Raw genomic sequence first — 276,125 nt, forward strand, 5'->3', positions numbered from 1 at the left:
CCTAGCACCGGTTCCCCATGCCCAGGGTCCTCTCTACTCCTCACCCAGCCCTGCAAGGCAGGACCTTCACCTGCACCTCACTGAAGAGGATGCAGGAAACCTGCAGTGATTTGATCTCTGCTCTGTCTGTAAACAGAGACTGTGGGCTCCCCAGACCTGACTCCAGCACACAGCAGCAGAGTGGGCCCAGCCTGGGGACGTGGGGCAGGATAATTCCTTCAAGGCGGCCCCAGAGAGCTGGAAAGTCATGTGGGTGTTGCACTAAAATGAGAGAATTACTTTCATTTTTTTTTTTTTTTTTTTTGAGACGGAGTTTCGCTCTTGTTACCCAGGCTGGAGTGCAATGGCGCGATCTCGGCTCACTGCAACCTCTGCCTCCTGTGTTCAGGCAATTCTCCTGCCTCAGCCTCCTGAGTAGCTGGGACTACAGGCGTGCGCCACCATGCCCAGCTAATTTTTGTATTTTTAGTAGAGACGGGGTTTCACCATGTTGACCAGGATGGTCTCGATCTCCTGACCTTGTGATCCGCCCGCCTCAGCCTCCCAAAGTGCTGGGATTGCAGGTGTGAGCCACCGCGCCCGGCCTCAGCTACTTTTAATTCACTATTTCTGCCAGCTGTAGATCTTCAGGTTCTATCACGGCTCACCTAACCCTGTTCTACTCTACAACCCTGGGGTTGGTTCAAGGTCTCACTCTCAGCAGTGATCTCAGCGGTCTGAGAGCTCCTGAGCATCCCCTACACGGCTCCCCAGAAAGTGCCTCCAGGAGGAAGGCCCTGCTGCACCTTCTGTGTGACGTTTCCTCCTCAGCCTCAGGGATGGCCATGTGCTCCAGCCACTGGAGTGGCCTCGGCAGGGCCCGTCTAGGGGTTCGGCAGCTTTGTCCCTCTGCCACAGCATGAGCTGGGCAGGGGCCTGGACGCCCAGGGCTGCTTCCTCAGCCCGGCTCCTGGCGAGAAGAGCAGGGTGCTGTGGGCTGGAGCCACCAATGGCCACGTGCTGGCCCTGGAGAAGGCCCTCACCCACTCCCTGACTTCGGCAGGGCCTGCTGTATGTCTGTGTCATCTTAGCCCAGGCTGAGGAGATGAATGTCTTTCCAAGAAGCCTGTGGTCCTGGCGCCTGACTGGAAACCCCTGAGCCTTCACCCCAGGTGGAAGGTCCTAGTGAAGCCTGGTGGATGGAGGAAAGGTCTCGGCCCATCCTGTCCCATGGCCGGGGGTTGGGGCTCCCTCTTTTTAATACCACCGGAGTCCTATCCAAGCGTTTGGAACCTCGAGGCTTTAACTTATTACATAATAATAACCCCCACAACCTCCGTGGGCCCCTGGGCAGCATGTGGTAGGACCTCGGCAGTGGCTTTCAGGTGTCCTCCTGCGACCCCAGGGTGCTGAAGGACCCTCTTCTGGGACTCCCTTCCCAACTGTGCCCAGCCACCCCAGTCACCCAGAGAGGTTTCTATCAAACCAAGCTCCTCCTTTAAATAAAAAGTTACCAGAAAAAGCACCTGTGCTCCAAACATGGGGAGCATGCCAGGGCCATGGGGTCATGGGGAGGGGCGCTTCCCAGCCTTCAGGGATCTCCTCCTGTGACCCACAGCCCACAGAGAAGCACCAGCACAGCATTGTCTTCCAATAGAGGAGGGCAGTGCAAGTAACGGGTTCTGGCTAAAAGAGACTCTGATCACCCAAGGGACATCTGTCCACTTGGAAAATACAGAAGACCACAGTCTCATCACCGCCATCCCACCTTAAGAACAACACATGTAAACGGAGTTGCGCGCGTGATGCACGGTGTGTTTCGTGCCCCCGCCTTCCTGCCTGGCAGAAGCAATTATGCAGACCCACTGTGTGGGTACTTGGGGCCACTCTAGTACAGAATGTGTGGGTCACATCCTACCCCTGGCAGCTGCAAAACCTCACAGGCCACCCTCTCCTCTTCCCTCACTTGGGATGGCACAGAGCTGTCATGTCCGTTAAGGGCTCACAACGGTGCCTGGCACAGAGGAGGGGCGAAGCTCAATGGTGGCAGCTGGTGCCAGGCTCCACTCTGCATGGCTTTGTCAACCACGTCTCCTCACTTGACCCCCTGTCATACTCCCCGCCTGAGTTAGATGCCGGCGCACACAGGCACGATGTGTCAGGCAGCCCATCCGTCTGACTACAACTACACAGTCGCCAGCTCCAGCAGCTCTGTACACCCAGTTCTGGGGTCAATGGGTACCTGTCTCCTGTCCTCCTGGGGTACAGCTGCCCCCTCTGTGGACACGGTCACGTCTACCCCTACCCTGTCTCAAAGGTGTGAGATCCACAGGCCCTCAGCCCGTAGAGCAGCCATGTAAGACAATACCACAGTCAGCTGGCCAAGGTCAGACAGACCCTCATGGCTCTCAGCATACCACCCCAGGAGGCGGGAGCATGCGGGAAACACAGATTCCCTTGTTCTCTCCGAAGTGGGACCCTGGCTTTAAGCAGTCGCAGCTGTTTGTAGCTCTAGATACAGGAGTTACAGCTGGAGGCTGAGCTCACTCAAGGGAGGAAGCATTGGCATGAGGGCCGTTGCAGAAGGTGCTGACAGGGCACTGGGGTGGCAAGTCCTGTGGGCCAGGAAGAGACCAGCTCCAAGTCAGTTTGCTCGGGCGTGATCTGTTTCAGTAAAACCAGATGCAGACAAGACAAGAGGCGGACAGAAAGCAACTGTGTAAACTAACTGTGAAGCAAGGAAACAGAGAGGTGCCAGAAGAGCGTTTCCTGAATCCTGGCGCAGCATCTGCTGCCTCTGACCAGAGCCACTGACAAACAGAAGGGGGAGGCACCTCCCCGAGCACCAGAGCCTGGACGTCGGGCCCGGCGGCTCTAGCTACGGCCTCCTCTTTGCTTGGGTCACCGCATTCACTGCGAACTCCAGGGCCAGGAGCCGGCCTTGGCCCCAAAGTCTTGTTCTCCGTTTGTCAGCGACGCTGACCAAGGAGGTTCGGACGCGAAGAGGGCGGCGGGGGCATCTGGGCCCTGGAGGCTGAGCTCGGGAGCCCGGCGTCCCCGCGGCCGCCCGCCAGGCCCGGCCACCTCCCTGCCACCCTCCGGCATCCCCGGAACCGGCGCGGGGGAGTGGCTCGGGGACGGGCGGGACAGCACAGCGGCGCCCACCCAGCGGGGGTCGGCAGGGGACGGGGGCGCCGGGGGCAGCGGGGCGGGGAGACTCGGGGCGTGGCGGGGTGCAGGCGGGAAAGCGTCGAGGCCTGGGACTCCGCACGTGGGGAGGCGGGCATCGCCAGAGAGACGACGAGCGCTCCTCAGGGGCCGGCGCCCGAAGCTGGCCGGGACCCGGCGGACTCGAGCGTCTCTCCTGGCCCCGGCCCGCGGCTCCCGGGGGGCGGGGCGGGGCGCGCCGGGCGGGGCCTGTGCGCAGGCGCGCGAGTGCGCGCTCCCGCGCGCCGGCGGGCGGTGACGCCCCGCCAAGCGCCGCAGGAAGAAGCGCGCGCACCTCACTTCCGGCGAGCGCTGCGCCGGCGGCGATTGGGCCCGAGGCGGCGAGCTCGCGCCTCACCCAGCCAATCGGCGGCCTCGGCGCGGGTCGGAGGGCGCCGGGCGCGCGCGCGGGGCGGCCGGGGGCGCGCGGGGCGCGGGCGGGGCGCCGGGCGGGGCGGGGCGGAGCGGCCGCAGCTCGTCGCCGCCCGCGGGCCTGTCCGACGCCCGGGCCCGGCCCGTCCCCTCCGCCGCCCGGCAGCCATGTGACCGCGCCACCGCCCTCCGCGCGCCCCGCCCGCCCGCCGCGCGTCCGCGGCCCGGCCGCAGCCCCAGGCCGCCGAGGGAGCGGCGGGGCCGGCGCCATGGCCGAGCGAGGCCGCCTCGGCCTCCCCGGCGCGCCCGGCGCGCTCAACACGCCCGTGCCCATGAACCTGTTCGCCACCTGGGAGGTGGACGGCTCCAGCCCCAGCTGCGTGCCCAGGTACGCGCCGCCTGCCGCGCTTTGTTCCCGCCCGGCACCTGCCGGGGGTGTCCGGGCCGCGGCCTCCGCGCGCCCCCGAGGCCCGGGCCGCCCAGCGGAGCCCCCGCCGCCCCCCGCGGCCCCGCCCGCGCCCCCGCCAGCCCGCTGGCGGGACGCGCACAGCCGCCGCCCCCCGCAGCGCCAGCGAGCGCGGCCCGGGCCCCCCAGGTCCCAAGCGCCCGAGCCGGGGGCCGCGCTCGGCTTCCGAGGACCCTGTGGCGCTCAGGCCCGGCGGGACCTCGGGGCTCCCGGGCGGCGCTCACCTGGCTCGCCGCAGCCGCACCTACACACCTGCTTCAGTGCAGCGCCGGCCGGGGCCACGAGGGCGCTTCCTCTCCCGGGTACCACACGCTTCCTTTCGCGTCCGGCGACACTGTCAGACCCCAGCCTGGGAGCCAGCCCCGGCGCACGGGGCGCGCAGGTCTCGGTTGTACGGTCCGTGCAGCGCGCGGTGGAGATGCCCCGTCCTGCGGGGCAGGGTCGTCCTCGCCGGTACCTGGTTGGCGCTGTCTCTCATATGGAGACGTCGCCAAGTCAGTACTGCCCTTTGCGCCCCCCTGTTGATCTTGCCCTTGCGTGAAGGCTGGCTGCTCTGCACTTGGTAGGGGGGCGCCCGGTCGCCCAGAGGTAACCACTGGACAGGGTTTACCCTCCGGCCGTAGCCCAGCCTCCTTTGGACTTGTAGGCTCCCTGTTTCTCCCGCTCAGTTGGAAACTTGTGTGATTTCTTCGTGACTTGGTAGTTCCTGCTCAGGAAGCTTCCAGTCTAAGGAGGAGAGAGTCACACTCTCCAGAAAAGTTCTGGTTCTAGAGTAGACAGCAGGCTGGAAGAGGAGGCAGGTGGGGATGGTGAGACCTCTCCCTGGGGAGATGGGAGGGTGAGCGGACCTCCCAGGCACTGGAAGTGGCCAGTGCGTCTTGGGGGAGCCCACGTGGCATTGAATTGTTCCACCGCTAGCTAGTCTGCTGCAGGTGCCTGTGGTGCTCTGCCGTGGCTCCCACAAACTGCATTTCCGAGCGTGGTGTTAGAGTTGCCCTCCTGGACTGCAGGGCTGGGACCTCAGGGCATTGGTTTTGCTGAGTGGACAGGAAGGATGCCCACCCCACACGACTCTTGCACCTGGCAGGGCCTCCCGAGGGACCCAGTGTCCATGTGAGACCTAAGGGTCAGCATTTGCTCAAAGTCTAGGGCTGAGCACTGCAGATGTGCCTACTTGCCCCTCTTCTGGGAAGTATCTGGGGCCACAAAGCCAAAGCCAGGAGCATCTTCCCAGGCCCGGCTGCCTTTCTCTTCCAGGCCTTGGCGGTTGCCCTAGTGTCAGGTCTCACAGCCCCACAGCCCGTCTCCTCTCTGTCCCTCTGAGTCACTGCCTCACCCACAGCCCCAGGACCTTCTACTGGCTGTGGGCCCTCCCCTGTCCCAGCACTGCAGCACATAGCCTGCCCTTGCTGAGTCTCCACAGCGGCTTCCTGGGGCTCTCCAAATGAGCAGCGAAGTCTTTAACCCAAGGGAGGTGGGGGCCTTATCAGCCCCACTGTAGAGCTGTCCTCTATTCTCAGTGGGTCTAGAAAGCCCTCTCTGGTGTCTGTGAGGAGGGCATGGGTAGGGCAGGTGGGGGTAGGATCGGGGCACCTGGGCTGGGCAGCACTAAGTGCTAGGGGTCTGGGGCTCTGGCCTGGACAGGGCTGAGGCAAAGGGTAGGAAGGAGGACAGGGCTTGTTCTGTGGGTGTGGAGTTAGTTGATGGGCGGAGGGGCGGCTGGCATAGCTGTCAGGGTGGGAAGACGCAGTTTGTTCGTAGAACAGGCTCAGCGTCATGATGAGCTTCTGCCCTTCCCTGTCCTGGAACACAGCCCCACGTGGTGGGCCTGCCCCCAGCTTTTCTTTGTGCTTGTTCCGCCTGTCCGTGCACCCTCAGACAGTCTGCTACTTAGTTTTGCTTATTTGGGGACTCTACATAAAGGATTTCATTCCTCCTGTGCTCTTTTGTACTCCTCACTTTGCCCAGCCATTAAGTTTCTGGGCTGCATCTGTGCTGATGGCTTCCGGTGTGTTCCCTGCTGCATACTATTCCCTGGCATGATAGCAGCTCGGCTCTGATTCTGTCAAGGGACCGTGGCTTGTTTCCTGTTTTTTGGCTAACTACAAGCCACGTGCTGCTGTGGACATCCTTGTGCCTGTCTTCTGCCTGTGACTCTCTGGATGGCCAGGGCCTGTCTTAAGCATGTGCTGCCAGCTAGCAGGATTAGTGTGGAAGTGTGCACACGCCCATCGTTACTGCTGGCAGTGTTCCAGAGTGGTGGTGCCTATTCCGGCCCCCACCGACAGGGACCAGAGTCCCCACTGCTCCGTATTTGTGCCAACATCTGACTTTTTAATTTTTGCCAGTCTGGTGGGTGTGAAATGGTATCGTAGTTGTAACTTGAATTTCTCTGATTACTAATTTAGGCCATTTGTACTTCCTTGTCAGTGAAATTCCTGTTCTTTTGCCAATTTTCTGTCTCTTTTATTCGGCTTGATGAGTTTCAGCAGTTTCTTGAGCGATAGTCATCCTTTCTTGGCTGTTGAAAACGTCCCTGTCCAATTCTGAGGGTCTCTGCTCTCTGAGCAGCCTTTCGGTCCTTTCGGTGCCCTCCGTATGGGCCTGGTGGAGTGTGCACACTGACCATTTGCCTGGCTGCAGTGCTGGTCTCGTTTTAGTCCTGGGAGGCAGCTGGAGAAGTCTGTCCCTGGGAGCTTGTGCTGGGGCACGCTGGGCTGCTGTTGGGGAGGCCGGTGCACTGTGTTTCCTTGCGGCACTTTTGGCTCAGCACCGTTAGAAATGGTGCTCTTCGGTGGGCCATGGGGTGGGCAACAGTGCCCATCTGTGGCCTCCACCAGCCAGGTTCCCAGAGCGTCTTCCTGGTGCCCATGTCCCTGAGAGCCCCCACCCACTCTTCAGCAGGGGCTGGGCAGCTTTGTGCCTTGCTCTTCCCACTCCATTGTCTTTTCTGTTGATGTTTATTAATTTGTTTTTATTTAATTTAATTAATTAATTTATTTTTGTAGAGACAAGGTCTTCCTATGTTGCCCAGACTGGTCTTGAACTCCTAGGCTCAAATGATCCTCCCACCTCGGCCTCCCAAAGTATTGAGATTACAGATGTCAGCCACTGCGCCTGACCATCATTTTGTTTTTTAGAGACAGAGCCTCACTTTGTGTCCCAGACTGGGGTGCAGTAGCTCAGTCATAGCTCATTGTAACCTCTAAATCCTGGGCTCAAGCAATCCTCCGGCATCAGCTTCCTGAGCAGCTGGGACTAAAGGTGTGCCCCACCACACCTGTCTAATTTTAAAATTTTGTTGTAGAGGCAGGGTCTCACTATGTTGCCCAGGCTGATCTCCAACTCCTGGCTTCAAAAGATCCTCCCATCTCAGTCTCCCAAAGTGCTAGGAATATAGGCACAAACCACCATGCATGGTCTAGAATTATATTTAAGTTTCACACAAAGCCACATTCGGTTTATAATTGGAAGTTCTCTGACTCTGTATAGCAGGTTGGGGAGAATTGACGTTTGTATGGTACTGAGTCTTCTAATTCATGAACAAGCTGTCTCTCTACTTGAGTAATGTATTTTGAGAGTTTTACAAGATTCTGCTGTCATGCATATATATTTATTTATTTATTTATTTATTTTTTTGAGACGGAGTTTTGCTCTTGTTACCCAGGCTGGAGTGCAATGGCACGATCTCGGCTCACCACAACCTCCGCCTCCTGGGTTCAGGTGATTCTCCTGCCTCAGCCTCCTGAGTAGCTGGGATTACAGGTACGCGCCACCATACTCAGCTAATTTTTTAGTAGAGACAGGGTTTCACCATGTTGACCAGAATGGTCTCGATCTCTTGACCTTGTGATCCACCCACCTCAGCTTCCCAAAGTGCTGGGATTACAGGCGTGAGCCACCGCGCCCGGCCAATGCATATCTTTTGTGAGATTTATTCCTAGATGCTTGTATTTTAGAAGTTGTCGGTAAAAGTCAGCTTTTTATTATGTTTGTTGCTAATATATAGAAATTCAGTTGATTTTTGAAATCTGTGATTTTAGTATTTTTATTTTTATTTATTTATTTTTTTTGAGACAGAGTTTCGCTCTTGTTACCCAGGCTAGAGTGCAATGGCATAATCTCGGCTCACCGCAACCTCCACCTCCTGGGTTCAGGCAATTCTCCTGCCTCAGCCTCCTGAGTAGCTAGGATTACAGGCACGCGCCACCACGCCCAGCTAATTTTTTGTATTTTTAGTAGAGATGGGGTTTCACCATGTTGACCCAGGATGGTCTCGATCTCTTGACCTCGTGATCCACCCGCCTCGGCCTCCCAAAGTGCTGGGATTACAGGCTTGAGCCACCGCGCCCGGCCGATTTTAGTATTTTTAACCTAGTAACTTAACTATAGATTATTTAGCATTTTCTAAGTGTATGTTTTATCTTTTGCAAAAGACAAAGTTGTTTCTTTCCAGTCCTCATACTTTTATTTCTTTTTTTTTTTTTAGATGGAGTTTTTCACTCTTGTTACCCAGGCTGGAGTGCAATGGCGCAATCTCGGCTCACCGCAACCTCCGCCTCCTGGGTTCAGGCAATTCTCCCTGCCTCAGCCTCCTGAGTAGCTGGGATTACAGGCACGTGCCACCATGCCCAGCTAATTTTTTTGTATTTTTAGTAGAGACGGGGTTTCACCATGTTGACCAGGGTGGTCTCAATCTCTTGACCTTGTGATCCGCCCGCCTTGGCCTCCCAAAGTGCTGGGATTACAGGCTTGAGCCACTGTGTCCGGCTTTGCAAAGGCTTTTTAAGGAAACTGTTATGAATGGATGTTGAATATAATCAAATACTTTTATTAAGAGCATTATATAATTTTTCTCATTTTATTGTTAGTGTGGTAAATTCCATAAATTGATACATATATTTTTTTGAGATGGAGTCTTGCTCTGTGTCCAGGCTGGAGAGCAGTGGCGCAGTCTTGGCTCACGCAACCTCTGCCTCCCAGGTTAAAATGATTCTCCTGTCTCAGCCTCCTGAGTAGCTGGGACTACAGGCGCGCGCCACCGTGCTCGGCTAATTTTTGTATTTTCAGTAGAGACGGGTTTTCACCACATTGTTCAGGCTGATCTTGAACTCCTGACCTCTTCATGCCCTCGCCTCAGCCTCCCAAAGTGCTGGGATTACAGGCAAGAGCCACCTCGCCCGGCCCATCAATTGATTTTCTAACATTAACCTATTCTTGAAAAAATACCACTTTAGTCATATTACTCTTTTTTAAAATTGGTGGATATTTACTTATTTATTTATTGTTTTGAAACAGGGTCTTGCTCTGTCGCCTGGGCTGGAGTGCAGTGGCCTAATCATGGCTCAAGCAGTCCTCCTGCCTCAGCCTCCTGAGTAGCTGAGACCACAGATGCATGCCACTGGCCCACTAATTTTAAATTTTTTGTAGAGACAGGATCTCTCACTATGTTGTTCAGGCTGATCTCCAACTCCTGGCCTCGAGTGATCCTCCCACTTCAGCCTCTCAAACAGCTGGAACTCCAGCTCTGTCCACATTGGTAGGTTAGACGATTAATATCTTGTTTAGGACTTTTGCATCTGTGTCTGGGGTCTGTACACTTTCTTTCTTCTGTAGTCCTTATCAAATTTTGGTGCTAAGATTTCCTTGCAAAATGAGATGAGTATTTCTTCTTTTGCTATATCATGGTGTAGCTTATGTAAAACTGGAATCATTTGTTACTTGAATGTTTGGGATAATTCACTTATAAAATAACCTGATGGGCCAGGCCTGCATGGTTCACCCCTATGATCTCAGCACTCTGGGATGGTGAGGTGGGTGGATTACCTGAGGTTAGGAGTTCGAGACCAGCCTGGCTAACATGGTGAAACCCCGTCTCTACTAAAAATGCAAAAATTAGCTGGATGTGGTAGCAGGTGCCTGTAATCTAAGCCACTTGGGAGGCTGAGGCAGGAGAATTGCATGAACCCAGGAGGTGGAGGTTTCAATGAGCTAAGATATCACCATTGCACTCCAGTCTGGGCACCAAGAGTGGAACTCCATTTCAAATAAATAAATAAATAACCAACCTTGAATTGAAGTTTCTTTGTGGGAAATTAAGCTACTGATTCCATTTCTTTACTGTTTGTAGGACACTTCTTACTCCTTCAGTTAGTTTGAAAAGTTGAGCTGGGCACAGTAGCTTATGCCTGTAATCCCAGCACTTTGGGAGGCTGAAGCGGTTAGATCACCTACGGAGTTAGAGACCAGCCTGACCGATATGGTGAAAGCCCATCTCTACTCAAAATACAAAAATTAGCTGGGCATGGTGGTGCACACCTGTAGTCCCAGCTAGCTACTTGGGAGGCTGAGACAGGAGAATCCCTTGAACCCAGGAGGTGGAGGTTGCAGTCAGCCGAGGTTGTGCCACTGCACTCCAGCCTCGGCAACAGAGTAGGGCTCTGTCTCAGAAGATAAATAAATAAATAAAATAAAAGTTGTATTTTTCTGGATATTTGTTTCATCCGTGTTTTTAACTTTATTGGCATAAAGTTGTTCATAATACTTGTTGTTTTTTTTTTTGTTTTTTTTTTTTGAGACGGAGTTTCGCTCTTGTTACCCAGGCTGGAGTGCAATGGCACGATCTCGGCTCACCGCAACCTCCGCCTCCTGGGTTCAGGCAATTCTCCTGCCTCAGCCTCCTGAGTAGCTGGGATTACAGGCACGAGCCACCATGCCCAGCTAATTTTTTGTATTTTTAGTAGAGACGGGGTTTCACCATGTTGACCAGGATGGTCTCGATCTCTCGACCTCGTGATCCACCCGCCTCGGCCTCCCAAAGTGCTGGGATTACAGGCTTGAGCCACCGCGCCCAGCCCTATTTTTTATTTTATTTTATTTTTTCCAAATAAAGATGGGGTTTCACCATATTGGTCAGGGTGGTCTTGAACTCCCAACCTCAGGTGGTCTGCCTGCCTTGGCCTCCAAAGTGCTTGGATTACAGGCGTGAGCCACCATGCCTGGCCTGTTTTTTATATTCTTTTAAAAAATTTTAATTAAAAAAATTAATTGATATTTTTGAGATGGCATTTTGTTGCCCAGGCTGGAGTGCAGTGATGCAGTCTTGGCTCACTGCAGCCTGTGCCTCTCGGCTTCAAGTGATTCTCCTGCCTTGGCTTCCAGAGTAGCTCGGATTATAGGCATGTGCCACCAAGTCTGGCTAATTGTTTGTTTGTTTTGAGATGGAGTCTTGTGCAGTGGCTCAATCTCAGCTCATTGCAGCCTCCACCTTCTAGGTTCAAGCTGTTCTCCTGCCTCAGCCTTTCTAGTAGCTGGGGCTACAGGCATGTGCCACCACACCCAGCTAATTTTTGTATTTTGAGTAGAGACAGTGCTTCACCATGATGGTGAACTCTTGACCTCAAGTGATCCACCCACTTTGGCCTCCCAAAGTGCTGAGAGTAGGCCGGGCGCGGTGGCTCAAGCCTGTAGTCCCAGCACTTTGGGAGGCCGAGGCGGGTGGATCACAAGGTTAAGAGATCGAGACCATCTTGGTTAACAAGGTGAAACCCCGTCTCTACTAAAAATACAAAAAAAAAAATTAGCTGGGCATGGTGGCGCGTGCCTGTAATCCCAGCTACTCAGGAGGCTGAGGCAGGAGAATTGCCTGAACCCAGGAGGCAGAGGTTGCGGTGAGCCGTGATCGTGCCATTGCACTCCAGCCTGGGTAACAAGAGTGAAACTCCATCTCAAAAAAAAAAAAAAAAAAGTGCTGAGATTGTAGGCGTGAGCAACTGCGCCTGGCCAGTTTTTGTGTTTTCTAATAGGGACAGGGTTTCACCACGTTGACCAGGCTGGTCTCAAGCTCCTGACCTCAGGTAATCCACCTGCTTGGCCTCCCGAAGTGCTGCAATTGCAGGGGCGAGCCACTGCTCCCAGCCTATTTATAGTCTTCTAGAGACCAGGTCTTTGTTGCCCAGGCTCATCTCAAACTCCTGGTCTCAAGCAGTCCCCCTGCCTTGGCTTCTAAGGAATTATAGGCGTGCACTACCCTGCTTGGCCATTTAAAATTTTTTAAGAAATAGGGCCTTGCTCTGTTGCCCAGGCTGGAGTTCAGGGGTAAGATCATAGCTCACTGTAACCTTGAACTCCTGGACTCAAGTGATCTTCCTGCTTCAGCCCTCTGAGTAGGTGGGGCTGCAGGCATGTGCCACCATGCCCAACTATTTTTTTTAATATCATTTGTAGGCCGGGCGTGGTGGCTCAAGCCTGTAATCCCAGCACTTTGGGAGGCCGAGGCAGGTGGATCACGAGGTCAAGAGATCAAGACCATCCTGGTCAACATGGTGAAACCCCGTCTCTACTAAAAATACAAAACATTAGCTGGGCATGGTGGTGCGTGCCTGTAATCCCAGCTACTCAGGAGGCTGAGGCAGGAGAATTGCCTGAACCAAGGAGGCGGAGGTTGCGGTGAGCTGAGATCGCGCCATTGCACTCCAGCCTCGGTAACAAGAGTGAAACTCTGTCTCAAAAAAAAAAAATCGTTTGTAGAGATGGGTCTCACCATGTTGCCTGGGCTGGTCTCAAACTCTTGGCTTCAAGTGATCCTCCCACCTCAGCCTCCCATAGTGCTGGCAAGTTCTGTAGTGCTGTCCTCTTTTAATTCCTCATCATTACTATTTGTGTGGGCTGAGATGCACCCTCCTGATCTAGCTCGTTGCCTGGGCTGGTCTCAAACTCTTGGCTTCAAGTGATCCTCCCACCTCAGCCTCCCATAGTGCTGGCAAGTTCTGTAGTGCTGTCCTCTTTTAATTCCTCATCATTACTATTTGTGTGGGCTGAGATGCACCCTCCTGATCTAGCTCCCCCAAGGGCTTACTCGTTTTGAAAAACAAATATTGCTGTTCTATTATAATTTCTTAAATACAATCAGCTCATTATTCTTCCTCTTAAGTAATGCTTTAGCTACATTTAATAAGCTTTTACATGTAGTATAATTCAAATACAGTATTTCTAAATTTTCATTATTCCTTCTTTAACCTTATGCAATATTCTAAAGGTTCTTACTGTCCAAATGTGTTTTCTGAATTATTTTATACTGCCAATTCTCTTCTGTTTTTTTTTCCCTACTTATTTCTAATTTAGTTATGTTGTAGTCAGAGAAGGTGGTCAATATGACACCAAGTTTCTAACATTTTTTTGGAACCTGCTAGGTATGCTGGCTCACACCTGTATCCCAGCACTTCGAGAGGCCGAGGCGGGCAGATCACCTGAGGTCAGGAGTTCAAGACCAGTCTGGAAAACGTGGTGAAACCCCATCTCGACTAAAAATACAAAAATCTGCCAGACATGGTGGCGCGCACCTGTAATCCCAGCTACTTGGGCGGCTGAGGCATGAGAATCACTTGAACCCGGTAGTTGGAGGTTGCAGTGAGCCAAGACTGCGCCACTGCACTGCAGCCTGGGTGGTAGAGTGAGAGTCCATCTCAAAAAAAAATTTGTTTTGGAACTTGCTTTATGGTTTAGTATGAGGTTAATTTTCATACATGTTCTGTTTATACTTAAAAGGAATGTGTGTTTGGCAGTGGATGGTACAGTATTTGATATCTGTCCATTAAATCAAGCTTGGTTTTTTTGTGATCTTTAAGTCTGTTCCTTTTTTTTTGAGAGTCTTGCTCTCTTGCCAGGCTGGAGTGCAGTGGCATGATCTCGGCTCACTGCAAGGTCCGTCTCCTGGGTTCAAGTGATTCCCCTGCCTCAGCCTCCTGAGTAGCTAGGACTACAGGCGTGTACCAGGCTAATTTTTCGTATTTTTTTGTAGCACACCTGGCTAATTTTTTGTTTTTTTTTTTTTTTTTGAGACGGAGTTTTGCTCTTGTTACCCAGGCTGGAGTGCAATGGCGCGATCTCAGCTCACCGCAACCTCCGCCTCCTGGGTTCAGGCAATTCTCCTGCCTCAGCCTCCTGAGTAGCTGGGATTACAGGCACGTGCCACCATGCCCAGCTAATTTTTTGTTTTTTTTTTTAGTAGAGACGGGGTTTCACCATGTTGACCAGGATGGTCTCGATCTCTCGACCTCATGATCCACCCACCTCGGCCTCCCAAAATGCTGGGATTACAGGCTTGAGCCACTGCGCCCGGCCAATTTTTTGTATTTTTAATAGAGACGGGGTTTCACCATGGCCAGGAAGGTCTTGATCTCCTGACCTCATGATCCGCCTGCCTCGGCCTTCCAAAGTGCTGGGGTTACAGGCGTGAGCCACCATGCCCAGCCGACTCTGTACATTTTAATGTGCGTAGTTAATTGTATTTTTGCTTTCCTGCTGATCTACATTGGATCTTAGAGCACCTTATTCTAATCCAACCCTTTCCTATTTATGTGCTTTTGTTACGGTGTATTTTAATTGTTTTCTTAAGAAGCCCACAAGATGTTGTTACAGCTTTACACTGTGAATATTTGATGAGCTTCAAAACTCACCACTTCCTTTGTTCCTCATTCTTCCTGCATCTCAGGAATCATTTTCCTCCTCCTGTTGGAAACGTGTTCTTAGGATTTCCTTTAGTGAGGATCTGCTGATAACTAGCTTCTCTTTCTGTTTGTCTGAGGATGTTTTTATTTACCTCACCCTGAGTGGGGCGTATGCTGGCTCTAGGGTGCTGGGGTGGCGTGTGCCCCTCCCACGGGTCCAGGCAGGGCATCCCTGGCTTTGACTCCAGCTTTGCCGTGAGAGGTTGGCGGCCATGGCATGCTGGAGGGAGGCGTCTGGGTGGCTTTGTGGTCATGTCACTGTTGCCAGGGGTCGTCTCATGGTAGGTGCTGGTGTGGGTTCTCTTGTGATTGCCTGAGTTAGGGTTACTGGGCTTGCCGACCTTGTGGACTGATGATCTTCATTAGTCCTGGGATGTCCCCAGCCACTGTCCCTTCCGCTGGTACCTCTGCGCTGTTCTTTCTCACCTCGAGCAACAATTGCGCGTGTTGCTCTTCCTGCTGGGTTCTCCGCGTCTGTGAATGCACAGGGTGGTGTTGGGGGTGGCGGCCAGTTGGGGCAGTAGCTTGTCCCCTCCCCTAGCTTCTGTCCATGTGCCAGGGGACGCCCATTGTCTGTTGGCCCCACCGGCCTGCACGAGACTCTCACGGCGCTGCCCCATCTGCCTTGCTCGGTGCCCAGAGCCCACACAGTATAGCTCCTTGGCAGACGTTCCTGTAATGGAACCAAGATGCCACGCCAAGGACTGTGGTTTCATTTTGAGTGGTGGGGAAGTCGCTGGACTATTTTGAGCGTGTGTGCTGGGGAGAGCAGTGCTGCTGGAGAGGCAGACCACAATAGAGGTGGAGACTGCCTTGGGGTTTGCGGGTGGACATGGGCGGGAGGCTTTGTTCGGGGCTTGGGACTGGACTTTCTGAGGTGGTCTGCAGTGCTCTGGGGAAGACGGGCTGCTCTGAGGGAGGGGCTGAGGGGGCTGACCTGGGCAGCTTGTGGCCTGTGGGCTGGGCAGCACTGGGGCTGGTGCCCTTAGCCTGGAAGGGGCAGCAAGGCGGTGCCCTTAGCCTGGAAGATGCCCATAGCCTTGGGGATTGGGAGGACCTGGCCTGTCGCCGTGGCCCACACAGTGCATCCACGCCGGCCTGTCTGCGCAGGCATGCTCTGCTTTCAGGACGCAGGCCTAGAGACCTCTGGCTTCTCTGTCCTGCTGTCAGCACTGCAGTCGCCTGGCAGCGGGTCTCATGCTGGGGCCTGGCTTTTGTGCAGGAGATGGGGGCGCAGGGGGCTGCAGTGCCCTGGGGCTAAAGGGTGCTTTCCTTGGATCTGGCCACTAGAACCAGCCCTCTCCCTCTCTCTACCCAGCGTTGTCAGCATGCATCCCAGGAGGGTTTGACGGACTGGGCAGCCGTGATGCTGTGGCAGGGGTGGGGCTGCTGCAGAGACCAGGTCTGAGGTCAGTCACAGCCACTGCGGTCTCATTGGACCCTGTGATGGGTGTGTGGTGGTGGCAGGCAGTGGCGTCGCCAAGGCAGGGTGCTCAGGTGCAGGTGGGAAGGGGTGGCAGGATGGGGGTTGTACGGGGCTTTCCCCAGGACTGGGGGCAGGTGTGGTGTGCTTATTCCCACCTCGACATGGAGGGTCTCTGTAGGACAGGTGCCGACTGAGGGCAGCCCCGATGCTTGTGAGCTGCTGGCTCTGCAGTCCGGTGGGGCCTGGTTGGCTCAGCAGCTGCTCTGAGAGGCAGCCCTAAAAATAGCCGGGTGGGGAGAGGCCGTCCCCTTCTGCTCTACAGGGCGTACTGAGGTGTGCTCAGCTCAGCCCGCTCTGCATTGAGACTGTGGCTGCTGGTCATGGTGCTGGGGTCGTCAGCAGCTTCCCGAGGGCTGCAGCCTGTGGAGGCCGGCGGTGCCCCATCTCACCCGGCAGGCGCTCCAGGAGCTCTGGGTAGCACTGGCTGCTGCTGGGCTGCTCTTAGGCCTGGGGCGTTCGTGGCTGTGGCACCAGGTCCTCTGCAGGGTCAGGGGCTATGCTGGGTGCCCTGGGTTGCAGGGTCAGGGGCCATGCTGGGTGCCCTGGGGTACAGGTGCCACTCCACAGAGAATTCTGGACCCAAAAGGGGCAGGAGTGGGCAGGGGACGACACTGAGGAAGGGTTGGGTCTGCCCTTCCTGTCGGGGGTGCACACGGGCCTGAGCTAAGCAACCCCCTCTGGGCCTGGCTTTCTCTCGCCACCGCCCCAACCAGCCTTTCCTCAGCACCCCCTGGCCAAGCTGTGGGGACCCCCTGCCCCAGACACAGGCGGCACCTGGCCTGGGTGCAGAGACACGCTGTGGCTCAGCCCGAGGACACTGTCGTTGAGTGGGGGGAGGGGTCAGTGTTGTGGCTAGGGGGTGGGATGGGGTTGGGGGATGGTTTGCCTCAAGGCAATGGCTCTCTTCCGGGTACAGCAAGGAGACAGATGGGTTCTAATGACCCCTGAGTCCTGAGACAAGGTAGGACTGGCTGGAGCACAGGAGGGGCCTTAGAGGAGCCCTCAGTCCCCACGCCGCCCTCCCACAACCTCTCGGGCATGCATCCTGGGCCTTGCTCGACAGAGGAGTTTGGGCTTCACTGGTCTCCACGGGCTTGAGGCCCAGGCAGTCAGCTGGCTTGGTCCAGTGTTGCGTCTCCAGTTTCTGTGTCTCAACTGCCCCATCCAGCCCGTATCCCAAAAGTAGCTGTCAGCAGCAGCCGTGCACAGGCAGCCCAGCTCGGCCAGCTCCAGGTGCTGAGTGTTCCTGGAGCTGAGCAGTGAAGGGGCCACTCAGTACAGCCTCCCTTCAGCCTTCCTGAGGACGCCTTTCATCTTGCAGAGATGGTCTGTGTGGCGGTGAGCAGCGCTCTCCCCTCCCTGGCAGGGAAGGGCGTGTGTCCACAGCGCGGCAGGCCTGCAGGTGCACAACCCTTTTCTCAAATGTCATTCTTGTTCTGACGAGCACCAGGGACAGACCGAGCTGATGCTGACGGGAGGGAAGGGGCCTGGCCTTCGGCCGCCGTCCTGCAAGCCTGGGCCCTCTGCTGGGCCCCTCCTCCATGGCTTTGTTCTCTCCAGCCCTCTGTGAGTCCCATGTCTGCATCGGGACAGAGGTGACCAGGGGCCCATTGACAGCCGGGATGCCACAGCGTCTTTTGTTTAATTTGAGCCTCGTTTCCCAGTGTAATTCTGTAGTTGACCTTGCAAGAGGCATTGATGATATTTCTTTATTGTCTGACCCCCAGCCAGGACTTCTCTATTTTTAGATGCATAAGAACTGGGAAAGGGTTTTCATCACTGTTGCGCCCTGGACTCATGTGCAGGTGTCTCCAGGCTGTCTGGAGACCAGTGCCTGCCTCCCTGGTCCTGGACACGGGTGGGGCAGGACTCCCCTGCAGCGGTCGAGTTGAGCTTGCTCCTGCTCCATTTGAGGGTGGATATCCCGCATCTTCCCAGTCGCCCAGGGAGCACCTCAGGAGGGTGGGAGGCAGGAGGCTGATGCCCTGCTGGTGGGAGTCCCTCTTGGCTAGGCTTTCCTAGAGCCTCTGAGTGCTGAGGAGGGGGATGGCCGTTCAGGCTTTGAGCAGCGCCTGCTGGTGCCTCTCAGAGGTGCTCCGTGGTGGGGCCTGGGAGGGTGGGCCTTCCACATTCTCAGGCTGCCTGTGTGCCAGGGTGGGTGTCAGGTCATGAGGCCCCTCTGTCTGGCCTAGGTCTCTCCTTCCTCACCCACCTCAAGCCTGGGACGCGGCCTGGGCTGGGGGAGCAGATGGAGAGCTTTGGTGGTGAAGACTCAGCCTGAGGTCTGGGCTCTCCTGGCCACCTCGAGCCCACGTTCCCCTGCAGCCGGGACTCTGCTGTTCCTCATGCTGGGGCTGTTGGGGCGGCCCTGGGCAGCCGCTGCTCCCTGCCAGCCTGCTCCTTACAGTCAGTCCTGCCGTTCCTTCGGCTCCCGCAGTTTCCAGCTTGGCCCTGGACTTCCTGTTTTCCCACCTAGCTGGACGTGAAGGTTGTTGGGCCTTGGAAAGTTAAGCCACCACACCTGAATCGGCACACTCGGCTCACCTGGCTACGGCTTCAGCCGGAAATGGAGCTGAGCATGGCCCGTGTTTATAAATACAGCACCCATCAGGTCCAGTGTGGCTGTCTCCTGCGGGAGGCATGGGCTTTGGGCGTGAAGAACAGCTGCAAGGCCACAAGGCCAAGGGTCAACTCACCAGCTGGGAGGCCAGCGTGCCTCACCTGGCCGCACAGAGCCAGCCTCAGATGCGAGGGGAAGGGAGGGCGGGTCTTAGCGGGGGTCCAGGAAGGCTGAGGCCGCGGTGGTGGCAGCCTGAGAGACATGTGCCCGGCCAGCTCAGCACCTGCCACTATTGCCCCTGCACTCACTCCCTGAGTATTGGGAAACGTCAGCCTGAGGGGCGGGGACCTCAGCTCCCGTGAGCAGCTCCTCCACCAGCCTCTTGCTTCTCAGACCCTTGGCAGGTGGTGATGGCCGGGGCGGAGTTGTTCTGCTGTGGTCCTGTTGAATTGGGCTCAGGGCAGGGCTGGGAATCACAGCAGGTATCTGCCACTAACGCATGGCCTGTGCTGGGGCCAGGGTGGGTGTGTCTCATGCTCTGCCCCTTACTTGCCGTACTCACCCAGGGAGAATGTGGCGGGGCGGAGGGTGACAGCCAGGCTCTTGGGCTGCACTTGGCTCTGGCGGACTGTCGAAGGTTTCGGAGGTTTCTTTAATTAGCAACATGATATCCAGAGATTGCGACTGTGGCTCGTGCAGCTCCCAGCCAGGGAGCGGGAACAGGGACAGCCAGCCCAGCTCACCGCCCCGTGCCACCCGAGGTTTGACTTTGGCTTTTATCAGAACGGCACCTCCCCCAGGATTCGCCAGCCTTTGATGCATCAGGCCCTGCAGGGGTTCCGCTTATTCCCTGGGAAAATTTCCAGCACTGATTACGGGTGACTCTTGGTAGGTGGTTGGGTTTCCCTGGTGTGGAGGCACACAGAGAAGAGGGGGTACAGTTCCTGAAGGGTACAGCTTATGTCCCACCCCACCCCGCCCCCAGGACAGCCCACTTTCCTTTGACTGGGGAAGAGGCAGGCGTCCAGGGTTGTCCTCAGCTGGATTCCTGGAGAATGCCGTCCCTAGAAAGGAGACCCAATAGTGGGACCTGGTGCACACCACCCACTGCCTCCCCTGGGCCTTCTCGGGGCTCCGCAGCTCTCGGGAGAGGAGACAGCTCCGGCTGTGGCTGCTCTGTGGGTTGGACGTGGACGCTCAGTGCTGGATCCAGCAGCATGAGTGGCCACAGAACAGAGACCCAGAGAACGGGGGCCCAGAGGCTGCTCTCGGGGACACTGGCAGCAGTTGTGCCCTGGGCTCGCTGTCCCCAAAGCTGGAATATTCTATGAGTGCCACGCACCTGCAGGAGGTACTGCCTGGGGGCGGGCGCTGTGGCCGGGCACCCCCAGCAGTCCTACTCTTGGGGCATGGGCTGGGCTCCCACACTTAGCACCTCTGTGCTGACTTGAACACCCAGAGCACAGCAGCAGCAGCAGTGCCATTAGGATTTCCAACCAGCTGTTTGTGTTAAGAGTGAAAAGAAAACCTTGTTTGATTCGACTCGTTGAAAAAAAGCTTCCAGTGACTCTCCTGCTGGGTGTCTTTGCCGTCGCCTTTAAGGGCCATGCGCAGGGCATCCGTCTGTCCTCTCTCAGGCCGGTGGGCCCGGCAGCACCTCTTCTGCATGTTACTGACTAGAGAGCGGTCAGCTGGAATCCGGAGCTGCACAGTCGGGAAATGCGTAGCAACAGACACTCTGATGACACAACAGACACATTGATGAGTCTTCCCCACCTTGCTGAGGGGTTAATTCAGGGGAGCAGTAGGGAGTGTGCTGGGAGCCAGATCAGAGGGAGGACGCCCTGAGGCCGGGCCTGTTCCCGGGGAGGGGTGGGGTGGCCAGCATGGCCCTGAGTCCTCAGGGGCTCCTCCTTCTCTGTCTGCAGAGGAGGTGGCTTGGGGCGGGCGTGTGCCTTGGAACAGCAGAAGCCTTTGCCGGGGGCACCTGTGGTTTGCAGGAGCCCTGGCTGCAGCTACCCTGTGTGGTTTCTGTCCCCATCTTCTCCCGGCTTCCCTCGGCCCCCGTGTGACAGACTTGGCACTTCAAGATTTGCTGCCTGGCGACTGTTGCCTTTGCTAGAAGAGAAGACCCTGGAACCAGGGCCAGCCTGCTGTCACCCGCCTGCTGCTCCTGCCCACCGGAACCATCTTGAGTCCAAACTGGCTGAACGTCTAGCGGGAGCTCTGGGCCTCTGGGCCTCTGGGAGGGTCTAGGGTGTTCTAGACCCTTGGGCTCGTGGGGCAGTAGAGTTGGGGGCTAGGTTCCTGGGTGCCCTCTGGAGAGACTGCTCTGGTGTCAGCCAAGTGGTGGGCACCTTCTGGGCTTTGTGGCTGGCTTCTCACGATGGCTCAGGGAGTCCAGACAGCCTCCTTGTCTAGGTGCACGCCTAGAGTCTTTTCCTGGGTGGCTTGGAAGAGGCTTGCAGGGCTGCGGTGCCTCGGCTCATGGAGTGCAGGCAGCAGTGAGCTCTGCCGCATAGGGCTGCGTCTCATGGAATAGAGACCACTAGGCTCCTTTCGGCAGGGTGAGTCTGTGCAGCGGGAGGGTCCGGGCCTGGGACTCGAGCCGTAGTGTGGTGCCAGCCAGAAGCCAAGCACAGGCAGGAGATGGAGCTCGACCCTGGGGTCTCCATGTCTACGCCAGGGCCGAGTTCCCAGCCAGGATGCTCTGGGAGGGCGCAGGGTGGGCTCTGGACACCTGCCAGGGGTTTCAGCGAGAACCAGGAACGGCTGAGCTGCAGTCTCCAAGAAACACAGGGTCCACGCATGGGAGGGAACGAAGGACGTGAAGGTTCTGGGAGGCTCACTGTGTGATGTCTTCCCTTAGACGAGGTCACACAGAGGAAGGTTACTGTGCTGGGAGTTTTCCTTCCGAACACTAAATGCTTACCTCCTGGGAGGGAGTGGGTCACACCAGCATGACCCCTGCCCCTGACTCCACGGAGTACCGGAGTACCAGAGTACCGTGGGACTCGCGTCAGAGTCCTGGGGCCCCACCCGACACCCACGCATTTCCTGTCTTTTCTCAGGCAGTCACCATGGTGCCCAGGGCTGGCCTTGTTTCAGCTTCCTGGCGAGTGCCCCTTGGTCATTTCTGTCCTCGCCTTTGCCTCGAATCCCGCTTTTTGCCTTAAGTGCATTCCCAACTCCATCTCTGTGCCAGCTGTGCCCCTTACAGCCTCTGCCATGGCATCTCCTGGTCACGTATTGTCAACCTTCCTGGGTCCTCGGGGCTTAGACTTGCTCTGGTGAACAGCTTTGTTGAAAGCCTGGGTTGGCTTTTTTTTTGTTTTGTTTTTGGGACAAAGTCTTGCTCTGTGGCCCAGGCTGGAGTGCAATGGCAGAATTTCGGCTCAGTGCAACCTCTGCCTCCTGGGTTCAAGCGATTTGCCTATCTCAGCCTCCTAAGGAGCTGGGATTACAGGTATGCACCACCACACCCAGCTAATTTTTGTGTTTTTACAAAAAAGTAGAGGCAGCGTTTCAGCATGTTGGCCAGGGTGGTCTCAAACTCCTGACCTCAGGCGATCCTCCCACCTTGGCCTCCCACACCTCCGATTACAGGCATGAGCCACTGTGCCCGGCCTGGGTTGGCTTTTAACTGGCAAGTTTAGTCTGTGTTTCTGTGTGATGATGTATTTGCATATATTCCTGTCGTGCTGACCATTTTGATTCTGTTTTTTACCACATTTCCTTTGCTGCATTATTTACTCTTTGGAAATCAAGGATGGATCAAGATTGAGTTTATTTTTATTTTTGGGACAGGTTCTCACTCTGTTGCTCAGGCTCGAGGGCAGTGTCCTGATCAGAGCCCACTGCAGCCTCAAACTCTGCAGCTCAAGCCATCCTCCATTTTCTGCCTCCCAAAGCACTGGGATCACAGCATGAGCCACTGTGCTGGGCCTGAGTTTTCTGTATTACCCACCCCAAGAAATCTGCTTTGTAGTCCTCTGTGAACTGTTACTAATTTGCTTAAAATGTGAGAGGGCTGTTGACATTTAAGGATAGTCAGCTGGGCATGGTGGCTCACTCCTGTAATCCCAGCGCTTTGGGAGGCTGAGGTGGGTGGATCACCAGGTCAGGAGATTGAGACCATCCTGGCTAACATGGTGAAACCTCCTCTCTACTAAAAATACAAAAAATTAGCTGGGCGTGGTGGCATGTGCCTATAATCCCAAGCACTTGAGAGGCTGAGGCAGGAGAATCACATGAACCCAGGAGGTGGAGGTTGTGGTGAGCCAAGATAGTGCCATTGCACTCCAGCCTGGGCAACAAGAGTGAAACGCCATCTCAAAAAAAAAAAAAAGATATTCAACAGCCCTACAACCCTCTCACCCCCCAAAGGATGGAGAGCTGGAATGCAGGAGAAACAGCAGTGCCCTTCATGGCTGGCTGTGTTGCTGCTTTGCTCGCTGTGGCCCCGACCCTCCTGGGATGGCTTTTGTTTTCCTGGAGCACATCCTTCAGAAGCTCTTTCAGTGCCTGAGGGTGGCGTTTTGTCCCCCTCACACTTGGGGATCACAGAGTCCTAGGTTGACAGTTTTGTCTCATCAGTACTTTGACGATTGTTTTATTGTCTTCTGGTGTCTGTTGTGGTTTTGAGGAGTCTGTGATCAGCCTGCTCCTTGTTCCCTATGGGTAATGTGTGTGCTCTGCAGTGCCTTTAGTGTTTTTCTTTGGATTTGGTGTGGATTTGTTACCAACATTGCTTTGATCCTCCTTGGGACTCGCTGAATACGAGCATCTCTCTTCTTGTTTTGGAAGAATCCTCAGCTAGACGTTGCACCTCCATCCTCGGGTGGAAGCCAGCTGGTCACTGTCCTGTGCATGGGGCTGCGTGTGCCTCTGCGCCTGCTTCTCCTTCCATGGGAGTCCCTCTCAGCTCCTTACCAGTTCCCATAAGCACAGCGGACCTCCCCTTGTGGCTGTGTTAAGAAATGTGGCCAGCTGGTCCCAGACCCTCAACACAGAGCACGGGGTTTTGCCTGGTGCCCATGACATCAGCAGCGGGGAGTGAGAGGAGCAGGTGGCTCCCTTGGCCGTGTTCAGGGCGTGCCTGTGTGGCCTACTACCTCTGGGGCTGAGGCCACATAGGAAGGAGTTGGGGTTGTGGGAACCCCTATGGGAAGCTGTGCTGATCCTTTTGAGACCTATGACAGCTGAGGGCACAGGTAGTGAGGTGGGGCTCAGTGCCTGGGGCTGAGTTGGGAAGGTTTTGTTTCTGACCCGCTTTTTCCCAAATGGGAGCTCCCTCCACGGGTGCTGCATGGCTTCTCCTTGGGGTCCGCAGCCCAGGTCCCGCTTTACCCCTCTGCCTGCTCCTCTCCTGGGCAGTCCACAGACCAGGAGCTCAGGAGGTGGACTCCAAGGTCTGAGTCCCTTGGGACAGCAGTTTGGTCCTCTGGTCCCTCTCCTGCCCCCAGGGGCCAGTAGGTTTCAGACACCTTCTTGAAACTCCTAGGGGGGGTTGGGGGGGAACAGCCTTGATTCCTAAACAAGAAGTTGGTCTTAAGTGCATCCTCTTGATGTGGGGCAGAGGAGAAATCTGAGACAGTCTCGTGCCCCCACCATGCACGTGCACATCCACCATGCACGACACATACACCATGTACATGCACACACCATGCATGCATGTGCACACATTGCACACACACACCATGCATACACATGTGCCATGCATGCTCACATACCATGCACATGCACCATATATGTGCACACACCCCATGCACGTGCACACACACCCTATGCACGTGCGCACACACCATGCATGCACATGCACTGTGCACACGCATCATGCACATACACCACACATGCACACACCGTGCATGTGCACACACCCCACGCATGCACATACACCACACACACACACACACACACACACACACACACTATGCATATGCACACACCATACATGCGTGTACACACCATGCACATGCACATGCACGCACACACCCTGGCCCTGGGATGCCAGTCCCCACCGCCTCCTGCTGCAGGTGCTCCTGGTTCCCTCTCATCACCCAACAGCCGTACCCCATGGGGAGCAGGTGCGGTTCTGCTCTTCTCTGGCCTGTCCCAGGTGGGGACTCTATGCTGGGAAGCTGCCCCATTGCAGGCATTCCCACAGTGCTGCTGCCATGTTAGCTGTCTGCAGTACAGGTTGGCCAGTCCTGGGGCACTGGAAAGACCCTCCTGGAAGCCTGTACCTGGCCATCCTGCCGGTTGGGGGCATGGTGTCTCAAGAGAAGATTCTGGCTGCTCCCTGGGGTGCTAGCCTGTGTGACCTGGCCTTTCAGGGGCCCCATGACATGCAGTCGGGATGTGCCTGGGACTCATTGGGCTTGTGGTGGCCACTTGGGAGAGCTGAGCACCGCAAGTGCCAAAACCTGGGGCACCTTCCTGCAGGCCCACCCTTCCTCCTTTGCCCCGTGGGCCACTGGGGAGGGAGGAGGTGGGAGGGTTTGGCAAAGCAGCCAAAGGTCCAGGCTGACCTGGGACAGGCGACTGGCCTGGCCTCTCATGCTCCTCGCTGAGAGTCACAGCCTGTGGCCCATGACAGGGCCACCCAGGACAGGGGCTTAGTCATGGGGGCCTGCAGTGTGAGGCCTGGCCCACAGGCCTTCCCAGAGGGGGTTTTGGGAGCCTCCCCCAGCTGTCACAAGCTCCTGCCTGTGCTTCGTCTGTGCCAAAATAGTCCCCACACGGAAACGCCCTTGCTGGGCAGGGCACATTCCTGCTGGGAGACACCTGTCAGGTCCCTGCCTGCCTGGGGCCATATGGAATGTCCAGCCTGGGGATGGCCATGGGATGTTGGGGCTGGGGCCTGCATCAGCGATGCCCTGTCTCATCCAGAGCCTTGCCTGGCTTCCCCTCAGCATGGCTGCCCATAGGCAATGGTCCCTGCCTGTTCAGCCCGACTCCTGCTGCACTGGGCCCATCTGTCTGCCTTCCCGACACCTCCTCCTGCCAGACTTCAGGGGCAAGGGAGTGGGCTCTGGCTGCAGAGGCAGTGCCAGCCAGCTGAGTGGGTCAGCTCTCAGGCCCCACCTGACCCCAGGGGGGCCCGGCCAGGAGGGCATGGGAAGGGGAGAGCTGTTCCCACCTTCAGGCTGATGCAGACCAGACCTGGCTCCATCTTGAGCAGGGGAAGTATGTGCAGGGCCCACCCTCTTCCCTCTGTGAAGTATGTGCAGGGCCCCACCCTCTTTCCTCTGTCTGTGTGGTGCTCTACCGAGGGCTGAGTATGTGCTCCATACCCACGGCAGAGTCAGCCCAGGCTGGTGGTCATGCTCACAGATGCACGTGGTCACACAGGTTACTGAGCACAGACCCAGACGGGACACAGCTCAGAGCGTGCACCTCGGGGGAGCCAGGGCATCCCTTCCCAGAGCCCCTCTCGTCCAGCAGCCTCGGGCGTGTGTGCACGATATGGGAGGTGGGAACAGAGCTGGGAGGGGCTCCCCTCCAAGAGGGTGGGGTTCCCCTCCTGCTGTTGGTGAGGCACACCTGTACACCTGCGCACCTGTGCCTGGGACTGCTGGGCTGAAGGTGGAGAACAGGGAACTGCCTCTTGGCCTTTGGGTGACTGAGACAGAGGTGCAGGCCCAGCAGGTCTAAGGCCAGGGCCTCCTGATGGCTGGACCCAACTTGGGCAGTGGCCATAGGCTGGCCGAAGCGTGTGGCGTGGTGCGGCGGATCCCTGTGCTGAGGCTGGAGCACGTGGCGTGGTGGGGCGCACCCCTGTGTTGAGGCCGGAGCGCGTGGCGTGGTGGGGTGGATCCCTCTGCTGAGGCCAGAGCATGTGGCGTGGCGGGGGGGGCAGCCCCTTTCCTTTGCTGAGGCCGTAGCGCATTTGCAGCACTGTCCTCACAGCCACCTTGGGGACCTCCCTACTGTGGGGCAGATGCTGTTCCTGGAGCCCTGGTGCTCCCAGGAGGCACCCTGGGCACAGCTGGGCTCCTCTAGGCCAGCGCCTGGCGTGGCTGTGCTGTGCTCTGACTCCAGCTCCCCTGCATTCCTTCCCCGATTCTGAGGCAGGTGGGGACTACTTCTCTCCCCTCTGTCATGGGCAGGGCTGGCCTCTGCTGAGGCAACCCCTCACTGGGGCCAGGCTTGGAGACCCAGTGGTTCCAGACCTCAGTGCAGTCCGTCCACAGGGCACCTGGCTCAGCCTGGCCCTCTGACTCCACAGCAGCCACCCTGGACCCGAGCACTGAGAGGCTGGTGGGACCCTGAGAAGGCACCTTGACCTTCTGTCCTCATTAGCAGAGAGCACCCATGTCCAGATAAGGCTGGACATTCAAGAAAGTGGAGTGAGGCTGGCAAGAGCTGGCAGCTACCCCAAGCAGCCCGGGCGAGCCCAGGGCGGGCTGGGTGGTAAGTGCTGGCGATGCAGGGGCAGAGAACCCTGTGGAGGAACTCTCTCCGTGAGGATGGCAGTGCCCTGAGGCCCGGCTGCAAGGATGGCCGGCAGGCACCTGGAGCCTGGGCGGGGAGGGCAGGGCGTGGGCTGAGCATTCGGGGCACCAGCCTGTGACATTCCTCTGCCTGGGGCAGCAGGGCATGGGGCGCGTGTAACCAGCTGCCGCCACAGGGCCCCAGCTCCCACGCAGGCAGGCGCGTGCCCGCACCAAGGGGGCAGCTCCTGGAGACAAAGGCTCCTCAGTTTTCCCTTCCAACAAAACATAGTCAGCAGGTTTGGGACCAGCTGGCTGGGGTCTTAACCATCTGTGCTCTGCGCGTCTCCGCCGCCGTGCCTGCCTGGAGGAAAATGGGGGTTGACATGGGCCTCGAGGGCCAGCCGGCTGTGGGTGTTTCTCAGAAATCCATAAAGTGCTCCCTTGTCCTGCTTGCATTCTGCACTGTCCTTGGGAGTGGCGCCGCCAAGTGCCAGGGTCGCAGGGTTGGCCATGCAGCCTCTCCAGGAGGCCTTGGGCCAAACACAGGATGCGGCCCAGCCATGATGGCGCCCGAGGAGCGCGGAGTGGCTGGGCGGAGGGGATCCCAGTCCACACCGCTGTGTGGAGGGCAGGGCCCTCAGGTGACCAGACTCTATGCAGGAGCGAGTGCCCTGGAGTGCCTGGGTGGAGAAGATCCTGGTCCACACCACCGTGTGGAGGGCAGGGCCCTCAGGTGACAGGAGTCCATGCAGGAGTGAGTAAGGACAGGGCTGGGCAGGCGGCTGGATGGGTCCACCCAGAGGGACTCAGTGAATGAGTAAATGAATGAGTGAAAGCACATACACCCCACGCTCCTGCGGGGCCAAGTGTGCCGTTGGGTGAGCCTGGCTTCCTTCTTGGGGTTGTGATCCTACCTGTGGGAGGCCCCTATGGGGAGGGCTCCTTGCAGAGGTGTAATCAGAGTGAAAGCCGGTCCCTGTGCACAGGTGCTGGGAATGTAGCATGGTGCAGCTGCAGGGAACAGGATGGCAGCCCCTTGGAAAATGGGGCACAGAGTTACCGTGCAGTCCAGCAATTCCACTTCTTAGTGGAACCCGAGAGCGTTGGAAGCAGGGCCTCCTGGGGAGCTCTGCACCCCATGTTCACAGCAGCATTGCTCACGATGGTTGAGTGATGGACGTGGCCTGTGTCCATCCTTGGACAAACAAGTAAGCACAGTGTGGCCCCTCCACTCCATGGAGTATTACTCAGCCCTCAAAAGGAGGGAAACGGACACAGGCTGCCACATGGATGGACCTTGAGTACATTGTGCCGAGTGGAATCAGCCTGTCACAGGAGGACATGTACTGTATGATCCCTTTTGCTCCAGGCCCCTAGAGCTGTTGCATTCATAGAGACAGAGGTAGGATGGTGCAGCGTGGTGAGCTCCGGGGCTGGGGAGGGGGCAGAGTTTCGGTTTTGTGAGGTGAAGAGAGTCCTCTAGGCGGTGGTGGTGAGGGCTGCACACAGCATCCGTGCACTGAGTACTGAGTGCCTCTGACCTGTACCCTGAAAACGGCTATGCATGTTTACCCCAGTGAAAATGAGAACTAGACATCGTCAAGCTGTTCTCCAAAATAAGGCTGTCGCAGTATACTTTCCTATCAGAAAAGACAGTTAAATCCTAAAGCCGTGGGGTGCACTGGTGCTAACCTCCTGGGTAGGGGTGGCTGAGCCCTTGGCGGTGCCTACCTGGGTTGGGTGGCGACCCAGGGAGGAGCTCAGGCCTTGCACCTTTGGCTTCCTGTTCAAAGTGGGAAGTGGTCTCTAAACCCCAGAACTCACCTGAGCCCTCCGAGATGGGAACCTCCCCACCTCCTCACCTCCCCAGACCTGCCCCTGAGAGCCTGTCCCAACCCGGGGCTAGGGCCTCTGTGCCTCTGAACAACACTGGGGGCCTGGCGCAGAGTCCCAGCTCAGGTTTCAGAAGTCACTGGTTTGGAGGGGTGCCCACCCTTGCTCCATTGGGACATAGGAATGCAGGTGCCTGCCTCAGCCGCCCCAGGTGTACCCCACGGGGAGCAGGGCCCCCTCCAACCTCTGATTTTCATCACACAGGAGTGGATGGGTGGGTGAAGGGTTTTGGTCTCCCGGAGAGCATACTGCTGGGCTGTGCTCTCTCTGGCCTTCTCACCCGAGATCGGCCTGCCCCACCCCCATCTGAGGCTGGGTGGCTGGAGGATCTATTCTTGGACTGGGCCTTGGTGTGGTTTCCCGGAGGAGGACTTCCAGCCTCCACTTCCCCCTGCTGTGGGCCGCGTGGAATCGGGCCTCTGCTCAGCCCTGGAGAGTGCTGGCTGCTCTCCTTCCAGCTGAAATGGAAATGCCTCGCCGCACACTCACATGGGGTACTTTCTGCTGAGTCAGGTTTCTCTGACCTTCCTGAAATGTCACTTGTTCTGCAACTCACAAAAACTGGGGTGCAGCTGGGTGTGGTGACACACTTGTAATCCCAGCACTTTGGGAGGCCCAGGCGGATGGATCACCTGAGGTCAGGGGTTCCAGACCAGCATGGCCAACATGGTGAAACCCCATCTCTACTAAAAATAAAAAATTAGCCAGGCAGTGGTGGCGCATGCCTGTAATCCCAGCTACTTGGGAGGCTGAGGTGGGAGAATTGCTTAAACCTGGGAGGCAAGGTTGCAGTAAGCCAAGATCATGCTGTTGCATTCCAGCCTGAGCAACAAGAGCAAAACTCTGTCTCAAGAAAACAAACAAACAAAACTAGGGTGCTGGGATATGGTGCCTTCCTTCTCCCAGAAGTCCCTGCAGAGCTGGGCAGGGATGGGGCATTCTGAAGTGGTGTTTGTCCTTTACTGTCAAACACAAAGGGGGACCACTAGAGGTCAGGAGTTCAAGACCAACCTGGCCAACATGGCAAAATCCCATCTCTACTGAAAATACAAAAATTAACCGGTTGTGGTGGTGTGTACCTGGTTAGTAGTCCTAGCTACTTGGGAGTCTGCAGCAGGAGAATGGCTTGAACCCAGGAGGTGAAGGTTGCAGTGAGCCAGGATCATGCCAATGCACTCCAGCCTGGGCGACAAGAGCAAAACAAAACAAAACAAACAAAAAGGGAGAAAAGACCAGCAGGGCCAGGTTGGTGGCTCAGCCTATAATCCTAGCACTTTGGGAGGCTGAAGGGAAAGGATCGCCTGAGCACAGGGGTTCAAGGCTGCAGTGAGCGGTGATCAGACCACTGCACTGTAGCCTGGATGACAGAGCAAGATCTGTCTCTTTAAAAAAAAAAAAAAAAAGAATGGAGATAATGAACAAATCTTGAGTATTAACAAAAGCCAGAAGCTGATTGGAAAAGCTTAATAAAGTAGCAAACCTTTGGCAGAAGTGATGGAGAGGAAAGAGAAAGCCCACACGCACATAACCGCTGTGGTGAAATCCAGGGATGAAGTCGGGGTTTAAAACAGCAACACCCCACGTGGCATCGTCAGTACATAGGAAAACCAAGATGGATAATTTCGTAGGAAAACATATGAATTCCTTAGTGATAGACCTAGTAAAACAGAAAACCTGAAGAGACCGAAGATTGGCAATCCCCCTGCTCCTCTTCCCCAAAGAGCACCATGAGCCTTCGTTATTGGATTTTACCAAACCTGCAGTAAATAAGCATATTTCATGTGATGCGTTCCAGAGATTGAAAAGAGGTTAGGAACGAGGCTAAGCTGTCGGATTTACGTGGGCAGTAGAATCCTGAGCACTCACGAGGGAAGCATAGAAAGCGTGGGACCTCACGGACGTGGACGTGAAAACCCCATGTGGACAGACCCCCACAAGGCAGAAAGCAATAAAGGCATGTCATGAGGTAGGGGGTTCATCTCAGGGATATGTGGGTGCTTGCTTTTTTTTTTTTTTTTCTTCTTTCTGAGATGCAGTCTCACTCTGTCGCCCAGGCTGGAGTGCCATGGCACGACCTCGGCCCACCGCAACCTCGTCTCCCAGGTTCAAGTGATTTCTTCTGCCTCAACCTCCTGAGTAGCTGGGACTACAGGTGTCTGTCACCACACCTGGGCTAATTTTTATATCTTTAGTAGAGATGGGGTTTCACCGTATTGGCCAGGCTGGTCTCAACTCCTGACCTCATGCTCCATCCACCTTAGCCTACCAAAGTGCTGGGATTGCAGACGTGAGCTACCTCACCCAGCTGTGAGTGATTTAGTTGATATTAGAATGTCATTTTATTAGACTGAAAGAAAAATTTGGTTGGCTGGGTACAGTGGCTCATGCCTGTAATCCCAGCACTTTGGGAGGCCGAGGCAGGTGGATCACCTGAGGTCAGGAGTTTGAGACCAGCCCAGCCAACATGGTGAAGCCCAGTCTCTACTAAAAATACAAAAATTAGACCAGGCGTGGTGGCTCATGCTTATAATCCCAGCACTTTGGGAGGCTGAGGTGGGCGGATCATGGGGTCAGGAGTTTGAGACCAGCCTGACCAACATGGTGAAACCTCGTCTCTACTAAATATACAAAAGTTAGCCAGGCATGGTGGCAGGCACCTGTAATTCCAGCTACTCAGGAGGCTGAGGCAGGAGAATCGCTTCAACCTGGGAGGTGGAGGTTGCAGTGAGCCGAGATCGTGCCACTGTATTCCAGCCTGGGTAACAATGCGAGACTCTGTCTCAAAAAACAACAAAAAAAATTAGCTGGGCATGGTGGTGGTATGTACCTGTAGTCCCAGCTACTTGGAAGGCTGAGGCAGGAGAGTTGCTTGAACCTTGGAGGCAGAGGTTGCAGTGAGCCAAGATTGTGCTACTGCACTCCAGCCTGGGCAACAGAGTGAGACTCCATCTCAAAAAATAATAATAAATAAATAAATAGCCTGAGAAAAAGCATATTTGAAGAAACTTGACGTATTTTTAAGAATACAGAAATAGGAATGTCTTCACTGTGTTACAGGGTACCTGTTCTGAATCTGCAGACCTGTAGCACCCAGCATGGCAGCCTGCATGTGGCCATCGATTAATTCACGTTGGTGATTCCCCTGTGTGGCAGTGCTGGCAGCATTTCGAGTGCCAGCTACTGGCTGCACATTAGTGCAGCTGTGGGGCATTTTCATCTCTGCAGAAAGTCGTGCTGAACAGCATTGCTGAGACGTTGGTGTAGACGTGCTGAAGACACAGGATGCCTCTATTTTTCTCCCTTTCCCCAAGACATCATTCCTAATGGCAAAATAGTAGAAGTATGACCTTCAAAGTCAAGAGCAAAGGCAACTCCCTCGGATCATTCTTGATGTGCTGGACAGTGCAGCCAGGCTTGGAAAGTTTGAGTTGAAGGAAGCCCAGTTCCCATTTGCAGCTGGCATTGTCATTCGCACAGATAATAAAAAAGGGTTTCCAAGTTATTAGAACCAGTAAGAGTTCTAGAAAGCTCACTGATACAAGATCAACACATAGAATCAGTACTGTTAAAAGACCTGCAGTAATCAACTTGAAAATAAAATACTGTTCATAAGGCAGCTAGTAACACTATAGAAAGAAATCAAAGATTTTTTTTCCCCTCTTTTTTTTTTTTTTGAGACTGAGTCTTGCCCTGTTGTCCAGGCTGCAGGGCAGTGGTGTGGTCTCAGCTCCGCCTCCTGGGTTCAAGCAGTTCTCGTGCCTCAGCCTCCCAAGTAGCTGGGGTTACAGGTACTGCCACCATGCCTGGCTAATTTCTTTTTTTTCTTTTCTTTTTTTTTGAGACGGCGTTTTACTCGTTACCCAGGCTGGAGTGCAATGGCATGATCTCGGCTCACTGCAACCTCCGCCTCCTGGGTTCAGGCAATTCTCCTGCCTCAGCCTCCTGAGTAGCTGGGATTACAGGCATGCACAACCATGCCCAGCTAATTTTTTGTGTTTTTAGTAGAGACGGGATTTCACCATGTTAACCAGGATGGTCTTGATCTCTTGACCTTGTGATCTACCCGCCTCAGCCTCCCAAAGTGCTGGGATTACAGGCTTGAGCCACCGCGCCTGGCCTAATTTCTTATTTTTAGTAGCGATGGGGTTTCACCATGTTGGCCAGGCTGGTCTTGAACTCTCGACTTCAGGTGATCCACCTGCCTTAGCCTTCAAAAGTGCTGGGATTACAGCCATGAGCCACTGCTCCTAGCTCCTTTTTTTTTTCTTAAAAAATTTTTTTTTCTTCAAGAACTTTTCCTTTGCAATCAGAACACAGAGTATTAAAGACAGAAGAAGCATCTAACTATATTCAAGAACATTAAAAACACTTGAATTAAGACATGTAAAGACTCATTCTTGCCAGGTGCGGTGGCTCATGCCTGTAATCTCAGCATTTCCTGAGGCCAAGGCGAGCAAATCACGAGGTTGGGAGTTTAAGACCATCCTGGCTGGCATGGTGAAACCCCATCTTGGCTAAAAATACAAAAATTAGCCAGGCGTGGTGGCTTGCACCTGTAGTCCCAGTTACTTGGGAGGCTGAGGCAGGAGAATTGCTTGAACCCTGGAAGTGGAGGTTGTAGTGAGCCAAGATTACACCACTGCACTCCAGCCTGGGTGACAGTGAGACTATGTCTCAAAAAAAAAAAAAAAAAAAAAAAAAAAAAAGTCACCAAGAAGTTAGTTTTCCGTAAATGCAATTCAATTTCATGAAATTTACAGAAGAATTTTTAAATTGAACTTGGCAAGTTGATTCTAAGGTTTATACGAAATAGATAAGCAACTTTAAAGAAAAATGAAGTGCCTGTGTGTTGAAGGAACTGTAGTCTGTTCCTGCTGCTGTAACTCAGCAGCATGAGCTCCAGACAGGTGTTTCTCACGGTTCTGGAGGCTGCGGAGCCTGAGATCAAGGGTGTCTGATGAGGGGTGGCTTTCTGGTCCATGGACAGTCGCATCTTCTCGGCATCTGGAAGGAGCAAGAGAGCTCTCTGAGGCCTCTTTTACACGGGCACTCTTCCCACTCACAGGGACTCTGCCCTTGAGACCTCATCACTCCAAAGACCCCACCTTCTAAAACGAACGCATTGGGGTTGAAATTTTAACATGGCTTTTTGGGGGTTGTGTGGGACACAGTACTTAACAAGGAGTATTTTCTTTTTTTTCGTTTTTTGAGACAAGATCTCACTCTCTCACTGCAGCCTCAACCTCCAAGGCTCAAGGAATCCTCCTGCCCCAGCCTCCTGAGTAGCTGAGCCTACAGACAGGTGCCACCACACCCAACTAATTTTTGTATTTTTTTTTTTTTTAGATGGAGTCTCCCTCTGTCACCCAGGCTGGAGTGCAGTGGCATGATCTCAGTTCACTGCAACTTCTGCCTCCTGGGTGCAAGCAATTCTTGTGCCTCAGTCTCGCTGAGTAGTTGGGATTGCAGGCATGTGCCACCAGCCTGGCTAATTTTTGTATTTTTAGTAGAGATGTGGTTTCACCATGTTGCCCAGGCTGGTCTCAAAGCTCCTGGGCTCAGGTGATCTGCCTGCCTTGGCCTCCCAAAGTGCTGGGATTACAGGTGTGAACCACTGTGCCCAACTAAGAAGGTATTTTCTTTAGCGGGTACACATTTATTTAAATTAGCTATGCTAGTTAAAATAGTATGGAATTGGCAGATGTATAAACATTGACTGATGGAATGTAACAGCAGAGACACATGATCACGGCATGCTTCAGAAACAGCCCCATTCATCCGTGGGCACAGGATATGCCTGTAGGTAAATGCTTTGGTGACAATTGAACATTCATGTTGGAAATAAAAAAGAATCACTCACACTACACACAACTCCAAATGGATGAATGATCTCATTGTGAAAAAGAGGAAGGAGCAAATGGAGTGGGATGGGTTAAAGCAGTGGTCCCCAACCTTTTTGCCGCCAGGGACCGGTTTTGTGGAAGAGGGAATGGTTTCCAGATGAAACTGTCCCACGTCCATCATCTGGCGTGGGATTCTCTTAAGGAGCACGCAGCCTAGATCCCTCGCGTGCGCAGTTACTAAAGGTCCCTCCTATGAGACTTGAACGCCTTGCTGATCTGATGGGAGGTGGAACTCAGCTGGGAATGCTCTTTGCTCGCCGCTCACCTCACCTCTGCTCTGCATCCAGTTCCTAACAGGCCAGGAGTCCTTCCTGGGGCTTGGGGATCCATGGTCTACAGCACAGCTGACTTTTCTGTACCAGAGCGAGGGATAAAGGGCTTACTGAGCTGGTGCTTCCTGCCACCCGTGACGCGGGGCAGGTGTCTGTGGTCCTGGGCCAGCCAGGGGCATCTCCTGTTCTGGGCTTGGCTTCTGCGTCTGGGTCCATGGTGGCTGCCTGGGACCTGCCCTTGCAGCCAGCGTGAAGGGAGTGGGCAAAGCCTGCGGCCCAGGGTCAGCATGCCGCCTCTGCTCAGGGTCCCATCTCTGGCTGGGCAGCTGTCACCCAGCTAGCACCGGGAGGCTTGCTACCAATGAGGGGCTGGAGAAGGGAGCTGGGAGGCAGCTGGCGGTCTCAGCCCCGAAGAGACACGTGCCTGCAGGGAGAGCGCATGGCGCGCTTCCGTGGTCTGGTCCCTTGATTTCTTTAAACAAATCCTAAGTGTGGAGAACATTTCTTCATTCTTGTTGGCAGGCCCGCGGGTTTTTGTGTATCACTCTGAACTTCTCCTGTATGCGTCTCTCCTCTCTGTCAGAAAACAAAACAGAAGGCTGTTCTCTAGGACTTGGATTCCAGTTGGCTTCTTTATTCACCTCTTTTCAGCAGAAAGAGGAAAGAGGAAAGATAGAATACTGTGGGCATTTAGCAGGTGGGGTTGGATGTGAACCTTGAGTTTCGCCTGTCACTGTGATTTTATTTTATATTGAGTTATTTTAAAATAGGCTTTGCTTCTCTTTGGTTGCTGTCGAATCTGTTACAGCTGCAAGGTGCCCTTTGGAACACGGTGGCAGGTTGGTGATGAGTCATCTCCTGGAGGTTTTCTGGTGTCTTTGTCATGATTTTCTCAGGTGCGCCTGGCCTAGGCAACCTTTAGGCCTTGCTGTTACAACAACCTTGGATCATAAGCAAATAACTTATTTTTTATCTGCGCAGTTTCTGAATGCAACTGATTCTTTTTATTCCTTATTTTATTGATTTATGTTTTAAAGACAGAGTCTTGCCGTGCCGCCCAGCCTGGAGCATTTTATTCTTCCAGTATTTGCACCGTGGCTGTAGGGTGTGCAGTGACAGCAGAGACAGGCCTGGGAGGGGCAAGCGCGTCCCCCTTGGGCAGGCTCTGTCTACTGCAGGGATGAGCCCCTCCCCGGGAATGGGGAGCCAGAGCCTGCTGTTTCTGTGACAGGAATCTTGGGGGAGGGGGCACTGGGCTGTGCTGCATAGATGGTGAGCACTGGGCTCACCCCCAGCCTCAAGTCAGATGTAAGGAATGTGAGCTTCCAGAAACAAGAGTGAAAGCTTGAGGGATAAAGAATGGAAGTCTTGCACACCCTGCCCCTCCCCGAAATGCCTATCGTGGGTTTGTTTGTTTAAATTAGTTCATCCACAGCAGGATCCAAACTGCCATGCGTGTGTGTGTGTGTGTGTGTGTGTGTGTGTGTGTGTGTGAAGGTCCTCAATTGCCCATGCTGGAGTGCAGTGGTGTAATCACAGCTCATTGCAGCCTCCAACTCCTGGGCTTGGGTGATCCTCCCACTCAGCCTCCCAAGTAGCTGGGACTGCAGGTGTGCCCCACCACGCCCAGCTAATTTTTGTATTTTTTTGTGGAGATGGGGTTTCTCAATGTTGGCCAGGCTGGTCTCAAACTCCTGGCTTCAAGCAATCCACCCACCTTGGCCTCCCAAAGTACTGGGATTATAGGTGTGACTGTGCCCAGCCAGAGTAGAACTTCTTGTTTGCAATTGGTTGATAGGTGTCTTGTCCCATCTTTAATAAAATAAAAACTTTGCATATCATCTGGTAGGCCAGGTGCAGTGACCCACATCTGTAATCCTAGCCCTTTGGGAGGCTGAGCTGGGCGGGTCACTTGAAGTCAGATGTTCAAAACCAGCCTGGCTGATATGGTGAAACCCCAACCCTAGTAAAAATACAAAAAAGTAGCTGGGCGTGGTGGCACACGCCTGTAGTCCCAGCTACTCGGAGGCTGAGGCAGGTGAATTGCTTGAACCCAGGAGGCGGAGGTTGCAGTGAGCTGAGATCACACCATTGCACTCCAGCCTGGGTGACAGAGTGAGACTCTGTCAAAAAATATATATATATTGTGTGGTAAAAGTTCACCCCTCACACCTCTCTGCATATGCAGCTCAGAGCTTTAATGTCCACCATAGAACCACGTCCACCATAGAACCACGTCCACCACACGACCAGGCACAGAACACTGGGCAGTCTGCAAAAGAACAGTCCCCAGCAGCCACCCAGTCCCCAGCACCCACCTGCCCTTCTGACCTGGCCTTGTCCCTCTAGCTCTGCCTTTTCCAGAGTGCCACAGAAATGGACAAAAATGGTGTGTGCCCTCTCGACACGGCTCTCTCACTCAGCGTGATGCCTTTGCGATCCGTGCTGTTGCGTGTCGGGGACCATACCTCGCTGTTGCTGAGTACATCCCATTGCACCATGTACCCAAGTGTACTTATCTTTGAGGGGCCAAGGCGGGCAGATCACCTGAGGTCAGGAGTTCAGCACCAGGACAGCTGGGTTTCCAGTGGGTGACAATCATGAGTAGAGCTGCTGTGGCTGTGCATTACAGATCTTTGCATGGACACATGCTTTTATTTCCTTTGGACCAGTTCCAAGGGACAGGATTGCTGGGTGCTGTATGTTTAACTTTGTAAGAAGCTGCCGAACTGCTTTCCAGTGACTCTGCCGTGTGGCGCTTTGCACGTTCAGAGTGGGTGGAAGTCCCAGTTGCTCTGCTCCTCTCCAGCACTTGGTATTTGCTTTTTTCATCTTTCATATTTTTTAAGCCATTCTAATATGTGTAGTTGGTATCTCGTTTGGTTTTAATTTGCATTTCTCTAATACCTAATAATTTTGAGCATCTTTTCATGTGCTTATATGCTATCAGTGTATCTTCTTTGGTGAAACGTCTGTTCAAATATTTTGCTCCCTTTTTTTTTTTTTTTTTTTTTGAGATGGAGGCTCGCTCTGTCACCCAGGCTGGAGCACAATGGCGCGATCTCAGCGCACTGCAACCTCCACCTCCCTGGTTCAAGCAGCTCCCTGCCTCAGCCTCCCGAGTAGCTGGGATTACAGGTGCACACCACCATGCCCGGCTAATTTTCTCACTTTTTACTGGGTTGTTTTCATATTGTTGAGTTCTAAGAGTTCATATATTTAAATGTTCTAATAAAATCTTTGTCAAATACATGATCTGCGGCTCGGTGTGGTGGCTAACGCCTGTAACCACAGCACTTTGGGAGGCTGAGGTGAGTGGATCACTTGAGGCCAGGAGTTTGAGACCAGCTTGGCCAACATGTAGCTGGGACTACAGGTGCATGCCGCCGTACTTGGCTGCTTTTTATATTTTCTGTGGAGACAGGGTCTCCCTATGTACCCACGCTGCTCTCAGACTCCTGGGCTAAAGTGATCCACCCACCTCAGCTACCCAAAGTGCTGGATTACAGGCGTGAGTCACCCTGCCCTGCCTCTACTTTTAATATATGGTTGAATTTTCCTGGAAGTTTTTTTTTTTGAAGATTTTATTCATTTATTTATTGAAACAAAGTCTTACTCTGTTGCCAGGCTGGAGTGCAGTAGGAAATTTTGGCTCACTACAACCTCTGCCTCCCCAGTTCAAGTGATTCTCTTGCCTAAGCCTCTCAAGTAGCTGGAATTACAGGCAGGTACCACCATGCCCAGCTAATTTTGTATTTTTGGTAGAGACAGGGTTTTACCATGTTGGCCAGGCTGGTCTCAAAGTCCCAACTTCAAGTGATCCACCACCTCAGCCTCCCAATGTGCCCAACCCAGAAAATTTTTAACTATTAATTCAATGTATTTAATAAGTATAGGACTATACCAGCTATCTGTAATCATCATGGTGAGTTTTAGTAGTTTGTGGCTTTCGAGGAAAATGAAAATTGGTACCTTTTATTTAAGTAGTCAAATTTTTGTGCATGAAGTTGTTTATAGTATTTCTCAGTAGTCTGTGAGGTCTGTATTTCTTTCCTTCTTTTATTTCTGATAATGGCAACTTTTGTCTACTTTTTTCTTTGTTTGGGTAGAGGTTTTATGAATTTTATTGATCTTCCCAAAAGAACTCTCATTTGGTTTTATTTTATTTATTGTTTATCTCTTTTCAGTGTAGTTGTTCCTCTCTGTTGTTATAATTTCTTTCCTTTTGCTTACATGGGTTTAATATGCTCTTCTAGTTTCTTAAGATGAAACCTTAGGGCCAGGCGCAGTGGCCCAGAAATCCTAGCACTTTGAGAGGCCGAGGTGGGCAGATCACCTGAGGTCCGGAGTTCGAGACCAGCCTCGCCAACGTGGTGAAACCCCATCTCTACCAAAAACGTAAAGAAGTACAGTGGTGCGAACCTGTAATCCCAGCTGCTTGGGAGGCTGAGGCAGGACAGTCGCTTGATCCTGGGAGGTGGAGGTTGCGGTGAGCCGAGGTCTCGCTGCTGCACTACAGCCTGGGTGACAGAGCGAGACTCCGTCTCAAGAAAGATGGAATCTTAGATTGTGTATTTGAATCTCTTTTATTTTCTGACATAAGCACTCAATGCTGTACATAATCATTCCAGCCCTGCTTAGCTGCACCCAGCAGATTTGATGTGCTGTGTCTTCATTTCCATGACATTCAGCATGTTCTCTGATTTCCTTTGAGACATCCTTCGATCCATAGGTTATTGAGGAACATGTTTTTTAGTTCTCCAAGCAGTTGTGGATTTTCCAGCCGTCTTCCGTGATAGATTGCTCGTCTGACTCCATTTTGGTCAGAGAACATACTGTATGATGTCAGTTCTTTTGTGTTTGTGAAGGATTTATGGTGTGACCCAGCATATGGTCTGTCTTGGTTCGTGTCACCTCTCTCTCAGTCTCTCTCCTGCCTTGTTTCCTCTTGCATTTTGTTCCGTAAGAGAGGGGCTATGGAATCGGTGCAGCCCCGGGGGATTGGGCGGAGCCAGGGCCAGGGTCCCCGACGGAGGAGTGCCCCTCAGGGCATGGCCTTCGGTGCTCCTGCCAAGTCCTAGCAGGCTCTGACTTGATACCTGACTTGTTTTGTGATAAACTGAGGGTGAGAATGACTTGAAAGCTCCCTGGTAGCCTCAGAGTGCACCTTGTGCTGCAGACGCTGGCGGGTGACCGAGAACGGGCAGACTGCAGCTGGGAGAACGGCCTCGGGGCCTCTAATGGAGGCGTCTGTATTAGACAGGCTTTTCATGCTCACTGTTTAAGCTCCATGCCTATTTGCCTAAAAACCTGGACTTAAAAACATCTAACTTGGAACTCAGAAAAATAAAGCATCTGACCTGGGCAGGCCCATCTTCCAGGTCTGGAAGGCAGACTCATTTCTGGTTAGTCCGGTGCTGCTTCATGAGCTGCATCGATCCCGTCTTGTTGGGAACAGGCCACCCTGTGCATGACTTGGTCCCATGCACACTCACACAGCCCAGCTGGTGGCTTTGGCGGCTGTCAGGCGCTGCTCAAGTCTGCAGCTCTGTCTTCGGAGAGCACCCCAGGGCCCCGCCCACATGGTTTCTGTACCCCTGTCCACACAGCTCCCCACCCCACCCCATTACCTGTGTGGCTCCCCTACCCCGTCCATGTGACTCCCCCGTCCACACGGCTCCCCCTCTGCCCACCGTCTGCTGTCCTCCATGTACTTCCCACCCGCTACCCTGATGTCAAGTCAGGCACATTCCACCCAGGGAACTCTCGTGTCTGTCCTTGGCTTCTCTGAGCTCAGTGAAATGTAAACGATGTCACCATCACCACTGCAGCAGCCGGGATGGGCGTGGGGTCTCCATGGCCTCCATTTTACGCATGGGCTGACAGGTGCTGAGGAAGCCCTGTGACGTCCTGGGGCCACCCAGGCAGTCATCCCCGAGCCGTCTCCATCAGGTGCAGGGATGTGTGGGGAAGGATCTAGGAACCTGTGGTGGCTTAGTGCATGGCTGGCGGCCATTCTGCTGTTTTACATTCATACTTTGAGGGTCAAGCACCAGCCCAGGAGGTGGGTGCTGCAAGTCCAGACTTCCCCAAGGGAAAGTATCCCCAGCACAGACACAGCCACTCAGAGCTCGCTGGTCTTGGAGCCCGAAGCTGGGCGGGGCAGGCAGTGCCATCCCTCTCTGGATGGTGGTGCCTTCACCCTTCTGCTGTCCTGAGCAAGAAGAAAAATGAGCCAAGCTTCAAAGAGAGCTGTGCCAGAGTTTCTGGAACGCTTGCCAGCACAGCTGTTGCCCACACACTTTCAGACATGGGCAGGCGGTGTGGGTGTCTTCACGGGATGGAGTTGGGGCCCTGGCGTGTGTACGGCCAGTCCCCCCGGAGAGATGCTCGTTCACTCGGGGCAGCACTGGGCAGAGTGGAAGGGCCTGCACCTGAGCCACTCCCCAGGGACAGAGCCCTGGACACTGTGGGTGTGTCATTCAGACCGTCCCTGGTGTCTCCAGGACTCCTGTGGCCTCAGGACAAAATGACGGAGGTGAAACGAGCAGAAAGAAGGTTGGGGGAAAGCATGTGGCAGCCACGGGCAGGGGGCCTGGGGTGGGCAGGATTGGGAGGCTGGGCTGGATGGGGCCGTGAGGAGGGGAGGCCTGTGCTCTTGCAGCTGGGAGCTGGCTCAGGACTCTCAGATCTTCTGTGGCCTGTCACCCTGCCTGCCTGTTACATGCCCACTCAGTCAGTTCCAGGCCAGGAGGCTCGTCCTCAGGGCCTTCAGGAGATGGGGCCACTGGCCTGGCAGCCACAGGATGCTGAGGGGAGGGCGCTCACCACAGGCAGGGACCACCGGGCTCCTGGGGTGACGCTGTGCTGGAATGCACAGGCCACGTTGTGATGAGAGGCGGAGCCCTGAGGCTGAGCTGTGCCTTGCTTTGCAGGTTGTGCAGCCTGACTCTGAAGAAGCTGGTCGTCTTCAAGGAGCTGGAGAAGGAGCTGATCTCTGTGGTGATCGCTGTCAAGATACAGGTGAGGGCCCTGGTGCCCTGGCCGTGACTGGGCACCCTCGACTTTCCACATGCCAGTGCGCCAGTGTAAGGCCTTGCGCCACAACAGTGGGTAGCCTGTGCCATCTCCGGGAGCTGAGGGGGTGGCGGGAATGATGGGCCTGTGGCGCTCCTGGGAGCGGTCCTGTCCTGGCCTTCTGGGATGCGGAGGTCAAGTGCACGGGACCTTCCTGGGGCAGAGGTGCCCTCGGGCCACCTCACTAATGGGGCCCTGAGTGCCTGGAGCCGGGGCTCCCCTGCTGCACTCAGCGCCCACTTCCTGTCCACTTTCCATGGACGGAGGGCATTGGTGGGAGAGAGGAGCCGACGCTCCGGGAGGTGAGGACCCAGCCAGGACTCCCAGCCCCTGGTACCAGGGCCTCTCTTCTGACCCTAATGGGGCCTGTGACCTCTCGAAGGCTTTGAACACGTGACTGTTCCAGAGGGGCTGTGCCGGTGCCTTCCACACACCTGGCCCAGGCCCCGCCCCCTCCATGGGGTAGAGCTGCCACAACCCTTGTGACACTGGCTTCTCCCAGTGGCCCAACCAGGAGATGTCCCCGCCAGCTGTCAGGGCGGTGAGGGTCCAGGTGTGTGGTCTGTGTGGGGCCACCTGCAGCGGCCTCTCCTTGGCCGGCACCAGTCATGGGTAGTTCTCACCTGTGTCCTCAGGTTACAGGAGTGCCCTTCTGTGTGGCTGTCCAGCATGACAGGGTGGGTCTCAGTGGCTGTCGTACTCCTGACCCCACCCCATCAGCCCCTTGAGGACCGGGCCCTGCTCATGGAGCCCACGTCCGAGGCCCTGCATAGGTCCCTGGAGCTGGCTGGATTCCTGACACCACTGTGGCTCTGACACGGGGTCTCCGGGGCCCCCGGACCTGTGGAGCAGCACCTGAGCCCCGGCCAGTGTGGCTGAGGTCACCGGCTAGCAGTGGGTCTGGAGTGCGAGAAGCCTGGAGGCATGTCGTCCTTCCCAGGCAGCTCCCACTGTGTGAAACCTATTGCGTCTTAAATAAACGTATGGAGAAACCCTTTTCCTCGCTGAAGATGCTCGTGGGTTAGCAGCAGTCTGTATGTGTGGCACATGCTGGTGGCTAGGTTCCCGGGTGGTGGGGCCTTCCAGGAGCGTGTGGCTGGTGGCATGATGAAAGCGTCTTCCCACCCGCCTGCCTGTGCCCAGGGTGCCGAGGAGCTGCTGCAGTCTGGCTGGGGGTCATCCTTGTGGCACGAGGAACTGTCTGTGGGCTGTTGCCACCAGGCTGTGAGGTTGTGTCTGGGCCTCTTGGCTTGCAGAGGGGTGGCAGGGCGGTCAGGGTTCTCACTGGGTCTTCACAGCAATGCAGAAAGGCATGAAGGCAAGAGCCGACCCCTCACTGGCTTCTGAGTCTGGTGCTGTTGACCTCTAACCCCTGGCATAGGACCCCCACCTCACAGCGACCCTGTTCCTTGGCCCTCTTTCTCCCTCTGCCTGTCTCTGGTCCTGCCCTAGGCTGCGTCCTGACTGAGAGCTTGACCCAGGGCCCTCAGAGCCCCACCTCTCCAGCCCCTCTGTATCCCGTAGGCTTGCTGCCCATGCCCACCCTGCCCATCCCAGCTCAGCACCCATGTGGCCCTTGGCCTCCCTGGCTCAGCCCCAGCTCCTCACCTCTTTTCTCTTGGGCTGTCCTCTCTTCCCAGGTTCCCTGTGGGGAAGCAGCCAGCCCAGCCCCCGTAGCCCCACCGGCCCCTGTAGCCCCACATGCCCTTGGCCTTCTGTGGCATGCACCTTTGCCTCCCCGGCTTGTGGCACACACTGGTCTTTTCCTGTCATAGCTGGGCCCCTGGAGGTCCTCTGGGGGATGCTGAGAGGGGCTTGACACAGAACATGTTTGCAGGGAAACGTCTCTGAAGGGTCAAGGGGATGAGCAGGGAGAGCCCAGAACACAACACAGGGGCACCCAGGGAGAGGGGAGGGACAGGAGGGCTGGCTGAGGAGAGCACCCGAGGTCCCAGCTCAAGGGCGGGACCAGAGCCCACCACGGGTGCCTCCTGGAGTCCGAGTGTGGCAAGCAGGCCACGCACGCCTGTCCTGAGGCCCTGCTGCCCCACCCAAGCCTGGGCTGGCCGACCGCTGGGAGCTCGTGCCTGCAGCCCCACAGGGTCTGCTTGTTCCTTGGAGCACGCAGTCCCAGGGCTGCTCCTTGTTGGGATGGCCTCTTTTAAAACAGCACTATGATACGCACATTCAATCCATTAGGAATCTACTTGGGTATAAAGTTTGTGGTTGGGGTCCTGTTGTCTTTCATGAAAATGGCCCATTACCCATTTAGCACAGGTGCGCAGGTGCCTCCTGCTGGCCTGAAGCTCACTGGGTATGACAGCACGTTTTCAGGTGGCCATGCATTGCCTGCGTCTGCATCAAGGCTCCTCCTCCTCGCCCCTTTAAGTGTTGTCTCTGTATATTTTATTCTCTGAGAGGACCAGTCAGCCCTGCTCATTGTTCTTTTTAGAAAATGCCTTAGGCAGGTTGCAGTGGCTCCAGCCTGTGATCCCGGCACTTTGGGAGGCTGAGGAGGGCGGATCGCTTGAGTTGGAGACCAGCCTGGACAACATAACTAATCCCTGTCTGTGTGTATTTAACAAAATGCATAGCACTTTGGGAGGCCAAGGTGGGCGGGTCACCTGAGGTCAGGAGTTCATGACAGGCCTGACCAACATGGAGAACCCATCTCTACTAAAAATACGAATAAATTAGCCGGGCATAGTGGCGCATGCCTGTAATTCCAGCTATTCGGGAGGCTGAGGCAGAAGATTTGCTTGAACCCTGGAGGTGAAGATTGTGGTGAGCTGAGATCATGCCACTGCACTCTAGTCCGGGCAACAAGAGCAAAACTCCATCTGAAAAAAAAAAAAAATACAAAAATTATTGTATTTTTTTGTGGTGGTACGTGCCTGTACTCCCAGATACTAGGGAGACTGAGGCTGGCCATTGCCTGAGCCTGGGAGGTCAAGGCTGCAGTGAGCTGAGATTGTGCCGCTGCCCTACAGCCTGGGTGACAGAAAGAGACCCTGTCTCAAATAATATAATAATGGGTTAAGCCAAGCATGGAGGCACCTGCCTATAGGCTGAGCTACTTAAGAGGCTGGGGCAAGAGGATTGCTTGAGCCCAGGAGCTCAAGTCCAGCCTGAGCAACACAGCGAGACCTGTCCCTCCAAGCCAAAACCGGAAGAGGCTTGGTGCCTCCCAGATTTGTTCTTCCAGACGCACCAGCGCGGTCAGGTGCTGCTGCATCTGGACATGGAACCTGTTTTGTGATCCGTTAACCTCAGCAGGCACCACTCCTGGCTTCTCTCTCAGGTCCTGGGGCAGATTCCTAGAAGTGGAACCTGTGGGCCAAGGGGTCTCAAAGTTTGTAAGGTTCTTGGGATGAAGTGGGGCACCTCTGAGGATTATCCCCACAGTTTCCCTCTGAGGTGAAGTCCTTTCAACTAGAACAGGTCTTGCTTCATCACAGGGTTCCAAACGGATCCTGCGGTCCCATGAGATTGTGCTGCCCCCCAGTGGACAAGTGGAGACAGACCTGGCCCTAACCTTCTCCCTGCAGGTGAGTCTTTTCCCAGTGGTGACCACGCCCTCTTCAGTGGCCCCCAGGGAGATGAGCACCCCCCATCACTGTCCCCTGGGGCGATAGGCACCCCTCATCCGTGGCCCCTTGGGTGATGGGTAACCCCATCAACGTCCCCTGGGGCAACGGGAACCTCTCATCAGTGTCCCCTAGGATGATGGGGACCCCTCATCACTGTCCCCTGGGGTGATGGGTACCCGTCATCAGTATCCCCTGGGGTGATGGGTACCCCCCATCAATGTCCCCTGGGGGTGACAGGTATCACCCATCACTGTTCCCTGGGGTGACAGGGATCTTTATCAGTGTCCCCTGGGGTGATGGGCACCCCTCAACACTGTCCCCTGGGGTGATGGGCACCCCTCAACACTGTCCCTTGGAGTGATGGGTACCCCCTTATCACTGTCTCCTGGGGGTGATGGGCACCCCCTTATCACTGTCCCCTGGGGTGACAGGGACCCCCCATCAGTATCCCCCAGGGTGAGAGCACTTGTCTCGTCATTGCCACCTGTGTCCTGTGTTACTGCAGACTTCTGTTGATTATGGTTTATTCTTAAATGATTAGAAAATTTACTTTGGTTTATTAGGTTGAGTTTTTCATTCCCCGTCTATGATGAAGAAAACGTAGGCCAAGCACAGTGGCTCATACCTGTAATCCCAGCACTTTGGGAGACCGAGGCGGGTGGATCACCTGAGGTCAGGAGTTTAAGACCAGCCTGGCCAACGTGGTGAAACTCTGTCTCTACTAAAGTTACAAAAATTAGCCAGGTGTAGTGGCAGGCACCTGTAATCCCACCTACTTGGGAGGCTGAGACAGGAGAATCACTTGAACCCGGGAGGTGGAGGTTGCAGTGAGCTGTGATCGCGCCACTGCGCTCCAGCCTGGGCGACAGAGTGAGATTCCGTCTCAGAAAAAAAAAAAGAGAGAGAGAGAGAATGTAATAATGAGGGCAAAAAAACCGCTTACCAAGTCAAGACTATTTTGCTCTTCTATTTAGAAAGACGGGAAGACACATGCAGCCTCAGTATAGTAAGTTCAGAGCCTCGAGTCTCTGGCTGCACCCTGCAGCTCACATGGCCTGTCCATGCAGTGCCGCCCGCTCTGGGCGCCTCCGAGGCCTGCCCTGGAGTGGAGCAGAGAGACCTCCCCTGGGCTGTCCAGGTGTTGGCTGGAGGGCCCACCCAGATGCCCACACGCCCTGCCTTTGTTTTATCTCTGCTTTATTGTGATGAGGTTGGTGTTGTGTAGATTTTGCAGGGTATTTTATCTGGCTTCATACACTTGCTTAAAGATTAATAGCTCTGCATGTCCGCTCATTCCAAATTCATTAGAAGGCCTCTTCTCAGTGTAAGTGTGTGAGCCGGGCTGGGCTCCATGAGGTCTGTGAGGACCTGCTGGGCTTGGCCTGGGTTCTGAGGCTCCCAGCTGGTTACACAGGAACTGGGGTGTCCTGGCGGACGTCACCAGAACAGCTTCTGGATTTTGGAGTGAGTTTTTCTGTCTTGAGGAGTCAGGTTTATGGAAGGATAGTACACAGTGCTCTGTGGTTTTTTTTTTTTTGTTTTTTTTTTTTTTGAGATGGAGTTTCGCTCTTGTTACCCAGGCTGGAGTACAGTGGTGTGATCTCAGCTCACCGCCACCTCCACCTCCTGGGTTCAGGCAATTCTCCTGTCTCAGCCTCCTGAGTAGCTGGGATTACAGGCATTCGCCACCATGCCTAGCTAATGTTTTGTATTTTCAGTAGAGACGGGGTTTCACCATGTTGACCAGGATGGTCTCTATCTCTTGACCTTGTGATCCACCCACCTTGGCTTCCCAAAGTGCTGGGATTACAGGCTTGAGCCACCGGGCCCGGCCTTTCTCTTGAGACAGAGTCTCACTTTGTTGCCCAGGCTGGAGTGCAATGGTGCGATCTTGGCTCATTGTAACCTCCACCTCTCGGATTCAAGCAATTCTCCTGCCTCAGCTTCCTGAGCAGCTGGGATTACAGGTACCCGCCACCATGCCCAGCTAATTTTTGCAGAGATAGAGTTTCACCATGTTGGCCAGGCTGGTCTTGAACTCCTGACCTAAGGTGATCTACCCGCCTCAGCATCCCAAATACAGGAGGGAGCCACCATGCCCAGCAGCCAGGGCTCCTTTTTTTTTTTTTTTTTTTTTTTTTGGTGAGACAGAGTCTTGCTCTGTTGCTTAGGCTGGAGTGCAGTGGCACAATATTGGCAATTTTCGCTCACTGCAACCTTCGCCTCCTGGGTTCAAGAGATTCTTCTGCCTCAGCCTCCCGAGTAGCTGGGACTACAAGCACTCACCACCACGCCCAGCTAATTTTTGTATTTTTAATAGAGAGGGGGTTTCACCATATTGGCCAGGCTGGTCTTGAACTCCTGACCTCGTGATCCACCTTCCTAGGCCTCCCAAAGTGCTGGGATTACAGGTGTGAGCCACCACGCCCAGCCCCAGGGCTCCTTTTTGAAGTGGGTGGTTCAGTGGGTTTTCACAGGTGCACGGGCATGTCAGTGCTACCACAGTCACGGTGGTGAATAGCGCATCTTCCCCTAAGTATTTAAACTGATTTTTATTTGTGAACATCGCTCCATGCCCACTACTGGAACCCTGCTGGACAAGGGCCCTTTGGTGAGATGTGCAGGAGAGGTGGGTGCACTGCGGGCCTTGGAGGGGGAGCCCTGCCCGCCCTGTGTGCCCCGTGCCCTTCTCAGGAGAGTGTCCTATCAGAGGGGGAGCCCTGCCCGCCCTGTGTGTCCCATGCCCCTTGAGGGAGAGCATCCTATTGGAGGGGGAGCCCTGCCCGCCCTATGTGCCCCGTGCCCCCTGAGGCAGAGCGTCCTAGGTCCTGCCTCGCTGATCTCCTGAGGTGGGTGAGCTGCCGCCACTGTACTGTTCCTGAGTGTCCACAGGTGCGCCCGGCCATCCCAGACACCACAGCACGTAGTGCTTGTCTGCCCGCTGAGGCTGTTTGTGTGGAGCGAGGCCCTTGGGGCCTGAGTTCTAGCGACTGGCTCACTCTTGGTTGTGTTCGGTAGAGGAAGGGCCCTGGGGACCGGCATGCCCTGGAATGACCTCAGGGGCTGTCTGTGGGTGCCATCCTGACTGCGGGCAGCAGGTTGACCTGGCTGCAGGGTGGCTGGGCTGTCAGAGGGCATGGTGCTGCCTGGGCCAGGTGCACCCTCAGCCACAGCTCGCACTTGTGCCTGCAGTATCCTCACTTCCTGAAGAGAGAAGGCAACAAGCTTCAGATCATGCTGCAGCGCAGAAAGCGCTACAAGAACAGAACCATACTGGGCTACAAGACGCTGGCCGCAGGCTCCATCAGCATGGCCGAGGTGAGTGCTCCGGCCGGCGTGGCCCGCGTTGGGCGCCAGAGCATCCGCACGGTGGGGTTTTCTCTCCGGGGTCCAGATGTCCGGGGATCCGATGAGAATGATTGTAGGGTCCAGCCCCACAGGGTCCTGTGAGCCCCTCTCTACTGGTGCGGAGACGAGAAACTGTGGACCCATGATACCGAGATAGAGAAAGAGAAGTCTGGCCCCAGGGGTCGACTGCCAAGCAGTACACACAGAGGCCAGCAGTGGCCTGAGCGCCTGGACGCCCTGACTTACTGAGTGCAACGCAGGGGACAGGGCAGGTAGGGCGAGGTATTAGGGGTCAGTGACAGCGTCAAGTAAATCACTTGTCTTAGAGAGAGAGGCCCAGGACTTTCAAGTCGTCAAGGTGAGGAGAAGCCTAATGTGTCAGCACTTTTTCCATACTTGTCAAGAAAGAACAAAGACATTGAGATGCACGTTACGCCCACTGAGTCTGTCTTCTGAGAAAAAGAGGAAACGGGTAAGAAGCAGAACATGACAGTGGACATGGAACGTGACCGCGGAAGCACAGCACCACATAGAGACAGTTAAGCCCCCAGATGTCTGCCGACCTCCCTGACAGCCGCCAGGCCCACCACAAGAGCTGGGGGAGTGTCGTTTTCTCCTAAGTCCTCGGAGGAAGGAGACATCTCGGACGTCTCCTTCCCTAGCTGGCTAATCAGCGGGCACTTTCCCAATGCTGGCACTGCTGCACAGCCAAGGCGCCCTCCAGCAGCCCTTAGGCAGGCATGACAGAGGGCTGAGAGCATCTTGCCTTAGGGTCACTTCTTTCTCAATGGCACCTTAGGTTCACACTTCGCAGCCCGAAAATCGTTAGCAGAATTAAAAGGTTATACTGCATATATATGTCTAGGTATCTCTTATCTGTGATTGCTTATGAATAACTGTGTGATTATCTAACTCTTTTCTATTTCATTATTTATGTGGGAACAGGCTGAGGCTTCAGACCCTCGCCTGGTGCTTGTGGGGTCTCATCCATGCACAGTGAGGGGCCTGGCAGCTGGGCTCCGTCATGGTGCTTCCTCTCTGACCCTCCCTCCCACCCAGCATGGCTCCCCATGTGCCTGCAGCACCTCGAGCTCCCCCCGCACCAGCCCGCCCTGCCCTTCAATGGAGGCTGGTTTCGTCGGGCTGCTCTGGAGCCCTTCCCAGGAAGTGTCGCTGCCATCCCCGCCCCGCTGCTGCCTCCCATGATGGTCCGTGTCCGCGTCCTGCTCAGCACGTGCTCTGGCCTGGGACTCGCTGAGCAGGAGCAGGACAGGCCTGAGCTCTGGGCAGGGGCTGCTGCAGATACCCGAGCAGGGCGGGAGCAGCACCCAGAGGTCACCGGGGGTGGCTTGAGGGTGAAGTTCCCTGGAGGGGAAAGAAGGGGAAGCACCTCAAAAGGAAAAGAAACAGCCCAGCAGCAGCCCCCCTGTCCCAGAGGACCCAGCACTCCGAGGAAGCCGTGTGGGCATGGGGGCACAGGAGAAGACACTCTAGGCGGAGGCCTTGGACTTTCTCACGAAGCCTTGGGGGCTGCAAGATTGGCTCTGGGAGAATGGGCAGTCCAGGGCCCCGACTGTTTCTCTCGCTTCGGAACTTTCCCTGGTGTGGGGTTGTGCTCGGGTAGGGGTTGCGGGCATGAGTGGTGCTTGGGGCATGTGAGGCCATGTCGCTGCCTGCCTGGGGCCGGGGAAGGTCAGCCAGGGCAACCCCTCATGGGGAGCTGGAGCTGCCAGAGCCCCCCAGCCCCTCTTTGTCCTGCTGAGTCCCCTCGTTCCTGGGGTGCAGGGCCAGGACATTGGAGGTGCCCACCTGTAGCAGGTTCCCTGACACCCCTCTGGAGCCTTCGGGCCTCCTGTCTCCCTGGTCCAGCCCTAGGTCCCCCGGATCCTCACACACCCCCACCTACCCACCCAGGACAAGTGCCAAGCACTGCTCTGGGCTCAGCCCCTCCCCGCTGCCCAGGGAGATGGGAGCATGGACGGTACAGAAAGCAGCAGTGTGGTCCCGAGGCCTCGCCTCTCCGTGCCACCACAGGGCCTCACAAGCCTTGCAGTTTTCCAGGTTTCTTCGGCATACTGTGGGCAGCACGGGTGGACCAGGCCTCCAGGCCGCATTTCCCAGGGCCCCAGGACTCCTCTGGTGGCCTGGAGCTGCCTGTCATCCCAGCCTCCCTCCTGCAGGCCGAGGACAGGTGAACAGGTGGCTCAGCAATGGGGCCATGAGAGCCACCTGGGAGCCACCACAGGCTTCCTGTGGAGCAGAGGGGTCTGGGCACTGTCAGGGGCATGGGCTCATTTCCCATCAGCGGTGCAGGCAATGTCCTGCTGATTCTGCCAGTCCCTGTGAGCTCCTGCCCCACCCCCCCACTCCGCCCACACCTCTCCTCCAGGCTCCTGGGCTGCCAGCCCTGCCTGCACCTCAGCACGCAGCCGCTCCTCCCGCCCGTCAGCGCTGGTGTTTGGCACCCTTGCCCTGGACACTGGCCTCTGCTCCCAGGCCTCTCCCTTGCCTGCCCTCCCAGCCGTGGGCTCTCCCCTGCTGATCCCAGGGAGAAGTTGGAGCGACCTTCCCCCAGGGTACAGCAGCCACATTGCCTGCTGCCTGAAAACCCAGCCTCTGTTCTTGGCTCTTGGAAGAAAGGCCCCGCCCCTTGACTTAGTCCCTCCCCCTGCACCGTTGGCTTCCAAAGCCGAGGTCTCTGCCTGCCCCTGGCTCTTCCCTCCACTGGCTCCTCCAGGCCCTCAGGGTGTCCCTCCACCTTCCACAGGCACCTGGTCCCAGAACCTTGCTGAGCCCTCGCCTGTGTCTCTGAGCACCGGGTTGTTCACATGCTCACTGTGTCCTGCCACCTTTGGGGTCCCCACCTGTGGGCGCTGCAGTGTGCTGAGAGTGAGCACGGGAGATTGCAGGGGCAGGACAGACGGGCACAGACTGTCTGAGGGCACAGACGGGCAGGTGGAGGGGCAGGGGCTCTCACCGGGTGGCTCAGGCAGCTGTGCCGTGGGGGCTCGCTGGCTCCAAGGCTGCACACCTGAGGCGGGGGTGCGGGCATGGATGTCACCATAGGGACTGTTGTGAGAGTAGGGTGTCGGGTGGCTGTGCTGTGCATTTGAGAGGAGTGCTCAGCTGGAGGAAAGGGTCCCGGAGTGCACAATGCCGGATGGTGCAGGCCGCTAGGTGGAGCTGGAGGCCACAGCTGGGAGTGTGGTGGGAACGGATACTGGGGGTACCTGCCCAGGACCTCCGGGCTGCGGGGCGAGCAGGAGGTGACGGCTGTGGGGACACAGGGGTTACCTCCTTTCAAATGAGTGCATACGCAGGGGGTGGAAGGGGCTGGGAGCAGCCTGGGCCTCTGCCACACCCTAGCTCTGCCCCCACTGGGCGCTTGTTCCCAGTGAGCTGAGACCCAGAGCCCAGCCTCTCCAGCCCTTACTCCAGGGTGACCCAGAATAGGGGCTGGACCCTATTTGTGCCATGAGCTGGATGCTGGTGTGGGGTGGCTTGGGTCTGCAGGTTGACCAGGAGTTCTGGCTGAGAGCATCAGGAGTGACCAGCCACATCCTCAGGGCCTGCTTGGTGTAGGGCTGAGGGCCCCACAGGGTCGTGGGGTGAGCTTTATGCTGTGCTGAGGCACAGGATCCGAGAAATAAAGAGACAGGACACAGAAGTACAAGGAAAATGCAGCTGGGCTCGGGGGGCCACGCCACCTATAAGCAGAGTCAGGTGAGTCCCCGAATGTCCAGAAGCATGAGTATTTATTGTGTACAGGGTGGGGGGCAGGGCAGTGAGTGAAATCATCTTTAAGGATGATAGGGTTGTGAGCAATAAAACATAGGGTCCACCTCCATTAGGTCACCTAGGCCAGGAGGTGGACAGTGCGCAGCAAGGGGCCTGTTCCCATGAAGGCAAGGGCTGCGTGCAGTAAGGGGTCCGCCCCCATTAGGTCACCAAGGCATGGAGGTGGGCCGTGTGCAGTGAAGAGGGTGCAGTGTGCAGTACTTCTATCTGTGGGCAAACTACTTCTAGGAAGATTTATGGGAGGATGCTTTAAGTCACATAGCGGTGACAGAGCTGTCAGGGTTACCGTCACCTTCTGGCAGCTTCCAATGGGTTCTATGGGAAGATGCTTTTCAAGCAGCACATTAGCAAGAGCTGACAAAGTTCACAGTCACCAAGGTGGATTGCCGTTCTGAGGGCAGCCTTCCACAAGAACTGGAGCAAGGTCTTACAACTCCTTTATCAGGAGGAGTAGCTCTCGCCCCAAGCCTGCCATACAGCGGGTATCTTTACGACACTGAACGCTGCCGCCTGGGCCATGGATTCTTGTCCTGGTGTAACTGTTTTCCCTTAAATCATGCTCTGTACTGTGTCTGCTCCAGACATTCCTCCGACTATAAGCAGGTTATGCTTATATATGTATAGCTGTTTATCCCTTAATTCATCCTCTGAACTATGTCTGCTCCAGACATTCCTCCGATTATAAGCTGCTTATCCCTTAATTCATGCTCTGTACTGTGTCCACTCTAGGCATTCCTCTGACTATGAACTAAGATATAATTATAGGTATATATGTAGGGAAATATTCTTTAGGTGCTCATACTATCAACTATTATATGATTATATAGAGAGGATTATATAAAGGGATTCTTCAAGCCCTATTTCTATAAACTAATATATGATTATGTAAAGGATTATATAAAAGGAAATAGCTGAGTAGTAACACTATAAAGTGAGATATTCCTCAAGTCCTAACTGTGCCAGGGTTCTGCTTAGCTCTCATTCCTCAGTGCCAATGTGAGGGGTTACCCACAAAAATATTCATCCAGTCGTGCTGTAAGCAGACATGCTGTCATCCAGGCTTTATTGTTCCATTTTTGGAACACAGGCAGTTGATGTTGCGTGATTCTTAAGGGCCCTAGGATTTGGAGAAAGGTAAATGAGCACTGGCTTCAACTTCAAGTCACCAGCTGCCTTCACTCCTAACAAGAGAGGCAGCCTGTCCTTTGAAGCGCTGGAGCCAGGCACTGACTTCTCCCCTGTAGCTATGAAAGTCCTCGCTGGCCTCTTCTTCCAATGGAAGGCTGCTGCTTCTGTGTGGAAAGGCTGGCGTTCAGCGTGGCCACCTTTGTCGGCGATCTGAGCTGGATCTTCCAGAGAACTCGCCGCGGATTCTCCGTCCACGCTTGCTGCTTCCCTTCGCATTTCTGTGTTATGGAGATGGTCTACTTTACTGAAAGCCCGTGAACCACCTTCTGTTAGCCCCGGCCTTCTTCTGCAGCCTTCTCACCTCTCTCAGCCTTCACCCAAGTGAAGGGAGTCAGGGCCTTGCTCTGGATGAGGCTTTGGCTGAGGGGAGGGTTGTGTCTGGTTTGATCTTCCCTCCCAGCCAGTCACTCTCTCACCATATCCACACTGCTTTGCCGATTCTCACTCATGTGTTCACTGGAGCAGCACTTTTCCTTTCCTTCTGGAACTTTCTCTTGGCATTCGCTGCGTGGCGATTTAGTTCAAGAGGCCTTGCTTTCACCCAGTCTTGGCTTGGACATGGCTTCCTCACTAAGCTCAGTCATTTCTAGGTTTTCATTGAAAGAGATGTGCAACCCTTCCTTTCACTTGAACACTGGGATCGTCGTAGAGTTATCAATTGGCCTAATTTCGATATTGTTGTGTCTCGGAATAGAGAGGCCCGAGGAGAGCCAGAGACACAGGGAATGGCGGGCTGAGCGGTCAGAACGCACACATCTGTCGATCAAGTTCCATGTCTCGTGGCTGCTGTGCGTGGTGACCCAGAGCAACTGCGGCAGTCACGTCGCTGCTCACTGCCCGCAGATCACCGTACAGATAATGTAACTGTGAAGAAGTGTGAAATATTGGGAGAGTAACTGAAATGTGACGCAGAGACACAGTGAGCTCTTGCTCTCGGGAGAATGGCACCGGCAGACTCGCTTGATGCAGGGCTGCCAAAAGCCTTCACTGTAAAGAGCCAAAGCAAAGTGCATAAAGAAGGCACCGTAGAGCGAGGCCCGCAGCCTTCGCGTGCAGTGGGTGGCACCACCTTCCCCGCGGCTTGTATGCTGTGATGTTTGCAAGACAATGTGGTCTCACCATGCGTGTCTCAGAAGCTATCTCTCATTACATGGTGCGTGACTATTTGTTTTTGCAAAATTTTTATTATACTATTTATACAATTAAGTTTGACATCCTGGCCGGGCATGGTGGCTTACACCTGTAATCCCACCACTGTGGGAGGCCAAGATGGGCAGATCACAAGGTCAGGAGTTCGAGACCATCCTGGCTAACACAGTGAAACCCTGTCTTTACTAAAAATACAAAAAATTAGCCAGGTGTGGTGGCATGCACCTGTAATCCCTGCTACTTGGGAGGCTGAGGTGGGAGAATCGCTTAAAGCCAGGAAGTGGATGTTGCAGTAATCCGAGATTGTGCCACTGCACTCCATCCTGGTAACAGAGCGAGACTCTGTGTTCAAACAAACAAACAAAAATAACAACAAAAACAAGTGTGACATCCTGATCAATTTTCTTTTTTTTCTTTTTGAGACCGGTCTCACTTTGTCACCCAGGCTGGAGTGCAGTGCTGCGATCTCAACCCTTGGGGCCAAGCAGTCCTCCCACCACAGTCTCCAAGTAGCTGGGACTACAGGCGCACGCCACCATGCCTGGATAACTTTTTATATTTTTTGTAGAGACAGGGTTTCACCATATTGCCCAGGCTTGTCTCAAACTCCTGAGCTCAAGCTATCTACCTGCCTCTACCTTCCAAAGTGTTAGGATTACAGGTGTAAGCCGTTGTGCCCAGCCTCAGTTTTCCATGTCACTAAAATCTATTTGAAAAGGGAATTGAGAGGAGCCTGTCAGGGTCAGGGGCGGAGGGAGCTGGGCCCTCGGGCCACCCTCCTTGGTGAGGCAGCTCCGGCCCTTTGCTGTGGGTCGCTGAACATCCACAGAGCATCTGCTGGACTAACCTGGGAGGATGGTCTCAGGGTCAGCAGGGGCAGAAGTGGGAATGGCCACAGTCCAGGACAGTGACCTGCTGGCTGGTATTACCCCAGGGGAGTGCCCAGCTCAGGGGTGGCCGGCCCCTTGCCAGGAGGACACATGCCCCAAGGAGCACCGCCAGGAGGAAAGGAATGCGCAGCCCGGAGCCTGGGGGCCTGGGGCTTCCAGGGCCTGTGGAAATGAAAGCAGTGCTCGCACAAAGTTTCGACTAACAGGCTGAGGGGAGCGGGGGCTACTCAGCAACCCCCACCCCAGCCGTCGGCAAGGATCCCGGCAAAAGAGGCCCCGTTCTTTTCTGCCTTCCTGCCTGAAGGAGGGAAGTGAGCAGGGTTTTCTTGGGAGAAAAAGGGCCCGGACCTCTCTGACCCCATGGAGGTGGGTGTGAGCAGGTGGAGTGGGGCCTAAGCCCCACCCAGTTCCTCCAGGAGCCCGGCCCCGCAGCCCCTCCCCACTGAGCTTATTTTATTGGGATGCCCAGCAAGGGCTCAGCCTTTCTGAACATGGTCTCTGGCATCGGCTCCTGTGAGTTGGGCGGCCTCCTTGGTCCCCCCCAGACGCCAGTCCCTGGACATTGGCTCCTGTTGGGTGATCGTCACACACACTGGTTTGCTGCTGCTGAGGTCTTGGGTGGGTGGACAGGTAGGATCTGCCTGGGCAGCTTTGCATGGACAGCAGGCATGCCTGGGCCCAGGAGCGCTGTGGACACTCCCCTCTGTCCATCTCAGTCGCTCATGGCCACACCTGGCACTGGCTCCCCAGCATAGCCCGGTGCCCTCTCCTCGTGGCCCGTTCGTGAGAGCTCCCACGTGTCCCTGCTGTCTGTCACCTGGCTCCTGTGTCCTATTCTCAGATCCATCCCCCGCTCCCCAGTGGCCACGTTTCCTGTCCACCGGATGCCCCCTGCCCTGTGGCTCCCCTGCTGAGGGCCCCCCTTGCTGTCACTGAGAGCCCTTCAGAAACCCTAGCCCACTCACCAGGGCACCGGAGCTCCTTCCCGTCATGGAGCTTTCTAGAACCGTTGCCCTGGCCTGCAGGTGATGCAGCACCCATCAGAGGGCGGCCAGGTGCTGAGCCTCTGCAGCAGCATCAAGGAGGCCCCCGTCAAGGCGGCCGAGATCTGGATCGCCTCCCTGTCCAGCCAGCCCATCGACCACGAGGACAGCGCTATGCAGGCCGGCCCCAAGGCCAAGTCCACGGGTGAGTGCGGCTCCACTCCTGCCCCGGCTGTGGGGAGGCCGTTGCTGGCCACAGCACATTGGGCAGCAGAATGTGCAGCCTGGCCAAAGGAGGGGGTGTCCAGAGCCTCTCTGTCTTGCGCGGATTCACCTCCTCGCTGCCCCGACTCTGTCCAAGGAAGCCTGGGGGTGGTCACCACCTGGTTTCACAGATGGCATCTCACAGCACTCTCCTTTCTGTCTGCCCATTCCACAGATAACTACTCGGAGGAGGAGTACGAGAGCTTCTCCTCCGAGCAGGAGGCCAGCGACGACGCCGTGCAGGGGCAGGTGACCTGGCGCCGGGGCTCCTCGCCCTCTCCCAGCTCACATCGGGTGTCCTGGGGTCTGTGGGGTCCTCACCAGCTGTCACCAGGGTCTTGTGAGGTGGGCAGGGGTGGGCGAGCCACAAGCCCGGCCCCGGGTTGGCCGCCCACCTCTCATCTTCCGACCCCAGGGGCTGGAGTTTATACGCAGGTGGCTCTGAGGGCCTTGGGACGCAGGTTGGTTCTCAGTGATGGGCCCCTCCCACCGCCCACACTGAGGCTGGCAGGGACCTCCTGGCGCCATGCAGGCCTCCACGGCCTCAGCCACTGTGTGTGTCTCTGCAGGACTTGGATGAGGATGACTTTGATGTGGGGAAGCCTAAGAAGCAGCGGAGATCGATTGTAAGAACGACGTCCATGACCAGGGTGGGTGGAGACTAGCTTTATGAATGTTGGGGAGGGCGGGGGCGGGGAGGACCCCGGGAGCCTGGGCGTGGTGGGGATGTGGGCATGGTGGGGGTGTGGGTGTGGGAAGTGAAATCTTACCCCGGGTCATAGCAGCATGTCCTGTGGCGGACCCCCTGGCTGCTAGTCCCCTGCGGGGTGCCGCTGTCTCCCACACCTTGCCACATCTCCTGGCTCCAGCCTCATGTCGCCACCAGGATCGGGGCGCTGAACGAGGCCGAGAGGCTGCCTGGCTGCCAGGCTCACTCCATGTGTGGAGCCCCAGGGATGCTATCCTCCCCTCTGGCCCGTCAGGCACCCACGTACACCTGAGTGTGCTGGTTCCCCTGTTTTTGTTTGGGATCTGGCCTACCTGGCACCACAGTCCCCAGGAGCTTGGTGAGGCTGTTGGGCATTTTTTCCCTGAGGAAAGCTTGGGCAGCTCTTTTCTCAGAGGCCATACCCAGCACTGGCACAGAGGGTCCAGCCCCTGGTGCCTGGAGTCCCTTAGAGAGTGCACAGCGCTGGGAGGCCAGCACAGGCAGCTGGGAACCCTGTGCCTGGTGCTAACAAGGGACGTGGCACAACCCAGCCACTGTCTACCACCGACTCCTCTGGCAGTGTTCAAGGGGGGCCGTGGGCAGACAGTGCTGGGGATGGGGGAGCTGCTCCCGAAGTGGCGAAGCTGTGTCTTTCTGGCCTGGAGAGCAGTCCCCCACTGGGCAGCCCCCTGCTGGGCAGAGCACCAGTTTGAGCCTGCACTCCAGGGCCCCCCTGGACCCACCTGCTGTAGGGAGGGAGGGCGTAGGCTGCCTTTGTAGGATTGGCCCCTGAGAGGGTGGATAAGGCTCCCACTCGCCCAGTGGCTGGAGCTGAGGCTCTGTAGCCCAGGGTGGCACGAGGCGCCCACAGGGCTCCCCTTCGAGCATGTGCCACCCCAGGCTCGCCCACCTGCCCACCCCACATGGGTGCCCGGCACCTGCCTTCTGGAGTTGGCCAGGGCCTCTCCTCGGGGGGATGCCGAGGGAAGGGCCCCGCGAGCCTGCGAAGGGCTGCGGAGGCTTCTGGAAGAATCATGGAGTCCGTACACACCTCCCCAGGACCCCCTTGGCCAGGTCTGGAACTGTCAGACCTCAGGTCTGTTGGGACGCTTCTGGGAGCCACGTGCAAATCCACTGCTGGTGCTGAGGCCTTCCTGCCTCCCACTGCAGGCCCGGGTGGCCTCCCTGCGGCCTTCCTGTGGCCTTCCTGTGGCCTGAGGAAGTGGCTCCAGCTCAGGTCTGTGGGTCTGACTCTGCGTTGCTTATCTTGCAGCAACAAAACTTCAAGCAGAAGGTGGTGGCACTGCTTCGGAGGTTCAAGGTGTCCGACGAGGTGAGTGCGCTCTGCTCGCAGCCCCCGCCCACAGCAGCCTGGTTGGGAGGAGGCCTCTGGAGCCTGCTCCAGGTCACTCGCTGGGTCTCTGCCGAAGTACACGTTGTGAACACACTGGAAGTTGGGAAGTCATCTTCAGGCGGCTGTAACCATTAGTTTGTGTGATTGTTTTTTTATAAATAGACTTTGTTTTTTAGAGCAGTTTTAGGTTTATAGCAAAATTGAGCAAAAAGTAGAGTTTCCATGGACCCTTCCTGCCTGACAGCCCCCAGCTGTTGACATTCCATGGGTTTCTCATATTCATCTTGTAGCTTTTCTCTAATCTCTGAATTTTCTACAGTGAACTTGCAAAATTTGTATACTGAAGAAAACAAACAAACAAACAAACAAAAAAACACAGCTGGGCCTAGTGGCTCATGCCTGTAATCCCAGTACTTTGGGAGGCCAAGGAGGGCAGATCACTTGAGCCCAGGAGTTTGAGACCAGCCTGGGCAACATAGCGAAACCCCATCTCTACAATAAAATACAAAAATTAGCTGTGGGTGGTGGCGTACACCTGTAGTCCCAGCTACTTGGGAGGGAACCTGGTAGGTCAAGGCTGCAGTGAGCCGAGATCAAGCCACAGCACTTCAGACTGGACAACAGAGCGAGACCCTGTCTCAAAACAAACAAACAAACAAACAAACAAAACACCCAACCTCGGCTCACTTCAACCTCTACCTCCCAGGTTCAACGGGGTTTCATCATGTTGGCCAGGCTGGTCTTGAGCTCCTGACCTCAAGCCATCATCCACCTGCCTCAGCCTCCCAAAGTGCGAGGATTATAGGCGTTAGCCACTGCACCCCGCTTTTGTTGTTTCTTTAATGTCAGAAGAAAATGGTGCCTGGGTTCAGGACCCACAGTGGAGAGGGCGTTTAAACGTTTCGGCCCTGGAGCAGTGTTGTCACCCACCGTCCTAACAGCACGCTGCCTGTAGATGGCACCGTGTCCTCACTCTAGGGATGCGGGATGCTCAGGCGGCTCCAGGTGCATGTGCTGAAGCAGGTGCTTGTGGCCCGCGGGCAGGCAGTGTTTCTGCGAACACTGTAGCATCACCACCTGGCTGCAGGGGAAGGATAGCCCCGCCACTGGGGTGGTCATCAGGCCCCTGTGTCTTGGTTTGCATCTTGGATTGGAACGTACCCAAGTCCAGCTGAAGGTGGCACTTAGCGAAGTCGGCTCCCTGGCCCAGGGCTCCCTTGAGCCCTGCTGAGCGCCTGTGGGTTCAGGGGTGGCTGCTGTTGGTTGAGTCTTGACCATGGGGTTCTGCACTCACCTGAGCAACTAAGCTGAGTCCCAGAATGCATTTCACTTACACAGATGATGGTTCTGAGATTCACAACCCAAATCGTGAAACGACGGGCCAGTGCCGCAGACACTGTTCCGGAAGAGGACATCGTTTTCACAGGAATAATTGCACAGTAAAATTCACACAGGTCAACACTGCTTTAACGGAGCGATGGGGTCTCTTATTTCCACCCATCACTCCCTTTCCTGCAAAGACCAGACCATCCCCACCGCAGCTCTGAACCTGTGTCTCGGTTCCCTGCCCAGGACTCCTCAGCAACCCTCAGGGGCAGGAGAGGTACACTGAGGGGAGGTCACCTGCCTGGGTTACAGCTCTCTGAGATTGTTCATGCCGCTATAACAAAATACCTTTGTCCGGGAAATGTATAAACAACCAGAATGTATCGCTCACAGCTCTGGAGGCCCCAAGTACAAGATGAAGGTGCCAGTAGAGCTGGTGTCAGAGGCCGCCTCCCAGAGACACACCTTCTGTGTCTAGAGCTGGTGTCTGAGGCCGCCCCCCAGAGACACACCTTCTGTGTCTAGAGCTGGTGTCTGAGGCCGCCCCCCAGAGACGCACCTTCTGTGTCTAGAGCTGGTGTCAGAGGCCGCCCCCCAGAGAGGCACCTTCTGTGTCTAGAGCTGGTGTCAGAGGCTGCCTCCCAGAGACGCACCTTCTGTGTCTAGAGCTGGTGTCTGAGGCCACCTCCCAGAGAGGCACCTTCTGTGTCCCTGTGTGGTGGGGGGGCTGACAAGTTCCCTAAGCCTCCCTTGCCAGGGCCTGAGCCCATTCCGCAGGGCAGAGCTCTCAAACCCCCGACTACCCACCAAAGACCCCACCTCCTAATTCTAGCACCTTGGTGGTCAGGTTTCAGCTCAGGAATTTTGGGGGCAAAAACATTCACAGCCCCCAGGCTGATCCCAGAGTACCCACATCCAGGCTGCCCTGTTCCCAGGTGCCACATGGTGTGTCTGGTGAGGAGGAAAGCAGGGCTCTCCTCGGGACCCGTCCTGTGAGGATGAACCGGAGTAAAGTCTGTTCCCTGCAGCCCTCAGCTTCAGGTCACAATGAAAGCTTCCGCTAAGGGCTACTTTCTGTATTTTTCCCTGTAAAAGGTGGCATACCTGGATAGTCAGTTGATTTTCAACAAGGGTGCCAAGTTTATCGGAGAAAATATCTTTTCACAGAAAAACTGAGGCTTGACAGTAGACACCATGTGCAGAATTCAGCTTGACTGGATCGTTTTCCTCAGTGTAGAAGCCTAAAACGTAAACTGTATAGATTTTAACCCTTAAAACACATAAACTTAAATCCTGTAAAGTTCCAGAAAAACACACGGGAAAAATATTTGTGAGCTTGAATTTTTTTTTTTTTTTTTTTAAATAAAGATGGGGTTTCACCACGATGGCCAGGCTGGTCTTGAACTCCTGGCCTCAGGTGATCCACCCACCTCAGCCTCCCAAAGTGCTAGGATTACAGGCGTGAGCCACCACGCCCGGCCTGTGAACTTGAATTAAGCAAAGATTTGTTACAACTCAAAAAACATGTACATAAAAACTTGGTACATTGGACTTTATGAAAAATAATAACTGTGAAATAAGCCCCCAGACACAAAGGACAAATACTGCATACAGCCATGTAGATGAGGGCCCCAGACCTGGCAAATTCATAGAGGCAGAAAGGAGAGCGAACAGAGGGTACCAGGGGAGGAGGGCGGGGAGTTAGCCTTCCATGGAGGCAGAGTTGCTATTTGGGAAGCTGAAAACAGTTCTCGAGTTGGGCAGTGGTGATAGCTGCAAGAGTGTGAATGCACTAATGCCACTGAACAAAACAGAACCAATTGTGAATACCGTGTTTTTTATATTTTAACACAAAAAAGCAGAAATTTGCTTTCTAAAAGAAACTGTTAAAAGAATGAAAAGACAAGTTGACAGAAAATAATTGCAAATCACATGCCTGGTAAAGATTTGTATCCGATAAATATATTAAAAACTCTCAAGACCCAGTAAGAAAAGCAACCTGATTTTTAAAATGAGTAAGACTTGCCGGGCGCGGTGGCTCAAGCCTGTAATCCCAGCACTTTGGGAGGCTGAGGCGGGTGGATCACGAGGTCAAGAGATCGAGACCATCCTGGTCAACATGGTGAAACCCTGTCTTTACTAAAGATACAAAAAATTAGCTGGGCATGGTGGCACGTGCCTGTAATCCCAGCTACTCAGGAGGCTGAGGCACGAGAATTGCTTGAACCCAGGAGGCAGAGGTTGCGGTGAGCCGAGATCGCGCCATTGCACTCCAGCCTGGGTAACAAGATCGAAACTCCGTCTCAAAAAATAAATAAATAAAAATAAAATAAAATAAAATGAGTAAGACTCATACAGTGAAACTGTGAACCATTTTTTAAAGAAAGAAGATACAAAGAAGTGGAAAGATGTCATATGTTCACAGATTGGAAAACTTGGTCTTGTTAAGGTGGCAGTACTCCCTAAATTGATGTACAGATTCAACACAATGCCTATCAGATTACCAGCTGTGTTTTTGTAGAAATTGACCAGCCAAAATTTATATGCGAATGCAAGGGGCGCAGAGGAGACAGAATAGTCTTGAAGAATGAAGATTTACACTTCTGAATTTCAAAACCTACTGCAAAACCACAGTAGTACTCCAGACTGCGTGGGGCTGGCCCAGGGGCGGCATGGAGAGAGGCCATTGTCCAGAAGTGAACCCTTCCATTTGTGAGCAAGTGACGGACAGACACCAAGGATGTCAGGATAGCCACAGGGGAAGAACAGGCTTCACAAAAGGGTGCTGAGACCACTGGATATCCACATGCAAAGAGGGAATTTCAGCCAGCTGTGGTGGCTCACACCTGTGATCTCGGTACTCTGGGAGGCTGAGGCAGGCAGATTGCATGAGTCCACATAGTGAAACCCTATCTCTACTAAAAATACAAAAAATTGGCTGGGCATGGTGGTATGTCCCTGTAATTCCAACTCAGAAGGCTGATGTGGGAGAATCAGCTGAGCCCGTGAGGTGAAAGCTGCAGTGAGCTGAGATCACACCATTGTACTCCAGCCTGAGCAACCAGAGTGAGACCCTGTCTTAAAATAAAAAACGAAAAAAGCAAAAAAAAATTTGGACCCCTGCCTCACACCATATTCAATAATTAACTTGAAGTGGATTGGCTGAGTGCAGTGGCTCATGCCTGTAATCCCAGAACTTTGGGTGGCCAAGGAGGGCAGATCACTTGAGGTCAGGAGTTTTGAGACCAGCCTGGCCAACATGGTGAAACCCCATCTCTACTAAAAATACAAAAAAAATAGCCAGGCGTGGTGGTGGGTGCCTATAGTCACAGCTACCCAGGAGACTGAGGTGGGAGAATCACTTGGACCCGGGAGGCAGAGTTTGCAGTGAGCCGAGATCACACCATTGCACTCCAGCCTGGGCAACAGAGCGAGATTCCATCTCAAAAAAATAGAACAAAAACTTTAAATGGATCAAAGATCTCCAGATGTGAGCTAGGATTATAAAACTTTTAGAAGAAAATGGACCAATCTTACGACCTTGGATTAGGCAGCAGTTTCTTAGCTATGACACCAAAAGCAGGAGTGACAGAAGGTAAGTTTTTCTGCATTGCAGCAACATGTTACACGTTTGTGCTCCAAACAGTGCCATCAAGAAAGCAAAATAGTAGGACAGAAGAATGTTTCTTGCAAATCATATATATGCTGAGGGGCTTGAATCCAGAACACATAAAGAATGCTTATAACTGAAAAATAAAAATACAACCCAGTTAAAAGCTGAATTGTCCATTGCTTTGAGAATGATACAGTCTCAGGTTCCACGGAGCTGGGGGCCCCCACTCCTGCCCTGACTCACTGCGGTTCACTTGGGCTGAAAAGTTGACCAGGAGGCCGCCTCGTGGCCATGGCTTTTAAAGGACACCCTGAAGCCGGTGGGTGATTCCTTGAATTAGAATTACCCTGACCAGCTGCAGTATAATCCCTGGAGGTGTGTGCTGGCTTATAAGAGGCATGGAGGAAAAGAATCTCAAAGCGAAAGGACCAGTTCTGATCCCTGCCAAGACTTTGGGAATTACTAAAACTGCTTTGTGGTGAGGGTTCTCAGACAGGGATCACTTCCAGATGAGAATCCACAGGTGGCTCGTTGACCTGCCTGGTCCTTCTGGGATTGTAAGACCAATTCCTCTGTTAGAATTGAGCTGCTAGCTGTGGTTGACATCACCATTGAAGATGCTTGAGCCAACTATTTTAATAAAGTGATTATGACTTGTCAGAGAACCAGGTGAGGTGGCTCACACCTGTAATCCCAGCACTTTGGGAGGCTGACATGGGAGGATCACTTGAGCCCAGGAGGTCAAGGCTGCAGTGAACTATGATTGTGCTACTGCACTCTAACCTGGGCAGCAAAGCAAGATCCTTTCTCAAAAGAAAACAACAGTGAATTGTCCAATTAAAAAATGGGCAAGGATCTTTCTGAAGAGATTTCTTCAAAGAAGACATACAAGTAGACAGTAAGTACATAATCATTATCACTGATCATTAGGGAAATGTAAACTAAACCACAATGAGACACCACTTGATCCCCACTAGGATGGCTGGAACAAATGGAATGCAACAGGTTGAGGTGTCACAGCTGGAACCCGCACAGTGCTGGGGGAATGTAAGATGGCAGGGCAACCTCAGGAAGCAGCTGCCAGACATCCAGCACCCTGTTCTTCAGTGTTGACTTCGGGGAGGTGAACACAGATGCACGGACCCACGCAGATGTTCACAGCAGTGTTGTCTGTGATGGCCAAACAGCCATCAGCTGGTGATCTGTTAGACTGGGGTCCATCGACTCGGTGGTGTGGCGCGCTGCAGAATCATCAGAGGAGGTTTATGAAGGAAAGGTTTAGTTGACTCACAGTTCAGCACAGCTGGGAGGCCTCAGGAAGCTTCCAATCATGGCAGAAGGTGAAGCAGGCACCTTCTTCACTTCACGGGGCAGCAAGTCAGAGTGCGTTCCAGAAGGGGAAATGCCAGACTCTTATACAAGCATCAGATCACTCTTATCCTGAGAGCAGCGTGGAAGAAACCCCCCCCACCATGATCCAGTTACCTCCACCTGTCCCACCCTTGGAACATGGGGCTTGTAGGGATTACAATTCAAGGTGAGATTTAGGTGGGGATGCAGAGGAACATGAAGTGTGCCACACTGGGTGAATGAAGCCCACCCCAGAGCTGCCAGCCACGTGACTCCTCTTAGGTAGCACTCGGGAAGGGGCAGGACATCCAGGGACAGTGATATCCGTAGTGTGGGAAAGAGGCAGGGGACACACTAGGGGAGGGCAGAGGGGAGGCCCCTGGGTGTGGGGAACACGCTGTATCTTGGTTGTGGTGCTGGCTGCACAGTGGCCCACCCCGTCAGAGCTCACCTCCCTGCACTCAGGCCCTCCGTGCATCCTGATGGCCTGGATGACCGGACCAGCCCAGGCGAGGTGGAGGAATGCTACACATACCCAGTGCCTGGGGACGCGGGGTCCTCGGTGCTCACCCTGAGCCCTAAGACAGAAGCTGGACTACAGCTGTGCTGAGCAGAGGGGTTTGGTGGCCGAGCACCCACCTCCTATTGCTCCTGTAGACACTGGGGTCTTGGGCACCCCCAAGGGGGCAGCATGGCCCACCTGGCCCTCATGCTCGCTTGGCACCCCGGCAGGTCCTGGACTCAGAGCAGGACCCTGCGGAGCACATCCCCGAGGCGGAGGAGGACCTCGACCTCCTGTATGACACACTGGACATGGAGCACCCCAGCGACAGTGGCCCCGACATGGAGGATGATGACAGTGTCCTCAGCACCCCCAAGCCAAAGCTGCGGTGAGCCCCAAGGGGTGGGGCGGGGTGGGGTGGGGACAGCCATTTCAGATGCTGCAGCCATTCTGCAGCCACTCTGGCAGACCCATGTCCAGCCCGGGGGGCGTGATGGGCAGGGCCAGCTGCTTCGAAGCCTGGGAAGGCTCTGATGGCCAGACCAGTAGGGTGGGCCTGCAGGAGGGGTGTGCAGCTGCCTGGCAGGCCTAGGTCATGGCTGCACTGAGCCAGACAGCTCTCCTGTCACAGGCCAGGCCAGGGGCTGCAAGCTCTGGGCTGGGGAGGACTTGGGGGCCCCCAGGGTGCCGGCTGGGCATGGCGTGCCACCTGTTGTAGGGGATCAGTCGTTGGATACCCTGGGAACTGTAGAGGACTTCTGCCCACTCAGGTGGGGTGTGGGGCCCCCATGCTGGCTGCTCCTCCCTGAGGAGGAGGAGGCAGAGCCAGGTGGAGCTGGGCGGCAGGTGTCTGTGGTGGGTGGGAGGAGGGGCCTGGCTGGGGCCCGGCCTGAGCAGGAGGGAGATTCGGAGCATCCCTGCACATGGGTCTCGGCGAGGAGGCAAGCATGCCAGGCAGAAGGCATGTGCCAGCATCTGGGCAGCTGCTGAGGAGCCAGAGACCCCAGTTGGAGATGAGAAGCTTGGGACATTATTTATGCTTCTTTAACCTGAGCAGCATGAAGAAGTAGACACAGGCGGGGCAGCCTTGCTGTGTGTTGGAGGCGAGGCCCTGCTTAGCCCTGCAGCATGGAGCAGCCTCCCATCTCGCCTGACATTGCCCGGTGGGCCCAGCCCCACCTGCTGCCGCTTTAGTCACCAGCAGCCACCATAACAAGTGACCGCGGATGTGGCCATTAAAAACAGCCTCTGTTCCTCCTGTTCTGGAGTCGCCATCCCGAGGCTGTGGCTTCATTTTTTGCCAGGGTCTTGCTGAGCTCGGGTGGAGGTATCGGCCGCTGCCCTGATTGGGCGTCTGAGGTCACGCGGCAGCCTGGCATGGTTGGTGGAGTTGGGCTCGGTACGGCTGCGGGACTGGGGTCTGGCTGCCCTGCCGCCTGGTGCCCCACGGTCATTCTTGCCTCTGGCAGCTGTCCTCAGACTTTAGCCTAGGGTCCCCCATCCACCTTCGGAGCTAGCAAGGCCCGATCAAGTCCCCTCACACTTCAGGTCTCCCTGGCCTTCTGGCCTCACCTCTCCTTCCTGCAGCTGGAGAAAGCCCTCTGCCTTTAACGGCCCATGTGATTCCTTAGGCGATACCCATGTAGCCCAGATCGTCTCCCATCTTAAGCTCCGTGGCGTTGGCCTGTCTGCAGAGCCCTGGCCAGCTTGCGTTCATAGTTTGGGGAGGGGCGTGCGCTCTTGGGGCCATGCTGTTGATGGTCGCACACAGCAGCAAGCAGTTTCCATGTGGCTTTGTTGCCCAGCATGGAGCACCAGATACTGCATAAGTCCTGTCTGGTTTTTGGTTTTGTTTTGTTTTTGAAACTGGGTCTTGCTCCATCACCCAGGCTAGAGTGTAGCTGTGCAGTCACAGCTCACTGCAGCCTCAGCTGCCTGTGCCCAAGCGATTCTCCCACTTCAGCCTCCTGAGTAGCTGGGGCCGATGGTGTGTGCACCACACCCAGCTAATTTTTATATTTTTTGTAGAGACAGGGTCTTCCTTGCCTGGAGCTAAGGCTGAGTTTCAGGGATGTTTGTTTCCTGCAGCTGATATCAGGGTGCGTGGAGGAGCCAGGAAGGGGCCAGGCACTGCCAGCCCCAGAATCATCCTCCCCATGCCCCGTGTGAGCGGATGTGCACTGACACGGGCTCTTCTCTGGACCCAGCTCTGCTCTGCTGTTGGATTCTCCGGTCTCTTTCTCCAGGTGTGGTGGGAGAGCCGTGCTTTAGTGCAGGAAGGATTCTGGGAATTAACATGTCCCCACCCCTGTTCCCTGAGCCAGGCCATACTTTGAAGGACTGTCGCACTCGAGCTCACAGACAGAGATCGGGAGTATCCACAGCACCCGCAGCCACAAGGAGCCCCCGAGCCCGGTGAGTGGGGTGGACTGTGGCCTGACGGCTGTGGCGTGGCCCAAATCTCCCAGCATGACCTGGGCCCAGGGCCCTGTCCAACTGTCCTGGAGCCACTTTGCACCCACTGCCCAGGATCCAGCGTCCCCCGAGCCTTGGCATTCCCAGCCGAGGAGTCAGGCGCCCCAGCATTCCCAGCCCGGAAGCCTACCCCAGCCCCAGCATTCCCAGCCCAGGATTCTGCCCCTTGGCCCCTGCAAGTGAGCAAAACCGATCACATATCCTCCCTACAGGCTGACGCACCTGAGAAGACACGGTCCCTGGGAGGCAGGCAGCCAAGCGACAGTGTCTCTGACACGGTGGCCCTTGTAAGCAGGCTGGGGCCGCACCCACCCATCCGCACACCGGGCATGCCAACACTGCATTTAAGGGTCTGACCCGGAGGGGCGGGCCCCACACATAGGTCTCACGTCACACCTGGTGTGCAGAGGTGGGGTCAGCCTTCAGGAGTGGCCAGGCCACCGGATGGTCAGAGTATCCCAAAATCCACTCCGCCTTCAGGGTCAGGGTGTCCCGGACACACCCCACCTTCAGGGTCAGGGCGCCCCGGACTCACCCCACCTTCAGGGTCAGGGCGCCCCGGACTCACTCCACCTTCAGGGTCAGGGCGCCCTGGACTCACCCCACCTTCAGGGTCAGGGCACCTGGACTCACCTTACCCTCAGGTGAATGACTGCACAGCCCCTGCTGCACTGTTGCTGTGCTGTTGCCCACAGGCACCCAGGGATGCCTGGTTCCCTCCTGCCGCGTTGCGTGGGGTCTTTTCAGTTAGGGAGTCCTGGGCCCAGGGCAGGTCAGGTCCTGGGAGGTTGGGTGCTGGTTGTCCTCATGGCCTGGATGGAAGCCCCATGGTTGGAGCTGAGCTCAGCCAGGTTCCCTGGGCAGCACGTGGCCAGGTCCACATGTAGGAGCCACAGCCTAGAGAAGCCTAAACCCTCACTCGAGCCAGAGGCCACACAGCTGGAGAGGGCCCAGCACTGGTTGGGTTTCCACGGGAGGCTCCAGGCTGTGTCTGCTCAGCAGGGAACGCCAGGCCCAAGGGCACAGCCTGGACAGCCTGAGGACAGCCCTGAGGCTGAGGCCTCCACCCTGGACGTGTTCACAGAGAGGCTGCCACCCAGCGGGAGGATCACCAAGACAGAGTCCCTGGTCATCCCCTCCACCAGGTGACGGGGGCTGCATGCTGTTGGGTGGGCCGGCGATGCAGCCATCGGGGAGGGGCCTTTGGGGGCATCCGTCAGGAGGGGTTCCTGTCAGTCCAGCCTGATAGGCCCCCTCAGACATAGACAGCAGGTTCCGAGCCCTGTCCCTCTTCATAAAAAGGAGAAGGGAACCTGCAGCCTCAGATTCTACCCTACCTGCTCAAGGGCTGGGGCTGGGCATGTCTGCCCTCCTGCAGGTGCCCCCCTACCCCACAGCCCCCTGAGCAGCCCCCGCCACAGCCAAAAGACATACATCCACCAGCTTGATTCTGTCAGGGTCTCAGTTCATGTTTCTGTGACATTTGGGACTTTTTCCAAAGCAGGGAGTCTGGGCACTGGCATTTACCTGGTGGCAGCACCTGGGGGCCTGTGCCCAGGCTCTGGAGCCGGTTACCCTGGCAGCCTCCATGCCCTACACTGTCCTGCCCCTGGCTCTGCCCAGCTCCTGGCCTGGGCAGGGAGGGTGAGCCCAGTCCTCACGGTGACTCCAGGGCTCCCAGCTTGTCTCACAGCCTCACAGGCAGAGCTGCATAGGGTCCCCACGAGGTCACAGTCTCACTTGTACTCAGCTGCTGCTGTGGCCCTCCCAGGACCGGTGGCCTCTCTCAGGCCCGTGGCCCCCCGGCCATCAGTCGGCCCTGTGCTCATCTTTCCCTGTCCTCAACACGATGTGTAGGCCACTGCAGGCCTGCCCCAGCCCCTGCCCCTGTTGCTGCTACAGCCACTTACCCTGTCCTGGTCCCCAACAGGTCCGAGGGGAAGCAGACTGGCCGACGGGGCCGGAGCACATCCCTGAAGGAGCGGCAGCCAGCACGACCCCAGAATGAGCGGGCCAACAGCCTGGACAACGAGCGCTGCCCTGACTCCCGGAGCCAGCTACAGGTGCAGGTGCAGGTGGGGTGGAGGGAGTGGCCCGCGTGGGAGGCAGGGCTCGTGTGGTCACCATGGCACCAACCAGGCCAGGGCGAAAAGAGAAGCACGGAGCCAAGGGTGCCAGGCCATAGAGCATTCGGGGCTTTGGAGGGCACCTGCTACACGGCAGGGTGGGTGGGTCCTGAGTTGGTTTGTCAGGAAGGCCGTGTGGGCCCCAGGGTAAGTTCTAGTTCTCCTGCTGCCCACCCTGGCCCAGGGCAGCCTCATTGCTTGGCCAGTTTGGCCCAGGGGTGGTCTCCAAGATGGCCAGCTCTCTTCCTGCTGCTGAGCCTCTGTGGCTGCAGGGGTAGCAGAGGCACTGTGGGCACCAGGGCTGGGGCGGTGGGGACGGGCACTGTGCTGCTCTTCTGGGTATGGACAGGCCTCTTGTGCCTCCAGATCCCGAGGAAGACTGTATATGACCAGCTCAACCACATCCTCGTCTCTGATGACCAGCTTCCCGAAAACATCATCCTCGTCAACACCTCCGACTGGCAGGGGCAGGTGGGGTGCGGTCTCACGGAATGGAGGGCTGGGGCGTAGGACAGAGGAGAGGGGGCTCCTGTGCCCGCCCCCCACCCCTGGCACACCCAGGTGCTGGAGCTGGTGGCTGTGGTTTGCCTGGCCAGGCCTGAGGTCTCTGGAGCCCCTGAGAGCTTTGTGTGAGGGTTGGGTGCTGGGTGGTCTGGGAGGCCGTGCCGAAGTCAGCGGCTGCCCATCCTCCGCCAGTTCCTCTCCGATGTCCTGCAGAGGCACACGCTCCCTGTGGTGTGCACGTGCTCTCCTGCAGACGTCCAGGCGGCCTTCAGCACCATCGTCTCGCGGATACAGAGATAGTGAGTTGGGCTCCACCCTGTGCTCACTGTCCAAGTACCCCTCGGGGTTGCTGCACCCCAGCCTCTGCCCCTCACTCCAGGGCTGGGCTGTGGCTGGTGTCCACGGGGCCTGACCCACAGGCTCCTTGGAGCCTGGCCTCCCCTCATGGCGGGTGGGAGCAGCAGCCTGGTGGGTGTCCGGTCACACTGGAGGGGTGACCACCTGGCTCATCCTGGGAAACGTGGGCCGAGGCCATGATTATGTGGCCCTCAGCCTGGGCAGTTTCGGGCATGTGGCGTCCTGGGTCTGGGCAGCACCAGGGTGGCTGTGGCATGAGCGGCCAGCGGCATGGGGCCCCCAGGCTCACACGGGCATCCTTGGATGGAGGACGGCTCCCTGAGGCGTCTGTCCCCTCCCGTCCCACCTGCCTCTGGATCGCAGCTGCAACTGCAATTCCCAGCCCCCGACACCTGTGAAGATCGCTGTGGCGGGAGCGCAGCATTACCTCAGTGCCATCCTGCGGCTCTTCGTGGAGCAGCTGTCCCACAAGACCCCCGACTGGCTCGGCTACATGCGCTTCCTGGTCATCCCGCTGGGTGAGCGCCGCGTCCGCCTGGGCCTTTGTTGTTTTAAATGTCTGAGACAGTAACGCTGTAAATTTTAATTACACACGAGATAACTTGATCACCCTAAAACAGCCATTTGGGTCAAGGTAAAGCCGCCGCCCTCTGAAGGGGCCGAGCCGGGCGCCCCCTCAGTCCATCGCTGTGATAACTCAGCCGGTTTCCATTTCCAAAGTCACAAATGCAAAGCAGGGCTGGTTATTAATCCTCTCCGCTTGTCCAGGTCCTGTGTCACAGAACTCCATGACTTCTTTAGGTCCATACAATGTGTCTTACTATAAAACCTATCTAGCCTGAACCTGTGACCAGCCACAAGGCCTGGAGGCGGTGCCGCTCCTGTGTGGCCCTCGCGATGCCGACACCACAGCCCTGAGCCAGCCAAGGCCTCTGAACGGTCATATGGGCCCTGCTGGGCCTTCATCACTGGCACTTAGGGCTGTGGGGCCTCAGCTCAGGGCTATAGCTCCTTCAGCTCAGGGTCAGCGGCAGGAAAGTAGGCTTGTCTGGAAGGCAGCAGAGCAGGCCCAGGGTCAGGTGGGTCTTGGGCCATGGTGGGAGCCTTGTAGCCCCAAGTCCCCCATGGTGACACCGGCCCCACCCCTGGCATACAGGGTCCCACCCCGTGGCCAGGTACCTGGGCTCCGTGGACTACCGCTACAACAACTTCTTCCAGGACCTGGCCTGGAGAGACTTGTTCAACAAGCTGGAGGCCCAGAGTGCAGGTGAGGCCTGGATGCGCCCACAGCCCCATGCTGCTGTGGGAGGAAGGGGCCCTGGTCTCCCCAGATGCCGTGCCCAGGAGGCCCTGCACCTGCTCACACTCAGCCTCAAGGAAGAGGTCATGACAGGGCCTACTGGGGCCTTGGCCAGGACGCCTCCTCTCCCCTGAGCCTTAGAGTGTTGGGAGCCATGGGACCTCTCTGGGAAGAGGCAAGTGCAGCCCTTCAGGTCTTGCCACACTTGCCCTGGTACCACCTTGAGGGTAGAGGACCAGGGCCCCTCAGCTGCAGCCAGCGAGCCCTGCTGCACTTCGGGGTGTGGGGGGCCTGGGTGGGGCAGCAGGGACAGCCAGCTCAGCCCTGCTTGGAACCCCACGTGGCGCCAGCCCAACCTCCCTGCTTCCTCCCCCTCCTCCCCCTGCAGTACAGGACACGCCGGACATCGTGTCACGTATCACCCAGTATATCGCAGGCGCCAACTGTGCCCACCAGCTCCCCATTGCAGAGGCCATGCTGACCTACAAGCAGAAGAGGTAAGGAGGTGGGCCCGGGCACCATGCCACAGGCTCCCGCCAGCCACCAACCCTCCACGGGCCTCCCCACCTGCTGCTGGGCTCGGCCTGGTGGCCACAGAGCCCTGCACTAGGCGTAGACCAGACCCTGGGTCAGCCAGGCAGCTCCGGGGCCTCCCTGACCACAGGCAGTTCCCCGCACCCCAGGTCCCTCGTCATAAGCGCCATGTTTCCACCACTTCTGCGCACCTTGAATCCCCAAGTGATGAGAAGTTGACAGGATGGATGGCTGTCATGGGGCCAGGGTGGCAGTGGCCCAGCCCCTCCAACCTGGGCACCTGTTCCTTCCACAGCCTGAGTTTCCTGGGATGGGAACTGAGGGGCCCCGGGGGTGAGTGATCAGCTCACATCCTCACCTGCCCAGAACAGGACGGTGCTCAGGAGCTGCAGGCTGAAAGCCCTGCGGGAGACCCGTCTGTCCCGCCTGTGCCTCCTCCCTGCACATCTGGCACCAGCTGTCCTCACCTTTTCCTAGACTACCTGGGAGACAGCCAGTTGCAAAGTACAGAGTCAGCACCCATGGGCTCTCTCACGCAGGAGACCAAGCAAGGCCATCCCCGGAGGGCTCCTGAGGGCTTAGTAACATGTCTGTGTTTTCTCTTTTGATGGCTTTCTGAAAAGGAAAAAGCATTTTCATTTTGACTTTACCCTAAGGTATGGCTCTCTGGGTCTGCCTCCTGCCCTGTCTGTCACCAGGCTGGTCTTTAGGGCTTGTTTAGCAGTCACCGTCAGCATCACCCTGCCGTCTTCTGTCTGGGCTGGGAGTCAGGCCCTGAGGGTCGCCAGGATGGGGGAGGGGAGGCAGCCCCGTGGGAGTCACTTTGCACTGCCGTGGACCCTTTTCCTTCGTCCAGCCTCATACTGGGTCAGGAGAGTAGTACACCGGCCTCCAGTCCCCAGGCCAGGCCCTTGTGCTGGGACTGCACCCCAGAGTCCTGAAGTCTGCAGGTCAGCCAGCCAGGCCTTTCCTTCCCTCTGTTTTGACCCTGGGTTTTGGTTTAAAAAGTGGCCAGGTTTAGGCTGGGCGCATGGTGGCTCATGCCTATAATCCCAGTACTTTGGGAAGCTGAGGAGGGTGGATAACTTGAGGTCAGGAGTTCGAGACCAGCCTGGCCAACATGGTGAAACCCCATCTCTACAGAAATACAAAAGATTTAGCCAGGCATCGTGGTGCATGCCTGTAATCCCAGCTACTCAGGAGGCTGAGTCAGGAGAATCACTTGAACTCAGGAGGCGGAGGTTGCAGTGAGCCAAGATCACGCCACTGCACTCCAGCCTGGTGACAAGCGAGACTCCATCTCAAAAAAGAAAAAAGTGGCCAGGTTTAGCCCCTCATTGTTTTAAACTAAGAGCAAGTGGCTGATGTGGACCCCAGGGTCACATGGGCCAGGCCGTGCCCCAGGCCCTTCCCATTTGTGAACTTGGCAGCAGCCTGGCAGGGACACTGGTGCTCCCTACACGTGGGTACGCCGAGGCCAGCAGTTAAGGAGCTAGCCTGGTGACATGGCAACCAGCAGCCGTGCCTCGGGCCACCTGCACGCTGCAGAGCCTGGCTCCCAGGGCCTCTGAAGCACCCAGAGCCAGCAGAGAGGGGATTCCTCCATCTCCTGTGGCTTACCTAGAGATATGGTCAAACTACCAAGACCTCCAAATGGGGGTAAAGAACTTTTGTGCTGAGACAGCTCCACCCCCTAAACCCTTTCATGTTGAGAGCCAAGTCCCAGGCACCCCCAGAGCTGCCCTTTCAGACAAAGCCACCCATTTTCCTTGGCCAGGTGTATCCTGCGGCGGGGGGCCCTGCTGGTCCTCCCATGGGGCTCGTTCTCTGCCCAGTCTTCTGCCTGTGTGAGGTCATTTGCTGGCCTAGGAAACCTGTCCCCACCCCCACCCCCAGTACAGGGTAGCTGGGTTACTGGGGCCCCCTTGCTGGAAACACTGCAGGCCTAGGAGCTGCTCGAAGTGGGCAGCCTGGGACCACCCTCAGCTGCAGGGCTGGGCATCCTACGTCTTATCCTGCTAAACAAGCCTTTGCAGGTGAAAGACCAGCCATGGGGCCTCCCTGCTGACCCCGGTGGCCTGCGCCCTTGCCCCTGGCTGTGGCACGAAGTCTGCAGCATGCTCTGGTTGCCCGGGCCGCCACAGGCCATGGACGCAGCTTCTTGTCTGTCCCAGATCAGCTCTTCCGAGCAGCAAGCCAGGGCCTTAGGAGACCCTAACACCTGCTCCCACCCTGTGCCTCCTGCCCCTGCCTCCGCGTCACAGGGGTGACACTGGCTGCCTGGGTGGGGCGGGCTGGAGCCCTGGAAGGAACCCAGTGAAGGCACTGAGTGTCTTATCTGCTCTCTGTACCCAGAGGAGGGTCAGTCGGGAGGCCAGGAGAGGTCAGGCAGCGGCATAGCCTTGTGGCTGCGACCTATGCAGAGTCCTCTCCAGCCAGGCTCCCCGTGAGAGCCCCTCAGGAAGTAACCCCTGCTGGCCCTCCCTCCCCTGCCCAGGATGGCACTTCTCCTGTGAGGGCAGGCCAGGCCTGGAGGGCGGCCACAGCCCTAGCCTTCCTGTGCCAGCATGCGTGGGTAAAAATGCTCAGGCATCCAGCAGCTTTCCCAGGGCCATGCGGAGTGGCCCCCAGGGCGTCTGCACTCTGTGCCCCTTACACTCCTGACCGCTTTGCCTCCACGGATGTGTGTGGCTCAAGGGTCAGGGTGAGGTCTCAGTGGCCAGCCAGTGTCACCCCTGTCATACTGGCCCATGTCCAGGGCCGGGTGCTGTCTGCATGGCCCAGAGGTGCAGCTTGGCTTTGAGAGTTCCAGCAACATCCCTGTGTTGTGACGTCTCCTGCGTTCGGCCCTCGTCTGCCACACACTGCCCTGTGGGCCTCGGAGCAGAGCGTGGACAGGAGGCCACCCTGCCATGGCTGTTGGGGGGTCTGGCTTGGCAGAGGGCAGGTAGCCCTGGGGATTGGAGCCAACCATGTCCTGGGGACCAGGAGCCGCCTTCTGCCTTCTTTGCCTGCGTGTACCTGGAAGGACACTGATGTCCCTGAGATTACCAAATGCCGGTCTGCCCGGTGAGGATAGCGGGATGTCAAGGACACATCGAGGTGCTTCTGCCTGACAGCTGTGGACAGAGCCAGGGTGCCGCAGGACCAAGAGGCCATCCTGAGGCAGAGATGGTCCTGAACACAGGATTTGCATCGCCTTATGTTATCTGAAATGGACAAGAAGGGAAAATTTCTGTTTCAACTCTCTTCTCCTTAGAAGTGGAACTGGGCCGGGGGCATCTTTAATGGGATGGACGGAATCTGTAGGTGGTTTCATCCAGAGGCATTACCAGGCCTTCTGCCCAGGGTAGGGTTGGAACTGTCTAGGTTAGCATCCGGGGAGGGTGGGTATTGCCTGCTGCTGTCCCCTCACGCTGGCGCTGCAAAGACTGGGTAAGGCACCTGCTGGGACCAGCTGCAGGGGCTGCCTCCTGGGAGTGTGTTCTGGACCAGCCCTGGGCAGGGCTGTTTTGCTCGTGGACACACTGTGGGGAGCGCTGGGATAAACCTCTGCCCTGCAGGGCTCTTGGGGAGACAGTGCTGCTGGTCTCGGAGCTGGTGCTCCCGGCAGAGGCCAGGCTGGGCCTGTGGCATCCTCCCCAGGCCTGTTTCCTGCAAAGGATTCTCCCTTAATGACTCTATTCTGGGAAACAACCCAAAGGAGGGCTGGGGCCACTGGGCGGACCCATGTTCTGTACCTGGTGCAGGGCTGTCCCTGAGGGAGCACCCTGCTGGCCTGGCCGTTCTCGTCCTGGGTGTCACCCTGTGCCTTGGCCTGTCTCCGGTGCTCCAGGGGCAGTGGCCACTCCTCTGCACTGTGTGTGCGCGCGTCGTCTCCACCTGTAGGAGCCACCTGTTACATCAGACTGTGTAGTTTGGGGAAACAAGACGGAAGAAACAGCTGGGCGAACTGCCCAGAGAGACAATAGCAGCCGCTGATGTGGTTTGGCCGAGGAAGCCGGGTGGGGAGGCACCTCCATGTCTAAGTGCAGGCCACGGGGAGCCTTGAGGCCAGGGGAGAGCAGGAAAGAGGGCAGCCAGAGCCAGCCCGCCACTCAGGATAGGCCCTGCCCTGTGGATCTTCCATGGGGCCTAGGAGGAGATATGCCCCTCCTCTCCCCAGCTGTCTCCGGACCTTGTGCTGTGCTGGCCCCTTGTCTTGTGGGAGAGCTCCGGGCCCAGCCCAGGCTGCAGTGGCACGGTCAGCAGGAGCCCACACAAGCTGGACCACAGGACAGCCCTGCCTGAGCCGCCCACGTCGGAGGGGAAGACAGATGCATCCTCTCCGCAGCCCCGCGGCCTCAGCCCTCACCCCTGGCATCTTCACGTGGATGGGCCGTGACTGACTTCCAGAAGAGGCCACTGCTCTGCCGGGTGTTGTGTGGAGTCAAGTCCAGGCAAAACCTCCACCACTCACCGGACCCATCAGCTCACTCAGGCACGGCCGGCTGGGGGCATGCTAGGCCTGCCTGCAGGCCACGCGTGGGGCATTCTGGTAGAACATGGAGGTCTACGGCGGTCCACGGCAGCCAAAGCCTGGCCTCTCCTGTGGCATGGATATTACCCAGATGGTCTGGAGAAAACCTCCCTCCCGGCTTTGGTGCTGCTGATCACCAGAGAAGGCCCCGGCTGTTCCTGAAAGTCCCGGGGCGCAGGCAGCTGCCCCTCCTCCCAGTGGGGCAGTGGAGGCGCAGGCTGGACGGGACTGAGGTGGCTGTGTGGCGTCGGGCACTGAGAATCGCAGAGTGAATCCCTTGGTGGAGCTGTGCCCTCCGGCCTGGCCTCCTGCCCATGGCTGCACAGAGACCTGTTTGTCCTTCCCGCATGCTGGCATGGCAGGAGGGGCCAGGCCAGGGCCGGCAGTGGTTGGGCATGGGTGGGGCTGGGGCACACTGGGCAGGGCTGACTGGGGCAGGGCTGTCTGGTGGGGCCGTGCCAGGTTCTCAGGCCAAGAGGGAGCTGTGCCCACCGTGCGGAGCTGTGCCCTGAGGAGAGCTTAACTGTCTGTTTCCTTGCTCTTAGCCCTGACGAAGAGTCCTCCCAAAAGTTCATTCCCTTTGTTGGGGTGAGTACTGGCCAGCCATCTGTGAGGGGAAACCGCTCACCCGCCAACATGTCTTTTGTAGTCAGAACGTTTGGGGATTGACGATATATATTCCAAAACCCTCCCACAGATGTGTGCTGGGTATTTGCCTTCCCATGTGGCCTGTCTCAAAGCCTGCTTCCTTCCCCTGCTGGAGTGGGGTGTGGGCCCGGAGGTTGTTGGTTCCCCCCAGCTCTGCCTGGGGGGCTGATATGTGGAAGCAGAGACAGGTCGTGGGGCAAGGCCTCAGGGGCACCCAGGGGGCTTGGCCCAGCGTCTCAGGAGAGGAGACTGCCTCCCGGGTGGGGAGGGCGGCTCTGTCCTCTAGGAGCCCAAGGCCACAAGGGAGCTTCCCTTTGCCTACTCTGGGGCTGTGGCCTATGGGTGTATGGGCTTCGGTTCCTGCCCAAGGCAAGGGCTGCTTCTGCTAGCCAGGCCGATCCCTGCCAGGCCTGGGTTTCCACAGCCTGCCTCCTGTCCATCTTTTCATCCCGTTGCATGGCCTCCCTCCTGCCAGGTGTCTGCTGTGAGATCCGTGGGGCCTGGCAGATGAGTTGCCCAGGCAGGGGAGGGGTCTCTGGGCCTCAGTTTCCCCACTGGTAGAACAGAGGCCTTTCCATGCACCGTCCAGTGGCTGGGTCTGCTCAGGGCTCTGGGACAATGGCCGGCCCTCTGAGAGGGCGGAGTTCATCTTGAACAGCAGCTGCTCAAGGTGCTTTCTGTACTGACGAGTATCTGTGTTCAGGAAGGCAGGCCTTCCCGCAACCAAGGCCCTGTTCTGTCACTGGGATTCATGGTGGATCTACGCAGCCACCTGTGGCTCGTGGCTGCCACATGGGACCTACCAGGTCCTGGCTCTATCCTGTTGGCCCACCAGGATCCCTCCCGCCGGCGTCCTGGTCTTACTGAATACATGGTTTGCTGCTGCCCTGAGGGCCACCTTTGGGAGAGGGCAGTCCCTCCTGCTGAACCCATGCTCCCTGAGTGCTGTCTATCCCCACGTGGCTGCCCTGAGCTTGGCTCTGCTCCACAGATGGAGAGAGAAAGCAGGGGGGGACCCGGCACTGTCCTGGCCCTCCTGTATCTGGGAGTGGTGGCCACAGGGGGAGGGCGGTGGGTAAGCTGAACTGCATGGCTTCCACCAGCCAGTGCCTGTCACTTTCTAGGTTGTGAAGGTTGGAATTGTGGAGCCATCCTCGGCCACGTCAGGTAACCCCATCGCACCCTGAGGCCTTGTGAGTGGCCCGTGGGTAGTGGTTCCAACACCAACACCTTCATGGCGCCCTGAGCCCCGGGGAGCATCGTCACTCTGGTCCTGCAGCCCAGCCCAGCCCTTTGGGGCCTGACAGCCGCGAGCCCCAGTCTGGCTGTGGTGCTTCTGCCCCACGCGGGGTTTGTCCTCCAGGAACCGCTGTCCTGAAGCCCCATACCAAGGCCGGCAGGGCCATCTTCCCAAACCCAGGAGAATCCGAGACCCTCCCATCTCACGCAGGCCACTGGGGACTCCCACCCTGCACCCCCAGGGGCTGCCTGGCCTGGCCACATCCTGGTGCCACCCGGGCAGTGCAACGGGTGGGCTCAGCCGGCTCTGTGACTCCTCCCCAAAGGCGACTCGGACGACGCGGCCCCCTCGGGCTCCGGTGCGCTCTCCTCCACCCCACCGTCCACGTCTCCCGCGGCCAAGGAGGCCTCACCCACCCCACCCTCCTCCCCATCGGTGAGCGGAGGCCTGTCCTCCCCCAGGTAAAGACACAGGTCAGCCTGTTTCACTTGCCCACCCCATCACACGCCGCCTGATTCGGTCATCCCCACGTCACATCCACCTCCCAGGGCACCTAGCATGTCAGCTGCACAGGTGGAGGGGCTCTGCAGGGCGGCTGGGTCCTCTCCTGCCACAGCGGGGGTGGGGGGCAGGAGCTCCGGGGGCAGAAACTGCCGGATGGTGAATAAATGTGGGTGCTATGCTGTGCTGGGCTGGCTCCTGGCTCTGCGCACAGTCGCGCCTTTTTTTTTTTTTTTGAGACGGAGTCTTGCTTTGTCTCCAGCTTGGAGTGCAATTGCAAAATTTCAGCTCACTGCAACCTCTACCTCTCAGGTTCAAGTGATTCCCCTGCCTCAGCCTCCTGAATAACTGAGACTACAGGTGCCCACACCCAGATACTTTTTTTGTATATTTAGTAGAGATGGGGTTTCACCACGTTGGCCAGGATGATCTTGATCTCCTGACCTCGTGATCTGCCCACCTCTGCCTCCCAAAGTGCTGGGATTACAGGCATGAGCCACTGCACCCAGCCCTACACAGTTGGGGCTTTTAAAAATGAAGCTGAGGAGCCGGGCGCGGTGGCTCAAGCCTGTAATCCCAGCACTTTGGGAGGCTGAGGCGGGCGGATCACAAGGTCGAGAGATCGAGACCATCCTGGTCAACATGGTGAAACCCCGTCTCTACTAAAAATACAAAAAACTAGCTGGGCGTGGTGGCGCGTGCCTGTAATCCCAGCTACTTAGGAGGCTAAGGCAGGAGAATTGCCTGAGCCCAGGAGGCGGAGGTTGCGGTGAGCCGAGATTACGCCATTGCACTCCAGCCTGGGTAACAAGAGCGAAACTCCGTCTCAAAAAAAAAAAAAAAAAAAAAGAAATCAAGCTGAGGTCTGGGCACAGTGGCTCACGCCTGTAATCCCAGCACTTTGGGAGGCCGAGGCAGGTGGATCACGAGGTCAAGAGATCAAGACCATCCTGGTCAACATGGTGAAACCCCATCTCTACTAAAAATACAAAAAAATTAGCTGGGCATGGTGGCGCGTGCCTGTAATCCCAGCTACTCAGGAGGCTGAGGCAGGAGAATTGCCTGAACCCAGGAGGCGGAGGTTGCGGTGAGCCGAGATCGCGCCATTGCACTCCAGCCTGGGTAACGAGAGCGAAACTCCGTCTCAAAAAAAAAAAAAAACAATCAGGCTGAGGGCAGAAGGCGCAAGAGACGGGAATCTCTAGACAGTCCCATGGGGTTAGCTTTGACAGCTATGCTGCAGCCCCGCTAGCCTGCCTGGGTCTCTCCAGAGCAGACCTCACTCTAGTGGAGCTAAGCCGTTGAGGGGGTGTGGGGCCCGAGGCCAGGCATGGTGTTGGTGCTGTGTGCCGGGCTCCCACCACAGACCCCCAGCCCCCTGCCTCGTGTTTCTAGCCTCCAGCTCCTTCCAGGCTGAGCATGAGGGAGCTGGTTCACGTGGGCCTTCAAGACTCTGAGGGGCAGTGTGCAGAGCGGGTGGACAGGCTGCCCGGGCCGAGGGCTTCTGTCACCAGGCTCCCTGTAATTTGTGCAGGACCCTCCTGGGGGTGACCGGGCATGTGGGCAGCTCCACAGAGAAGGCTTCAAGCCCCCAGCCCTCCTCTGCTGGCAAGTTGGGACAGGTGCTGGCTGTCACCCCCTGGCCTGTCACAGGGACAGTGACACCCCCATCACCAGGCGCAAGGATGCAGGCGTGAGCACCTCCCTCTGCCTTTCCCAGCCAGGGCGTCGGTGCTGAGCTGATGGGGCTGCAGGTGGACTACTGGACGGCAGCACTGCCCACCGACAGGAAGAGGGACGCCGAGAAGAAGGACCTGCCTGCCACCAAAAACACGCTCAAGTGCACTTTCCGGTCCCTCCAGGTCAGCAGGCTGCCCAGCAGCGGCGAGGCTGCAGCCACGCCCACCATGTCCATGACCGTGGTCACCAAGGAGAAGAACAAGAAGGGTGAGGTGGGGTGGCTCGGTGGGAGAGGGCGGCTTGAAGCCTGCAGGGATGACAGCCCCCAGCTGGCCTTGGGCAACCCACGTGCACAGGCAGGGCCAGTGGGGTGAGGGGGCATAACCTGAGGGCAGTGAGGGTCAGGCAGTTGTGACCAGAGCCTCAGGCAGAGGCCAGCTGGGCCAGTCACCGTGGAAGGCAGGTTTCCTGGGTGTGCAGGGCCGAGGCCTTCTCTACACGCCCCAGGCCTGGCCCTGGAGGAGCAGCACAGTGACAGCAGCACGTCTCTTCTCCTCCCAGTGATGTTTCTGCCCAAGAAAGCCAAGGACAGGGATGTGGAATCCAAGAGCCAGTGCATCGAGGGGATCAGCCGGCTCATCTGTACCGCCAAGCAGCAGCAGAACATGCTTCGGGGTGAGCTCCGTGCTCCCGGGGTCTGTGTGGAGTGGGGCACAGGCGAGAGCACAGCAGGGCCACTTCGGAGCCCACATGGGAGCTGCGGGGTCTCGATGTAAAGCGCACCTTCCACCACCTGAGGCGTAGGCACGTCCGATGAAGACCTTGGTGAGGCTGACAGCTTTCTAAATGCTGAGAAAGTAGTTTTCAACCCTTTCTGCTTTTTTAAGAATAATGACTTTATTTTATTTTTTTATATCAGCAACTGCATCTACAGACTTTTTTGTTTTGTTTTGAGACGGAGTTTTGCTCTGCAGCCGGCCTGGAGTGTAGTGGTGTGATCCTGGCTCACTGCAAACTCTGCCTCCCAGGTTCAAACAATTCTCCTGCCTCAGCCTCCCAAGTAGCTGGGATTACAGGCGTCTGCCACCATGCCTGGCTAAATTTTTGTATTTTTAATAGAGACCAGGGTTTTGCCACATTGGGCCTCCTGACCTCAGGTGAGCCCCCCCACCTTGGCCTCCCAAACTGCTGGGATTACAGGTGTGAGCCACCATGTCCAGCCTAAAAATGATGACTTACAATTTCAAAGTGTTCTAGAGAAGATGCTCTGCAATTAACTGTTTCAGAAACAAAGCTCAGGTCAGATGACCTCCAGGTTGATGTGGCTCTGTCTCCCCACAGGGATCTCTGTTTTAAGGAGGCTCCCAATGTCTTCTCCCCACACCTGTGCAGGTGGAGGTGGATGTGTACAAGTAGCACCTGGTGGAAGGAGGTGGGGTCTGATTCTTCCATCTGCAGGCAGCCCTGGGGGAGATGCCAGCCCCTGGGCTCTGAGGTGTGGGATGGCAGGGGGCAGAAAGGGTATCCTCAGGAGCCAGCGTGGCCCTGGATCCCTTGAGTCCCTGAGGAGGGTGTCAGTGCCCTCCAACATGGGGCTCCTTCTCATCCTGCACCCCAGCTGCTACCCAGCCTGGTGGGCAGGCTGGGCAAATGGGCAAGGAGTCAGGCCAGGCAGGCGGGCAGGGTGGGTGGGCGGGCAGGCGTACAGGCGGGCAGGTGGTCAGGCAGCCCTCTCCCACAGTCCTCATCGACGGTGTGGAGTGCAGCGACGTGAAGTTCTTCCAGCTGGCCGCGCAGTGGTCCTCCCACGTGAAGCACTTCCCCATCTGCATCTTCGGACACTCCAAGGCCACCTTCTAGCCCCGCCCCCACCGGGGGGCCCCACCTCCTGCCCCAAGAGCCCACCACGCTGGGAGGGGCCCAGCTTCGTTTCTGTTAACATTTCAGTTTACTACAGAGTCAGACCCTTAAAACACAACGACGAGAAACAGTCTTAAGTATGAATGTGCTCACAACCTGGAAACTAACGGGGCAGCTCCCGCTGGGAGCCGAGTAACTGCTCTGCTTATTAACCTGAACGCTGGGCCTGGGGCTGGGAATCTGGAAGGACAGTGCTGACTGCGGACGTGGAAGGCGTGCTCTGGCCCTACAGGCCGGGAGGGTTATTGCCTTCGCATCCTGTCCTTCCTGGAAGTCAGGACTCTGCTTCCTCAGGGAGCCTGGGCCAGGCGGAGCTTGGTGGCCACAGGCCGCGGGCCACAGGCCACTCAGTCCCGTTGGGGTGTCCTGAGTTAAGCCTAGGGGGCCATCCTGCCTGCCTGAGAGATGCCCCCAGCACCGCACACTCGTGGTTCCCAATAAACTCCTGCCTGCGGCGGAGGTTTTATAGCAGCAGATATTTTTAATGCTCTTAAATACATGTTATAATGTAGCTGCCAAACATGTTGCTCTTCTGAAGTCCCCCTGGGGCTGGGCAGAGCCAGCAGAGCCTATCCCCGCTCCCCAGCCCTGCCCAGCCCGCCTCACACCTTCCCTCAGCAGAGCCTGCCCCCATCCAGACCTGCCCATCCCGCCTCACACCTTCCCCTCTGAGGCTGCTCTTGAGATAACGTGAAGCCTCTGCGTGTAGTCCCTGCCGCAAACTTAGTATGCACAGGGGCCTCCACAGCCCCAGGCGGCCCCAGAAAATGTTCCAGAGCCTAGACACAGTGAGAGCCTCGAGGGTTGGCCTGAGGGTGGGGGCTGCTTCCTCCTGCTCCTACTCCAGTGGGCATGTCTGAGGGTGGCCATGTGGGTATCTGGGTTGAGATTCAGGTTTTGGTGAATGTGGGGCAGGTGTCCAGGTGTGTGTGTGTCACCTGCCCCAAGACTCGCCAAGAAGATTCCAGCAGGATGGCCTGACCAGAGGGGCCAGCTCTTTGGAGCCGTGGGTGTAGCCAGGTACCCTGTCCAGGGCCTGGGAGCCTCTCCAGTCCACACTCAGAGTATGTCGGGTCCCATGCCCTCCACACAGCAGGAGAGTGGCCTCCCCGACCACACCTGCCCCTCAGTCCTGCTTCTCCCCAGCAAGCCTGCACTCTGGGGTCTCCATAGGAGGGAACCAAGGAAGCTGGGGACCCCCAGTGACCCTGGTCGCCCCTGGGGGCCTCTAGGCCTGGTTTCATAAGATGGAGCACTGTGCAAGGCTATGCTTGGAAAGCTGACAAACAGGGCAGGTGGGCCTCGAGCCTGGGCTGGAGGGGTCTCCACCCTTGTTGGCCTGAGAAATGGTCCATGTTTCTTACTTGTGATTGCCCTGCTCTTCCTGTGTCCCCACCCCCAGGTGGCTGAACGAGGTGCTTTTGTTGTGGCAAGGTGCCAGGATGTGACCTGGGGTGGGACCTCAGCCCCCTGGGTTCAGGGCTCAGGTAGCTGGTGTACAGCACCAAGTCGGAGCCCCTCCATACCAGGGCCTCCAGCTTCACCTGGGACCAGGAGCCTGAAGCACACCCTGCGGGGAGCAGGTAGGAAGGCCTCCCACTGAATCCGGGCTTTAGGCGCTGTCCCGAGAAGGGTCTGGGGTGAGAGTGTGGGTCCCTGGGCTAATGCCCTCTGACCCTCCCCCTCATTCCAGCTGCCCAGTGCTGGGCTCCAGACCAGAGCGTCTGTTTTTCTTCTCTTCCAGTTTCTTTTTTTTTTTGAGACAGAGTCTCACTTTGTCCCCCAGGCCGGAGTGCAGTGGTGCGTTCTCGGCTCACTGCAGCCTCTGCCTCCTGGATTCAAGCGATTCTCCCGCCTCAGCCTCCCGAGTAGCTGGGATTACAGGCGCCCACCACCACACCTGGCTATTATTTTTCTATTTTTAGTAGAAACGGGGTTTTGCCATATTGGCCAGGCTGGTCTTGAACTCCCGACCTCAAGTGATCCACCCGCCTCAGCCTCCCAAAATGCTGGGATTACAGGTGTGAGCCACCGTGTCTGGCCTGCTCTTCCAGTTTCTTTCCCATAGGTCACACTCAGTAGGAAGATGAAGGTGGAAACATCCTTGCCGTGGCTTTCTGGCCTCCGAGCAGGTTTTAGAGGAAGGGGCCACAGGCTACTTAGTGCATCCTGGCTGTGGGCGGCCCCTTTCCTGGAGCCCTCCTGCCTACCCCACACCTCCCCATCTGGCTCTGCAAGGGGATAACATGGCAGACTCTCCATCCAGCAGCTGGGGGTTCTGGTGGCACTCCCTGCGCCCCTGCCGCTGCTGGTCTGCAGGTCTGCCTTGCACCCAAGAGTCACTCACCCATCCACCACTCCATGCCCAGTGCCACGGGGGTTGGGCAGACAAGACCTGTGCTGGGCTCCCTCTCTGTGCCTCAGTTTTCCCACTGGTTAGGATAGTGACGTTTCCCCTGCCTACCTCACAGAGCTGTTTGAGGGTGCATGGAGGAGCACTCTGTCCCTCCGAGGACAACTAGAAACCAAAGCCATCTGACAGCCAGTGCAGTAAGGGCGGGAGGGTATGTGAGGCGAACACACCCCTGAGACCTTGGCCGGTGACTGGCCCACAGGATGGAAGGCAGCCCTTGTAGAGCTGGGCTCAGCCCTGTCAGCCTCAAAGGTTAGGCCACTGGTCACCACCAAGGTGCCCCTCAGGCCTGTTGGCCACCTTCCACTATTACCTAGACAGACTCCACTCTCCACCCTCCACCCTCGACCAGGCCAGTTAGGGGCCAGCCCCATCTGGCCCGCTGCCTTCCTCTTCCACGTTCGTCTCTGGGCACATAGGCCAGTGTGCTGGGTCAGTGCGTCGGCCAGAGCTGGGACTGGAGAGGGCCCCTGGGTGAGAGGCTCCTGGAGATGGGGGGGAGTGGTGGAGGGGAGGGCATTGCAGGGGACTGGCAGCCTCTTCATGCTGTCCTCATTCCCAAAGGGAAAGACCCGAGTACCTCTGGCCTTCCTTCGGGAATGAATTCCTCATGAAAACCACCAGGCCGCCTGTTCCGAGGGCCGCGCTGCCAGGCCCACTCCTGTTCCTGAGCCGCCCCTCCCCAGCCCTGTCCTCTCGCCTGCGGGTGTCGGTTGCAGGGTACCCCTGGGGCCTGACCCCGCAGGCACAGAGGCACCACTGTCGTTTCCGCAGACCCCCCGTGCGGTTCATCGTGCATTGTTTGGTTTCTAGGGTGTATGTGTTGCTAATTTTTCTTTTTTTTTAATGAAACCCGGCATTAATGTAAATAGCTTTTTGGGAACGGACTCTAATCTGTCACGTAGTGACCGTATGGACTATTTTAAGGTGCTGATGCGACACTAATAAACCTGGAGGGGCCTGCCCCTGCCTGCGGTGTGATTCTTCGGCCGTCCACTCGTCGGGGGCTCTCGCAGGGCGGCCGCAGCGCCTCCCTCCCGCCCACGCGGCCTTTCCCAGGTCCGCCTCGCCGCAGCCCTGCGGCACCGCGCGCGGGGAGGTGGCCCGGGGCGAAGCGGCTTGGCGCCCCGGGAAGGATGCAAGGCCGAAGGGGCTCGGGCGGAGGAACTCAAAGCTCAGGTCTGCGCTTAGACGGACCCCAGAGGCCAACGCCCAGAAGGGCCCGCCAGGCAGTAACGGCGATGAGCCCGGGTCTGCGCCGGGGACCACGAAGCCACGCCCGCCCATATGCCCCGAAACGGAGCCCAGGACGCAGGCGCGGCGCAGGCCGGAAGCGGAACCGGAACCGGCGGGGGCGGGGCCTGTGCCAGCGGAAGTTCCAGAGCGGGGAGCTGGCCCCTCGGGCCGCAGTGGACCCCACCCGTCACCCTGTGGCCGCTCCATCCGCGGCGGCTCGCGTTCCCCCCAGCGCTGACCGCCTTCCCGTGTGCCCGGCCCTGCGGCGAACCCCAGGGTGCCCCCGGCTTCCAGCGTGTGTCCTGAGCCCTTCTCTCCCGGCCGCGCACTCGCCCCGGAGAGGGCGGGCACGTAAGGGCTCGGGCTGGGCCCGCTGGGGTGAGGCGTGGAGGTCTCAGGGGCGGGGGCAGTGTGGCGGCCAGAGCTCCGGGCCTTTCCTTCGCCCCGGGCGTCGCGAGGCCGGGCCTTGGGAGCGTGCCCGCAGTGCTGGCTGAGGGCGGATGCCCCTGAAGCCGGGCCTGGCAGAGGCGTGGAGTGCGTGCGGGGAGGCGGCTGAAGGCTGACCAGGTTCCCGGGGTGGGGAGGGCAGGGGCAGAGAGGACAGTTCCGTGGGCTGATGTGGAGAAGAGCTGCAGGCGGAAGCTGGGGGATCCGCTCCACCCAGAGGGGTCGAGCGTCGGGCTCCCCGGTGAGCCCCACCCAGTGATGCCTGACCACTGGCTGGAAGGCGACCCTAGCAGACCCTGACGCTGCCACCATCTGACCCCAGGGACTCAGGTACTGGTGGGCACACGGTGGCCTTGGGGGCCCCGCCCCGCCTCATCCTGCTCCCTCCCCCGATCTCAGAGCTGTGGACAAGCAGTCTGCTAGTGCTAGAGATGGACGGCAGGAAGCTGGCCCCTCAGGGCAAGAAGCTGGAGTTGCAGGTCTCCCAAGAGCACAGGCGGCCCCCACTGTGTCCTACAGCAGCCTCTTGCCCGCCCAGTACCCAGAGCAGCGCTCAGCAGGGACTGCAGACTCAGGACTGGGTAAGCAGAATGAACCCTGACTGAGGCCATCCTCCTGGCCCCCGCCCGCCTGAAAACTCCAGGCTGGCCATGATGGGCAGCCTCAGGGGAGGGCTGAGTGGGGCCTGACAAGAAACAGATGCTGGACTTGGGGGACTGTCTTCCCATGGCCCTGTACGAGCACCAAGATGGACCTGCACCCCACTTGCCTCCAGAACGTGGGTCACAGGCCTCTGCTGGGCTCTGTAGAGAGGTCTCCTAAATCCAGGAGGGAGGCAAGACAACACACTTGCCTCCGCCCTCCCCAGTACCTCCTACCTCAGGCTGAAGGTGGCAGGAACTGGGAGAGAAAGCAGGGTCTCCAGCAGGAGTAGTGTCCTCCCAACCAGCTGGGTCAGCTGTTAGGAGAAGGATCTGTCACTGAAAGTAGACCGAAACAAAGTGTTGAGGGTAGCTCTGCTTGTGGCAGCCCCAAACGAGAAGCATCTCCTGGTCTCTCCACTACTGTACAGCAAGCTGCAGGCTTGTGCTTGGCGCAGTAGTGAGAGTGGCGGGACACAGCTGCTGAGCCCCAGGACGTTCTCTGAGGGCAGAGGAAGCCAGACCCCCACTTGTGTGCTTCCACTTTCGGAAGGTTGAAAGCCAGGCTCAGAGATGTATCTAGGCTATGCGAGATGGCTGCAGGGGCTCCTGGTCCCTGGCAACGCTTTAATGGCTGGTGCTGGTCATGCAGCCAGGTCAGTGTGGGGAGCTCACTGAGCCGTGCACGCAGGTGGGTCTGCGTGTATGTCCCATGGCTGCTCACTGAGCCCTCTTTGTACCCTCCCAGTCATGCCCTTCAGGCCCAAATGCCTTCAAGTTCCTATGAAGGTGTCAGGTGCCGGGGAGTGGGGTGACCCAGCCAGCAGCTGCAGTGGCTTTTGGGAGGTGAGCATCTCCTGACAGTCCAGACTGTAAACACACAGAGGTCACCTGCCTAGTGAGGGCTGCTCGGGAGGAGGGTCAGGGTGTGAAGCTTCCATCCTGCGCAGGGCTGGGGACAGGGCACTGTGCCTGAAAGGGTAGAGATGTGGATGTGGGAGGAGCATGCTTGGGACCCAGGTCCTGCAAGGACACAGGGACCTGGTGGCTCCTGGGCAGGGGTAGCCAGTCTGCGTCTGTAGTTCCAAGAGATGGACAGGTGGCTGTGGATAATAGTTGTTGAGGATGAGGCTGGGAGGCAGGAGAGTGGGCTGAAGGGCTCTGCGGGCAGGCGGGCAGTGGAGGAATGAGGGAATGAGATTGTTGGCCAAGGGTGGGAAGGGGGCATGGCTGCATCTCTGCTGACCTGACAGGCTTTTAGTTTGGGGACAGGAAATCTTCTCTAAAAAATGTGGGTGCCCAGATGACTTTACAGGTGGACGACACTCCCAAACAAGGAATCAGTCATCCTCACTGGGGAAGCTTCACCTGCCCAGAGCCACTTCTGGTATGGAACTGGTATCACCCAGTACCAGTGCCAGAAGAGAGTAGAGGGAGAAAAAAAAGGAGAAAACAACGTGCCAGTCTACCTGTGGCCCTAGATTGAAAAATCCTGAGTAAATACTGAACCAAATCCAGTAGCACCTGAAAGGCTGAGTTTCACAGCCATAAGGATGGGTCCTGCGTGCTTCCGCCTGCCAGGAGAGCAGGCGTGGGTCTCTGTTCACAGCTCTGTCCCAGTGCTTAGGATGGGGCCTGGCACAGAGCAGGTGCCCAGTGAACGTATATGGAATACGTGAAATTGTATGTAAATCAAAGAAGACTGTAACCCAAGGGTAAAAGAATTTTGAAATCTAAATAAAGTTCATTAACAATAAGTGGAAAATCATGATTATCTCAGTGGATGTTGAAAAGTAATAATAAATTCCAGTATCTTTCCTTAAGAATAGAAGAAGTATAGAAACCTGTAGGTTCTGGATAAAGTGGAAAGAGATGGACATCTCTAGCCTGACAAAGGGAAGCTCTCAAGAGCTTGCAGTGACCACCATGGAAGTATTTCAGATGGAAGCAGACAGGGATGCATGGTACCACTGTGACATTAAACAATATTCTGGAAAATCACCCAGTGCAGTGTGTCTCATGCCTGTAATTCCAGCACTTCGGGAGGCTAAGGTGGGTGGATCACCTGAAGTTGGGAGTTGAAGACCAGCCTAGTCAATGTTGTGAAGCCCCATCTCTACTAAATATACAAAAGTTAGTTGGGCGTGGTGGCGAGTGCTTGTAATCCCAGCTCCTTGGCAGGCTGCGGCAGGAGAATTGCTTGAACATGGGAGGCGGAGTTTGCGGTGAGCCAAGATTGTGCCACTGCACTCCAGCCTGGGCGACAGAGGGAGATTCCATCTCAAAAAAGTAAATAAAAGAAGTATAGATATCTGGAAAATCGAAGCCTGTACAGTAAATCAAGAAAGTGAGATGTATAAATATCTAAAAAGTTGAAAATCACTATTGGCAGCTAATATGTTACCTACTTGGAAAATCCAATTTAAGAAAGATGAGTAAGGATAAAAAAGGGAGTTTGGATATGTGGTCTCCATTTACGGCTTTTTGGCACAGTAAAAATAACCCGAAAGTGGAATAGAAAAGAAGGATGTTCTTCCATTTAGCAAGAGTAACTACGAAGTTCTTGGAAATAAACCTGTTATTGTTAAATTCCTTTATGAAAAACACCATAAAATGTACTGAATAACACGTAGAACTCCTCATGGAAACGTGTCTCATTATTTGATGGATAGAGTTCATGTGTTTGTTTTTGAGACAGGGTCTCACTGTGTCACCCAAGCTGGAGTACAGTGGCATGATCACAGTGTTACTGGAAAAGGGGTCTCCATGCAGATGCCAAGAGAGGGTTTTTGGATCTCATGCAGGAAGCAATTTGAGGCGAGCCGCAGAGTGCAGTGAGATCTTGCAAGCCACTACATCGCAGAGCAGAGCGTCCTTAGCCAGCAGTTTTCCTTACATCGAGGTCTTTTTTTTTGAGACAGAGTTTCGCTCTTGTTACCCAGGCTGGAGTGCAATGGCGCGATCTCGGCTCACCGCAACCTCCGCCTCCTGGGTTCAGGCAATTCTCCTGCCTCAGCCTCCTGAGTAGCTGGGATTACAGGCACGTGCCACCATGCCCAGCTAATTTTTAGTATTTTTAGTAGAGACGGGGTTTCACCATGTTGACCAGGATGGTCTCGATCTCTCGACCTCGTGATCCACCCGCCTCAGCCTCCCCAAGTGCTGGGATTACAGGCTTGAGCCACCGTGCCTGGCCGAGGTCTTAATCTATGTAAAAACTAAGCTGCACCTACACGTGGGTGGGCTGACAGCATGACAGATTGTATTATTCCATTGATTAAAAGGAAACTTTTTGACATTTTAGTGTGCAAGTACATTAAAGCATAACTACAGTTACCTTGAAAGCGTATATTATTGTGGGTATTGAGACATCTGAACTTCCTTTCATAGGAGTTTGTCCTTGCAGGCATTACCAAGCTGCTTCCTTAGCTGTAAACATCTTAGGACAGTGGTTATGACCTGCAAGAAATGTGCTCTGTTAGTCTCAAGGTGGAGCTGAACAAAAATGACATTACTCTGGCTCTCCTAGGCTCCTGCTTCTCTAACAACCGCTCCCTACAGTGTGGACCTCCTGGACTCAAGCTATCCTCCCACCTCAGCCTCCCAAGTATCTGGGAACACAGCTGCGTGCCACCACACCTAGCTAATTTTTAAAATTTTTTGTAGAGACAGGGACTTACTGTGTTGCCTGATTTGGTCTTGAACTGGGCTCATGTGATCCTCCAGCTTCAGTGCCCCAAAGTGTTAGGATTATAGGCATGAGCCATTGCATCCAGCCAGATTTAACGTTTTAAATGTGCCAAGCTTCCCAAAAACAATTCAGTGCAACCCCTATTTAAAACAAAAATAGACTTTTTGCCCGGGCACGGTGGCTCACGCCTGTGATCCCAGCACTTTGGGAGGCCGAGGCAGGTGGATCATATGAGGTCGGGAGTTCAAGACCAGCCTGACCAACATGGAGAAACCCCCGTCTACTAAAAATACAAAACTACCCAGGTGTGGTGGTGCATGCCTATAATCCCAGCTACTCAGGAGGCTCAGGCAGGAGAATCGCTTGACCCCGGAGATGGAGGTTGCAGTAAGCCAAGATCGCCCCATTGCACTCCAGCCTGGGCAACAAGAGCAAAACTCTTGTCTCAAAAAATAAAAAAACAGGCCGGGCGCGGTGGCTCAAGCCTGTAATCCCAGCACTTTGGGAGGCTGAGGCGGGTGGATCACGAGGTCAAGAGATCAAGACCATCCTGGTCAACATGGTGAAACCCCGTCTCTACTAAAAATACTAAAAATTAGCTGGGCATGGTGGCGTGTGCCTGTAATCCCAGCTACTCAGGAGGCTGAGGCAGGAGAATTGCCTGAACCCAGGAGGTGGACGTTGTGGTGAGCCGAGATCACGCCATTGCACTCCAGCCTGGGCAACAAGAGCGAAACTCCATCTCAAAAAAATAAATAAATAAATAAAATAAAAATAAAAAAACAGACTTTTCATGAATCTTGAAAATTTAATTGTAAATGTACATAGTGATTCTGGAAATGTATTACTAGTTTAGTTTTTTAAAATATTAGAGGATCTCACTATGTTACCTAGGCTGGTCTCTTAACTCCTGGCCTCCCAAGGAGCTGGGATCATAGGCGTGAGCCACCATGCTGAGCCTGTGGCAATGTATTAGTTACCCATTGCTGCAAGACAAATTTCCCCAGAGCTTATCAACTTAAAACAGTAATTATTTTTATCTCAGTTCTGTAGGTCAGAAATTTGCTTAGCTGGTGGCTTTGGTTTGAGATCTAGTAGCTTATGGTTGAGATGGCAGTCAGAACTTCAGTCATCCCAAGGCTTGAGGAAGGCTGGAGGCTGCTTCCATGGCAGCTCGTTCACATGACTGGTGAGTCCGGGATAGGGCTGGCAGGCCACCTCAGCTCCTCACCACACGGATCTCCCCAGAGGACCTTTTCAGTATCGTCACAGTATGGTGGCTGGCTTCCCCTGGGTGAGTGCTTGGAGAAAGAGTGAGCTGGAAGGTGCAGTGACACCTTGGCAGTCACAATCCCTTATTTCTGCAGTATCTTTTTGTGATGCGCTGGTCATCCTATTTAATGTGGGAGGGGACGACACAAGGGCATGAGTACCAGGAGCTGAGAATCACTGGATGCCATCCTGGAGGACAGCTCTCACAGGCAGTCACTTAGTCTATAGGGCTTTAAAAGATGATGTACTGCCAGGCGCGGTGGCTCAGTCTTGTAATCCCAGCACTTTGGGAGGCCGAGGCGGGTGGATCACGAGGTCAAGAGATCGAGACCATCCTGGTCAACATGGTGAAACCCTGTCTCTACTAAAAATACAAAAAATTAGCTGGGCATGGTGGCATGTGCCTGTAATCCCAGCTACTCAGGAGGCTGAGGCAGGAGAATTGCCTGAGCCCAGGAGGCGGAGGTTGTGGTGAGCCAAGATCACGCCATTGCACTCAAGCCTGGGTAACAAGAGCGAAACTCCATCTCAAAAAAAAAAAAAAAAAAAAGGCCGGGCGCGGTGGCTCAAGCCTGTAATCCCAGCACTTTGGGAGGCCAAGGCGGGTGGATCACGAGGTCGAGAGATCAAGACCATCCTGGTCAACATGGTGAAACCCCGTCTCTACTAAAAATACAAAAAAACTAGCTGGGCGTGGTGGCGCGTGCCTGTAATCCCAGCTACTCAGGAGGCTGAGGCAGGAGAATTGCCTGAGCCCAGGAGGCGGAGGTTGCGGTGAGCCGAGATCGCGCCATTGCACTCCAGCCTGGGTAACAAGGGTGAAACTCCGTCTCAAAAAAAAAAAAAAAAAAAAAAAAAAGATGATGTACTAAGAGGCTAAGAGGCATAAAAGTGAAATTGCGGAATGCCAGAGACAAACACCTCAGAAGCCACTTCAGCTGGAAGACAGAACCTTCAAAGGAGCCACGTGAACAGCCGTGGGAGCTCATTACAGTGGAGCAGTCGCTTGCCTGTGCTCAGGGGAAGTCATGTCAACCTTGAATATTAGACCCAGCAAAAATGCATTCCATGAAGAGGGCTAAAGGTTTAAAATGATAAGCAAAAAAGAAAATTCGCCCCCAGTACACTCTTAGCTTGGTTCTGAAGAAGTGATCTCAAACAGCATGAAAGTGATCACAGAAGGTCTGAAATGGATAAAGAATGAGAGGAAGTAAGAAGTGCGTAATTTGAAACTGACAGTCACTGGATGTCACTCATGCACAGAAAAGGATTCAGTTGATATATGCACCTGCAGTGGTGTAGATGTCAGGGTAGTGCCTGTGAGTGGAACTAAAGTGTTCTAAGTTTCTGTGTTTGAAAAGAGGATGGAGGTTGGCCACGATTGCTCACATCTGTAATCCCAGGACTTGGGAGGCCAGTATTTCTTCAGCCCAGCCTGGCAATAAGAAAACCACCATCTCTACAAAAAATACAAAAAGTTAGCCAGGAGTGGTGTGGCATGTACCTGTAGTCCCAGCTACTTGGGAGGCTGTGACAGGAAGATCACCTGAGCCTGTGAGGCAGGAGCTACAGTGAGCTAAGACTGCGCCACCACACTCCAGCCTGGGTGACAAGAGCCAAACCTTGACTCAAAACAAAAATGATGGAGTTGCTTTGTCGACTTTAGATTTAGATGAGTTTGCATGCCCTCACTGACTACAGCAGCAGAACAGAAAGCAATACAGTTGTAGAATCACCAGTATGTCGTTTAATTCAGTCAATTAAAACAGACTAAGTGTTCCAGTTAAAAGACAGACATGGGCTGGGTGCAGTGGCTCACGCCTGTAATCCCAGCACTTTGGGAGGCTGAAGCGGGGTAGGGTGGGGATCACCTGAGGTGGGGAGTTCAAGACCAGCTTGACCAATATGGAGAAACCCGTCTCTAATAAAAATACAAAATTACGCTGGGTACAGTGTCTCAGGCCTGTAATTCCAGCACTTTGGGAGGCCAAAGTGGGTGGATCACGAGGTCAGGAGTTCGAGACCAGCCTGGCCAACATGGTGAAATCCTGTCTTTACAAAAAATACAAAAATGAGCTGGGCATGGTGGTGCATGTCTAATCCCAGCTACTTGGGAGGCTGAGGCAGGAGAATCACTTGAACCCAGGACGCGGAGGTTGTAGTGAGCCAAGATTGCACTCCAGCCTGGGTGACAGAGCAAGACTCCGTCTCAATTAAAAAAAAAAAAAAAATAGCTGAGCATGGCTACTTGGGAGGCTGAGGCAGGAGAATCACCTGAACCCGGGAGGCAGAGGTTGTGGTTAGCCAAGATTGAGCCACTCACTGCACTCCAGCCTGGGCGACATGAGTGAAGCTCTGTCTCAAAAAAAAAAAAAAAAGAGAGAGAGAGAGAGACATGGTTGGAATGGGTTTAAAACAAGCAATTTCAGCAATCGGCCTGTGAGTGTGTTCGGGGAAGCACAGGAAGATTCCAGCCCTGGGGTGAAGATGACACCAAACAGCCAGGCATCAGTTCACATCGCATTTTTCAGTCAAACAGCAAACTTACCTCGGGTTTAGGAGTGTGAGTGTGTGGATGCCTGTTGCGTGCAGCAGTGAGTGTGAGTCTCACAGACCTATTCCTGAGTGAGTCAGTGATAAAATTATTCATGCCGTGTGGCTTTGTTCCGAGTTCAAAAGCATGCAGAAGTATACGAGATAATTGCTAATATTTGTTAAAGTATAATTTGAAAAAAAAAACAAAGATGTTTTAAAATGTTTTCTTGGAAAAGGAACCAGGCAACAATTTTGGAAGTAAGAGAAAGGCCTGGCTTGCCGCTCCAAGCTCCAGCGACGAGAACTGTGTGACCCTGCGGCGGAAGGTGGCAAAGACGAGTGCCCCTGAAGCCGACCTGTGCATGAATGTGGGGATTTAGTCTATGCTGAGCATGGCATTTCAGACCAGTGAGAAACAGACCTTTCAGCCAGTGGTATTGGGTGACAGGCTGTAGAGTTAGAAGACGGGAGAGTGAAGACGAGAGTGCCGCCCACCGCTCAAAAAACACGCATGCAGCACACAGAACACTCAGCCCAGACCCTGTAATCACTGGGAGAGTGTATGAGAGAATGTTTAGGATCTGGACATGGTGAATGCCTTTCGTAAGCCAGACACAAAATCCTTGAAGGAAAAGCCTGACAAATCTGACTGCAGAGGTTTTAAACATTTCTGTGCAATCAAAGACACAAAAATGTTAAACCACAGTCTGGAAGAAAAATGCTTGTAATATTTATAACATTCAAATGTTTACCAACCAGAATCTATGAAGAGGTGCTTGAAAGCAATGAGGAAACTATTTTAAAAACTGAATAGAAAAGTGGGCCAGGCACAGTGGTTCACCGCTGTAATCCCAACACTTCAGGAGGGCAAGACAGGAGGATCACTTAAGGCCAGGAGTTCAAGACCACTCTGGGCAACATAGTGAGACCCTACCTCTGCAAAAAATAAAAGAATTAGCCAGGGCTGGGCCTGCTGGCTCATGCCTGTAACCCCAGTGCTTTGGGAGGCCGAGGCGGGTGAATCACGAGGTCAGGAGTTCAAGACAAGCCTGGCCAACATGGTGAAACCCCCCTCTACTAAAAATACAAAAATTATCTGGGCATGGTGGCGGGTGCCTGTAATCTCAGCTACTCAGGAGGCTGAGGCAGAGAATTCTTGAATCCAGGAAGTGGAGGTTGCAGTGAGCTGAGAGTGTGCCACTATACTCCATCCTGGGCAACAGAGCAAGACTCAGTTTCAAAAAAAGAAAAACAAAATTAGCCAGGCTGGTGTGCCTCTAGTAGTCCCAGCTGTTGGGAAGGCAGAATGAGACCCTGTATATTAAAAAAGAAAAAAAAGAATGCAGGTCCAAAAAAAAAGAGGGGGTGCGGGGAACTAAATGAAGTGAAACATCAGCAAGGGAAAAAGTTGGCAAAAATGATAAAGGTAGATCTCTGTGGAACTGCTGAGGATGGAAGGAGAGAGGAAGTCTGTTTTACTGGTTTATCAAAGAACCCCCTGTGATCATTATTCATTATTTTAAAATTTTAATTTATTCATTAATCTTTCCTAATTTCATCTTTAAGCTTTCAGTACATTTGTTTTGCTGTTCTTTTTCTATCTTTTCAAATGATTTGCATGGTCATGGTTTGGGGACCGTTTTCTAAAGATGTATTTAAAGCTGTAGCTTCTCAGAGCACGGCTTTGGCCACACCTCACATGTTTGGTGTGTCCTGCTCTCATTGTTCATTTCTCAGCCACCACGTCTGGCTAATTTCTTATTTTTTGTCTTTTTGAGACAGTCTGTAGCCCAGGCTGGAGTGCAGTGGTTCAGTCTCAGCTCACTGCAACCTCCACCTCCCGGGTTCAAGCAATTCACCTGCCTCAGCCTCCTGAGTAGCTGGGACTACAGGTGCTCACCACCATGCCCGGCTGATTTTTTATATTTTAGTAGAAATGGGGTTTTACCGTGTTGCCCAGGCTGGTCTCGAACTCCTGAGCTCAGGCTATTCACCCACTTTGGCCTCCCAAAGTGCTGGGATTACAGGTGTGAGCCACCACACCCAGCCAATGTAAAAAAAAATTTTTTTTTTTTTTTTTTTTTGAGACAGAGTTTCACTCTTGTTACCCAGGCTGGAGTGCAATGGCGCGATCTCGGCTCACCGCAACCTCCGCCTCCTGGGTTCAGGCAATTCTCCTGCCTCAGCCTCCTGAGTAGCTGGGATTACAGGCATGCGCCACCATGCCCAGCTAATTTTTTTGTATTTTTAGTAGAGACGGGGTTTCACCATGTTGACCAAGATGGTCTCGATCTCTTGACCTCGTGATCCACCCGCCTCGGCCTCCCAAAGTGCTGGGATTACAGGCTTGAGCCACCACACCCGGCCGTAAAAAAATTTTTTAAGACTTGGGATCTCACTTTGTTGCCTAGGCTAGAGTGCAGTGGCACCATCACGGCTCACTGCAGTCTTGAACTCCTAGCCTCAAGTGATCCTCCCATCTCAGCCTCCCGAATAGCTGGGACTATAGGTGCACGCCACCATGCCCAGCTAATTATTTTTTGTAGAGGTGAGGTATCCCTATGTTGCCCAAGCTGGTCTTGAACTCCTCTGCTGGGGTCAAGCCATGCTTCTTGCCTAAGCCTCCCAAAGGGTTGGGATTACAGACAAGAGCCACTGCACTCTGCCACCGTTTGTTTCTAAATAAGTTGGCACTTCAGTCTTGATTTTCTTCTTCACTCCGGAGGTAATCAGAAGGGTGTTTCGGAATGTCCATGTCAATAGGAGCGTTTTGTTACCTTCTGTTGCTAACTTCTAACTGTGTCAGCTGGTAGTGGCAGAGCCCTGTATTATGGGCATCTGTGCACTGGGGTCTGTTTCGTCTGTGGCCTGAAGTGTGGCCAGTTCACGTGCCTGTGGCGTGTGTTTGGTAAAAGCATGGATTCTCTGCAGGTTCAGGAGTTCTGTGCATGTTCTCCTGTGTCTGCTGGATCACTCATTACTTACATCTTTACTTTCTAAACTTTAAATTACTTTTGTTAAAACATACACATACATGGCCGGGTGTGGTGGCTCATGCCTGTAATCCAAGCACTTTGGAGGCCAAGGCGGGCGGATCACCTAAGGTTGGGAGTTCAAGACCAGCCTGACCAACATGATGAAACCCCGTCTTTATGAAAAAACATCAACAAAAAAACATACACATACATATTTAGAACAGGAGTCCCCAAAGCCACTCTCAGTGCTTGCAGGCGCCCCCACTGCACACTGAGGGGGTAGTGCGCGTGTACCTCTTTGCTGCCCCCTTTCATTCCTCCATCTGGTGTTCCGTCCGTCCGTGCCCCACACGGAGACAGCGGGTGGTGGGCCCCTCCCCACCCCCATCTTTCTGCCAGCATTCTGTCAACTCAGCAGAAACCCAATTCCAGGCCGGGCGCGGTGGCTCAAGCCTGTAATCCCAGCACTTTGGGAGGCCGAGGCGGGTGGATCACGAGGTCGAGAGATCGAGACCATCCTGGTCAACATGGTGAAACCCCGTCTCTACTAAAAATACAAAAAACTAGCTGGGCGTGGTGGCGCGTGCCTGTAATCCCAGCTACTTAGGAGGCTGAGGCAGGAGAATTGCTTGAACCCAGGAGGCGGAGGTTGCGGTGAGCCGAGATGGTGCCATTGCACTCCAGCCTGGGTAACAAGAGCGAAACTCCGTCTCAAAAAAAAAAAAAAAAAAAAAGGAAACCCAATTCCACTATGAGCTTTACAGTGACCATGTGGCATCATGACCATTGGGTGGCCGTGTTTCCTTTGTGCTGCTCTTGTTTTTTTCTGGAGGAAACCATTGTTTACCCTCCTCTTCCTCCTCCTCCTCCTCTTCCTCCTTCTCCATTTTCTATGAACTGATGATTCCTACCCAAACTTTCCAACAAATCTGGGACTCTCCTCTCACAGACCCCTACACATCAGGTCTAGAGCTGCATCTTCTCCTGGGCAGTGGCCTTGCTGGAGCCCTGGGCTGGCAGTAGCCAGCCCAGCTGTCAGGGCCCCTTCGCAGCCCCCCATTCCCTCCCCTGACAGCCCCACAATCCGCCTGCCTCCCGTCTGCAGGAGCTTTGTTTCCTGCCCCTCGTGTGCTCCTTGGTTACTCCTTTGTTTTGCTAGAATACATCTAGCAGCTTCCTCCAAAAAGGTTCAGAGGATGTGAAAGTTTTTGAGACTCTAAAGATGTGAAAATCTTTATTCTGCCTGTCAGCTTGGATGATGCCTTGGTTAGGTGGAAATCTTGGTGGGAAATCATTTTCCTTCAGGATTTTAAGGCATTGTCCATTGCCTTATAGCTTGCAGTGCTGCTGTGTGAGGCCCTAGACCCTTCAGAATTTTTTTTTGAGACAGAGTCTTGCACTGTCGCCCAGGTTGGAGTGCAGTGGTGCAGTCCTAGCTCACTGTGGCCTCCGACACCTGGGGTGTTCAAGGGGATTGAGTGGTCTTCACCCCTCAGCCTCCCAAAGTGCTTGGATTACAGCTGCTATGCCCAGCCAGAATTTTCTTACATTTTCTCCTTCTTTCTCCCTTCCTTCCTTCCTTTCTCTTTCTCACTTCCTTTCTTTTTTTTCAGAGTCTGAACTCTACCACCCAGGCTGGAGTGCAGTGGGAAAATCACAGTTCACTGCAGCCTCAACCTCCTGGGTTCAAGCAGTCTCTGCCTCAGCTTCCCCAATAGCTAAGACTGCAGGCATGTGCCACTGAACGTGGCTAGTCTTGTACGTCTTCTGCAGAGATGGGGTCTTGCAGGCTGGTTTAGAACTCTTGGCCTCAAGCGATCCTCCCGCCTTGGCCTCCCCAAGTGCTGGGATTACAGTAGGCGTGAGCCACCACGCTCAGCCCGCCCTCCTTACTTTTTAAGACTTAATATTCCACTTTGTGCATCTGGCACATTTATTTTATTCATCCATGTGGAAACCTGGGATCCTTCTGCATTTCTGCTGTTGTGAATGATGAGAGCTGCTGTGAACATTCCAGATCCGGATTTGTGTATCCGTTTGTCTTCGTGCCTCCAGCTCTTTTGGGCATACACCCCGAAGTGGAATTGCTGGATCCCACGGCAGTTCTGTGTGTGATTTTGTGGGAGTGAGAGCTTCACCTTGAGTTTGCATTCATCCCACTTTTTGCATGGGACTCCCTTCTCTCCCATCTCCGCCTTCCCATGGGTGAGAGAGGTGGGGGATGGTGGGCTTTTGGCTGGGCAGAATCTGGAGGAACCTTCTCATGCAGCCCACATGGGAAGTTCCTCCCTGGGGGACCGGGGTCATCCTGGGAGACCCCACCTGTTTCTGGCCTTCTCCTGTGGCCCTCCCATGGCTCCTCCAGCTGGCCCCCTCCTTCCAGTCTCCTGTACTCTGCCAGGGGCCCTCCTCCACTGGCACTGATCTTTTGTCTGTATGGGCTCATGATCTTTATTTTCTCCCTAACTCTCTTTATGATCATTTCAGAGGGGTCAGGGCAGGCTGGAGCTGGCCAAGTCTGGCCTTTCCTGAGGCACAGGATTGCTGGAGCTCTGGGGGTCCCCCTGCCGGCCAAGCCGGGCGCCGGCTGTGAGGACTTCCCGGTCCAGGGGCAGCCCCGCTGTACCTGAACTGGGGCAGGTACTGGGTGGAGGGGATCGTGGCACAGATCAGCCACAGAGGGCCACACGGCCAGCTGCCGCTGGAGCAGCGGGAGCCCGAGCAGATGGCGCTTTAGAAAGGCCCCTGGCCGCTGAGGAGGGGAGCACTGAGGGCGTGGGGGTGCTGGTTAGGGGCAGCGAAGGGGAGCTGGCGCCGAGGCCCGCGCTGACCCACTGCCCTGTCCCCGCAGGTGAGCGAGCCGCCGGAGCGCAGGTGCCCGGGCCGCCACTGGAGTGTCAGCATTGATGAGCGCCGGCGGCTGGCCATGCTGGGCGGCTGGGAGAGGCTGGGCGCCGCCGGGGGCCCACACCACTGCAGGGTGCGCGGGGGTGGGTCCTCCCTGCCTGTCCCTGCCCCGCCTCGCCCTCCCTCCACCTCCCCTGCCTCGGCTCAGTCCCACTGGACCCTTTGCCCTGGCGCTCCCAGGCCGCACCCTTGTCCCCTTCCCACCCCTAGAGGTTCCCTGACCCACCCTTGCCTGCAGGACATCGTGCAGATTGTGGCCCAGCTGGTGTCGGAGGACGTGGACAAGGATGTGCTCTTTCCCCACCCGACATGGTCCAGTGAGTCCACCAATGCCTTCCAGACCTTTCTGGCCCGGAGTGCCCCTTTCTGGCATAATGTGACTTTCAAGGCCCAGGCCTCAAGGTCACCCCACTCCTAAGAGCCTGACTCAGACCAATGTCTGTCTGCTAGTGCCTTTCCTTGGGGGCCCTGAGTTGGGGTGGCCTCTGCACCTTCTTCGTGCCCCAGCAGGGGGTCAAAACCATCTACAATGGTAAAACAGGCCTGGCAGGACCTGGCTCCAGACAGCCTGCAGCTCCTGAGGCCTTGGGGACCAGGCCAGGGGCCATGGGAGGCCACCTAGGGGAAGGTTGCACTGCCCCAGCTCAGTCTAGGGGGGCCCTGGCAAGGCCTGGGTGGCAGGAGCTTGCCCTCTGGGCTGCTGGGAGGAGGCCTCAGGGCACCTCGGCCTGCCTGGGGTGCACTGGTGTCCCAGGAGACCCCACTGGCAGGCGCTGCCTAGAGACTCAGCTCCTTTGCTGGCCTGATCTGGGGAACTGGGCACTTGCCTGCACCAGGCTGTGAGATGGGCCAGGCAGAGTTCTCCAGGGGCAGGGTCTCACAGTGGTTCCTGCCTCTGAAGACCCAGCAGGGCACATGGGCCCCCAGAGGTGCTGTGGTGGGAAGCAGCAAGCCTGGGGGTCCAACGTGGTACCCGGCACAGAGGGAGGCTTTGTGGAGACGGAGATGCCCTCTGGCCTCTGGATGGTGGTGAGGGTGGTGGACAAGGGCCAAGAGGGCAGCCTGCATAGGAGGGCTGGGCAACTGTGAGGAGCCAGCTTGAGCAGGGGCCTATGGGCTGTGGCCCTCAGGGTGACTCCCTTGTTTACAGGCCGTAGGGTCCTCAGGAGGGTCCTGAGCTGGGGTGTGTGTCGCAGCTGCATTTTGGGGACACTGAGTTGCAGGGGGACTGCTTTGGGAAGCAGGGCAGGAGGGCTGTGAGCATGGGTTCCCAGCCTGGGGTGGGTGGGAGTGGGGAAAGGGCCCTGGACCCTTGACTGTTAGGGGCCTGACTGGGCTTCTGTGGAGGTGGCTGGGTGGAAGAGGCTTCGGGGCAAGCAGAGGTGATCACTCCTGAGCCCCAGGTGAGGGCAGGAGCCAGGCCCATGCGGCAGCCTGGACAGCACATGCTGGCTGTGCTGTCCACCTGGACCCCACCCCCACTTCCTGCTGCTGAGAAGCCACCTAACTGCTCTGCCAGCCCTGCTTCCCTGACACTGGACCCCTGGCCTGACCTGAATCCTCTGCACCTGCCTGTCTCCCCTTCTTACTGTAAGACTCAGTGAAATTCCCTCCTCCTTCAGGAAACCTTCCAAGATGACACAGCCAGGTGTCCCCCTTCTCTCCTGAGTCCTCTGAATGTCATTTGGTGCACCCTAGGGATCCTCTGCATTTCTCAGGAGCCCTAGGGTGCATGGATGGAGGGCAGACTCTCCAGGGGTGATGGCAGGTGTCCTTAAGGATGTGGGAGAGTTTTAGGCAGGGCATTGGGGCCATCATGACCCCCTCTCTGAGGCCCCTGATGATGAAGTGGGGAATGGGGTTCCATGGACCGAGCTCTGTGGCAGGCAGGAAGATGTGGGTGAGCCCTGCACCCTGAGGCATAAGCACGGCAGAGTGGAGCTGACAGGTAAGCAGTTGCCATGGGGGTGACGAGCTGGGCCATCCTCTGTTGCTGAGTGGCTTTAAAGGATCCTGGTTGTTATGGCTGTGATGTGGGGGTGGGCTGGGATCATCCCACCAGCTCTCCTGCTGTCGTTTGGGCGTCTCCTGAGGCTGCTGGGGACGCTGGGGAGGCTGACCTTTCTGCTCCATGAGATCTCCCTGCAGAGCACCTTCCCCAGGCAGCAGCAGAGGCAAAGCCCTGGCCTCCTTCAGGCTGAGACGCAGAGCCGGCCTCCTGGTGGATAAGGTGGCCACAGGGCCAGCCAGCGGCAGGGGTCCTGGCACTGAGAGGCACAGGCCTCTCCCACAGAGGTGGTGCTGGGACGGGGCAGCGCCTGCAGACTGCTTGGCTTGTCACAACTGGGATCTGTGTACTAGTTTTCTGTAGCTGCCATAAAAATTGCCACACATGCAGGAAATTTGGTTTTTGTTTCTTTTGTGTGTGTGTGTGTGGGGGGGGTGGTGTCTTGCTATATTGCCCAGGCTGGTCTTGAATTCAAGTAATACCCCCACCTTGGCCTCCTGGGTACCCGGGACTGCAGGTGCATCCCACCACACCTGGCTTTTTTTTGAGATGGAGTCTCACACTGTTGCCCAGGCTGGAGTGCAGTAGTGCAATCTCGGCTCACTGCAATTTCCGCTCCTGGGTTCAGGCAATTCTGCCTCAGTCTCCCGAGTAGCTGGGACTACAGGTGTGCGCCACGAATGCCCGGCTAATTTTTTAATTTGTAGTAGAGACAGGGTTTCACCATGTTGGCCAGGATGGTCTCCATTTCCTGACCTCGTGATCCATCCGCCTGCCTTGGCCTCCCAAAGTGCTGGGATTACAGGTGTGAGCCACGCCCGGCCTTGTTTTTTTTTTTTTTTTTTTTTTAGAGACACAGTCTTGGTATGTCACCCAGGCTGGTCTTGAACTCCTGGACTCAAGAAATCCTCTTGCCTCAGGCTCCTGCGTAGCTGGGGCTACACGAGTGTTCCACTGGTGCCCGGCTTTGAGTGTTTTAAAACAACACAAATTAATTCGCTAAGTTTTGTAGAAGTTCAAAATGGGTATCTCTGGGCTCAGAGTGAGGGGCTGGCTGGCAGAGTTCTGTTGCTTCTGGAGGCGCCAGGGGAGACTCTGTTTCCCTGATTTTTGCAGCCTCAGGAAGCCACCCACATTCCTTGGCGGGTACTCCATCTGTACCGAAGAGGCCTCCTGACCCTCCGGGCCTCTGTCTGCCCACCTCTCCTCGCCTCCCGCCTGCATCGTGAAGCAGCCTTGTGGTGACGCTGGGCCCACCTGGAAGACCCAGGATCGCCTCCCTGCCTTCGGGTGCACTGTTAGCGCCCTTCCTTGCTCTCTGCCTCTGAACCCAGCCTGCTCAGAGCCTCTGTGGGAGGCCGTTCTGCCTTCCTCCGCGGCGGCCGACACCTGGTGGGTGGAGGCCGGCGCGCTGCGCAGCTCAGGACCCCGCAGCGCCCGGCAAGAAGCCCTGGGGCAGAAGAGGGCGGGAGCGCACGGAAGCCCACCTTGCAGGGGATGGCGGAGGGAGGGTCTCCGAGGCGCGCGGAATCCAGGGGGCGGGAGAAGCAGTCTCGGGAGCAGGAAGGATGCTGGGAGGCGAGTGGGGCCCCCGAATTCCCGCAGCAGCAGTGTGGTGCTTAGGCCGTCGCCGCGGCCGCAACTGCGCCTCGCCGCCTGCAGGCCTCCGCAGCGCCACGGGCGGCCGCGCCGGGCAGCGTCTGGGGGCTCCCGGGGACGCGGTCTCCGGCTCGCAGCCCGCCCAGGGTTGGCCGCGTGGTCCCCCGGACTTCCCACGCCGGATTCGAACTGTAACACCGGCTGGTTCCGGACCGGGCGGAGGCCGCTCTGGTACCATCGCGGGGCCGCGCGGGTCGGGGCGCGGACCGGGGAGCGGGGTGCCTGGGAGATGTAGTTCGCGGCCTTCCTCCGCGCACCAGACAATGCCCGGCGCTGCCCCGCTGGAGAAACACCGCTCACTGTTAATACAGCATCGAACACAGCTTTCAAAACTCGCCACAGCGTCCTCCCTGGAATAACAGCTGTTAACATTACCTGAAGGTTATCCTAGATATTTCTAAATGTGTACGAGATAAAAGGATGCATGGAAATGGAGACATCTGTGTGGAGCTGCTACTTAGACACTTTTAAATATTTAAAGAAAAAAATTGCTAAAAGCAGATGAATGCTACTTCGACTCAATTTTAAAAGGCTCCTATGATGGCTGGGCGCCTGGCTCGGGCCTGTAATCCCAGCACTTTGAGGGGCCAAGGTGGTTAGATCGCTTGAGCTCAGGAGTTCGAGACCAGCCTGAGAAACATGGTGAAACTCCATCTGTACTGAAGACAGAAAAATTAGCGGGGTGTGGTGGCGTGTGCCTGTAGTCCCAGCTACTTGGGAGGCAGAGGTGGGAGGACTGATTGACCTCAGGAAGCACAGCTGCAGTGACCTGAGATAGCCCCACTGCACTCGAGCCTGGGTGACTGAGACCCTGTCTCCAAAAAAAAAAAAAGTATCTGATGATTATTTTTAGAAATTACAGAAGCACTAAGAGATGGGTGTGTTTGGTTTTCAGCAGCACAGCAGGCTTGGGCTGAGGCAGCACAGGCTGACTTCTGCCTGTGAGTGGTGAGGAGCTGGCGCTGACATTTCCGTATCCCCCCCACCCACCGCAGGCCATTTTTTACCTGAAGGGCAAAGCTCACTGCCAGTATTTGACTCACTCAAAGTCTGTTTTGATTTACATCTTTACTGGCTGGACTTAAGATCACTTTGTTGTTGCTGTTGTTGAGACAGGGTTGTGCTCTGCCACCCAGGCTGGAGTGCAAAGGTGCTGTCTTGGCTCACTGCAACCTCCACCTCTCAGGCCCAAGCCATCCTCCCACCTCAGCCTCTCAAGCACCTGGGACTACAGGCATGAACCACCACACCCAGCTAATGTTTATATTTTTTAGTAGAGATGGGTTTTCACCATGTTACCCAGGCTGGTCTCGAACTCCTGGCTTCAAGTGGCCTGCCCAAAGTGTTGAGATTTCAGAGCCAGAGCCCTGGTTTTATGCACTTCATTCTTTTCCCCTCCCAGCTGGACTACAAGTGCCCTGAAGGCATAGGCGTTGTCTCCTTATCCTCCAGGGCCTAGAGTGGACTGTAGCTTGAAGTGGGTGTTTAACAGTTAATAAATGAGTAGATTATTGTGTTAATCACTTTGTCTTGCTCTGAAATTATCTCAAGGCTTTTCTCTCTTAGTAACTTGATATTCTGCCTTTTGCTGTTTCTGACTTAATTTAGCATAGGTGCTGCTTTGGGGTTTCCTTGGCTCTTAAATCTTCCTCCCATCCTGCAGGTTGGTCGTCTAGTATTTGAGTTCCTGACTGTTGAATTCATGCTCCTATGAAGATGGAAACAGTCCTGTGGAGTCCTCTTCTGTTTCTTCAGTTGTGTTTTTTAACTCATTATTTATTTGTTTATTTTTTTTGAGATGGTGCCTCACTGTGCCGGCCCCAGGCTGGAGTGCAGTGGTGTGGTCTCAGCTTGCTGCAACCTCCACCTCCCGGGTTCGTGTGATTCTGCTGCCTCAGCCTCCTGAGTAGCTGGGATCACAGGTGCCCACCACCACACCCATATACTTTTTTTTGTATTTTTAGTAGAGATGGGGTTTCACCATGTTGGCCAGGTTGGTCTCAAACTCCTGACCTCAGGTGATCCTCCTGCCTTGGCTCCCCAGAGTGCTGGGATTACAGGCGTGAGCCACCTCGTTCAGCCCAATTGCGTTTTCTTCCACACCAGGTTCCTTGCCAGCCCCTCACGCCCTCCCTGCTTGTTTTTCTGTTGTTGAATGACGTGGATGTGGTCACGTGCCACCTTGAAGCATTCTCCCACCTCGGCCTCCAGATACATGCCACTGCTTCACTCAACATGGAAGCTCTCCTCAGTGTCTATTTGCTCTCCTACTAAGTGGATGGATTCTTTTAATTTTTGTTTTTATTGTTTGACTCACCTGAGGTCTTTGGACTTTGCCTCTGTGCTGGTCTAAGGGCAGTCCGCCTTTCTCACTGGTTTGTAGAGCTGGAGGCAGAGTAGGGGTTGGCTGGAGGAGCGGAGCTCTGTGTTGTCTTTGAGAGTTTACTGAACGTCACTCTGCCTGGTGGGGGTGTGTGTCCTCTCCACTGGGGGGTCTGGCTTGAGGTTCAGAGGACCTCCTTGTGACACTGGACCCTGTGCCGTGCTCCCTCTGAAGGCCAGCCTTGACTGCCCCACTGGCCAGTCTCTCCACCCGCGCTTGGGAGAAGCAGCAAAGGCTGCTGTTTTCAGGAGGCTCCTCTCCAGGCTGGGGCGGTGTGTCTGCCACTGTCAGGATGTGTCCACCGGGTTTTCCCTGTGAAGCTCGCCCTGTTTCTGGGATGGCAGTGGGAGCAGGCACTATACATGCAGCGTCAGGGGGCTCTCCTCGTGCCTCCCAGCTGCCTGGCACGCTCTGGTGTTTCTGGCTAACTTTCTGGCCATGCCAGGCATTGGCAGAAGGAGATCGCAGGCCGAAACTCTGCTTTCCTGCTGAGAAGCCGAGGTAGGCTGGGGCTGTAGGGCGGGGGGAGACCAGCAGCCCCACCTCCTTCCCTGTCGGTCACTGCCCCTCTGGCTCTCTCCTCTTCCCACCCAATCACCAGCAAGCCAGCTCCTGTTCCCTGCGGCCCGAGGGATGGGTCCTGGGACCCACAGCCCTCTCTCCCTAGAGACACGGAGACACGACTGCCCTGCCGCTCTGGTTCCTGGCCCTGTGAGAATCCTGGCAGGGCTTTCCTTTCTGGTCCGCTCTGCAGCCATAACGTTGCGGCCCTGCTCTCCTTGGACCCCACCTGGCTTTCCTCCCAGCACACGCTGTTCCTTGCCTGCTGGGCTGGGGTCCTGTGTGCTGGGTTCCCCATGCTCTCTCCCCGGCACCCAGACCACGTCCATCCCACCTGCCTAGATCTTTAACTGGGGCCTCGGGGCTCCCTCCATGTCCCACAGGGAGGCATGTCCCAGATAGACTGCAGCTCCTTCCAGCCAGGCACCCACCTGCCACATCTGAGTGGGCAGGGCTGTGACCCACGGTGCTGCTCAGATCAGCAGCCTGGAGCCATGAGACACCTCCTTTTCCTCACCTCCGAAACACAGGCTGCACCCATCTCCAAGCCATTCTGAGACCACCTGTTTCTCTCCATCTGTGAAGCCCCCTTCCCGCCTCATGCTCTTCCTGGCTGGGGCGTCTGGGTCACGGGACTCTCCTCTCCTCAGATGGGTGCGAAAACACACAGAGGGAGGCATCCTGACAGACAGGTGGCGGGAGGGACGGCGGCTGCCCCACTGCGGGCAGTGCTTTTGGTGCTGGTGCAGAGTGCGGCCCTCCTGGACTCCAGCCCTGCTGGGACTGGCCGGGTCAGCAGGTGCTGGTTCCAGCCTCAGGTGGGGACTTTGGAGGTGGCCTTTGAGCACAGGCACCTCCTCTGTGGCCTTCTCACCAGGTCACAGTTCAGGGAGGCTTTGCCAGCCACCGGGCCTGCCCATGCCAGGGCACTCATGGCCACCTGTCCAGGGTGCCAGGCGGCCTGGGCGGCGAAGGCCAAGGGCACACACTGCCTAGGGTGGGGGGAAAGGTTAGGCCTGCAGGAAGGAGTGGCGTGGAGACCCCGAGGCCAGGGCTGGGCCGCTGAGCTCCAGGGCCCTTGCGGGGCTCAGGGAGGAGTGCGCAGGACCCCAGCACCACGAGGAGGCCCTGGAGGCCCACGGCGGGACTCACCTGCGGGGCAGCGGGGCGGTCACCAGGGAAGGGGCCCCCGTGCAGGACCCCCCGGCCCCAAGGCACTAGGGGACGGCCGAGCAGGGAGTGCGGGTGGAAGGGCCCACCCGGGAAGCGGCGCGCGGGGAGGACTCCGGGTGCCGGGGGGAGCCGCCCGGGAAGGGGCGCGCGGGCCGCGGGCGGCGCGGGGTCGGTAACGGCCCGCGCGGTGGGCGGCGGCGCCCGAGGCCCCTCCCCGCCGCCCGCGGCCGCTCCTCCTCTTCCTCTCCCGCCCGCGCCGCGGCCCTCCCGTCCCTGCGCGGCCTCGGCGGCCTCGGCGGCGGCGGCGGCGGCGGCGGCAGCAGCGCGGCCCCTTTAAACGCCCGCGGCGCCCCCCGCCCCCGCCATCGCGCCTCCATTTTCCCGGCCGCCCGCGCCGAGCGCCGCGCCCGCCCCGGGCCCCTCCGCCGCCGCCGGCCCGGACATGGCCGCCAACATGTACAGGGTCGGAGGTAAGGCCGCGCCGCCTTTATGCCCGGCCCCGGCCGCCGCCCCCGCGCCCCGCAGGCCCCGGCGCTCCCCGAGCAGCCCCCGCCGCGCTCGCCCCAACCCAAAATGGCCCCGCGGGTCGGCCCCATCGGGGGCGGGCGGGCGCGGCGGCCGGGGGTGGGGGGCGGCCCACCTGTTGGGGCTGAGGGGGCGGCCGCGGGGGCGTGGAGGGGCGCGGGCTGCGGGGCCATCGGGGGGCCGGGGCCGGGAGCCCCCCGCGGGAGCACGTGGCCTTGGGAGGCGCCGGCTGCCGGCCTGGGAACCGGAGTTTTGGGGTGTGGGGTCTCCCCCGGCCCGCAGCCCTGTGCCGGGACTCCGGTGCGTCCCCTCTGGGGATGGGGAGCCCCGGCGAGGGCCCGGGTTCCTCCCCAGAGCCCTCCTGCAGCCCGGCCCCGGGGCTTCCCCCAGCAGGGCTCCCTCGGGGGTCTTCCGCGGGGAGCGGGCATCCAGAGCACGCCTCTAAGTCCCCCCAAACTTTTCCCTGCCTCCCGCTCACCTCAGCCCAATCGGGAGGCGCTTTGCAAGGGCTGGGGAGAGGCCGGAGGGCCCCCGGGGCCGGTGCGGGGGCCGGGGACTGCCTCCCTGGGCCCAGCCTCCTGTTGCTCAGGCCCCTTGGGCCTGCAGCTTTGGGCCTTGCCCTACTTCGTGTGCCTGAGACTCCGTGGGGTCTTTCACAGGGAGGTGGGGGGTCGCGCTCATTCCATCATTCCATCAGCACCTCCCTCCCCGGGACTCTCAGACCCCTCCCTGCCTGTGACCCTCTCGGCAGGTGCCCATTTACCTCCCTCACCAGCAGCCTGCGCTGCTGCAGGGAGCTGGGGTCGCTGCCGTGCTGGCCTGGTCCCCATTGCCCTGGCCCCGAGTGCCCAAAACACTCTGTGTCCCTCGAGCGTGGCTTCTGCTACCTTGGACGTCTGTGTGGTCCCACCGGCCAGCCCTGTGACCTTGGGGACGGTGGAAGCCCCCTACACCCGTCCGTCTGTGATGGGTGGTCAGTCCGCAGCAGCAGCTCCGGCCCCCGGCCTCTGCAGGGGCGGTGGGCCTGTTCTCCATCCAGCGGCAGCCCCTTCCACAGCCTCACACACCTTTGCCGGGTCCCTGTGTGGACACAGGTGGGCTAGGCCCACCCCAGGCTCAGGCAGCAGCCTGGGTGCGGGGTCCCTCGAGGGAGGGGCCTGTTCCTCGTTCTTTCTCCCCACCTGGAGACCCCCTTCCAACCTGACATGAGGGCCGGTTTCTCACCCTGGCAGAGAGGATGCCTGCTGCCTGGCTCAGCTGGGCCCACTGCGCATGGTTTTGGGATTGGTCCCAAGAAGAGCTCTCCCTGCCCCCACCCAGGGTGGAGGTGGGGAGTGAAGGCGGCTTTGAACTCTGGGGCTGGGGATACGTGGACCCCGACTCATGCCTTCCCAGTGGCGAGTGGCTGCATGGCTTGGCCTTCAGGCCCCCCTGCCTGTGAACTTGGCGCCAGCCTGGCCGCCCCCTCTACCTTCCTGTGCCTCAGTTTCTCCTTGGTGTGGGCGAGGACCTTGTGTCTCAGCTGTCCTGTGCCCTGTGGCAGCTGTGCTGTGGCTGAGAATTCCAGGACACTGCTCATCCCGTCGCTGAGCTGCAGCCCCTCTGGGCGCTGCACAGCTTGGGAGGAGCCCTGAGTGGGGCTGTGTGGCACTCTGTCCCCTGCACCCTCTGTTACCCCGTGCCCACAGGCCCTTCCTGGGGCCTCACTGACCCGAGTGCGCCAGTGGTGTGAGGGTGGGTGGCCTGGATCTCGAGGTTGCTGCGGAAGGGCCCACTGTGCCTGGCAGAGATGCTGCTGCTCTCTTTTCCTGGGATGAGGAGCACGGAGGTTGGGTGCCGTCTGCTGGCAGCACAGGCAGGCGTGGGATCCGGCTGCTACTGTGTGTGCAGTCCATGGTCACTGTGGCCAGGGTGTGCTTGGGGCTGTCAGGGCCCCCACATGCCTGCTCCGAGGATGTCCTCTCCCTGCCGGCAAGGCTGTAGGGCTCCCCCTCTCTGTCCTGACTGTCCTATAGGAGAAGCGGCAGTTATGCCTGGCTTCTGGATGGGAATCCCGGCTTTGGTCCTGTGGTCCTGGCAGGGCCCCGTGGTGGCAGTGGGCTGGACGTTGCAGGGTGGCTTCCTGTCTTGGTGCTCGCTCGGGGAGGGGTGTCTGGATTCTTGAGTCTCTAGGCAAGACAGAGGAAGGTGTGCAGTGTCTCCTGAGCGGCCTTTGAGCGTCTGTTGCCTGCCACCTGGCATGGGCCCTGTCTGGGCGGCCAGCCCTGGCCTGTGGGAGCTGCCGGTAGGGACCCATCCTGGGAAGGGGCTTGCTCCTGTGTGCCTGCAGGGACCTTGTGCATAGAGGCGCCACATTTAGCACAGAAAAGTACAGGACGCCCAGGCAAATTTGAGTTTCAGATAAACAGAAATTTCTTAGTGTAAGTATGTCCCAAATGTGGCATGGGACATGCTTATCCCAGAAGATTCTTATCTGACAATCATAGTTAATCTGGGCATCCCACATTTTAGCTGGCAGGCTGCTCCAAGGCCCTGTCAGGTAGGACTCGGTAGGGGAAGGTGTGGCGGCCACAGCAGTTTTGTGCCGGCTGACCTGGGTGAAGTGGTGAGCCGGGAGAGAACAGGGCCTGTTTCTTCCCTGTGGAGTGCCCTGGCCACAGACCGAGGCCTGTGTCTGTGCCTGCGAGGGCAGCGGATGGCCTGGGCAAGGGTGGCGGGGTCAGGGTTCCCTGACCTTTGCTCCTTAGGGATGGTCAGCCCCAAGGGCTGGGAAAGGCTTGAGGCCTGCTGTGGGAAGAGGGGCCCCAGGGCGCTGGTGGTGTTTCTTCTCTGAGTTGAGCATGAAGATGTGAGATAGCCTCCAAAACAGGACAGCGACATCAGTGCCAGTGAGCTGCCTGCATCTGTTCATGCAGGGCTCTGCGTTTCAGCGCACAGGCCAGTACTGTTTTGCCTTGGGTGTTTTCTTCATTGCAAGAGGTTCACACCCAATCTTTTGATTTTTTTTTTTTTTTTTTTTTTTTTTTTTTGAGACAGAGTTTCGCTCTTGTTACCCAGGCTGGAGTGCAATGGCGCGATCTCGGCTCACCGCAACCTCCGCCTCCTGGGTTCAAGCAATTCTCCTGCCTCAGCCTCCTGAGCAGCTGGGATTACAGGCACGCGCCACCATGCCCAGCTAATTTTTTGTATCTTTAGTAGAGACAGGGTTTCACCATGTTGACCAGGATGGTCTTGATCTCTTGACCTGGTGATCCACCCGCCTCAGCCTCCCAAAGTGCTGGGATTACAGGCTTGAGCCACCGCGCCTGGTCTTTTTTTTTTTTTGGAGATGTCTCGCTCTGTTGGCTAGGCTGGAGTGCAGTGGCTCGATCTTGGCTCACTGCAACCTCTGCCTCCTGGGTTCAGGAGATTCTCCTGCCTCCGTAGCTGGGACTACAGGCGCATGCCACCACGTCCTGCTAATTTCTGTATTTTTTTTTTTTTTTTTTGAGACAGAGTTTCGCTCTTGTTACCCAGGCTGGAGTGCAATGGCGCGATCTCGGCTCACCGCAACCTCCACCTCCTGGGTTCAGGCAATTCTCCTGTGTCAACCTCCTGAGTAGCTGGGATTACAGACACGCACCACCATGCCCAGCTAATTTTTTGTGTTTTTAGTAGAGACGGGGTTTCACCATGTTGACCAGGATGGTCTCGATCTCTTGATCTTGTAATCCACCCGCCTCGGCCTCCCAAAATGTTGGGATTACAGGCTTGAGCCACCGCGCCCGGCCAATTTCTGTATTTTTAGAAGAGACGGGGGTTTCACCATGTTGGCTAGGCTGATCTCGAACTCCTGACCTCATGATCTGCCCGCCTTGGCCTCCCAAAGTGCTGGGGTTACAGGTGTGAGCCGTCATACCTGGCCTTTTTGTTTTATTTTATTTATTTTGAGACAGAGTTTTGTTCTTGTTGCACAGGCTGGAGTGTAATGGTATGATCTTGGCTCACCGAAAAAAGTGTTGGGATTAGGCATGAGCCACCATGCCCAGCTGTTTTAATTTCAATATAGCTCAAGATTGGGTGTGGTGGCTTACGCCTGTAATCCCAGCACTTTGGGAGGCTGAGGCAGGTGGATCACTTGAGGTTGGGAGTTCAAGACCAGCGTGGCCAACATAGTGAAACTCCATCTCTACTAAAAATGTAAAAATTAGCCGGGGGTGGTGGTGCATGCCTGTAGTCCCAGCTACTCAGGAGGCTGAGGCAGGAGAATCACTTGAGCCTGGGAGGTGGAGGTTGCGGTCAGCTGAGATCGTGCTGCTGCACTCCTGCCTGGGTGACAGCGCTAGACTCCCATCTCAAAAAAAAAAAAAAAAGAAAAAGAAAAAAAAATTACCGTAGGTTGAAAAGATGGCAGAAAGCATCCGCCTGACAGGGCCGCGGGCACTGTCCCGGTGTCTGTGTGGCCTGCATGGAAGCGCCCATCTGCGGCGCTGGCCTTCCCTGGACTTGGGGGGCACCGTCACCCACACTCCATCATGCTGTCAGAAATGCCGCTTCTGCTTTTTTGTTCTAGTTGGTTTGCTTTTTTTTGAAGTTTAAACGTTACTGCTCTACATACTTGCCAGTGGGGAAAAAAGTAAACTTAAAAAAAACTCCTGATTTGTAAAAGACTGCAGCCAGTGCCCCACCCTGAGTGCCGAGTGCATGCAGTCCCTGGGGCGACTTTGGGGTCCCACCCTTCTTTTTCCAGGAAGGCAGGGAAGATCCCTGGAGACGGCCATCCCTGAGAGCAGGATGTAGAAGTGGCTGGGGCCCAGGCGTGCTGTCTGGAGGGATGGTGTGGGGCTGTCCCGCTCGGCCTGTGAGGATTAGTCTGAGCACTGTGGCTCTGGCTCACTCTCCAGCAGGGCGGGCCCCTGGGACCCTCCTGCATGACCCACTGAGCACTCCTGGCTTGCTCCAGGGCGGGCTTGGTGCCTACTTTTGGCCTTCCATGTTGGTTTTTTTTTTGAGACGTAATTTCGCTCTGTTACCCAGGCTGGAGTGCATTGGCACAGTTTCTGCTCACTGCAACCTCTGCCTCCTATGTTCAAGCGATTCTCCTGCCTCAGTCCCCTGAGTAGCTGGACTTACAGGCACGCGCCACCACGCCTGGCTAGTTTTTGTGTTTTGTGTAGAGATGAGGTTTCACCATGTTGGCCAGGCTGGTCTCAATCTCCTGACAAGTGGTCTGTCCACCTTGGCCTCCTAAAGTGCTGGGATTACAGGCGTGAGCCACTGCATCCAGCCCCATATTGTTCTGAGAGAAAACTTTGACAATTAAGCTCTTAGATTAATAAAAAGGTAGCTGTTGGTAAGGGATGTTGGAATGAATGGTCCAAAGAAGCGCACCTCTGGTGCCTGACCCGCTGTGGCAGTGCCATTCCCCCATCCCCGCATCTGCGGGCTCTGGACATCAAGACTGCTGCAGCAGCCCTTCGGGCGTCCTGCCTAGAGGTGGGTCCTCAGCTGCGCATCTGGACGCTGGTCAGCAGGTGAGGCTGGGGGGCTGGGGTGCTCAGCGGCCCTGCCAGGCGCCTGAGAGGCAGCGGGGGAGCACTGGCTGCAGGGCCTCCCTCCTCCTCCAGCTGCACTTGGGATGCCCTCTCCTGATGATGGGCTGAGTCCTGCTGGAAACGGTGACGGCCATTCCCCATGAGTAGCCACCCTCAAACCCTGTGTGGGGGCCGCTGAGTCCCTACCTGACACTCCAGCAGGCTGTTTTGGGAGCGCTGAATTGCGTTTTTGAGACAGGGTCTCCTGTCACCCAGGCTGGAGTGCAGTGGCAGCATCACAGCTCACTGCAGCCTCCACCCCCCCCACCCCCCCCACCCCCCCCACCCCGCTCTGGTGATCCTCCCACCTCGGCTTCCTGAGTAGCGGGGCCCACAGGTGCACACCATCACACGCAGCTCATTTGTCTATGTTTTATGGAGGCTGAGTCTCGCTGTGTTGCACAGGCTGGTCTCGAACTCCAGTGCCTGAGCGATCCTCTTGCCTTGGCCTCCCCAAGTGCTGCTGGGGTTGCAAGGTTGTGAGCTGCCCTGCCCGGCAGAGCTCATTTCATGTTCTCCAAATGGTCTTTCCTAGTTTGCTGCCTGGGCTCACTGCTTCCCCGGGTTCCCGTGTTACTGGTGTCTCCACCCCGACCCCAGCTGGCCTGCTCCGTTGCTGTCCCACTGGGCTCATGTCTGAGCGTGCAGACTGGGGGATCTTTGCGGCAATGGGGCCACCCTCCCGGTGCAGGGCTACCCAGCACCCCATACCCCTACACCCCACCCACCCCACCAACGTGACCCCTGCACCCCTGAGGACAGGACCCAGGCTTGTTCCTGTGGGCTGTGTGGTGCATCTCAGAGGTCTGTGGTGACCTCCCCTCACAGCCTCCTGGCGCCTCCCTGGGGCGGCCTCAGCACTGCAGCCCTGTGATCCGGCCTGGCGTGGGCTCTGCTTTCTCTGCCCTGGTGGCCTGAGGAGCTGAAGTGCCCCCTTCCTCCAGAGCCCCCTGTGGTCAGGGCCTGAGCTCTGTGGGTGCCATCAGGAGGGGGGTCTGCAGACCTGTGCAGCTGGGGGCCCCCTGGGGCATGGAGGGGCCCATGTGTCCGTCCCCATCTGTGCCCTGCCAGGCTGTCCTCAGGGCAGCATTGTTATGGAAGGAAACCGGGGCAGTGACAGCAGCCCCTTGTATCAAGCACACCTTAAAAACGAACCTAAGGAGGCTGCAGCGAGTCCAGATCGCGCCATTGCACTCCAGGCTGGAAGACAGAGTGAGACTCAGTCTCATAAAAATAGAATGAGCCTCATGGCCTGTGCGGTTGGTCAGCGGTGGAATCAGGTGTGGGGCACACCTGGTTCTGCCTGTCTCATCCCCTGCCTTCAGAGGACCGCGCACTCGGGGGCTGGCCCTGAGGTGTGGCTTTCTCTGGGCTGGGCTGGGGCAGTTCTGGGGGAGGGTCATGCTCTGGCCCTTCTTCCAGAAGACAGGGTGCCTGGGCCATTGGGCCACTTGCACGAGGGGACATCTGTTTGCAGCCCCTGGGGGCTGCTGTCCCCATCCCTGGCTGCCGGATGCCCCTCAGATGCTGGGGCTCTGGTCTCTGACCCTTCGTGGACTTTGTGGGGACAGCGACGGAGGAGGAGGATGCCCGAGGATGGGCTGGGCATGAGGCTGTCAGTGCCTGGGTTTTACAGATAAAAATACAGGGCATGTCTGCAGCATTTGGGATGTGGTCACATGGAGACCCAGCTCCCGGAGCGGGGGTGCTGGGGGCTTTCCCAGTCACTGTTGCTGTTTCCTGGGCCTCCGTTTCTGACCAAGGCAGACCCAGCAGTGGTGTGAGCTCAGGAGAGTGGGCTGCACGCTGGAGGGTCCCGCACGGGCAGAGCCGCTGGTACCGCCCTGCATGTAGCTCCTACCGCTGAGTGATCTTGGGGGCTGTGTCTGTTCTCTAGATCTTTTGCAGCCCCATCCCTGACTTGCTAACACGTGTGTTTAAACGCAGAAGTTATGCTTGTGTCACTTTTGCAGCCATTGGTGGGCACACACAGGCTGCTAAAAGCCTGAACTGCGTGGTGCCCGGGCGCCTGTTGGGGTGAGTGAGGGACCTTGCCCTCTGCTGGTGCTCCCGTGTTGGAAGCAAGTTGTCTTTTATTGGGCTATTGAGGGCCATGCTTCTTGAATTTGGGGCTCTTGCCTGTGATTTTGCTCTTCAGATGCCCTGGGGAGGTGCTGCAGCAGGTATCCCTGTGCACAGGCAGGCTGTGACGGGTCCACGGACAGAATGCGTGTTAGACAGGCTCTGCCCCAGTGTGAGTTCGGTGTCAGAGAACAGCAATGTTTATTATATTATTATATAAAGTTCTTTGACAGAAATGCAAAATAATGCTGTTATGTATTGATTGGTTGCTGAAAATGTGACCAGAGGCTTGTAGGAACCTGACCCCATATTTCCTGTAGGAGCAGAGGTTTGATGTTCAGTAATTCAGTATTAGCGGTGACTTTATAGAACATAATTACTGCGGATAATGAGAATTGACTCTGTGGGTGTGTGTATTTTTTTTAACTTAAAAAGTCAGGTTTAGGCTGGGCACAGTGGCTCATGCCTGCAATCCCAGCACTTTGGGAAGCTGAAACAGGCAGATCATTTGAGCTCAGGAGTTTCAACCTGACCAACACAGCAAAACCCCATCTCTACTAAAAATACAAAAAACATTAGCCAGGCGTGGTGGTGCGTGCCTGTAGTCCTAGCTGCTTTGGAGGCCGAGGCAGGAGAATCGCTTGAGCGCTGGAGCCGGAGGTTTCAGTGAGCCGAGATAGCACCCCTGCACTCCAGCCTGGGTGACAGAGCGAGACTGTCTTTTTTTTTTTTTTTTTTTTTCGCTCTTGTTACCCAGGCTGGAGTGCAGTGGCACAATCTCGGCTCACCGCATCCTCCGCCTCCTGGGTTCAGGCAATTCTCCTACCTCAGCCTCCTGAGTAGCTGGGATTACAGGCACGTGCTACCATGCCCAGCTAATTTTTTGTATTTTTAGTAGAGACGGGGTTTCACCATGTTGACCAGGATGGTCTCTATCTCGTGACCTCGTGGTCCACCCGCCTCAGCCTCCCAAAGTGCTGGAATTATAGGCTTGAGCCACTGCGCCCGGCCGAGACTGTCTTTAAAAAAAAAAAAGTCAGGTTTGGCCGGGCGCGGTGGCTCACGCCTGTAATCCCAGCACTTTGGGAGGCCGAAGCGGCTGGATCACGAGGTCAAGAGATCGAGACCATCTTGGTCAACATGGTGAAACCCCGTCTCTACTAAAAATGCAAAAAAAAAAAAAAAATTAGCTGGGCATGGTGGCGCGTGCCTGTATTCCCAGCTACTCAGGAGGCTGAGGCAGGAGAATTGCCTGAACCCAGGAGGTGGAGGTTGCGGTGAGCCGAGATCGCGCCATTGTACTCCAGCCTGGGTAACAGGAGTGAAACTCCGTCTCAAAAAAAAAAAAAAAAAGTCAGGTTGAGATACGTGTTACACATGGAAGGCCACTTGTGTTGAGCCTGTGATTTTCACTCAGGCAGCTCTTCTCACCTGACGTGCTTCTCCTGTGACCTTTTATAGTCAGCCGCCTCTCCTCCTCCAGCTCACAGCAACACTGACCTGTTTTCTGTTCCTGCCGTTCCGCCTTGTCCAGAGTGCCACAGAAGTGGCCTTGCACGGTATGTGGGCTTTTGCGTCTGGCTTCTTTTTTTTTTTTTTTTTTTTTTTTTTGAGATAAGGTCTTGCTTTGTCACCTAGGCTGGAGTGCAGTGGTACAGTAATGGCTCACTGCAGCCTACACCTCCCAGGCTCAAGTGATCCTTCCCCTTCAGCCTCCTGAATAGCCAGGACCACAGATGCATGCCGCCACACACAGCTGAGTTTCTCTATTATTTTGTAGACATGGGGCCTCGCTATGTTGCCAAGGCTGGTCTTGAACTCCTGGGCTCAAGTGATCCTCCCACCTTGTGCTCCCATAGTGCTGAGGTTCCAAGAGTGAGCTGCCATGGCCAGCTTTGTAGTAATTCTTGAAATCAAGTACTGGGAATCTTTGAACTTTGTTCCTCATTTTCAAAATTGTTTAACCTGTTCTAGTTCCTTGGCATTCCCTTACAGCAGGTGTCCCCTAACTTTTTACAAAGGGGGCCAGTTCACTGTCCCTCAGACCGTTGGAGGGCCACCACATACTGTACTCCTCTCACTGACCACTAATGAAAGAGGTGCCCCTTCCCGAAGTGTGGCAGGGGGCCGGATAAATGGCCTCAGGGGGCCGCAGTTTGGGGACGCCTGCCTTACAGGGTTTAGAATTGGCTTATGGATTTCTACAGAAACCAAAAAAAGTCGTGTTTTTTTTTTTTTTTTTTTTGAGACGGAGTTTCACTCTTGTTACCCAGGCTGGAGTGCAATAGCGCGATCTCGGCTCACCGCAACCTCCGCCTCCTGGGTTCAGGCGATTCTCCTGCCTCAGCCTCCTGAGTAGCTGGGATTACAGGCACGCGCCACCATGCCCAGCTAATTTTTTTGTATTTTTAGTAGAGACGGGGTTTCACCATGTTGACCAGGATGGTCTCGATCTCTTACCTCGTGATCCACCCGCCTCGGCCTCCCAAAGTGCTGGGATTACAGGCTTGAGCCACCGCGCCCGGCTGTTTGTTTTTGAGACAGCATCCTCCCCTGGGCCCAGGCTAGAGTGCAGTGGTATGATCTTGGCTCACTGCAGCCTCAGCCTCTTGGGCTCAAGGGGTCCTCCCCACTTCAGCCTCCTGAGTAGCTGGGGCTGCAGGCATATGCTACCATGCCTGGCTATTTTTGTAGAGATAGGGTCTCACTGTATTGCCCAGTTTGGTCTCAAACCCCTGGCCTCAAGTGATCATCCTGCCTTGGACTCCCAAAGTGCTAGGAATTACAGGCATGAGCCATTGTGCCTCGCCTCACCTTGCACTTTTATGTGACAGAAATGGCTTCTTTCCTTTCACTTCATGAGCCAACTTCTGCTAGCTTCAAATTTTTCTTCTGCAGCCTCCACCTCCCTCAGCCTTCACAGAACTGAGGGGAGTTAGGGCCTTGCCTGGCTGAGGCTTTGGCTGAAGGGAATATTAAATCTGTTTAGATTTCCCATCCTGGCCACTTCCCTATTGGTACTAAGGCTTTTTAGCTTTCCTATCATTCTTCTGTTCGCTGGAACAGCACCTTTTTGTTTGTTTGTTTGTTTGTTTGTTTGTTTTGAGACGGAGTCTCACTCTGTTGCCCAGGCTAGAGTGCAGTGGCATGATCTTGGCTCACTGCAACCTCTGCCTCCCGGATTCAAGTGATTCTCCTGCCTTAGGCCCCCAAGTAGCTGAGACTACAGGTGTAGCACCACCATACCCAGCTCATTTTTTTGTATTTTTAATAGAGATGGGTTTCATAATGTTGGCCAGGCTGACTTCCAACTCCTGACCTCAAGCGATCCTCTCGCCTTGGCCTCCCAAAGAGCTAGGATTACAGGCGTAAGTCACTGTGCCCAGCCTGGAGCAGCACTTTTAACTTCTTTTTCTTTGATAGTCTTGCTCTGTTGCCAGGGCTGGGGTGCAGTGGTGTAATCTCAGCTCACTGCAACCTCCACCTCCCTGGTTCAAGCAATTCTCCCACCTCAGCCCCTTAGTAGCTGGGATTACAGGCACACACCACCATGCCCAGCTAATTTTTGTATTTTTAGTAGAGACGGGGTTTCACCATGTTGGCCTGGCTGGTCTTGAACTGCTGACCTCAAGTGATTCACCCTCTTTGGCCTCCCAAAGTGCTGGGATTACAGGTGTGAGCCACCGGGCCTGGCCCACTTTCAGTTTCTTTCAGGAACTTTCCCTCTGCATTCACAGCTTGGCTATCTGCTTTGTGCTGAAGGTCTAGCTTTCCATTAGGGTATCTTGGCTTTCGACATGCCTTCCTCTCTAAGCTTAGTCATTGATTTCGAGCTTTTGTTTTAAAGTGAGAGATGTGTGACTCTCAACTCTTCCCTTCGCTTGACTACTTTAGATGCCATGGCAGGGTTATTAATTGGCCCAATTTCAATATTGTGTCTTAGGGAATAGGGAAGCCCCAGGAGAGTGAGAGAGAGGGAGGGATGGCCAGTTCCTAGGACAGTCAGAACACACCGTTTATCAACTCAGTTATCAGATGGCTATGGCTCATGGTGCCCCAAAACAATGACAATAGTAGCATCAGGGGTCACCGTAACCGATAGATTAATGGTTAAAAAGTTGGAAACGCTGAGCGAATTACCAAAACGTGACAGCGACGCGTAGTGAGCTGTTGGAAAAATGGCACCGAGAGACTTGACTTGATGCAGGTTGCCACGAATCTTCAATCTGTAAGAAACACAACATCTGCAAAGCGTCATCAAGCTAAGCACAGTGCCAGTGTAGGTCTGTTTGGAAAATAATTGGCATCTACACCAATCTTGAGTCCTCTCGTACAGGGATTGGCAAACTGGCCCACTGCCTGTTTTTGATGACTCATGAGCTAAGAATGGGTTTTACATTTTTTAATTGTTGAGAAAAAATCAAAGGCAGAAAACTTCATGACACATAAAAATTATGTGAAATTCACATTTCAGTGCCCTGGAATAAAGCGTTATGGGAACACAGCCACGTTAATGGGATTCTGGTGATTCTGTGGCTGCTTTGAGCTGCTGTGGTGGGGTTGAATGTTCGTGATAGGGATAGGAAAAGACAGACTGTTTCCTGCTCTCACACATTCGACATAGAACACGTCACCTCTGGTCCCTGGAACGTGTGTGTTATTTCTCCCCACCAGCAGCCAGTCGCTTATCCAACTAGATGTCCTATGATTTAACCTAATTTTGACGCTGCTTACCTGGAGAGAATACTAGGTTCTGCAGCTGAATAGCTGAGTCTCACAAGACTGTCCTCTTCTTTTTTTTCTTTTTTTTCCAACTTTAAATAGACCTTTAATAACTGGGATGTGGTTTAGGTTTCAAGGTTGGATGGTCTAGGCCTGGAGACAGTGGAAAGCTCAGCAGGCCTTCTGAGACTGCTGCTGGCGGCAGCCGCCACGGCACACGTAGCCCTCGTTTTTGCGGTAGCCGTCCTTCTGGTCTTAGAAGTAGCCACCGTAGGCCGGGCGCGGTGGCTCAAGCCTGTAATCCCAGCACTTTGGGAGGTGGAGGCGGGTGGATCACGAGGTCAAGAGATCGAGATCATCCTGGTCAACATGGTGAAACCCCATCTCTACTAAAAATACAAAAAATTAGCTGGGCATGGTGGCACGTGCCTGTAATCCCAGCTACTCAGGAGGCTGAGGCAGGAGAATTGCCTGAACCCAGTAGGCAGAGGTTGCGGTGAGCCGAGATCGCGCCATTGCACTCCAGCCTGGGTAACAAGAGTGAAACTCCGTCTCAAAAAAAAAAAAAAAAAAAAGAAGTAGCCACCGTAGGTGCCCTGCTTATGGTCAGACACCCGCTCATTGTTCTCCACCAGGTTTCCCAGCTTCTCGGCCAGCTGCAGAGCCAGGTTCTGCTGGGCAGTGGGCTTGGTGTGGTGCATCACCACGGTCTGCGTCGGCTGGTCCGGGGAGGCCATTAGCTCCTCATTAATGGTCATCTTGCTGATGATGGAGTGCACAGTGGGCAGATCCAGCTCAAACATGTCTGACAGCTTCTCCATGCTGATGGAGTCGTAGACACTGCTGTAGGTGAAGAGGTAGGTCCTCAGTGACTCTTCCTGGATCTTCCTAACCAGCATGGTGTGGACTTTGTCAGCCTTGGGGAAAAGGTCCCACACTTTACCATTCATCTTCTCATTGATGATGAAACTGTGGCAGGTTTTCCAGTCACCCATCTTCATGGCCTTAGAGGCAGCAACCACATGTTCCCTCATGGAGTCAGGGGGACCCAGCAGGGGCTGCCGCTCGCCCACGTGCAGCTGGTAGTGGAACTGCTCGCTGATCATGCATCAGCAGGCATCGCCCTCGTGGGCAGCCATGTAGGGGATCTCCAGGAGCATGGCAGACACCAGGTAGACACACTCCAGCAGCTCCAGGTTAATGTGCAGGTGGAAGGGGACCTGCCAGCGCCGCTCCACCTTCTCCTGCTCCTGGTTGCACTCCTGCAGGCTGCGCAGCAGCAGGCCCTAGCCCAGAAGCTCCGTGGCCCAGCCACTGGACTGGATATCCAGTGGGGCGTTGTGCGCGTCCTTGGTCAGGCCTTGGCAGAAGGCACAGATGCCTAGCTGCACCATTGTGCGGTTGTAAAGGATCTGCACTGGAGGGTCTGCGTGCTGAACGTTATCCTGCACGTGGCTCATCAGCATGAGGTCACAGGCCTGGTACCAGCGGGAGTGCAGAGCATGGTGGTAGACGTGGCAGAGGATGGCGCACGTGTGGATCTGGTCTGTGCGGTTCTTGGCGTGGATGTACTTGCACAGTCTCTCCATCAACACGGCTGAGTCCTCACTCTCATTTTCTGCCTGATCTTGCTCAGACTTTGAGGAGCCCTCAGGCCGGGTCAGCTGCCGCTGATGGGCCTTGTAATCGAACTTGTAGTAGGTATGCAGGATTCGCAGCAGGTAGATACGGCAGACCTCCTCAGTGGCTCTCCTCTCCTCCAGGTAGTGCTGCACGCGTTCGATGATGGCGCACACCTGGGCCTCGTCCTTCAAGTGCTCCACGTGTGCTCTACATACTCTTGGGAGTGAGGATCAGTGTTTTGCATTATTTTGGTGAATTCTTCATCCATCATTCCACAAGAGTTAGGATGCAGCCACGGACATGCAGTGGCTGGTCAGCGCTGTGCAGGTCCTCACTGTCTTCTAGAATATTCTCTCCAACAAAAATCTTGGTATTTGCAAACAGATGTCCATCAGCTCATTGATGTAGTCCAGACACTTCCCCCACATGTCTGGCTTCATGTGGGATACCAGGTTGGGGTTCTAGTCATAGAGGCGATGGTGTTGAACTTTATCTCGACAGTGATGCCCTCTCCTAGGTTGTTTTCTGCCGCAGTCTGAACCAGCAGTTGTAGCAGCTTAGTCTGGGCAGCACGATCAGTTCCCTTCTTGCCTCATGCCTGTAGGATCTCATTTAGTTTCTTGATAACAACAGCATAGGTGATCTCTGTTCCCTTTGCAGACATTTTTGGCTTCTCCTTAACCAGGGGCACTCCACCCCAGACCATTTCCTACTCCCCGCCTTCATTGTCCTCCTCTTCCTCATCCAGACGCTTGGATTTCCTGTCTTGCTTCTTCTTAGCCTTGTCCTCCTGTTTCTTCTCCGCTACCTTCTTGTCCTCATCTGCGGTGGGCGCCTTTTTAAGAAATCTTGAGGCCAGTGCGGTTTGTTTCCCTTCTTCCTCCTGAGTCAGCATCAGAAGATGTGGAACCTGTGTCCCAGTCTTCATCATCTTCAGAATCTTCTGAGTCCTCATCTTCGTCGTCCATCTTTTTGAGGAACTTGCAACTCTCCCTAGAAGGAGCATCTCATTTCTTCAAGAAAGTTGCAGCACTGACTCCTCATCCTCATCCTTATCTGAAGAGCCTTCTGAATCCTCCTCATTCTTCTCAGCATCTTCATCTGCAGACTGCTCAGGGTTCTGCTTGTAACTTGTGATATGGGACTCAAAATCATGGTTGTATTTTCGGATCTTCTGGCGCAAGGTGCTCAAAGCCTTGGCATTGTTCATCTTCTTCCCTTCCCTGTCTTCCCAGGTCAGCCAAGATGTGGATATAGAACCGGGAGACACCTTCTTTGTCCACAGTGCTCTTGGCCTTCCCATATGCTTTTCCCAGGAGCTCAAACTCTTCCAGGCACTTGGTGACATCACGAATCTTCATGGCATTATGAATGGTCCAGATAAGGTTGGTCAGCTGCTCAAACCTCTTGTCCTTGGCACTTCAGACAGCTCTCTTGGTATCATCTTCATCCTCGCTCAGCAACAATGGCTGTTTGCTGTAGTTGTCTCTGACAGGTTTGGTGATGAGTTCCTCCCTGGACAGGGTCGACTCGGACTCACTGTCCGAACCAGTGGTGAAAAACTGCGACATGGCAATGGTGCGGAGGTGCTACAGCCGGCGCTGCCAGAGCAGCTGAGGTGTCTAGTCACACTGCTGAGCTGGGACAGCAGAAACGCTGAAAGAGGACCATCCTCTCTGCTAATGCTAATCCCAAACCCCAGGTTCTGAGCTTTTCACCAACTGGCTATAAATCAGTATTCCGAGGACTGCCTTTTCAGGTTGGATTAATTTGATAGAGCATCTCAGAACCCAGGGAAATGCTAATGTTTACTGGCTTATTATAAAGAAGATTCCCAAGGGTGCAGATGAGCAGCCTGATGGAAGAGGTGCATAGGGCAAGGATGGCTGGAGCCTCCATGTCCTCCCCTACCCACTTCCATCTGTTCAGCTGCCTGGAAGCCCTTCAAATCCTGTCCTTTTGGGTTTTCATGGAGTCTCCATTACTTAGGTGTGATTGATACATCATTGACCATTGGGGATCAGTTCAGCCTTCAGCCCCTGTCCCCTCCCTGGAGATGTCGGGGTGGGGCTGGAATTCTTAACCCTGTGATGCTGTCTTGGGCTCTGTGGGTTCCAGCCTCCATCTTGAAGTTATCTAGGGCCTCCCAACCACCATCATCTTATTGCATAGAGAAGACACTCTCATCACTCCAGAGTTTCCAAGGGTTTGGGGTACTGTCTGCCAGGAATCAGTGACAAGACCAAATATTTCTTGCTTATGATATTACAAGGCCTGAGTGGCCATGAGTCTGTGCTGCTGGTCAGCCCACTGCAGGACACACAGAGGCAGACAGCGCTCCAGAGACCACGCTGAGGCAAGCATAGTTCCTCAGCCCACTGAAGACCGCGCAGAGGCCGGCAAAGCTCCTTAGACCCAGAGACCACGCAGAGGTGGGCGCAGTTCCACAGACTGTGGAGGCGGGCGCGGCTCCTCAGACCACGCAGTGGCAGGTACAGCTCGTCTGCATCTTCAGTGCCACCTGCATCCCCGTAGCTCCATTTCCCACTGTGAAATCAAGCAAAGAGCTGACTGGATGGAGCCCCCACCCCCACTTTTTTTTTTTCTTTCTGAGAAAGGGTCTTGCTCTGTCACCCAGGCTGGAGTGCAGTGGTGCCATCTTGCAACCTCTGCTTCCTGGTTTCAAGCAATTCCCCTGCCTCAGCCTCCTGAATAGAGATTCCCCTGCCTCTCTCAGGTGAGATTACAGGCGTGAGACACCACACCTGGCTAATTTCTTTGTATTTTTAGTAGAGACGGGGTTTCACCATGTTGTCCAGGCTGGTCTTGAACTCCTGACCTCAGGTGATCCATCCGCCTGGGCCTCCGAAAGTGCTGGGCTTACAGGTGTGAGCCACCACACTGGGCCCTGAGTAGGGCCCTTCTAAGCTGCGGCGGTGAGTGCACCATCTGCCTCTGTCTCAGACGGCAAAGCATCGCTGTTGTCTAGTGACTGCCTCTGTGCTGAAGGGATGCGGTGCATGTGGTATCATCACAGTTCTGAACTCCGGGATAAGCGATGCTCAGAAGTGTTAGAAAAGTCAAAAGGGAGTGTCTCATCACAGCAGAACTTCTTTACAAAAATAAAGATGAAAACGAGGATACAATCAATGTAGGTTTCCACATAACTGACTTATTAGCCCAGCAAGGAAAGCGTTTATCAGTAGTGAGGAAATCGTGTTTGATCATCGCAGCCAAAGAAGCGTGTCCAGAGGAAGGAAACCTGCTCAACATGATTAGTCCCACAGGGAAAACCGTTGTCCGGGAGCTGAAAATGTTGAAAGCAACATGAACAGGCCGAAAACAGCATCATTTTGATAAGCTTTCCTTGGATGTCAGTGAGTCAGCAGATGTTACTGATACTGCTCAGTTTATTGGAGGCATCAGTAGTGACTTTGGGCTGGGTGCGGTGGCTCATACCTGTAATCCCAGAACTTTAGGAGGCCAAGGTGGGCAGATCACCTGAGGTCAGGAGTTTGAGAACAGCCTGGCCAAACTGGTGAAACCCCATCTCTACTAAAAATACGAAAATAAGCTGGGTATGGTAGCACGTGCCTGTAGTCCTAAGCTACTTGGGAGGCTGAAGTGGGAGAACCTCTTGAACCCAGGAGGTTGAGATTGTAGTGAGTCTAGATAGTGCCACTGCACGCCAGCCTGGGCAACAAGAGGGAAACATTGTCTCAAGAAAAAAAAAAAAACCCACAAAGTTAGTGAGTTTGAAGGGCGAGCCTCTGAATGGTATACATAGGCCACATAAAGGCAGGAATGTGTTCAAAGAAGCTGGGAAGGGCAGGTGTGGTGGCTCTCACCTGTAATCCCAGCACTTTGGGAAGCTGAGGTGGGCAGATCACGAGGTCGGGAGATTGAGACCATCCTGCCCAACTTGCTGAAACCTCATCTCTACTAAAAATAAAAAAAATATCTGGGCGTGGTGGTGTGTGCCTGTAGTCCCAGCTAACTTAGGAAGCTGAGGCAGGAGAATCGCTTGAACCCAGAAGGCGGAGGTTATAGTGAGCTAAGATCACAGCCTGGGCGACAAAGTGAGACTCCCATCTAAAAAAAAAAAAAAAAAAAAAAAAAAGGCAGCAGCAGCTGGAAAGATGTTAATTTGGTGTAACCTGAAGTGGAATCTGCTAGGATGTGTTACCAGTGATGGTGGTGAAGTGTGTATCACAGAAAAGGGCTTGGTTAGACAAATTTACAAGGCTTGTTAAAAGTATAATATTACGGCCGGGTGCGGTGGCTCACGCATGTAATCCCAGCACTTTGGGAGGCTGAGGCGGGTGGATCACGAGGTCAACAGATCGAGACCATCCTGGTCAACATGGTGAAACCCCGTCTCTACTTAAAATACAAAAAATTAGCTGGGCATGGTGGCGCATGCCTGTAATCCCAGCTACTGAGGAGGCTGAGGCAGGAGAATTGCCTGAACCCAGGAGGCGGAGGTTGCGGTGAGCCGAGATCGCACCATTGCACTCCAGCCTGGGTAACAAGCGAAACTCCATCTCAAAAAAAAAAAAAAGGCATAAGATGATGAAAGTCTATAGTTATTCATTCTGTTACTTGTTGGCAGGTAAATACTTGGTGGAAAGTGTGTGTTTGTTTGTTTGGAGACAAAGTTTTGTTCTTGTTGATTGGACTGGAGTGCAATGGTGCGATCTCTGCTCACTACAACCTCTGCCTCCTGGGTTCAAGTGATTCTTCTGCCTCAGCCTCCCAAGTAGCTGGGATTATTTTTTGTATTTTTAGTAGAGACAAGGTTTCTCCATGTTGGTCAGGCTGGTCTCGAACTCCCAACTTCAGGTGATCTGCCCGCCTTGGCCTCCCAAAATGCTGTGATTACAGGCAAAAGCCACTGTGCCCAGCCTTATTTTTTATTATTATTATTATTTTTTTGAGACAGAGTCTCGTTCTGTTGCCCAGGCTGGAGTGTAGTGGTGCAATCTTTGCTCACTGCAACCTCTACCTCCTGGGCCCAAGTGATTCTCCTGCCTCAGCCTCTCAAGTAGCTGGGACTATAGGCATGTACCACCACACCTGGCTAGTTTTTCTATTTTTAGTAGAGACAGGATTTCACCGTGTTGACCAGGCTGGTCTCGAACTCCTGACCTCAAGTGATCCACAAGCCTCAGCCTCCCAAAGTTCTGGGATTAGAGGCTTGAACCACTGTGCCTGGCCTGTGGAAAGTATTTGAATCTGTCATGCTTTATGGAGCCAGTAGTTTTCAGCAGTCAACTTTGACTATCCTTGACTATCATCAGTTCTTGAATTAAAAAAACCTTATTTTTTTTTAAAGAGATGGAGTCTTGCCGTATTGCCCAGGCTGGAGAGCAGTGGCACAGTCCTGGCCCATTGCAGCCTCGACCTCCTGGGCTCAGGCGTGAGCCCCCGCGCCCAGCCTGAAGCTGACTATCTTGACTTGCTCTCCTATGCAACAGCTTGATGGCCCAGCAGTGTTGAAGTTGTATTGCTTTTTTTTTTTTTTTTTTTTGAGACGGAGTTTCGCTCTTGTTACCCAGGCTGGAGTGCAATGGCGCGATCTTGGCTCACCGCAACCTCTGCCTCCTGGGTTCAGGCAATTCTCCTGCCTCAGCCTCCTGAGTAGCTGGGATTACAGGCACGCTCCACCATGCCCAGCTAATTTTTTGTATTTTTAGTAGAGATGGGGTTTCACCATGTTGACTAGGATGGTCTCGATCTCTTGACCTCGTGATCCACCCGCCTCGGCCTCCCAAAGTGCTGGGATTACAGGCGTGAGCCACCGCGCCCGGCCGAAGTTGTATTGCTTTTTAATTAATTAATTAATTTTTTAGACAGAGTCATGCTTGATTGCCCAGGCTAGAGTGCAGTGGCACAATCTTGGTTCAGTGCAACCTCTGTCTCCCAGGCTCAAGTGATTCTGCCTCAGCCTCTTGAGTAGCTGGGATTACAGGTGTGTGCCACCACGCCTGGCTAATTTTTGTATTTTTAGTAGAGATAGGGTTTCACCATGTTGGCCAGGCTGATCTCAAACTCCTGACCTCATGATCCACCCACCTCGGCCTCCCAAAGTGCTGGGATTACAGGCGTGAGCCACCGCATCTGGCCTGCTTTTTTAAAAAGCCAGCACCAAAATTGAAAAATTTCAGAATGAACCACTGTTGGCCACCATCCTCAGTACACCAGATGACTTTGTAAAAGAGTTTTAGTTGCATGATGTTCTTTACATTCTTTATGATTTCATCTTAAAATTACTAGGCACATTAGCCAGTATGGGCCTGAAACAAAAAATTACTAGGCACAGCCACACGTATTTGCAAATTTTATACTGTGATGAAGTCATCTTGGCAACAGCTCACGTTGTTTACATTACAAACTGCTTTGTACAGTGTTCTTAGCGTCGAGGGGTAAAATGCGAGGCAGAGTCTCCTTTGCCACAGATTTTCAGTGAGCTTGTTTTCTGGGCTAACGCTGTGATCACAGCAGTGTGTTTGGGACTTCGATGGAAGTGCAAGTGAAATGTCTATACTTCAGAATCCACTTAGCTGTGTGTTGAGGGGCTCCTACCTGACCTGCAGCTGAAAGCGACTGGCCTGTCACGTAATCACGTGCTGTGGCAGAGGGTCCCCAAGACCACCCTCGGCTGTGATTCACTAGAATTCATGGCACACAGAAGAGCATGTCTGCCAGCACTCACAGTTCATTACAGCCTCTCCGGGGGCTGGGCTCCAGAGAGACCAGGTGTGGATTTCCACACGTCCTCTCCCACAGAGGCTGGGCGGTGCTTGGCTCCAGCAGTAGTCTGTGGGGACGGGCCTGACATATTGCTGACCAGGGAAGCTCCCATGAGCCTTGGTGGCTCAGGTGTTTTTGGAGGTTGGTCATGTGGGCCTGGGGCCTGGCTGAGCGCCGTGTGGCTGCCCTCCGTCCCTCATCTCAGCCCCTGCAGAGGTCAGGCTGATGCCACAAAGTCCCATCATACGTCACTCTGTCAGGGAAGCCTGCCTGAGGTAGTGCCCGTGAGCAGATGCTCTTGGCAGGCAGGATGCCCCAAAGGCTCCGAGGTGACTTCCCAGGAGCAGGTCAGGGTCAGGCCGCTCTGGAAGGAAGAATGCGGGCAGCCTGAGCCTGCTGAGTTGGCCTTCTGGGAAATGGAAAAAAGACTGGAAAAAGTGTGAAGCATCTAGTGGAGTTCTGCAGATCCCAGCTCAGCATCAAGGCTGCCTGCTGAGAGCCACGCACCTGGGGCTGGCAGTGTGCTGGACAGGTCCTGTGAAGCGAGGACTCGCCTCACTGAGGCGACTGAGCCAGCCCCGACCGAGGCACTATTGTTGCTGCGTCTGGTGATAGAGAACGTTACATTTGAACCTGGTGAAGCAAAATGTCATCTCCCAAAATGATCCAAGTCCTCACGAGTTCGTCTGTGTCATAGAAAGCTGCAGTCAGTCATTTTAATTTCATCCGTGTAAAATGTGTGGAAATTTGTTTAGTCCCTACGTGATAACCCGTGGCGTGGCCTCGGCCTGCACAGCCTGGAGTATTTACTCTCCGGGCCGTTATGGGAAGTTCACCAACATGTATTTCATTCCATGACATCTTATCTATTGCCGTTTATTTACATCTTCTGCTGATTTTTCTCACCAGTGTTTCGTACTTTTCAGCATATAGATCTTTGCACAGATCTTTCAGTCTTTAAACATCTATAGGTAGATCTTCTGTAACATTTATTTTGTAAGAATTTCATTTTTCTTGGTGCTCTTGCGACTGGTACTTCAAGTTTGATTTCTGTTTGTTACTAGTTCTTAGAAAGAGAACTCATTTTTAAATGTTAACCCATGAGCTTGCTGAACTCTTCCTCAGCAGTTTCAATAGCTTTTTTGTAGACTCTGGGGATTTCTGTATAGAAAGTCACGTCATCTGCATATAGAAAGTTTTATTTCTTCGTATCCCATTGGTATGCCTTTCACTGATTTTTCTTCCTGTGCACTGGCTGGGACTCCTCAGTGGTCAGCAGTAGTGTGAGAGTAGGTGCCCTTCCACATCCCTGATCTAGCAGAAGCAGCCTCTCACCGCGGAGGATGATGCTAGCTGTAGGTTTTTTCGTAAATGTCTTATCAGGCTGAGGAAGTACCCTTTAGTTCCTTGTTGACTCAGAGTTTAATAGAGTATGTTTGGGATTTCAGGTTATACTCTTGCATCTGTGGAGCTAGTCATAGGCTTTTTCTCACTTATTCTGTGAATATGATGAGCTCCATTGATTTTTGAATTAAAAATTTAAGTTATTTTTAGAGACAGGGTCTCACTCTGTCACCCAGACTGGAGTACAGTGGCACCATCATGTCTCACTGCAGTCCCAAACTCCTGGTTTTAAGTGATCCTCTCACCGTAGCCCCCAAGCAGCTGGGACTACAGGCACATGCTCCCACACCTGGCTAATTAAAAAAAAAGTTTTTAGAGGTGGGGTCTTATGATGTTGCCAAAGCTGGTCTCAAACTCCTGGACTCCAGTGATCCTCCTGATCTCTTGTGTGTCTTTGGTTTTGGTATCAGGGCAATGGTGTCCTCGCTGTGAGCTGGGGAGTGTTCCCTCTTTTTCTGTTTTCTGGAAGAGTTGTGTAGAATTGGTGTTAATTTTTCCTTAAACTTAAGTTTGCTAGACTTCAGTTTGATAGACTTCATCAGTGAAGCCATCTGGGCCTAGAGTTTTTGTTGTTTTATTTCTGTCATATGAATAGGGTTACCTGTTTCTTCTTGAATGAGCTTTGGTGTTTGTGTCTTTCAAGCAATTGGTTCATTTCATTTAAGTTGTAAGTTGTCAGATTCTCTGGCATAAAGCCCTCCATAATATTTCTGATTCCCCTTCTCACATCAGGAGGATCTGTGGTGATGTCTCATCTGTCGTCCTGATGTTGGTTACGTGTGGCTTCTTTGTTTCTTTGTCAGTCTGGCTAAAGATTCCAGTTTATTGATCTTGTTAAAAACCAGCTTTTAGGCCAGGCATGGTGGCTTACACCTGTAATCCCAGGACTTTGGGAGGCCAAAATGGGCAGATCATCTGAGGTCAGGAGTTTGAGACCAGCCTGGCCAACATGGAGAAACCCCGTCTCTATTAGAAATACAAAAATTAGCTGTGTGTGATGGTGCATGCCTGTAGTCCCAGCTACTGGGGAGGCTGAGGCAGGAGAGTCACTTGAACCTGGGAGGCGGGGGTTGCAGTGAGCTGAGATCACGCCACTGGACTCCAGCCTGGGCCACAAGAGTGAGACTGTGTCTCAAAACAAAACAGAATCGCAGCTTTTGATTCCTTTGATGTTTTCCCCTCTGTTTTTGTTTCACTTTTTTTTTTTTTTTTTTTTTTCTGAGACGGAGTTTCGCTCTTGTTACCCAGGCTGGAGTGCAATGGCGCGATCTCGGCTCACCGCAACCTCCGTCTCCCAGGCTCAGGCAATTCTCCTGCCTCAGCCTCCTAAGTAGCTGGGATTACAGGCATGCGCCACCACACCCAGATAGTTTTTTGTATTTTTAGTAGAGACGGGGTTTCACCATGTTGACCAGGTTGGTCTCGATCTCTCGACCTCATGATCCACCCGCCTCGGCCTCCCAAAGTGCTGGGATTACAGGCTTGAGCCACCGCGCCCGGCCTGTTTCACATTATTTTTACTGTATTATTTCCTGCCTTCTTGGTTTATTTGTTCGTTTATTCAAGCATAATTTATTCAGTGCAATTCCTTTTACGTGTACAGTTGTGTGAATATTGGCAAGCCTGTGGTCATGTCGCCCCACAGTCGTGATATGGAACAGTCTGTTCCGCAAATCCCCTGGCCCTCCGTGGTCTCCCGTCCTCTACCCCTTGGTTTCACATGCCACATCGTGTTGGTGGCCCGGCCGCACGTGGCCCCAGTGCCCCCCTACCAAGGGCCTCCCCGGTGCTGCAGGTCCTGTGCCGCCGGGACCTTCACTCATGGCCACTGCCAAGGAGTCCTCCATCAGGTGGACGGAGGACCTCAGCTTGTCTGTCCTTCCTCACTTGAGGGGCATTTTCCCCCCAGTTTTTGGCAAGTTTGATACACTATTTTGGGTTTCATTTCTTTATCTGGTTTCTTAGAATGAAAAGTTGATTTGAGACCTTTTTAAAAAAAAGTTTGTTTGCAATGGTTACATGGGATGAAATCCACCAGTTCTGATTGTGAGATTGAGTGGATTCTGTCGTTTTCACAGCTTTGCACAGGTGTGACCACAGCCTGCATTCGGGGCCTCCTGCAGCCCTGACGCAGACCCACAGGCCTACTGCCACTTCCGCAGCCTTTTCTCAGTGAGCGCTCACTGCTGGGCGTGGCCCCCAGGCACCGTGGCTTTGTCCCCTCTGGGCTCTCCGTGCTCCTAGCCCATTGTCCTGTGGAGCTCTGTGTGGGCGCAGCCTTGTCTGATCAGCTGTGTTGCTTGGGTGGCACAGGGCGCTCAGGAGCTGCATGCATAGGTGTGGCTCTGCATATGGGTGCCCATGCAGGTGTGTCCTCACGGGTGTGTCCTCATGAGCATGTATGTGCAGGTGCGTCCTCACAGGTGCATCCCCACAGGTGCGTCCTCACGGGCACATGACTGCAGGTGTGTGCCGGCAGCAGGGGGAGATGCTCTCTAGGCCCCTCCACAGGGTCCTTGTTGTACAGGTTTGGCCTCCGTGTGGACAGATGGGCTGGACTACTTTGGTGCTGGTCTTGCTGCATTTTGCTGAATCCCAGGCCTGTGTGGGCCTCTGGGCTGATTCCAGCTGGGACGGGCCTCTTGCTGGGTCCTCCTGCAGCAGCAGTGCAGGTGGCTGGCGAGGGTGCTCATGGTTCTGGTTCTCGAGGACGCAGCCTCTGGAGGCCTGGAGCGCTGGGGCTTCTGCACCACTGGCCTGGACTTCCCTGGGCCTTCCAGGGTGAGCTTCTGGGCTCTGTTAATGCAGTGGCTCTCTGCAGAGCTGGTGAGAAGGCGGGAGGCGCTGTGGTTCTATTGCTGAGGGAAGCGTTGTATTCACCCTACAGCTGGTCCCGGGGCCCTCCCAGTGCCCATCGCTGTTCCTGAGCTCTGGCGAGGATGACCCTATAATTCCTAGAGCAACTCTGCCCCGCTTCTGAGCTTGCCTGGGCCCAGAAAGCCCCAGCTGTGTTCTCTTTGTAGTCGCTGCTGTTGGTTTTGGAGGGAAAGATAGGGGTCCCTGGGCACGTGGGCAGGGCTGGGGGCTGGTGGTGGCCATGTGGCTCTGGGAGTGTAGCATCCAGGCAGGCTGCGGCCAGTGGGAAGGTGTCCTGGGGCTCCTGGCAAGGCTGGGCAGCGCTGGAGCTGGGCTTTGCCTGGGAAGCTGCCACCTGACCCCCACGGCTTCCCCAAGAAGGGCCTGAGCCCTCGGCGGCTGGTGCCTGTGAGGATCCAGGATGGGGGCTGTGGGCTCCTGCTGGGTATGGCCCCTCCTGCCGCATCTCACTGGCCCTGAGCCAGCCTGTCAGGTGGTTTTGGTTGTGCCCACCCCTCCTTGAGGGTGTAGGGGCTTTGCTTCCTCCGTTTGTTCCTCGCCTGTGAGAGCAGAGATGGGGATGGCGCTACCCCTCCTGCGCCCCCAGTCCCTGGGCAGCAGGAGGTGAGCGCAGCTCCGGCCTTTGCTGCCACGGGTGACGCTGTCTCTGTCACTGTTTGCAGACTATGTCTACTTCGAGAATTCCTCCAGCAACCCCTACCTGATCCGGAGGATCGAGGAGCTCAATAAGGTACTGGGTAGCCCTGGTGTCACTGTCGGGGGGCGGTGGGCTTCGCCGGCTCCTGCCCTGTGGGCAGCCCCTCTTTGGGGCTGACCTCAGACCGGCCACTGCACAGGCCTTTCAGTGACTCCATCTGCTGTCACCTTGGAGAGGGTGAGTGAGGGGCCTGGTGGCCTCATACAGGACCCAGTGTGGCTTCCCTGAGCTGCCTGCCCACTCCACGCTTGGTCTGTGGACTCTGGGTCCCCTGGAGATGCCATTGTCACCCAGGGAGCCCGAGCAGAATGACATGATTCTGAAACCAACCAAAGACTGCAGGAAGCCACACTCGGTACCCCTAACCCACCGGCTCCCCATCCTCGTGGTCCCGACCCAGCTCCTGGCGGCCAGGCCTGTGGGGCTGTCAGCTCTGCCCCCACCCCTGAGTGTCTGCGTGGCTGAGGGCACCCTCCCTGGCCACTCCGGCAGCCCTTGCTCCCATCTGGTGCACGTCTGCCATCAGTCCTGGGCAGGTGCTTGCTGTTTGGTCAGGGGATGTGGCTGTGCCCATGTATGGAGCCCAGCAGCACGCAGACCCTGCCAGTGGGTGGGGGGGTGGTGACACAGGGGCCCTCAGCCCCAGCCACTCCTGCTCTCCCATGCCTTGGCACAGCCTCCATCCCATCAGCTCTGGGGACAGAGCCGCAGATGGCCATGGGGGTGCAGGACGCCTGCACACCCTGCATACCCTGGGACTCTCTCTGTCCTCTGGGTTGGCGGGTGAGTCCCTGGCCTCTCTTCTTCTCCTGGTTAGGGACTTCCTGAGGGTGTTGAGGGAGGGCAGGTTGGTGCCCACCAGTGGACACATGGTTTTGCAGAGCATGGGGTGGGGCTGGGTGCTTCACAAACCTCTCTGTGCCTGCCTGCAGTGCTCCCGAGCTCCTGAAACCCTGGAGCCAGTGGCCCGACGGCTGCCTTCTCCTAGGAGCCCTGCCCACTCCGCAGGCCTGGAGCACTAGGGCCCTTGGTGTTCCATGCTGGATGCTGCAGGCTCTCCTGTGAGAAGCTGCCTTCCTGGACCTCAGGCTTGGTGGCAGTGCTGGCGCGGGATTCTTGGGATCAGAGGGGACAGGGTGGGGAAGGTCAGCATGCCGCCTCTGACGTAGCCATGCTGGGCTCTGGGCTTCCCTGGCTGTGTTCGTGGAGGGCCGTTCCCTGCTGCATCTGCCACCACCTGGGGCCAAGGAGCATGGGGGGTGGCACCTGCTCCCCCACAGTTTCCTGGGAGGCCTGAGGGCCAGGCCTGTTTGTTGGAGGCACGGGCGACGACCTGGGTGTCCTCTGATCCCACCTCACTGCCCATCTGCAGGGCAAGGCTTCCTGGACTCTGGGTGCTGCTGGAACAGGGTGCCGCTCCTGTGGCTGAGCCTCCTGAGTGCAGGGAACAGTCACTTTATGCATCACAGCATGTGAACTGTAGGGAAACTGAGGCACAGAGGGAGGTTGAAGCATGGCTTGAGGAGGCCTGGTGTCTCTCCTGGGTCTGTGCAGTGGATGGTGGCCGGCAGGCGGCACTGCTGGCCCCACATGCCCAGCTGGCAGGCAGCCTGGGGTGGGAGGCTGCGGTGCCTGTCTGGGTGCTGGGCCGAGTGCCACCTCTGGTAGGGTTCCCTGGAGCCCCCTCTCTGGCTTGCATGCGCAGACAGCAGGTTGCAGGCGTGCACAGGCAGGGTCTGGCTTCCCACCCTTGACGATGTTCAGTTACAGACACAGCATCAGAGAGACCCAGAGGCGGCCCTTTGGTCCTGGACGCCCTCCTCCTCCTCGGGGCCAGGGCCACACGGCCGGATGCTTGCCTGTCTCTGGGCGCCGCTCCAGCCTGTGAGGGGCACCACCACGCTCTCGAGCAGTTCAGGCAGGGCAGCTGAGCCAGACCTCAACACGTGGAGAAGTCCACAGGCCTGCCACCCAGCGGCCAGTGCCCTCTAAGCCAAGGAGCTCTGGGTGGGGCTTCCAGGGTTTCGCAGCTGGTTGAGTACAGACCTCCCTTCTGTTCCCTGGCCCAAATGCCCCCTCAAATAACAGGAAAGGGGTGCCGGAGCTCTGCACCCACAGGGCAAGGAAGGTGGGAGAGGAGGCACTGCTGGCAGGTGCGGGCACTGCCTGGAAGGCACCAGCTGGACTGGGTGGCCTGAGAAGCCCCGGCCCCGGCCCAGGTCACGGGCCATGCTGAAGTGCAGTCGGCAGTTGGGGTTCCCAGCAGCTTGGCGCCTCAGGCCAGGCTCCCATCCCCACAGGCACCCTGCCTGCCAGCATGGCTGTGTGGACTGGGTCTGTTTAGGGTTCGTTCTGCTGCATAAACAGGGAAAGGCGCTGAGGCCACACGGGGACATTCTTCCTTTTCTTTCCTTGAACAACTTTGCTTCCTGAGGTTCATAACCGTCTCATTTTTTCCACTTGCCTAGTTTTTCAAGGAATCATCACCAATTCTTCCCTAAAGCGCTCAGCAGCAGAGCTCCGGAAGGGAACGGCTCCTATCAGGGCAAGTGGATGGGAGCCTGGCTTGAGGCGCCAAGCTGCTGGGAACCCGAATGCGGAAGAGCCTGGCCCTGCGGTGCGGCTGCCGGGTGGGGAGCTGCAGTCGTGTCTTTGCAGTGGCCACGGCTTGCTTTGACATTGCATGGTCTGAGTATCACTGTGATAAAATGTGGGTGTCTCCCTGCTGTGGTGGAGCACATCACTGGGACACAAGAGCCAGCAGAGCAAGAACATGGAGGCCAGAGCAGGGACAGCCTGACCACAGGAGGGTCAGGCCATGTTGGATTATGACTTAAAGGAGAGCGTGGTGGTCCCAGGGTTCATACCACCATAGTGAGCAGATACAGGTCGGAAGGGCAGAGGAGACGCATCCCAAGCACCAGAATTCCACCCTGGGGGACGCCCTGCTCCCAGGCAGGCTCCTCAGAGCCACTGAGCACTTTTCTCCCTCCATCCCTCCCTCCATTCCTTCCTTCTCTTTCAACAAGGTCTTGCTGTCTTGCTCAGGCTGGAGTGCAGTGGAACGATCTCAACTCACTGCAGCCTTGACTTCCCGGGCTCAAGTGATCCTCTCACCTCAGCCTCCCTAGTGGCTGGGACTACAGGCACACACCACTGCATCTGCTTAATTTTTTTTAAACATATTGTAGAGATGGGGTTTTACCATGTTGCCCAGGCTGGTCTCAAACTCCTGGGAGTGAACCACCCAGCCCATTTGTAACAAACAAAATTATCTATAAGAAAAGTGGCCAGGTGCCATGTCTCACGCCTGTAATCCCAGCACTTTGGAAGGCCAAGGTGGGCAGATTGCTTGAGTCCAGGAGTTCAAGATTAGCCTGAGCAATGAGGCAAAACTCCATCTCTACAAAAAATTTTAAAATTAGCTAGTTGACCGGGTGCACCAGCTCATGCCTGTAATCCCAGCCATGTGGGAAGCTGAGGCAGGTGGATCACCAGGTCCAGATATCGAGACCATCCTGGCCAACATGGTGAAACCCTGTCTCTACTAAAAATACAAAAATTAGCTAGGTGTGGTGGCACACGCCTCTAGTCTCAGCTACTCAAGAGGCTGAGGCGGGATAATTGCTTGAACCCAGGAGGCGGAAGTTGCAGTGAGCTGAGATCACGCCACTGTACTTCAGTCTGGTGACAGAGTGAAACTCCGTCTCAAAAAAAAAAAAAAAATTATAAATGGTAGTCCATTAAACATTTGCACAGTGTTTAGAATTATAGCATGATCCTTGCAATATTATAGATGTTATAGAAACTCGTTCCGTGGTGGCATTTTACAGTAGTCTTCACTTGGAGACATTTGCCAGCCAGCCCAGGTGGGAGTGCCCCTAGGAGCTGTGGTAGACGCACAGGCCGTGGCTGCTCTGGGAGGGCGATGGGAGGGCTGGCCCCATGCCCGGGCGAGGCCAAGCAGCATTTGGCTGAGTTGTGGTCAGAGCTGTTCTGAGGACGCTCCTAGGTCAGCGGGGCCTGGGGGCACTGGAGGTCCATGCTTTATTCCCCACTGGGGCCTAGGGGGACTGAAGGTCCATGCTTCGTTGCCTTCTGGGGCCTAGGGGGACTGGAGGTTCATGCCTCGTCCCCCTCTGGGGTCTGGGGGCACTGGAGGTCCATGCTTCGTTGCCTTCTGGGGCCTAGGGGGACTGGAGGTCCATTCCTTGTCCCCCTCTGGGGCCTGGGGGCACTGGAGGTCCATGCTTCGTTGCCTTCTGGGGCCTGGGGGCACTGGAGGTCCATGCTTTATTCTGTGCTGGGGCCTAGGGGGACTGGAGGTCTATGCCTCGTCCCCTGCTGTGGCCTGGAGGTGCTGGAGGTCCATGCTGTATTCCCCGCTGGGGCCCTGCCGGCTGCACAGCTCCGTGCTCACCTGAGAGGGGCTGGGATAGGTGGGTGTAGGCTCCCAGGAGCCAACTGTGGTCCTGCCCAGCGAGGTGGGGCCATTTCCTCGCTGGGACCCTGGTGTTCTCAGGTGGTACACGAGGGTCTGGACAGGAGGGAGGCTGGAGACATGGGTGGAGGTTGGGTGCACATACCTGCCTTCTCCCCGGGAGAGACGCCACGGGTACCCAGAGCTGCAGGATTTGCTCCCTCTGTGAAGTGCCCTCCTGGGGTCCAGAGGGGCAGTGTGGTTACAGATGCCGGCCCAGGATGGCAGGGGCCGGCCTTGGAGCACGACTGGGAGCTGTACAGCCCTGGTTTGGTCGCGTTCCTCAGACACCCCTGCCTTGCTGTTACAGACGGCCAATGGGAACGTGGAGGCCAAGGTGGTGTGCTTCTACCGGAGGCGGGACATCTCCAGCACGCTCATCGCCCTGGCCGACAAGCACGCAAGTGAGTCCGGCCTCCCTGGGGTGCCCGCCTGGTGGGAGGGTCAGCGGGGAGAGCTGGCAAGGTCCTTCGTCCCCGGGGTCCTGGCCTCACGGGGCCACCCTCTGCCCGGCTCTCTGGCCTCTCCTTTTCTCCCCCCTACGGTGGGTGGGGGTGTCCTGGCTCTGTTTCCTTGGGGGCTGGAGCCGCCTGATTCTCACTGGCATCCTCTGTGAGCTTGGCATGGGTTGTGGCTTGGTGTGGGCATCATTGATTGTGGCTTCTTTTTTTCTTTTATGACGACCTGGAGACTTTCAGGCTGGTGGGACCCTGCTGCCTGCACCTGCCCAGGTGCCTCTCCTTTTAGTTGAGCTTGGCTTCTGTTGGCATTCTGTGTAGCATTTTCAGAAAATCATGTATTCTCTACAGTTCAAACCCAAGTTCAGTAAACTGGCTGGGAGGGGCTGCTGTGGCCAGCACAGCCCACGGGAGGAAGCCGCCATGGGAATGCCCTCAGCCTTCAGGGGTCAGCTTCTCCCCTAGGAATAGGCGCCCACAGGTGGTGGGGTCTCCTGTGCCGGGGAACGCCGACTTCAGAGCCAGGAGCCAGGAGGCCCCCCACACCCTCCACTCGCTCCTGACACAGGGCCTGTCGGACTGGGCCCACCTGCACCAGACACAGTGGGTGTGTTTTCTGGAGGGGTGCCTCACTGAGGGTCCCGCAGCTGTGGGTGGGGCAGGCGTGAGGGGTGTTCCTGGCTTCTGCTCTGACGCATCAGCGGGGTGGGATCTGAGCCAGGCTGAGGCTATGGGCCACAGGGTGACATGTCCCAGTAGGTGTGGCATGTGACTGCCTGGGCACCCATGTTGCTGGGGTGGGCCAAGGTCCCACCTGTAGCCTCCCACGACCCTTAACAGGGTGTGGTCCGGGGACCATGGAGTGGCGGTGGGTCGGGTGGGAGGCCCCTGGCATCTTCTGCCCCCTCCCAGTGCTGTGGGTGAGAGGCAGGAGGCCAGTCCAGGTGACCTCCTCCTGCCTTGGAAGGGGCTTCGGGAAAGGCAGACGGTCCAGGCCCCAGTGCCTTGTTCCTGAGCCTTTGCTGGGATTTGGCCAGGCAGGCGCTTATGGAAGGAAGGTGCCCCTGGTATGTCCCCACTGCCTTGCCCACCAGACAGCTGGGACCTTTCCTCAGCACCTAGAGGATGCGGATGTGGGCTGCCCTGGGCCAGTGCAGCTGGGCTGGGTTGCAGGGCATGTGGCTGGCCCAAAGGGAGTTGCCACTTGACCACGGGCTTTCTCTGGCTTCGTGAGGAACTGGAACCTGCTGGGTCTCTGCTCAGAGTGGGGAGCATTCCAAGTGAGGTGACCCTTGACCTCTGACCTCAAAGCTTGTATATTCCACCCCTGCACTCAGTGGCCTCCTGGCACCACGGAAGAGAGCTGGTGTGTTGCTGGGGTGTTGCAGGTCCCCAAGCTGCACACTCTGGAGGGTGTCCGGAGCGGCTGCTGGCTCTGCAGGTGTTGGGCACCAGCGGGCACAGCCATTGGCTCTGCGTGTCGGGGGCTGGCCTTTCGGCGCTATAGGGAGTGGGCCAGCTCACTGGAGAAGCAGGCTGCGCAGCCACAATGTGGCCCTGCCTGTCTGTGTGGCCTGGGGAGTCAGGCGCCACCGCTGAGTTGGGCATGTTTGTGGCTGGCCCAGAGCGGATCCACGCCCTGTCCTCTGGCACCTGGGGCACAGTGTCCCTGCTCCAGAGAGCCTGCATCGGTGGCTTTGAGGGTACTGGGGCCCCCTGGGCTGAGGTTCTGCTCTCAGATGCCCCAGAGGACAGCCTTTTGCTGGGAGGGCCCCAGAAGGGGACTCTAGACATAAAGTGATTGGGAGGAGTCACAGGCAGGCTTTCTAGAAGGGCCTTGCTGGGGCTGTGGGACTGGGCAGAGGGCAGTGTCCCAGCCTGAGCACCGGCCCCCTGAGGAGCCCAGCGCAGTCCCTTCAGTCGGGGCTTCCTGGAAAGCTGCGTGGGCGACCCCTTCGAACAGAGAGCCCAGCGCAGGGAGCGGCAACACTCCTGTTAGGGGTGACAGGTCTGCGCTGGTCCAGGGGTTTGGAGCACAGACACTCAGAGTAGCGGCTGGGCGTCGAGATGACTCTGCAGGGCCCACACCCCCCAGGCCGTGTCCACCTGTGTGTTTCTCCTGCTCCTCCATGAGCTGTAGCCGGGGTGAGGCCCCTGGCTGCCCCCAGGGACAGGTGTGAGGACACTCTGGGAGGCCTCTGGCTTTCCCACGTTGCTGCCTGCACCCAGTCCCTGCTGGGCCGCCCCCCCTGCCACAGCGCAGGCCTCAGGCTGGAGGGTAGACACCTGCCAGGCTGCACTGCAGCCCCTGCGGCAGAGAAGCCCCCACCTTGGCAGAGCCTGTGAGCCTGAGGCCTTTCTCAAGGCTGAATGACAGGCAGAGGGGAATGTCCCTCCTCGTAGTCTCCCAGAGTGGGGCGTAGGGGCCCAGGAGACTCCAGCCAAGAGTGGGTGTGAGGGCAGAGCCCGATCTAGCCCTGAGCCTGGGGCTGCTGTGCCCCAGGCCTCATGCTCTGGTGTATCCGGGGTCCAGGGGAGGGCTTAGTGTGGGATTTAGGGCGCACTAGCCAGCCCCACCTCCTGCCTGGCTGTTTTTGCCTGTTGGGGGTCTCCTGGGAGCTATAGGTCCACCTTACTGCAGCTCTGGCCAGCCCTGAGGCAGGAACCACAGCTGTGACAGGCTGCACCCCGGAGCCCTGTTCTGCTGATGGGGGTGCTGGTGAGGTGGGGGTCTTAGAGCCGCTGTGGGTATCTGTCTAGACTGGGCCAGTGCTCCATTGAGGCCTGGCATAGGGCAGGTGTGACCCAAAGCCAGCCTCTGGCCCTAGTGATGTCTGAGTTCAGGGTGCAGTTTGCTCGTGGGTCCCCAGGAGTGAGCGTGAATGAGGTGTGTTGGCCTGGGACTGGGGCTGTCCTGGTCAGCCTTGCCCTGTTGTATGGACTGGGAGGAGGTGAGGCTTAGCAGGGCAGACACCCTGGGCTCCTGAGGCCTAGGTAGGGCTGACCCAAAACAGGCCCAGCATGGCCGCTCCCAGCCTTAAGTCTCAGCTGCGGGTGCCTGGGGGCGCCCAGAGGAGCCAGGACTTCCCACGGGTACCACCAGGGGGCAGCAGAGAGTGAGCATTCCGGCTGGCTGTGGTCCGGTCTGGCCGGCAGGGTGCTGGGTGTGGGAGGGGACAGCCGGGAGCACCCCTGCACGCTCCCATTTTTCCTGTTATAAGAACCCTACCTGGGTTCCTAGCACAGGGCAGGAATCCCCATGCAGCTGGCCCACACCTGGCCCCAGCCTTGCCTGGACAGTCTGTTCTGGGAAGCCCCGCTGGCGTGGTGGCAGGGGTGGTCGCTGGGCAGGGCCCTCTGCTGCCAGGCTTGCCCAGGTTCTGCTCAAAGAGGCTTGGGCATCAGTGGGTGGGCGGCCGAAGTAGGGGGCGTTTAGGCCCAGGTCATCTTCCACCGGGTGGTCTTCAGGCCCCACTGGGAGGCCTGTGGCCCCCGCTCTGCCCTGTCCCCTGGCGGCACAGCCCTCGGTCCGGGCCCTGGGCAGGGAGCAGCCACGGTGCTGCGCTGACCCTGCTGCCGGGTGCTGTCTGTCTGTTATATAGCCCTGTCAGTCTGCTATAAGGCCGGACCGGGGGCGGACAACGGCGAGGAAGGTAAGAGCCGGCCTCCGCGAGGAGGGTGTCCTCCTGTCTGTGTCCCTGGGCTGGGGGCGGCAGTGCTGCTGAGGGACAGAGTTTGGATGGGCCGCCTGCATGCCTGCCCCCGCGCCCAGCCGGCCCTCCCTCTGTCTGGCCCACGGCCCAGCCTTGGTGCGGCCCCGGCCGAGGGTGTCCTGCTGGTGCGGGAGGTCTGTGGTGGGCTGTGTGGGGCTGTCTGGCACAAGACAGGGATGGATGGAGGGTGCTGCCCCTCGCCCTCCTGGCCTGGGCACTTGGCAGCGCCGGCTACCCGCTCCTCTTGCTCTCGCTCTCGCCGGCTGCTTATGGGGCTGGCCCGGACCTGGCTGTCCCTCCTCCTCCCGTCTTCATGCCCTGGGGAACCTGGGCCTTCAGGATGCCTGGACTCAAAGGGCACGTGGGCACCAGAGTGTCTGCAGGGGCACCTGCCAAGGAGCCACTGGGCCGCCATGGGGTGGGGACAGCAGGACAGTGTCTGGCAGGAGGAGGCGCCTGCTGGGACTGGGCCTCCAAGTGTTGGCGCTGGTGGTTGGGCCTTGGTCTGGCGGCGTGTCTGCCATGGTGCTGACGGGGCTTCTTGTCCTTTAGGGGAAATAGAAGAGGAAATGGAGAATCCGGAAATGATGGACCTGCCAGAGAAACTGAAGCACCAGCTTCGGCACCGGGAGCTGTTCCTCTCCAGGCAGCTGGAGTCCCTGCCCGCCACGCACATCAGGTAGCCCCCGGCAGCTCCCGCCCCGGCCCCTCGGGCTTCCCTCGCCCTCCAGCCTGCCCGTCCTTCTCTTCCAGGGGCAAGTGCAGCGTCACCCTGCTCAACGAGACCGAATCGCTGAAGTCCTACCTGGAGCGGGAGGTGAGGCCCAGCCCAGCCTGGTCTGCTCAGCAGCCCCGGACCCTGTTTCCTCTGCCTGTGTCCTCTGCTGGCCTGGGCAACAGGGACACATTTCCCTCCTGGCTCTATGCCCAGGCTGTTCTGGGGGGAAGCAGGGATTGTGTCCTGACTGTCACTTCCAGGTGTATTAACGTGCAGCTGCCCCTACCCTCTACGTCCAGAGTCCTGGGCCAGGAGCATGGGGCTCTCCCCTCTTTCCCCTGCCTCCCGGGTAACTGATGAGGGGAGGTCCCCCTGGGGAGGGTGTGGAGGGGGCAGGGGCCACCCAGGTCTTCGCAGGAGCCTTGGCTGGTCTCCGTGGGTAGTGGGCAGAGTCCTCCTAGGCCACTTCCATCGCCGGCCTGAGGTGCCCCTGGGGCTGCAGGCATGGCCTGGGCACTGCTGGCCTCTGGGGCAGGCCGTTCTTATCTGGGGGTCATCTGTGATTATGCAGTTACCCACCTCATGGCATCCCCGAAGTCGTGGCAGCTAAACATCGTCTCCAGGCAATGCCACACATCCCTGGGGAGCAGTGTTGCCTGGCGGCGCTCGGGGGCACCAGGGCTGCTGTGAGAAGCAGCTAACGGGAGGGCTGGGTTTTCCGAGACCACGTGGGGGGAAGCGTCTAGAGCCTGTCAGTTTCCCGGAGCTCCTGTCACAGTTGCAGGAGACACCTGGCAAGGGGTGGGTGCATCTGCAGGCCTGGGACTCGGCCTCCTGTGGACTCTGCTGCCATCTGGCCAGAGCCTTGTGGCCCGAACACCCTCAGCGTGTCCAGGCAGCTCAGACGCGGGTTGCCGGATGATGCCTCCACCCTGCCCATTCTAGGGGGGCTCGTCTCTCTGCTGTGGCCATCGGTGCTCTGCAACGGGGTCTGAAGGATCCAGATGGCCACAGTGTGGCCCAAGCTCGGCCCCAAACTACCCGTGTGGCCCCGGTCCCCATTCCCACCGCACAGCCTGGAAGCAGGCACGAAGGGCAACAGTGGCTCAGCTGGAGCTGTGGTCGTGCCCCAGGCCCTAGCACAGGATCATGAGCAGGCAGGGCCCGGCTGGGGGTCCTGACATGTGCCTGGAGCATAGGCTGGCCCAAACCCTCTCAGGCTGCTGGACCAGCTTCCCTGGAGGCTGAGCCGCAACCAGGAAGCCACCTGCTGGGCGGGAGGGAGGCTGTGGAGTCGCCGTGAATGTTTCCACTGTGGAATGTTTCCACTGGTGACAAAGCCACACAGAGAGAGTGAGACTGCAGAAATGTATCTGGACACGGAAAATGTTTGTTCGCAAAAAAAGGCCCCTGACGGAGCGGCAGGTGCGGTGACAAACCTGTCTGCACTGTGTCTGCCCTAGAAAAGGCCTGGTCGACTCCCGCCCTGGGACAAAACAGGCTCCGCATTCAGCTGCCGGGCACCCCAAAACCTCCTGCTGCTCCATGCCGCCTTTTTATCTTTTTTGAGACAGAGTTTCACTCTTGTTGCCCAGGCTGAAGTGCAATGGTGCGATCTTGGCCCACTCCAACCTCTGGTCCTCAAGTTCAGGTGATTCTCCTGCCTCAGCCTCCCTAGTAGTGGGGATTACAGGCGTGTGCCACTGTGCCTGGCTAATTTTTTGTATTTTTAGTAGAAATGGGGTTTTATCATGTTAGCTAGGCTGGTCTTGAACTCCTGATCTCAGGTCATCTGCCCGCCTTGGCCTCCCAAAGTGCTGGGATTATAGGTGGGAACCATTGCGTCTGGCCACTTCCTCCCTTTTTCTTACCGGGGGTTTCTGAGCAGCTCCAAGGTGGGAATTTAATGTAACAGGCCCCGGGGGGTGCCACTGGCCCTTGCATGATCGTGCCCCTGCCTCGCCCCAGATAACCCTCCTGACTGATGAAGTCCTGATAAACACAGGCCCACGTTACAGCCACACGGGAGTGCGGAAACAGCAGTTGCAGACACACGCAGGCCTCGCCAGCAGGGCGGTCCAGCACCAAACAGAAACCACGTGTGTTTATTAATGTAAAGAAATAGGCTGGGCACTGTGTAATTACTCATCCCTGTAATCCCAGTACTTTGGGAGGCCAAGGCTGGGGAATCACTTGAACTCTGGAGTTGAAGAACAAACAGCCTGGGCAACATAGCGAGACCTCACCTCTACAAAAGTGAAAAAAAAAAATCGTCAGCATGGTGGCGTGCACTCACTGTTGTCCCAGCTGCTCAGGAGGCTGAGCTGAGAGGATCCCTTGAGTCAGGAGGTGGAGGCCACAGTGAGTCATGATGGTACCACTGCACCCCCGCCTGGGTGACAGAGCAAGATGCTCACTCAGAAAAACAAAAAAGATCCAGGCAGGGTGGGAGCTGAGGCTGAGCCTGGCAGCTGGCCTCTGGAGAGCCGTGTCCATTCAAGAGGATGAAGGCCGAGCAGCGTGGCTCCTGGTCACATGTGGAGCAGGTGTCACCCTGGACTTTAAAGGTGGCTCTTGAAAGAAAAGACTCAGAGTAGCTTTCAGAATAGGAAAGGGGGAAAGCAGGTAAGGGCTGGAGAAGACGACCTAGAAACGGGAGGGGGAGTGGGCGCCAGGTACATGCCGAGGCCAAGTGCTCGGGATGGGGCTCCAGGGCCAGAGCTGGACAGGCCTGCTTTAAAAATCATCAGACCCGCCCAGTGCAGTACACGCAGCGCCAGACAGCAGAAGGCCGGCAAAGGCTACGTCCTGCAGATTCCATCCCAGAGGGAGCCCTGGGGCCCTGGTGTCAGGTGACCTGAGATCGAGCGCTGGCGGGAAGGGCTGCGCCTGCCGCATGGGTGGTGGCCAGTGGTGCTGGGTCCGGATGGCCTCGTAGCTGGGTCTGGATTTATCCCTAGCTCTCCAGTGGTTTCCACTCCTCAAAGGTCGTGCCCAGAGCTCCTGATTTTCGTTGCTCTTAAGCACCTTAGATCAGTTGGAGTTTCACGCTGCTGCTGCTGATAGGAATGGTTTTGTAGCTGGGTGTGGAGCACACCTGTAGTGCCAACTACTTGGGAGGCTGAGGTGGGAGGATCACTTGTACCCAGGAGGCAGAGGCTGCACTCCAGCCTGGGCAACAGAGCGAGACCTTGTCTCCGAAAGGAAAGTCAGTCATGGTTTTTGTGCCGCAGTCCTGTTCCATCTGTCCTGGTAAGGGTTCGTGGAGCCCAGCCCCACCCCTGCAGCTGCTCAGAGGCCGCCACCCCTGCTGGCCCTCAGTATGTCTCCCCCATGCAGGGTCACAGGGCAAGTGCATCCCTCCGGCGACCCTTGTGGCCCCACTGTAGGCTCCTCCCGGGCATGTTGAGAGCTGTGGGGGCTCCTGTGCCCGTGTCACCCTGCAGGAGCTCTGGGCAACACTTTTCCCAGCGGCCCCGGCCTCGCTGATGCCTCTCTGTCTCCTGTGTTGTTTTCCAGGATTTCTTCTTCTATTCTCTAGTCTATGACCCACAGCAGAAGACCCTGCTGGCGGATAAAGGAGAGATTCGAGTAGGAAACCGGTACCAGGCGGACATCACCGACTTGTTAAAAGAAGGTAGGGGTGGGCCGCCCTGGGTACGTGCCTTCCTTCCTGTCCTGCACCGCCAGGTGATACTGGGTGAGAGGTGCTGGGACACAGCCGCCATGGCAGGGACTCGTGTGTGCCTGGAGGTGACAGGTGCAGGCCTGGAGGCCTGGGCTCTGTCTACGCGGGTGGTATGTGTGGGCTGGTGTCCTGGAGCCTTCCCCACCCACTCCTGGTGGTGCTGGGGTTCTGGGAGAGCCCCAAGCAGCATGCGGGCTCAGCTGTCCCTGCACCAGGAGACCCGGTTTCCTTTCTTTTGGCAGTTCTTTTTTCTTTTTTTTTCAGATGGAGTCTTGCTCTGTCACCCGGGCAGGAGTGTAGTGGCACAATCTCTGCTCACTGTAACCTCCACTTCCTGGGTTCAAGTGATTCTCCTGCCTCAGCCTCCTGAGTAGCTGGGATTATGTGTGCCCACCAGCACGCCCAGATAATTTTTGTATTTTTAGTAGAGACAGGGTTTCACCATGTTGGCCAGGTTGATCTCGAACCCCTGACCTCAGGTGATCCACCCGCCTCAGCCTTCCAAAGTGCTGGGATTACAGGTGTGAGCCACTGTGCCCGGCCTTGGCAGTTAGTTTTCATTACTTTTTTTTTTGACGAGGTCTGGCTGTGTTACCCAGGCTGGAGTGCAGTGGTGCGATCTCAGCTCACTGCAGGCGTGGATGATGCTCCCACCTCAGCCTCTCTTACAGCTGGGACTGCAGGCACATACCACCACACCCTGCTATTTTTTTTTTTTTTTGTATTTTTAGTAGAAACAGGGTTTTGCAGTGTTACCCAGCTTCATCTAAAACCCCTGACCTCAAATTATCTGCTTGCCTCAGCCTCCCAAAGTACTGGGATGACAGGCGTGAGCCATTGCACCCGCCTCATTACTTTCTTAAAGTTTTTTTGTCTCCAGAAATTTTCTTCTAGATGAATCTACCTGCGTTTTGTGTCTTACCTGTGGGTGCCCCGCCCTTGATGCCTGTGGTGGCTGTGGAGCTCCCGTCACCCCTGATGCAGGTGGCTTCCATCTGCCGGGTGCTTCGGCAGCCCTGGGGGGAAGTCCTGGGGCTCCCTGTGTACCCTTCTCTACCCTGTCCCTCATCTCCCTGCTGGGCAGGGCTGCGAGGCTGCCCTCTAGACCCAGGCTCTGCCCCCGAGGGTCAGCAGGGACTTGCAGCTTTGCTTCTTGCCGTCATGATCACGGGGTTTTCCTTTTTCGGTTTGTTTTGAGAGCGGGTCTTGCTGTGTTGCCCAGGCTGGACGTGAAGTCCTGGGCTCCAGCGATCCTCAAGCCTCAGCCTCCTGGGTAGCCGGGGCTGTTTCATGTTTTTGTTGGTCGTACGTGAGGTGCTGGTGCGCCTCACAGTTGCTGGGATGCCGCCTTCTTCAGGCACCTGTGGGTCCCAGCACTGGACTCACGGGGCTGCTGCATTGCCAGCGTTTCTACTCTGGGAGGTTCTGGGCCTGGGGAAAGACCCCCACCTCTCTCCGGGCACACAGGGCACATCGACGCCTGGGTCTAGATTTGGGCCCTCAGGCCAGAATTGGGGGGCTGTGATCGCCCAGCAGCTGCCTCTGGTGCCACAGCAGTTCAGTGGACCCCTCTGTCCTAAAGACAGTGTCTGGGAGGGCCAGCTGTCCCACCTCATCCCCCAGCCAGCCCCACGTGGCTGAGCCTGTGGTGTGAAAAATCATGCTCCGTGTTTAACCACCGGAGTCGGGCTGGCAGCCCAGCACGTGGCTGGCATGCGGGGTTACTGCTCCCTCACAGCCTCTCTGTGTCCTGTTGCCATAGCGTGCTCACGTCTGCTCTGCTCAGGTGTCGACCTGGGGTCCTGGCTTCTCTCTCTTCCATCTTTCTGGAATGTTCTTATGATGAGCCTTGGACTCTGGAGCCCTTGCCAGCCACGTGACTGTGGAGGGTCTCTGTCTTCCTTATGGACAGTGTCCATCAGTAGGGTCAGGGAGTAACCGGCCTGGGTAAGCCCTGGGTCTCCGGGACTTGTGGCAGGTGTCCGAAGGGGACTTTCAGCCTCAGATGTGGGGACCTCAGGCCTGCACGCTCTCTGTTCCTTCTTGGACTCAGGGGGACAGGTGTTGGGCCAGAGGCTGGCAGGGTGCTGGTGGGGACCTGGCCTCCAGGCGTCCTCCCTCCGTCTCCTCATGTCCCATTTGGCCCCACTTTTCCTTGGTATCATGGTCTAGCACCTTCTGCCACCCCATCTCTCCTGTGAGCTTTCTTTTTTTGAGAGGAGTATGGCTCTGTCGCCCAGGCTGGAGTGTGGTGGCACCACCTCAGCTCACTGCAACCTCCGCCTCCTGCTTCAAGTGATTATCCTGTGTTCAGGCGATTCTCCTGCTTCAGCCTCCCGAGTAGCTGGGACTACAGGTGCATGCCACCATACCTGGCTAATTTTTTGCATTTTTAGTAGAGACAGGGTTTCACCATGTTGGCCAGGCTGGTCTCGATCTCCTGACCTCATGATTCGCCCGCCTTGGCCTCCCAAAGTGCTGGGGTTATAGGCATGAGCCACTGCGCCTAGCCTGAGCTCACTTTCTTCGTGTTTCCTGGCTTCTTTTCGTGGACGTAACTTCTCACCTCTCTGAGGCTGTTACAGTTTTGCTAAGCACCCAGCCCGGCCTGCCACAGGCTTTATTTCATTTGACGGCCACCTGGTTCCTTGTTGGTGTGTTTTGTTCTGCATCTCTCCTTGGGTCTGCTTTCCAGGCTGGGTCCCTCTATAGGGTGGGTCTGAGCCTGCGGAGGCTGCTGTGCTGTGCTGGGCCTGGGCCGTGGCCTTCAGGGTGCCTTACTGTTATTTCTGGGTCTCTCAGCCCGGGGCTGTCCTGTCCTTCTGACCTAGCCAAGGGTGAAGGCCTGGCAGCCACGCCCCAGTGGAAAGGCAGCATCCATGGCTGGGAGACAGGTGAGAGCGCAGATCACTTGAGGGCCGGAGAGTGAGGAGCCGCCTCAGGTCAGAGGCCTCACCTGGCGCCTCCATGCCTCCAGTCCCAGCCTGGCCTTCAGCCTGGCGGGAGAATGGGCTGTGAGGCGCCCCCATCCTCCCATGCACACTGGGCTGAGATCCAGCCTGGAGAGACCTGGTGGAGCTCTGCAGGGGCTGGAGCGATGGGGCTGAGGATCCCCCAGCCTGAGCCAGCCACAGAGCTGGCCTCCCCACCCACACTGCCTTCCCCGCTGCCCTGCTGTTCCTTGGCTTGTGGGCCACTGGTACAAGGGGCAGAGCTCTCAACAGCTGCTGAAGGGCCGGGCCGGGGCTTTCAGAGCCCTCCATACCTCCTGGAGGCTGTGTCCCTCTTGAGCGTTAGAAAATTGCACACTCATTGTGCACCTTCCTTTAGTGAGTGAAATGTCAAAGGGAGTGTGACTGTCATCAGCGGTGAGGACAGGCCGAGCCCCATGGCCTGCGGGCTCACTCCAAGGCTCAGCTGCTTGGCAGTTGGGGAGCTGGGCCCCGGCTTCCCCAGGGTACCCCTGAGCCAGGATGAGGAGTCCACCCCAGGCTGGAGACCCCCAGCCCACCTTGCTGGTCCCACAGCCCCAGGCCCTTCAGTTCCAGGTCGTGCAGCAACCCCTCCCTCTGCAGCACCGCACTTCCCTGGCTGACCCCATCCCGAGTCTGGCCGCCGCTGTCCTCTGAGTTTGGCCAGGCATTGTTTTCTAGAGGCCGAAAGGCCTGACCCTCCCCGGACACATGGCCCAGGACGCCCGGCCCTCGGGGCAGGGTGTGGGAGCCAGTGCCCCTTATCGAGAAATAGTGTTTTCTTCGGGACTTTTGACCGAGTCCAGCCCTGTCCTAGCCTCAAGAGCTTCCTCCATGCTGTACCTGGAGCAGGCGCCCCAGTGGAAGGCGGCCCTGCCCTCGGTAGTCCTGATTGGGAGCTGCTGGCGGAGCCTGAGCCTGGCCCGCTGCACTGATCCATGGAGGTGGCTCCAGCCGGAGAATCGGGCAGAGGACAATCGTGGGAGCCGAGGACAGTCGTGGCGCTCATTCTCCAGGTCCTCCCCCTGAGTCAGGCTGGGCCACACTCAGCCACATTCTCCTGGGGGTGTCTTCCGACACCATGGTCTTGTTCTTTGCGAGTAAAAGCCTGTTTCATCAGAGCCCTCCCGCCCTGACCAGTTGCTGGTGTCACGTGGCCTCTTCACCAGCCTTGGGTTTCTCATCGTCCCAGCTCCCAGAAGACAGGAAACAGCCGGTGGCCCCCGAGCCCCCCGCCCCTCACTCTGGCTGTGCCGGGCTTAGCAGCGGCTGCCCCACAGCCTGTCAGGTTGAAGAGGGGCTGGGAGGGAGCCTGTGCTCCAGGAGGTCCTGGGGGTGCTCCACCACTGCTGTGAAGTGGCAGGACCCTCTTGTAACAGCAGGTGAATTTTTATTTTGAGTATCTCAAAATAAAAAGTTTGGGCCTGGTGCCGTGGCTCACACTTGTGATCCCAGCACTTTGGGAGGCTGAGGAGGTGAATCACCTGAGGTCAGGAGTTCAAGACCAGCCTAGGCAACATGATGAAACCCTGTCTCTACTGAAAATACAAAAACTAGCCAGGTGTGCTGTCAGCACCTGTGGTCCCAGCTACTCGGGAGGCTGAGGCAGGAGAATCGCTTGAACCCAATAGGTGGAGGTTGCAGTGAGCTGAGATCACTACAGTGCACTCCAGCCTGGGTGACAGAGCGAGACCTCGTCTCAAAAATAAACAGGCTGGGCGCGGTGGCTCACGCCTATAATCCCAGCACTTTGGGAGGCCGAGGCAGGTGGATCACGAGGTCAAGAGATCGAGACCATCCTGGTCAACATGGTGAAACCCTGTCTCTACTAAAAATCCAAAATATTAGCTGGGCATGGTGGCGCATGCCTGTAGTACCAGCTAGTTAGGAGGCTGAGGCAGGAGAATTGCTTGAACCCAGGAGGCGGAGGTTGTGGTGAGCCGAGATGGCGCCATTGCACTCCAGCCTGAGTAACAAGAGGGAAACTTCGTCTCAAATAAAATAAAATAAAAATAAATAAATAAACAGATAAAAATAAAAAGCTTGATTTAAGTTTACAAACCAACCCTCCCATGTCTCGTGGCCCTGGTTCTTGGAGCCCTGCATTCTGGGAGGGCTGGGAGGCCCCTCAGGTGTGCACCCCATCCCTGGGTTGGGAGGCTACCGTGTGCCGAGTGTGCGTGCGTATACCTGTGCGTGCAACAGCCTCCACCCAGCCTCACACCCTGGCCTCACCTACCGTGCCCTGCAGCCCTTCCCCCTCCCCCTCCCAGCAGCTCCCTGCACCCAGGGAGGAGGGGCGCCACCCGGCATACTGGAAAGGTCACACTTCCTCCCTGTAGGCGAGGAGGATGGCCGAGACCAGTCCAAGCTGGAGACCAAGGTGTGGGAGGCGCACAACCCACTCACAGACAAGCAGATCGACCAGTTCCTGGTGGTGGCCCGGTGAGTCCTGCTCCTGGCAAGACCAGCAGGGGTGGTGCCTGGAGCCCCCATTCTCCCTGCCCTGTGGTGGGTGTCGGGGACGTGGGGGTCTTGGATCCTGTATCCCAACAGGAAGCCCACAGGCTGCAGCCCTGAGACCCCCCCAGCAGTTTCCAGAGAGGCTCTGGAGTGCTCAGCCCAGGCCTTTCATTAACTAGAAGGGCGGCCTGTGGGCCACTGGGAGCAAGTGGGCTGGGCCTGGTCAGGGAGCAGAACCCTGGGTCGGGGCAAAGGCCGAGGCCTAGAGAGGACCATGCATGCGCCTTCCCTGCCAGCAGCCTGGGAGGTAGAGAAAACCCCAAAGAAGCCCGAGGTGGCTCCAATCTATCGGGACGCCTGCAGTCTAATGCGCGTGGTTCCTGGGTGGGTGCTGGGCCCTGGGACACAGGCGTCCACACCGCCTGTGGGCTGCTGCCCATGGCCCCTGGTCCCCTGCGCCTGGGGAGTAGGGTGCGTGGGTGAAGCCCCTGCCTGTCGGGCCAGCACTTGGCGTGTCTCCTCTCCCTAGCTCTGTGGGCACCTTTGCACGGGCCCTGGACTGCAGCAGCTCCGTCCGGCAGCCCAGCCTGCACATGAGCGCCGCTGCCGCCTCCCGAGACATCACCCTGGTAAGTGGGCCGAGGGCTGGGACCTGGGGCGACCCACGGCCCAAGGTGGCTGCGCGCCTCTTCCTGCCTGGGCCTGTCCCTGCCCCAGGCATTTAGGGCCCCTGCAGAGGTGCTGTTCCACCTGGACTGGCCTTTCCTATCCACCCCAAGCTCGGCCAGCTTGTGCAGAGGGTGCAGGAGGGGCTGCCAGGGCCGCAGGGGATCCAGCCCCTTGAGGCAGTGGCGGGAGTGCACGCCACGGGAGCCCAGGTGACCCCGCTCTCTCCTGCCACAGTTCCACGCCATGGACACGCTGCACAAGAACATCTATGACATCTCCAAGGCCATCTCGGCACTGGTGCCCCAGGGCGGGCCCGTGCTCTGCAGAGATGAGATGGAGGAGTGGTCGGCATCAGAGGCCAACCTTTTCGAGGAGGCCCTGGAAAAATATGGGAAGGATTTCACGGACATTCAGCAAGATTTTGTGAGTATTGATAGTGGCAACCGGAGTGGCTGGCTATGCCCGTCTCCTGGTGGGCTGCGGGGCGTGCGTCGAGGGAGCCCATCCTGCACCCTGATGCCCTGTGTGGAGCTGGGCAAGTTCCATTTCGGCTGCACTCGGCCACCATAGTCTCTCCTGTCACACTGTGGCTCAGCCCAGGAGGCCATGTGTGCGCTCAGCAGGCAGGCATGGGGGCGCCAGCGGGGCCTGGGCATAGAGGGCCGCACGGCCGCCACCCCTGCACAATGAGGATGAGTGTCAGCCTGGGGGGCGGAGTCGGTCGGGGGGAGGGCAGAGGCCAGAGGTCCTCACCGAGATCTTCCCTCCCTTGCCAGCCGCTCCAGCCCCAGGCTTGGTCTTGCTGTGTTTTTGTTTTTGTTTAAGACAGAGTCTCGCTCTGTGCTCAGGCTGGAGTGCAGTGGCGTAATCTGTGCTCACTGCAACCTCCGCCTCCTGGGTTCCAGCAATTCTCCTGCCTCAACCTCTTGAGTAGGTTTTGCTTTGTTTTTGACTAAGCTGAACCTCTCTTTCCTCATGTCCTTGTTCTCCGTCTCATGTGAGTTTGGCCCAGCAACAGGCCAAGAGGTTCTTCATGGTGCGGGGTCTTGCCCTCCCTGTACCTCTACCTCAGGACTCCCCACCCTCCCGCTGTCAGCTCCCCTAAAATACTTTCAAACCGGCCGGTACGGTGGCCCATGCCTGTTGTCCTACCACTTAGGGAGGCCGAGGCTGGTGGATCACGAGGTCAGGAGTTCAAGGCCAGCCTGGCCAAGATGGTGAAACCCCATCTCTACTAAAAATACAAAAAATTAGCCAGCCATGGTGGCGTGCGCCTGTAATCCCAGCTACCCAGGAGGCTGAGGCAGAGAACTGCTTGAACCCGGGAGGCAGAGGTTGCAGTGAGCCGAGATGGCTTCACTGCACTTCAGCTTGACGACAGAGCGAGAATGTCTCAAAAAAAGAAAAAAAATGCTTTTAAACTAATCTGTTAGAAGAGCATCCAGTGGGCCCCCAGAGAGAGGAGCACAGCCACATAAAGGTGATGGGGCCCCAGACCGCCAGCCCTGGGGAGGTGGGGCCTGTGCCAGGGCAGGGAGGAGCCTCCAGAGAGGCTGGGCCACGGTGGGGTTGCTGGTATCTGATGAAAGGCACCATCAAGCAGCAGCAGCACTCAAACCAGCGTAGCAGAGGCCGCAGAAGCGATTGAATTCTGAAGAAACAGCACAGGGGTGGGTAGGGCGTCTGGACCTGAAGGGCCAGTGTGAGGCTCTCGAGGAGGCCCTGCTGCAGCTTGGTGTGGGGGTGTCTGGCCGAGGGGTGAGCTTGCCAGGCGGGAGGAATCCCTGATTGTCCCTGGGGCCAGCAGCCTCTGTAAAGCAGATATAGATCTCTCCAGGCTTGAAAGCAAACCGAGAAGAGCAGAGCTTTTTCAGACAAGAGGATGAGGTCTAGAAACAAAATTCGCCAACTAGGCTCAGACCAGGGCAGAATTTGAGGGGCACCCTGTTGCACGTGGTTCCCTCCCGAGGCAGCACTTGAGAGGCTGGGGCTGGGGCCTATGTCTGGGTGTGGGGTCGGGAGGCTGGGGCTGGGGGTCCGTGTCCAGGTTAGGGGTCGGGAGGCTGGGGCTGGGGCCTATGTCTGGCTGTGGGGTCGGGAGGCTGGAGCTGGGGGTCCGTGTCCAGGTTCGGGGTCGGGAGGCTGGGGCTGGGGGGCTGTGTCCGGGTGCGGGGTTGGGAGGCTGGGGCTGGAGGCTATGTCTGGGTGTGGGGTTGGGAGGCTGGGGCTAGGGGGCCGTGTCCGGGTGCGGGGTCGGGAGGCTGGGGCTGGGGAATGGTGTCTGGGTGTGGGGTCTGGAGGCTGGGGCTCGGGAGCTGTGTCCAGGTGCGGGGTCGGGAGGCTGGGGCTGGGGAATGGTGTCTGGGTGCAGGGTCGGGAGGCTGGGGCTGGGGAGCCGTGTCCAGGTGCGGGGTCGGGAGACTGGGGCTGGGGGGCCATGTCCGGGTGCGGGGTCGGGAGGCTGGGGCTGGGGGGCCGTGTCCGGGTGCGGGGTCGGGAGGCTGGGGCTGGGGAATGGTGTCTGGGTGCGGGGTTGGGAGGCTGGGCTGGGGAGCCATGTCCAGGCTCAGAGCTGCGAGGCTGGGCCTGAGGGGCTGTGTCTAGGCATGGGGTTGGGAGGCCGCAGCTTGGGGGCCGTGTGGAGGCAGCTGGCCCTCCTCTCCTTCCTGGCAGATGCAGTAGACCAGGCTGAGGAAAGATATGAACCCTATTTAATAAGACAGGTTATTTAGAGAAATCCCAGCCACAGAGCACACTTGGTTGTCTGTGTATGTGGAAGGTCAGTTACCTTGATCAAGTTGGTAAATACCAGAGAAGCAAGAACTTTACAGGTGAGACCCTCAGACTCCAGGGCTGGACTCAAAAAACTCAAACCCTAGGGCCGGGCGCGGTGCTCACGCCTGTAATCCCAGCACTTTGGGAGGCCAAGGTGGGTGAATCACAAGGTCAGGAGTTTGAGACCAGCCTGGCCAATATGGTGAAACCCGGTTTACTAAAAATACAAAAATGAGCCGGCCATGGTGGTGAGCACCTGTAATCCCAGCTACTCAGGAGGCTGAGGCAGGAGAATCGCTTGAATCTGGGAGGTGGAGGTTGCAGTGAGCCGAAATCATGCCCTTGCACTCCAGCCTGGGCGAGAGTGAGACCCCATCTCAAAAAAAAGAAAGAAAAAGAAAAACTCAAGCTCTTACATGTTAAAAGGTGACATTCTAAAAGCTTAAGATAAAACCCCAGAACACAATAGCAGAAAATTAGAGAATAATCTTGGTGAAGACACTGCCAATCTGAAATTGTTGGGATTATAGCCAAGGAGGCACGAAAAGGACCTTCTTGGCTGTATACGCCGCTGTGTACAAAAGCAGAAAAGCACATGAACACGAGCAGTGAAGCTCAAGCAGGATATAGAACAGAGATGGAAGAAGGAAGTCGTAAAGTTAAACTTTTTATTTTTTTTATGAGACAGTGTCTTACTCTGTCGCCCAGGCTGGAGTGCAGTGGCACGATCTCAGCTCACTGCAGTCTCCGCCTCCCAGGTTTAAGCAGCTCTTGGCCTCAGCCTCCTGAGTAGCTAGGATTACAGGCATGCACCACCATGCCCAGCTGATGTTTTTTGTATTTTTAATAGAGACTGACTTTCACCATCTTGGCCAGGCTGGCCTTGGATTCTTGACCTCGTGATCCACCCGCCTCGGCCTCCCAAAGTGCTGCGAGTACAGGCATGAGTGACTGCACCTCGCTGAGTTAAACTCTTTCCGAGGCAGGTTCCTGCTCTGTCACCCAGGCTGGAGTGTAGTGGCTCAGTCACAGCTCACTGTAGCCTCAGTTCTCCTGCCTCATTGTAAAATTTTTGTGGAGACGAGGTTTTGCCATGTTACCCAGACTGGTTTTGAACTCCTGGGCTCAAGCGAGTCACCCACTTTGGCCTCCCAAAGTGCTGGGATTGCAGGCGTGAGCAATGGCACCCAGCCAGGTTAAACTCTAACCCAGAAAAGGAGTGTTTTAAGAAATTCAGAGTATGGAGAAGATAAAGTACAACTTTAAGAAATGGCTGAGATGGCCGGGCACAGTGGCTGACACCTGTAATCCCAGCACTTGAGGAGGCTGAGGTAGGCGGATCACAAGGTCAGGAGTTGGAGACCAGCCTGGCCAGCATGGTGAAATCCCATCTCTACTAAAAATACAAAAATTAGCCAGGTGTGATGGTGGGCACCTTTAGTCCCAGTTACCGAGGAGGCCGGGGCTAGAGAATCACTTGAATCCGGGAGACGGTGGTTACAGTAAGCCAAGATTGCACCACTGCACTCCAGCCTGGGCGACAGAGTGAGACTCCATCTCAAAAGAAAAAAAAAGGCTGAGCTGGAGGCCGGGTTGTCAGTGCCACTTGGCAGGGTCTCGACCTTGACCCTGTGCCAGCTCCTCTTCCCCTGGCATCAGTGCTCTGGCACCTGGTGGGGGGAACCTGCTTCTCAGCTGCCCTCTGCATCCTCCTGCCCCAGGAGCCTGGCCTCAGGGCACCATGCACACCCTGCCCTCCCGCCTCCCGCCACAGCCCTCCCGCCCCCTCCATGGCCTTCTGGCCGCAGCCCATCCCTGCCCAGGTGACGTGCCTCCCTCCTGCCCCTTCCTGCTTGTGTGACACGCCTCCTCCTGCCAGCTCCCATGGAAGTCGCTCACCAGCATCATCGAGTACTACTACATGTGGAAGACCACCGACAGATACGTGCAGCAGGTGAGCCCGCCCGCTGCCCCAGTGACCCAGGCCTGCCGCATCCACATCCCGGGCCCATCCTGTCCACAGCAGGTGGGGTGCAGTGCTGTGGCAGGAGGGAAGGCAGGCTTCAGAGCCCCCGGCTCAGCTGTGTCCCCGCAGTAGCCCCGCCTGGGCGTCTGAGGCTCCGCTCCTTCCCTCTCTTGGGCTTTTTTCACAAAGTTCTTCCCCAGGGGAGACGGCACTGGGAAGACATTGGTGTCCCTCACCGTGGCCTCCAGTCTGTCTGCACCGCAGTCCCTACTGGGGCCTGGCCCGCTGACCTCTGACCTTCTCTTTTGTTTTAAGAAACGCTTGAAAGCAGCTGAAGCTGAGAGCAAGTTAAAACAAGTTTATATTCCCAACTAGTAAGTATGCCTCGCAGCCATTGTCCTCACTGCCCTGGGGTACCGCATGCTGGGGCCAGGCAGGTCCCAAGGAAGCTCGGACTCAGAGGCTGGGGGCAGCCCCCAGGAGGGTAGCTCGGGGCTGGGTAGCTCTGGCTGCAGACACAGTGGCCATGTCTCCATTGTCCTGGACTCCTGGTCAGTAAGGGGGCATTCGGATTCCAACACACACCGCCAGGGTTCAGTTCCTGAGCTGGGCTCCATGCTGGGGAGGAGCTCAGGGGCCTGGAGAGAGGCTCAGACCTCAGCAGGGGCTACTTCCAGGAACTGAAAGGGGAGAAAGGAAGATCCCTGCTAGGGGCGAGTGTTTCGAGGACGTGGTTCTGGGCGAGGGCGGTCAGCCGCGGTGTGTGCTCGGCAGATGGGCCCTCGAGGCTTGTGCGCCTGCAACTCCTTCCTCCCTCCTTTCCTTCTCTAAGTAACAAGCCAAATCCGAACCAAATCAGCGTCAACAACGTCAAGGCCGGCGTGGTGAATGGCACGGGTGCGCCGGGCCAGAGCCCTGGGGCTGGCCGGGCCTGCGAGAGCTGTTACAGTAAGTGCCCTGGGAGGCCGGGGGCACCCCACGCCCACCTGGTGGGCTGTGGTGCCTGTGCTGGCCCTGAGGGCTCCAGTATGGCCCGGCCTGGGAGAGGCCCACGGACAGTGGGGGCTGCGTCCCATGGGTGTGGTTGGGAAGGCCTCAGGGATGTGTGTGGGATGCCTGGCGGTGGGGATGGCGGGCGTGGGGGTGGTGGGGAATCCTCTGACATCGCTGGTTCTGCTTAAGAATCCGTCTATTTCCAACTTTGTTGTCCGTAGCCACACAGTCTTACCAGTGGTATTCTTGGGGTCCCCCTAACATGCAGTGTCGTCTCTGCGCATCTTGTTGGACATATTGGAAGAAATATGGTGGCTTGAAAATGCCAACCCGGTTAGATGGAGAGAGGCCAGGACCAAACCGCAGTAACATGGTAAGGGGGGGGTGCCCGCCCTGCCGGCTGCGGTCATGTCTGCCTTGCGGCCTCTGCCCCCGGTCATGGCACTGTGTCGGGGCGGTTGCGCCCCCTTCCGCAGAGTCCCCACGGCCTCCCAGCCCGGAGCAGCGGGAGCCCCAAGTTTGCCATGAAGACCCGGCAGGCCTTCTATCTGCACACGACGAAGCTGACGCGGATTGCCCGGCGGCTGTGCCGTGAGATCCTGCGCCCGTGGCACGCCGCGAGGCACCCCTACCTGCCCATCAACAGCGCGGCCATCAAGGCCGAGTGTGAGTCACCCTAACGCCCGCGTACGCCGTTCCTACAGGTGGCGGGAGGAGCAGCAACCTTGGGGCCCAGCTCGCAGCCCTGAGGGGAGTCCCGGACCAGGGAGCCCCATTTCCTTCCGGTGCTGGCATGGCCGAGCCCTCCAAGGGCTCCCGGGTCAAGGCGCAGGCAGGGTCCCGTGCTCCCTGGGGCACCACACCCCTCACGCTGCGTGGTCCCTGCAGGCACGGCGCGGCTACCCGAAGCCTCCCAGAGCCCTCTGGTGCTGAAGCAGGCGGTGCGCAAGCCGCTGGAAGCCGTGCTCCGCTATCTCGGTGAGCAGGCCGGGTGCGAGGAGGGCTCCCGGTGCTGCCTGCGGGCAGCTTCTGACCCAAGCTTATGCACGGGTGCTCCCAGCCTTCTCTAGCCGGCAGCTCCTGGACGGCCCCCCAGGGCCTGGAACCGTCCTTTTGGGGTACTCTGCACTGTGCCAGCCTCAGGCAGACCCACCGGGACCCAGGCTGCTCTCTGCTCCTGGGGCCTGATGAGTCCAGGCGGAGTGGCTGCCAGCCTGGCTTCTATGGGCCAGCCTCCTCAAGGCACACCCAGGCGGCTTTCCTGCCAGCCTTTCTACCCTGGTCTCTGTGTTCTGATCGTCCCTGGGGCCTCAAGGTCTGGGGTTTGGGTGGGGTACACTCATGCCTGTAATGACACCGAGGCAGGGTGGCACCTTTTACCTGCAGGGAGTACACTCCTGAGCCACGCCCACACCATGGGGGCAGCACTCGGGCCTCTGCAGGGCCTGGGCAGGGGGAGGGGCACACCTGGCCTACAGCCTCAGGCGGGGCTTCCCTTGCCTTTGAGGGTCTGAGGACACCCTAGAACCTCAGCCAGCTACCCTAGCCCAGCAGGAAGCAGCCTGGAGGCTGGGCCAGAGGTCAGTGGTGCTGGCGGGTGGCTCACCAGTGTGCTGGGCTGGAGTGGGCTTGTGCGGCCGCCCTCCTCACGCAGGGGTGACTGTCCTGGGAAGCACGTTCCAGAGCCCTGAGCTAAGTGTGCTCTGCACAGTCAAGTGGCTTTGGCATTGCTCCCTGTTTAGGGTCATGGGCCCCTGTCCTGTGGGAAAAGGTGGCCGGTGTCAGGGCTGGCCCTCAGCAGCTGTGTTCCTGGCTAGGCTGGCGGGGTGGTCGGTTCGCGGTCTGAGCAGCAGCCAGCCTGGTGAATAGGCGTGCTGTGCTCAAGGCCCATGTCTGGATCCTGTTGGCTGGGGGCAGAGGAGCCTGGGCACTGCCAAGCAGTCTCCCTACTCCTTGGAAGCCCCGGGGTGCAGGATTGGCCTGGGTATGCCCCCTGCAGAGGGCACTTGGAGCTCCTGGGCCCCTGGTTCTGTGACGACCCCTCCACGTCCACCCCAGTCAGGATGGGGCCAAGTTCCTGGTGGTGTCTCGGAACCATGCGGGCTGGAGGCTGCCTGTCCGCCCGCCCACCCCCTGCTGGGCAGAGGTGACTTGCTCTGCCTGTGTCGTTCCCGGCAGAGACCCACCCCCGTCCCCCCAAGCCTGACCCCGTGAAGAGCGTGTCCAGCGTGCTCAGCAGCCTGACACCCGCCAAGGCAACCCCCGTCATCAACAACGGCTCCCCTACCATCCTGGGCAAGCGAAGCTACGAGCAGCACAACGGGGTGGACGGTGAGTGGCCTCCTCGCCCGGTGAGTCTGGGCCTGCCCTGCCCGGTGAGTGTGGCCCTCGTCACCCACCTGGGGCAACTGCGGTGCGTGCTGACGCTGTCTTCTCTCCCTCTCTCCTGTCCCGGCGCTGCCAGGCAACATGAAGAAGCGCCTCTTGATGCCCAGTAGGGGTAAGGCCTGGGGCCATGGGCGGGCGCTGCGCCCGTGATGCCTGTGCTGTGCTGCTGAGTGTGTCCCCGCGGCGGGCGGCCCGGGGCCCATGCTTGGGGCAGTCCACGGGAGCCAGGCCACGGCCCAGTCCCCTCACTCCTCCTGACACCACTGGTCCCTTGTTGAGACCCCCCTGAGCCCAGGCATCTGGCCCTCGGTCCCCTGGCCCCGCGCCCCGTCAGTGGACTGTCCTGGCACGTGTGGCCCTGTCGTCCTGCCTGCGCTGTCTGCCATCGCGCTGTGACTGCCCGCATGCTGCCAGCCTCAGCTCGTGGGCCACCCGTGCTGTGCCTGCAATCCTTTCGTGCGCCTGCCTGCGGGGGGACAGTGGGGACAGTCAGAGTGTCCGGCAGGCTGTGGGCGACTGAGCTTGCACCCAGGCTTGGTGCCTTCTGTCGGGTGATGGGTTTGGTGCCCTGTGCTGGTTGGTTGGATTAGGGGCTGTGGGACCCCAGGCCCCTCAGGGAAGAGCAGATAGGACTAAGCCCAGCATGGGGAGGCCAAGTCTGTGGGGCTCGGGTGCACCCAGGCCTGGGCCCGGTGTGCGGATGCTGGGCCTGCCAGTGTGGACATGCCTGCAACGCCTCCCCAGGCAGCTTTCACTCAGGGTGTTGGCCAGGGCAGCAGGGCCGGTTTGGGGACCTAAGGCAGCTGTGGGCAGTGGCCATCCAGCCCTGTCCCCTTGGAGCGTTCTCTCGAAGCTGTTGGGCACCCTGGCAGGCATGTCCCATGGGGTCAGCCCGTGAGCTGAGGCAGGGTGGGCCTGAGGTCAGGTGCTGGGCTTCCCCGTCTCCACTTGTCCCCATTGCCTCCATCCGCCAGCCCTTGGCGATGTCTCTGTTCTGGCCCCAGCTCCCCACTGCCCTCCTTTTGTGGGGCACCTGCCCAGCCATCTGGTATTGGGGCTGCCCCGTGGCCTAGTCCTGGCCACACCGGCCCAGGCCGGCACACTCTGGGCTGGCTTTACTTGGCTGTTCCTGGGACGCCTGCCGGGAACGTTGGTAGAAGCAGGAGGGAGTCCTTGTCAGCAGGCATCTTCGAGTTTCCTTTTGTTTTGTAAAAAGCAGCTAAGCAGCAGGTTAGATCAAAGCCAATTTATTCCCATTGAACTTTCCACACCTCACACTCCAGCCCCAGCAGTGCCATGCTCATGAGGGAGTGCCACTGCACGCCACCTGGCTGGGCGGGGCCCTGGGCTCAGAGGGCTCAGCCACAGAGGAAGTGCCTGTCCTGACATGTGGGGCCAGGACCCCGGCGCTGGAGAGGGGCCGGCTGGGTGGAGACGGCTCCCTGGGGGCGTTGGCACACACGGGGTGGGGTCTCTGTCCAACCTGGGTAGGTGTGAGCTGAGCTCAGGCAAGGCCTGCCTGCCCACTGCATGGAGCCCTAGCGTTCTAACCCGGCCAGCTGCCCCTGCTCTGTCCCCACCTGCGGGGCCTGCAGACGCTGTGTGCGGCTCACTAACCTAAAGCATGTGTTTTCTCCTCTCTGCCGTCCACCACTCTGGTAGGCACTTACCTGGGTAAGTAGCTCTCGTGCTAGCGGCCAGCCCTGGGCACTGGGCCTTAGCTCATGGCAGGTCCCCTGAGGTGTGGCTGCCGCTGCTCAGGGGCGCTACAGAGCAGGCACCTGAGCCCCCACCCCACCCTGCCGGCAGGGCTAACTAAGTCAGCTGGTAGGGAAAGGCTGACCCAGGGCTCCAGGGCCCAAGTTGGCCCCTAGGGGAGTGCCCCAAGCTAGGGGGTGGCTGCAGGTGGGGAGGGCTGGACAGGCCACTTCTGTTCAGCCTCAGCTGAGCAGCGTTTTTGGAGCTGGCAGGTTGCTCCAGTGCTCCCCGGCCTGGCACCTGACTGAGTATGGCATCCTGTCCTCTCCGGGTTGGTCCTGCTGGGAGCCGGGCCGTCCTGAGACCAGCTTCTGTGTGCCCACGCTCACACTCACAGGCAGGGCAGCAGAAGATAGCAGCGGAGGTCCTGGACCTGGCTGGGGGTCACCAGGAGCATGGCCTGCCTCTTGGCCTGGCTCCCGCAGTGCCCCTTGGGCTCCTTACTGTGGGAACTCAGAGGCCTCTGGCACCCCACCCCGAGCACCTGCCAGGGTGGCTGGGGCCCAGCAGGGGCAGTGGGTGGTGACCTGAGTTTCCGGCCAGGGCTGGTGGCTCTTGACACCCTGGACCTGGCCAGCGAAGGTAGCTCAGAGCCTTGGGAAGAAGCCCGGCCTCCTGGTGGACCAGGGCCTACAGCGTGGCTGCCCGCAGAGGGGCTTGTGTCACTGCTCTACTGATGGCCGTGCCAGGCTTTGCTTGTCTCTGCACAGGCAGGCGAGTGGGTGGAAGGCCTGCCCTGTGCAGAGACAGCCGTGACATCCAAGGCTCCTGGACTCCTGCCTGGAGCTCAAGCGAGTGTGTCTCTCACCAAACAGAGAGCAATGGGGTCACCAGGCGGCCCAGGACCTGGGGAGGCGAGGCCCCACGTCCCCCAGGCCCGTCCCGGGTGTGGCCTGTGGCTTGGTTGGCGGGTGGCCCCAGCCTGTTGTCCCGGGGTGGCCGAGGCAGCTGTGGGTGGTGGGGGTGCAGGGCGCGCTCTCTGAGCCTCATTTCTCTTCTCCATTTCTCGTCAGGTCTGGCAAACCACGGACAGTCCAGGCACATGGTAAGAGGGACAGCCCATGATGTGGCACACACGTGCTCACCCTTGGGAAGCTCTTGGGGGTCGCCGGCCCTGCCCAGTGACACGTGGAAGCCTCCAGGAGGCCTGGCAGGACCAGAGGGGCTGCAGCATGTGGGGGCCTCTGCGCCAGGCCAGCGGTGTGGGCCATACAGCCCTCAGGGCCGCCCTGGGCCGGGGCGGGAGTTCGAGTAGCTCATGGGGTGGTGGTGGGGTGTCACCAGGCGGCCTTGGCTGGGGTCCCACTCAGCAGGAGCCTGCAGGTTGAGGTGGAGCTGGCCCTCGGCCCACTGCCCAGGAAGCGCACCCCCTCTGCAGGGACCAAGCCGGAACCTCCTGCTCAATGGGAAGTCCTACCCCACCAAAGTGCGCCTGATCCGGGGGGGCTCCCTGCCCCCGGTCAAGCGGCGGCGGATGAACTGGATCGACGCCCCAGATGATGTGTTCTACATGGCCACGGAGGAGACCAGGTGGGGCCTTCCCGGGGTAGGGGGGCGGGCCCCGAGCCGCGTCCCGGCCCTCACCGCCACCTCTGCCCGCAGGAAAATCCGCAAACTGCTCTCTTCCTCGGAAACCAAGCGAGCTGCCCGCCGGCCCTACAAACCCATCGCCCTGCGCCAGGCCCTGCCGCTGCGGCCACCGCCGCCCGCGCCGGTCAACGACGAGCCCATCGTCATCGAGGACTAGGGGCCGCCCCCGCCCGCGGCCGCCCCCGCCCCTCGCCCACCCCAGAGCCCGCGCGGCCCCTTCCCAGCCAGCCCGCCGCCCGCCCCCTCAGTTTGGTAGTGCCCCACCTCCCGCCCTCACCTGCAGAGAAACGCGCTCCTCGGTGGACGCTGGGGGAGGCAGGAGGAAGCGGCTAACTTATTCCCGAACGCCGAGGAGCTGTGTTTTTAGCTTTGTGTTTACTTTTCGGCTGGAGCGGAGATGAGGGGCCGCCCACGCGTGCCCCTGTGCTGCGGGGCCTCCTACCCGGAGGCCGGGCCCTAAGGTTTTGTTGTGTTCTGTTGAAGGTGCCATTTTAAATTTTATTTTTATTACTTTTTTTGTAGATGAACTTGAGCTCTGTAACTTACACCTGGAATGTTAGGATCGTGCGGCCGGCCGAGCTGCCTGGCGGGGTTGGCCCCTTGTCTTTTCAAGTAATTTTCATATTAAACAAAAACAAAGAAAAAAATCTTATAAAAAGAAAAAAAACAACTGGTCCTTCCCTGTCTTTTGTTCCCAGTCCCTCTCCCTGACTTAGGCCTTGGGGCCCCCACCCTCCTCGGGCAGCCCTGGCTATGCCTCTGCCCTGGAGCAGGAGGCCCCTGGAGAGCCGCCCGGCCTCAGGCTCCCTGTCGGGCCTGGCGCAGTGCCCGCTGCCTGTCTCCCAAGTCCGGGGCTCAGCTGGGGCCAGGAGGCTCAGAGAAGGGGCTTCGAGGACATAGCACCAGGAAGCCTTGGGTGCGGAACTTCCCAGGCTGGGGCCAGGCTCTGCAGGGCTTCAGGCCAGAGGCAGCACAGTGGAGGTGGAGCAAGGTCTGGCAGGGCTGGCTGGAAGACGGGTGGGGGTGTGGGGGCGGAGTGACTGGCATGACCCCTCTACCTCCACAAGGGGCTGCAAGGGGTCTCAGGGCTAAGCCCCCTTCCCCATTGGAGCAGGCTGAAACCATTAGCATGTGCGTTTGTGTCTGCGGCAGTGGTGGGCCTGGGGCTGCCCCCTGCCAGGCAGAGCTGGCCCTGCCGAAGACCCTGTGGCTCGTGGCTGCCTCCCACCAGGGCAGCCGGCTCAGTTGGGCTAGCGAGGCCTTGGAGAGCTCCAGCTGGGGGCGCAGCCTCCTGGTTATGCAGAGCCTGGGCCCAGCCGCCTGAGGGTGTCTGCCCAGAGCTGCGGCCCCCAGCAGGTGTGTGAGAATCTGCTCAAATTTCAGTAAGCATGTTCTCAGAGGCCCTGCCTGGCCATCCCTGGGCACCCGACTTGCAGGCCCAGGGACAGGAACAGGCCAGGCCACCAGAAGGAGGGGTCCCGTGGATAGCCTGGCTGCAGACCACCCCTCGGGCCAGCAGGGGTCCCGCAGGCCTCTCCTGGGGATGGCGGCTCCTCTGCCTCTCCCTGGAGCTGTGCCTCTGCGCACCCAGCCCGCCCAGCCGCCTGTCACGTAATCTCTCAGCCAGGGAATTAAAATAGAAACCACTTCTGCTGCCTCCTGGAAGACAAAGATAAGGGGGGCGTCCTGGCCTCCCCTGGGGATTTGTGCTGGGGCCCAGCAGTGACAGGACTGGGTTGGGGACTCAGTTGCAGTGCACCCCCCCCCGGCCCCCGCAGCCAACTGGAATCTGTTGCCTGCATCCAAGTGACCCCACAGCCTGGAGACTTGTCTGTAGCACGTCATGGGGGCCCGGAGAGCAGGCCCCTGACCTCATGGACACAGCCGCCTCTGAGGCCTTTTCCAGCCCTGGGGATCTGGAGGAAGGGGCAGGGTCTCGGTGAAGGCCCCAGCCCCCTTGCCTGCCTGAGTGCCACCCCCTTCCCCAGGCCAAGGCCTGCCCCACAATGCTGGCCACAGCAGCTTGTCCCCCCTCCCCAGTCCTGTCCTTTTCTGGAGTCCACATGTGGACTGTGAGGTGTCTGAGGTCCTGTTCTCTGTCCCAAAGGCAGGGAGGCCCTGAGAAGAGGGGTCCTCTCCCACACTAGACACCCTCCCTGGCCAGACACCCTCCCCGGCCAGACACCCAGGCCTCAAATGTCCTCCCAGGGCCAGACTGGCCACCTATGCTGTATGGGGCCTGGACTGCTCAGGGGTCTCAACCTGGGCTTAGAAAGGGCACGGGCTTGGGGGGGAGCCGTGTTAGGGTCTCCCAGCTTTGCTGTGTCCTCATTTGGCCGTTCCCTGCTGATGGGACAGCAGCCTGCCCCCTGCACCAGCAACCCGGCAGGGCTGCAGGTCCCCAGGGCCAGGGGCATCTCAGGGTGGCAATGCCATACATAGTGCTTTCTTTTTTTTTTTTTTTTTGAGACGGAGTTTCACTCTTGTTACCCAGGCTGGAGTGCAATGGCGTGATCTCGGCTCACCGCAACCTCCGCCTCCTGGGCTCAGGCAATTCTCCTGCCTCAGCCTCCTGAGTAGCTGGGATTACAGGCATGTGCCACCATGCCCAGCTAATTTTTTGCACTTTTAGTAGAGACGGGGTTTCACCATGTTGACCAGGATGGTCTCGATCTCTCGACCTCGTGATCCACCCACCTCGGCCTCCCAAAGTGCTGGGATTACAGGCTTGAGCCACCGCGCCCGGCATACATAGTGCTTTCATACCTGGAGGCCTGTCCTGCCAGCTCCACTCCTCCCTGCCAGGGGCCTCCTGGCCCCCACTCTGCCCAGCCCTGGCTTCCCTGCAGTGGAGCTGAGTGGGGGCCCTGCCTGCCATCTGCCGGTGTCACAGGATGGCAGAAGGCACCAGACCACTGCTGCCCAGGGCGTGATGCCGCCCCACTCACAGCCATTGGCCTTGCCAGCTCCCTTCACGCCCGCCGGGTCCTGTGGCCCCCTCTCCACTCGGGGCCCGTCCTGCTCTGTCGCTGCCCCTGCCTGTGACCCACCACAGCCTCAGGTGGAGATCAAGGCCACGGCTCTGCACCTGTTGATCCCGACCCATGCCTGCCAGGCCCAGAACAGCCCGTCGCATCAGGGAGCCTCTGGCTGCTGCCCAGGGACTACGGCTGGGGTGAGGGCAGTGCAGCAGCTGGACACTCTCCTTGCCCCACTCCCCTCATGTGTCTCCAGGGCACCTGGCCAGTGCCAAATGCCATTCCTTTGCTGCCACCCTGGGAGGGGCCTGCCTCCACCCCGGACACTCTTCTGGCAGGGTTGGGGAACTCGGGCAGGTGTTCTCCCTCGAGAAGGGCCCTGTCCTCCAGAGCAGGCCCTGCAGCCAGCAGAGGTGGGGCCGAGAAAGGAAGGGTAATGGCTCAGCCTCGGTCTTCCAAGCTGGGCTGAACGGGGCAGGGAGCTACAGAGGGGTTTGGCAGTGGCTCCATGAATCCAGCCTGGGCAAGGCACTGCTGCTAGGGACCCCTGGGCCTGCCAGGGAGGAAGGGCTGCCCAGGAAAGGTTCCGGCTGATGCCTCCTCGCCGTCTTCTGCTTTGGCTGGCACAGGTCCCAAGTGCAGAGGGGGAGCTGGTCAGGCTGGTCAGTCGGGCATGGGCGTGGAGGGGTCATGTTTCTGGCCTGCTGTAACCATGGAAATGGCAGTGGCTGCAGGGTGTATGTGCAAGGAAGGAGGGTGCTGCCCTGGGGGCCAGGCCAGGGCTGCCATGAAGGCCTGGTCCAGGAGCACCAAGGGCCACTGGCCAGCTCACAGACACACTTGGTGCACCACACAGAGGAAACGGGGTAGGTCTCCACGCCCAGCCCACAGCCTCCAAGACATTGGGGGAAGGGCGTCCGGAGCCAGCTGTCCCCAGGGGGCCTGATCACTGAGGTTCTGGGAACTGCCTGTCTCCCAAGTCTGAGGCTCATCTGGGGCCTGCAGGCTCAGAGAAGGGGCTACGGGGACATAGCATCAGGAAGCCCGTGGGTGTGGAACTTCCCAGACTCGGGCCAGGCTCTGCGGGGCTTCAGGGCAGAGGCAGCCCAGTGGGGAGAGATCTGGCAGGCCCCGCTGGGAGGAGGCCGGGGTGGGGGTGTGGGAGCCTGGCATGACCCCTCTATGTCCCCGCCTGACCTCTCAAAGTCAGACCTGGGCCGGGAGGCCCGCAGCTGGTCCTGGGCGGTGCGGGAGAAGGGACTGGAGTGTCTGCCCCAGCCCGGGGCACAGAGGGCACGCCCAGTCCTTCCCCTCCTTCCCTTCCTACCTCCCCAGCGCCTCCCGGGCCGCCCCTGGGTGGGAGTCTTGGGGAGGACGCCTTTAGCGCCACCTCCTTGGCGCTGGTGCCCGCCGCCCCTTCCCGGCCTCGGAGGCAGAGGCCGACCTCCCCCACCCCTTTCAGCAGCTTCTCGCGCTGTTTTTGGAGGTGGCGGCGCCTTCCTTCCTGAGCGCTGCCCTCCACTCGAGGAGCCTTCAGCACCACAGACAGTGTTGGGGCGGGGCGCGGGCGCGGGCACGGGCGGGGGCGGGGCGGGGCCCGGAGACCCGGATTAGGGTGGGGGCCGCGCCTGCCGGGAATCCGACTCCGCTCCCGCGGCGCGCCTGTTGCTAGGGTAACCGAGCAACAAAGGGAAGAGGGGCGGGCGCGGCGCGCGGCTGGGTGGGGGTGGGGTCCTCCCGGAGCCCGCGACCCCTTCCCGCGGTGGAACGCAGCCTGGGCGCCCAGGGCCGGGCGTGGCGGACCCAAGGCCCGGATCACCAGGGCTCCCCACGAGCCGAGGGCCAGGTTCCCCGCACCCCGTCCGCGGCCCCAGGGATGGCCCGGCCAGGCGGCCCCGACGTCGCCATGGAAACAGCCGGGGCGCGGGCGGCGCCGCCGTCGCCCGGGCGGGCCCCTGTAGACGCCACCTCCAGCACGAGGGGCGCAGGGGCGCCAGGCCCTGCCCCGCCGCCCCGCACCAGACATCCCCGGCAGGTGCGCCCCGCCCCCCCGCGACGCCCCCTGCCCGGGGGGGCGGGTTCTCGAGGCCCCGCCCCGGCCGCGGAGCCAATGGGCGCGCGGGCAGCCGGGCGGGCGGGGCTGGGCGCGGGCGGCGGCGGCCGGGAGAAGAGCGGGCGGAGGGCGCGGACCAAGCGGGCGCACCGACCATGGCCTCCAAGTGCCCTAAGTGCGACAAGACCGTGTACTTTGGTGAGTGCGAGTGCGAGCCCGCGCCCGGCCGCCCGGCGCATCCCGCCGCCCTTCACGGCCAGTCCCCCGCCGCACAGTCGCGGCGTAACTCGGGGTGTACCCAGCCCTGGCCCCGGCCCCGGCCGGAGGATGCGCGTCTCGGAGCATGGCTGGCCGCGCTGCCCACGCGGCTGAAGCCACAGGGTGGGGCTGCGCGGAAGCGGGGGCGGCCACACCCGAACCCCGAAGCGGCTTGTGGGGGCGGGGCGGGGACCACCCGGGCGGAGCGTGTGGTCCCCTGGGATGAGGCCGGGGTTTGGGGAGCGCACGGGGATCCGTGGACGCACCCTGGTTCCTCTGACGGCGCCGGGCTGGGCGGGGCGGGGCGGGGCGGGGCAGTGCGCCCTGAGTGCCTTCTGCGCGCCCCCGGGGGCCTGGGCCCTTCCTCCTGGACCCCCCCCACACTCGCTGTCCCGCGAACACGTGGCTGGTCCGGCGTGGCCGGGAACAGTGACCCCCAAGTCTCACTCCGGGCTCCGCTGAGCTGGGCTGGGCCGGGTCTGGACTGTTGTCGGGATTCAGTCCAAGCGGGGGCGACCTTGGCCTCTGCCTCCTGCCTGTCCCAACGCATTCCCTTGGCGCGAGTTTCCCCAGGAGTTTCACACGGCGGTAGGGCGGGGCTGGTGTGACACGAGGGTCCCCGCGAACCTGAGAGGGACGTTGTGCTCAAGCAGCCCAGGTGTCCAGGACCCTTGCCTCCTCAAGGTCAGGACAGCCCTGGACGGGATGCAGGTGGTGACAGGAGGAGGGATGTCTCGCCGGGCGCCCTCGGTCGGCAGCCCCTCCCCCAGGCGCGCTCCCCCTTCCTGGCTTGCTCTCTCCCTGAGCCTGGGTGTGCCCTTCCCACCGGTTCCTCCTGGCTGATTCCCTGCCCAGCCTTCTCCAGAGTGGTAAGGTCCGTGCCCACCTACCCACCAGCAGCTGCACGGGGGGCACAGACTTAGTGAAGCAGAGAGAAGGGCCGCCACCCACAAGGCCCTCGCCCTGATGGCCCCAGACCCAGAATGCTGCGTGGCTGCTGGGAAGGCCGCCACTGGGCTTCCCTGGCTCGCTCACAGGCTGGAGGGGGTTGAGTGAAGTTGTTGTTTGCTGTTCGCACTGGGGAGGGACCGGATTTGGCCTGGAGTGCTTCTGGTGTGGCTGGGTGCCGAGGGGCTTCCGGCTGCCTGCCTCTCCCGGAGCCCGCTCAGTCCTCGGTCCCTGTCCCAGCGAGGGGTGTCTCTGCAAGGCTTAGGGTGGGAGATGGTCCTAGGGCCCTCCTGAAGTCCAGCTGCCCATGACTCTGCCCCAGGCCAGGCCAGCTTGGGCTCTCCAGGGTCTTGGCCAACAGTGCCGTGGACAACCCGGAAAGGCCTTGTGCTTGCCCGGCCGGCCCAGGCTCTCAGCGGAAAACAAAGGCGCTTTAGATGCAGCTGGCTTCTGTCCTGCCCTGGAGGCACTGTGAGGATGAGGGTCCGGAATCTTGCCCACCCCACACCAGGCTGCCCCGCAACTCACACCTGAGTGGAACCCAGGCTGGGACGTCAGAGTGCACTGAGGATGATGCCCAGAGCCCAGGCAGGCCAGAGCGGACAGGCAGCTCTTCTGAACCATTAGACCCTATCGATTCTGTGTTCCCAGCTCGGACCTGTGCTGTGTGGCCATCGACCCACCCAGCGGGACTGAAGGCCACTTCCCTGCCCCCACTTGGCCCATGTCCCAGAGATGGCCAGAGCGGAGTGGTGCTGGCAGCCCTGGGCTGCAGCTGCCACGGCCGATAGCCATCGAGACCTCCTTGCTGCTGCTGGGACACGCCTGCCCTGGCTGGGACCCGGTGGGGTCTGTGTCCCAGCTTCCTGGAGTGGAGTGGTTCTGGTCTGAGTGCTCTCAGCTGGTGCAGCCTTGCGGTTGGGCTGGCGTCCTGGAGGCTGGCCCTGGCCATGCCCAGAGGGTTGTGCCAGGGCTGTGGAGAGCCAGCATTCACTGCCCTGCACCTGTAGGCCACCTGGGGGTCCCATCTCACTGCCAGGAGCAGCCCCCATGCGCCTCTCAGAGTGGGCTTCACCCTAGCCTCATCCTCCTCCCCGATGTGTGCCAGACAAGGGGGTGCCGGCCACTTGCTAAGAAAGGAGCCCAGGAGAGCCACTGGTCCTCAGCCGCCTAAGGGACTTGGCCAGATTCTGCCAGGCAGGGCGGGCCCAGCCTCCACACTCCCTCCCCGCTGGCCCGAAGCTTGGCCCCTTCCCTTCAGAATTCCGGCTCTACTGGGCCCTTCCTGCCCCCCCCCACCTCTTCCTGCCTGGCTCCCTGGGGAGGCTCCATTTCCGTCCACTGGGAAGCAGCCCAGCAGCCCAGCACAGGGGGCAGGGGTGGGAGGCCGTGACGGGGATCCCCCACTCTCAGCAGCTGGCCTCAGACCTTCCTCCCCAGTGTCAGCCAGGGGTGTTAGGGTGGGGGAAGAGCTTAGGGCTTAGAGGAAGCTACAGAAGATGAGGGTCCTGCCTGGAGGCCCCACGGGGACGGGGCCTGGCTGTCCCACGAGGAAGCTGGAGGCTCTGGGGCCGCACCTTTGCCTCAGCATCGGGGTGCTGCCAGCTCCATGAGAGTCCAGTTGGTGGGGATCAAGGGCGAGTCAGTGTGAGGCAGGTGTGAGAGGGAGAGCATATGTGTGGGGGAGGCAGGTGCGCCACAGAGGCAGGTGTGTGTGTGTGTGGGGAGGCAGGGGTGTGTGTGGGGAGGCAGGGGTGTGTGTATGTGGAAGCAGGTATGTGTGTGGGGAGGCAGGGGTGTGTGTGTGTAGGCAGGTGTGTGTGCAGGCAGGTGTGTATGTGGGGGGAGGCAGGTGTGTGTGTGAGGCAGGTATGTGTGGAGGCAGGGGTGTGTGTGTGTGGAGGCAGGTTGTGTGTGTGTGGAGGCAGGTGTGTGTGGGAGGCAGGTGTGTGTGTGAGGTGTGTGTGTGGAGGCAGGTGTGTGTGGGAGGCAGGTGTGTGTGTGAGGTGTGTGTGTGGAGGCAGGTGTGTGTGTGGGGAGGCAGGTGTGTGTGTGGAGGCAGGTGTGTATGTGGAGGCAGGTGTGTGTGTGTGCAGGCAGGTGTGTGTGCAGGCAGGTGTGTATGTGGGGGGAGGCAGGTGTGTGTGTGGAGGCAGGTGTGTGTGTGGGAGGTAGGTGTGTGTGTGTGGAGGCAGGTGTGTGTGTGCAGGCAGGTGTGTATGTGCAGGCAGGTCTGTATGTGGGGGGAGGCAGGTGTGTGTGCAGGCAGGTGTGTATGTGGGGGAGGCAGGTGTGTGTGTGGGAGGCAGGTGTGTGGGAGGCAGGTGTGTCTGTGTGGAGGCAAGTGTGTGTGTGTGCAGGCAGGTGTGTATGTGGGGGGAAGGTGTGTGTGTGTGGAGGCAGGTGTGTGTGAGGTAGGTGTGTGTGGATTGAGGCAGGTGTGTGTGTGTGTGGATGCAGGTGTGTGGGGAGGCAGGTTGTGTGGGGGGAGGCAGGTGTGTGTGGGGGGAGGCAGGTGTGTGTGGGGGGGAGGCAGGTGTGTGTGTGGGGGGGGAGGCAGGTGTGTGTATGGGGAGGCAGGTTGTGTGTGGGGGGAGGCAGGTATGTGTGTCGGGGAGGCAGGTGTGTGTGTGGGAGGCAGGTGTGTGTGGATTGGAGGCAGGTTGTGTGTGTGTGTGTAGGCAGGTGTGTGTGTAGGCAGGTGTGTGTGGGGAGGCAGGTGTGTGTGAGGGGTGGAGGCAGGTGTGTGTGTGGATTGGAGGCAGGTGTGTGTGTGTGGATGGAGGCAGGTGTTTGTGTGTAGCTGGAGGCAGGTGTGTGGGGGGAGGCAGGTGTGTGTGTGGATTGGAGGCAGGTATGTGTGGGGGGGGTAGGCAGGTTGTGTGGGGAGGCAAGTGTGTGTGGTGGGTGGAGGCAGGTGTGTGTGTGGGTGGAGGCAGGTATGTGTGGGGGGGGAGGCAGGTTTGTGTGTGGAGGCAGGTGTGTGTGGATTGGAGGCAGGTGTGTGTGGGGGGTGGAGGCAAGTGTGTGTGTGTAGGTGGAGGCAGGTTGTGTGGGTGGAGGCAGGGGTGTGTGTAGGGGGAGGCAGGGGTGTGTGTTTGGAGGCAGGTGTGTGTGGATTGGAGGCAGGTGTGTGTGTGTGGATTGTAGGCAGGTATGTGTTTGTGGATTGGAGGCAGGTATGTGGAGGGGTAGGCAGGTTGTGTGTGTGCGTGTGTGTGTGGAGGCAGGTGTGTGTGTGGATTGGAGGCAGGTATGTGGGGGGGGTAGGCAGGTTGTGTGCGTGTGTGTGTGTGTGTGTAGGCAGGTGTGTGTGGGAGGCAGGTGTGTGTGTGGGGGGAGGCAGGTGTGTGTGTGGGGGGAGGCAGGGGTGTGTGAGGGGAGGCAGGGGTGTGTGTGTATTGGAGGCAGGTGTGTGGAGGGGGTAGGCAGGTGTGTGTGGAGGCAGGTGTGTGGAGGGGGTAGGCAGGTGTGTGTGGAGGCAGGTGTGTGGGGGGGAGGCAGGTGTGTGTGTGGATTGGAGGCAGGTATGTGGGGGGGTAGGCAGGTTGTGTGTGTGCATGTGTGTGTGGGGGGGAGGCAGGTGTGTGTGTGTATTGGAGGCAGGTGTGTGGGGGGTAGGCAGGTGTGTGTGTGAGAGGCAGGTGTGTGTGTGGGTGGAGGCAGGTGTGTGTGTGGATTGGAGGCAGGTATGTGTATGGGGGGGTAGGCAGGTGTGTGTGTGTGTGTGTGCGCGTGTGTGGAGGCAGGTGTGAGGTGTGTGTATGGGGAGGCAGGTGTGAGCTGGGTGTGGGGGACGCAGGTGTTTGAGCGAGGGCAGGCCGGGCACAGGCCCCATCACCCCAGGCACTGAGGGGATTAATGGGGCAGCCCTGGGGCCCTCTCGAAGGCTCTAGCAGGTTTGGGGCTGGGGACGATGAGACCCAGAGGGGTGCAGGGCCTGCCATGTGGAAGGGGGGCGCCTGGCGGGGACTCCCTGGATGTCAGAATGCTCGGAGCATGTGGGGGGGGTGGCTGCCAGCTGGGGACCAAGTAGGGGGGCGGCTTGCCCCGCGCTGACCCCTCCGCCTCCCTCCCGCACAGCTGAGAAGGTGAGCTCCCTGGGTAAGGACTGGCACAAGTTCTGCCTCAAGTGTGAGCGCTGCAGCAAGACGCTGACCCCCGGGGGCCATGCTGAGGTGAGCCCCCCATGCGGTGCAGGCAGGGGAGGAGGAGGGATCGCGACTCCCGGGCAGTCCCTGACTTCAGGTCTTTGCAGCATGACGGGAAGCCGTTCTGCCACAAGCCCTGCTACGCCACGCTGTTCGGACCCAAAGGTGAGCCGCGGCTGCCCACTGCCTTCCCTGGGGCCCTCCGGGAGGGGCGCAGGGGCTGGGGACTGGGGGTGGGGGTTGCGGCCACCGTAGACCTAGGCCAGACTCCCGGCCACTGTGGAACGCCCAGTGCCCCCAGCGGGCCGTTTTCTGGGACGTCAGGTGGCTGTGGCCCCCACCACTTGTGCCCCCACCCGCAGGCGTGAACATCGGGGGTGCAGGCTCCTACATCTACGAGAAGCCCCTGGCAGAGGGGCCGCAGGTCACCGGCCCCATTGAGGTCCCCGCGGCTCGAGCAGAGGAGCGGAAAGTGAGCGGCCCCCCAAAGGGGCCCAGCAGAGGTGGGCTGGGCACGGGCTGGGGGCTGGGGCTGGGGGCTGTGGGGACCCCCGCCCCGCCCCGCCCCACCCTGACTCTTGAGCTCCACAGCCTCCAGCGTCACCACGTTCACTGGGGAGCCCAACACGTGCCCGCGCTGCAGCAAGAAGGTGTACTTTGGTGAGTGCCTACCGTGGGCTCTGGATCCCCGCCCCTGTCCCGGGGACCCGCACCCCCAGGGCTCAGCCTAACCACTCCCCCTTCCCAGCTGAGAAGGTGACATCTCTGGGCAAGGATTGGCACCGGCCCTGCCTGCGCTGCGAGCGCTGCGGGAAGACGCTGACCCCCGGCGGGCACGCGGAGGTGAGGGGAGTGCGAGGGGGCTTTGGGGCACGGAGGGAGGGATGCTGGAGGGGGTAAGGGAGTGCCAGGAGGGCGTGGGGGCGGGAGATGCTGCTGGGAGCTGCGCATGCCTCTCCCTCACCGCCAGGTGGCCTGCACCTTCTGCAAGCCTCCCGGTGATGGGTTGGGGAGTCTGTAGGCCCCTTCCTCAACTCCCACCTTCTGCCCCAGCATGATGGCCAGCCCTACTGCCACAAGCCCTGCTATGGAATCCTCTTCGGACCCAAGGGTGAGTGTGGCCAGGGTGGTCCGAGGTGTTCCCCCTGCCCTCCCCTCTGCCCTGTTCCCTCCACCCACCCCAGCGGCCTTCCTCTGCAGGCGTGAACACCGGCGCCGTGGGCAGCTACATCTATGACCGAGACCCAGAAGGCAAGGTTCAGCCCTAGGCCACGGCTTTCAGGCGTGGGCCCACCTGCACCCCGACCCTGAGGGGGCCCCCTGCTTGGCTCTGGGGGAGGGCCCAGCCACCTAGTCCTATAGCAAGCCCAGGGTGTGTTGGAGAAGGGGTAGCCATGGGTAGAGTGCCACACCCATCCCTGAGGCTCTGCTGTGTCTGCCCCTCTGGCATCCTTGGGTGTCCCATGACCCTCTGACCCCTGTGTGACTGTCCCAGCATTTCCCTGCCGGCCCAGCGGCGCTGTCCGCTCTCCCTCCCTCTCCTGCTGCCCACCCACCTGCCACTGTTATTTATGCTCCCTTCATGGGTGATGGTCACGCCCTCACCGTGTCCCTGGCCAAGCTCGCCCCTCTGGGATGCCCTGCTTGGTATGCACACTGCCCCACAAGCGCTCCACACCCTCACGTGGCTCACCTGCCGCTGAGCCTTGTGCTGTCAATAAACAGTTTGAGGATTGCAGGATTGTCTTTGCTTGTGGAAGGGTTGCGAACCCTAGACCATGTCCCTTTCTGCAGCCGATGCATGCTCCCAGCCAGCGCCTCTGGGTCTGGTGCTGGTGGGCTGGGCCCTCCTCCTGAGGGTGATGGTGGGGGTTGGGCCCTGGGATGTTTCTGAGGAAGAGGGAGGATGGGGGCAGGGAGCATGGTCCCTGGTTTGGGTGGTGGTGCCCCCCCCCAAGATGGGAGGAAAGCAAGAACGCCAGGCAGGGAGGAGGTAAAGAGGGTAGGAGGCATCCCGGGGCCACGGCCTGCTGAGGGTGGGGTCCATGGAGGACAGAGCCCTGGAGGAAAGTTGAATCTGGAACCTGAAAATGCCAACAGCAGGCCTGAGAGCCCGGAGCTGCCTGGTCTGTGGAGCCTGGGAGGCCCCGGAGGGTTTAGCCCTGAGAACAAAGGATATGCCTTTCGGGGAATGGGGCAGGGCCAGGCAGAGAATGGGGAAGCTGGTGAAGGGTGGGTGGGGAAGAGGTCTCCGGCAGCCCAGGACTGGACTGGGAAGCACCGGAGGCTTTGGGGCTGTGGTCAGAGCCAGGAGCAGAGGGTCTCAGGCTGGCTGTTTCTAGCTTTTATCCATAGGCTGATGGACAGGCATTGGTGGCCAGGCCTGCCTTGGCCTGGGGTGTGACCCAGGGACAGAATTCCTGCCCGTTCCGGTGAAGGTCTGAGTGATGACCAACTCGCCCCTGGCCTACTCAGTGGTTGAGGCTCTGGCCTTTCATCCAGGGACCCTGGCGGCTCCAAGGAGCCCTCCCCTCCCCCCAACTCTGCACAGCTGTCTGTCTTCCGTATGCGCCACTCCTCGGGTGTCCACGAGAGGGCGTGCTTTTCCACTGGCAGCACAGGGCAGCCATGCAAAGACCTTCCCCGGCGCCTAGCCCTGCCCCGGGCCACCCCGCAGATGCCTCTGCCCTTCCTGCAATGAGGGGCACCCAGACCTGGCCACCTCCAGGCCCCTGCCCCCAGTGCCACAGGGTGACCAGGGCTTTATGCCTCTTCCCTGCTCCCAGCTGTTGGCACAGCCCCCGGCCTGGCCACCCTCCAGTCCATGGGCTCTGATGGAGCTGAACCTGGATTCAGGGCCCTTTGTACCAAGAGCAGCCACCACATCCTGGTGGGTCCTGGGCTGGCTCTGGGGTCCAGCCATGCCACAGATACCCTCCAGCCAGGCACCCTGTTCGGCCACTGCGTCTCCTCCCACCTAGAATTCGGCCAGAACATCCGGGGCCTGACATCGCGGAAGGGACGGCCACTCCCAACCCCAGGGAGAGGGGTGGTCAAGCAGGATCCAGACCCTGGCTCACCCCCTTCTGCCAGGCCAAGGCTTCCGTATGGGGGGTGGGGCTGTGGGAGGGGTTGTTTCAGGAGAATTCAGAATTCCTGGAGTGCCCATCTCCACCCTTGTTGTGGGCTCCTAGGGTTGCATGGGAAATTCCTGCTTTCTGCTTGTGGTGTGGGGCGGGGGTACTCGAGGGTTCAGCTGGTCCTCCTCCCTTGGGAGCCTCCAGTGGAAACTATGTCTGAGGATAGTGGTGGGCGGTGTGCCCTTCCCTAAAACCTGGGCGGTAGTAGGGGAGGGTGGTAAGACCATTTGTGTGATAGAAGACCCACCTGGGTCAGTTGGGGGGATGATGTGGGCAGGGGTCTCCTCCAGAGATCAGCCCCTGACCTGCCAGGACAGCAGCACCGCCCCCGGGCCTGGCTGGGGCAGGACCGTTTCCCGCGGGGCGGGTTTGAGGATGACGCCTGCCTGCTGTGTTTGTTTCAAGTAATTGTCATGGAAACCGGGGCGGTTGCAGCTACTGTTTGTCTGGACCGCGTCGCTGGGCGGTGTCACTGAGGGTGGCTGCATGCCCATGACACTAACAGGGCTCCCTTGCTGTCTTCAGCTCCAGGAAGCTATCCCCTCCCCCCCAAGCTGTCTGCCAGCCAGGGGCTTCCTTGGGTGCCTACAGCCCCAGACAACCCCTAAAAGGGAGGGAATCTGGAATGGGCACTTTTGTCCCTGGGTGTGCCTCCTCTTCTGTCCCTGCCTTGGGGACTGCTCTGCCTCAACCTTCACTCTCCCCGACCTGGACCCATGCCCAGCCTGTGAAGCGACTCTGAAATGCCATCTGCCCCATCCCTCCCGATCAGAACCTCTGGAAACCAAGTCCAGGGATCCTGGAGGCCCTGGTGCCCCTGTGGGGCCAAGCTCACACCGAAGCCGCTCTGTCAAGCCCAGCTGTGCTTTGGGAGCTGTGCCGCTTCACCTGCCCCTCAGCTGCACCCCCACCATCCAATCTTCCTGTGCCTCCTGGCCAGGACCCCCCAAAGTACCCCCCACCCCAAGCTGGGCTGGTGGGGTCCTCGATGGTGCCCCCAGCCAGGCCTCTGTGGGGCTGGCTCAGCCTGCAGCTACCTGTGTCCACTTCCTCTGGCCGCGGCCCCGGCCCCGGCCCCCAGCACCCTTCCTCCAGGCCCTGCCCCGCCTTCCCTGGGCCAGTGACCGCAGCATCAGGCTTGAGTACCCCCACTCCCAGGGTCTTCCCTACTCCCTGCGCCCTTTCAGACTCCGCACAGCTCAGACTAGCGCCCCGACCCTCCACAGGACTTGGCAGGGCACACTTGCCTCCCCAGCCCTGGGTCCAGCTTACTGGTGACTGAGGTAGCCTGAGGGGTGGATGGTCAGGAAATCATCCAGTGCGTGGGCCCCTAGCTCCAGACCATTGAGGGCAGGGCACAGGCAAGGGCTGGCTGGGGACCAGGACAGCCAGGTATGGGCAGCACTTTGCCCAGTGCCAGATGGGCTTTGGGTGCGGGTGTGGGGTCCAGCTATAGGACAGGGAAGCTGGAATTCCAGCCTCTGGAATTCCTAGACTAAGGCTATGAGATGCTGGGTACCAGGTCCAGCCTCAAGGGCAGGGAGGGAGGGCAGGGGCACCCCATCTGGCCAGTCTGTGGAATCCAGGCAGGGCTTCAGCTCCACTGGGGGCAGGGCTGGCTGAGGAAGCCTCCCCCTTTCACAGCTTGCCACGTGTGGTCTGGGAGAGGAGGACTGCAGCAGCCTTCCCACCTGTACTGGAGGTGAGGCTCAGAGGACAGGAGGGGCCTGTCCGGGAAGCCTGTCCCATCCCAACCCCACACCCGGTCAGCCCAGGGCAGGAACGGCCATTGGACGTAGCACACCCAACCAGGGCCAGACCACAGGCCCGACAGGGGGTCCCGAGAGACAATCAGCTGAAAATAGACCCTGGGAACTTGGGAGAGTCTGAGACTCAGCCGGGCTGAGGGGGAGGGGCAGGAAGGTGGGCCCTGGGGAGGGCTGAGCTGGGGGTGTTGGCAGAGCAGGGCACACCTGGTTGCAGAGTGCCCAGGACAGGCCTGGGAGGGGACCTCACACCTGCCCACACCCTCAGCCTGGGCATGGGGGTGGGAGGTGGTGGGGAGGGCTTCAGGGACAGGGAGGGGCAGTCAGTCCCAAGGCGAGTGCCACAGTCTGCAGAGGGAGGGGCTGTGGGCCTAGAGGAGCAGAACAGTTCTGGAGGGGTGGACGGTGGGATTCCTCAGGGACAATGGGGCCCAGCCTGGCCTCTCTGTCACCCTGGTTCCTGGAGCCCAGGCCTGGCTGCCACACCCCAGCCCCTGCAGGCGTCAGCCACAGGGCCAGCAGGAGCAGGCCAGGGTGCAGGGGCGTGTGCAGAGGACAGCCTGAGCAGACAGAGGCGGCCTCTCGAGGCACCTGGAACCCTGCAGCAGCCCCCACCAGCCCCAGGTCTAGGGCCCTCTTGCTGTCCAGGTGCAGGGTGGAATGTTCTGGGCATAGAGGCAGCCTGGGGTGAGCAGCTGGGGAACTCTGTGTCCCTGTCCCGGCCACTCTGTCCTCTGTTTGTTCCTGCCACAAATGCCACCAGCATCTCACAAGATGGGCTGAGAGGTGCAGAGGCTTCGGTCTCTGGGTAGCTCAGTGAGCTGGAGTCAGGCTGGCCCCATTGACCAGATCAGTGCCCCCGGGGCAGGTGAGAGCCAGGCAAGCTTATGAAGCCAGAGGCCCGGTGCCTGGGCTGGGGCCGGTGTGTCCCAGAAGCTGGCAGGACCCTGACCTGCCCAGACGGGTTAGGCCCTGGGGGTGGGATGGTGTGAACATGGAGTCGAGGTGGAGAAAGGAACTGGAAGGTGGGTTCCTGCAGCTGAGGGGTGGTCTCCACCCCTGGAGCACAGGGTTGTGGGGGGGAATGCAGGAGAAAGGCGGTTTGAGGGACACATCCATCTGTAGCCAAAGTTTGTGGAGGGTTCCAGGGATTGTCTGTGACTGTGTGTGTGTCTGTGTTATGTCTGTGACTGTGTCAGTGTGTGTGTGTGTGTGTGTGAGTGTGGGTGTCTGAGTTGAGTGGAAAAACTGCTGTGAGCCAACGCAGAAGGTGTGGCCCCATGGTGAGGGCATCCTGCCCCCCACCCCACCTCACCCCACCTGTGACCATGGTGACAGGAAACAACAGCCAGGAAGACCAGGAAGGGACTCATCACCCTGGTTTTCAAGGAGGGGGGGGTTCCCCCATGGGCAGGGCAGGTTGGAGTCCAGAGTGTGGGGGAAGGGGCCATCCATGGGGGATGTAGAGGGGAGGACAAGGACTGGGTCATTGTCCTTATCTGCCCTGGCCAATGTCCCTACATGAGCCACAAGGCACCCGGGATGGGCTGGGGAGGGGGCTGGACAGAAACAGGCAAATGCTCTCGGGCACCCCAGAGACCCCACCAATGGACACACACACACACAGGTATGCCTGAGGGTACCAGGCACACATGTGCCTCAGGCACCCGCCGTACACTTCTGCACCCAGAGTATGTTACCCTGGTGGGGGTGTGGATGGTGGTTCTGGGCACCCTAGGGCCTGTGGGCACCACACACCCCAGGGGAAGTGCAATGACAGAGCCTCCGGCCTCCCCAAGACCGTGTGGGCTCCCCTGGCCTCTCCCCCTTCTCAGTGCCTCTGCCTGTCTGCAAGATTGTTCCATGGTGCCCAGACTTGGTGGAGATGGCCGGTGGGCTGAGACCCGAGAGTGGCTTTCGAGGCTCACTGGGCTGGAGACTGGGGTTCCAAGGTTGCAGGGCAGGAGTGCACCCCCGCTCTGGAACCCTTGCCTCTGAGGGGTCTCAGAATGGGGCAGGGGAGGGCTCCAATGGGCCCCTGTGGAATGTCCTATCAGACCCCGTGACTTAGCCCCAGCCGGGGACAGAACAGTGGCCTTGGAAAGGGGGATGCCAGGAGGGGGGTGAGCAGAATGTGGCCTTGGCTGATGTGCCGGTGGGGGTCTCTGCAGTGTGGCCTCCACGCCAGACACCCGTGCCTCAGCCTGTCCTCTCCCCAAGCTGGGACCTGGTGGTGGACAGGGCAGGGCAGGCCTGGAGGGGCTGACGGTGAGGCGGTGGGCTTCAGGGAAAGTGAAGTTGGGATCACAGGTGCAGTTAGGGCTAAGTGCCCACCAGGGGTAAGCCGGGGCTCCTGGGGCCTGGGATGATGGTCTCCAGCACCCGCTGGCTGGGGACAGGGCTGGCACAGGCCCAGAGGTGGAGGTCAAGGGAAGATGACGGCTGACAGGAGGGATGGGGGCAGAGAGAAGGGCAGGAGCCCCCGTGCAGTGGGAGACTGGGCACGGGGCTCCACGAAGCTCGGAAGTGAAGGGCCTGTAGAGAGAGGGCTCCCCTGCCCACTGAGAGGAGAGGGGGCTGGTGGGCTGATCCTGAAGCCTGACCCTGGCCCTGGTCCTGAGGCTGGCTGGTCAGCTGGAGGGCTGCCCCACAAGCCTGAGGGCCAGCGGGCCCCGTTGGCCTTCCTGAATCTCCGGGCGGGCAAGGCGGGACAGCTTGTGCCTGGCACCGGGGTCAGCCTCCACCCCACCTGGGCAGTGGACTTGGACCGCTTTGGCCAAACTAGGCGTTTCCTGCAGAGATCAGGGCCCTCCCAGCGTCCTGCCAAGCATCTCCCAGCCGGCCTGGGGGTGGCCGAACTCTTTGTCCAGGGCGCAAACCGCAGCCCCCACGGCCATGGGTCCTCAAGCTACGGCTCCACTCCCTGGGAGTCCCCGCTTTTGAATCCCCCGGGGGCGTTCCCGCTGTGGTCAGATGGACCTCTCAGAGCAGTGGAGATCAGGGGAGCTAGCAGAGGAGGGATGTCCCTCCAGAGTGAGGGGCTGAGGGGAGCGGCCTCCTAACCCTGCGTGGGATGGAAGGGTTCCTCAGTGGGCGGACAGCGGGGACTCTCCGGCAGTTGTCCCTGGCCCTCCGTCTTGGCGAGGGCAGGATCAGCGTGGGCTGCTTTGCATCTCTTTGCATTTAGAGGTGTTTGGTCCAGTCCTGGCCCGCCCAGATCTGTGGTTCGGGCAGGTGCCGGTGGGGTGGGGCCGGGGACGGAGATGGGCTTCCTGCTTCGGGGGAGCCTTTTGCCCTGAGCCGGGCGACAGCAGTGCTGGGCTAGGGGCGCGGCCTGAACTCCCGGAGGAGCTGCATTCCGTCAGTAAGTCCCCATGGCCCTCTGCTCTGTCCTCTGCCAGGCCCCGGTCCAGCCCGAAGGCGGGGGTGGACCAGATGACCTTTCTCGGGCCGCGAGCCTGGATCCGACGTCCCCGGGGTCCAAGTCCTGGATTGGGGGGCGGGGCGCGAGGGGCGGGGTCTCCAGGGGGCGGGGTCCCGGGGTCCCTGAAAGGCGCAGACCCGGCCGGACCCTCCCAGTCTCGAGCCTGCCGCCCTTCCCGCCCCAGCCGCCGCCACCCGCACCGAACCCGGAGCTGCCATGCCCAAGTGCCCCAAGTGCGACAAGGAGGTGTACTTCGGTGAGTGCGCGCACGCCGGCCCCGCGAGGAGGCGCCGCTGAGGGCGACGGGGCTGGGGGCTGCTCCGGAGGACTGAGGCGCTGGGTCCCCTGGGCGCCGCCTCGGAGCAGACGCTTCAGCCTGGTGCGCGCCTGCCCTGGGAGGAGGGTGGAAGCCTCTGCGTCCGAAGGCCGCACGATCGCCGCGGGTTCGCGGTCTCGCTGTGCTCGGCGGGCTGCCTCTGGCTCTAAGCCTCCCTGTCTCTGGGCCCTACGGTCTCTGCCGTCTCCTCTCGGGCGCACCCTGGGTGGGGCACCCGCGGGGCTGGAAGGAACGCGAGCCTGGGGCGGCGCCTCCCGATGCAAAGTAGAAACAGACGCGGAAACCGACGCCCGGGGCACGATCCCTGAAGCCCGCCTTCCTGCCCCGCGCGCGCCCCGAGGGGAGGGAGGAAGTGGGAAGCCACCCCTGTCCTCGTCTTGGAGAAGGGCTCCCGCAGGCTCCACCCTGGTCACCGCAGAGGCCGGGGGCTGAAAGCCGGCAGCCAGGCCCAGGCCTTCCTGACCCAGCCCGGACCCCTGACCGTGGGCCCCGCCCTTCAGCCCCACCCAGCCCTCAGGAGCAAGACTCAGGGCAGCACCCCCGAGTGGCCCAGGGACCAGGCAGGTTGTACGGGCTCTGGGGATTGGAGATTGGTGCTGTTTGGTTGTAATGGCTCTGTCCTCATGAGACAGGCGGCTGAGACCTTGGGTGGGCTGCCAGGCTGGGAGGATGGAGCCCCAGTGCACAGGGCTTCGGCAGAGCTGGCTGCAAGAGGCGAGTATGCCAGTGGTGGGTGTGCGCGGAGTACCCCAGCGTCTCACGGGCCCGTCTGTGCCTCTGCAGCCGAGAGGGTGACCTCTCTGGGCAAGGACTGGCATCGGCCTTGCCTGAAGTGCGAGAAATGTGGGAAGACGCTGACCTCCGGCAGCCACGCTGAGGTAGGTGGGACCCGTCCTGGCGGCAGGGCCCAGGGGTGATGGCACCCCCTCACAGCCCTTCTCTTTGCAGCACGGAGGCAAACCCTACTGCAACCATCCCTGCTATGCCGCCATGTTTGGGCCTAAAGGTATGCACCCTGTGCCTTGTCCCGCTCACCCCACAGCCCCGTCCCAATCTCCCTGTTGACTTTTTCCACCTTCTCTGCAGGCTTTGGGCGGGGTGGAGCCGAGAGCCACACTTTCAAGTAAACCGGGTAGGTAGGACCCCACCCTTGTCCTGCCCCCTGGTTCTTCTCTCGGGCTGGGGATGCCCCCTCCCAGGGAGGCCTGACCACTCATGGGGTCCAAAGGGAGGCCGTGGGTGCTGCACTCATGTCTGTGCCTGTCTCTCTCTGCACAGGTGGTGGAGACCCCATCCTTGGCCGCTGGCTGGGCCACTCACTGTCCAGCAAATGCTAGGCCTCATTGCCCGATGCCCAGGGCTCCCTTGTAGCCCCTAATGCCCTCAATAAACCTGAACACGTGGAAAACCTGTGTGTGTGTGCGCGCGTGCTGGTGAGCCAGGGTGTGCAAGGGGGCTGCAGTGGATCTCTGGCCACAGCTCTGCCAGTGGCGCCTCCAAGGCGGGGACAGAGGTGACTTCCCACTTCCTATGCATCGCCCTCCCCAGGGCGCCGTTCCAGGGCCTCATGTGCCGGGCCGGGCCCCGTGTGCAGAGTGAGTCCAGGCCACCCTAGGCAGTCCGCACCCAGCCCTGCTGCTCTGAGCCCACCTCCACAACCTTCAGACCCTCAGAGGTGCCCCTGAGCTCTCCTGGCCTTCTGGGAGCAGGAGGGGAGGCTTTGAGAGGCCTGGGGGTGGGTGGGGCTGGCAAGGCGGGGCTGGCCTCGGGTCAGGGGATGAATCAGCTCACTGGTTCCACTTCTGAGAGGCTCTAGAGGAGCTGTGGGGACTCCTAGCCTTCCCGCTTCCTGCCCCCCAACCCTGTCCTCATTCCCTACCCCTCCAGGCCAGGCGAGCTTCTGCAGGGGTCTGATGAGGCTGCTGTGCTCCTGACCCAGACACCACTGCCCCATGTGCGTCCTCGTCTGCCATCTGCCCTGTGCCCAGGGACTTACCCTGTGGCCCGGTGTCCGGCGGGGAACTTGAGTGCTGGCCGTGCACAGGGGCTGAGGGTCCTTCTGGAAACTCCCTTGTCCACTCAGCCAGCCACCTTCAGAGACTCCCTTCCCCACATTGGCCACTTAGATTCTGGCCCCAGCAGAAGGCCACCCCAGAGGACACACACTGATGGAAAAGAGTCCAGAGGCATCACCCTGCCCTAGGGCTGTGGTGGGTGTGCCGCAGGCTCCGCTGGACAGCTGCTGTGTGGGGGCAGTCTAGGGTAGCCCAGGGTGGGATGTGTGGGGCGACTGGGAGATTCCTGAGATCCCAAGAGCTGGGAACCACAGCGCTTTTGGTGGGATGGGGGCAGGGGAGGGGGGATGCCGGGGTGCCGAGGTGAGGCCTCGGTTCTGGACGGTGGTGGGTGGCGCTGCGGGAACTGAGAGCTTTGACTCAGCGACACCTGGTGCAGAGGAAAATCCGCAAGCGCGGGGCTGGGAAGGCGCGGAGCGAGACTGCGGAGAGGCCCGCCACCCCCCACGCTTCCTGCCAAGTTCCTGTGGCGCCGGGGGCCCCCAGCCCTGCCCCATCCCCCCGGCTCCTGCCGCCGTGTGGCTCGCAGGTGCAGAGGCGCTCCGAGCAGGAGGCCCTTGGCTTCGAGGAAGCCGCCGGCGGGGCGAGGAGCTTGGTCTTCCTCCTGGCGCTGGCGCCGCGAAGAGGGTCGCGATGCGCCAGAGGGAAGGAGGCTGCGGGCGGGGGAGGCCGGAGGGCGTGCGGGGAGGGGCAGGATGGGGCCTGCTCGGGTGGGCCCTGAGGGCCAGGAGGGCTGCCTGGAGGAGGAGATGGGGGCGAAGGAGGCCGGGAGGGAGGTGGGGCCGGGACCCCTCGGGCTGAGCCTCGCGTGGGCGCGGCCAGCCATGGCGGGGGTCCAGGGAGGCCCGAGTCTCCCGCCCCGCCTTCGCCGCCGCCCTCGCAGCCCCGGGGAGCTGCCGGGGCATCGCGGGAACAGCCCGGAGCCGCCGCTGGCCGCGAGCCGGCCCAACCTCCTGTCCCCGCGGGCGGCCCCGCGCTCCTCCCGGCCCGCGCCTTTCGGGGCCGCCCGTGCACGCGGGCCCGGCTCAGCGGGGCTCGGGCAGCGGCTGCTTCCCGCGCCGGCTTCCTCCAGGGCTGTTCCGTGGCGGCGGCAGAAGGACGCGCGGCCGCGGGCGGGGGAAGACCGGGAGCGCCGGCGGGCCCGGGCCGCGCGTTCGGAGTGGGGCAGTTGCCCGGGACCCGGCACCTGGAGTCCCGGGCCGGCAGCACCGGGGCTGCGCTGAGGCGCGGCGGGCTCCGGGCGCCTCCTGGCGGCGCTGCGGGAGAGGCGGCGCGGAGCGGCGAGGCTCGTCGGCTCTGGCTCCGCGGGGCCCAGCTGCGCTGCCTTCCGCGGCCCCAGGGGGCGCCCTTGGGAGTCTGCGTGCTCCAGCCGGGCGGTTGCCAGGTCGCCGCGGGCGAGGGATGCCGATGGGCGGGGTTTGGGCGAGGCGGGGAGTCGGGTTCGTGAAGGTACAGTCGGCGAGGGCGGGCTCCGCGGACTTCACACCGACGGCCCGGCCATCACCCCGGAAGTGGGTCCACACGGGACGGAATTAGACTACACTCAAACTCAAGGGAAACCGTTCATTGGGCCAGGCCTCGAAGGCGGGTCCCTGCCGACGCGGTGATTGGATGCAGTTCCGGCCAGCACGGTGATTGGGTGAAAGACCCGGCCAGCGCGGCGCTAGCCCGGGCGGCCCGTACGGTGATTGGGCGCAGGCCCAGCCGGCGCGCTGATTGGGCGCTGCACACGGCCCTTGCGGCGATTGGGTGCAGGTCCCAGCCGCGGCGCTGGACCCGGCCCATGCGATGCTTGTGCGCAGGTCCCGGGCGGCTGCGGCGGGCTATCCGAAGGAGGCTGGTGCTGGCTCTATGGGGAGGCGGCGGCGGCGGGTGCACCCCGCGGCTGGGGCCCGGGCCGGGGCCCTGCCTGAGGCCATCGCCGCGTTGAGTCGGTCGCTGCCCTCGGGACCCAGCCCCGAGATCTTCCGCCGTGCCAAGTTCGACCGTCCGGAGGCGGTGACGCTCGCGCGGAGGGCAGCCGGGCCGGGTAGGGTCACGGGCCGTCGCAGGGAGTTGAGCCAGCTCCGCTGACTGCCCACTTTTTATTTTCCGCAGACCCCCGCGCTCTGGCAGCTTCTCTTCCGCGTGCTCGCGCCACTCCCTCTGGACAACCCCCTGGCCTCGCTCGCCCCGGGTAAGCCCCCCTCCTGGCAGGCCTTAGCCTCGCCCACCCGGTAGCAGTGTCCCCCTCCTGCCCCTGCAAAGCCCCGCCTTTCCCCAGTGAGCCACGCCCCTGACAGGTTCTAGCTCCACCCACCCCAGTAGCACGGGCCCCACCACGCAGAGCCTCGCCTCCCCCAGTAAGCCACGCCCCTGGCAGGCTCTAGCTCCACCCACCCGAGTGGCACGGGCCCCACTCCCGCAGAGCCCCGCCTTCCCCAGTGAGCCACGCCCCTGACAAGTTCTAGCTCCACCCACCCCAGTAGCATGGGCCCCACTCACGCAGAGCCCCGCCTTCCCCAGTAAGCCACGCCCCTGGCAGGCTTTAGCTCCACCCCCTTGGGTAGTTCTGGTTTCTGCTCCTACAAAGCTCTGGGGCCGTCCCCGTTGGCCCTTAGCCTCCTCATCCTGGTCTGAGTTCCAGCTCTCCCACCATAGTTTCTTATGAGCTAGGCCTTGAGCCCCTGTTCGAGTGACTTGTGGGGATCTCTGAGGGCATCCAGGTGGTGTCACCTCCAGGCTTGTGGTCTCCTGAGCTAGTGGTCTTCTATCCTAGAGGTCCAAGCCCGCTTGGTGAAGTCAGCACTGCGCTCCCAGGGCTACCCGCGGCTGGCACTGGCACAGCTCCCTGAGGATGGCTCCCAGGGCAGCCGGGAGCTGCTGCTGGCTCTGTCCTGGCTCTTGGCTCGAGGACCTGTGCCTGAGCAGATGCTGGCCCAGACCCGGGTGCCTCTGGGTGATGAGATGACTGTGTGCCAGGTGCGTGTGGGTGAGGGTGGGCCGAGCCAGCCCTGGTCTCAACTCCTGGGGCCAGAACAAGGGCAGGCCTGGACTAGCCTCCTCGGTGTCTCCTGCCCGGACCCTCAGGGCAGTCCCACAAGGGGTCACCCAGCTGCCTGCTGAAAGCATGGAGGCTCCCTGTGCAGGAAGCACCCTTTGTTCTTGGCTGTGCCTCCACTGCCCTCTTACTGGGGGCAGGGTGGGGTGGGAGCAGGGCCTGACCGTTGCCCTTCTCCAGTGTGAGGCCCTGGCCAGCCCTGGCCCACCTGCACCCCAGGTGCGAGCAGAGGATCCTGTGGATGTCCGCTATGTGCAGTGGCTGATGGGAAAGCTGCGGTTCCGGTGGCGACAGCTGGTGTCCAGTCAGCAGGAACAGTGCACCCTCCTGAGCAAGGTAGAGCTGGCACAGGGCTTCCACCCAGGGGCTGTATCCTGTGCTGCAGTCCTGGCATAGGCTTTTGGCTAGATGTGGGCTTTCCTGCCCCGGGCTTACCCAGAGCCTCAGATGGTTCCAGGTGGTACTTGTGGGGGTCCAGGGCAGGATGGAGGTGGGCAGGGCTGGGCAGTGGTGGGCAGGATGGAAGCTGGTGTCAGAGAGCTCACAGAATTTGCCTTCTTGTTCTTGAAAGGCACCAGAGGCCTTCTGGCTCTGTCATTAAATATTGTGATGGGCTCTGTGCCGTGAATACTGCTCCCTCCTGGGCACTGGAGGGGGAGGAGGATGCCCCCTGCTCCCACCAAATCCTGCTTGGGGCTGACTTAGGGGGTGGGTAGTGCCTGTGGGGCCCCAAATGTGGTAGGGGTAGGCTCAGGGTCATAGGTGCCCAGCAGCATGTCCACTGTGATGCCAGGGCTGACGGGTGCTTCTGTGGCAGCTCCCAGCCTTGCACAGGGTCTGTTGCTCAGCCAGCCTTTCCGGGGACCTCTCACCCCGTCAGGCCTGGCTTTGACACAAACCACCATGCTTACCTACATGCCCCTCTGTGCCGCCCTCCAGCCCGCCTCTCTGGGAAGCCTCTCCCATTCCCCTAGATCCAAGCACTCACTCCCATCCCCACTGTGAGCCTGTCCGGAGGCTGTTCCTCCTCCGATGCTGCGGGGGAAGCCAGGGCACCCCACTGCAATCCTGCTGCTGCTGGGGAGTTGGGTGGGGTGGGGAGGCCATCAGTGAAGCTGCCTGGCCCCGCTGCAGGAGGCCCCAGCAGTGCAGACAGCGGTCCCACATGCAGCCCAGCCCTGACAGCCTCAGGCGGAGTGGCCGGCCCCGAGCCCACTGTGTGGTGGGCTCTGAAGGCAGACCTTCCTGGACTGGTGGAGTTCAGTGCTGGGGGAGGTGCCTGCCTCCCACTCAGCCTGGAGTCTGTAACCGCCTGTTTCAGATCCACCTGTACACAAGCGGCTGCCATGGGGATCAGAGCCTTGGTCATCTGTCGGTCGCTGAAGCAGAGATGCTCAGGGACCCAGAGGGAGGCCAGCAGGTGAGGGCAAGTGAGCTGCTGGGGAGGCACTGCCTGAGGTGGGAGGGGCCCATGGGAGGCAGGGAGTGGTGGGTGTCTCTGCGTTTCTGCCACCCATCATTGCTGGCATGGGTGACAGGCGTGTCCTCTGGGCCTCTCCTAGTCTCACGGGCCACTCCCCCTTCCCTTCTGCAAATCCAGGCAGAGTGTTGGTGGGGGCCCAGGGACACAGGAGCCTGGGCTGGGCCGGCAGCTGGCTGAGGGTAGGTTGCTGGAATGAAGGTGGGAGCCAGTGGTGTTGGCACCTGAAGTAGGTCTCACCTGCTGTGGCAGGGGCCCCTGGGGGTGTGCAGGGACTAGCCCACACTGGGTGAAGGGCTGGGCACAGGGCTGACCATGGCAGGGACAGCCGCCCTTCAGAGCCCAAGGCCAGACCCACATGGGTATGCTGGGTGGAGCCTGCCAAGCTGGAGCCAGCCCCATAGACCCTGGAGATTTGCAGGCCCCATATTGCTTGCAAACCTGGGGCCAACCAGGGGACACAGCTCCAGACAATGGGGCTCTGTGGTCCGGGGCAGATCCTGAGCCCTGGATAACACAGACCTGGAGGAAAGCCTGGCTCTGAGCCTCTGGTGGCTACGTGACCCTGGGCAGACAGTGGCCTACCGGAAGTGTCAGAGTTGACTTAGCCCCAGGCATCTTCCCGAGGGATGGTCACTTCCTCTCACCCTGCTACTCCCCTTCCCTCCTCCCTGCCGGCCTTCCACCTTCATCCTTCTTTCTGGGGGTCTGCCCACCTGTCATCACTGGCTCCTTCCTCTTGGCTAGCATGGTTTCAGGGGACAGGGAAGGGCTGGCAGCCATTCTTTTTATTTTTTTTATCTTTCGAGACAGAGTTTTGCTCTGTTGCCCAGGCTGGATTGCAGCAGTGGCGTGATCTCGGCCCACTGCAACCTCAGTCTCCTGGGTTCAAGCGATTCTCCTGTCTCAACCTCCTGAGTACCTGGGACTATAGGCATGCACCACCTCGTCTGGCTAATTTTTTTGTATTTTTAGTAGAGATGGGGTTTTGCCATGTTGGCCAGGCTGGTCTTAAACTCCTGATCTCTGGTGATCCACCTGGCTCAGCCTCAGCCTCCCAAAGTTCTGGGATTACAGGCATGAGCCACGCACTTGGGCTGGGCTCTGTACTGTCCTGAGTGATGGACTGGTGCTGCCCAGCTCCGGGCAGGTACAGCCAGGCAGGAGGGCTGTGACTCAGGGCTGGTGTGACCCCTTCTTCTAGGCTCGGTCCTCCTCTCTGTCTCTTCTTTCTCCAAATCCAGAGTCTTGGCCCCTGTACCTCATCCCAGGCCTGCCCAGGGGGACCCAGGGGTCAGAGGCGGATGGCCTGGCTCCCAGCCTCCAGTCTTTTTTTTTGAGACGGAGTTTTGCTCTTGTTAACCAGGCTGGAGTGCAATGGCGCGATCTCGGCTCACTGCAACCTCCGCCTCCTGGGTTCAGGCAATTCTCCTGCCTCAGCCTCCTGAGTAGCTGGGATTACAGGCACGAGCCACCATGCCCAGCTAGTTTTTTGTATTTTTAGTAGAGACGGGGTTTCACCATGTTGACCAGGATGGTCTCGATCTCTTGACCTCGTGATCCACCCGCCTCGGCCTCCCAAAGTGCTGGGATTACAGGCTTGAGCCACCGCGCCCAGCCCAGCCCCCAGTCTTATATCTGCTGGGACTTCCCTGCTCATGGCAAGGGCCTGTGCATTCCACTCTGCAGCCCTGACCCTGGGGGACTGCATGCCGCACTGTGGGCTCACAGGGCCCGCTTCTGCCTGCCTGGCCCCCGGTGCCAGCTGGTCCTGTCCCTGGCTGAAGTGGGGCTGGCACCCACCCCGTTGGCCTGCATTGGCGTTGGCGGTGCTGAGGCAGCATCTGGGCACCCCAGTCTGCCCTTGGCCCTGCCTCCCTTGTAGAGGTGGCTCTGCAAAGCCCAAGCTTCTGGCCCCTGGGACCCCTGGGTTGGGGCAGAGCAGAGGCTGCCCTGGCCTCAGCCTGCTCCTACCCAGGGAACCTCTGTGGAGACCACCGTCTGTGGTGGGCTGGGGGGCCTGGAAGTGAGGCCCCATCCTCTCCTGGAAGCTGTGTGCGGTACTGGCCAGGTGGAATGGGGCCACGGGCTGGCTTCCTTCCAGGGTTTCTGGAGTGGGAACCCCCAGAACCTGGACCCGGCCTACCTGAAGGGCTTGCACTTCTCCTGCTCTCCTGGGATGGGTCCCAGGACCTTCTGGAAGGATCTGTGGCTGGTGTGTGAGCAGCCAGGCCTGCTGCTGGGTGACTGGAGGCTCCCTTGGGTCCTGGTGGGGCTCAGCCTGCAGCCTGCTCTCCCCGCTCAGGGCAGTGCGTGGGGGGAGGCTGGCAGGTGTGAAGACCATAGCACTTGGGGGTGGGAGGGGCAGTAAGGGGCGTGTTTGCCCCTCCTCTCCTGCCTGCTCCCACCCCCGGGGCCCTTAGCTTCATGGAAACTGCGGTGACTGCCCATCTGTTGTTAGTTGACTCCCCTTCTGTTAGGTGACCGTCCTGTTGGGGGTGTTTCGGCATCTGTCCCCATGGTGGGGTCTTTGTTCTTCTCATGGCCTGCCTGGGTGGGCATGTGGGTGGCCCCAGCCTGCTCCAGCTCCCATGCCGCCCGCAGACCTCCCTGTTCTCAGCTTCTCTGCCTTCAAGCCTGCCTGCCTCTGCTCTGCTCCCCTCTGCTCTGCCCCAGGTGGGCTGGGTTGAGCCTGGGGTTCAAGGCCATCCCTGTCTGCCCCCCAGCCACTGCTGGAGTCCCAGGCCCCTGCAGCCTGGTTCACACTCTGGGTTCCTTGGGAGGAAGGGTGGAGTGGGCAGGATTCAGGTACAGAGGGCCTGTCCCCACAGGGGTACCCGCTGCCCCAGGGCCCAGGATCACTGGTGCAGATAGCCCATAAGTACACGCGCCCGCCTTCTGCGTGTGGGCAGAGCAACTACCGTGTCTGGCCGTTTCCAGCCGCCTCGCCTGTCTGTGGCACACTGTGGGCAGGTGCCTTCGTGCAGTGCCATGGGGCAGACCCTTTGCTTGGGAATGTCGAGTGTGGCTCAGCTCTGCCTTCTCTGCCACCTGGGCCACTAGGCAGACTCCTTAGGGGGTCCCTGAAGTGATGGGATGGTTTTTCCCTCCCAGGAGCCTGGCTGGCTCCCTAGTTTGGGGCCTCCCCCTCTGCCTGCAGCCCCCGATATAGTCTCCATTCAGCGAGGGGTGTGGGGCGGAGGTCTAGGCTTCAGAGGCACCTGGACTCTGTCCCTGACCTTGTTGGACTCACAGAGGGGCTGGTATGGGGGACAGCAGGTGTCCTCAGAGGGTAGGGCCAGCTCTCGTCTGGCAGGCGGGGCCTGGCTGTGCGTTGGGGGCAGCCCTGCGCTGCAGAAAGGACGGGTGGGCTGTGGTCGCCGCACCACACCAGGGTGCCCTGCTTGTGGTTCTGGCCAGAGAACCTGGGTGCAGGCAGGTGGAAGGCTGCAGGGGTGGGGCGTGTGCTGGGGCCAGCTGTCCGTCTTGCATCTGTCTGTCCTGCGTCTGTCCCTGGGGTCCGGTGTGAGGTTCTAGCCCAGCTGCCGTTTGCCTTCCAGCTGCTGCGGACTCTGGAGTATGAGAACAGGCGCCTGGAGGCGGTCCTGACGTGGCGGCGCACAGAGCTGGTCTTCTGGCAGTGGATGGTGAGGACGCCCACTCGCCCCCTCCCGTTGTCCCCTCCCGCAGCAGCCCCAGGTGGAGGGTGGGGATCTTTCTGTTTTGCAGACAGGGGAGTGACTTTTAGGGAGGCCTCAGATCTCCTAGCATGGGCTTTTTCTAGGGCTTCTGCTCACCTTCTGGGGAGGCCACTGTGGCCCTGTCCTCAGCTCCATGGCCTTTGTGCCTCCCTGGACGTCAAGGCTGCTAGATGGTGGCATCCAGCTGCTGTGGGACCTGGGGGGCCACCACTGCCCTCCGTGCCCTCTGTCCCTCTGTCCCCTCGGCTGGGAAACCCCACTTCGTGCAGGCTGTCTCACTTGGGTCTCTGTAGGACACAGTCCTGGACACCTGTGCCCCCAGGGCGCCGGCTGCCGCCTCACAGGGCACCTTCCTGCCCGGGATCCCTGAGCACAGGGGTGGCGAGTTGGAGCTGGTAGCCTGGGAGCTGCGGGCACTGCAGGAGGAGCTGCAGGAAGCTGCGGAGTGCAGGCGGGCAGCCTGGGAGGCCAAGGTGAGGGCCCGCCTCGCTCTGGGCACTGGCCAACTTTGGGGGATGGCTGACCTGAGGGCGCTTTGAACTTGCTGGATCCCACGGCTGCATCTGATTGAGTGTGGCGTGGTGGGTGGCACACTCACACATGCACTCTGAGGGGCAGGAGGGCACACGGTGACGACCCCTGCTGCTGTGAGACAGCCCGCCCCTCCTGCTGGAAGTGTGTTCTCAGATCTTTTCCTGAGGAGGGAGGGAAGCCTGTGCTGTGGGGCCTGCTGCTCCCAGGCCTCTGCCACACGAGCGATCACATGGTGGTGCTCACCCTGTACCTTCCTGGGACTGTCAGACGCCTGGGTCTCCTCCCTAAACACAGAGCCGTCCTCACCTGCAGGTTTGTGGCTGTGGACACGGGGCTGCATCATTCTCTTTTCTTTTCTTTTTTTTGTGATGGAGGAGTCTCACTCTGTCGTCCAGGCTGGAGTGCAGTGGTGTTATCTCGGCTCACTGCAACCTCTGCCTCCCTGGTTCAAGCGATTCTCCTGCCTCAGCCCCCGAGTAGCTGGGATTACAGACGCATGCCGCCATGCCTGGCTAATTTTTTTATTTTTAGTAGAGACAAGGTTTCACCATATTGGTTAGGCTGGTCTTGAACTCCTGACTTCATGATCCGCCCTCCTTGGCCTTCCAAATGCTGGGATTACAGGCATGAGACGTGGCACCCGGCCTCTGTTTTCTTTTTCTGAAGAATTTTAATGGCTGGGCGCAGTGGCTCACAACTGTAATCCCAATACTTTGGAAGGCTGTGGCAGGTGGATCACAAGGTCAGGAGATCGATACCAGCCTGGCAAATATGGTGAAACCCCATGTCTACCTAAAAATGCAGAAAAATTAGCCAGGCATAGGAGCACGCACCTGTAGTCCCAGCTAATTGAGAGGCTGAGGCAGGAGAATCGCTTGAACCAGGGAGGTAGAGGTTGCAGTGAGCTGAGACTGCACCACTGCATTCCAGCCTGGGCGACAGTGAGACTCTGTCTGAGAGAAAAGAAAAAAAAAAGAATTTTAACGTAAATTGCAGTCATGATTTTTCCCTTAAAGTCTTCAGTAAGCCTCTCTCTTTTTTTCTTCTTGAGACAGAGTCTCGCACTGTCTCCCAGGCTGGAGTGCAGTGCCATGATCTTGGTTCACTGCAACCTCTGCCTCCCAGGTTCAAGCGATTCTCTTGCCTCAGCCTCCCAAGTAGCTGGGATTACAGGCGCACACCACCATGCCCAGCTAATTTTTGTATTTTTAGTAGAGATGGGGTTTCGCTATGTTGGTCAGCCTGTTCAGGGAGCCTCTCTAAAGAGCATGGGTGTTTTCCTGCATGCGTGCTGCATCTGCACCCCTCTTTCTGACCCAGGAAATGCTGAGGGGTCTGAGGCCAGCATCCTGGGGGGACAGCCACCACCATTGTCTCCCATGCAGGCTGGAGGCTGTGGACGGGGGCCAGAGTGGAGTGCTGTGCGGCGGGCCTCTCGAGAGGCTGTGGAGAAGGAGCTGGGAGCTCTGCAGCGGTGCTGGGAGCAAGACAGGGACCCGGCCCAGCCTCACGGGCCACACCGGCTGGTCAGACGAGAGGATGGGGCAGCAGGGGACTGGGACCTGCGGGCAGCTGAGGTGATCAGGACGCTGAGGAGCCAGGAGGCCTGCCTGGAGGCAGTGCTGCATCAACTACAGGGACAGTGTCGGCAGGGACTAGCCAGGTTGGCGGGAGCCCTGCCTGGCCTCATCTGGATCCCGCCACTGGGACGCTGAGGACTGTGGACGGGCACTCCTGTAGGAAACCTGCCTTGGCCCAGCCCGGCTGGGCGTTGGAGGAACAGATACAGGGCCGGGTGGCTGCAGGGATGGCGGTACAGAGCCCAGGTCATGTGCTTGATGCAGGGGCTGGGCTGACTCTGGCCAGAGCTGGGGCCCAAGACCAGCAGCACTGGGAATAGGTGTGGCCAGACCCCTGAGGGGGTTGTGATGGTCCAGCTGGCGGGCTGGAGGGGACCCGGGAGTGAACTGTGGCAGCTTCCCCATAGGCAAGGCTGCCGGGCAAGACTTCCCTGTCTGGGGAATGGGGTGTAGAGGGGCCGTGGTAGGCGGTCAGCCCTGGGCTGTGAGCACAGCTTCTCCCCCGCCCCAGCCTTGGCTGTGCCTGGGGTGATGCCGGATGGGAGCCTGGGGCTCTGTTCCTTCCCTGGAGGTGGTGCTCCGGGTGGGGGCACTGCGTGGACAGAGAGGCTTTGTTCCAGAGGCTACCCAGCAAGCTCTGCTCTGCTCTGACAAAGAGCCATCTGTGTCCCAGGGATGTGCCCCAGCCTGGCGGAAGGAGGCTGGGCCTTAGGGCACCCCCCGCCCCCACCAGCGGGGACAGGTGGCCCTGGGGCCTCCCCTGCCCCCCTCACAGGGCCCTCTGTCTTCTGGGGTCATAGGACTCTGGCCCGAGGTGGGCAGAGACGGGGCTGGTGGGGCCACCTCCAGGCTCCTGCCAGCTCTGCCCTGGGGCCACATCCATCACGCCTGCTAGAACACGCCCTCACTGGAGACTTTCCCACTGGCCTGGGGCTTGTGCCTGTGCGACAGCGCACACCCGGGCTGCCCCTCCGGACAGCCTCAGCCTGTCCGGGCCTCCTCAGCCCTGGGGTGAACACAGCTAGGCTGCCTGCTTCCCTATTCCTGTGCCTGGACCTTAGGAGCACCTCAGTACCCGGATGTGGCCAGCAAGGCCTCCCTTTCAGGAGCACCTCCCTGACCCGCTCATGCTGTGGGCCCTGTGCAAAAGCACTGTGGGCTGCCCACCCTCCGGCCCCTCTGCTGGCTCCTCCTAAGGGTTCCTGCCACTTGTAGCTGCGGGGTCCAGCCCTGTGTCAGGCACTCGGCCCTCAGCCCTCCTCCACTGCAGCCTCGAAGGTCCCCGGTGTCCTCAGCCAGCCTGGGCTTCCGGACAGCGCTCTTATGCTGGGAGCAAGTCCGCGTAAAGCCCTGCTTCTATAACCACAGACCCAGGACTCCCACTTGTAGGACCACAGCCTACAGGGTCTTGGGGTGTCCCCTATCGCTGCTGAGGCGCAGGATCCGAGAAGTAAAGAGATGGGACACAGAAGGACTGGAAAAGCAGCTGGGCTTGGGGGCCACGCCACCTATGAGCAGAGACAGGCGAGGCCCCAAACATCCAGGAGCGTCTGTATTTATTGGGTACAAGACAGGGAAGGGTAGTGAGTGAGGTCATCTTAAGGACAGTGATAGGGTCAAGACAATCACGTGCTCAATAAACAAGGGGTCCACCCCCATTAGGTCACTGAGGCCAGGAGGTGGCCGTGTGCAGCAGAGAGCACAGTGCGCAATATCTCTTGTCTGGGGCCATTTCCAAGGAATTCTATAGGTGGATGCGAGTGAGCACAGTAGCAGAGCTGACCCGGTCCACAGCCCCCTGCTGGCAGCTTCCATCGAGTTCTATAGGAGGATGCTTTTGAACCAGCACAGTAACCAGAGCTGATGAAGTTCAGTCACCAAGGCGAGGTTACACTGGAGGGGTTTTAAGCCCTCGGAGGCCCTCGGGATTGCCGCTCTGAGGGCAGCCTTCCACAAGAACTGGAGCAAGGTCCTACGACTCCTTTATCAGGAGGAGAGGCTCTCGCCCCAAGCCTGCCATACAGCGGGTATCTTTACGACACTGAACGCTGCCGCCTGGGCCATGGATTCTTGTCCTGGTGTAACTGTTTTCCCTTAAATCATGCTCTGCAGTGTGTCTGCTCCAGACATTCCTCCGACTATAAGCAGGTTATGCTTATATATGTATAGCTGTTTATCCCTTAATTCATCCTCTGAACTGCGTCTGCTCTAGGTATTCCTCTGACTATGAACTAAGATAGAATTGTATATATATATGGAAACAACTGAGTTGTAGGATATTCTTTAGTCACTAATTCTGTAAACTAAGATATATAAAGGATTATATGAAGGAAATAACTGAGTAATAACACTATAAACTAAGATATTCTTCAGGCAGTAATTGTGCTGGGGATCTGCTTAGCTCTCCTTCCTCAGTGCCCAGATCGGGGGTACCCACATCACAGGCCTTGGGGAGGGAGCTTGGTGGGAGGGAGGCCAGGGCCGAGGGAGGGAGGCCGGCAGGAGGGAGGCCAGACCTGAGGGAGGGAGGCCGGCGGGAGGGAGACCAGGGCTACAGGAGGGAGGCCGGCAGGAGGGAGGCCGGTGGGTGCTTCTGCGCTCCCGGCATGCCCCAGCTTGCTCTAGTATTTGCAGCCTGTCATGAGGAAGGGGCAGGGATGGGGCCTTGGCTTTCAGCTCCATCTGTTAATCACACATACAGTAGCTTTAGTCACTTGAAGTCACGGCCTCTTGTTCTGGAGGTCCCGGTGTCACCGGTCCACAGGGTTAAAGCTGGGTCCCCATAAGGTCAGCGGCAGCCTTTGCCTTCTGACATGTAGCCTGACACCAGGGCTGAGACCATGCCGTCTGCCCGAGACCACGGAACCGCCTGGAGGCCGCAGCATCGCCTGGCTGGGGTGGCAGGCCCTGCACCCTGGACAGTTGGCATCTGTGTGAGGACAGTGCAGCTGGCTCCCCAGGAAGACCCAGAGGTGGAGATGCCCCCACAGGAAACAGCAGAGGGGACCAGGCTGTGAGACCAAGGCGCTCACTGGAAAGTGTGACAAACTTGACTCCAACAAAACTAGAAACTAATTTTTTTTGTTGTTTTTGAGCGAGTCTCCCTCTATTGCCCAGGTTGGAGTGCAGTGGCACCATCTCGGCGCACTGAAACCTCTGCCTCCTGGGTTCAAGTGATTCTCCTGCCTCAGCCTCCCGAGTAGCTGGGATTACAGGCATGTGTCACCACGTCTGGCTATTTTTTTTTTTTTTTGAGACAGAGTTTCGCTCTTATTACCCAGGCTGGAGTGCAATGGCGCAATCTCGGCTCACTGCAGCCTCCGCCTCCTGGTTCAGGCAATTCTCCTGCCTCAGCCTCCTGAGTAGCTGGGATTACAGGCACGTACCACCATGCCCAGCTGATTTTTTGTATTTTTAGTAGAAATGGGGTTTCACCATGTTGACCAGGATGGTCTCGATCTCTTGACCTCGTGATCCACCCGCCTCGGCCTCGCAAAGTGCTGGGATTACAGGTGTGAGCCACTGTGCCCGGCCCTAATTTTTTTTTTAAGTAGAGATGGGGTTTCACCATGTTGTCCAGGCCAGTGTAGAACTCCTGACCTCAGGTGATCCACCCACCTCGGCCTCCCAAAGTGCTAGGATTACAGGTGTGAGCTACTGTGCTGGGCTGAAACTAATGTTTATTAAGAGATGGCACTGCTGGATGCAGTGGCTCATGCCTGTAATCCCAGCACTTTGGGAAGCCCAGGTTGGAGGATTACATGAGCCTGGGAGATCAAGACCAGCCTGGGCAACATAGGGAGATCCTGCCACTACAAAAAATAAAAAATTAGCTGGGCATGATGGTGTCTGCCTGTAGTCCCAGCTACATAGAAGGGAGGCTGAGGCAGGAGGATCACTTGAGCCTGGAGGCCAAGGCTATGTGAGGCCAAGTGAGCTCTGATCTCCTTGCTGCACTCCAGCTTGGGCAACAGTGTGAGCCTCCATCTGAAAAAGGAAAACCAGTCAGTGAGATCCAGGTGCAGTGTCTTGGGTGCATTCCTATTTTGTCCGGCTCTGCCTTCCTGGCCTCTGCTTCCCTTTGTTGCTACTTCCAGGCTCCTTCACATGGGCCTGGCCGACCCTGCCTGGAGGGATGAGGCTGATTGGGACTCCAGCCAGGTCAGGACCACAACTTCGGGGGCCTGTGGCAGTTGCACCTCCCCCTGTGCCCAGCTTTGGTTGGACAGGAGTGTTTCTTTTTTGAGACAAAGTCCTGCTGTCACCAGTGGCACAATCACAGCTCTCTGCAGCCTCCATCTCCCAGGCTCAAGTGACCCTCCCACCTCAGCCTGCTGAGTAGCTGCAGCTACACGTGCATGCCGCCGTGCCCAGCTATTTTTTTTAGTTTTAGTGCACAGGGTTTCACCATGCCCCTCAGGCTAGTCTCAAACTCCTGGCCTCAAGTGATCCGCCCGCCTCAGCTTCCCAAAATGCTGGGATTACAGACAGGAGCCACTGCACTCGGCCGGAGAGAAGTGTGTTTAAGTGGCTCCTGTTTATCTCACGGGGACCCCGACAGCTCAGTCCACATGGCCCGTGTCTACCCCGTGTCCCAGTGCGTGGTTGTGGCTGGTGGCTGTGGAGTCCTGTGTCTGTGCTCGGCTCCAGCCACGTGGCCTGCATGTGCCCACACTAGCTCACCAGTGTCTGCACCCCTGCCCAGGCTCCTTGACCACTGGGAGCACTGGGTCTGGAGCCATCCCCTCCTCAGAGTGCTTGGAGGGCGTCCTGCCCGGCCTCTCGCCGTCTGGCTGTGCTGGACAGGTCCCTCACTCAGTCATTCCACCTGAAGTCACGTGGTGCCTAATACGTGGCATTCTGAGGGGCCCCATGGCCACGTCCCAGAGGGAAGAGCCAACCCCATAGAGGAAAGTACTCAAAACCGGAGGACACAGGTGCCCAAGGGGGCCCAGCTTCAAGGGGGGCACAAGCTGAGCGCAGGCAGGGCCAGGGCCCAGGCTTCTGCCCCCAGCTGCTGGTGCGGAGGTTCTGGGGCTCAGGTGGGCTTGAGGGGGTGGCTGGACTAGGTGGGATCTGGCCTATTGGGGCACAGGATTAGCTGCTGTCTTGGTTGTGGGTGTGATGAAGAGAGCCGTGGTGGCTGGGCCCGTGGTTGGTGGTCTGAGAGCTGGGCAGGCTGGGATGGGCACTGCTGCTTGAGAGCCCTGCTTGGACCTGCCAACAACCTTCAGCCCTGGCATCTTAGCGGGTGTCGGGTGGGTGGTCAGCTGTGCGAACCTGGAATTTGGGGCTGGAGAATGGAATGCGAGAACCCAGGGCATGGTGGGAGGCAGGGCAGGGCCTCAGACATGGTGGCTGGGTGCTCCTGAGGGGCCTCGGCCTGAGGCCTGAGCCTGGGCCCGCACGGTGGTAGGAAGTGCAGGCAGGGCAGAGGGGGTGGCTGGCAAGTGGGGATGTGGGCAAGTGGCGGGTCTTGGTGGCCAAGTAAAGACAGTTCTTCCGGATGGAGGGGCTCGTCACACCCAGTGCAGGCTTCGATACACAGGTGACCTCACCTGTGCTGCTGAGGCTCATGCTTGGAGTAGGGATGCATACCTGACGGGGGCTGAGGAGGGCCAGGAGGAGGGCTGGGGGGCTGTGCTCTTGCCAGGTCTCCAGGGTCCTGCTATAAGCTGCAGGAAAGACGTGAGATGCTGGTTGCCGGGGTTTGGGTTGTAGCATCCTAAATTTGGGGCCCATATGTTTTTTAAATGAGCCTGGGATTTGTTTTAATCCGGGAGGGTGACGCGCAGGCTCAGGAATGACTGTCTTGTTGAAAGAAAGTTATTTTATCCACAGAGATTGGGGGCTGCTCCACGCACCTGGGTGGTTAGGGTGGAGGAACGGGTAAGACGTCAGCATCAAAACTACAGAAGAAGGTGTGGTGTGGCAGCTCATGCCTGTAATCCCAGCACTTTGGGAGACCAAGGCAGGTGAACCACTTGAGGTCAAGAATTCGAGACCAGCCTGGTCTACACAGTGAAACCCTGTCTCTACTAAAAATGCAAAATATTACCTGGAAGTGGTGGCAGGCGCCTCTAATCCCAGCTACTCAGGAGGCTGAGGCAGGAGAATGGCTTGAACCTGGGAGGCAGAAGTTGCAGTGGGCCGAGATCGCGCCACTGCACTCCAGCCTGGGTGACAAGAGCGAAACTCTGTCTCAAAAACAAACCAACAAACCAAAACTATAGAAAAAGACGTACCTAGTGCAGTGGTACAGCAGCTGCCGTGACCTCAGCTAATAGAAAAAATGTGGGTCTTGAAGTGGGGGACTGGAAGGGATGCCTGCTGGGCTGGAGGGGGCACCGGGCTGGCGGGGGTACCGGGGTGGAGAGGACACCCAGCTGGAGGGGGTGGTGAGCTGGTGGGGGGCGTTAGGCTGGTGGAGCCCTGGGCAGTTGGGGGCACTGGGCCGGTTGGGGTGCTGGAAGGGACTGCCGGGCTGGAGGGGGGACACCAGGCTGGAGGGGGGGTGCCAGGCTGGAGGGTTGGTGGACGTGCTGGGCTGGTGGGGGTGCCAGGCTGGTGGGGGCATCGGGCTGGAGGGGACACCATGTAGTTTTGGGGCACAGGGAGGAAGAGGCCCAGGTGTCACTGGTGAGGGCCGCATGTACCTGGCTCCATGTCTCCCTGGGAGGTGGGCTGGAGCAAGGCCTTGTCGATGTGAGAGCAGAAAGGAAGGGCAGTAGAGAGGGAGTTTGGGGTCTTTCCTGTGGGGAAAACCTGCTGCTCATGACCTAGACTTCGGGTGGTTCAAGAGCCGAGTAGCCACAAAGTCCTAGTAACACCCCTGTGAGCCGAAGGGCCAGGGCCTCGCTGTGAGCATCCTCCTAGGGCATGGCCATCAACAGTGGGGGCAGAGCCTCTAGGTGAGTGGCTGTGGGGCACTGACCAGATGCCCACTGCTGGGTTTTTTTTTTTTTGTTGTTTAGACAGAGTTTCGCTCTTCTTGACCAAGCTGGAGTGCAATGGCGCAATCTCGGATCACTGTAACCTCCGCCTCCCGGGTTCAAGCGATTCTCCTGCCTCAGCCTCCCCAGTAGCTGGCATTACAGGAATGTGCCACCATGCCCAGCTAATTTTTGTACTTTAGTAGAGACAAGGTTTTGTCATGTTGGTCAGGCTAGTCTCAAACTCCTGACCTCAGGTGATCTGCCCACCTCGGCCTCCCAAAGTGCTGGGGTGCACAGAGCGAGACCCTCTCTTTTAAAACAAGCAAAAAAGGCCGGGTGCGGTGGCTCACACCTGTAATCCCAGCACTCTGGGAGACTGAGGTGGGTAGGTCACCTGAGGTCAGGAGTTTGAGACCAGCCTGGCCAACATGGTGAAACTCTGTCTCTACTAAAAATACCAAAAATTAGCCAGGATGGGCCAGGCACAGTGGCTCATGCCTGCAATCCTAGCACTTTGGGAGGCTGAGGTGGGTGGAACACCTGAGGTCAGGAGTTCAAGACCAGCCTGGCCATCATGGTGAAACCCCATCTTAAAAAAAAAAAAAAATTAGCCAAGTATGATGGCAAGTGCCTGTAATCTCACCTATGTGGGAGGCTGAGGCAGGAGAATTGCTTGAACCTGGGAGGCGGAGGTTGCAGTGAGCCGAGACTGTGCCACCGCACTCCAGCCTGGGTGACAGAGGGAGACCCTGTCTCAAAAAAAAAAAAAAAAAAGAAAAGAAAAAGAAAAAAAAAAAGACGGGCAGAGAGGAGAGGCATGGATCCACGAAGACAACAGCCCCAACGAGAAGGTGGTGTGAAGTCTGAGCGCAGGACAGGCCCTCCCCTGGGGCCTTTGGAGGGAGCAGGGCCCTGCCAACACCTTGATCTTGGACTTCTGGCCTCCTCCAGATCAGTGAGAGAATTGATTCCTGCTGTTTTAAACTCCCCGGTTCTGGCAGCCACAGGAGACGAATCTACCCCCTTCCCCCAGCACCAGGAAGGCTGGTCGGGAGCTGGGCTTGGCGAAAGGGTGGCACTGGGAGTGATTTTCCGGTGTCGAACAAGCCTCACATCCTGGTTTAGTCCCCGCTGCAGCCGATGAGATGACCCTTTCCTAGGTTGCTGGATTCAGTTTGTTGATATTTTTGTCTGGGATTTCACCTCTATGTTCGTGAGTGAAACTGGCCTATAATTTCCATTTCTTGTTATGTCCATGCCTGTTTTTGGTGTCGAAGGGAAGATGACTTCAAAAGATGAGTCGGGTATTACTCTTTTATTTTTTTCATTTCTTTTTTTTTTGTTTTGAGACGGAGTTTCGCTCTTGTTACCCAGGCTGGAGTGCAATGGCACGATCTCGGCTCACCGCAACCTCCGCCTCCTGGGTTCAGGCAATTCTCCTGCCTCAGCCTCCTGACTAGCTGGGATTACAGGCAAGCGCCACCATGCCCAGCTACTTTTTTGTGTTTTTAGTAGAGACGGGGTTTCACCATGTTGACCAGGATGGTCTCGATCTCTCGACCTCATGATCCACCCGCCTCGGCCTCCCAAAGTGCTGGGATTACAGGCTTGAGCCACCGCGCCCGGCTATTTTTTTCATTTCTAAAAGAAGTTTTCTTGGGTCTGGGCACAGTGGCTCATGCCTATAATCCTAGCACTTTGGGAGGCTGAGGCAGGTGGATCACTTGAGGTCAGAGGTTCGAGACTAGCCAGGCCAACATGGTAAAACCCTGTCTCTGAACATACAGAAAAATTAGTCAGGCCTGGTGATGTGTGCCTGTAGCCCCAGCTACTTGGGAGGCTGAGGCAGGAGAATTGCTTGAAACCAGGAGATGGAGGTTGCCATGAGCCGAGATTGAGCCCTTGGACTCCAGCCTGGGCAACAGAGAGAGACTGTCTCAAGAAACAAAACAAAACAAAACTTTTTTGGGGGTAAAATTTGATCATTTCTTCTGTAAGTGTCTGCAACAATTTGTTACTGATGCCCTCTGGCATGGAGTTTTCCTCGTGGGAAAGCTTTTATGAATGGACTCAACTTCTTTTGTTATTCCAAGATGATTCCAATTTTCTGTTTCTTTTTGATAATTTTTATTTTTATTTCTTTTTAAAATTTTATTATTTATTTATTTATTTGTTTTGAGACAGAGTCTCGTCCTGTCACCCAGGCTGGAGTGCAATGGCTCGATCTCAGCTCACCGCAACCTCCACCTCCTGGGTTCAAGCAATTCTCCTGCCGCATCTTCCCGAGTAGCTGAAATTACAGGTGCCTGCCACCACGCCCAGCTAGTTTTTTGTATCTTTAGTAGAGATGAGGTTTCACCATGTTGGCCAGGCTGGTCTTGAATTCCTGACCTCATGATCTGCCTGCCTCAGTCTCTGGGATTACAGGTGTGAGCCACCACACCTGGCCTATTTTTTATTTTTTTACAGACAGGGATTTGCTCTATCTCCCAGACTGGTATGCAATGGTGAGATCACAGCTCACTGTAGCCTTGACTTCCCGGGCTCAGGTGATCTTCCCACCTCAGCCTCCTGAGTAGCTGGGACCACCGGTATGTGCCATCATGTCTGGCTAATTTTTTATATACTTTTTTTTTTTTTTTTTTTGCTAGAGATAAGGTCTCACTTTGTTGTCCAGGCTGCTGGTCTCTAACTCCTGGGCTCAAGCGATCCTCCTGCCTCAGCCTCCCAAAGTGCTGGGATTACAGGTTTGAGTTACCATGCTTGGCAAGTTATATTTTTAAAGAAATCTGTCATCAACAATTTCAAAAGACTGTTTAGGCAGTTGTTCTAAATATCTTCTCATCTTTTTAATGTCTGCTGCATCTGACTGCGGTCTGTTTGTTATGGCTTACACTGGTTATTTGTGTTTTCTCTCTTTGTGGCTTGATTAGCAAGGAGCTAAATCATTTCTTAAAACCAGAGGTTAGCAAGGAGATAAAGCATTTCATAAAACCAACTGTTGGCGTGATTGATGTATCTGTTATATATATTTTAAATGCTATTATGTTTTCTTTTTGTTATTTCTTTCTTCTATATTTATTGAATTTATTTTGCTCTTTTCTAATCTGTTGAGTTAGATGCTTAGCGGATTGGTTTTCATAATTTCTTCCTTCATAATATATTCATTCAAATCTAGAAGCCTTCTCCTAAGCACTGATCACACCACTGCATTCCAGCCTCGGAGACAGAGCAAGACCCTGTCTCTAAAATATAAAAAATAGGTTGAGCACCGTGGCCCACGCCTGTAATGCCAGACTTTGTGAGGCCGAGGTGGGCGGATCGTGAGGTCAGGAGTTGAGCTGAATCCCACATTTTTTCATGTGCAGCGTTTGCTTCACTGTGAAATGGCCCCACGTGCTCTCGGCCAGGGTTTCTTCTTTGACTGATGGGCTTATTGAGAAGTGAACTTCTTAACTTGCAAACTTTTGTTTTTTTAATCTAGTCTTCCTTTTGGTAACTAGCTGAATTGCATTATCACCAGAAGAACATGATCTGCATGATTTTATTCCTCTGAAATTCCTGAGACTTGCTTTCTGGCGCAGGCTCAGTCAGTTCTCGTGGACCTGCCGTGTGCTGGGAAAGCGCGCGTGTCCGCGGGGGTCTGCTGCAGTGCTCTGTGTGCCAGCGAGGTCAGGTTTGTTCTGCTGGTCACAGACAGCTGGAAAACCTGCTGCTATGGCCGAGGGCCTGCCTGTTTCTCCTGTTAGTTGTCAACTTGTGCTTTATGTAACCTTGGGTGTGACAGATTATTTTATCTGTCATCTATCTGTTTTGCTGGGTGCAAATATCCTGGTGAATGGAAACTTCTGTCATTGTGAATTGATGTCTACTGACCCTTTCCCTGAAAGCCCACTCTGATCTCACAGGCAAACAAGCCTGCTTTTACCTCATGCTTGCATTATCTCTTCCATTCTCTCCCTTCCTGTTCCCTCCCTCCCTCCTTTCCATCTCTCTCTTGCTCTTTTCTTTTTTTGGCAGAGTTTCACTTTGTCGCCCAGGCTGGAGTGCAGTGGCACGATCTTGCCTCACTGCAACCTCCACCTCCCAGGTTCCAGCGATTTTTGTGGCTCAGCCTTCCAAGTAGCTGGGATTACAGGCACGTGCCACCACATCTGGCTAATTTTTGTATTATTAGTAGAGACAGGATTTCACCATATTGGCCAGACTGGTCTCAAACTCCTGACCTCCTGTAATCCCTCTGCCTCGGCCTCCCAAAGTGCTGGGATTATAGGTGTGAGCCATCTTGCCCAGGCTCTTCTCTTATTTTCAGTCTTTCTGTATATATATTATAAATGTAAATTCCAGAAACAGAATATATGTCTTATGATGAACTCTTCTAATGGATTTGTAATCACTGATATATTTGGGTTTCAATCTACCATCTTTCTAGGAACCGCCATGTAACCATAACCTCACACACTGTAGGCTTCTAGCATCTAATGGGCATGCACAGGAACCTCATCACTATTGAACCAGCATTTTCCCAACATGGAACTTCTCGTGCTGATTTGCATCCATGTATCCTCTTTGGTGAAATGTCTGTTCAAGTCCTTTGCCCATTTTTAGCTTATTGTATTTACTACAGATTGATTTTTTTATTTTTGGAGACAGGGTCTCGCTCTGTCTCCCAGGCTGGAATGCAGATGTAGCTCATTGCAGCCTGGAACTCCTGGCCTCAGGTGAGGCTCCTGACTCAGCCTTCCAAAGCACTGAGATTACAGTCATGAGCCACTGTGCCTGGCCTGATTTTTTTTTTTGAGACGGAGTCTCACTCTGTCACTAGACTGGAGTGCAGTGGCACGATCTCAGCTCACTGCAATTTTCACCTCCTGGGTTCAAGCAATTCTCCTGCCTCAGCCTCTCAAGTAGCTGGGATTACAAGTATGTGCCACCATGCCGGGCTAATTTTTGTAGTTTTAGTAGAGATGGGATTTCACCATGCTGACCAGCCTGGTCTTAAACTCCTTACCTCATGATCCACCTGCTTCCGCCTCCCAAAGTGCTGGGATTACAGGCGTGAGCCACTGGGCCCAGCTGCTGATTTTAAGAGTTAAAAAAACATGTATTCTGAAGCAAAAAAATAGGTGCTGGTGAATTTGTGCAGAAAAAGGAACGCTTATACACTGCTGGTGGAAGTGTAAATTAGTTCAACCATTGTGGAAAACAGTGTGGTGATTTCTCAAAGACCTAAAAACAGAACTAGTATTCAACCCAGAAATCCCATTACTGGATATATACCCAAAGGAATAGAAATTGTTCTGTCATAAGGACACATGCAGCACTATTCACAATGGCAAAGACATAGAATCAACCTGAATGCCCATCAGTAATAGACTAGATAAAGAAAATGTGGTACATCTACACTATGGAATACTATGCAGCCATAAAGAAGAAGGAGATCTTGTTTTTTGCAGGAACATGGATGGAACTGAAGGCCATTATTCTTAGCAAGCTAATGCAGAAACCGAAACCAAAATACATGTTCTCCCTTATAAGTAGGAGCTAAATGATGAGAACACATGGACACATAGAAGGGAACAACTGCCACTGGCCTATCGGAGGGTGGAGGGTGGGAGGAGGGAGAGGATCAGGTAAATAACGAATGAGTACAAAGACTTAGTACCTGCGTGATGAACTAATCTGTACAACAAACCCCCTTTACACAAGTTAACCTATACAACAGACTGCACGTGTTTGTTGTTTACCCCTGAACACAAAAGTTAAATAAATAATTATATATGTCTATTCTGCATACAAATCTTTTGTTTGATATGTGATTCACAAGCTGATATGGTTTGGTGGTGTCCCCACCCAAATCTCATTTAATTGTAGTTCCCATAATTCCCACATGTTGTGGGAGGGACCCAGTGGGAGGTAATTGAATCACAGGGGCGGTTACCCCCATGCTACTCTTCTCTTGATAGTGAGTTCTCACGAGATCTGATGGTTTTATAGGGGCTTTTCCCCCTTCCTTCTCCTGCCACCATGTGAAGAAGGATGTGTTGCTTGCTTCCCCTTCCGCCATGATTCTGTCTCCTGAGGCCTCCCCAGGCATGCAGAACTGTGAGTCAATTAAACCTTTTTCCTTTATAAATTACCCAGTCTTGGGTATTTCTTCATAGCAGCGTGAGAATGGTATACTCATATGCAATACTTTCTCCTGTATATAACTTGTCTTTTCATTCTCTTACCAGTGACTTATACACAGAAAAAAGGTTTAAACTTTGATGAAATCCAATTTATCAATTTATCTTTTATGGATTGAGCTTTTGTTGCTGTGTTTAAGAATATTTTTAGCCTTTGCCCAGGTTGTGAAGATTTCTTCTTTTTCTTCTAAAGATTTTGTAGCTTTCTGCTTGACATTTAGACCTGTGATAATTTTGAGTTAATTTTTGCATAAGGAATGAGGATCTAGGTTGAGGATCTTTTTTTTCCCCCCACACAGATGTCCATTTTGGTGAAAAGACTATCTTTCTAATGTCAGTTCACCTTTGCACTTTAGTTAAAAATTAGTTACCACTTTCAAAAAGCTAGGAGTAGAAGGGAATTTCCTCAACCTGATGAAAGAGGTCTGCTAAGCCCCACAGCTAACATTCTACTTAATGGTAAAAAGCAGGATGCTCTCCGCCTGGGATCAAAAACAAGACCAGGATGTCTCCTCTCACTACTTTTATTCAGCATTGTACTGGAGGCTCTAACCAAGGCAATTCAGCAAGACAAAGGAATAAAGGACATCCAGATCAGAAAGGAAGAAGTAAAACTATCTCTCTGCAGATGACATAATCTTATATATAGAAAATCCTCGGGCCGGGCGCGGTGGCTCAAGCCTGTAATCCCAGCACTTTGGGAGGCCGAGGCGGGTGGATCACGAGGTCGAGAGATCGAGACCATCCTGGTCAACATGGTGAAACCCCGTCTCTACTAAAAATACAAAAAATTAGCTGGGCATGGTGGCGCGTGCCTGTAATCCGAGCTACTCACGAAGCTGAGGCAGGAGAATTGCCTGAACCCAGGAGGCGGAGGTTGCGGTGAGCCGAGATCGTGCCATTGCACTCCAGCCTGGGTAACAAGAGCGAAACTCCGTCTCAAAAAAAAAAAAAAAAAAAAAAAAAAGAAATACACTAAAAATATTAGCACTAATAAAGAAGTTCATCAAGGTTGCAGCATCTTGTGATCAGTGTGCAAACATCCATGGTATTTTTCTGCACTAGCCGTGAGCAACTGAAATCAAGTCAAAAAATTCCATTTATACAGAGTCAAAAAGAAACACAGATTCTACAGAAGAAGTGTAAAACGGCCACGTGTGGTGTATTTTCTGTTAAAAAAAAAAAGAACTGTAAAACGTGTGCTGTGAAAATGACAAAACGTTCTTGAAAGAAATTAAAGAAGATCTAACAGAGTTGATGTAAGGACACACTGTGTTCATCACAAACTGACCTTCAGACTTAATGCAATCCCTATCAAAACCACACATGGCTTCTTTGGTTGTGGCAGAAACTGACAAGCTGTTTCTGAAATTCACAGGGAAATGCAAGAGATCCAGGGCAGCCAAACCAGTCTTTTTTCTGTTTTGTTTTGAGATGGAGTCCTGCTCTGTTGCCCAGGCTGGAGTGCCGCAGTGAGATCTCGGCTCACTGCAATCGCCGCCTCCTGGGTTCAAGCAATTCTCTTGCCTCGGCCTCCTGAGTAGCTGGGATTACAGGTGCCCACCACCACGCTTGGCTAATTTTTGTATTTTTTTTTTTTTTTTTTTTTTGAGACGGAGTTTCGCTCTTGTTACCCAGGCTGGAGTGCAATGGCGCGATCTCGGCTCACCGCAACCTCCGCCTCCTGGGTTCAGGCAATTCTCCTGCCTCAGCCTCCTGAGTAGCTGGGATTACAGGCACGCACCACCATGCCCAGCTATTTTTTTTGTATTTTTAGTAGAGACGGGGTTTCACCATGTTGACCAAGATGGTCTCGATCTCTTGACCTTGTGATCCACCCGCCTCGGCCTCCCAAAGTGCTGGGATTACAGGCTTGAGCCACCGCGCCCGGCCTAATTTTTGTATTTTTAGTAAAGATGGGGTTTCACCATGTTGGCCAGGCTGGTCTCGATTGAACTCCTGGCCTCAAGTGATCCACCCGCCTCCACCTCCCAAAGTGCTGGGATTACAGGAGTGAGCCACTACACCCAGTCTCAAAATGGTCTTGAAGAAAACAGGTGGAGGATCTGCACTTCCTAATGTCAACACTTACTACAAAGCTGCGGAAGTCAAGACAATGAGGGGCTCAGAAGGACAGACTTACAGATTACTGCAACAGAGTGGAGAATCCAGAAGTAAACCTTTATGTGTTTATGGCCAATTAATTTTTGAAAAGGATGTCAAGACCATTGAAGGGGAAAGAATCGTCTTTTCAACGAATGGTGCTGGGTTTGTGTCCCAGGGCTGCCCTAACAAAGTATCACAAATAGGAGCGTGTAGACCACAGTTCATTTTCTATGCTCTGGAAGCTAGAAACCCATGTCTGCAGGGCTGGTGTTGCTGAAACTGACCCAACAGTCCCATAGACTGTTCTTTTTGAAAACACAGAAATTGACTCTGGTCTTAAAGCTTGAAACTTTTGTTTTATCTGACTTTCTTCTTCAGCCAAGGAATTTTTCAGGCCTTTCAAAAAAGTATCAAAGAACTGAAACTTCCCAGACCAAGGCACAGATATTGGACCCCTCATTCACCATGATTTCTTCCTTGCCAGGCATGGTTGGGCTGTGTCCCCACCCAAATCTCAACTTGAATTGTATCTCCCAGAATTCCCATATGTTGTGGGAGGGATGCAGGGGGGTAATTGAATTATGGGGGCTGGTCTTTCCCGTGCTGTTCTCTTGATACTGAATAAGTCTCACGAGATTTGATGGTTTATTGGGGATTTCTGCTTTTGCTTCTCTCTCATTTTCTCTTGCTGCTGCCATGTAAGAATTGCCTTTCACCTTCCACCATGATTCTGTGAACTCCTCAGCCGTGTGGGACTGTCAGTCCAGTTAAACCTTTATTTTGGTTCCCAATTTCAGGTATATCTTTATCAGCAGCATGAAAATGAACTAATATATTGACCCTCCCTAGTTCTTGTTTTCTTACACATTGTTACATTTCTTCCCTGCTATGTGAACTCCTGGTTCTAGTTGGTCAGGAGATGGATTTGAGACTGAGCTCCCATTGCTTTGGCTCAGCACCTGATTAAAGCCTTCTTCCTTGGCCACTCTTGGCATCTCAGTGATTGGCTTGCTGTGCACAAGCAGCAAGACTTGGACCGAAACCCTGGTGTTCCAGTGACATTGCCAGCAACCCTCAGCTTGCAGCTGCTTCCCTCCAACCTCTGTCTGTCCTCACTCAGCCTTCTTTCCAATGTGTATGTCCATCTTCAAAACTCTGTCTTCCTATAAGGACACAGCCACTGGATGTAGGCCACCCCGATCTAACCTGATCTCAACTTAACTCGATTAGATCCACAAAGATCCTATTTTCAAATAAGGTCACATTCGCAGGTACCACGGCTAGGACTGAAACATATCTTTTTGGGAGCCATGATTTAGACTGCAACAAATCCCTTCTTTACAATAGACATAGAATTTAACTCAAAATGCATCATAGACCTAAATGTAAAACCTATAACTATAAAACTTCTAAAAGAAAACAGGAGAAAATCTTTGTGACCTTGGATTATGCAAAAGCTTCTTAGGACACAGAAAAGCACAAGCAACAAAATAAAAGATAGATAAATTGGGTTTAATTAAAATAGAAGTTTCGGCCGGGCACGGTGGCTCAAACCTGTAATCCTAGCACTTTGGGAGGCCGAGGCGGGTGGATCACGAGGTCAAGAGATCGAGACCATTCTGGTCAACATGGTGAAACCCCGTCTCTACTAAAAATACAAAAAAAATTAGCTGGGCATGGTGGCGCGTGCCTGTAATCCCAGCTACTCAGGAGGCTGAGGCAGGAGAATTGCCTGAACCCAGGAGGCGGAGGTTGCGGTGAGCCGAGATCGCGCCATTGCACTCCAGCCTGGGTAACAAGAGCAAAACTCCGTCTCAAAAAAAAAAAAAAAGAAGTTTCTTGGCCAGGTGCGGTGGCTCACATCTGTAATCCCAGAACTTTGGGAGGCCACGGCAGGCAGATCATGATGTTGGGAGTTTGAGACCATCCTGGCCAACATCTCTATTAAAAATACAAAAATTAGCTGGGCATGGTGGCTCTCGCCTGTAGTCCCAGCTACTCGGGAGGCTGAGGCAGGAGAATAGCTTGAACCTGGGAGGTGAAGGTTGCAGTGAGCCAAGATTGCGCCATTGCACTCCAGCCTAGGTGACAAGAGCAAAACTCTGTCTTAAAAAAAGAAAAAAAAAGAAGTTTCTGCCCAGGTGTGGTGGCTCACTCCTGTAATCCCAGGACTTTGGGAGGCTGAGGTGGGCAGATCATGACGTCAGGAATTCGAGACCAGACTGGTCACCATGGTGAAACCTTGTCTCTACTAAAAATACAGAAATTGCTGGATGTGGTGGCACACACCTATAATTCCAGCTACCTGGGAGGCTGAGGCAGGAGAATTACTTGAACCTGGAAGGTAGAGGTTGCAGTGAGCTGAGACTGCAGCACTGCACTCCAGCCTGGGCGACAGAGAGAGACCCTGTCTCAAAAAAAACAGTTGAGACCGGGCATGGTGGCTCACACCTGTAATCCCAGCACTTTGAGAGGCTTAGGCAAGTGGACTGCCTGAGGTCAGGAGTTTGAGACCAGCCTGGCCAACATGGTGAAGCCCTGTCTCTATTAAAGGTACAAAATTTAGCTGGGTGTGGTGGCGGGTGCCTGTATTTCCATCTACTTGGGAGGCTGAGGCAGGAAAATTTGCTTGAACCTGGGAGGTAGATGTTGCAGTGAGCTGAGATTGTGCCACAGCACTCCAACCTGGATGACAGGGCACAACTCTGTCTAAAAAAAAAGTTGAAAAGATAACACACAAATTGGGAAAAACATTTGCAAATCATGTATGTGATAAGAGAATTGTACCCAGAATATATAAGGAACACTTACAATGGAACAGTAAGAGGATAAATAGCCCAATGGAAAAATGTGCAAAGGACTTGGACAGACATTTCTCCAAAGGAGATATGCAAATGACCAATAAACACGTGACCCAATGTCCAGTGCCATTAGCCATCAGGGCAATGTAACTCAGAGCCACAGCGAGGCAGCATTTCACACCCACTATGGTGGCTACGATGAAAAACGCTGACAATAACAAGTGTTGGCAAGGATGTGAAGAAATTGGAATCTTCATATATTGCTGATGGAAATGTAAAATGATCTGAAAAACAGTTGGCACTTCCCGAGAATGTTAAACACAGAGTTACATATGACCTGGCCACTCCACTGCTAGATGGGTGCCTAAGTGAAATAAACACAGGTCCACATCGAATTTTCTACTCAAGTGTTCATAGCCACGTCCATAATAACCAAAAGATGGAAACGCCCAAATGCCCACCAACTGATAAAGAGGTAATAAGAGAATGGAATATTATTTGCAATAAAAAGGAAGAAATAACGACATGCTGCAACACGAACGTGGCTTGAACACGTCGTGTTTAGCAGATTAAGCCCGTCTCAAATGACCACATACAGTATGATCCCATTGTATGAAACTTCCAGAAGAGGTGAATCTGTAGAGATAGAAAGTAGATTAGTAGTTTCCAGGGGCTGGGAAAACTGGGGAAAAGTTGGGGGTGAAAGGGGGATGAATGCTACTGGTCTGGGGCTTCTTTTGGGGATGATGAAAATGTTTTAAAATTGATTACGACATGTGTAAATATACCAAAAATTATTGAATTGTAGAATTGCACACTTTTTCTTTCATTCTTTTTGTTTTTTTGAGATGAGTCTTGCTCTGTCACCCAGGCTGGAGAGTGCAGTGGTGTGATGTCAGCTCACTGCAACCTCTGCCTCCTGGGTTCAAGTGATTCTCCTCCTGCCTCAGGCTCCTGAGTAGCTGGGATTACAGGAATATGCCACCATGCCCAGCTAATTTTTGTATTTTAAGTAGAGACTGGGGTTTTGCTATGTTGGCCAGGCTGGTCTTGAACTCCTGATCTCAAGTGATCTGCCTGCCTCAGCTTCTCAAAATGCTGGGATTATAGGTGTGAGCCACCATGCCCAGCCTGTACGCTTTTGCTTTTTGAGACAGTCTCACTCTATTGCCCAAGCGCTTATGGCTCACTGTAGCCTCAACCTCCCAGGCTCAAGTGGTCCTCCTACCTCAGCCCGCCAAGTAGCTGTGACTACAGGCATACCCCACCACCCCTATCTGCTCTTTATTTTTTGTAGAGATGAGGTCTTGCTATGTTACCCAGGCTGGTATGGAACTCTTGGGTGTGGGGAACATTCCCGTGTAAGACCCCTAAAAGGCGTGAGTCTCACTATACGGTGAGTTTGATCCCAAACACAGTTTCCTACTGGAGGCAGTCGAGCTATCCGGAAATATAGGAACTGAAAGATGAATGATCAGTTTCTAATATCAACCACAATATCCTTTAGGCCTAAAACTATGCGTTGCTGCTAGACCGAGTAACCCCCTACCGGCAACTGGTTCCTGCTTTTAACCTTTTTATGACTTTTTAAGAATAAGCCTTAGGCCGGGCGCGGTGGCTCAAGCCTGTAATCCCAGCACTTTGGGAGGCCGAGGTGGGTGGATCACGAGGTCGAGAGTTCGAGACCATCCTGGTCAACATGGTGAAACCGCGTCTCTACTAAAAATACAAAAAACTAGCTGGGCGTGGTGGCGCGTGCCTGTAATCCCAGCTACTCAGGAGGCTGAGGCAGGAGAATTGCCTGAGCCCAGGAGGCGGAGGTTGCGGTGAGCCGAGATCGCGCCATTGCACTCCAGCCTGGGTAACAAGAGCGACACTCCGTCTCAAAAAAAAAAAAAAAAAAAGAATAAGCCTTAAACCTTACCTGACTGCCTAATGGTTTAACTGTCGATGTTTGTAAAGCAAAATGCCACCATAAGGGATGGCTTTGATTCCTGACTCAGAGATTCCTGAATGGGGAAGTTGAGTTAAGTTGAGTCAGGAGTAGACAAAGGAGAATCCGATTAAAAGATATTCTGATGAGCAAAACCAAAAAACCTTTTCACATCTCAGTTCTAAAACAAAGTCAAACCAGAGATACCTGCAGCCAGGAGGAATAATGTTTGGATGTAAACAAGCTTTGTGAATAATGTTTGGATGTAAACAAGCTTTGTGAATAATGTTTGGATGCAAACAAACTTTGTGATTGTAGGAAATTCTGTTACTTTTTACAACCATTGATTGCATATCTGACTTCTCTATTGCATAGGCCATGTGAGGCATACATTTGCATTTCCTCTTACTATGACGTAAACCAGAGCCAAGAAAGTGTATTTATTCCTGGCCTTTGAAAAATAAAATTTGCTGTTTAGGCACAGCCTATCAGCCCTCCAGACGCCTCGCTTTCTCTATCTCTGTCTTTATTAATTTTCCAGGCACACTCCCTCTTCCAGGTATTGGGACCCTCTTGCAGGTCGGGAGACTCCCGGGCAGACGTGCCTACCGTCCCGGACAGTCCACGACACTTGGGCTCAAGCAATTCTCCTGCCTGGCCTCCTGATGCGCTGGGATTACAGGAGTGAGCTGCTTTGGCTGAATTGCACACTTTTTATTTTTTTGAGATGGAGTCTTGCTCTGTTGCCTAGGCTGGAGTGCAATGGCATGATCTCGGCTCACTGCAACCTCTGTCTCCTGGGTTCAAGTGATTCTCCTGCCTCAGCCTCCAAGTAGCTGAGACTACAGGCATGGGCCACCACACCTGGCTAATTTGTGTGCGTGTGTGTTTTTAGTAGAGGTGAGGTTTCACCATGTTGGCAAGGCTGGTCTCATACTCCTGACCTCAGGTGATCCCCCCGCCTTGGCCTCCCAAAGTGCTGGGATTACAGGTGTGAGCCACTGCACCTGGCCTGAATTTTACCCTTTAAATGGCTGATTTTTTTTTTTTTTTGAGACAGTCTCACTCTATCGCCAGGCTGGAGTGCAGAGGCATGATCTCGGCTCACTGCAACCTCCGCCTCCCAGGCTCCAGCGATTCTCTTGCTTCAGGCTCCCGAGTAGCTAGGACTACAGGTGCCCGTCACCACACCTGGCTAATTTTTGTATTCTTAGTAGAGACAGGGCTTCACCATGTTGGCCAGGATGGTGTCGATTTCTTGACCTTGTGCTCCACCTGCCTCAGCCTCCCAAAGTGCTGGGATTACAGGCGTGAGCCACCGCGCCCAGCCAAATGGATGAATTTTATGGTATTTGAATTATATTTCAATAAAGCTGTTAAGGAATCAGCGGCCATGCTTACACACTTGTTCCATTGAGCTGTTGGCTGACCCTCTGCCAGTGCAGCCTGTCTCAATTGGTTCAGGTTTACAGTGAGTTAACATCCATCAGTGAGAACCCTCCAACTCCTTCCCTTCTTTTCCAGAATTATTTTGGCAACTCTAGTTCCTTTTCATTTCTATATACATTTCAGAATAAGATTGTCTGTATTTATAAAATTTCCTGCAGGGATTTTAATTGAAATTGCATTAAATCTGTAGTCGTTTTGGAAAGAATTGGTATCTTAACTGTATTCATTCTAATTCAGGAACACAGTATGCCTCTCCATATATTTAGGCCTTCTTTGATTTCTTTCTTTTTTTATTTTTTGAGATGAAGTGTCACTCTGTTATCAAGCTGGAGTGCAGTGGCAAGATCTCGGCTCACTGCAACCTCTACCTCACGGGTTCAAACGATTTTCTTGCCTCAGCCTCCCAAGTAGCTGGGACTACAGGTGTGGGTCACCATGCCCAGCTAATTTTTTGTATTTTTAGTAGAGACAGGATTTCACCATGCTGGCCAGGATAGTCTTGATCTCTTGACCTCGTGATCTACCCACCTCGGTTTCCCAAAGTGTTGGGATTACAGGCGTGAGCCACCATGCCTGGCCTGTTTGATTTCTTTTGTCAGCGTTTGATAGTTTTCAGCATACAAATCTTGTACCAGTCTTGTTAGATTAATATCAAACTAATTAATTTACTGGAGGACTATTGTAAATAGCATGGCTTTAGAAATTTTGGTTTTCAATTGTTACTAGTATTCTTTTTTTTTTTTTTTTTTGGTAAATTTCTTGGGATTTTCTATATAGACTTTTTTTTTTTTTTTTTTTTTTTTTTTTTTTTTGAGATGGAGTTTCGCTCTTGTTACCCAGGCTGGAGTGCAATGGCGCAATCTCGGCTCACCGCAACCTCTGCCTCCTGGGTTCAGGCAATTCTCCTGCCTCAGCCTCCCAAGCAGCTGGGATTACAGGCATGTGTCACCATGCCCAGCTGATTTTTTGTATTTTTAGTAGAGACGGGGTTTCACCATGTTGACCAGGATGGTCTTGATCTCTTGACCTCATGATCCACCCGCCTCGGCCTCCCAAAGTGCTGGGATTACAGGCTTGAGCCACTGCACCTGGCCTCTATATAGACTTTATGTTATTTATGGATAGGGGTATTTTTATTTCTTCCTTTCTAATCTGTATGCCTTTTATTTTTCTGGTTTTATTGCATTGGCTAGGGCTTGGCATTTAGTCCTTCATTATTATCCAGAGTGTTGTTTTTTTTTTTTTTTTTTAGACAGGGTCTTGCTCTGTTGCCTAGGCTGGAGCGCAGTGGTGCAATCTCAGTTCACTGTAAACTCTGCCTTCCAGGTTCTCAGCAATTCTCATGCCTCAGCCTCCTGAGTAGCTGGAATTACAGGCATGTGTCACTACGGACTGCTAGAGATGGTGTTTCACCATGTTGCCCAGGCTGATGTCAAACTCCTGAGCTCAGGTGATCTGCCCACCTTGGCCTCTCAAAGTGTTGGGATTACAGAATGAGCCACCACACCCGGCCAGACTGTTTTGTCTTTTTTGTAGACAGGGTTTCACCATGTTTCCCAGGCTGATCTTGAACTCAAGCTCAAGCAATCCACCCACCTTGGCCTCCCCAGATTCTGGTATTGTAGGCATGAGCCACAGCACCTGGCTGTTTTTTTTTTTGTGTTTGTTTTTTTTTTTTAAATTAAAAATCACAGATATGGAGTCTCTCTCTGTTTCCCAGGCTGGTCTTGAACTCCTGGCCTCCCAAAGTGTTGAGATTACAGGGGTGAGCCACCATGCCTGGCCTGTTGTTTTTGTTGCTTTTTGCAGATTCTCTTTATGAGACTAGGCATGTTCCCTTTGCTTTCTAGTTTGCTGGGAGTGTTTATCATGGATGACTGTTGGATTCTGTCAAATGCTTTATTTGAATTGATCTACTAACATGGTAGATCACATTGATTCATTTTCACAGGTTGAACTAGCCTTGCCTTCCTGGGCTGGCCTCCATTTGGTTGTGGTATTTGTGTGTGTGTGTTTTGCTGTTACTTAGTTGAGGGTTTGGTGTCATCTTGGCATTGGTGGCTGTTACTGCCTTCTGTCTTGCAGGTTGGGTTTCCTGGTTCTTCACATGCAGAGTAATGTTAGATCGTATCCTGCACATTTAGACATTATGTTATGAGTCTGGTCTTCTTCAAATCCCATTGAGAATGTTGATATTTTGTTTCATCCCGCAATGAACCTAGTTGGTTTCAGGCCACAAGTTCAAACAGACTCCTGCGGGTCCTGCCTTCCACATCAGTTTTGTTTCCAAAGCCTTTGCAGTAGGACTCAGATCTGTCCTCTGTGTCCAGTGTGGGAAGTGGGCAGTGCCCTGTCCTTTTGTTCAGTTCTTAGTCTTTGGGATGTGAGTGAGGGTCAGACTTGTACATGCACGGCTTGCGCGGCTTCTTGGGTTGCTTTCTAATGCTTCTCCCTGTCCACCGTCTCTCCTGGCCCGGTGGACCACATCTCCTGGGGCTGGAAAGGAAGGTTCTTGTCCCTCAGTGTTTTAGGTGCTTGTCAAGCCCATGTCTTGGTCATGGCTTTGATGGAATACCTAGGGGCTGGGGCACCAGAGAATGGAGAAGAGTAAAATAAAAACACTATAGGCCGGGCGCGGTGGCTCAAGCCTGTAATCCCAGCACTTTGGGAGGCCGAGGCGGGTGGATCACGAGGTCAAGAGATCGAGACCATCCTGGTCAACATGGTGAAACCCCGTCTCTACTCAAAATACAAAAATTAGCTGGGCATGGTGGCGCACGCCTGTAATCCCAGCTACTCGGGAGGCTGAGGCAGGAGAATTGCCTGAACCCAGGAGGCGGAGGTTGCGGTGAGCCGAGATCGCGCCATTGCACTCCAGCCTGGGTAACAAGAGCGAAACTCCGTCTCAAAAAACAAACAAACAAACAAAAAAAAACACTATAAAAACCCCCCCAAAACAAAAAAAAAAAACCCCTGTTCTCCGGAACCCTGACCTCCCCTGGGGCGCTGTCCCACTCCCTGTGAGCGTAAGCGACCTTTTTCTTTGCTGTCCCCTGTGCCGGGACTAGGGGACTTCTAGAGCTCTCTGTTCACTTCTGGCTTTCAGGCTGAGTTGAGTCCAGGCCGGGGATACAGGAAGTGAATCTGAAAGTTCACTAACAGTTGAGGGGTGCTTCAAATTCTGACTTTTCCCCCAAATCTGGTGTCCCTTTACCTCTCTGACCCTCAGTCTCCTCCTCTGTCAGAGGGAAGAGAGTAGTTCTGGGAGGAGGACAGGCAGGCAGATGGGGCTTTCCTCTGGCTCATGCGGGACAGCCTCTGCCCCAGAGATGGACGGGATGTGGGCGGGGGGCTCAGTGGGTGTCCCCTCAGTGACAGAATGACGCCGAAGTCCCCAAACCCTAGCTTCCTCCTTGATGGGCTGCGGAAGATGGGGGCCGCTCATCATTCCTTTCCTCTGTCCTGAGAAGAAACCCGAGAAGGCTGGATTTCTCCCCAGAGAGGACAGAGGGCAGCACGGAGGGCCCCGCCGGCCCGGCCAACCCTGCGCCTACGTCCCTGCCAGCTCCCGGGCCGGCGGGCACCCGTCCGGCGGAGTCGGGTCGCTCTCGGGGTCGGCCGGAGTCTGTCTCCAGGGGGCTGCAGCGGAGTTTCAGAGCGCGGCGGGCACTGAGCGGACCCGGCGACTCCGGGCGGTGGGTGAGGAGTGTGGAGACGGGACCCCGAGCCCCCCGGGGGTGCACGAGGGCGCCCTGCTCCTCAGAGCCACCTGCCCCGCGCGCCGCCGCGCAGTGCTGTCGCCGTGGCAACCGGCGCTGCGGAGGGGGCGGGGCGCCGGGACCCCCGCGCTCCCAGACCCCCAGGTCCCGCGGGGCTCACGGGCCGAGGGGGCGGGGCGGGGCCTCTGGGCCGGGGGCGGTGCCGCGCGGGCGCGGGAGGGGCGCGGCGGGAGGAGCCGGCGCGGCCCGGGCGGTGGCGGCAGAGGCTCGGCGGGCGGGCCCGGGAGCGGCGCAGCATCTGCGGGCGGCGGGGTAGGCGCGGGCGCGGGCGCGGGCGGGACTGGATGGGCGCGCGGCGGGCCTGGGCGACCCTGCACCTCCGGGCGTGGGGGCTGCGGGGCGGGGGCCGAGGCTGCCGGGGTGAGGCCTGGGGCCGGCGGGGTGGCCGGGACCGGCCCTGCGTGGGGAAGCTTCGTGGGGACAAACGGAGACGCAGCTTGCTGGGAGCGGCCCAAGCTCTGCACCGGCCCGCGGCGGGAGCGCAGCGGCCCCCTCCCCGCCCCTCCTTCCCGGGGCTCCGAGGGGGTGGTTCTGGGGCGGGGGTCCTTAGGGGGCGCGGGCAGTGACGGGCCTGGAGGCCTCAGAGGCTGTGCCAGGTCTGAGCCGCGGGGCGTGGGGGGGAGGAGGGGGCCTCGGCCGGGGCCCAGCAGACCCAGGACAGGTGGGCCTGGGGCCAGGTCCTGAGGGAGGGGTGGCCCAGCCGGGCTCTGGCTTCCCCGTGCAGGGGCTCCCCTAGGGGCTGGAGTCCGCCTCCCTTCGCCGGCGCAGAGCCCCTCGGCCCTTGGCCCGCGTCTGCCAAGTGGCTGAGGATCCAGCAGCCGCAGAGTGGAGGGGCCGAAGGCACGGCCGGAAAGGGTGAGCGGCGCCGCGGCTCCTCCGCTATTTATTTGGCCCGGCTGAGCGCGGAGGGAGGAAATTCTCAGGTTGCGGCTGCAGTTAGGGGAGGCCCCGGTGGGCCTGGAATGGGCCCAGAGAAGGCTTCCTGGGTCAGACGTGTCGACCCAGTGGACGTGAGTGTCCCGGTGGGACCCGGAGCGCGGGGAACCCAGGAGGCAGGGGCGTGGGCTGAGGACCCCCAAGGCACTTTCTGCGAGACCCTTAAGAGCTCCGAAGGGTCGGGGGTCCTGTGTGTGGCTGTGGGGATCCTGGGCGGTGAGTGCTGGTGGGGGCAGGGGGCGGCAGTGCAGAGTTCAACGCCTTCCTGGATCCGTGTGGGTTGCGGTGTCACCAGGGCAGTCCGAGCTCCCGACCGTCACGGGGACATTAAATTTTATGCCTTTGTCTAGACAGGGCAGTAAACGGAGCCCCAGGCCTGGGGCGTGTGGAGGGGGGCGGGCGGGGAGTGAGCCTGCCAGTGACTGTGGGGCGGGTGAGGGCGTGCGGGCCTCTATCGTCACCCAGGTGTGCACAGGCCCAGCTGTGGGGACGCACAGTCCGGTGTGGGAATCCGACGGCACGGCCATGACCCAGTGCCAGGTGTGGGACAGAGGTGCCGAGGCCGTGGGAGCCCGACGGGCCTTGGCGGACGGGCTTCCCGAGACTCCAGGGCAGCCAGAGGCAGCGCCCCGGCCACAGGAGCAAAGCAGGGTGGCTGTGCCGGGGCAGAGGGTGGGGGACACGCCTCGCCAGGGGCATGCGGAGCCTTGGGGAGCAGGGCAGGCGGTGGTCACGCGCCCCGGAGGGTGGACAGAGCCGGCCCGCGCAGGGAGGAGGGGCGTGGGGGCTGCCAGGCAGGGGCGGGGAGGCTCGGAGAGGCTTGTGGGACGGATGCATCCGGACCTGGGTGACTCTTGGTCCCAGATCAGAAAGCTGGGGAGGGGCCGGGGCCTCCTTGGGCACTCCGGGAGCGGAGGGGCAGGCCCGCCTCCCGGCCCAGTGCGGTGGCGGCGGGGAGAGGGACGCCCGAAACTCCGCGGGAACGGCTCGGGGCCAGCAGCGCGTGCGTGGGGTCTGGGCCGCCGGAGCCAGGAGGGACAACCCACCCCCCAGCCCCGGACTCGGGAACGCGCGCGGCGGGCAGAAAACGCGTCCGTTCCGTTTCCTTTCTGGCGGCGGGAACGAGGCCCGGGTGCTCTGGCGAGGCAGCAGCGCCCCCTAGAGGCCTCGCTGCGGTTCGCGGCTGCCGGTTCGCGCATGGGCGAAGGCGTGCGCGCTGCCTCTGGCCCCGCGGGTGGGAGGCACGGGGTGGGGGCAGGGGGCAGCAGCCGAGCCCTCACCCTGACCCTGTCTCCTCCGGTCTCCCCAGGTTCCGAGCTCGCCAGGCCGCGCCACGCCATGCCGGCCGGCTGAGCGCCGCCGCAGGGCCTCGTCCCGCCTGGCGTGGGGGCCGCGCGCGCCCAGGCCGGGGCCCGGCGGCCGACCATGGTGCTGCCGCCCCCGGACCGGCGCCACGTGTGCCTGACCACGCTGGTGATCATGGGCAGCATGGCCGTCATGGACGCGTACCTGGTGGAGCAGAACCAGGGCCCGCGCAAGATCGGCGTGTGCATCATCGTGCTGGTGGGCGACGTGTGCTTCTTGCTGGTGCTGCGCTACGTGGCCGTGTGGGTGGGCGCCGAGGTGCGCACGGCCAAGCGCGGCTACGCCATGATCCTGTGGTTCCTTTACATCTTCGTGCTGGAGATCAAGCTCTACTTCATCTTCCAGAACTACAAGGCGGCGCGGCGCGGTGCGGCGGACCCTGTGGCGCGCAAGGCGCTGACGCTGCTGCTGTCGGTGTGTGTGCCCGGCCTGTTCCTGCTGCTCGTGGCGCTGGACCGCATGGAGTACGTGCGCACCTTCCGCAAGCGCGAGGACCTGCGCGGCCGCCTGTTTTGGGTGGCGCTGGACCTGCTGGACCTGCTGGACATGCAGGCCAGCCTGTGGGAGCCGCCGCGCTCCGGGCTGCCGCTGTGGGCCGAGGGCCTCACCTTCTTCTACTGCTACATGCTGCTGCTGGTGCTGCCGTGCGTGGCGCTCAGCGAGGTCAGCATGCAGGGCGAGCACATCGCGCCGCAGAAGATGATGCTCTACCCGGTGCTCAGCCTCGCCACAGTCAACGTGGTGGCCGTGCTGGCGCGCGCCGCCAACATGGCGCTGTTCCGCGACAGCCGCGTCTCGGCCATCTTCGTCGGCAAAAACGTGGTGGCACTCGCCACCAAGGCCTGCACCTTCCTGGAGTACCGCCGGCAGGTGCGCGACTTCCCGCCGCCCGCGCTGGCGCTGGAGCTGCAGCCCCCACCCCCGCAGCGCAACTCAGTGCCACCGCCTCCGCCGCTGCACGGCCCGCCTGGGCGCCCCCACGGGTCCTCGCCCACGCGTGACCCCCTGGACACGTGACAGGGCCCGCCCCTGGGGCACGGAGACACCTGGCTGGCTCGGGGCGCGCGGTTTGCATGGGATGGGGTTGGGGCGGGCTCCCCTAGGGGCAGGTGCTGCCGGTGCCTGGGGTCCCGCGGCTACTTCTTCATCTCAGGAATCCCTCGGACCGCGAATCCTCAGCCCCCACTTCACCAGCCCGCCCCAGCCGGTGCGGCCGTTTGGAAGGCCTGGGCGGGAGCAGAGCAGAGGGGCCCGGTCCCTGCCTGCTGGGCCGCCTGGGTTGGAAGGGAGGGCAGTGTGGGCGGACAGCTGCTCCAGCAGTGGGGGCCTCTGGCTCGGAGTTTGGGGCCAAGGAGGCCTCTGTCATTTTAAAGACTCTATTTACAGTTTTGTATCCAAGGCCGCACTGCTTCGCCTGTTCCTGTGTCCCTGGCTTTACCAGCCAGGCTGGGAGGCCAGGAGCCAGGAGGGCTGTATGGAGGGCGGGGGAGATGCTGGCGTCCGAGTGCGGGATGCTGGTGGGCCTGGGCCGCTCCCCTCCCCCTGGGGCCTGAGGAGCTCCTGGGGGTCACGCCATTCTGTTTCAGGGCCAGCTCCTCCTCCCCAGCCTCAGTGTTCCACTTCTTTTTCTGGGATACCTAGACCCCCATCTTCCCTCAGCCCCATGGGTGTCCTGGTCCCTGCTTCCTCCCAATCTCAGTGCCGGTGTCCCCACATCCCTGGTTCCCCCCCACTGTGGAACCCACCTTCCTCGTGGGCTCCTAAGTTGATGTGGCAGCCCCAGGTCGCAGCCACAGGAACAGCACGGAGCCTCGCCCACCCCACCATCCTGGACTTGCCCCAGCACTGGGGAGCTGGTAGCCCCAGGCCCAGGTACCGGTCCGGAAGGCCATCTGCAAGAAGTCTCTTACCAGCCTTCCCCGGGGCCCCTGCACCTGTGATGTGACCCTGGGGACCCACGCAGCCCAGGAAGGTCCGTAGCATCTGGGGAGGAGGGGCCTCTGTGAGGCCGCTGAAAGGGTTGTGTGAGGACGCCCGCCCTAGGAACGGGTGATGACCACACACATCTCTCCTGGCATCCTCACATCTCTCCTGTGTGTGATGACCACACACATCTCTCCTGGCATGGTTCACTGCCTGGACCTCTGCATCTCCAGGGCCCACAGGCGGCAGGTTTTGCCATCCTGGCCGCATGCATGGGGAGTGGAGCTGGCTGCTCAAGCAGGTCCTCCCCACGCACCCCTCCCAGCAACTGCAGCCATTAAGGGCGTGGCTGGTGGTGGCCCCAGCCCCACACAGTCCTCGTCCTCCAGCTCGATGCCACCTGGGGCCTGGCCTTTGAGAATTGCCTGCCTTCCAGGCAGCTGGCCTCGGTACCACTGTCTTCAGGTGCACGGGGACCACCTCCCTGCCCAGGTCAGAGGAGGTCGGTGCTCTGCCCACCTTCAAACCTGTGCCTCGGCCCGCCTCTGGCCATGCTTCCAGCAGCCCCCTCTGTGCGGGCACCGGGAACTGGCCTGGGTAGGAGGCCTGAGGTGCCCAGTTCTGGGCTGTGCCAAGACCACTAATGATCATGTTGGGAAGTGAAGACTCTGCAGGGTCAGGGGGTCAGGGGTGGGGGTGAGTCTGGGGGGTGGGGATTGGGGGTCGGGTCATGCGGCTGAGGCTGGGGAGGGGCAAGGAGCAGCCCTGGAAAGGCCCCAGGTGTGGCATGGAGAAAGAAGAGGGGCCGTGGGATTTGCGGTGGGTGGTGGGGGTCCCTGGGCCTTCTTGGGAGAGTGTGGTCTGGAGTGGGGGGCTGTGGGTAAGGAGCAAGCTTCATTCTGTATGTCCGGGCTGTAGCTTATGTCCTCCGGCCAAAGCCAGTGCCGGCCCTATTGTGTCTTAAGGGTCTCCTGGGTGAAGACCAGTCCTCAGCCCTCTTGGCTCTGGCACCCGCAGCAAATCCCATGGGAACAGATGGGCAGCTGGCCCTGGGCTAGTGGGGCTGAGGGGCTCAGGGCTCCTGACATCTTGCTCCGACCCTTCCTGAAGGCCCATGGTCTCTTCCCTGCTGGCTACGGTCTGGGAGGTGGTAGGCCCAGGTTGGCCCGTGAAAGCCCATGTCCCCTAGTCAGAGGTGGGATGGCCGCCCCGGTTTAGCTACTCCCCTGGCTTAGCTACGCCCCTGGCTCAGCTACTCCCCTGGCTCAGCTACTCTCCTGGCATAGCTACTCCCCTGGCTCAGCCACTCCCCTGGTTTAGCTACTTCCCTGGTTTAGCTACCCCCTGGCTCAGCTACTCCCCTGGCTCAGCTACTCCCCGGGCAAAGCTACTCCACTGGTGCAGCTACTCTCCTGGTTTAGCTGCTCCCCTAGCTTAGCTACTCCCCTGGCCTAGCTAGTCCCCTGGCTTAGCTACTCCCCTGGCTCTGCTACTCCCCTGGTTTAGCTACTCTCAGGGCAGGGAAGGTCCTGGGGCTTGAAGACCCCCACCAGGCACCCTGCCCTGCACACACCCCACTCCTCCTGGCCTGTTCAGGGGTGGCCCCTGATTTCCGTGCTCCTTGGCACAGGCCAGTGCCCCCTACGTCTGCTCCCACATCCCTGACAGTGAACATCCAAGTCCTGGCTGTCTTCTGCCTCCAGTGGGGCCAGGGATCTGGGTCCACCAGCTCCGATGTGGTTCAATGGCCCATTGGCCCTTATGACTGACTCTGAGGGCATTGGAGCAGACGCCAAGCGCCACCCTTGCCCAGGCCCACGCCTGGCACTCAGTTTCCATGATGAGGAACAGCCATGGCTCTGGCCATGGCAGGACTGGGAACCAGTGGGCCTTTGCCAGGCTTGTGGCCTGAGGTTTCTGGCTTCTGGGATGTCCCCTGGAACAGGATGGGGACCTGGCTGCACTCCAGCCTGCCCTTCTCAAGTTTCCTGAGGTGTCCTGCAATGGCCAGATTCGGCAGAGAAGCCAGCCGGCCCCCTTGTCCCTTCACTGATTCCTGGTCAGTATGTGAATCCTGATGAATGTCCACTACCTGCTGGCACTGTGCTGGGGCCTGGTGCCCAACCCAGGCAGAGACACCTGGGGACAGCCACACTGTGGGAGGTTAGGGCCTGGGAGGAGCAGGACAGCCTCCTCAGATGGGCTTGGGGTGGACTTGGGATTTGGACCCAATGGAGGCCTGCAGGTGCAGCAGCCGAGAGGTGGAGAGCTGAGTGTGTTGGTACCTGAGAGGGCTGCGGTGGGCAGCTCACCAGCAAAGGGAGCCCAAAGGGCCCAGGGGAGAAGTGGGCAGCTCAGGGGGAAGAGGTGGGGCCAGGATGCCGACCAGTGTGGATGGAGATGCAGCTGGGTGCACCAGCATGGTTCAGCTGGGAAGGGAGGCACGGGTGTGGGGGAGAGAAGTTGGGCAGTGGAGGTCCTGTCCGGGAAACAGGCTGTCTGCAGGCTCTGTGCTCCCTCTTGTGGCCTGGCCTGCCTCTACACCACCAGAGGCCTCCCCGCCTTGCAGCCCCTGCCTCCCCAGCAGGGCCAGAAGCCACCTGCCTGGTCCTCCCCTTAGCCCTCTGAGGACAGGAGAGTCCATGAAGGGGCAGAGAAGACCACCCTGTCTCTGGATATGCAGCAGCCTGTGCTGCCGATCTGGAGTGGGGTGTGCCATTCTCCCAGCTTGAGCTCGTGGAAAGGGACACCCCACTTCCAGATGACAGGGCTCTGCCTTGTCTGAGATGCTCACCAAAACCCCCGTGTGTGCTCCTTGCCTTGACACACTTGAGGCCGGGGGGCCTGACCTGGCCATAACAATATGCATGCCCACCGTAACGCCACCACCACCAGGAATTCAGGTGCTGCCAAAGCTGTGCCAAGAAAGCCGCAGCCCAGTGGGCTCCCCTAGATGAACGGAAGTGTCAAGGACCTGACAGAGTGTAGCTGCGAAAACATCGTCAGGCCACTCTGTGGAAGTTTGAGGCAAGCCCTTGGGGGTCACCTGGTCATGGAGGGCCCAGGCGTGGCCTGTCTTTTTTTGCCATCTGGGTGGGTTGGTGATGGGGCCACACCAGTGGTGAGCATCACATTGTTTCAAAACAGCATCCGTGTGAGGGAAGGAGGCACGGCTCCTCCTTGGGTGCCTCCCTCTCTTTGGGAGGAAAACCCTTCTTGGAAGCTCCCAGAATGTGTCTGCTCAGGTCCTGTGGTCCAGAGCTTATTCCATGACAAACTGTACACTTCCGCTGGCAGGAGAAGTGGGTATGACTGGCTGCCCACCCACAGGTGAGTCTGTGGTACCATAGATGCAGCAGAAGACTCGAGACTCCTGAGTCTGAGACAAAGGGCTTTGTTTCTCAGCATGAGCTTCAGTTGTGGCTCCTCTTGCCCACAATCCCATGGGGGTAATGGGAGTGCCTGGTGATACAGCACGCGCAGCTGACAGGAGCCCACCATCCCTCTGCCATTACCCAGGAGGCCCCAACGTGACATCAAAATTACTCTGCAACTTGGCCCAGGTTCACATTCTGCAAAAGCTGGGAACTTGCAAATTGCCTTTGATCACATAAGAGCCATCATCGTGATCAGTTCCTTTCTATATAACGCCAGCACATATTTAACCCCCCACACAGAGCAGCGTCTAGTTTAGCCTGCATGCCAGCAACCCAGCCTCCAGCACGTGTCAGCAATTCTCTTCCTAGGTGATTCCAGCAGCACAGCCTGGCAGCTCCTGAGTCCTAGGGAAGTTCTGCAGCTCAGCTCACCCAGGGCCGCGCTGGCCAAAGCCCCAGCCACTCTCCTTTACTGCAGAAAGTGGGAACGTGCCCCGCTCCAGCTCCCGGAACAGTAGGGCTGGGAGCTGGGTCAGATCCACCTCCACCTGCTTATGAGAGTCTAATCACACTCCAGACGCAGGATCAGTCACCCAAAAAGATAAAAAGTACTCGAACTTCTGACCCTTCATCTTCCTTCTAGAGCATACTCACATTTTCTATAGGAAAACAGCCTCATAATAAAAACCCAATTTAGCAAAATTGAACTCACTTATCTTAAGCAATAAGAAAGTCAAACATACCTGATTTGTTTTATGCAGTAAAGTGACGGAGATGCACTAATTGGTAACTGCAGAGGGAAAAGCCAGGAGAATCACTGCCAGTGAGGAACGGTGGCTTGGGCTGGCAGGGGCGGAGGCTGCAAAGCCACAGTCCCACCCTGGCAGAAACACTGGCTTCATTTGCTGTAAACACAAGACAACTGCCGTTTAACCAGAGAAAGATGGAGGGAAAACACTCCCCCTAAGTCAGAGGATGTCAGGGAGGCCTCTGTTCTTGGGGCTCAGCCTGCACTGGGCATGAGGGCCAAGGGCGCTGAGGGTCAAGAGGTTGAGTGAGGAGAGGGTAGAAAAGACAGTGGGCAGGTGAGGGGGGGACACCAGAAGGAGGCAGATGGGGGCAGGAGGAGGAAGGGGCCTGGGTGCCAGAGGGAGGTCAAGACAGGGGAATGTGAGTTGGAGTGTTGCCAACACAGGGCAGCCCCTTGCCCGTGCCCCCTGCCAGCGTGCATTGGGACGGGGCCCCAGAGTTCCCCAGGACCATGCTGCCTCTCCTCACTCTGTGGCTGATGTGGAATGGACTCCGTCCTCTCGGGGCTGGTGCAGCTGCCGAGGGAGATGTGTTAACATTGCACTGTCCCCGAGAGAAAACCCACGGTGACTGCTGTGCTTTGAATGTTTGTGTCCCCTCAAAACATCTGTTGAAACATAATCCGCAATATAGCAGGCTGTCCATTTTGTGTGGCAGTAACAATACCACAGGATGGGGAATTAATTTACAAAGAAAAGGCATTTATTTATCACAGTTCTGGAGGCCGGGAAGTCCAAGATCAAGGTGCTGGCCCGGGCGAGGGCCTTCGTGCTGCACCAGCTCATAGTGGAAGGTGCAGGGGCAAGAGAGGGTGAGGGACAGAGAGCGCCCAGCTTGCTGCCCTCACCGCCCACTGTGCAGCTAGAAACCACCCCAAGATAAGGATGTTAACACCTCCATGAGGGTGGAACCTGCCTGGCCTCATCACCTCTTAACATCCCCACCTCTTTTTTTGTTTGTTTTTTGAGACAAAGTCTTGCTCTGTCACCAGCCTGGAGTGCAATGGCGTGATCTCAGCTCCCCAATTTCTGCCTCCCAGGTTCAAGTGATTCTCCTGCCTCAGCCTCCTGAGTAGCTGGGACTACAGGCAAGCACCACCATACTCAGCTACTTTTTGTATTTTTAGCGGAGATGGGTTTTCACCATGTTGGCCAGAATGGTCTTGATTTCCTGACCTCGTGAACTACCTGCTTCGGCCTCCCAAAGTGCTGGGATTTCAGGTGTGAGCTAGAGCGCCTGGCCCCCCACCTGTTAATACTGCCACAGTGGCATTAAATTCATGTGACTTCCCACGTGAATTCTGGAGGGGAGACTCAAACCATAGCCCAGGCTAGGATGATGGTGGTGCTTGTCAGTGTAGACATTCATTCCCCTCCTGGGCGAGTCTGGGCAGGTGGTCCAGCTGCCAGGACCCAGGACCCTTCTACCTGTGCTCCCTGGGTCCTGGGTGTGAGTCTTGCTCACAGGTAAGGCTGTGCCATCAGGTCTCAGCTGCAGCACAGACAGGGCAGAGGAGGTTGACGGGGGATGCTTTTTTTTTTTTGAGATGGAGTTTCGCTCTTGTTGCCCAGGCTGGAGTGCAATGGCACGATCTCGGCTCACCGCAACCTCCGCCTCCTGGGTTCAGGCAATTCTCCTGCCTCAGCCTCCTGAGTAGCTGGGATTACAGGCACACGCCACCATGCCTAGCTAATTTTTAGTATTTTTAGTAGAGATGGGGTTTCACCATGTTGACCAGGATGGTCTCGATCTCTTGACCTCGTGATCCACCCGCCTCGGCCTCCCAAAGTGCTGGGATTACAGGCTTGAGCCACCGCGCCCGGCCGGGGGATGCTTTTGGGGTCTCTTTGGGATGGGTCCCAGAACTGTCATAAGGCACCTACCTACACCCTGCTGCCCAGAACTTAGACATGCCAGGGCCCTGAGCCAGGAAAAGGGACCTGCCTTTGTCTGCTACATGCCCAGGTGAGGTTCTTTTGCTGTGAAAAAGGGGAGCCGTGCTGTGTTGCTCTCCTTGGTAACTTTACTGGATTTTTCAGTGTTCTTCTCCCAAGCATCCGCCCAAAGCTGCATCCTCCCCAGCGGCATGAGAGCCCCAGGGTCCACCTCCTCACTCACACCTGCTACTGACAAGTCCTCTGGACAAAATGTAATGCTGCAAAAGTTTACAAAGCAGAGTCACTCTTGATAGTCATAATGGCCGAGAAAGAAAACTCTCAACAACAGAAGCCACCAACTGGCAAAATTTGATGTGGATGTGCACCACCCAGGGTTCATGTCCTCGAGGTCAAATTTATGTGGGGGAGATTTTCTACTCATTTTTTTTTTTTTTTTTTTTTTTTTGAGACGGAGTTTCGCTCTTGTTACCCAGGTTGGAGCGCAATGGCGCGATCTCGGCTCACCACAACCTCCGCCTCCTGGGCTCAGGCAATTCTCCTGCCTCAGCCTCCTGAGTAGCTGGGATTACAGGCATGTGCCACCATGCCCAGCTAATTTTTTTTGGTATTTTTAGTAGAGACGGGGTTTAACCATGTTGACCAGGATGGTCTCGATCTCTTGACCTCGTGATCCACCCGCCTCAGCCTTCCAAAGTGCTGGGATTACAGGCTTGAGCCACCGCGCCCGGCTCTACTCATTTTTTTTTAAGAGAAACGTTGTGTTTAATGGTAAAGCTTAGCACACTCCAGCACCAGGAATGGTGTGGAGTGGGGACAGGCGGCAGGGATAGGTAGGTGACCCCCACGGGGCCTCACGTAGTGAAGAGGATGAGGGAGACAACCATCAAACAGAAGAGGCCCACGGCCCCAGGCAGAGCAAAGCTCAGAATGGCATCGGAGAAGAGCTGCTGCTTGAGACCTAGGTCCCTGGCATAGCCGAACGTCAAGCTGCCCAGCATGTTCTGATGCCAGCCCCTGAACCACCCACAGCAACGGGGGCTGCCCCAACAGTAGTAAACTTGGCATCTGTGTCAGTGTCCCAGGAGACAGCGCTGGTCTGCAGCTCCCATCTGGCCCCCTGGCATGGGAAGCTGCTGTAGAAGGCTGTGGAGATGAATTCTCTGGGCTATTCAAGAAGGAGGCAGACATGGGCCTGATGAGGCCCCTGGTACAACAGTGGAGCAGAGCTGGAGAGACGAGTAGGCCCCGGGACCTGCGCATTCTCAGGCTGCACCCCCACTGCCCTGCAGCCCTGCTGGCCCACGGCACTCACCCGGCTCAAGGTGACTCAAGGTGACTGACTCAGTTTTACTTATTGTTTATGAAATAAGCTTACTGTGATCATCGGAAACAAGCAGCAAAGTGCGTGAGCCTTGAGGAAGCCTTCCTCCTGGCCTCATGAGCACCCACCAGGGGCGCTTTCCCTGAGAGCTGCAGTGAACTCTTCCCAGGCTGCCGTGGGAAGTTGTACAGAAGGGGCTGGTGGTCCTGGAGGGATGGTGAGGCGGGTGGGGCTGTGCACGGGATGCTAAGTCCACAGCGCCGGGAAAAAGCTCACCACAGGACCCACACAGCAGGTGTGATGCCAAGTCCACAGCGCCGGGAGTCTGTGTTCACTGCAGGACCCACACGGCAGGTGCGCTGGTCTCCCTTCTGAAACCTGCACCCATGCGGTGCACCTGAGTGAGCCCCGCCCCTCCGGGGTGTCTCTGTGATGCCTCCTAGGACAAGAGGCTCCACACCTGCAGGGACATAGGTATCACACAGGTGCACTGGGTGGAGCGTGATGCAGGGAGGTTGGGGCAGGGACACATGGAGAAACCCCACCCAGCAGGGTAGGCCTCACCAAGTGATGTTATGCTGGGACTGGGCCATGGGCAAGGCTGTCCTGTAGGCGGGGGCACACATATTTCTGGCAGGTTGGACTGCCTACAAAGCTCACCTCCTTGAGAACCCCACCTGGCTGGGGCAGGCGGGAGTCTCTGGACCTTGGAGCTGGTGGAGCCTGCAGTGTCGCCAGAGGGCCACAAGGTGGCTCCCGAGTCCGGGTCTGGGTTCCTGCGAGGAGGGAGCCGCCGAGACCGGCGGTGAGACGGGGTCCTGATAGTGGGGTCCCGACCCCAACCCCACAGGGCCCTGCCGGGACAAAAGCTGAGCCTGCCCCAGCTCCAGGCTGGGCTGATGCTCCCGACAAAAACCCGAGCTGGATTCTGCTCACTGAACACTCATCTGCTCCCTTGCCTCTGCCTGCCTCGGTAGCGAGGAGGGCCTGGCCAGTGAGTCCGTGTCACCTTCCGCATCATCTGTGTGTCAGCTCCCGCATCACCTCTGTGTCACCTCCCACCTCACCTGCATCATCTCGCATGTCACCTCTCATGTCACCTCCATACCACCTCCATGTCACCTCCCTGCCACTTCCATATCACCTCTGTCACCTTCCACATCACCTGTGTCACCTCTCACCTCACCTGCATCATCTCATGTGTCACCTCGTCACCTCCATATCACCTCTCGCATCATCTCTGTGTCACCTCCCACCTCACCTGTATAATCTCACAAGTCACCTCCATGTCACTTCTGTGTCATCACAGACTCACCCTGGCTTGTCCTGGGTCACTCTTGGGCCGAGGCCCTGACAGCCTGGTCTGGTTGAAGGTCTCCAGCTTATGTCACTCACACTGTTGTCCAGAGCCCAGCCTCACAGTGACATTTGCTGCAGAAGGTTGGGACTCTATCCTGCTCGTGTTCAGGAATGAGGGACGCTGACTTGGTCTCTGCTATCAACACATTACAAACATAACCGTGACTTACAAAATATTTCCAAGAGCTGGGTGCTGTGGCTCACGCCTGCAATCCCAGCACTTTGGGAAGCTGAGGCAGGAGGATCGCTTGAGCCCAGGAGTTTGAGACCAGCCTGGGCAACATAGTGAGACCTCATCTCTACAAAAAATTTTAAAAATTAGCCAGGGGTGGTGGTGTGTGTCCGTGGTCCTAGCTGCTCAGGAGGCTGAGTCAGGAGGATCGCCTGAGCCCAGGAGGTCAAGGCTGCAGAGAGCAGAGATGGTGCCTCTGCACTCCACCCTGGGCAACAAAGCAAGACCCTGTCTCAACCACCCCCCTCCCAAACCTCCCAAAGAACTTAAACGTATTTATCCAAGATGAAGCAGTTCTGCACAGGCACACTTCACACTTGGAAATTCTCTGCTTTTCCCATGCTAGGCTGAGTGGGTCTGGGGCAGCTGATGGTGCTTACTGGATCCAGTTTCTGGCATATCTGAATTGTGACAGCTTCAGAACTGGCCCAGATGATCAACTTTCATGTAAGTTAAGGTGTCCTTAGTTTTTAGGTGATTTTATAATACTTTTTTCTATTAAAACTTTATGATACATAATATAGAAATAATCTATGTAAAATGATGTCTATACATGAACGCACACACAGCCCAGCTTGAGAAACAGAACATGAGTGCTTTCAGTCCTGCCAGGAGCAAAGAAAGTTAATAAAAAATCAACTCTAGGCCGGATGCAGTGGCTCACAGCTTTAATCCCAGCACTTTGGGAAGCCAAGGTGGGTGGGTCACCTGAGGTCAGGAGTTCGAGACCAGCCTGGCCAACATGGTGAAACTCCGTCTCAAAAATTAGCTGGGCATGGTGGCACATGCCTGTAGTCCCAGCTACTCGGGAGGCTGAGGCAGGAGAATTGTTTGAATCCAGGAGTTGGAGGTTGCAGTGAGCTGAGATCACACCACTGCACTCCAGCCTGGGTGACAAGAGTGAGACTCCATCTAAAAAAAAAAAAAAAAAAATCAACTCTGGGCCAGGGGTGGTGTGGCTCATCCCTGTAATTCTAGCATTTTGGGAGGCTGAGTGAGATGGGAGGATCCCTTGAGCCACGAGGATCCCTTGAGCTGCCCAGGAGTTCCAATCCAGTCTGGGCAGCATGGCAATACCCTGTCGCTACAAAAAATTAAAAAACTTAGCAGGCCATAGTGGTGTGCACCTGTAGTCTCAGCTACTTGTGAGGCTGAGGTGAGAGGATCTCTTGAGCCCAGGAGGCCAAGGCTGCAATGAGCTATGATTGCACCACTGTACTCCAGTACTCTCAAAAAAGTAAAAAAAGAAATCACCCTGGAGAACCTGCATGCATAGGAAGCCATATAGATTTCGGGGGCAAACGCGTGGAGCTGCAGAGCCCTGAGCAGGCTGGATGCTGTCTTGCCCCACTGTGGGGTGAGGGCTGCAAACTGGGGAGGAGGCCCTGGGGAGGCGGAGGGAACCCTCAGGAACCATCTCCCTGCTTTCTGTTCTCACTACTGACCCTTTCTTGGTGACACTTGGGGGGTGGGCAGCCAGGCCTCTGCCACTGGCACCCTGTGGGTGCTTTCACCATGTTGGCCAGGGTGGTCTTGATCTCCTGACCTTGTGACCCACCTGTCTTGGCAACCTTGTGGGGAGGAGCTGGGAATCAGTGGGCAGCGCAGCTCTGGGGCTCTGTCAGTCGGGCTCAGTCAGGCTCCGTCCCTCAGTCAGGCTCCATCAGGCTCCGTCAGGCTCTGTCCCTCAGTCAGGCTCCGTCAGTCAGTCTCCACCAGTCAGGCTCAGTCAGGCTCCGTCCCTCAGTCAGGCTCCGTCCATCAGTCAGGCTCCGTCAGTCAGTCTCCACCAGTCAGGCTCCGTCAGTCAGGCTCCGTCAGTCAGTCTCCACCAGTCAGGCCCCGTCAGGCTGCGTCATTCCGGCTCCATCAGGCTTCGCTAGTCAGGCTCCGTCAGGCTCTGTCCCTCAGTCAGGCTCTGCCACTCAGGCTCCGTCAGGCTCCGTCAGGCTCCGTCAGGCTCCGTCCGTCAGTCAGGCTCTGTCAGTCAGTCTCCACCAGTCAGGCTCCGTCAGGCTCTGTCCCTCAGTCAGGCTCCGTCAGTCAGTCTCCACCAGTCAGGCTCCGTCAGGCTCCGTCAGTCAGGCTCCGTCCCTCAGTCAGGCTCCGTCAGGCTCCGTCAGGCTCCGTCAGGCTCCGCCAGTCAGGCTCCGCTAGTCAGGCTCCGTCAGGCTCCGTCCCTCAGTCAGGCTCCGCCAGTCAGGCTCGGTCAGGCTCTGTCCGTCAGGTTCCATCAGTCAGTCAGGCTCCGTCCGTCAGGCTCCGTCAGGTTCCGTCAGTCCGGCTCCATCAGGCTCCGTCAAGCTCCGTCCCTCAGTCAGGCTCCGTCAGGCTTCGTCTCTCAGGCTCCGTCCGTCAGGCTCCGTCAGGTTCCGTCAGTCAGGCTCCGTCAGTCAGGCTCTCTCAGGCTCCGACCCTCAGTCAGGCTCTGTCAGGCTCCGTCAGGCTCCGTCCGTCAGTCCGGCTCCATCAGGCTCCGTCAGGCTCCGTCCCTCAGTCAGGCTCCGTCAGTCAGGCTCCATCAGGCTTCATCAGGCTCCGTCAGGCTCCGTCCCTCAGTCAGGCTCCGTCAGGCTCCGTCAGGTTCCAACAGTCAGGCTCCGTCAGGCTTCGTCTCTCAGGCTCCGTCAGTCAGGCTCAGTCAGGCTCCATCAGGCTCCGTCCGTCAGTCAGGCTCCGTCCGGCTCCGTCCGTCCGGCTCCGTCCGGCTCCGTCCGTCCGGCTCCGTCCGGCTGCGCCTTTGCCTCTCCTTTCCCGACTCTTTCCCGCCACTCTCCTTTCAGCTCTGTCAGATTTCTTTTTCTTCTCATTTTGACTCCATTTTGCTTCTGACGACTTCACACGACCGTTGACCCTGCGGAGGCGGCTGGACCCAAACGGCTTCTGTTTGTGCCGGGACCTCGCTTGGCTGGGTCCCGGCTGCGGAACTCTGGCGCCAAGGCGCCGGTTCCCCCACGGACCCTCGGGGTTCCCGCCTCCCGCTGCCACCTCCAGGCCTTTGCAGAGAGTCCTTCCTTGGAAGACCCCACTGGAGCTCGCCCCGCGGTCCTTTCCCTCGCCTGTCCGCCCTGTCCCGGTGGAGCCTGGAAGGGGAGGCAGGCCGGAGGCGGCGCGGGGGTCAGGCAAGAAATCGGAAGGTCTCCGCCGGGCGGGGGGCGGAGACCCCGCAGCTCCCTCTTCCCCTCCCCGAGCTCGCCAGGACCCGCCCGGTCCCGGCTGGGCCTCAGCCCTTCCCCAGGCCACGCCACAAGGCCGAGGCACCGAGGCCCTCCCGGGCCAGAGCGACGGGAGCCTGGAGAGAACCGCGCCTTGAAGGACGATGGCGCCCTCCACCGCGCGACCCGCGCGCGGCGCAAGAATGAGAGCCTCGGGCACAGAACCAAAGATGAAGGGAAGAGACTAGCCACAGAAGGCACAGCAGGGAGCACAGAGACTCAGCGGGAACGTCCGGCGTCAAAACAACGACAAAAATGCGGTGAACGAGAGACGCTGGGAGACGCCGCCGCTGAGAACTAGCTGCACAGCGGCCGCGAGGGGAAGGAACCCGGGCGAAGCAGCGGGACGCAGGAAGGAGGAGGACAGGGACTGTGCGCAGAGAAGCGGCCGGGAGGACGGAGCCGAAGAAAAAGGTGAGAGGGGCTTTCAAGCGCTGGAGGTGAAAGACACAGAATTCCAGAAGGTGAACCGTACCTCGTCACAGTGACATTAAAATGTAAGAAAAACGGGGAAAATGTAAGAATATTTGAAAAGAAGGAACCAGACGCAGTGGCTCACGCCTGTAATCCCAGCACTTTGGGAGGCTGAGGCAGGTGGATCGCCGGAGGTCTGGAGTTCGAGACCAACCTGACCAACACGAAGAAACCGTGTCTCTACTAAAAATGCAAAAATTGGCACACAGCTGTAATCTCAGCCACTCGGGAGGCTGATGTAGGAGAATCGCTTGAACCGGGGAGGCAGAGGTTGCGGTGAGCGGAGATTACACCACTGCACTCCAGCCTGGGTGACAAGAGCAAAACTCTGTCCCCCCAAAAAAGACGCGGCTAAGTCAGTTTAAAGACCCACCCTTGACCTCTGATTACTTTTGATCCTGGGTTCCTCATCTTCCACCATCTCCAAGGTCTGATCGCCTCCTGGTCTGTCTTCAGCAAAAATCCTATTGGGCCAGTTTAGCCGGACCCCTCCTTCCCCCCAGTATTTTCTCTTAGTAATGCCCGTCCTTCGAGTTTACTCAGCTCCCGGCTGGCAATCCCCACCAGCCCATGTTGTGTCAGGAGCTGAGCCCCATCTCTCTCCCCTGTGGCCATGCGTGGTTCTTGCTCCTGCCGCGCTGGTCCTGAATCACGCCTGCCAACGACCAACTATCATGGAATAAGTTTTTATTTAACATTTCTAAACACATTCTTAGGAGGCGCCAGCAGCCAGCGTGCAGGAGTTAAGTTCCTGTGCCCTTTGTGTGAAAGTGTCACCGCTTGCCCTGGTCTTGAGGGTGGCTTCTGGTGTCAACGGCCGGTAGATGTGAGTAGATGTTCGGAGGCTGCTCCTGGCATCCTGTTTCCTCCGGGCTTCTTGAGACGCTCCTATGAGAACGTGCAGTGGCGCGGGACGGCCGCCGGGGGGCTCCCGAGTCCGGCTCTGGGGTGGCTGTGGCCGCGCGCACACCTGAGCGCCGCGCCTGCCCCTTCCCGGTCCGTGCCTTTCACTGCCTTTCCTTTTGGATGCTTTTTTTTTTTTTTTTTTTTTCTTTTTGAGAAGGAGGCTTGCTCTATCGCCAGGCTGGAGTGTAATGGCACCATTGCGGCTCACTGCAACCTCCATCTCCTGGATTCAAGCTAGTCCCCTGCCTCAGCCTCCCAAGTAGCTGCGACTACAGGGTACGCCACCACCAGGCCCGGCTAATTTTTGTATTTTAGCAAAGGCGGGGTTTCATCATGTTGGCCAGGCTGGTCTCGAACTCCTGACCTCAGGTGATCTGCCTGCCTCGGCTTCCCAAAGTGCTGGGATTATAGGTGTGAGCCGCGGTGTTGGTAGCTCCATGGGCGAGTGTCAAAGTGTGGACGTGGAGCGTGTTTTTATCCTGCTTGGGACTTGGCCTTCTTGATCCTGACGCGTCCTGTTGTTCAGCAATTTTGGAAATTTCCCAGCCACCCCCCACCCCCCCTACTCTGTTTCTCCCGTGGACAGAAGAAGCCCTTGCCAAGCCTCCGTCCCGCTTCCCGGGTTTGGTGAGCCTCCCGCGCTGTCTTCCGTGTTCCCAGCGCCCCTCCTGCGTGTCCTCTGCGCGGCGTGTCCCATCCATTTTTCTGTTAGCCTCACCCATTAGGGTTTTCAGTTCTAGAAGTTGTTTGTAAAACTCTCAGGTAATTTCAAAATGCTTTCTCATTTGCAGTAGTATTTGAATTGCTTCCATAAGTTTACAATCACTTCCATAAGTCTTCAGCACACAGCGCGTATTCTGTCTGATAACGCGACGTTTTGATTTTCTTTGGGTGATTTCTTTTTCCAGCTTCTCTAGGACTTTTCTGATTTGTGAACCGGCTTCCTGGGGTCCTGATCTGGGCATGTCTCTGCGGCTTGCTCCGAGCTCCACAGGCCCCACCCGGCCGGCGTGAGTGGACAGCAGAGCGCACCTGCCTGGGAGCCCGCAGGGCTGGGGGGACCAGGCAGGTGCAGGGACCCCCAGACCCCTCAGCAGCAGAACTGCGGTGGCATGAGGCGGCCACGGGGGTCCCGAGACTGGCTCCGGGGTTCCTGCTGGGTTGAGGGGCTGTGGCCACAGACGCAGACCTGTCAGGGCGACCCCAGCCCCGACAGGGTCCAGACCGGCCCCCAGGCTGAGCCTGGCCTGTCCTGCCAGCGCCCAGATCCCGAGGTTGGGCCGGGGCCTTCCTTTCCTTGCCGCGGTCTCTGCGGTCCCTCCCCGTGTAGGGGCTGACACTGAGCACGCAGAGCCTTCCTCCCCTCTGGGGCTCTGGAACCACTGGGGGCTGGGCCTGGATGGGTCCTCCTTGCTCAGGGGGCTTCTCTCACCCGCCACTGCTGGGCACAGCCCCAGCCCCACGCCCGTCCGCCAAGGGCAACCCCAGGGGAGGACCGTCTGCTCCGGAGCCCCGTCCCTTGCCCTCCACGGACGGTGGCCGGAGGCTGATGTCCGCAGCTCGTGCACCCCCCGAGACAGTCCCCCGCCCACACTCGCGACCACTGTGAAGACAGCAGGCCCCAGGCGCGAGCCCGCTCCTGGTCAGGCCGCGGTCCGGGGCTTCCGCGGGGTCACTGGGCCACGCTAGGAGGAAGCGGGTCCTAACCAGGGTCAGGGAGTTCTGCCGCGGGCAGAAGTTGGGGAGAGGGGTCGCTGGGCCCTACAGAGGAGCCCAGGTCAGCGCCCCCAGCGCCCCCACCTGCAGCCCCTGAGGTCCCCAGGACTCAGCGTCCCCACGCCCTGGGAGTGCAGGGCTTTGGCGGAGGCTGCGATCACAGACCTCAGAGGCCCCGCAAGCTGACGCCTGTTCAACGACGCCACGGCCACCTCCGCTGCAGAGGGGGGGGTCCGGAGGGGATCGCAGTGCTGGATATGGACAGGGCCCCAGCCCCAAGCCCCAGGCAGAGCCGGGGTCCGGCCCAAGGTCACGCCTGCCCCTGCCCCCCTACCTCCCTACCCCGCTCCCCGGGGGGATTCGGGTCCGGGAAGCGCCCCGCGGTCGCGACGTGCGTTGCTGCTGTCGGCCACACGGGGGCGGCAGAGCCTCAGCGGCGGCAGCAGCGGGATCGGTTCCCGGCCGGGGTCGGGTGGGCGGTGCCTGGGTCCTCCCAGGGACCCGTGGGTGAAACGTCTGGGTGCGCCCGGCCCTGGACGCTGAGATGGGTTTTTGGGACGCGGAGCCAGGGGATCCCCCACGGCCAGCCAGGCAGGCCCAGGCAGCCCAGGGTGGGGGTTCCACGGGGCAGGAGGGGAGAAGTGCAGGCGGTGGAGCAACTGGGGCGCCAGGAAGGGGCCTGGGGGGCAGAGGGGCGGCTCCCGGGACAGGGACGCGCGTGGAGGGGCCGGGTTCGTGGCAGCCCCGGGGCCGCCTCTGGACCTTCCCTCTGCAGGTCCCTTCGGGGCTGGGTCACACGAGGACCACCTGCGTGAGGTGGACTTTTTACTCTCAGTTTTAGAAGAACACTTAGAAGCTATAGCAGTTAACATGGCACTGCCGCTGATATCGACTCCCATTCTGGTTTCAATCCAGGAACGGGAGGGTCCACCCCTTTCCGGGGGCTCCGGTGGGCTTGGGGACTAGGTCGTGCTCCACAAAAGCCCCAAGCTGGTTTCTGCGGACGGCCTTTCCCCACGCTCAGGCTGGGTCAGCTGGGGTGCCTAAACTCCTGGGCCATACATCAGGTCACTTGGGGCCATGCAGCAGGGGGCCGAGCTGCTTTGCCTGTCCTGGACGGCTCCCCTACTGCCCTGGGGTCTGCTCAGGGGCCTCCCTCCCTGGGTGGTCTCTCCCACCGGGAGTTCCACATCTCCTATGACGGCTCAGGCCTGGGCAGTGTGACAGGGCTGTCCTCACTTGGGAAAGTTGTCACAGGCCTGCCCTAGTCCCGGGGTGGAGGCTCCCCCTGCCTGGACCATCTGTGAGCCTTTACAAATGGACTTCCTCTCCTTGTCTTCATGCTACTAAATTTGAAAAACCCAGCTGGCATCACCTGGCCAGTAGTGATAGCGCTTGTGTGGCATTTGCACTTCAAGTTCGTCATGTTAATGAGAAAATTATTCATCCACACTTGTAAAACACAGGAGGCAGGCTTCATGCAGGACCATGGGGGCAGGGGAGGCCACCATGGCAATGGGGCGTCACAGCGGAGCTGGGAGAGATGGGGCTCAGCTCTGAATACAGCGTGGGCCGTGGGGGTTTACAGCTAAGGAGCAGGTGGGTCAGAGGATGGAGAGTGACAGAGGAACCGGCAGGGGAGGGGTTCTGGCTGAAGCATCCTGCTGGGATCCTTGCCTTAGGCAGGCCAGGAAGGTCAGCTTCACCTGGGAATGGAGGAGGAAGAGGAGCCCAGTCAGATGTTGCAAGTGACCCTTATCAAGGTTGATAGATGTGGAGGGTGATAGATATGGAGGGAGGTAGATATGGAGGGTGACAGATATGGAGGGTGGCAGATACGGAGGATGACAGATATGCAGGGTGATAAATATGGAGGGTGGGGGTTCCTGCTACGCTGTCTCAGCAGGGCTCTTTCTGAAATTTGATTTTGCAAGGAAGTGCACATATGGGTCTTGAAGGAGCCTCAGGAGCCTGGCTGGGATTTGCTGCAGCAAAGCATCGTGGCTAATAGTAAGTTGTAAGAGCATTCCAACCCCTGGTCCTACAGGGCTGACATTCATGTCGCGAATTGCCACTAGGACCTCGAGTGAGTAGAGCTGAAAAGTGTATGCAGGTGAACACGCACACGTAGCTCTGCATGCGCAGACATACATGCACGCTCAATGTGTGCCTGTTTTCACTTCTCGATTTACCTGAGAATCTCCCTGGCTGGGGCGGGACCAAGTTTAGGCCCCGGGGCCGGCGGAGCCTGCAGTGTCGCCGCACGGCCACGAGGGGGCTCCCGAGCCCGGCTCTGGGTCCCTGCGCGGTCCGGCGCTGGGGCTGACCTGCCAGCGGGGCCCACATCCCGGATTCCGACCGCGACTGCGACCGCGACAGAGGTCGGACTGGCCCCAGAGGCTCTGCCTGCCCATGTCTGTGCCCGGATCCCGATTGGCAGAGGCACTCAACACCCCCAGAAAGTTCTGGAGGCCGGGGCTGCGGGGTGGGGGGGCGGCTGGGGACACAGGCCTGGGCTGCTCCATGGGGCCCCGCGCTCTCCAGTTCTGCTGGCGTCACCGAGGCTCCCTGACCCTGGTTAGGACCCGCTTCCTCCTGGCGTGTCCCAGTGTCCCCGCGGAAGCCCCGGACCGCGGACTGCCCAGGCACGGGCCTGGGGCCTGCGGTCTTCACCGTGGTCGCGAATGGGTCCGGGGGCTGCCTCGTGGGGCGCACGAGCTTGGGGGTGTCCTTGCTGCGCTGCGAGTGGACGCAGCACCCGCCTCCCGCCCTGAGCAAGGAGGTCGGGAGCACGAGCCCCCGCTGCAAGTCAGGGATCCCCGGCCCCACCCACCTCTCAGGGACTAGGCCCAGGGCTGTGGCCGGAGCCAGCAGACACAGCCTCCCACACCTGCCTGTCCACGCGGAACGCAGCTGCGCGGGACCAAGGGCGGGACCCTCCTTCCAGGCTTCTCCCGGACGCCACAGCCATTTCTGGGGCAGGGGCCCGGAGGGGATCGCAGTGTTGGACATGGACCAGGCCCCAGTCCCGAACCCTAGGCAGAACCGGGTCCGGTCCAAGGTCACGCCTGCCCCTGCCCCTCGCCCCCGCCCCCGCCAGGATCCGGGTCCGGGAAGTTCCCCGCGGTCGCGACGTGCGATGCTGCTGTCGGCCACACGGGGGCGGCAGAGCCTCAGCGGCGGCAGCAGCGGGATCGGTTCCCGGCCGGGGTTGGGTGGGCGGTGCCTGGGTCCTCCCAGGGGCCCGTGGGTGAAACGTCTGGGTGCGCCGGGCCCTGGACGCTGAGATGGGTTTTGGGAACGCAGAGCCAGGGGATCCCCCACGGCCAGCTAGGCAGGCCCAGGCAGCCCAGGGTGGGGGTTCCACGGGGCAGGAGGGGAGAAGTGCAGGCGGTGGAGCAGCTGGGGCGCCAGGGAGGGGCCTGGGGGGCAGAGGGGCGGCTCCTGGGACAGGGACGCGAGGGGCTGGGTTTGTGGCAGCCTGGGAGTGGCCTCTGGACCTTCCCTCTGCAGGTGCCTGCGTGGCCGCGTCTCCTTCTTCTCTTGCTGGGGATCCACGTGCACCCCCAGAGGTGCGGGACGACCCCCATTCCAGCCCTCCCGGCACAGACACCCGCGGTGTCGGTGTGAGACCGTCAGCCTCCGTGTGTTCCCGCACGCGCCGCGTCCCTCCGCAGGCCCCCTCCCCACCTAAGAGGCAGTCACACCTCACACCTTCCTGGTCCGCCTCCCTCCCCTCCCCCCCAGTCCCCAGTCCCTGGCCCCCATCACACTGCAGGGAGACCGGTCTATGTAACCTCCAGAACATAAAACCGTACTGGAAGAGGCCAGCGTGGGGAACTGTTTCCACCAGCAGGCGGGGCAGACACCCTGGCTATCCAGTAAACACACTGGATTTCAATCCCTGCAGACTCCCCTTTCTGCGGGTCGCTGTTCAGTGAGAAAGAAAGGGCCTGCAAAAATTTTTTCCCATTGGGATTGTAAATTCGTTCAACCATTGTGGAAGACAGTGTGGCGATTCCTCAAGGACATCGAAATAGAAATCCCATTTGACTCAGCAATCCCATTACTGGGTATATATCCTAAGGATTATAAATCGCTCTACTATAAGGACAGGTGCACACAAATGTTCATTGCAGCACAGTTTACAAAAGCAAAGACCTGGAACCAACCCAAATGCCCATTGATGATAGACTGGACAGGGAAAATGTGGCACATATACACTATGGAATATTATGCAGCAAACTGACACAGGAGCAGAAAATCAAACACGGCATGTTCCCACTCATAGGCGGATGTTGAAGAATGAGAACACATGGACACAGGGAGGGGAGCACTGCACACTGGGGTCTTTTGGGGGGAAATAGGGGCGGGACAGCGGGGGGTGGGGAGTTGGGAAGAGATAGCATGGGGAGAAATGCCAGATATAGGTGAAGGGGAGGAAGGCAGCATATCACACTGCCACGTGTGTACCTATGCAACAATCTTGCATGTTCTTCACATGTACCCCAAAACCTAAAATGCAATAAAAAAAAGAAAGGGCCATGCACAGGTCCACCCGGGCTGGTGGGCAGCCCCACGCCTGTCCTCGGCTCCTGGACACTGCCCATGGGAAGGGCCTGCCCAGGACAGGGGCCAGTGGGAGTACCTGCCTGAGCACAGGCTCATCTTCAGCACCAGTCAGGAGCCCTGGTGCCCGCCCTGTGGAGTAGCTGTGGTCCTGACTGCCTGGGGTCCGAGGTGGTCCCGGGTTGTAAGGGTCCCCAGTGCTTGTGCAAAGCTCACACATCTTTCCAAGGGAGACTCGCACGTGGGGCAGGGGGAGGAGCTGGCACTCCGGTTACACCCAGAACAGGAAGCACTGAGCATCATGCCCGGAGAGGCAGTGGGGTCAGGCCTAGGGGCTTTGCCTCCCACCATCTTACCATTCACACCCCAATGCCTGCCCCTCCCCTGCTCTCCTCACCTGTCACTGCCCCCCACCCTATCCCTGTCTACCATCTCCCACCCAGGAGGGGCAGTTCCTGCCTAGTGTTCGACGTCCTTCCTCCCACCGGGCTTCATCATCTTTGAAAACACCACATTTGAAACCTGTGAAGAATGGAGGGCTTTTCTGAGTGCAGGGTGCCCTTCCCGTGTCCCCCGCCAGGCGGCTTCCCTGTCCAGCCCTGGCTTGTCCCTCTTTCATTTTAACTAAATGTCTTCACCACAGTGCATGTGTGTTTTATGAGCGCAGTATTGGAAGTCAATGCTTTTAATACAGAAAAAAAACCCAAAACACTATGATTGTCCTAAGCGATGCTGGCGGGGAGTGCCGGCTGGGAGCTGAATTGTGGGGCCACCATCCCTCCACCTCTAGCCTGTCCTGGGGGCCATGTGGCCTCTTCTGACCAGCCCCTGAACAACCTCTGGGTGGACGGGTGGGAAGAGGCCCGAAGGGGGCCGCCACACTGCCAGGGCCATGGAGGGGCTCTGGGACCAGGAGAGAGGCCGTGGCCAGAAAGCCCCAGGAGTACCCTCCAGAGCCCGAGTGGGGCTGCGCTGGGGTCCCAGGTGTGGTCCCTCGAGGGTGTGTGGTCCCTCCAGGCCCATGGCCTGCAGTCCCAGTGCCTCCCCAGGCCTCTGCGCCTGCAGCCTCCCTTTCCTATCTGTCTGTGCTGGTGACCCCTGTCTTACTGCCCCACACACCACACTGCCCTCCCCCAGGAAAGCCTCCCCCTTTGCTCTTAGTGAAATAAAAGCGCTTTTCAAGGTGGGATGTCACCTACTCACAGAACAGTGCCCCAGCCCAGGACATAGCCCAAGGACCCTCAGGAGCACCGCATGCCCAGGCCTGTCCCCGCGCTCCCCACCATGGGCCCACCACAGCTGCTGCTGTCAAGGGCAGACCCTGAGCCCTGTCCCTGTGTGGGGGGCACGCGTCTAGGGGCTGGCTTGTCCCCTGCTGGGCAGTGGGCAGCCTGGGCATCTCCCAGACACAGTGGTTATGGGCTGGTGTGGGCTGGGCCAGGTGGGCCAGGAGCTGCTCACCGTGGCAGCAGGACCAGGCTGCCAGGCTCCTGTGTAGGGCTGCCTGTGGGCCCAGCAGGGGGGGACAGGGGACAGCAATGCTCAAGCCTGGTCTGCTGCCCTCGGGTGGGGGCCCTCATGACGCCATGTGGCTGATCTGCCTGAGAGACCCTGGGGCTGGGGCAGGAGCCGGAGGGAGCCCTGGGCAGGTGGTGAGGCAGTGGACAGAGGTGGCTGCAGAGGGACAGGGCCTGGCCAGGACTTCACCCCAAGGCCACTGGAGAGATCAGCAGGGGCCCAAGGAGACTCAGGGAGTGGCCGCTTGGGGACCACAGGGGCACCCCTAAGCCATGAGCAGACACTGGGGACAGAGGTCAGGAGCTGAGAGGGGAAAGGCCCAGCACAGCTGAAGGTGGATGCTGGCGTCCCATCCACAGGGTGGGGGCCTCGAGGGGCTGCAGGGAAGCTGCCATGGGTGTGTGTGAGGGTGTGTGTGTGTGGGAGTGTGGGGATATGTTGGAGGGTGCGTGTGGGTGTGTGAGGTGCGTGTGTGTCAGTGTGTGAGGGGTGTGTGTGGGTGTATGTGTGGATGTGTGTGTGTGAGGGTATGTGTGTGAGGGTGCATGTTTGTGTGTGTGAGGGTGTGTCAGTGTGTAAGGGTGTGTAAGGATGTGTGGGAGTGTGTGGGGATGTGTTGGAGCATGTGTGTGTTTGAGGGTGTGTGTGTGTGAGGGCGGGTTTGAAGGTGCATGTTTGTGAGTGTGAAGGTGTGTCAGTGTGTGAGGGTGTGTATTGTGTGTGAGGGTGTGTGTGTGGGGGGTTGTGTCAGTGTGTGAGAGTGCATGTTTGTGAGTGTGTGAGTGTGAAGGTGTGTCGGTGTGTGTGGATGCATGGGAGGGTGTGTGTGTGTGAGGGTGTGTCAGTGAGGGTGCATGTTTGTGAGTGTGTGAGTGTGAGGGTGTGTCGGTGTGTGTGTGAGCTCCTGTGAGCACTTGCCTGCTGCTCTCCTGCCTGGGCCCAGGTGTGTGCCAGCTCTTGTGTTTCTTGTGTGCCTGGCATGTGCTGGGTGTGTCTGGGTGTAGCCCTGGCGAGTCCCTTTCTGTGCGTCTCGGTGCAGAACTGAGGACCTTGTGTTCCCAGAAGGAAGCCCCCAGCCCTGGGCGGGTGCCTGGCAACAGACCTGGGCCTGTGGGCTTGGCAGGGCCCCCTCGGCTCCTTGGGGACCCTCTGGCACACCTGTCCCACCCCATGTCGTGGGGCTCGCTCTCTGAGACTTCCCTGACCCCATGTTCCAAAGCCTGGCCCAGCCACGCCACGTGTGCACGTGTGAGTGTGAGCTTGGCACAGGCGGGAGGATGTGTGTGTATGTGCCTGAGTGTGAGCGTGGCCTGTGCTTGTCTGGCTGTGGGATTGACTGTGAGCCATGTGGGCCTGAGTGTGGGCCGTGTGAGCTGTGTTCACGGCTGTGGCTGGGTGTGAGCCTCTGAGTGTGTGTATCTGTGCCTGTGTAGTTCTTTGTGTCTGTATGTGTGTGTGTCTGACTCTGTGTGTGTGTGTGTGTGGGGTGTAGTGTGTCTGAGCTTATGTATCTCTGTGTGTCTATGTGATAGTGTCTGTGGTTGTGTATCTCTGTATCTATATGTCTCTGTGTGTGTCTCTCTGTGTGTCTATGTCTGTGTGCCTATGTGTGTGTCTCTGTGGGTGGCAGTGTGTCTGTGCTGTGTATTTATGTATCTGTATGTGTCTGTGTGTTTCTCTTACTCTGTGTGTATGTGTAGCTGTGTGTCTCTGTGTGTATGTCTATGTCTGTGCCTATGCTATGTATCTCTGCATGTCTATAGGTGTCTTTGTGTGTGTCTCTGTGTGTATGTGTGTGTGGCAGTGTGTCTGTGCTGTGTATTTCTGTATATGTGTCTGTGTGTCTTTGTGTTTTTTGTGTCTGTGTGTTTCTCTGTGTGTGTCTGTGTGTCTTTATGTATGTGGTAGTGTGTCTATGCTTGTGTTTCTGTGTATTTGTGTGTCTCTGTCTCTGTATGTGTATTTATGTGTCTGTGTATATGGTAGTGTCTGTGCTGTGTGTTTCTGTGAGTCTGTGTGTCTGTGTGTCTCTGTGTGTGTGGTACTGTGTCTGTGCTTGTGTTTTTGTGTATTTGTTTGTCTGTACGTGTATCTATGTGTCTGTGTGTATGTGGTAGTGTGTCTGTGCTGTTTGTTTCTGTGAGTCTGTGTGTGTCTCTGTGTGTGTCTGTCTCTGTGTGTGTTAGGTAGTATATCTGTGTTGTGTATTTCTGTGTCTGTGTGTCTGTGTGTTTGTGTGTCTCTCTGTGTGTGTTTGTAAGTGTGTGTGTGTGTGTGTGTGTGTGTGTGTGGGGTGTGCATGACTATATTTGTGGGAGGCCATATGTGCAGGAAGGGCCCCCAACCCCTGTCACCCAGGCTGCACCCTGTGGGTCTTCCCAGTGATCCCTCCTTCAAACTTGAGTCCCCCCTGGAGGGCTTAGGTTCCACTGGGGAGTGGGCGTGGGCACAGACCCCTCATCACACACTCACAACACATACATCTACACACACACACACACACAACCCCTCCTCTAAGAGGCTGGAGTGGGGCCGGGCCGCCTGGCTGGGATACGGGTTAGAATGTCCCTCCATGCGCCTCACCCTATGCTAGGCACAGAATGACGTCCCCCAGGGTCTCAGCTGCCGGAGCGAGGGGCCTTGGACAGCACCTGAGTGTGGGGTGGGGTCTTATGGAGGCCTCTGCTGCCCACTGAGGGTGCAGGGCTGGGGTTGGGTGGCCCTGTGGGGCAGCCCCAGAGGGTCCCAAGGCTGGGGTAGCATTGGGGTACCCCACCCAGGGGCTATAGGCTGAAGGTGGCTGGGCTGGCCAGGCCTGGGCAGAGTGGGGACAAGGGTTTGGTGGCAGGGGGGCTGTGAGGGGCTCTGCAGGTGCACAGGAGGCTCTGTCCCCAGCTGAGCCACAGGGTCTTCTTCCAAGGGTGCTGGGGGTCCTGCTCTGGGGGCCATGCCTGGGTCCTCCACTCAGGGGCCTCCTCCCTGGCCCAGCTCCTTGGGGACAAGGCTTGACTTGTTGTCCCTCCTTCAGGCAGTCCTCCAGGAAGTGCCCTGGGAACTGGTCACTCTGGGGCTGGCCACAGCCTGGGCCTGGGCCTGGGCGTGGCTGAGGAGTGTGAATGGCCAGGAATCCTCCAAAACAGCTGCCTGGATGCCAGCCTCCCCCAGCCTCCCCAATGCAAATCACCGTCTCGGGGGCGAGTGGGGGTTTCCACCCCAGTGTCCCACCTGCTCTGTGGTTCCCGTTTTAGGCATTTTTAGAAATATTTGCAAGAATCTGTTTGTGCCTGTGTGGCAGCGTGGGGGTGGGGCTGCGGCCCGGTGCCCACGAGGTCTTGTTTTTCAGACTGGATGGGGTGGGGGGGAGCTGCGCCCCCCTCCTGCTGCTGTGTCCAGCCTCCTGAGTGGGACAGCGAGGGTCCTGGCTGGGCCCCAGGGTGTGACCCCGGTGAGTGTGTGGTGAGGAGGCCTGAGAGGCCCAGGTGCCCGTCCTGAGTGGGATCCAGGGCCCTGCCTCGGGCCTCACGCCCATGCCAAGCCTAGGGCTGGCTGGTGACCCATACACCACACACTCGCACACAACATATACACCTATACACACACAGAACTCATACACCACACACAACACATACACCTACACACACACACCTCATACACCACACACTCACAACATATACATCTACACACACACACACACAACTCATACACTATATGCACACAACACATACACCTACACACACAACACATACACCTACACACACACACAACTCATATGCCATATGCACACAACACATACGCCTATACACACACACAACTCATACACCACACACAACACATACATCTACACACACACAACTCATACACCACACACAACACATACATCTACACACACACAAGTCATATGCCATATGCATACAACATATACACCTATTCACACACACAACTCATACACCACACACACACACAAGACATACATCTACACACACACAACTCATACACCACACACTCACATCTACAGACATACACAACTCATACACCACACACTCACACAACACATATAGCTACATACAGACACAACTCATACACCACACACTCAACACATAAACCTACACACAAAAACTAATACACCACACACTCAACACATATACCTACACACAACTCATACACACACAACCCATACACCACACACTGACACACAACACATATACCACACACACATAAGCCATAACCACACACTCACACAGCCCATATACCTATACACACAATCACACACAACTCATACACCACACACACACATACACACACACAACACATACACCTACACATGCACAACTCATACACCACACACTCACATATAGCACATACATCTACACACAACTCATACACCACACACACACACAACACATACACCTACACACACACAACTTATACACCACACACACAACACATACACCTATACACATAAACACACACAACCCATACACCACACACACACAACACATATATCACACACACACAAGCCATAACCACATATGCACATGCAGCCCATATACCTATACACACACACACACAACCCATACACCACACACTCACAAACAACTCATACACCTACACACACACAACTCATACACTGCACACACAACATATACACCTACACACACACAACTCATACACCACACATTCACACACAGCCCATATACATATACACACAAACACATACAACCCATAAACCACACACTCACACACAACACATATACTACACACACAAGCCATAACCACACACTCATATACAACCCATATACCTATACACACACACACAAACACATAGACCACAAACACACACAAGCCATAGTCACACACACACAGCCCATATGCATAGACACAGAAACACACACAACCCATATGCCATTCACACACAAGCCATAACCACACACAGCCCATATATCTCTACACACACACACACAACCTATACACCACACACACAACCCATACACCTATATACACACACAACTCATCACATTGTATGGCACTGTTGTGTGTTTATAGGTGCCCATGCTCCTCACGGCACTGAGTTCACCGAGGGTGCCTGGCTGTTTGTCCTCAGGGGTCCCCCTGCACCCCCCGCCCCCACTCCTGTCCTGCTGTGGCTGCAGCTGGGTCCCGGGGCACGGGGAGGCCCTGAGCATCTCGTCATCTTGGTCCCTGTGGGGTGAGCTGCTGGCTCTCTTGGGGAGCTGGGGGAGATGGGGGAGCTGTGGTTTAGCCTTGGAGGCTAGGCCTGGGGTCCCGCAGCCATGGGAGCACTGCCCGTTCCTGTGCCCACAGGGAATCGCCCAGGCTGGGGAGGGGCCCACACACCCACAGGGTCGGGGTTGGTGTCAGGCAGCGTGCTCCTGGCACCCAGATCCACAGCCCAGGGGCTCTTTGAGGCAGGCTGGGAGGAAAGTCGAGGGGCCCAGGCCTCCCGCTCCAGCTCTTGGGGCAGACCCCGGCCCACCCGGGAACCCTTCCCATGCACACAGACACACACGACACATATATGGGCACAGGTGTGCACACACTGGCTGCGGCCCCCAGCACTGGCCGGCCCCTGCATCCTCGGGACGTGGTCCACAGGGCGCAGACACGAGCTGGCCCTCTGCAGTTTCTGCAGGTGCCATTCCCACACCCTGCAGAGGCACGCGTGGTATCATTGGGCAGCGACTCTGACCTCTGCCCTGCACACTTGGACGTGCGGCCACAGTCACAATCCAGCAGGCCAAGGGCTTGCTCTCTGAGCCTTCCCTGACCCCGTGTGCGAAAGCCTGGCCCCACCACGCCATGTGTGCGTGTGTGTGTGAGCTTTGCAACAGGTGGAGGACGTGTGCTTTCATGTGTGAGCGTGAGCATGAGTGTGAGGTGCAAGCATGTGTGAAGTGAGTGGTGTGTGAGCTCTGGGTGTGCAGTTGTGTGTTTGTGGACAGGTGTGCAGTGGGCCTGGCTCACTGTCACCCCCAGGACAAGGCCTTCATCCACACTGACAGGGCTGAGCCAGTGGTCAGGCCTGTAGGTATCTGTGTGTGTGTCTCTGTGGGTGTTTGTCTGTGTGTCTCTGTGTGTGTCTGTTTCTGTGTGTGTGTGCGTTTCTGTGTGTGTGTGTGTGCGTGTCTGTGTTTCTGTGTGTCTGTGTGTGTGTTTGTGGGTGTCTGTGTGTGTCTCTGTGGGTGTTTGTGTGTTTCTGTGTGTGTTTGTGGGTGTCTGTGTTTCTGTGTATGTGTGTGTCTCTGTGGGTGTCTGTGTGTGTGTCTCTGTGGTTGAGCATATGTGTGTGTGTTCTATGTGTGTCTGTGTGTTTCTGTGTGTGTGTGTTTCTCTGTGTGTCTCTGTGTGTCTGTTTCGGTGTGTCTGTGTGTGTTTGTGTGTTTCCATGTGTGTGTCTCTGTGTGGGTGTCTATGCATTTCTCTGTGTGTGTGCATGTCTGCGTGTCTGTGTGTCTCTGTGTGTGTTTGTGTGTCTGTGTATCTATATGCGTTTCTGTGTCAGTGCATGTCTGTGTGTTTCTCTGTGTGGGTGTCTGTGTATTTCTGTGTGTATGTGTCTGTGGGTATCTGTGTGTGTGTGTGTGTGTTTCTGTGTGTGTTTGTTTCTGTGTTTGTGTGTTTCTGTGTGGGTGTCTGTGCATTTCTCTGTGTGTGTGCACGTGTCTGTGTGTTTCTGTGTCTGTGTGTCTGTGGGTGTCTGTATTTCTGTATGTGTATCTGTGTGTTTCTGTGTGTGTTTCTGTGTGTGTGTGTTTCTGTGTGTGTGTGTGTGTCTGTGTGTGTGTGTCTCTGTGGGTATTTGTGTGTCTGTGTGTCTCTGTGTGTGTCTCTCTGTGTTTCTGTGTGTGTGTCTGTGCGTTTCTGTGTGTCTCTGTGTGTGTTTGTGTGTCTCTGTGTATCTATGTGTGTTTCTGTGTGTGTCTGTGCATGTCTGTGTGTTTCTGTGTGGGTGTGTATTTCTGTGTGTGTGTTTGTGTGTGTGTGGTTCTGTGTGTGTCTGTGTGTCTCTGTGTGTGTCTCTCTGTGTCTCTGTGTGTGTCTCTCTGTGTTTCTGTGTGTGTGGTTCTGTATGTTTCTGTGTGTGTGGTTCTGTGTGTGTGTTTCTGTGTGTGTGTGTGGTTCTGTGTGTGTCTCTCTGTGTTTCTGTGTGTGTGTCTGTGTTTCTGTGTGTGTGGTTCTGTGTGTGTCTGTGTGTGTCTCTGTGTTTCTGTGTGTGTGGCTGTGTGTTTCTGTGTGTGTGGTTCTGTGTGTCTGTGTGTGTCTCTCTGTGTTTCTGTGTGTGTCTGTGTGTTTCTGTCTGTGTGTTTCTGTGTGTGTGGTTCTGTGAGTGTCTGTGTGTGTGGTTCTGTGTGTGTCTGTGTGTGTCTCTGTGTTTCTGTGTGTGTCTGTGTGTTTCTGTCTGTGTGTTTCTGTGTGTGTGGTTCTGTGTGTGTCTGTGTGTGTCTCTCTGTGTTTCTGTGTGTGTCTGTGTGTTTCTGTGTGTTTCTGTGTGTGTGGTTCTGTGTGTGTCTGTGTGTGTCTCTCTGTGTTTCTGTGTGTGTGTCTGTGTGTTTCTGTGTGTGTGGTTCTGTGTGTGTCTGTGTGTGTCTCTCTGTGTTTCTGTGTATGTAGTTCTGTGTGTGTCTATGTGCATCTCTGTGTTTCTGTGTGTGTGTCTGTGTGTTTCTATGTGTGTGGTTCTGTGTGTGTGTGTGTCTCTCTGTGTTTCTGTGTGTGTCTGTGTGTTTCTGTGTGTGTGTTTGTGTTTGTCTGTGTGTGTGTGTGTCTCTCTCTGTTTCTGTGTGTGTCTGTGTGTTTCTGTGTGTGTGGTTCTGTGTGTGTGTGTGTGTGTCTGTGTGTGTGTGTGTCTGTGTGTTTCTGTGTGTGTGTCTCTGTGCGTGTCTGTGTGTTTCTGTCTCTGTGCACGTCTCTGCATGTGTGCGGATCAGGGGCTGGCCTGTGCGGGGCTCCCAGGGCAGGCAGGTTTGCTCACACCTCCCCTGCAGACTCCCAGCCCCACGCAGGCCCCAGCCCGGGAAGAAGCCGAGCGGTGGAGCCGTCGGGCGTCAGGGATGGGCTGGGGTGGCTGCTCTGGGACTCAGCCTCCGGGGCGTCTGCCCTGCCCTTTGTTTATCCACCATCCCGTGGTGAACACTTGGCGGCTGTCTGGGAGGTGGCCCCAGACTAGGACGAATTCCAGCTCCCAGAGGCAGACGGGGCAGTGACAGGAACGACAGAGGCAGGCACTGAGAGAGACGGAGGCAGAGGGAGACACGCAGAGTCACAGACACTCTCAGGGGCCACCCCCGGGGGGACGGTGCATCCCCCACACCCACAACCACGTCTCACACAAACACACCCGCATACCTCATGTCCACACACATGCAAAGAGACACACAGACACCCACGGCCACACACTCACACCCATGTAACTCCTATCCACACACCCCCAAAGAGACACACCCACATACTTCCTATCCACACACACACAAAGTCACACACTCACACTCACACCCACAAACCTCCTATCCACACACACGCAAAGGCACACAGACACCCACAGCCATGATCACACCCACATACCTCCTATCACACACACCCAAAGAGAAACATCCACATACTTCCTATCCATACACACGCAGAGGCACACATTCACACACCACATACCTCCTATCCACGCACACCCAAAGAGACACATCCACATACTTCCTATCCACACACACACACAGAGACACACACTCACACACCACATACCTCCTATCCACACACAGATACACAGATACCCACAGCCACACACTCACTCACACCCACATACTTCCTATTCACACACACCCAAAGAGACACTCACACCCATATACCTCCTATCCACACAAACACACATACATACAGAGCCACACACTTACACCCACACACCTCCCATCCATACACAGACACACAGACACCCACAGACACACTCAAATTCACATACCTCCTATCCACACGCAGCCACACAGCCACACAAACACCCACAGCCACACACTCACTCACACCCACACACCCACACACCTCCCATCCACAGACACAGACACACAGAGACACACACTCCCACTGACACTCACATATTTCCTGTCCACACGCACAGACACACAGACACTCACAGCCACACACACTCACACTCACATACCTCCTATCCACACACCCACACAGACACACACACTCACAAGGCTATCCAGTCACATCCCATACACTCACACTCACACTCAGCCCCCACACACACACCCACAAACTACATGTGCGCACACAATCCATATACCTACACACACACCCATATACCACACATTCACACTCAATCCATACATCACACACAACTGTCCACACCACACACAACTGCACACCTACAGCTCATACACTCACACACCCATACACAACACTCACAATCCATACAACATACACTCACACTCACAAACTATATACCATACACTCACACACAACCCATACATCTCTATACACACTCACACACCCATACACCATACATACACAACAAATACACCACACACTTACACAACCCATGGACCACAAACATACACAAGCCATAACAACACACTCACATATAGCCCATATACCTATACACACTCACACAAGCCATAACCACACACTCATATGCAACACATACACCTATACACGTTCATACTCACAACCCATACATCACACACTTACACCAAACCCATACACCTATACATATACACACCCATACACCACACACTCACAATCCACGGACCACAAACACACAGAAGCCATTATCGCACATACAACCCATATACCACAAACTCACACACAACAGATACACCTATATACACACACACACACAACTCATACATCACACACACAACCCATAGACCACAAACACACACAACCCAAACACCACACACACAACCCATACACCTGTACACATACTCATACACAAGCCATACACCTATACACACGCACACACAACACTCACATACAACTCACACACCTATATACACACTCATACACAAGCTATATACTTACATACACCCACACACAATACTCACAACCCATACACCTATGCACCTATACACACACAACCCATACATCGCACATTCACAACCCATGTACCTATACACACACAACCTATACACCACACAAAACACACTACACACACAACACATACACGAAACACTCATATACACAAGCCATACACCTACACAAATATATACACCTATACACACTCACAACACATACACCTCCTGTACACACAACACACACACTTCCTACACACACAACCCACACACCTATACACACACCCTCACCCACACTCACCCTCACATTCATATACTCACAAACACAGTTCCACACTCATTCACACCCACACACTAAGTCTGTCACAATTATGCCCACACCCTCACACGCCTACAGGCCCCCTTGACCCAGGCAGCCCCATGGCTCACTGGTGTGTGCCCACCACTCCCTGCCTTGGGGATCCTCTCTGTAAGCTGAGAGCACCCGACTCATGGGTGGCCTCGGGGAAGCAGGGCCTACCCAAGACCTGGCACAGGAAAAGCCCCAAACACACCCGGCCCAGGAGCCAACAGCCAGAGCTCAGCCTGCAGCTGAGGCCGCCGAGCCCGGGCTGGGCCAGAGCTGGGGCCTGTCTGGGTTGGGGGGCAGGCAGCACGGGCCCACCTGCACCTCCCAGACCTGGCCCCCAGGTCACTGGGTCACCACCCAGCCCTCGCCCTGTTCATTGTCTCTGTGCCGGCCGGGACAGGCCTCTGAGCCTTGGGGAAACCCACAGACCCACACAGAACCCCGAACACTGGGCAGGGAGGCTGGGGTGGGGAACACTGTGCCAGAGGTGGGGGTGGGAGGGTGCGGGACCCTGGGCACTGCCACCCCAGCCCAGGGGCTAAGGCCAGGGACTGCCTCGGGTCTCCCAGGAGGGACTGGACAGCAGGGGATGGTCAGAGCAGCCAGCAGGGAGCGGCCGGAGTACGGGGACGGACGCTGGGAAGCCAGCAGGATGGCACAGGGCTCCCAGCAGGATGGTGCAGGGCTCGTGGAGTGGGGAGGGCCTGGAGGGCCTGGAGAACCTGCGGCTGGTGTCTGTGGGGAGGGGGCCCGGGAGCAGCCCAGAGCGGCCAGGCTGGCAGGGGCGAGGAGGTGGGGGCCGCGAGGTGACAGTGAACGGCCGGGGAGGGGACCTTGGCTGGGCTCTGACTGAACCCAGGGCTCCTGCAGAAGGGACCCGGCCTCCAGTGGGGAGAGAGCAGGCAGGGTGAGGATGTGGGCGTCTGACTCCATCCACAGCAGGGCTTCAAACACGCATAGCCTGGCCCACAGACCTGCGCCCTCACCCACCTCCACTGGCACTGGCTGGTCCCATGCATGGTCCCCAGTCCCCCCAGCACCTCCCCACACGGACCACGTTCCAGGGCCCCTCTGAAGCACCTGCTGCGGGGTGTGGGGAGGGGCAGGGACCTGGGCCTGAGCTGCTGGGTTGGGGGGTGGGGATCAGGGACCCAGGCTCAGCGTGGGGCTGGGGACCGGACAGATGGGGACGGACGAGGACACACGTGTGACCCCCACCTGCCGAGAGCTGGACCCGTGCCCAGCCTAGGCCACGTCCCCCGAGGTCTGTGAGCCTTCACTGTGACCCACTCAAACATTCAGAAGCTTTGAAAGCAGCCCCCGTCCTTGTCACTACACGGTGACTCTCAGCGTCACACCGTTCCTGTCGGATCCACCCTCCAGCCCCCGAGAGGGAGGCCAGGACCCAGGCAGTGGGCAGTGAGGGCAGCGGGCATGGCAGGGTCACGGAGATGTGCCCACCACACCCGTGCACACGCTCCTCACCGCACTGAGTTCACCGAGGGTGCCCCGCCGTTTGTCCTCAGGGGTCCCCCTGCACCCCCACCCCCACCCCTGTCCTGCTGGGGCTGCAGCTGGGTCCCGGGGCACGGGGCGGCCCTAAGCGCCTCGCCATCTTGGTCCCTGTGGGGTGAGCCGCGGTTCAGCCTTGGAGGCCAGGCCTGGGGCCCCGCAGCCGTGGGAGCACTGCCCACTCCCGTGCCCACAGGGAACCGCCCAGGCTGGGGAGGGGCACACACCCACAGGGTCGGGGTCGGGTCAGGCAGCGTGCGCCTGGCACTCAGATTCACGTTCTGAGGTGGGGACCACAGCCCAGGGGCTCTGTTCCGTGAGGGTCTCGAGATGGGATCCCCTATTTCCTTCACTCCTTCACCTCTTAGCTGGGAACCTTCTAGAAGGAGGGGTGTCCTCAATCACTGGGTGGTGATGGGTGAGCACAGATCACTCAGGAAGCTTCATGGCTTCTCCTTCACCAGGACACAGTGCACAGAGACAGAGATGCAGAGAGAGACAGAGATGCAGAGAGACAGACACACAGAGAGAGACACAGACAGAGATACAGAGAGACAGAGAGAGACAAAGACAGAGACAAAGAGACAGAGATACAGAGACAGAGAGAGACAGAGGCAGAGAGAGGCAGAGGCAGAGGCAGAGACAGAAAGAGACAGAGACAGAAAGAGACAGAGAGAGAGACAAACAGAGACAGAGACAAAGAGACAGAGACACAGTGAGATGGAGACACAGAGAGAAAGAGACAGAGATGCAGAGAGGTGGAGACAGAGGTGCAGAGATAGAGAGAGACAGAGACAGACAGAGACAGAGACAGAGAGAGATACGGAGAGAGACACAGAGAAACAGATGCAGAGACCAAGAGACACAGAGACACAGACACACAGAGACAGAGACAGAGAGAGACAGAGATGCAGAGAGACAGAGGCAGAAACAGAGACAGAGACAGAGAAATACAGAGACACAAAGAGAGATACAGTGAGAGACAGAGACAGAGTTACAAGACAGAGAGAGACAGAGACAGAGAGAGAGAGACAGAGAGACAGATACAGGTACTGATCGACTTACGATCTATGCAACTTACAACCATTCGACTTTACAACACGATCCCTAGCCACGACTGCTCTGCGTCTGGCAGCGCAAACGTTGCCCAGCTGGGCGTATGACAGTGTGGACCCGCTTCTGGCAGCACTACCATCTCCACGTGAACCATTTCAACTGTACATAGAGCCTACTCAACGTATGACCAAATCCAAGTGTTATGACCGTTCCGCGGTCCCGACCGTGGTCGTGAGTCGAGTGCTACCTGTACAGAGACACAGAGAGACAGGAGATAGGGTAACAGAGAGAGAGACAGAGACACAGAGAGACAGAGACACAAGAGAGACAGAGTAACAGAGCTATATAGAGAAACAGAGACACAAAGAGGTAGAGAGACAAAGTAACAGAGACAGAGAGAAACAGTGACAGAGATTAGGTGTTACAGAGAGACACAGAGAGACACACAGAGACAGAGGCAGAGACAGAGACAGAGAGAGAGAGAGAGATGAAGAGTTACAGAGAGACAGAGACAGACACAGAGATGAGGGACACACAGGAACAAAGAGAGGCAGAGACAGAGACAGAGATAGTCACTGTCGCATTCATACCCACGCTCGCATGCTCACACTGAGGCTCCCTCAGGCCCTGCCACGTCCTCTGGCTCCCATGGCACGTCCAAGCCTCTGGACTAGCAGATCACTGCCGTGGGCCCACCACTCCCCGCCTCGGGGGGCCCTTCTGTGACAGGGCACATACCCTCCGCTCTACTCATGGGTGGCCTCGGGGAGACAGGGCCCCGCCAAGCCTGGCTCAGGAAAGACCCCAAACACACACGGCCCAGGAGCAAACGTCCAGAGCTCAGCCTGCAGCTGGGAGTGGGCAGCATCGTGGAGTGGGAGAGGCTCTGGAGGCCCAGTATTTGCGGGAAGGGGCCAGGAGCAGCCCAGAGGGGCTAGGCTGGCAGGGGTGAGGAAGTGGGGGCAGTGAGGGGGGGTGACTAGGTGGCATGGGGTGCCGGGGGACACTGGGTCTGCTCCGGCTGAGCCCAGGCAGTGGCCAAATCCCTGAGCTGCCAGGAGGAGAGCGGGGCCAGGGTCAGGCAGAGGTGGGTAGTGGGGCAGAGGGCTGGGGCCGGCGGGGAGCAGTCGGTTGGTTGAGGGCACTATTACCTGGAGGGCTGTGAGATGGACCCCCATTCCCTTCATTCCTTGTGCATGTGTTAGTGAGGAACCTTCTAGAAGGAAGGCATTGCTGGCAGTGGGTGTGTGTTAGTGAGGAATCTTCTAGAAGGAAGGCATTGCTGGCAGTGGGTGTGTGTTAGTGAGGAACCTTCTAGAAGGAAGGCATTGCTGGCAGTGGGTGTGTGTTAGTGAGGAACCTTCTAGAAGGAAGGCATTGCTGGCAGTGGGTGTGTGTTAGTGAGGAAACTTCTAGAAGGAAGGCATTGCTGGCAGTGGGTGTGTGTTAGTGAGGAATCTTCTAGAAGGAAGGCATTGCTGGCAGTGGTTGTGGGCACAAATGATGCGGGCCGGCATGCTGCCGTCAAGTGCCTCTTTTTACTTTCCAGGTTTCAGCGTGGCAAGCCCATCCCGCGCCCCAGAGTCGTTCTGGAGCTCATGCCGCGTGGCCCTGGTGGGCACCATACCTGGCAACCTTGCTTCTGCCGCCTGAACCCTGCGCCCTCCCATCCCCAAGTGCTCTCCCTTGAACAAACTGGCCTCTTGCCAGTCCTCCTGTGACACCCCAGTGTCCGGTCCTCCCTTCCTAGCCTCCCATGGAGGCTGGCGGGCACCCCTGCGTCCACCAGCACCAACTCTGCATGGCAAGCCTCCTTTGGGCCTTTGACACATAGTGACCCCCGCGGGTGTAACTCCTGTGGTGGGGACAGTGCCGAGACAGTCCTGGGGCCTCAGCCTTCCTGCTTGGCAGGCACCCTCACCCCTTGCACCCTCATTGGGGCACCTGTGAGCCCTGAGGATCCTGGGTGGGGGTCTCACTGTGGCCCCCACAGCCTAGCATCAGGCCCCAGGGCTCACTGGTGTGTACCCGACACTGTGCCCAGGGGTCTGCATCCAAGTGGCCAAGGACGCCTGTGGGCTTAGCCCGAGTGGGCCTTTGAGCCTTCACATTCTCTGTAAGGTGGGACCTGCCCAAGGGCTGCTGGGGGCTTCCCAGGGGTCCTGTGGGTCCCACCTATGGGCCAGCGGGTGGGAATGGGGGTCCTGCCATGGTGGGCTGCTGGGCTGAGCTTCCTCTAGACCCAAAGAGCAGGTCTTTGGTGTGGCGCCCGCTCCCCCTCCCCCATCCAGGTGTGAGGGCTCTGCTCTGTTTCTCCTTGAGTGACTCATTCTGGGCAAACTCGGCCCTCAAGGGCACATGCAAATGGCTGTTTGTTCCACACCGAAAACATGTTTCTCAACCTCTGAGTCTGTTTCCAGAAATAGCTCTCACGATTCCCCACCTGCAGCTGCAGCCGCTGCCCACCCGGTGTGGCCAGGCCAGCCCAGGCCTCCAGACTGGGGGGCCACCCGCCCCCCAGGACAGGCCCACTTGGGTTACTGAGGCAGGACCCCTGCAAACATCGACGTTATTGAATTCAGTGGTTCTTGACTCGTTGCCACCTTTTGCATGGGGACCCAGGGGTCGCCCCCAGGCTGGCAGGAGGGGCAGGGGTGCCAAGGATGGCAGGGCTGTAGAGGGACATGTGCTCAGGCCCCCAGGCCCCCAGGCAGCCCCACCCAGGAGCCTGAGGAGGCTGAGCAGAGATGGCCCTGCCGGCCTGGGCACCAGTGCCCACTTGTCCAGGGCCTGTCCACTGCAGGCCACACCTCCCCACCCTCAGGGCCGGTGGGCCCCACTGTGCAGAGTGCACCAGGCTCACAGGGCCAGGGAGAAGGCCGGGGGCCACGTGGCGGTGGGCCAGGTCTCCAGGCCTGGGGGCCATGGCCTCCTGGTTCCCAGCTCTGTCACGCCCGTCTCCATCTGAGCCTCCAGCTCCGTCTCTCCCTCTGTCCCTGTCTCTGGTCTCCCTTACATCTTCTGTCTGTCTTTCCGCCTCTCCGAAGGTATCTCTCTGCCTGAATCTGTCCCTGTCCACTGGGGGTGTCTGTGACTCATTTCCACCAAGCGCGCCATCTTGCCTGCTGACCCCTGTCTCTCCCTGTCCCTGTCTGCGCCTCCGGCCCCCATGCGTCTCTGTGTCTCCCTCTCTCTCCACATCCCTCCCTCTGTGCCTGTCCCTTTGCTGTGTTTCTTTCTTTGCCTCTGTCTCTCTGTCTTTGTATCTGTCTCTTCCTGTCTGTGTCTGTCTCTGTATCTTTGTCTCTGTCTCTGCCTCTCTGTGTCATTTTGTCCTCGTTTCTGTCTCTCTGTTTGTCTCTGTCTCTTCCTCTCTGTATCTCTCCCGCTCTCTGTCTCTCCTTATCTCTCTCTCTCTCTCTCTCTGTATTTTTCTCTCTTTCCTCTGGGTTTCTGTCTTGCTGTGTCTCTCTGTCTCTGTCTCTTCCTCTCTGTATCTCTGTTTCTCTTTACCACTTGCTGTCTCCCTTCGTCTCTGTCTCTCTCCGCTTCTCTGTATCTCTGTCTCTCTTCTTATCCCTCTGTCTCTAGCTGTCTCTCATTCTTTGTCTCTCTCACTCTGTATCTCTGCCTCTTATCTTTACATCTCTGTCTCTCTATCTCTTTATGTTTCTCTGTCTCTCCATCCCATGTGTGTCTGTGGGTTTCCCTGAGGCTCAGAGGCCTGCCCTGGCCGGCACAGAGACAGTGAACAGGGCGAGGGCTGGGTGGTGACCCAGTGACCTGGGGGCCAGGCCTGGGAGGTGCAGGTGGACCTGTGCTGCCTGCCCCGCAACCCAGACAGGCCCCGGCTCTGGCCCAGCCCCGGTTCAGCTGCAGGCTGAGTTCTGGCTGCTGGCTCCTGGGCCGGGCATGTTTGGGGCCTTTCCTGAGCCAGGCCTTGGGTGGGCCCCTAGGCCACCCATGAGCAGGGTGCTCTTGGCTTACAAGGGGACCCCTGAAGCAGGGAGTGGTGGGCACACACCGGTGAGCCATGGGGCTGGTGGTCCAGAGGCTTGGACATGGCATGGGTCCCACAGGAAGTGACAGGCCTGAGAGAACCTCAGAGAGAGTGTGTGTGTGTGTGTGTGTGTGTGTGTGTGTGTGAGAGAGAGAAGGGTGTATATGTGAGTGTATGTGCGAGGGTGTGTGTGTGTGAGTGTGTGAGGGTGTGTGTGTGTGAGTGACCATGAGGGTGTGTTTGAGTGTGAGTGTGTGTGAGTGTGTGAGCATGAGAGTGTAAGTGAGCATGAGGGTGTGAGTGTGTGTGTGAGCATGTGAGCATGGGTATGAATGTGACAGTGACTCTCTAGCTCTCTGTTTCTCTGAATCTCTCTGTCTCTGTCTCTATCCGTAACTGTAACTTTATCTCTTTCATTTTGTCTCTTTATATGTCTCTCTATGATTCTTTATCTCTGTCTCTGTTTCTATCTCTGTTTCTCTCTGTCTCTGTCTATATCTCTGTTTCTCTGTCTCTCTCCATCTCTGTCTCTCTCTGTAACTCTTTATGTCTGTCTCTGTCTCTGTGTCTGTCTCTCTCTGTGTCTCTGGTTTTCTCTGTCTCTGTCTCTGCTTGTTTCTTTCTCTGTCTCTGTCAGTGTCTCTCTCTGTATCTGTCTATTTTGCTCTCTGTCTCTCTTTATGTCTCTGTCTCTATCTCTCTGTAATTCTTTATCTCTGTCTGTGTGTCTCTCTGTGTCTCTGTTTTTCTCTCTCTCTGTCTCTGTTTCTATCTTTCTTTCTCTGTGTCTCTGTTTCTCTCTGTGTGTCTCTGTCTCTCTGTGTCTCTGCCTCACTGTGTCTCTGTCTCTGTCTCTGTCTCTTTCTTTCTGTGTCTCTGTCTCTCTCTGTCTCTGTCTCTGTGTGTCTGTGTCTCTCTGTGTCTGTGTCTCTCTCTGTCTTTCTGTATCTCTGTCTCTCTTTGTCTCTGTCTCTGTCTCTGTGTGTCTGTGTCTCTCTGTCTCTGCATCTCTGTCTCTCTGTGTCTCTGTCTCTCTGTGTCTGTGTCTCTCTCTGTCTTTCTGTATCTCTGTCTCTCTTTGTCTCTGTCTCTGTCTCTCTCTGTGTGTCTGTGTCTCTCTGTCTCTGCATCTCTGTCTCTGTCTTTGTCTCTCTGTCTCTGTCTCTCTGTGTATCTGTGTCTCTCTGTCTCTGTGTCTCTGTCTCTCTCTGCATCTCTGTCTCTGTGCACTGTGTCTTGGTGAAGGAGAAGCCATGAAGCTTCCTGAGTAATCTGTGCTCACTCATCACCACCCAGTGATTGAGGACACCCCTCCTTCTAGAAGGTTCCCAGCTAAGAGGTGAAGGAGTGAAGGAAATAGGGGATCCCATCTCGAGACCCTCACGGAACAGAGCCCCTGGGCTGTGGTCCCCACCTCAGAACGTGAATCTGGGTGCCAGGCGCACGCTGCCTGACCCGACCCTGACCCTGTGGGTGTGTGGGCCCCTCCCCAGCCTGGGTGGTTCCCTGTGGGCACGGGAGTGGGCAGTGCTCCCATGGCTGCGGGGCCCCAGGCCTCGCCTCCAAGGCTGAACCGTGGCTAACCCTACAGGGACCAAGATGGCGAGGCACTCAGGGCCGCCCCATGCCCCGGGACCCAGCTGCAGCCCCAGCAGGACAGGGGTGGGGGTGGGGGTGCAGGGGGACCCCTGAGGACAAACGGCGGGGCACCCTCGGTGAACTCAGTGCGGTGAGGAGCGTGTGCACGGGTGTGGTGGGCGCATCCCTGTGACCCTGCCATGCCCGCTGCCCTCACTGCCCACTGCCTGGGTCCTGGCCTCCCTCTCGGGGGCTGGAGGGTGGATCTGACAGGAACGGTGTGACGCTGAGAGTCACCGTGTAGTGACAAGGACGGGGGCTGCTTTCAAAGCTTCTGAATGTTTGAGTGGGTCACAGTGAAGGCTCACAGACCTCGGGGGACGTGGCCTAGGCTGGGCACGGGTCCAGCTCTCGGCAGGTGGGGGTCACACGTGTGTCCTCGTCCGTCCCCATCTGTCCGGTCCCCAGCCCCACGCTGAGCCTGGGTCCCTGATCCCCACCCCCCAACCCAGCAGCTCAGGCCCAGGTCCCTGCCCCTCCCCACACCCCGCAGCAGGTGCTTCAGAGGGGCCCTGGAACGTGGTCCGTGTGGGGAGGTGCTGGGGGGACTGGGGACCATGCATGGGACCAGCCAGTGCCAGTGGAGGTGGGTGAGGGCGCAGGTCTGTGGGCCAGGCTATGCGTGTTTGAAGCCCTGCTGTGGATGGAGTCAGACGTCCACATCCTCACCCTGCCTGCTCTCTGCCCACTGGAGGCCGGGTCCCTTCTGCAGGAGCCCTGGGTTCAGTCAGAGCCCAGCCAAGGTCCCCTCCCCGGCCGTTCACTGTCACCTCGCGGCCCCCACCTCCTCGCCTCTGCCAGCCTGGCCGCTCTGGGCTGCTCCCGGGCCCCCTCCCCACAGACACCGGCCGCAGGTTCTCCAGGCCCTCCAGGCCCTCCCCACTCCACGAGCCCTGCACCATCCTGCTGGGAGCCCTGTGCCATCCTGCTGGCTTCCCAGCGTCCGTCCCCGTACTCCGGCCGCTCCCTGCTGGCTGCTCTGACCATCCCCTGCTGTCCAGTCCCTCCTGGGAGACCCGAGGCAGTCCCTGGCCTCAGCCCCAGGGCTGGGGTGGCAGTGCCCAGGGTCCCGCACCCTCCCACCCCCACCTCTGGCACAGTGTTCCCCACCCCAGCCTCCCTGCCCAGTGTTCGGGGTTCTGTGTGGGTCTGTGGGTTTCCCCAAGGCTCAGAGGCCTGTCCCGGCCGGCACAGAGACAATGAACAGGGCGAGGGCTGGGTGGTGACCCAGTGACCTGGGGGCCAGGTCTGGGAGGTGCAGGTGGGCCCGTGCTGCCTGCCCCCCAACCCAGACAGGCCCCAGCTCTGGCCCAGCCCGGGCTCGGCGGCCTCAGCTGCAGGCTGAGCTCTGGCCGTTGGCTCCTGGGCCGGGTGTGTTTGGGTGTGAGTGTGGTTGTGAGACAGTGACTTAGTGTGTGGGTGTGAGCATGGGTGAGGATGTGAGTCTAAGTGTGGGGATGTATTTCTCTGTGTGTTTGTGAATGTTGTATAATAGTTGTGCTGTGTGTGTGTGAATGTGAGTGTGTGAATGTGTGTGTATGTGTGTGAGTGTGAGAGTGTGTGTGTCAGTTTGTGTGTGTGAGAGTGTGAGTGTGAGAGAGGCTTGCATCTGAGTTCCTGGGCCTACCTTGCTGCCTCTCTAACATCACCTCCTTGAGTGACCTCTTTCTTACATCTCTGTCTCTCGCTCTCTCTGTTTCTTCTTGTTTCTCATCTCCTCTCTCTCTTTCTGTCTCTCGTGTCTCTGTCTCTCTCACTGTCCCTGTCTCATACCTCTCTCCTCCCCATCTCTCTCTGTGTCTCTTTTTGTCTGTCTCCTTTCCTGTCTCTCTGTCTCTGGTCTCTCCCCATCCCTGTCTCTGTCTATGTCTCTGTGTCTCTCTTGGCCCCTGCTCCAATGTCCCCTTCCCAGAACCCCTGTTTCCTTGCTGTGGGGTCCAGGTCCTGCTGTAGCCCGTGGGCTTGACTGTGCTGGACACAGCGTGGCGGGGCAGCCTCTGGAGCCCCAGGGCTGAGCACTGCATCTTGGCTGTGGCCAAGGGTCCTGGGGAGAGCTGAGGGAGGTACATGCAGGGTGTAGGGCCACCAAGGTCACTGCCAGGTGCTCAATGCAGTGCCCCTGGGTCTGCTGTGTGGTGGGCACAGACCTCGTGAGGGCTGCCCATGGAGGAGGCCAGCAGGCTGGAGAGCTTGGCCAGGTGGACAATGGCCTGTGCAGACACTGGTGGGACGCAGGCTGGCCCTGGCTGGCCTCAGATGAACTTAGAAGGCGCTGGCTGACTCTGGCAGAATCCAGGCTGGCCCTGGATGACCCTGGTTGACCCTGGCTGGCCCCAGATGGCCCTAGCTGACCCTGGCAGAACCCAGGCTGATCTTGGCTGACCCTGGCTGATCTCAGATGATGCCGGCTGACCCTAGCTGATCCTGGCTGACTCTGGATGACTTCGGATAAACCATAGTTGACCCTGGCTGACCTTTGCCTAATCCTGGACCTGGAAGGTCCTGGCTGACCCAGGGCTGGTTGGGGCTGGCCCTTCCTGTGGCTGCAGGCCCTCGCTCAGGCCCCAGGCACACCTGGCCTGGTCTCGGTTTTGGGGCATGTTTCTCAGAACAGCAGGTCTCTGGCTGGAACACCTGGGCTGGGCTGTATTCACAATGACTCAGCTGCCCCACAGGGCTATTTTGGGTGTTTCTGCAGGTGATGGGGTGCAAGAGGCTTCAGGACAAAGAGAAAAGCAAAAGAATACAAATGGCATGGCCCACCCCCGCCCCGTCCTTACTCCTGTACTGTACCCCTCCCCAGTGGTAAGTCCAGACCTGGAGACCCCTTAGGGGATGGGGGTGTAGCTCATGGGGCCCCATCAAGTCCTCTTGGGGGCCAATAAGTCCTCTCTGAGCCTGGAAAAAATGAAGCAAGTCATTGGGGTCGTGTCTTCATCTGTCACCGAGTGCGTGCATTGAGAGGATCTTGGCTTCCCTGGAGGTCTCCCTCCGCCTCTGCGGGTCACTTACTAATGAGGGCCCGGGTCAGAAATCAGACAGGACTCAGTGTCCATACAGGCTTGGAAAAGGAATCAGACTTCAAAATGAATATGTATAAGAAAAGGACCAGGGCCCAGTGATCAGGACCAGGGCCCAGTGATCAGGAACAGAGCCCAGTGATCAGGATCAGGGCTCAGTGATCAGGAACAGGGCCCAGTGATCAGGAACAGGGCCCAGTGGTCAGGACCAGGGCTCAGTGATCAGGAACAGGGCCCAGTGGTCAGGACCAGGGCTCAGTTATCAGGAACAGGACCCAGTGATCAGCACCAGGGCTCAGTGATCAGGAACACAGCCCATTGATCAGGACCTGGGCTCAGTGATCAGGAACAGGACCCAGTGATCAGGAATAGAGCTCAATGATCAGGACCAGGGCCCAGTGATCAGGACCAGGGCTCAGTGATCAGGAACAGGGCCCAGTGATCAGGACCAGGGCCCAGTGATCAGGAACAGGGCCCAGTGATCAGGACCAGGGCCCAGTGATCAGGAACAGGGCCCAGTGATCAGGACCAGGGCTCAGTGATCAGGACCAGGGTTCAGTGATCAGGACCAGGGCCCAGTGATCAGGACCAGGGTTCAGTGATCAGGACCAGGGCCTAGTGATCAGGACCAGGGCCTAGTGATCAGGAACAGAGCTCAATGATCAGGACCAGGGCCCAGTGATCAGGACCAGGGCCCAGTGTACAAGACCAGGGACCAGTTATCAGGAACAGGACCCAGTGATCAGGAATAGGGCCCAGTGATCAGGAACAGAGCCCAATGATCAGGACCAGGGCCCAGTGATCAGGACCAGGGCTCAGTGATCAGGAACAGGGTCCAGTGATCAGGACCAGGGCCAAGTGTACAGGACCAGGGACCAGTTATCAGGAACAGGACCCAGTGATCAGGACCAGGGCTCAGTGATCAGGAATAGGGCCCAGTGATCAGGAACAGAGCCCAATGATCAGGACCAGGGCCCAGTGATCAGGACCAGGGCTCAGTGATCAGGAACAGGGTCCAGTGATCAGGACCAGGGCCAAGTGTACAGGACCAGGGACCAGTTATCAGGAACAGGACCCAGTGATCAGGACCAGGGCTCAGTGATCAGGAACAGAGCCCAGTGGTCAGGACCAGGGCCCAGTGATCAGGAACAGGGCCCAGTGATCAGGAATAGAGCTCAATGATCAGGACCAGGGCCCAGTGATCAGGACCAGGGCTCAGTGCTCAGGAACAGGGCCCAGTGATCAGGACCAGGGACCAGTTATTAGGACCAGGACCCAGTGATCAGGACCAGGGCCCAGTGATCAGGAAGAGAGCTCAATGATCAGGACCAGGGTCCAGTGATCAGGACCAGGGCTCAGTGATCAGGAACAGGGCCCAGTGATCAGAAACAGGGCCCAGTTATCAGGACCAGGGCCCAGTGTACAGGACCAGGGACCAGTTATCAGGACCAGGGCCCAGTTATCAGGACCAGGGCCCAGTTATCAGGAACAGAGCCCAGTGATCAGGACCAGGGCCCAGTGATCAGGACCAGGGCTCAGTGATCAGGAACAGGACCCAGTGATCAGGACCAGGGCCCAGTGGTCAGGACCAGAGTGCAGTGATCAGGACCAGGGCCTAGTGATCGGGAACAGGACCCAGTGATCAGGACCAGGACCCAGTGATCAGGACCAGGACCCAGTGATAGGGACCAGGTCCCAGTGATCAGCTCCAGGGCTCAGTGCTCAGGCACAGGGCCCAGTAGTTGGGTCCAGAGCTCAGTGATTAGGAACAGGGCTCAGTGATTAGGAACAGGGGTTAGTGAACAGGAACAGGGTGGAGTGATTAGGTGAAGGGCTCAGTGATCAAGACCAGGGCCTAGTGATTAGGAACAGGGCCCAGTGATCAGGAACAGGGCTCAGTGATCAGGACCAGAGCTCTGTGATCAGGACCAGGGCTCAGTGATCAGGACCAGGGCCCAGTGACCAGGACCAGGGTGCAGTGATCAGGTGCAGGGCTCAGTGATCAGGACCATGGCCCAGTGATCAGGAACAGGGCTCAGTGCTCAGGAACAGGGCTCGGTGCTCAGGAACAGGGCCTAGTGATCAGCAACAGGGCCCAGTGATCAGCAACAGGGCTGAGTGCTCAGGACCAGGGCTCGGTGCTCAGGACCAGGGCTCGGTGCTCAGGAACAGGGCTCAGTGATGAGGACCAGGGCTCAGTGATGAGGACCAGGGCCTAGTGATCAGGATCAGGGCTGAGTGATGAGGACCAGGGCTGAGTGATCAGGTCCAGGGCTGAGTGATCAGAACCAGGGCTGAGTTATCAGGTTCAGGAGTAAAAACAGGAGTAGGACTCAGTGATCAAGACTAAGGCTCATTGATCAAGGATAGAATTGCGTGATCAGAAATAGGACCCGAGTAGTAGGACCAGAGTGCAGTGATCAGGACCAGGGCTCAGTGATCAGGGCCAGGGCCCAGTGATCAGGAACAGGACTCAGTGATCAGGACCAGGGCTCAGTGAGCAGGTCCAGGGCTGATTGATGAGGACCAGGGTTGAGTGATGAGGACCAGGGCTGAGTGATGAGGACCATGGCTGAGTGATGAGGTTCAGGGTTGAGTGATGAGGACCAGGGCTGAGTGATGAGGACCACGGCTGAGTGATGAGGATCAGGGCTGAGTGATGAGGTTCAGAGTTGAGTGGTGAGGACCAGGGCTGAGTGATGAGGACCACGGCTGAGTGATGAGGTCCGGGGTTGAGTGATGAGGACTGGGGCTGAGTGATGAGGACCATGGCTGAGTGATGAGGATCAGGGCTGAGTGATGAGGACCAGGGCTGAGTGATGAGGACCAGGGCTCAGTGATCAGGTCCAGGGCTGATTGATGAGGACCAGGGTTGAGTGATGAGGACCACGGCTGAGTGATGAGGACCAGGGTTGAGTGATGGGGACCATGGCTGAGTGATGAGGCTCAGGGTTGAGTGATGAGGACCAGGGCTGAGTGATGAGGACCAGGGTTGAGTGATCAGGATCAGGGCTAAGTGATGAGGACCAGGGCTGAGTGATGAGGACCAGGGCCGAGTGATCAGGTCCAGGAGTGAGTAATGAGGACCAGGGCTGAGTGATCAGAACCCTGATCAGGGGTAAAAACAGGAGTAGGATTCAGTGATCAATACTAAGGCTCAGTGATCAAGGATAGAATTGCGTGATCAGAAACAGGACCCAAGTAGTAGGACCAGAGCTCAGTGATCAGTAAAAGGGCCCACTGGTCAGGAACAGGGTCCTGTGATCAGGGTGAGGGCCCAGTGAGGAGGACCAGGGCTGTCCAGGTTGTGAGGAATGGGGTTCCCATACAGTCCTTGGGAGTGGGTTTCTTTGCAACAGTCTCTGGTGAATCCCGCATTCATCCCTGGGCCTCAGCCTCATGCAAGATCAGGTCCTTTCTTGATTTTGGGACCAGAGGTACCCTCTGTCCATGCCCACCATGCCCACCATGTCACCCAGGGGGACTTTGAAGCAGGCATCCTCCAGGCTACAGCCACCACCCTTCCCCTGACCCCTGTCTCCTCATTCAGAGTTTGTGAATGTTTTCCTTGGGGCCACTTTATTGCACCTGGAAGGCATGTGAGTAGGGGTGGGTCGGTAGCTTCTGAAAGGGCTGAGTTCTGGCATGCCTGGCTTCTCCAAGAGGTTCCTCCACATTTCCTCCCTGCAAAGACAGAGGGTCACAGCCTGAAGGAGCAGCAGCCAATGCCCTCTGTCCCAGCCCTGGTCCTCATCACTCACCCTCCATCCACCCATCATCCATCTTGGCTCAGGGGAGCCTGGACTGAATCCGGGTTACTGCACTGGAGGGAAGCTCAGGCCTGACCCCGGGCCTGCCTGTGTCCTCAGTGTCCGTGAAGGCCCCCCAGGAGAGCATGACCCTCCACAGCAGGAGCCCGCAGTGCTTGCTGTGCTTGCTATAGATGCTGTCTACAGCATGTATACCTGTGCCCTGCCGGCTGCTGCTCAGAACTGGGGGCCCTCCCTGCTGCTGGATGGGCCCCGGACGCTGGTCACAGTCAGTGCTGTGCTGTAGAACAGGCTCAGCAGGAAGAGGGTGAGGAAGGTGACGGTGGTGGGCCACAGGCTGGCGCCAGGGGTCTCCTCCTCCAGGGTCTCCTGCAGCGGGTCCAGCTCCACACAGGGAGGCAGCGTCTGCCAATCTGCAACACAGTGAGGGCCGGCCAGGCCCAGGCTCATGTGAACAGGGGCTATGCTTCTTTGGGGTCTGGGGACAGTGGGGTCTGTGTCCCCATCTCAGGCCTGAGACTCCCCCAGGGAAGATGAGGAGCAGGGTCCCAGGTGAGGGGCTGAGACCTTCTGTCTTTGAGGTTCTCAGGACACCTCAGGGAGAGACTCAGCAGAGAGTCGGCACCATCTGCTCCTTCAAGGGGAGCTTGAGCCCAAGGTACCTGCCCCCCCCCACCCCCAGATGCAGTCTCAGCCACATATTCAGTGACTGGGTCCCAGGGCCAGAGAGGATCAGACACACCCACCTTCAAGGAGATCAGGGTCCAAGACAGAGACCTGATCCTGACACTCAGTGTGCCAAAGGTTGAATGGGCAAGACCAGAGGCCTCTGTTGCCTTCCCAGGGAATGTGGCTGAGGGGTTACAAGGGAGGGCCAGGCGAGGGCCACAAGCACAGGCATCCTTATTTTCCTCAGGGTCTCAGGGCATAGAGACCACCTAGAGTTGTACTTGCTTGTCATATGCTGATATATCCAATCATTTACCTCTCTTTCTATCCTTCCATCCATTTATCCACCCACCCAACTATAAACTGTTTTCCATATATCCACTTCTCCATCTATAACATCTTACCCGCTCACCCATCCATTCATCCATTAACAGAAGGCTGTCATTCAAATATCCATCCATATGTCTATCCATAAAGCAATTATCCATCCATTTGTCTTCTTTCTACCTATCCTCCATACATACATTCACCCATCCATCTATCCTCAACCCTCCATCCATCCATCCATCAACTCATGTATCCTTCATCCATCCACCTATCCACCATCCATCCATCATCCATCCATCCATCCTCATCCATCCTCCATTGACCTATCCATCACCCATCCATCCATCCATCCTCTATTCATCCATGCTCCATCCACCCATTCACCATCCATCCATCATCCATCCATCCATCCTCCATCCACTCATGTATCCTTCATCCACCCACCCATCCACCATCCATCCATCCATCATCTATCCATCCATCCTCCATCTGTCCATCCATCATCCATCCATCCATCCTCCATCCACCCATCCATCATCCATCCATCCATCCATACATCATCCATCATCCATCATCCATCCATCCACCCACCCATCCATCCATGCATCCATCCTCTATTCATCCATGCTCCATCCACCCATCCATCCGTCTTCCATCCACCCATCCTCCATCTGTC

General features: G+C 57.4%; 7 protein-coding genes and 1 pseudogene across 19 annotated transcripts; 7 read left to right on the forward strand and 1 right to left on the reverse strand.

Annotated features, from left to right (window-relative positions):
- The first annotated feature begins 3,638 nt into the window (after positions 1-3,638).
- Positions 3,639-87,405, forward strand: PACS2 (phosphofurin acidic cluster sorting protein 2). Of its 6 annotated transcripts, none has more exons than XM_074394390.1 (25): positions 3,639-3,946; positions 42,020-42,107; positions 45,620-45,709; positions 48,944-49,069; positions 57,150-57,312; positions 57,547-57,620; positions 57,941-58,021; positions 59,354-59,413; positions 66,456-66,613; positions 68,550-68,640; positions 68,913-68,987; positions 69,700-69,845; positions 70,631-70,775; positions 71,193-71,297; positions 71,523-71,629; positions 72,051-72,205; positions 72,844-72,954; positions 73,376-73,484; positions 74,145-74,177; positions 78,586-78,628; positions 79,813-79,855; positions 80,254-80,389; positions 82,150-82,376; positions 82,671-82,784; positions 83,851-87,405. In XM_074394390.1, exons 1-25 carry the CDS (start codon positions 3,828-3,830, stop codon positions 83,967-83,969), a joined length of 2,718 nt encoding a protein of 905 aa, XP_074250491.1. In that variant the 5' UTR covers positions 3,639-3,827; the 3' UTR covers positions 83,970-87,405. The 6 variants fall into 6 exon arrangements, with proteins under 6 accessions (XP_074250491.1, XP_074250492.1, XP_074250493.1 ...); XM_074394391.1 differs by having other exon boundaries at positions 70,631-70,769; XM_074394392.1 differs by having other exon boundaries at positions 70,631-70,763.
- Positions 87,406-87,790: 385 nt separating this feature from the next.
- On the forward strand, positions 87,791-105,428 carry TEX22 (testis expressed 22). Of its 2 annotated transcripts, none has more exons than XM_074394400.1 (3): positions 87,791-88,706; positions 102,091-102,219; positions 102,385-105,428. In XM_074394400.1, the coding sequence occupies exons 1-3, from the start codon at positions 88,557-88,559 to the stop codon at positions 102,562-102,564; spliced, it is 459 nt and encodes a 152-aa protein (XP_074250501.1). In that variant the 5' UTR covers positions 87,791-88,556; the 3' UTR covers positions 102,565-105,428. The 2 variants fall into 2 exon arrangements, with proteins under 2 accessions (XP_074250501.1, XP_074250500.1); XM_074394399.1 differs by having other exon boundaries at positions 87,791-88,029; positions 88,525-88,706; positions 102,091-105,428.
- Positions 105,429-108,644: 3,216 nt separating this feature from the next.
- On the forward strand, positions 108,645-167,487 carry MTA1 (metastasis associated 1). 5 transcript variants are annotated; one of them, XM_074394397.1, is made up of 21 exons: positions 108,645-108,697; positions 136,152-136,219; positions 140,977-141,070; positions 144,727-144,777; positions 145,390-145,516; positions 145,591-145,654; positions 149,075-149,192; positions 154,558-154,660; positions 155,208-155,307; positions 155,582-155,770; positions 160,002-160,076; positions 160,404-160,462; positions 160,921-161,036; positions 161,303-161,454; positions 161,558-161,747; positions 161,970-162,059; positions 163,260-163,412; positions 163,546-163,581; positions 166,241-166,272; positions 166,606-166,757; positions 166,830-167,487. In XM_074394397.1, exons 5-21 carry the CDS (start codon positions 145,407-145,409, stop codon positions 166,972-166,974), a joined length of 1,884 nt encoding a protein of 627 aa, XP_074250498.1. In that variant the 5' UTR covers positions 108,645-108,697; positions 136,152-136,219; positions 140,977-141,070; positions 144,727-144,777; positions 145,390-145,406; the 3' UTR covers positions 166,975-167,487. The 5 variants fall into 5 exon arrangements, with proteins under 5 accessions (XP_074250498.1, XP_074250497.1, XP_039318879.1 ...); XM_074394396.1 differs by lacking the exon at positions 108,645-108,697 and adding an exon at positions 109,554-109,575; XM_039462945.2 differs by lacking the exon at positions 108,645-108,697 and adding an exon at positions 110,163-110,400.
- On the reverse strand, positions 123,004-126,041 carry LOC141583429 (eukaryotic translation initiation factor 3 subunit C-like; annotated as a pseudogene).
- A 4,436-nt stretch (positions 167,488-171,923) lies between the features above and the next one.
- On the forward strand, positions 171,924-178,943 carry CRIP2 (cysteine rich protein 2). Its single transcript, XM_003933339.4, has 8 exons — positions 171,924-172,046; positions 177,138-177,232; positions 177,313-177,370; positions 177,568-177,708; positions 177,797-177,865; positions 177,954-178,048; positions 178,259-178,316; positions 178,406-178,943. The coding sequence occupies exons 1-8, from the start codon at positions 172,004-172,006 to the stop codon at positions 178,471-178,473; spliced, it is 627 nt and encodes a 208-aa protein (XP_003933388.1). The 5' UTR covers positions 171,924-172,003; the 3' UTR covers positions 178,474-178,943.
- A 6,713-nt stretch (positions 178,944-185,656) lies between these two features.
- Positions 185,657-187,280, forward strand: CRIP1 (cysteine rich protein 1). Its single transcript, XM_010343884.3, has 5 exons — positions 185,657-185,791; positions 186,656-186,750; positions 186,821-186,878; positions 186,959-187,004; positions 187,151-187,280. Exons 1-4 carry the CDS (start codon positions 185,752-185,754, stop codon positions 186,997-186,999), a joined length of 234 nt encoding a protein of 77 aa, XP_010342186.1. The 5' UTR covers positions 185,657-185,751; the 3' UTR covers positions 187,000-187,004; positions 187,151-187,280.
- Positions 187,281-189,679: 2,399 nt separating this feature from the next.
- Positions 189,680-200,720, forward strand: TEDC1 (tubulin epsilon and delta complex 1). 3 transcript variants are annotated; one of them, XM_010344077.3, is made up of 8 exons: positions 189,680-189,945; positions 190,045-190,123; positions 190,706-190,908; positions 191,168-191,323; positions 192,309-192,407; positions 196,028-196,114; positions 196,462-196,641; positions 198,088-200,720. In XM_010344077.3, the coding sequence occupies exons 1-8, from the start codon at positions 189,736-189,738 to the stop codon at positions 198,415-198,417; spliced, it is 1,344 nt and encodes a 447-aa protein (XP_010342379.2). In that variant the 5' UTR covers positions 189,680-189,735; the 3' UTR covers positions 198,418-200,720. The 3 variants fall into 3 exon arrangements, with proteins under 3 accessions (XP_010342379.2, XP_074250502.1, XP_039318846.1); XM_074394401.1 differs by having other exon boundaries at positions 191,207-191,323; XM_039462912.2 differs by lacking the exon at positions 192,309-192,407.
- Positions 200,721-223,654: 22,934 nt separating this feature from the next.
- TMEM121 (transmembrane protein 121) lies at positions 223,655-227,167 on the forward strand. The gene is made up of 2 exons (XM_039462890.2): positions 223,655-223,725; positions 225,719-227,167. Exon 2 carries the CDS (start codon positions 225,835-225,837, stop codon positions 226,789-226,791), a length of 957 nt encoding a protein of 318 aa, XP_039318824.1. The 5' UTR covers positions 223,655-223,725; positions 225,719-225,834; the 3' UTR covers positions 226,792-227,167.
- The last annotated feature ends 48,958 nt before the right edge of the window (positions 227,168-276,125 follow it).

The sequence above is a fragment of the Saimiri boliviensis genome, chromosome 2 (assembly GCF_048565385.1).
Source record: "Saimiri boliviensis isolate mSaiBol1 chromosome 2, mSaiBol1.pri, whole genome shotgun sequence".
Lineage (NCBI taxonomy): Eukaryota > Metazoa > Chordata > Mammalia > Primates > Cebidae > Saimiri > Saimiri boliviensis.

Bases quoted from the DNA above. Each gene is read 5' to 3' on its own strand.
- TMEM121 (XM_039462890.2), top strand. From the start codon at position 225,835: ATGGTGCTGCCGCCCCCGGACCGGCGCCACGTGTGCCTGACCACGCTG.
- TEDC1 (XM_010344077.3), top strand. From the start codon at position 189,736: ATGCTTGTGCGCAGGTCCCGGGCGGCTGCGGCGGGCTATCCGAAGGAG. The intron at 196,115-196,461 runs GTGAGGACGCCC...GGGTCTCTGTAG, and splicing joins TGGTCTTCTGGCAGTGGATG to GACACAGTCCTGGACACCTG. The intron at 196,642-198,087 runs GTGAGGGCCCGC...TCTCCCATGCAG, and splicing joins GGGCAGCCTGGGAGGCCAAG to GCTGGAGGCTGTGGACGGGG.
- CRIP1 (XM_010343884.3), top strand. From the start codon at position 185,752: ATGCCCAAGTGCCCCAAGTGCGACAAGGAGGTGTACTTCG. The intron at 186,751-186,820 runs GTAGGTGGGACC...TTCTCTTTGCAG, and splicing joins CCTCCGGCAGCCACGCTGAG to CACGGAGGCAAACCCTACTG. The intron at 186,879-186,958 runs GTATGCACCCTG...CCTTCTCTGCAG, and splicing joins CGCCATGTTTGGGCCTAAAG to GCTTTGGGCGGGGTGGAGCC.
- CRIP2 (XM_003933339.4), top strand. From the start codon at position 172,004: ATGGCCTCCAAGTGCCCTAAGTGCGACAAGACCGTGTACTTTG. The intron at 177,371-177,567 runs GTGAGCCGCGGC...CCCCACCCGCAG, and splicing joins CACGCTGTTCGGACCCAAAG to GCGTGAACATCGGGGGTGCA. The intron at 178,049-178,258 runs GTGAGGGGAGTG...CTTCTGCCCCAG, and splicing joins CCCCCGGCGGGCACGCGGAG to CATGATGGCCAGCCCTACTG.
- TEX22 (XM_074394399.1), top strand. From the start codon at position 88,557: ATGGACGGCAGGAAGCTGGCCCCTCAGGGCAAGAAGCTGGAGTTGCAG. The intron at 88,707-102,090 runs GTAAGCAGAATG...CTGTCCCCGCAG, and splicing joins GACTGCAGACTCAGGACTGG to GTGAGCGAGCCGCCGGAGCG.
- MTA1 (XM_039462945.2), top strand. From the start codon at position 110,373: ATGGCCGCCAACATGTACAGGGTCGGAG. The intron at 149,193-154,557 runs GTAGGGGTGGGC...TCCTCCCTGTAG, and splicing joins CACCGACTTGTTAAAAGAAG to GCGAGGAGGATGGCCGAGAC. The intron at 166,758-166,829 runs GTGGGGCCTTCC...CTCTGCCCGCAG, and splicing joins ATGGCCACGGAGGAGACCAG to GAAAATCCGCAAACTGCTCT.
- PACS2 (XM_074394390.1), top strand. From the start codon at position 3,828: ATGGCCGAGCGAGGCCGCCTCGGCCTCCCCGGCGCGCCCGGCGCGCTC. The intron at 57,313-57,546 runs GTGAGTGCGGCT...CCCATTCCACAG, and splicing joins CCCCAAGGCCAAGTCCACGG to ATAACTACTCGGAGGAGGAG. The intron at 78,629-79,812 runs GTGAGTACTGGC...GTCACTTTCTAG, and splicing joins AGTTCATTCCCTTTGTTGGG to GTTGTGAAGGTTGGAATTGT.